At 43.6% G+C, this 287,097-nt stretch overlaps 3 protein-coding genes, 3 long non-coding RNA genes and 1 other non-coding gene across 18 annotated transcripts; 3 read left to right on the top strand and 4 right to left on the bottom strand.

The window, feature by feature from the left end:
* Positions 1-29,156: 29,156 nt before the first annotated feature.
* On the top strand, positions 29,157-29,284 carry LOC128348443 (U6atac minor spliceosomal RNA). The gene has a single exon (XR_008318162.1). It is a non-coding gene; the product is annotated as a U6atac minor spliceosomal RNA (small nuclear RNA).
* Positions 29,285-29,851: 567 nt separating this feature from the next.
* On the top strand, positions 29,852-47,571 carry INIP (INTS3 and NABP interacting protein). Of its 8 annotated transcripts, none has more exons than XM_053292516.1 (6): positions 29,852-29,958; positions 30,905-30,986; positions 42,580-42,682; positions 44,637-44,696; positions 45,121-45,211; positions 47,279-47,571. In XM_053292516.1, the coding sequence occupies exons 2-6, from the start codon at positions 30,962-30,964 to the stop codon at positions 47,372-47,374; spliced, it is 375 nt and encodes a 124-aa protein (XP_053148491.1). In that variant the 5' UTR covers positions 29,852-29,958; positions 30,905-30,961; the 3' UTR covers positions 47,375-47,571. The 8 variants fall into 8 exon arrangements, with proteins under 8 accessions (XP_053148491.1, XP_053148497.1, XP_053148494.1 ...); XM_053292519.1 differs by lacking the exon at positions 29,852-29,958 and adding an exon at positions 29,979-30,157; XM_053292517.1 differs by lacking the exon at positions 29,852-29,958 and adding an exon at positions 29,979-30,161.
* Positions 47,572-57,517: 9,946 nt separating this feature from the next.
* Positions 57,518-62,006, bottom strand: LOC128346153 (uncharacterized). 2 transcript variants are annotated; one of them, XR_008316809.1, is made up of 3 exons: positions 59,696-62,006; positions 58,332-58,465; positions 57,518-58,200 (listed from the first exon to the last, which is right to left on the bottom strand). It is a non-coding gene; the product is annotated as an uncharacterized LOC128346153 (long non-coding RNA). The 2 variants fall into 2 exon arrangements; XR_008316810.1 differs by lacking the exon at positions 59,696-62,006 and adding an exon at positions 59,508-59,681 and having other exon boundaries at positions 57,518-58,465.
* A 7,157-nt stretch (positions 62,007-69,163) lies between these two features.
* KIAA1958 (KIAA1958 ortholog) lies at positions 69,164-185,397 on the bottom strand. 4 transcript variants are annotated; one of them, XM_053299127.1, is made up of 5 exons: positions 185,110-185,397; positions 127,472-128,666; positions 99,854-99,936; positions 78,738-78,911; positions 69,164-70,312 (listed from the first exon to the last, which is right to left on the bottom strand). In XM_053299127.1, exons 2-5 carry the CDS (start codon positions 128,640-128,642, stop codon positions 69,506-69,508), a joined length of 2,235 nt encoding a protein of 744 aa, XP_053155102.1. In that variant the 5' UTR covers positions 128,643-128,666; positions 185,110-185,397; the 3' UTR covers positions 69,164-69,505. The 4 variants fall into 4 exon arrangements, with proteins under 4 accessions (XP_053155102.1, XP_053155101.1, XP_053155099.1 ...); XM_053299126.1 differs by lacking the exon at positions 99,854-99,936 and having other exon boundaries at positions 78,738-78,910; XM_053299124.1 differs by lacking the exons at positions 69,164-70,312; positions 78,738-78,911 and having other exon boundaries at positions 98,752-99,936.
* Positions 185,398-224,645: 39,248 nt separating this feature from the next.
* Positions 224,646-265,633, bottom strand: HSDL2 (hydroxysteroid dehydrogenase like 2). The gene is made up of 11 exons (XM_053302625.1): positions 265,500-265,633; positions 259,755-259,918; positions 256,880-256,978; positions 256,602-256,716; positions 242,252-242,355; positions 239,762-239,860; positions 237,141-237,335; positions 234,666-234,737; positions 233,397-233,618; positions 230,970-231,098; positions 224,646-228,634 (listed from the first exon to the last, which is right to left on the bottom strand). Exons 1-11 carry the CDS (start codon positions 265,514-265,516, stop codon positions 228,522-228,524), a joined length of 1,329 nt encoding a protein of 442 aa, XP_053158600.1. The 5' UTR covers positions 265,517-265,633; the 3' UTR covers positions 224,646-228,521.
* Positions 265,634-265,712: 79 nt separating this feature from the next.
* Positions 265,713-279,671, top strand: LOC128347674 (uncharacterized). Its single transcript, XR_008317652.1, has 3 exons — positions 265,713-266,037; positions 266,645-266,770; positions 275,980-279,671. It is a non-coding gene; the product is annotated as an uncharacterized LOC128347674 (long non-coding RNA).
* On the bottom strand, positions 278,984-281,165 carry LOC128347673 (uncharacterized). Its single transcript, XR_008317651.1, has 2 exons — positions 281,018-281,165; positions 278,984-279,223 (listed from the first exon to the last, which is right to left on the bottom strand). It is a non-coding gene; the product is annotated as an uncharacterized LOC128347673 (long non-coding RNA).
* Between the last annotated feature and the right edge of the window lie 5,932 nt (positions 281,166-287,097).

The raw sequence follows: 287,097 nt of genomic DNA, 5'->3' as shown, positions 1-287,097 counted from the left end.
TGTTCGAGTGTTGAACATAATTTATGAAAGTGCCAAACGCCTGGTGGTGCTGCAGTCATGACTTGTATATGTGAATTGGCACCCCTGACAGAATTTATCTCCTTCCGTCCCCTCAAACACAGTGGGCAACGTTACGCCTGATTTAGAGACTATCCTGTGAGAGTGTACAGAGATGTCTGTACACTTATATACGAGCATGTGAATGACTGTACCTGTGTTCATCTAAAAAGTGATTCTTGGTGGAGGCCCTTCAAATGCATTGTACAGGCAGGAACTGTACTTCCGTATCTGCATTCAACATAACATGATAGACCCATTCACACATTATGTTCATTTGTACCTGTGTACAGTGTACAAATACAGAAGCCCATCAGAGGAGAGGGAGAGTCCATCTGCTTCCCACCCAGTGCTGCCTGGGGTGAGAGAGCAGGTGGGTGCTGTGGGCTCCTTCTGCTGTTGCCTGCCTGCTCCTGTTTCCCCTGTGGGGCTGCTGCCTCTGGGTAACATTAGTGGGGAGTGTGGGCAGGATTAGGACCACCTCCTGGGTGACTCAGCAGTTCCTCAGGTCACCTGCTCAGCTTTGGGCTTTATAGGAACGCTGCCTGCAGTGGTGGGCCAACCACCAAAGGGGGTTGCCCCCTTGGGCAATAACAAGGGTGAGGGCCAGGCTGTTTGGCTAAAGATTCCTCATGGGTGTGTACAGGAGGACAGGTATTATAACTGGGCTTCTCTTTTAAATCTTGGGTGGGTTGAGTTTCAATGTGTCTGGGTCTGTCTGGAGATGGAGAGACATGGAGTGTATCCACTGGTTATGGGGCAGCTATTCCAGTGGTGGTGGGGAATAGAAGGAGTAATGTTGATAGGTCAGCAGGCTGTTGCAGGGGAAGGGAAATCAGAAACTTAATTGCTGACTCCCCTTCTGGCTGTCCTGCCAGCTCTTTGACCTTGGAAAGCAATGCCAGCCACCACAGAGCCTCGTCTTGCTCCTTTGTAATGCCACTCAGTCCAGAATAAACCTGAAATCATCCATGATTTGATTCTGGATGAAGAGGCCGAGCTGGTATGTATTATGGAAACTTGATTGGGGGAGGCTGGTGGCCTGGTCTGGTCCCGGCTTCTTTCTCCAGGGTACTCTGTTGAGGAGCAGGGGAGTGGAAGGGGAGGGGGCAGGGATGCGTGGTGGTTGTGGTATACAATAGCAATAGCTCCCTTGCTGGGATCCCTATTGAAGTGTTTGACCATATTGAATGTGTGCATCTAAGTTTGGAGACCAGGGATAGACTGGGACTTCTGATGATGTACCAATTGCCCCGCTGCCCGACAGAGTCCCTAACTGAGCTAACAGACTTGGTCTCGGGATTGGCGTTGGAGTCTCCCAGGCTTGTGGTGCTGGGGGACTTCAATGTTCACTTTGGGACCAATTTGTCCGGGGAGGCTCAGGAGTTCATAGTGGCCATGACGACTATGGGCCTATCCCAGGTGGTCTCAATATGAATCTCACTGATTCATATTGCTGGTCACACGCTTGATCTGGTCTTCCACTCTGAACAGGGTAGTGTTCCATGGGTGGGGACTCCTGTGATTTCCCTATTATCATGGACGCACCACCATCTGGTTAAGGTTGGACTCACAACCACGTCCCACTTCCGCAGGGGCAGAGGGCCCATTAGGATGGTCCACCGGCGAAGGTTACTGGATCCAATAGGATTCCAAGAAGCCTTAGCAATAGCACTTACATTTATATACCGCTTTATAGCCGGAGCTCTCTAAGCGGTTTACAATGATTTAGCATATTGCCCCCAACATTCTGGGTACTCATTTTACCGACCTCGGAAGGATGGAAGGCTGAGTCAACCTTGAGCCCCTGGTCAGGATCGAACTTGTAACCTTCTGGTTACAGGGCAGCAGTTTTACCACTGCACCACCAGGGGCTCATTGGAGGGATCTAGTGTTGGCTCTGCTGGTGAACCTGTTGACACTCTGGTGGAGAATTGGAATAATCAACTCGCCAGGGCAGTGGACACGATTGGTGATGATGAGGCTCACAATCTAAAAAGAAACATCAGATAGACACCAGCAACAGTAACTGGAAGTACTGTGCTGGAGGTGGATAGGGCCAATTACTCTCCCCCTGCTAAATAAAGAGAATCACCATGTTCAAAGGTGCCTCTTTGCCCAGTTAGCAGGGGTTAACTCCTAAGCGTCCTCTCCGACCCACTTTGAAACTGGCCCCTTGGTATACGGAAGAACTGTGGGGGCTGAAGCGGCAAGGTAGACGACTAGAGCGCAAGTGGAGAAAGACTCGACTCGAATCTGACAGATTGATACATAGAGAGCATTTGAAGATCTATGCTCAGGCGATACATGTGGCAAGAAGCAATTCTTTTCCTCCTGTATCGCCTCAAGTTCACTTCCAGCAGAATTGTTCAGGGTCGTGAAAGGGATAATGTGCGCCCCTTCCCCCTTGAATCGGTACTTAGAACCAACAATTAAGCACTGTGATTTTTTAGTTGAGTTATTTGTGGACAAAATCTCTTGTATTTGGGCCGACTTGGATTCAAACTCCACAAATGTTACAGAGTCTGATGCTGAGGTGACCAGCAGCTCCTCTTCTTATGACCCTGGATCAGTTTCAGTTTGTGACTCCTGAGGATGTGGACAAATTGCTTGGAATGGTGAAGCCCACCACTTGCCCTCTTGATCCTTGTCTGACATGGCTTATACTGTTTGGCAGGGAGGCTGTTGTAGAGGGCCTGGTAGAGATGATAAATGCTTCTCTGAGGGAGGGCAGGATGCCTCCTTGTCTTAAGGAGGCAATCATTAGACCGCTTCTGGAGAAGCCTGTCTTGGATCCCTCAGAGCTGGGGTCACGCTCAGAGTTGGATGGGGTCATGCTCTCCCAGAAGGTGGGAGAGGTGCACAGGTGCACAGTCTGGGGGTGCTTCTGGGTCTGAACCTCTCCCTGGTGTCCCAGGTTGAGGCAGTGGCCAGAGGTGCTTTTTATCAGCTTCAGCTGATATACCAGCTGCGTCCGTTTCTTGAGATGAACAACCTCAAAACAGTGGTACATCTGCTGGTAACCTCTAGGCTGAATTACTGCAATACGCTCTATGTGGGGCTATCTTTGTACGTAGTCTGGAAACTGCAGTTGGTTCAGAACGCGGCAGCCAGGTTGGTCTCTGGGTCATTTAGGAGACACCATATTACTCCTTCATTGAAGGAATTGCACTGGTTGCCAATGCGTTTCCGGGCAAATTACAAGGTGCTGGTTGTTACCTATAAAGCCCTAAACAGCTCAGGCCCTGGGTATTTAAGATAACGTCTTCTTCACCATGAGCCCCACCACCTGCTAAGATCATCTGGAGAGGTTTGCCTGCAGCTGCCGCCAACTCATCTGGTGGCTACTCGAGAATGGGCCTTCTCCTTTGCAGCCCCTGGACTTTGGAATGCACTCCCTGTTGAAATAAGATCCTCCCTATCTTTCACAACTTTTAAAAAGGCACTGAAGACACATTTATTCACCCAGGGTTTTAATTAGATTTATAGTTTTAAATAATGTTAATACTGGGTTTTAAATATTTTTAATCTTTTAAATGATTTTAATTGTTAATTGATTTAATGTTTTAAATTATTTTAATTGTAAACTGCCCAGAGATGCAAGTTTTGGGCGGTATAGAAATATTTTAAATAAATAAAATAAATATGTACACACATTCACATGTTATGCTGAACACAGGTCCAGAAGTAAACTTCTTACCTGTACCATGCATTTGAAGGTCCAGTATCCAAGTTCACTTTTAAAACACAGATTCAGTCATGAACACAGATACAATCATTCACACAAACACTTGTACAAGTGTACAGACAGCTGTACACTCATTCAGCATAATGTCTGGATCAAGCTGATGTAAATGACTGCACCTGTGTACAGATCTGTACCTGTGTACAATGTACACTTATTGATCACGATGTGTGAATGGCACCTTTTAACGTGGTGATTCTCTTTTATTTAGCAGGGGGAGAGTAACTGGCTCTATCTACCCCCAACACAGTATCTCCAGTGACTGTTGCTGGTGTCTGTCTTATGTTTCTTTTAGATTGTGAGCCCTTTGGGGACAGGGATCCATCTTATTTATTTGTTATTTCTCTGTGTCAACCACCCTGAGCCATTTTTGGAAGGGCGGTAAAGAAATCAATCAATCAATCAATCAAATAAATAAATAAATAGTCATGACTAACTTCAGTCCCATTAATTTCAGGTGGGCTTAAGGTCCAGTCACACATTATATTCAATACCTGTACAATGAGTGTACCGTGTACACAGATACAGATCTGTACACAGGAACACACATTCACATGTTATCTTGAACAGAGGTACAGAAGTACACTTCTTATCTGTACCATGCATTTGAAGGGTCTGTATCCAGGTTCACTTTTAAAATGAACACAGGTAGTCATTCACACAAACACATGTATGAGTACAGACATCTGTATACTCATACTGCATAAAGTTTGAATCGGGCTTTAGTCATAAGTAATTTCATCTGAATGTTGCCCAATGCTCTTTCAGTGGACTCAGATTCACACATTCACCTACAAGGTGAGTATATCCTGGCTCACACAAAGATATATACATCACTTGATTACTATACACTTGTCAAATAGCACCTAAATATGGGAACTGAATCTGTTGTAAAGCAGTTTGGTTGATTGGTTGGTTGATCTATCTATCAAATTTGTACACCACCCCAAACTTCCATCTCTGGGTGGTTAACAATAACATAAAACAAGTTAAAACATACACAAAAATCTTAAAACAATTTAAACAATCTAAAAGTCAAAACAGATTAAAACCTAGAAATTTAAAAAGCTGAAAAAGCTTGGATGAAGATGTGGGTTTTCAAGTGCTTTTTAAACTTTGTTAGAGATGGAGAGGATTGTATTTCAGTAGGGAGCGCATGCCACAGTTTTGGAGCAGTGACCGAGAAGGCCCGAACCCGTGTGGCCACCAGCCAAGCTGACAGCAACTGGAGACAGACCTCTCCAGACGACCTCAACGGGCGGAGGGGTTCATAATAAAGAATATGTTCTCTCAAATACCCAGGGCCTAAGACATTTAGGGCTTTATAGGTTATAACCAGCACTTTGTATTTTGCCTGGAAACCTATTGGCAGCCAATGTCGTTCTATCAGCAAAGGAGTAATGTGGTCTCCCCAAGATGACCCAGAGACCAACCTGGCTGCTGCATTCTGTACCAACTGGAGTTTCCGGACTACATACAAAGGCAGCCCCACATATTGTGCATTGCAGAAGTCAACTCTGGAGACTACCAGCAGGCCTAGCACATGTACCACTGTTTTGAGGTCATTCCTCTCAAGAAATGGAGTATCAGACAAAGCTGATAGAAAGCCCCTCTGGGCAGTCAGCTTGTCTCTGGTGTTACATTTCTAATAACTCTTTCACACATGTGAGTGACCACCTGATGTTGCAGTTATCAAGTGCATGTGTGAACCAGCCCCAAGAAAACAGAGACCAGGTGTAAAGAAACCAAGTGATGGACATGTATGTGTGAACCAGATCCAAAGGATAAATCTCTGAAGAATGGATAGATGCATCTTTAAACTAGCACAGGTATAGTTCGAAGCCTTGGCACCTCACATTTTTGACATAAAGCTTGTAAGTGACTAAGCTTGTAACACACCATGGGCTCATGCTCAGAATCCCCATACAGATTAGTTGTCCTTTTCTTAAGGTCAGGGCTTAAAGGTCAAGGATGGTCTGAGCTGCACTGGTGTAGAGATAAAAGGGTAAAAATACTCCCTCTCACCATGGTTCCAATTCCCCAACCACCTTGGCTGCTGTTTGCAAAGAAGAGACAGGACCAAATTTCATGTTGAATGTACTGGGTACTTTGGACCCCCCCAAACACACACACACCCCAGCAACCCCCAGGCTCTCTCCCTGCACACGCCTCAGCCCAGTACCCATCATTATTCTAATAGCTGCCTCAACATTCTTTGGTTTAATACAAACCTACGTGTGTATTTACTCGTTTTCACCTGCTATTATTCATTGTCACTGATTACATTAATATGAATTTAATTGATCCATAGAAATAATATCCAGAGTTTTTTTAAACAGCAGTGACAGCAGCTCTATCAGCTTCCAATCTGCTGACAAAACACAGGAGCCACAATTTCCTTCAGTGAAATGTGAACTCTCCTCAGTCCATTAACTGTGATTTATTTCTCATTGTGATTGGAGCATATCTAACACAGTGGTGTTTATCTCTTTCTGTTATTCTGCTTCCTAATATTTTCTGGCTTTCATTTGCTTCCAATTGTCCCCTCTGGGGCTTGGCTCTGATACTCCTCACCCTTATCTCCCCATTTGACACTAACTACATCAGAAGAAGAGCTTCAGTGAGAAGAGACAATGATATGTATACCGGGATGTGCAGACAGGCTGACTCCTTGCTGGAGTGACTGAGAAGGCTTTAAAATTGAATCTTTTCCTGACAGCCCACCACAGAGGTTCCCAACCAGTCTGCATTTGATTATTTTGTTTTATGTTAGTTTCATGTTCTCACTTACTGCTTTAAGTGTTACAAAAGCAATATGTAAATATGTATGTATATATGCATGTATGTCTGTGTACAGTGTGTATCAATCAATCAATTTATTACAGCCATAGGCCATACAGAGAACATACAAAGATTAAAACAAGATTAAAAGCAAAATATGCCAGCAGTAATATAATATAATAATCAAGACAAAACAATAGCTCCTAAGAATTAGATCTTAAACAAGATCTTAGTCTAATAGCGACATAAAAGAATTTCGCCACCACCTTAGTAACCTCATTATCTTGATCCTCAAGACAAAAATTCAAATAAAAGGAGTCTGCTCTTCCTGGGAATTGCTCTAACAGAGGGAATATGAGTTCTTTCCTAGTACAGTGTGTATGTATATATAGAGGAGAGGAGAGAGAGCTATCAATAAAATTGTATTCTATAACGAGTAGTTAATAGTTAACTAGTACTGCGGTCTGAAAGGCCAGTAAACTCCCGACTGGCCAAATTCTGCTTTGACTCCAGCCGTAACCCAGCAGGTTTCTCCCTGACTCAGATGCCATCTTGATTCCACCCCAACCCACCAAGTTCTTCATCTCTGACATGCCAAGACTCTGCCCTCCCTTTATTTAGCATGCTATTGTGTGCTGCATTGGGAAGGCACGGCAGAGAGTGGTTCTAGACCGGGGTGCCCGACTTTGGTCCTCCAGCTGTTGAGGACTACAACTCCCATAATCCCTAGCCACAGTAGCCCAAAGTCAAGGGCGATAGGAGTTGTAATCCAACAGCAGCTGGAGGGCCAAAGTAGGGTACTCCAGGGCTAGACAAAGGCTTGGCTTTAAGGAGCCACAAATTTGACATGGGCAGATTACAAAGCTTCGGGGAAAGCATTCTCTGTCAGTTTCAGTCAACCATATGCCCTACCTCCCAGTCTGAGAGATGACTGCAACAAAGATTGCTCAGCACTTTGCAAAATTAAAAGTGCTTTATAAATTATATATGGAAACAGTAGCAGCAGCAGTACACTATTGATCCCGACCCAACAAACTATCTATTGCACCACACTGACTCTCAGGACTTTCCAAAACAACCACCTAGCTTCAGTTTTAACTGAGACTCTGGCCTTGGTTATCCATATGTAGGTTAGATCCAAACTGCTACTGTAATGTCTTGTACTTGAGACTGCCTTTAGAGGCAGTTCAGAAACTGTAACTTGTATAAAATGTGTTTGCCACAGACTAAAGTGAAAGTTGGCTGGAGTGGACCAATTTTGTTTCAGCTGTACTGGCTTCCCCCACTCCAACCCACTTCTGGGATCAATATAAAGAACTGGTGTTACCCTTTAAAGACCTAATCCATGGGCTCTCAGCCTTGAATCTCCAAATGTTGTTGGGTAGTTGGGAATGATGGGAATTGTACAACTACATCTGGGGACCTGAGGTTGAGAGCTCTTGTCCTAAATATAATGGGACCAGGTTACCTTAAAGACCACTTTCTCTCATCTGCACCTACCCAAGTTCTAAGAATAGCTCAGAGGCCCTGCTTTCTGGCCTTCCACTAACAGCAATCTGATCGGTGGGCACCAGAGACAGAACTGGTCTCTGGTAAGAGAGAGGCACCATGAGAGATCTTCCTTTCGTACCAGAAGGATCTGGCTGGTTCTCTCACTTACCATCTACAGATATATAGAGAAGATATTCCTCTTTCAGAAAGCTTTTTCTACTATTGATGTCTCATTTTATGCCTCTGGTTTTTCTTTAAGTTATGCTACTGTTGTTCTGTTGCACTCTTGTGACTCTAATCGATTTTTAAATATATTTTTATTTTTATTGCTTTTAGCAATCTCTAAAGCATTTTATTATCTACTGAATTAATAGCAAAATTTAGATAAATAAATAAATAAAACCCCACTAAGCTTACAGAATCTTATGGACCAAGAGCTTATTCACACATTTAATATCTTTTACCCTTTGTTTAAAAAAACCCACTTGTGTTTATGTCTGGATAGCCACAATCTTACTTGTAATAAGTAAGCTAGTAATTACTTAGCAGATGCAATCCTACTGTAGACATTGGGAGTAAGTTCCACTGACCTAAACTGAACTTACTTCCAACCAAAAATGCTTAGGGTCATGCTGGAAGTAGTAGTATTTCTCCATGTTCTCCTCCTGGGTCTCTGAGTTATTCTAGTTCTTTGTTAAATCCCATGTCTCTCCTTCTATTGCACTTAGTTATTTTTCTCTAGTTACTCCATATGTGGATCTCTTACTAGCTGATATTTGATTCTCTTGTTTATATAAAAACAAACAAGCAAACCCCACAGCTTAGGAGTAATTTATTTCAGCAAGCTTTATTGAATTGGTTTTTGCATTATCATCCTCCAGGTTTTCGTGGAATTTTTTTAGCTTTATATCTGTCTACATTATAAGGCAAACCTATCTATCTGGTTTTTGTGATTTTTTTTTTTGTAAGTGCTACACAAATCTTATTATTAGATATGAGGTCCTGTGAGGTCCTGTGTTAGTTGTAGTCTGCCTCTAACACAGTGTGAGGTCAGATTACAAATTTGCTAGGAGAAAACAAATTTACCTGGGAATCAGGTGACAAAGACACAATGTAGTATATGTTCTGACTCATAAAGGATTTGTTTGGTACACATCAGTTTTCCAGAGAGGGTGCTGGTTACAACACAAAGGTTTTCTGTTTTGTCAGCTTGCTATTAGTTCCTTATGTTTGAGTTTAAAAGGCCTTTAGGTATCCTGAGATACCTAAAGGCCTTGCAGAATGTTAGGTTTGCAAGATCTGATTACTCTTTTAAACTCAAACATAAGGAACTAAGTAATGACCTGACAAAACAGAAAACTTGTGTTTTCAAGCTTTCAATTCAAGCTTAGTGACAATTCAAGCTTTGTCACTAGTATGTATTATACATAATACTCAGAAGATGGGAAGCGAATGGCAGGAAAACCCTATATTACTGGATGTAATGGTGCAGCAGGAAAATAACTTGCCTAGGGAGCAAGAGGTTGCCAGTTTGAATCCTCGCTGGTATGTTTCCCAGACTATTGTAAACACCTATATCGGGCAGCAGCAATATAGAAAGATGCTGAAAGGGGAGAGGAGAGCTAGTCTTGTGGTAGCAAGCATTACTTGTCCCCTAAGCTAAGCAGGGTCTGCCCTGGATGCATATGAATGGGAGACTTGATGTGTGAGCACTGTAAGATATTCCCCTCAGAGGATGGAGCCGCTCTGGGAAGAGCAGAAGGTTCCAAGTTCCCACCCTGGCAACATCTCCAAGATGGGGCTGAGAGAGATTCCTGCCTGCAACCTTGGAGACATCACTGCCAGTCTGTGTAGACAATACTGAGCAAGATGGACCTATGGTCTGACTTAGTATATGGCAGCTTCCTATGTTCCATACTACACAGGAGTTGGCAATGGTAAACCCCTCTTGTATTCTACCAAAAGAAAACCACATGGCTCTGTGGTCGCCAGGAGTGGACACCAACTCTATGGCACAACTTTACTTTAGCTAAGGGGACAAGTCATGCTTGCTACCACAAGACCAGCTCTCCTCTCCATAGATCAGCAATCCTCTCCAAGTGCTTATTGTTACCTATACATTCCTAAGTGACTTAGGGCCTGGCTGTCTGAAGGACTGCCTGCTACCACACGAGTCTGCTGCCTGGACCCTACATGGATTAATGCGGACATCAAGATGTCAAGTTGTCATCTTGTGACATGCACAATGTTAGCTTCTCTGGAAAGGACATTCCAAATGTGGAACACCACAATCAAAAACACACTCTCTGTGGCTAGGATTGTTTTTATCAATTGTCACAGGCCAAACGAGAATACCACACACCACCGCTCCTATATATTCCGAAAAGAAAGTGTGGATTTTAATTGTAAACTGCCCAGGGACGTAAGTTTTGGGTGGTATAAAAATGTTTTAATAAATAAAAAAATAAAAATAAAAATTGTAGGCCACTTTGGAAGCCAGTGTTGGTCGAAAAACAGTGCATAAACTAACTAAAATAAAAATTTGAAAAATCCCAACTAGCCACAGAATCCTACTTGTATCTTTTGTTTTTCATCAGAAGAGCTTCATAAGAAGCTGCAGACACAAGCTCTATCTTGTTGACTTGTTCTAAAAGATCTGTCAGCCACGCTCTCAACCTTACCTATTTTTTTGTTGTCAAATAATAATGATGCTTGCTTATTACTTACTATAATTATAATTATTGCTTATTACTTATAGCAAGTGGACAACACGAGTGCTTTTCTCAACAGATCCCGCTTTTTCATAAGCAAGGTCCACTCTCTTGAATGCTCAGGCAGGTACAGCGGCAGCCGATGCAGTGGCGACTCAAGGAAACGATTCCGAAGAAGCATCTGAATGAGAATGCGCCGTTACTCTGAAGTAAACGACCCTCCATTCTGCCCTAGCCTCACTCCGGAATTTGCTCATTGGTCGGAGGAACTGTCCATCAAAATGGGAGACGTTTGCGTGCACTATTGTGAGCCAGGCATCACAGGCACCAACGAAATTTATGCGGGTGAGAGAAGGCGAAGCCCGTGGTTGATTACGCAAAACTTACTCCGCTTTTTACATAGAGATAGGAAGAAATAGAGTAACTTCCTCCGTAGTTTTGCGATGGTACGTCCTGCTCCTGCTTCTTTTTAAAGCTACCCTTTTCCCGAAGAGGAAGTGGAGGCTGCTGATAGAAAACAATGGCGAAATCTAGGCATCGGGCAACTTTGCAACCTCCTTCCCCTAAACAAAAAAAAAAAATGGGAGCAGCAAATTCAGGAGTTCTTGCTGTTTGGGGGCGGGGGTTTATAATGTTCTTAATTTCCCCCCAAAACAAACTTTCGAAACGTGTATTATATAAAATACAGTCATAAATTACTCATAACCAGCTATCAAGTAGCCTTTGCTTTGTTGTCTTTTAAATTTAGAAAGATTTGTATCCACTAAATCTTCTAGATATCTGATAAAGCTGTAGTTTTAGAATTAGCCTGACACTGTCTAACACATTTAATTGTCTTATGGTGTATATCAGAACTATAACTTTAGCCAGGTATTTAAAGTTGACATTTTATTTGTATTTTATTATTTGACTGTTTTTTTCTGGTTTATGTTCTGTATTGTGTCTTTATGCTTTTTTTATGCTATATTGTGTTATGACCGGTGGTTACAACCATAAACTTTAGTCTAATCTAGTCTCAGTAGTGGAATTACATGCACATTTTTATCAAATGTCTTTATTCCTTTCCTAATTTGTATCAGATACGTGAGTTTCAGATACTGGGCAGGCATTTCACTTTTCACATAAAAACTGATGGAATTTCTGTTTTTTCAAAAGTTGTATGATTAGAATCCTAGCAGACATTAATGGATAGCATATTAACTCATTTGTCTGTTCTGAACCTAATCCATCTAAGTAATAAAAATGTTGAATAATGGATAAAAGGGAACTATAATACCAACTATTTTTGCTTTATTGTGTGTTTGTTTTATTATAGTTTTATCCTCAACATTTAGGAAATGCAATAAGATAAATTTGTTTTAACCTCCAGGGTTTTTAATTAATTTAATAAAAATTAATGCATTTTTATTCTGCCCTTCCTCAGTATAGCTCAATGCACATTCAAGCAGTATGGTTTCTTTGAGGCTTTTGTGGAAGAGCTAAACATCAAGGCTGCCAAGTCATACATTAAATAAAGGATTTGAGACCTAAATATACAGTTGGATTTGCCTTAAATTCAGGCCTCTAAATTCTCATTTTATCCACACAATGTCTAGAAAAATTATGGTTTGGGGAAATTAGATCCAAAGTTTAAAAGAGCATTTAGTTGTGTACAATTATAGAGAACACAGCAGGCTGTCCTAATTGGAGACCTGATTATGTATCTCTTCAATAACTGTTGTTTTGCCTAGAACAAAGGCATATGTAATAATATATTACATATATTATTGTACATGGCTATTTGTGTTGTTATTTTCTATACTGCTTTTCAACAAAAAGCAGTATAAAAAGCTGGAAAAAAGTTTTCAAAGAAGCTGTCCCTCCAAAAGTCTGACGGGTGTGTGTGTGTGGGGGGGGGAGGGGAATCCTTCTAGATATTTTTTCCAAACCATCATATTTCTTGTCATGACATGGATAAGGTGAGAAAGTAGAGACCTGAATTTAAGTCACTTAAGGCTCAGAGGTGGTTGATACACTGGAGCTACTGTTCCCTCTTAGGCATGCACACATGCACCCACTCACAAGTTTTTGGATGTCCACTCAGTTCTAAATTGAACTGATTTCTGCTCAGGTTGAATCAGGAAGGCCTCATTCTGCATGCAGGTGCGCACGCACTGCCTTGATACTGCCACTCAGAACAGAACTCATTCCACACAGAGATGAACAAAATTAGAGGGACCACTGACTGGGGCAACTCTTATTTTCATACTTTCTCTGCATAAAGTTGTTGAGCAAAATTGCTTGGTCAGTGTTATTGATAAAATGTATTAATGGCACATGGAAAGAAATATGGAATGTCTCATCCATGGGAAAGACCAGTTGATTGTACACAAATTTGCTGTACTTTTTTATCTGGCATAAGAGTAGCTCTGCTGGATCAGGCCCAAGGCCTATCTAGTCCAGCATCCTATTTCCCACAGTGGCCAATCAAATGCCTCTGACAAGCATTGCTCAGGCAAGAGATGAGGGCATGCCCTCTCTCCTGCTATTGCTTCCCTGCAGATGGTATTTAAAGGCATCTTGCCTCTGGGGCTAGAGGGGGCCTATAGTCAGAAAACAAGTAGCCACTGCTAGACCTGTCCTCCATGAATTTGTCTAAGTACCTTTTAAAACCAACCAAGCCAGTTGCCATCACCACATCCCGTGGCAGAAAATTCCATGGATTAATTATGTGCTGTGTGAAAAAGTACTTCCTTTTGTTGGTCCAAAATTTCCTGGCCATCAGTTTCATGGGATGACCCTTGGTTCTAGTGTTGTGAGGGATAAAAATTTCACTCAATCCATTCTCTCTACTTCATGCATCATTTTATACACCTCTATCATGTCTCCCTGTAGTTGCCTCTTTTCCAGACTAAAAAGCACCAGATGCTGTAGCCTTGCTTCATGAGGAAGGTGCTCCAGGCCAGTAATAATCTTGGTTGCCCTCTTCTGCACCTTTTCCAGTTCTACAATGTCCTTAAGACACGGTGACCAAAACTATACACAGTACTCCAAATGTGGCCTCACCATAGATTTGTATAAGGGCATTATAATAGTAGCATTTTTATCTTTAACCCCTTCCTCATGATCCCTAGCATGGAATTTGCCTTTTTCAAAGCTGCTGCACATTGAGTCAACACTTTCAATGAGCTGTCCACCATGACCCCAAAATTTCTCTTCTGGTCAGTTGCCGACAGCTCAGACCCCAACAGTGTATATGTGAAGTTGAGGTTGTTTTGCCCAATATGCATCACTCTACACTTGCTTACGCTGAACCGCATTTGCCATTTTGTTGCCTGCTCACCCAGTTTGGAGAGATCCTTTTGGAGCTCCTCACAATCTGTTTTGGATTTTACTATCCTAAATATTTTAGCGTCATCTGCAAATTTTGCCACTTTGCTGCTTACTCCAACTTATAGATCATTTATGAATATGTTAAAGAGCACTGGCCCAGATCAGATCCCTGGGGGACCCCACTTCTCACTCCCCTCCATTGTGAAAACTGTCCATTTATTCTTACCCTCTGTTTCCTGTCCTTCAACCAGTTACCAATCCACAACTGAACCTGTCCCCTTATCCCATGACTGCTAAGTTTCCTCAGGAGCCTTTGATGGGGAACTTTGTCAAAAGCTTATTGGAAGTCCAAGTATACTATGTCAACTGGATCCCCTTTATCCATATGCCTGTTGACACTCTCAAAGAACTCCAAAAGGTTAGTGAGGCAAGACTTGCCCTTGCAGAAGCCATGCCTGTTCTCCTTCAGCAAGGCCTGTTCTATATGTTTAACAGTTTTGTCCTTAAGTATGCTTTCCATAAATTTACCCAGCACAGACGTTAAGCTAACCAACCTGTAACCGGCAAAACATGCATTCTAATCTAATGCTATCTGTAGTCAGGAGGACATTGTAGAAAACATTTGTTGAGCTCTTACTTATCACTTTTTAACCTTGTTACAACCTGAATGATGTTATTGAAGTATTGTAGCTCATGTTCATGTTGCAATGACTAGTTTTTAATACAGAAGAAATAATTCAGTTCATAGGTAGATGTAGATGTGGCTTGCAACTCTAGAAGGCGGGACTAAAGACTGTATGCAGTCATGCATAGCTAGCCCCACTTCACCCCCGGTGCTTTTGTTAGAGAAAAGCTGCTTTAGTAGGGGAGAAGCTGGAACCATCAATCCTAAGTGCCCTCCACTTTTTCTGCACCCCACTAAACATTTAGGCTGGCTATGGACCTGCTTTGGGGCTGCAGTAGAAAACTAACATCCTGGAAACTGGTTACATACCAGCTCTAATCCCCCCACCGCCATCCCAATTCTCTGCTAAAAATCACCTCCTCCTAAAGAAACTTTTCTGTAACAAAAGTGGCCATCCGGGTTTTGTTACATGTATTTGTATATAATGTAGAAATTAAATTGAAAGGCTAAATATATTCAGAAAACAAAACTGATAGTAAAGAGATTTATATGTGTCGGGGTTTGTAATTATTTAGCAAAGCGCCAAAAGAAGCTACCCACTCCAATTACAGAGTAGAGTGCTGAGTTTAGTTATTGCAGTTATTTAAAGAAGACGCATGGAGATTGTTGTACAATCTAAACTAAATAAGTGTATTGGTGAAGTACATTTGAGACAGGAAAGACCTAGTCCTATCAGCTACATAACGAATAGGTAGGGAGAGAGATGTTTCCATCCATCTGCTCTCTATGAGGAAAGGAAGGGATTCTGACTCAGCACAGGAAGTACCTGAGGAATCAAGGCAGGGGTCATAGAGTGAGGCAAGCAGGGACAGGTAAGGAGACCCTCACTAATGACCTCTGCTCCCAATGCCCCTAGTGGTCATTAGGATAGTCGGTGCAAAAGGTCAATGCACTGGAACTCCATCTCCAACAATATGTGCATCCACCAAGCAAAAATGCATGGTCTTCTTATGTATGCGAAGTGACCTATCATGTCCAGTGTGGCACCAAAACCAGGATTCAGTTTCTGTCTTTTCCCAATAACACACATAAAGACGCTATGACACTGAGGCTGCCTTGAGGTTTTTTTTTCATATTGAATTTTTATTGATTTTAACAGTCATAATATTCATTCATAACAAACATAATAAACAGAAGTGGACTTCCCGCGCATCTCTCTTCGTGAAACATCAGCTATAAAATTTACCCTTGCTATAATAATAATTCAAAACAAAAATTTAAACCCTTACAAACACAATTAGTCTACCCAATATGCATTTTTCCTCCCCCCCCCCCCGAGGCTGCCTTGAGTTAACATTGAATCCCCATTTGCATTGACAGAAGGGGCAGGTAATGGGCCTTTGCATGATGTGGAAACAATGCATAAGACCCACCCTGGTGCTATGCATAATAGGTGCATATGCAAATTGAACCTGAATCAAAAGCAAACTTACTTGTACTGCATAATGAATTAAAAGCCCCACCACCTCCACCACCACCACCACCACCTGCCAAGGAAGTATTAAGAGGAACAATGTTCATGACTTAGCCAGGTTGCTAAGGTAACTATGTCATGTCTTCCATTGTGACACCTCCTGCCTGCTGGCTCATCTGTCAGATGCTAGAAGTCTCCTGTGAAAGTCAGTGCTTGATGATCTTCTCTCCCATTTTGTTAGCATTATCCGTAATTGCTGTACTTTGAGTCTAGTCTTATTTGTACATGAACAGAACACAGAGTAGCTTTGACCTATGACATCTAGATTATGCAAGTTCAAAAGGACTTCACAAAATGTACAGAAAGGGTTGTCACCAGTAGCTATTACTATACTCTCCAAAGAGCCAAGCTCCTAGTTCTGTTCCTAATGAAAGGGCAGGCTTGAGGGGAACTGTTTGGAGTGGGAGGGAGGAGGAGAGGCAATCTTGAATCCTGGGTAATTGCCGATGGCATTCAGTGACCCAGTGCTCATAACATGTGAGTACTTTGGACTGATTTTTAGTAAGAAGTGGTGATGTCCATGTGGATCATGCGTGTCCGTTTCAGATTACATGTGGGGTGACGGTGGAGGCTACATTTATCCTGATTTGGACTGATGCTGGATAATCATTTTTGAAATCTGGAAATACTTTTCTTTTCTAGACCTTGCCCAGGTGACAACAAAGCCTCTTCTCAACACTTCTTGGATGGAATAAGAAACAGACCGATCAAAAACATCATATATTCCGGCATGTAAGTAGGATATCTTAGTGGCTTCTTTGTTCTGGCCCTATTGCTATCCATTATTGCTCTGTATAGACATAGGGGGCTTCTCTCTTCCTAGTCATGGTAGCCATGGCAGGGTTACTTTCAGAAGATTATAGGAACATAGGAAGCTGCCATATACTGAGTCAGACCATTGGTCTATCTAGCTCAGTATTGTCTTCACAGACTGGCAGTGGCTTCTCCAAGGTTGCAGGCAGGAATCTCTCCCAGTCCTATCTTGGAGAAGCCAGGGAGGGAACATGAAACCTTCTGCTCTTCCCAGAGCGGCTTCATCCCCTGAGGGGAATATCTTGCAGTGCTCACACATCAAGTCTCCCATTCAGATGCAACCAGGGCAGACCCTGCTTAGCTATGGGGACAAGTCATGCTTGCTACCACAAGACCAGCTCTCCTCTTAAATCTGAGGCAAATTTAAATGTGTTAAGTAACGCAGCTTGCCTTTTTCCTTTGTGTGAGTCTTCAGAATTCTAGCAAGTGTTATCATGTGATAGGGATGGAACAGATGGGGCTTTGGAATCCAGATTTTACTCCAGGCCACCCACAGTCAGCTGCCCTTCTGCTGAACAATGCAAAAGCCTTAGCAATATTTAAAAGATACCTGAAAATAGCACTACAGCTAAACAACAAATGATATGTAAAAAATATAAAGGATTGTATCCTAAGAAAGTTAGGATTCCTAAATCTCATTGAAATGAATGGGACTTAAGTTAGACACAACTAACTCGTCTCATTGATTTCTGTGGAGCTTAGTCATTACTAACCGGCTTACCATACAACCCAAAATGTAAAGTAACCTGCACTAATTTCTACTGTGTCAAATCATCAATTCTTCATCTAACTCAGAAATGCCTATGCTGACTAACAGTGGCTCGCCAGGGTCTTAGACCACAGCTTTCCCCAGCACTACCTGGAGATTGGAGGAACTGACCCTGGGGTCTCCTGTATGCAAAACAGGTGCTTGACCACGGAGCCACAGTCCCTTCCAGGATAGTTATACAATCAAATTAGCCATTCAAATGGTAATACAAATGGCCCTCATTATTTACGGAGGTTCTGTTCTCACCTATAGGCACAAATATGGAAACCACAGATAATGAAACATTGAGGAGATTCTCACGATCCACTAAAAGTGGGCTAAGGGAGTCTAGCCCGCTTTTGGAGAATCGTGTACTGCCACGGGAGCCGCACAGCTCCTGGCAGCAAACCCTCCCCTTAGGCGAGGTAAACAGAGCGAGTGCTCCGTTAACCTCGGCGTTTTGATCGTGTATTGCCACGGCGCGGCTCCGTGCTGCAGCAACACACGAGGAGACGCCTGACCAGGAGGCTGCAAGCAGCCGCCCCGGCTCAGGGGTCTCTCCAAGATGCCCCGCGCACACGCGCAAGGCGTCGTGGAACTTCCGGGGGCCACATGGTTCCCGCTCTGTGACAGAGCCGGCAGTCGTGTGGGCGGCCGATCCGGCTGCCCAGGGCTGTCTGACAATTGTCTGCGGGCAGAGCAGGCTAAGCCCGCTCTCCCTGCAAACCCTCTTGAGGCAGGTCTCACTGATCCCGGGGTCTCGTAAGACCCAATCACAGATATGCAAAACCGTGGTTACAGAGTCCGCAGATAATGAGGGCCACCTGTATTTGGGGGCTTGCTTCCAAAAGCATTGCAAGCTTTTCAAAAGAAGCAGTTTTTAACGGTATATAAAATACAATTAAAAACTAAATTTTAATTTTTAAAAATTAAAAATTACAGTTTAAGTTTAAATTAAAAACTGTATTTTAATTAAAAATACAATTCAAAACACCCATTACTATTCATCAGTGTAAAGAATTTCACCAGAACTGGTCCTTAACAAGCTACATATTTTTTCAACAATTCTTACATTCAGCAATCTTCCCCTGGAGTTTTGCCTTCTTAACTGTGCTATTGCCTTCTTCACTTCAGATGTTGTCATAGGTAGACACTGTGTAACTGTCTTGATTAATAGTAGCTTCATGGGATGAACAGCTATAGAACTGGTGAAATTGCATCTCATTCAGCTATAACACCTCCCATGATTTCTTAGTGGCCTCCAGTTTCTTTAAATTTTACAAATATTTATGCTTTCTACTAGCCTAATCCAGGTTTTGGAGCTCATCAAAGGATGTGTTCCATCTTCTCTGGCATGATGCAAGTCTGTTTAATTTACTTTTAGATTGTTTATACTCTGCATGTCAAATGTGCCCTGAATTGTTTAAATGAAGAACTGAAACTAAACAGCACATTTTGAATAGCTGGACTAGCATCCTCTAGAACTCGAGGCTCTCCAGACGAGCAGTGTGGATAGCCGTAAGGGGTTTGGTGTGGAGAGCAGGTCAAGTCCACTCTTCCCACACACGAGCACCCACCTAGCCCGGGGCAGCCAGATTGGCCGCTCACATGATTACCAGCTCTGTCACAGAGCCAGTTGGGGTGGCGGGGATCGGGGGCCACTTGGCCCTAGAAGTCCCAGAACACCCTGTGTATGTGTGTGGGGCATTCTGGGGCAGAGGCGCATCTAGGGAAAATAGCACCTAGGGCAAGCACTGAAATTGCGCCCCTTGTCCAAGCATCTGACACCCATCTTTCAGATAACTTTACCACAATATCAGCTGAAAAATACAAGTCAAGCTCGTTAATCTTTTAATATTTCAAAAACTATTTAGCAGTGGACATAGCCAGACCTAAAAATGCTGGAAAACTACGAATTTCAGTATGCTGGGGCTCATGAAATACCCAAACACTATGTGGAGGTGTACTTGGAAAACTAAACAGAAGTGCCTGTCTAATTCTCTACTATGCATTGTAGCATCACTATTACATAAGTTTTAAAAATAAATGGAGAATTTGACTTTTCCCAGATACTCTGAAAATAATTAAAGGATATGCAGAGTAAACTGTGTCACTGCTTGGAATATATTCTAGTATTTCAGAAAGACAGTTAAAATGAGAGAAAGAGAGCAAGAAACTCCCAGTGGGTCTTAATACTAAGGATTTCACACTGATTCAAAGACAAACTCACCATTAATAGCCATATTATTAAGACATCACATTTAACTCACTTATCATAAGAAGCAAAGTAAAAGCAAATGAATACAATCCTAGCTCATATGCTTCAGCTCAGTATTCACAAGCCCTGATTCTCTGTACATAGTTCCAAACTAAATATGTGTGCAGTGACTTATATTATATTATTTTTTTAACCTGTAGCCCCTTCAGGAGGTTTTCTAAAGGCTGTGGAGGGGGTCTGCAAAGGTTCCCCCTTCCCGCGCTGGCCTCTAGGGTCTCACAGGGACCATTTGAGCATGTGTCATGGCCATTTTTTAAAAAATAAAAATAAATGGCTGCTCAAAACAAAATGGTCACTGCGCATGCTCAAATGGCCTCTGTGAGGCCTGGCCTGGCCTAGGGCCTCACAGAGTCCATTTGAGCTTGTGCCATTTTGTTTTTGGTGGCCATTTTTAAGATTTTTTAAATTTTAGAAAATGGTGTCCCCCTTCAAGTGGCGCCCGGGGCACGTGCCCTGCCTGCCCTACCTTAGATATGCCCCTGTTCTGGGAACACCCCTGAGGCTTGATGTAGCCTCCCAGTCGGGGGTCTCCTCGTGAGTCACTGCGGCGTGAAGCTGTACCACAGTAACTCACGATCAAAAGAACGGGGTTAGCGGAGCACTCACTCTGCTAACCTCATTTTAAGGGAGGGGTACTTTGGAGGGCTAGCAGCTGGGAGCCCTGTGGCTCCCAGTGCTGCACACAACTGCGTGAAACCGGGCTAAGCTCCCTTATCTCGGTTTTACGTGGTTGTGAGAATAGCCTCCATAACTCATATTTCTCCCCCCACCCCATGAACAGGTAACAGGTTCTTTCCTCCATGTGTTCATCTGAGAACCATTTCCCCCAAACCTAAGCATCAACTTTGCCTAGATTGCCCTAATTGTGTTAAGATTTTTGTGTATGTTTAAACTTGTTTTATGTTATTGTTAATTGCCCAGAGACGAAAGTTTGGGGCAGTGTACAAATCTGACAAACAAACAAACAAATAAATAAAAACTTAAGGGGACCATTTTATTATTTTTATCCCCACAACCTGATTTATTTTGTATATCACCTTATCTAAAAATGGAGGAGCTAAATATGAGTATCTAATGTTACTATTAAAGGATGATAATCCAAATTGGATTTTACAGCTGCACACACATTTTAGGAAAACCCCTTCTCAGTTTATTTGTTTATTTTGAATCACCATGACCACTATACTACTTAGACTTCCTCCAAATGTCATGGTAAAACTAAAATGACCTTGATCACTTGGTCTTTTACCATTAAGATGCATTAAATCAGATTTTAGCAGGATACCACCTGCATAACAGACATAATAATCTTTGTCTTGTCCAAAGATCTCATAGTTCTAGTGATAAAAGCTTCAGTATATACTGGGGAATATATTGAGAAGATAATGAGAATTTTAAGGTCCTGGCCTTAAAATCTCCAATCAGGGGTAGGGTGGATATACAGAGTGCACTCTTTATTCATGGGGGTTGTGTTCCAGTCTATTTCTGCAGATAAACCACAAATAAATAGACCTTAACCCTATAGGTATTGGGACGCTAGGTTCCTAAGCACACTGAAGTTTGCTGAAAATTGGAAGAAAAGCCGGGGGGGGGGGGGAGCGGAAATAGCATAGTACCTTGCTCTTCAGCTCTCTAGCAATGCCCCCTGCCAAACTTCCAAAACTTCTGATTTTTGTTCTTTTTTTAGTTTACCCCCCCCCCCCCGACAGCAAAGAGCCACAAAATGGCTCAGCACTACAAAATGGTGGCAGGAAATGGTGCCAGAGGTCATTTCTGGCCACTCAAGAACTATGGATAGGTGAAAATGACTCTATTTCTGCCCTGGGAATAAAGAAACTGAGTCCCAACCACAGATACGTTAAACCGTGGGTGCTGAGACTGTGAATAACAAGGGCCACCTGTACTGGGAACTTGTTTTCTCAATTACATGTCTTAATTTAGTCCAGATCATATCAACAGCAATATTTTGAGGCCTGGGGTAGTATAAAATGATTTAAAAATAACAACAGTGCCCCTTTAATGGAGCTAAAGGCAAAAGAAGAAAACATTTACAGGTAGAATCAGTGTTGCAACCTTTCTATCAGGACTGCTCAACTGTAGCCCTCCTGCAGATGTTGGCCTACAACTCCCATCAACCCTGACTACTGGCCACAGTGGTTGGGGATGCCGAGAGCTCTAGTACAGAAACTAGTTATATTGACATCCATTAATGCCAATATAATCAAAGTTCTATTGACTTCAGTTGTTAAGAAAATTGCCAAACTTCCCACCTCCAAGCCTGTCACACTACAGGATATCCAAGCCAGATGAAGAAAATGTCTCTCCGGTGTCTAGGACAGAGAGATGGAAGGAAACGATATTAGAATGATACCATGCCTAAGAAATGGGCACTCCTTCCAGGCCAATGAAATGCAATTTAATTAGTACCTTGATTTGTGCTGATGTAGTTTCAAATTAGGCATAGGTCTGAGCCAAAAGGTTTTTTTGGTGTGTTTTTTAAAACTTTAAAGGTCAATCTAATTTGAAACTATCAACCCTTTGTGGTGGTGGTAGTGGTAGTAGTCTTAAAAGTGGGGGCTCTTCCAGAGAGGGGCAAAAGGTTCCATGATACCTGTCTCCACTCATTTTTTACTGTTTCATGTTCGTGGCCGCTGGTGGGAACCTTTTTTATTTATTTACCCACAACTTCATTTCAAGAGTGAAAGCAGGAAGCACTTGCTCTGATTTGGCTTTAGACATCATAATAGAACATAATGAAGCCAAATAAGAGTGAGAGCAATACATTCTGTCCTCACTGTGAAGTCTTGAAAGTCTAGCAGCCCATGGTTCAGTTTCCACTACTGGTAATTTCATTCCATACTTCACCCATGTTCATGCTTTCCCTCCCAGATTGCCAACATGCCAAATTCACAAACTGCTAGCAAGGTAGCAAAGTTGTGATGGGCAGTTAACAACTGTCTAATGCTCACATTAGACAGACAATTGGTGGTTTCAAATCTATACTCAGTTTGCACTGCCTATATTAAGCAGTAAAGAAGCTCACAATAAGCTAAAACCTAGAAATGTACCAAAAGAGAAACAAAATGCAGGAGGGACACAATAGAGAATGTGCCAGGATTAACTGCTGGATCATAATAGGGAGGCACAGACATTTGGAGAAGGACTGGAAGCCAAGGTTCTTTTTTCTGCTGCTGATCTTGGATGTGATGAGAACTTCCCTTGGAGAAATGTTCCAGCAAAGAGGTACAAAATAGACAGCAATCTACTATTGTTCAAGCCCTGTCCACAAGCTACTCATGAGAGTGAATTTATGTAAAGCTTAGAGGCTTGAGGTTCCCCAAGCTAAATGCAAGCATATTAAGTAGGAAGACACAGCAAACCCCGTTTTTCACCTTCTCCCCACTCTGTTGTAGGCTGCCAAGGCTGCAGATCCTCATTTGAAAGAGGTCATGAAGTCGTGAAGGAGTCCTGTGGTTCTTCATGTGCCCTTTGCAGGAGCTGGCAATTTGTGGCCTGAAAAAAGCAGGCGATAATTCTTGAATCAAACAATCCAGAGAAAACCCCTTCCAAAATCTGAGGGGTTTAATATCTGCTGAGAAAACAAGGGCATTTCTGTAGGGGATGGGGAAAATATGAAAAAGTTCTGGCCCTGTTGCAGAAAACCTGAAACCACCCCCCAGAACTTTGAGCCTCCAGAAGAAAAGGAAGAACCGGAACCATGCCATATAGCCGAGGAGGAAAAGGCCCCAGTGAATGACCTTGAGAAATACAGAGCACCTCAGCATTGGGTAGAGCTTAGCATTGTGTGCATGGAGAGCTCAAGTACAGGATCGAATACTGAAGGTGAGGAGGTGCCCAGGCCTCAAGGGCAATTGTTGGTAATGGGGTGGGGAGAGGGCAAAAAGTCTGGCTAAGATGGAGACATGTCTGGAGCTAAGGCTCTCTAATTCAAGAAGGATTCAGAAGGAAGCATCCTTTCTGAATAAGAGATACTCATTTTACCCTCCTCCTGCTGTGTTCTTCTTCACAGTTTCTACAAGCTTCCTGGGATCTTCGATCTGTACACTCCCTTTGAACCAGTCAGAGCAAAACTATGCTGAAACCATAATCAGCATAATGGAGCGTGTTAAGAATGGAGATAAGGTACAAACATCCCCTTCCTCACTGCTCTTTTTAAATCCTTGGTTTCCAGAACTCTTCACACAGGTGCTTCACATATACAGCCCAGGGCTGTGTCTATTGTCCACTGGGAAATCCTCAGGATCTGCTGTTCTGTCCATTACTTCCTGAGTTCTGGTATATATCTCTCTACCACAAGCAAATTATAGAGGTACTATAATGCCTCTGTACTAAAGGTGAGGAGTAAAAACAGGCTGTTTCCCATGTAAATTTGCCTGAAGTGTTTCACTTTCTATCACTAGAAATAGCTTGACCTAAGCATTTCACAAATACACATTCAGTAATCATTTGTGAGCTGAATGTGGATGTGAAACATGAAGCCAAATCTGGCTTCACTGGTGCTAATTTTTACAGATTGGATAACATAGGAGAGTGCCTGAAGTGTATAATGGTGATATGTGGTGGAACTGGAAAACATGAGGTCTGAATTTCCATACTTTTTACACTACAAGTATAAGTGAGACTTCCCTGAAGTCAGTCAATCAATCAATCAATCATTCTTTATTACGGTCTAAGACCAGCACAGGTTATAATACAGTAATACAATATAATAGATTGTGAGAAAGAATGTTGCATGTATCACTGAGATTGAGATTGGTATTCTAATGAAAACTAAAGAGAGGAGGATCTAAAAAATAGAAAATATTTTAAATAGACTACAGAGTGCGAACCAAGTAGCTAAAATATAGAGAGAGACTAAAAGAAAGCATGGAACATCTAATTAAAATAGTAAGGCGGCTAGCTAAAATAGATAATGGAATTTTAAAATCTGCTACATAAAAGGAATAAAAAGTATATAATGATGCATATCATAGAAGGACTAATTTGTGTTTTACAAGTAGATAAAAGTGCATATATACTAAAAGAACTAGAACATTCCCCGAAGTCTCATTTTAAACCAAATATTTTTCATTGGTTAAATATACAGGGCAGCATGGAGATGCTGCTTTTGATGCTGTTTTTTGGTTTGTTTTTTTTGACATGACACAAAGGACTGTGAGTTTGATTTGGGCTGGGGGGAGTGGGAACATTTTCTGAAGAAGCTGCAGCTTTCTGAGCTAATTTTGGGACTCTGCTAGAGGATAATCTATGCTCTATATCTCATCTATCCTCTGCTAGAGGATCATATTGTCATATGTTTGTTTTAAAGCAACATACATTTGACTTTATGGTCAGCTATGTAAGTACCTATTTACAGAAACTGAAATGGTGCTTTTTGTTTTAAATAGAACAAAAATAAATACAAAACTTGGGCAGAGACTCCATTATTATTATATTTATATCCCACTATTCCAGTTCTGAAAGGAAAGTACTCAATGAAACTAACTGAACAATAAACGGACACAATAAATGGAAAACTAAACAACAAACTCTGACAAGACCCCAGCAAAGAGCCAGATGGCCAAGATCCCTTTGCCTCACATTTCTGGTAACAGATGCCAACCTTATAGGCTTCTGGGTGGGAGGGACCAGCACCCAAGTTGAGAAGCTCAGCATATGAATTACGACCTTGGTTTTTGTATTTAAAAGTATTCACTTGAAATAAAGGTATGTTGCCCAGATTCGAAGCACATACCCTAGCTAAATCAAATTATTATAAATCAAATGTTGGCCAATAAATAAATGTATGCATAGTTTCTAAGGTGCCTTAGAAATTTTAATTTAGAACCATAGTCCTTTAATAAAAACAACTCCTCCCTTTTTCTGCAAGTATCTTGAGAAACTATATTCCAAATTCATGATTCCTCAGTACTTTAATGCAATGCATATCTTCAAGGGATATTAATATTTTGACATGGCCATGCACAGACATCTCACTAAACCATAGTTTTGTATTACGTGCACAAACAGAGCTGAGACAAGTTTGTTCACTCTTCCCTCCTTTATGTACAAGAGGAGATTTAATGCTTCCACTTTAGGTTTAGAATAAACTGCAGTTTTCTGTTAACATCCAAATTCAGGAAATTGTAATTTTTTCTAATAGTTCACAAGCCATATCTGAAACCATGATTAAACCATATTTTCAAATCTTGGTTTGTTAACTAACTGTGGCTAGAATAAACCATAATTTCACAAGTTTGGACACAAGAGGAAGTGGTGGCTTGTTTATAAATTAAGAGAAGATTTCAATCCCTTCCCCCCATGTGAGGAGGAGAAGAGATGGAGAGTGCTGAAAGCTCAAGGCTTGGATGTCCTCAGGTCAGTTTATGCATGCAACACTAAACTGTGGTTTAGCGTTATGTCTGCATACAATACGCGTGTCTCTCAAAACTTCATACTAAGCACCATACAGAGTGGCCAACTGTCACTCTTCAATCAACTGTCAATCGCAGCTGGGTATGGGTGCATTTCTGTGCAAAGAAGGATAAAACTTACATCAGTACAGTTCCTCATTCAGAACACCTTGTGGAAAGGAACAGAAATGTTCTCCTTTTACGAACAGCCTGACTCTTGCAACTTCCAGAGTTTCATGGACAACAGTGAGCAGAAAATTGATTTCCTCCATGCCATTTCTGCGGCTTGCCAGGCTGCGCACAAGAGTGGCAGTGACACGCTGGGACTTCCATACTCTAAGGATGAATTGGCAGACGCAATAGTGGTGAGTGAGATGCAGCATCAGAACATGGCAGCAGCTGGAGGACGGGTGGGGAGCCCTGGATTTCGACCTTGGGGCACAAACAAGAGAAAACTGGAGAGGTATGGCTTGTTGATTTAGCAGAGAGAAGGAACCTGCAGCCATATTTGGGAGAGGATGTAATGCCTGCTCTACAGAGCTGGGTGGGTCAGACAACTCCCACCAGGGTGCTTTCCAGACAAGACCCTACAACGGGGTCAGGACAGATCTCGGAAGTGTGCTTCCACACTTCCTGTGTCGTGATACTGCAGTCCCTATGCGGACAGCAGGGTGCCATTCACATTTCCAGTGCCTTGTTGCGAATTTAATCACTGCGATATAGAGCAAGGACGTCGTATATCCGGCGTGAAAAAGATGCTGATTTTTGGGGTTGTTAGTTGCTGCGAGACGGCCCGAATGCGACTTGCCCGAATGGAGGCATTTTGCTGCTAATGAGCAGCTAGTCTGGAAAGCACCCAGATGGTGGGGCTAAGAGGATTGTATGGGACTCACTCTGAAAAAGCACTTTGTCGTATGTGGTCTTCTGCTATATCTTCTTGGGTTAGTCTGGCTGTTGCAGGGCCATCAACTCACACCTTTTGTATTTTGTTTTCTCCCAGATGGTGATGGACACACTGCCCATTCACTCTCTGCCACCCACCATCCTCACTTGGTCTATGCTTGCTATTTACAAGTGCGGTTCGCAAGAAGATTGATAATGGCAATGACATCTGCACTGACAACTGGGAAAAGATTCAATAAATTGCTGGCAACTCTCCTTAGACTTTGGAACAGACTGTATGAACATGTTCAGCAAGAAGTTTGGGTTGTTGTAAAAGATTAGAACTTTCTGTGCATGGTTTTTAACATGATTGCAGCACAGGATGTTCAAATGAATGCTGTATAGGAATAGGCTTTTCTTTGCATCTTTCTGTTGAGATTATAAGGCAATTGTAACCATGTCTCATTAAGGCTTTTGGCCTTCGATGTGTTTTATTTTTTTACTTCAAAATAAAAAAAACATTGAAATGAATATTTTAAAAATGGCATCTGCACCGGTTCCAGTATTAGTGTTCCATAAGTCCATAGGGGGACTTTTATTCAGTACAATCTGCCACCTCCAGCAATTGTACTCCCTCAGACTTCATGTTACATGGAGTTCCATTAGTCTCTTCTATGCGTTTTGTTTCAAAACAGCCCCATAATCCAGTTTGATTTTCAAGTGGCTATTCTTGCCTGTTAGGTCCATGAACCATTCCAGGCCATTCCTGCCATTGAAGGGTTTTTATAAAAGTATAATGTTGGACAAATTTAAGTTCTAAAACATTACATCCTGCTTTTTTTTTTTTTTTTTTTTGCATCCAGTTGGTTTTTTAAGGGCTTGTTCTAGCCCGTTCCATTCCGTTCTGGTTTTGGATGGGGATGGGTTAATAATGTTTTTCTAATGCATGGGTTTTATTCCCAAACTGTTGTTTGTTGCTTATCACACACACACCCTTTTTGGCCATGAAATTATTCATAAAATGGGCTGTTCTGGGCTGTGTCGAGGGATTGATAAATATATAATATTGTGAAGCTCTCCATTCTAAAATATTGTTTCCAAATGTCTCTAAAACACCCTGCTGTCTTGAAGATCCAGTTTGATTTTTAAGGGGTCATTCTGGCCCATGCCATTCCGGCTTTTACATCACCCTGTGGGTTTTTTTTAAAGGAAAATACAGGTGAGAGGCGGTGTCAGTTGTAAAGTTGATTATATAGCAGGGATGGTTGGTAGGGGAGGGCTGGATGATTACCTTTTCCCAGAGGGCCATATTTATTATCAAAACCACCACCCTTCTCAGAGGCACTCTTACCCCTCGACTTGGGGCTGAAGTCCAGGGACTCCCTCCACACCCCCTGGGCCCCCCCCAAATCCTCTTTAGTCTGTCCTGGGTGGTGTGGTTTGTGCCTTCAGGAGCTTACGTGTTAAAAAATGATGCTTAACTTGCAGCGGGGGGGGGGAGTGGAACCCCAAACTCCAAAGGCCTTTAGATCAAGCTTCCAACATTAGGTCGGTGAGCCTCTGACCCTTCTTTCTGCTCCTTCCCCAAGCACCGGAGGCCCACTGTTCTCTTCCAGCAGCTGTGGGTGGGAAAACAGGTGCCATTATTTATTTTGATGGGAAAGAGAGCCTGCAAGAAAAAGGTTTATCCCCCGCCTCCTGGCATCTCTGTGATCAACTTTTCATCCCACCTCCTGCCTTCTAAAGACAGCATTCCTTTAATAAACATGTATGAAAAAAGGAGAGGCGGTCAGCACTCCCCTTGATAAGGATGGAAGCGGTCCTAGAGGCCTTTACAACATGCATATGGTTAAGGCATTGCCACTTGCTTCGCGGCATCTAACCAAGTTTTATTAAAACACACCTTTTTAAGGAGGCTTATAAATGCACCATTATTATTTTGTTATATCTGGTAGGTTCTTTAGCTTCTTGTAGTTTTCAGTTTTAATTTGAACCTAATAACTGTGGTTTTTTAATCGGACTTTTTTAAAAAAAAGTTAATTTTATTACTTTTATTGTACCTGTGTCTATCTTATTGTTGTGAGCCGCCCCGAGCAGTAGTGCACTGGAGGGGCGGGGTATAAATATTTTATAAAGAAAGAAAGAAATAAAGTATAGACTGATCTCTGGGCTGTTGAAATAGAGATTTACAATGCTGTCGTGGAAGCTGTTAAACGCCCCAGTCATGGTTGATTTGAGATTCCAGCCAATAAATCCCGCGCACAAGACACTTCTCCGGTTGCAGCAAAGGCTAATCTAGTTATTGCCTCCCCGAGCCCCTCTTCCCAGCCCAGGCCCAAGCCCAGCACGTAGTAGCATACAGAAGCCTGGTGCTCCATTGGCTTGTTCGCAGACATCCCTCCACTTGGGGACCTCCAAGGAAAATCCAGTGGAAAATTTCACGTCATCCCGGAAACAAGGTGGTGGGTCAGTCTAGACGATTATCAGTCTATGGTCTTTTGAGGCGCTGCTAGGGTGGCTGGGAAGGGGGACGGACCTCTTTTGTCGCGCCTGTGACGCAACGGGAGGGTGAGTGAGTGCGCCGAGGCTGGACTGGGGAGCTCTTAGCAGGGGAGGCGGGGGAGTCACTCCGTACAGTCGCCGCGGGGAGGGGAAGGGGCAGAGCCCAGAGAGCAGCCCACTCACGGGAAGGAGGACCATGAGCTGGGATGGTCAACCATCTGTCACTTGCCCCTATTTTTGATACCTGCCCGGTATTTTGAAAGGGGCAGGTACCACCATTTACTTCACACACACCCAGGTTTCTTCAGATTTAAGAGCACAAGCTGTAGCAGTTAAAAGTGAACAATGGAACCGAATGTTTTGTTTCCAAGATAAACTTCGTTTTGGTTACAAAATCAATGCAAGCGTCTGTATTCCACAGAAATCCTTGGCAAGGGCCATCTCTTTCCCCCCACCCTCCTCCTCAGCTTTGATTAGCTTGAGAGCTGTCCCCCAAAGTAGGGTTGCCAACTTTTCCTCTGGCAGGACTGACACTAAAAGGTGCAAAGCTGCTTGCGTGGAAAACAGTGAACCATAATACAACATTGCTTTTTGTTATTTGTCTTCCTGGAAGATTTGCAGTCCGACTGGCACACCATTTATGAATCAAGAAAACCAACTGAGCTTAATTATGCCTTCATAAGTGTAGCTCATAAACTATTTTCTTTTCTGAGCAGAGGGGTGACGAGCTCAGCCAGGATAAATGGAAGCCCAGATCTGACTGGTCCATTTTTGCCCTGGTTGGCTGATTTGAAAACAACACTGAAGTGGTGGGCTCTAATCCATAAAGATTTATGCCACAATAGATCTGTTAACCTTTAAGATGTGTTTACTGTAAGAGATTAACACAGCTATATCTGGAATTTAAAAATATTTTGGCAAGCTTCAAAATCTGGAGGTTGTTGAAACAAGATATTAATGAGTCATTATGAGCTTTAGAGTTTCACATGTAAATTTATGTTCATTTGTATAGCTCTTCATATAACAAGTTCTAGCTGCTGCTGAAAAAATTAAGGCTAAAAAAAGGAAGATGGCTTCAAACCCACCTGGACAAGGTAACTGTTTTATTGGATTTTGCTTGCATTTGTGTAGGTACAACCATTTTTACTGTATTTCATTTCACAGTCAAGGAAAAGGTCTGTAAAAACTTCTGTGTAATAATAAGATAGACAAATAATGTGTATATTATCTCCAGAAATTTTTCGTTCCTTCATATGCACTAGGAAATTTGCAGTCATCTGTTTCCAAACTTTTTAGCACCATTTAACCTTGAGGTCTAGAAGCTTTGAAATCAAATGTAAACATTGTAACAAGCAGCTCTAGTTCAGTTGAACTGTTACTGAAGTAAAGGGGCCCAGGAAGAGGCTGTTGTCTTGATCCAGAAAGAGAGGTGTGTCTAAAGGCTTATTCATGGTTATCTCACCTGGTCCACAGCAACGGTCTGTTTGTTGCTACATATACTGTAATTAATAATACTTGACAAGAGGTAGATGGACAGTCGTTTTCTTGTGACTCTAAAAAAAATTATTTTAATAATGTGGAATCACAGTATTACCTATGTGGTCTCCAGGTGGTTTCCAGCATCCATGGATTTGGAAATTCACTGCAGCTGTGCGTGTCACAAAGGATCATTTTGTGGAACATAATTATAATAATAAAATAATATTTTTAGCCTACTTTCCAGTAAGCTTATGAGATAACCTGGCATTCCGTGTGTGGAAAAGAGCTGGTCTTGTGGCAGCATGACTTGTCCCCTTAGCTAATCAGAGTCCGCCCTGGTTGCATATGAAGGGGAGACTAGAAGTGTGAGCACTGTAAGATATCCTCTTAGGGGATGGAGCCACTCTGGGAAGAGCATCTAGGTTTTCCACCATAATCGGAGCCCATCCTTCGGGCTGAGAGGGATTTCTGCCTGCAACCTTGGCAAAGCCGCTGCCAGTCTGTGTAGACAATACTGAGTTATATGGACCTATGGTCTGACTCAGTATATGGCAACATCTTATGTGTGTGCCTGTCTGTGTGTCCCTCCTCCTCCTCCCTCATCAACTTCACAATGCCTGGGCCAATATGAATCAAATTGGGCACAGTTGTAGGGACGCATAGAGATACCTCAATGGCATAGTTTGTGACGATGTCAACCGCCCCAGGTCAAGATGGAGGATGAGTAAATGTTTGAGGTATAAGTGGGCTAACCTGGGGACCATCTAACCTATTTGAATCAAATTTGCTACAGCTGCAGGGATGCATAGGGACAGCTCAAGGATGTAGTTGGTGATGCTGCTATCTACCCCAGTTCAAGATGGCAATCAAATGAACGTTTGAGGTGCAAGTGGGCTATTTGTGAACTGCCTAACCGATTTGGACCAAATTTAATCCAGTTAAAGGAATAATGAAAGGAAAGTAGGCAGATTAGTTCTTTCTAGAACAACTTGTTTAGCCTCTTTCCTTAAGGAACGTAAGCTTATGAGATCACTTGGCATTCTGTGTGTGCCCACTATCAACTTCACAATGCCTGGACCATATAGGAACCAAATTTGGTAGTTATAGGGACACCTCAGTGCCATCCACCCCGATTCAAGATGGTGGATGAATGAACATTTGAGGCTCAAGTGTGCTAAATTGGGGACCATCTAACCAATTTGAAACTAACCAATTTGGTGTAGTTGTAGTGAGTAACACATAAGGACACTTCATCAGTGTAGTTTGTGATGATGCAATCTAGAATTTCATACAGTTGTAGGGGTACATAGAGACACCTCAACAGTGTAGTGTTTGATGTCATCCTCCCTGATTCAAGATGGTGGGGAAATGAACATTTGAGGCACAAAGGGATGAAATTGTGAACCACCTAACCGATTTGAACCAAATTTGCTACAGGTTAGAGACACACAGAGATGGCTCCATAGCATAGTTTGTGATGATGTCGTCCACCCCAATTCAAGATGGTGGATGTGTGAACTTTTAAGGCTGAAGTGGGCTAACTTGTGAAATTGATTGCATAAGTGCCGTCAAGTTGGTGTCGACTCTTAGCAACCATATAGATAGATTCTCTCCAGGATGATCTGTCTTCAACTTGGCCTTTAAGGTCTCTCAGCGGTGCATTCATTGCTGTTGTAATTGAGTCAATCCACAAGGGGACTAACCTTGCTCCTGATCATCCTCTTCTTCTTTTTCCTTCAACTTCCCCAGCATTATGGACTTCTCAGGGGAGCTGGGTTTGCGCATAATGTGTCCCAAGTATGAGAGTTTGAGCCTGGTCATCTGTGCCTTGAGTGAAAATTCTGGATTGATTTGTTCTGTGATCAATTTGGTTTTTTTCCTGGCTGTCCATAGTATCTTCAAAAGTCTTTTCCAGCACCAAAGTTCAAAAGCGTCAATACTTTGTCAGTCTTGCTTCTTCAAAGTCCAGCTTTCGCATCCATTGAGTGTCATGAGAAAAACCATTGTCTGAATGATTCTAATCATTGTAGGTATAGACACGTCACGGTATCTAAATATCCTTTCCAAAGCCTTCATTGCAACCTTACTAAGTGCTAGTCTATGGCGTATTTCTTGACTGCTGGATCCTTTACTGTTAATGCTCGATCAACACTGTGCTCCTTGACTTTCATTACTAGAGCTTGCAGATCATCCACGTTCTCAGCTATCAGCGTGTAGGGATGTGCATGGAACCGGTTCGGAAGCCCTTTATGGGCCTCTGAACCAGTTCAAAAGGTGGCCAGTTCCACCAGTTTGATGGTGGGGGGTGCTGCTTTAAGAGCGGGGGAGGGTGCACGTACCCCTCCCTCCACTCTTCCCCGGCTGGTGCTCCTTTTTTCCAATGTTAATCAGGGTGGCAGCATATCTCCCTGCCGCCCCATTGTCCGGATACAACAGAAGTATCTGATGCGCCTGTGCGCACCAGCACAGGTCCATGCACATCGTGTGCGTCCTGTGGGCACGTGTGTGGCGGCGCAGCATGCGTGTGCCCATGCCAGTGCACGCAGGCACATCAGATACTTCCGATTGTATCCCCTCAACAGGGGCAATGGGGCGGCAGGGAGGTATGCTGCTGCCCTGATTAACTTTGGGGAAAAGGAGCACCGGCGGGGTAAGTGCACCCTCCCCCACCCTTAAAGCAGCACCCGCACCCCCATCGAACCACCCCCGCCTGGTTCCGTGCAGATCCCTATCAGAGTGGTGTCATCAGCGTAGCACAGGTTATTGATGTTTCTTCCTCCAATTTTAAAACCACGCTCATCTTCCAATCCAGCTTCCCTCAATATATGTTCAGCATATAAGTTGAATAAATAAGCAAAAAGTAGACAGCCTTGTCTTACTCCTTTGCCGATCTGGAACCAGTCTGTTTCTCCTTCTTTCGTCTGGACTATGCTTCCTGTCTTGTGTAGTGGTTTCTCATGAGAACAATGAGATGTTCTGGGATGCCCATTTTCCTAAGGATATTCCACAACTTGACATGGTCGACACAATCGAAGACTTTTCTGTAGTCAATAAAGCACATTTTGACTTCCTTTTGGTATTCTTTGGCTTTCTCAATTATCCAGGATGGTAATTATCAATTAAATTTATCGTGAAAGGGAAATAGGCAGATTAGTTCATACCAGAACAACTTATATTTATATAGCACTGCCAGTTGGTGCTTGCAGCACTTTGGAGGAAATAACAAAATGCAATCAGCACACTTGGTGGTCTTCATAATGCAATAAAATAACATAAAAGTACAATTAAATACTTTTTACTAAGAGGGAGAGGAAATGGAAGATACACTAAAGGAGAGAAGCCAGTGGTCCAGAAAATCATTAAAGGAACCACAAAGCCTTCAAAGTGTGTTTGAAAACCAAGGAGGGGACTGCTGAGTAGTTTTTTTGCATCAAGTGAGTCATTCATTGAGGAGACCATTTCAGTAGAAGTCTACTGTATTTTTAAAATATTTTTTAAATTGAAATGTAAAAATATACTGCAGAGAGAGAGAGAGATCGAGATCTGATAAACATTAATATATAAGGCAGCTTTTGAGGTTCTTTTATACTCTTGCCACCCAAGATTCAGAACCCTGGGAGGAGCTATACAAGCAAGGTCAGACTCAGTTCTAATTAGTTTCATCTTGAATTCTATGAGACAGAGAAATACTAGCCAACACTGCACAATTTCCACCCTCCAGCTGTTGTTGGACTACAACTCCCATCATCCCCAGCCATAGTCACCAATAAGGTATGATGGGCATTATAGTCCCGCAACAGCTGGAGGGTTGGGTTGTGCAGCCCTGTGCTAGGTACTTTATAACAAGAGACCCATTATGCAAAGGGTCCCTGCAAGGTAGATCGTGACGAGGGAGAGAGGCCTTCTTGACTGCAGTGCTTAGTTCGGGACACATAATCTTGACGCTCCAGCTGTTGTTGAACTACAACTCTGTTGTAGGGGTAGGTACCTTGACACTATAGCTGTTGTCCAACTACAGTTGGGGCTGGAGATGATGGGAGTGGTAGTTCAACAACAGTCGGAGTGCCAAGGTAGCCTGCCCCTCATCTAGGTTGTGTGAATGCTCTTTGCTGTTGGCTTTCCAGCATGTGGTCAGTACTTGACTTTTGGCTTGACTTTTCAGGAAAGCCTTTGGAAGTAATTAATATTTCATGTGGTGATATTTATTATCAGTGTGTTTACTTTCTGTTTTTTTGTTTGTTCTGTTTTCTTACTATAGATCCACTGTTTCTAAATTTTGTTTTTGTAAGTCACCTTGAATGTTTTCACACAGGGAAAAAGGGTATAAATATTTTAATTTTTAAAAATGTATATGTATGTGTGCATATGTATTTTATATAAAATATAGATGCCTTCCTTCCACATATCTTTCATAATGCTGAGCTTTTGTTGGTTTTAAATATCTGTAACCTCACCAAAAAAATGTAACACCTCTTCTTGTTGTTTTATTCCATCTGGAATTCTTAATGACTGTTGAAATGTGGTGACCTATGGTCATTTCATTAAATTTACTACGTCCCCATTAATCAGAGATCTAATGATGGTGTGTGGTTTTTTGCTTCCAGCAATTAACAGTTTTGCCTTGGCTAATAAATAGAAGAGTGCTACTGCTCTTGGTTCTTAACCAGTGGTAACTATCCCAACAAATAATCTCTGGATCAAGCAAAATATTTATAACAAGGTTCTCCTTATCCAATTAATACCTGTTTCCCAATTTCTTTGGGCCCAGGAGGCCTATCATCTGAAGACATGATAGCTAATGTACCATTTCAGAATGTAGCTGGGAGATTCATGTTACACTTTCTGTATGAGAAACAAAACTCCCTGTATGGCAAAATTATTCTGTGTGGAGAGGGTTCTGACCTAGCATTCTTTCTGGCATGGTAACATTACATGGTAGGAAAACTTCCATAAACAGCTTTTATATGGGGGAGCATTCCAGCATGTACCCTTCCACACCTGCATTCTGAAGTTGAACAGTCCTACCATGTAATGTTTCAAAATATGTAGCTTCTCTCTGGAAAGAAGAATTGTGGGTAATGTTACAGCATTTGCTGTAATCCATGTCCTGTATACATGTTACAGATTTGCCTTATTTCAAGCCAAATTTTGGGTTATGGCCCATTTGACCCACGAGTATACCCCAACTGGGGCAGGAAATATATACCTTGAAGCTAAAGTAAATTACACAGAATGCTAGAGGAAGCATTTCCATACTGCAGTCAGCTCTGCTTGTTGGGGAAGCAGGCAGCTCTCAGCGACTTGAATAGCCACAGATCAGGTCCAGGGAGCATAGCATCTCCCTAGGATAGCCCAGAGAGGCAAAAAAAAAAATTCAAAACAAGGGCTTTTTAGAAAGTAAAACTTATTTTGTGCAATGTAAGAACCAGGTATCTGAGGCTGCAAGAGTGAAGGTAGCTCTGAGGGAGAAGCTCATGGAGTGTCTTGATTGGCAGTAAAAGTGGAAAGTTTGGCAGTAAAGGAGAGGAAGGAGGAGAGAGAAAATATTGCATCTTAATAACTTTCCTAAAGTCTGCTGTCTTGAGAGTGACACACAAGGTGGACCTCTTCAGGGTTCCTCCCCACAAAGGTGACTACCAATGCAAGAGGCAAAGGTGTGGTTTATGCCAGACTGATGCTGAATCCCAGAGACTAAGGCATTCCACATGCCAACTGCTAGTCAACATAGTACCAGGGTTCCAAGAAGGTTATAGCAAGTCCACAGATGGAATGGCCCAGGCTTAGTGATTTAACTCAAGGACCTAGGGCAGAGGCAGGCAAACATGACTCTCCAGCTGTTGTTGAACTACAGTTCCCATCATCCCCAGCCACAATGTATCAACAACAGCTGGAGGGCCAAGTTTGCTTGCTCCTGTCCTAGGGCAGTCTTGTGCAGAATATTCCAGGTCTTGGTTTGCCTTTAAGCAATTCGACTTAGTGATTTAGCTTGGTGATTCCATGAGTTTGCCCAGGGGAGAAGACACAACTTCTGGCTTTGTATGTTGCAAGGGGCAGGCATTGGGTGTCAGCATAGGAACTTGGTTGGGCAAAGGTTCGGGGCAATAGTGGACGGGCCTTGCTTCCATGATCTCACATCTCTAGCAAAGGGGTCTTGGGAGCAACACTTATTTATAGCATTTTAAAAATACAAATTACAATTCAAAGGCAGGAAAAGTTTAGAATAAAAGGGATTTCCAAGGTGAGAAAAAGGCTTGTTGAAGAAAATTTGGAATTGTATTGAGGTGTTGGGCAAACTGCATGGGCAAGGTGTTCTTGAAGGTGTGACAGAACAAAAGGGCTCTAGTACCCCAAATCTAATTAAGTGACTCCAGAGTTGCTCTGATTGCATTTGAGGGTGCAGTTTACTGTTCTGCTGGGACAGATGTTTGGTCACCTAGATCCCCCCTCTCCCGCCTCCACCTGCCTTAAATTGAGATTTAGCCACATTAAGAATTCAAGGACTTCTGCTGTGTGCTCTGCTTTCCCAGGCTGTTCACAAATTCAGATTGCTTGGCTAGACTATTTTGGCCCCACAGTGGAGGCTGACTCTCAGGGAATCTGACTTTTGATCTCTGCAACCATCTTGCTTAGGGTTGAAGCTAATTTTCAAAATGGAGGGGAGGATGTCTTGTAAGAGTGGAGCCTTTACCTGCCCACCTCCTCGCAAGCAGTTTTGTGCCATGTGCTTTTTGCTTATGGACACCAAACTATAGACAATCTTTGTCACTGGGAAGTATCTAGAAAGAGAACAGTTATTTTGTAAGTGCCTTGTTGTTTCTATACCATCCCTTAAAGAGATTATGTTTTTTTCCCCATTAAATTAGCCTAACTTGAAGTTGCAATAATTTTTAGAAGGCTGCTGCTATTCACTGAAGGTAGTTCTGTCAGGAAGGGGAAGAGAAGAGGGCTTCAGACACAGTTGTATTTAGCATTTAAATCGCTGATCTTAATCCATAGCCTTAAACTTGAGGGCATTCATTCGTCTATGTAGGCATATTCCCCCAAGGAGGCTATATTTATAAACCATGAAAAGGATTAGATTCTTCTCTCTCTGTGATCACAATTATGAGAGGTAAGTAAAATATTCATAATTCAAGGAAAATCTAATGAGTAACATGAATTTTGCTCAATTGTTACTGAATATGTGGTAAATTGTTATAAGAAAGTGATAAAGAATCGGTCTGCTGATTGTGATTGTTGGGCATAATGAGGTGGTTATAAGTGGTGCAGTAATTGTTTACATGTTGCGTAGGAATTATTTCTATTGATAGTGCAGACTTGGGTGATTGAGTCCTATCAGTTTAGATGTGTAATGGAGACACCCCAAAATAGGGATGTGTTTTTACATACTCAGTAGACGTCTTAGCTATGCAGAAGTAGACACAAATTTGCGCACCTACACTTTTTCAAATGGTCCTTTGAGCTTCCAGGGTTTTCAAGATATTGAGGCTATGTAGAAGTAAGAAAATGTTTTAACTCCAGTCATTGTCTAGAGATGGGAAGCTCCAGTCTTCTCTACTACCTTATGTTCGGAGAGTGGGAATGGAGACATTCTATTGCTGCCCTATTTCAGCTGTGCAATTTTCCACATAAAGCACCCATTCCTGCTCCAGGGAAGAAAAAATAAAAGAATCTAAAGAAATCTGAATTTGAGCAGGCTGTATGAATCTATTGATTAAGTCTGTGCAGTTGAAACTGATTGTTTTGGTGTCGGTTGAAAAGAACCATAGGAGAATGGAGCGGAGAGAGAATGAGAATATTGGCCTGCTAACAGCTTAGCATACGTGTTCGGACGTAGGGGATTAGGTTGGGGGATGCATGCTGTGAGTCTCCGTGTATTCTCCTTCCTCTCAAGACCTGAACAGCACTCCAGGGCTCCTGTTCCAGGTGACTCAGTCTTGGAGGCTGTGTTTATACTGTACCATTTTGCTTCAGGCCCCTCTTATCTGTATTCAGTCTCTGAGGCGGGTCTCACGATCAGTGAGACCTGCTTTTGTGGGGAGAGCGGGCTAAGCCTGCTCTCCCCGCACACAATCCCGGCGGGAGCCCTGGGCAGCCAGATTGACAGATTGATGGGCATGACAGAGCCGGCAGGGGCTGGGGAGCTCATGGGCCGAGCTTGGGAGCCGTGCTGGGGAGCTCAGGGGCCACAGCTACTCATGATCAGAAAGCCCAGGTTTGCAGAGTGCTCGCTCACAAACCCGGGCTAAGGGAAGGGCTAAAAAAGCAGGCTAGCCGCTTGTAAGCCACGGGGCTCGCCTGTGAGCTCAGTGGTTTACACGATCAGCCAAAATCAGGCTAGGCTCTCCTAGCCCGATTTTGGCTGATTGTGAGAGTAGCCCCTCTGAATATAGTCTGCATGAGGTGTGGATGACTGAGGGCAGAAATTCGGTGGCCTAGTTGGGCTTCATCATTTCTAATAGCACAATATGCAAAATATCATCGCTATAACTTAAGACAATAAATGTGGACAGACTGCCTTAGCAGAGCTGGTCTTGTGGTAGCAAGCATGAATTGTCCCCTTTGCTAAACAGGGTTTGCCCTGGTTTGCATTTGAATGGGAGACTACATGTGACCACTGTAAGATATTCCCCTGAGGGGATGGGGCTGCTCTGGGAAGAGCACCTGCATGGTTGCATGCAGAAGGTTACAGGTTCCCTCCCTGGCATCTCCAGATAGGGCTGAGAGACTCCTGCCTTCAACCTTGGAGAAGCTGCGGCCAGTCTGCGTAGACAATACTGAGCTAGACGGACCAATAGTCTGACTTGGTATAGTGCAGCTTACTATGCAACTGCTGACTTTGACTATTTTTTAAATCACTTCCTTGTAATCTATATAACTCTCTGTCTTCCTTAGCCTTAGTCTGGACTGTAGACAATCAGTAGAGACCCTGTCCTGCCTTCCTGAAAAATAGGGGCAGGGGGCAAGCCCTTCCTGGCATTTGATAGCCTCCCGCCTCTGGGAAGTATATGCTTCCTTCCACTCAGCCCAAGATGAGCCCCTGCAGTCATTTGAGGAGTGGTGCTCTGCTGATCTCTGCTGACCCTTGCTTCTGAGGGGGATCATCCTAGTCTCCAGTAGGCTTGAACAGAAAGGAAAAAGCATCGCCGGCTGCATTTCTCCCCACAGCCCAAAGCAAGCTGCTGGGCACAGAGGAACCTTGCCAGTGCCTTACACCTTGGGGAGTACGTGGGGCAAGAAATCTCAGTGCGGGAGGAAGAGGTGCAGATTGTAGGGTTTCCCCCTTTCCTTCCTCTCTCTCTGCCTCTTCCCTGTAGGACTCTTCTTTTAAAGTATATATTTCGGGAAATTATCTGGCTGCTTCTTAGTTTTGTTTTTGTGAGCATTTTTGTTGCAGTAAGAGTGCCTCTGTCACCGGACCTTAGTGGCTCAAAGCACCCTTGGCGGTGCTCCTCTCATGGGCTTTTTGTGCAATTCCATAACACCATCTCCCTGTGAGAAGGGCACTCCCATTGATCTGTACATTGGCTTGGTATTATTATTGGCTGACATCCAGACTAAATTACTCCAGAGGAGCTGCTGTAAGTACTGTAAAGGACTACTTAATTTCAATAGGACTTGCCTTGAATAATTTATTCAGGGTGTCAGCCATTAATATTATTTAGAGTATTTATATGCTTTTCAACAACAATCCTCATAGTTGACTGCTGGACTGTTTCCTGGGTCCATAAGATTGTAGTATCACAATGGCAATTAGTCTGCAGAGAGAGGAGCAAGGGTTCCTTTCTCCAGAAGTACATTGAACCGGATAGCTTCATAGCGTGACCTATGGCAGTCAGATTTACTGTATATCGAAGTGCATCAGTATTGACATCTGAAGCTTCGAGGCTTTTGTTTGTTTGTCTTGAGTAATTTTCAAACTCTTTTTTCCCCTAATTGGCAGCTTTGTTAACTCAGTATTTGCTGGTAAGCCCAGTCTTTCACTACTTCTGCACTTCTAATGAGACAATATGCAACCTTTTACTAACTACACATTAGACAATAAGGGTGTACAAACTTCCTTAGGAGTGTTGGCTTTGAAACTGTCTTTTTAAAAAATGTGAATGAAGTGTAATCTTTAAGACAGTTGGGTGATGTGTATGTCCAGTCTTTGGTTTTTAGAAGCCCTCAGAACAGCCCCTCCCCCACCCAAGACTTTATTGAAAAATCCATCAGAGTACTGCAGGGTAAATTCTGTACAGAGTGATGCTGTTGTATTGCTCATTCAAACAAAATTACAATTGAATTCCTTAGATGATGAGCTGGAGGGAAACAGTTCAATTCTGAGAGCTCGGCAGAAATACATTATGTGTTGGAAGACCATAGCAAAGTTGTATATTTCAGCTGCATGTGATTGGTATAATTTGCATAATACATTGCATAATTAATCTGTCTTGAGTGTCTTTTTCATAAATGTAGATGTTTTGTGCTTATTTCTTGTGAAGCACAAGTGTGTGGGAGCTGGAAACAGGCTTTGGAAAAATCTTGAAATATGAACTTGGAAATAATGAAAATTATTATTTTTCTACAAATATTTTGGACTTCTTACAACTTTTGTCTCTAATTCCAATACTTTTATATGTGTGTTGTTTCCAAGTATATTATCAAACCTCTCTGCAATCCTCAGGGCTAGAATCCTCTTTTTTTAAAAATCTGGTGATTTTCGAGATTCTAACAAGCCCTGTGAATAGCATAAGCACATGAAAAGAGATTTTATTTATGACCTATAGTTAGAGCCCACTTTATAGCCAAATTTGCTGGAATAAACTAAGGTTCACATCTTTTACAAAACATTCTGATCACAGATGTTTAAAATATTTATAATGCAGGCATCTATGCCTTGGTGTCTCTAGTGAAGAAAACAATATTTTTGTGTGCAGAAGCCTGCTTGTATCTCTGAAACTGACATCCAAGAGCAACCTAACTCAAAATTATGGACTTTAATAGTATTATGATCTTGCTAGGAAGCTATTTTATGTTAAAAATAAGGAGAGGAGGAAAGGAAGTTATTAATAGACCAAAGATGGTGCTTGTTGGCTTTGAAGATTAATATATTCATCATTGATATTCATCATAATGCACTTTGGAGGAGCTTTAAGCCAAAGCGGTTATGGAACGGCTCAAAGAAAAAGTGCACGTCACTGCCATTTACATTCTTATTCTTGCCAGGCTTTCAGAATAAAAACAGAGTTGCAATCTTGGCTGAGCTAGACAAGGAGAAGAGAAAACTACTGATGCAAAACCAGTCTTCCACAAATCACCCTGGAGCCAGGTACTGTGTACTGTGTATTCAGAGGCCTGTTTTTTATTTCAGCCGTGCTGTCTGATCAAAGAGAAAAGCCTAAAAGTCAAATATTGGTTCTTATGCCAATTAGAGATACATATTATTGCCCCACAAGAGTTGTGCACAGATTTGTTCTAAATAACCACCTTAACAGGGACAGCCAATATTCATCCTGGGTTTGTGACTCCTTTCTCTATAGGGGGAAAAACTTAGATGTACTTATGTCTATGTACTATGTATTTATCTTGCTTTTCAGCTATAATATGTTTCCAAAGGTGGCTTATAATTTAAAATCCATCATAAAATAGTAATTAAAATTCAATAAAAGAATAGTTTGCTTTTAAAAACTTAAAGACACCCCCCTGCAGAAAACGAGAGGTGAAAGCACATTGCCAACATATAGTAAAGCAACCTCAGTGGTGCCAGTCTAGACCCCATAAAAGCCATCACATTATCCCTCTTTGCAGCTAAATCTGATGCTTTCCATAGGGACAAAGTCCAAAAGGATAGCTATATGAGTTTCTTGCAGTAACAACCACAAAGAGTCCTTGTTTCAAGAGGCTAGCATGGCTATCCTTTTGGAACATGAACATATCAAAATCTTTTAAAAGAAGGCGGGGTCATTCATTTCAAAAATGATCATAATGTTTGTTCTTTCTTGCAGTATTACTTTTCTATCTAGTTGGAAACCCAATTGGCAGAACTGAAAATTATGATTGCTTGTTGATCTAACCTACATCAAAGTAATATTTATTTATCTGAGAACTGGACACACAGCTCCTTCCCTTTCAGTAGCTCATTTCTGGCATTTTACTTCTGGATACAGTGCAACTAGTTAAAAGGGGAATTGGAGCCTGCCTGCTGGGGAGGCTTCGTCCGTGCAATCTAGAATGCTGAGCATTCCAGGGTTCTAAATTGCATGGATGAAGCATTACTGGGTTCAGAGCCGCTAGGTATGTTTGTACCTAGAGAGCTAATCTGGTGGTAGCAAGCATGACTTGTCCCCTTAGCAATGCAGGGTCTGCCCTGGTTGCATATGAATGGGAGACGAGAAGTTTGAGCACTGTAAGATTATCCCCTCAGGCGATTATCCCCTCAGGGGATGGAGCTGCGCAGGGACAAGAATCTAGGTTCCAAGTTCCCTTCCTGGCAGCATCTCCAAGATAGGGCTGAGAGAGATTCCTGCCTGCATCCTTGGAGAAGCCGCTGCCAGTCTGTGAAGACAATACTGAGCGAGATAGACCAATAGTCTGACTCAGTATATGGCAGCTTCCTATGTTCCTATGCATGCCCAGGGGCCCGTGGCTAAGGAATACATTGGCTGGTTGAGTGGCTAGCCAGTGTGTGTGTCCATTTCCTCTCTATCACAGTGCTCTGTACCCAGAATTGTAATGTCTGAGGAGGGCTTCTCTCTCTTTCATATCTATTTATATGTCATAGTCAAGTATGGGCTGTAGATTCAGCAATGAATAGGAGTATCTGTAGGATGGAAAACTTAGGTATGTGGATATAGGATGAGACTATTCAGTCAATTGAGAATTCTGTGTTACTACATCCATTTGTTCTCTTAGCTTCCAGAGAATACCCAACCAATAATTTCAGGGCATTTTCCCAAGAGTTCAAAGGAAGTGGCAGAATAGAACAGTCTTCTGCTTTGCTTCCTGCCATTTCTCTTCAGAGTGCTGAAACCCATCATAGATTGTATGTTGAGCTGAGATTTACGTTGTCACTAGGGCTGGAGTGGGGGATGGGGATTAAAGGGCTTCTGAGGTAAATTTTAACTACAATTTAAAATTTCTTTTTTCCCCCTCACATGTTTAGCCTAGAACTTGATTTATTACTCAGTAGTCACTTTTAATGTACTGTAAGTTGTCAGCATGTTGGCTAAAAAGAGACCGTGTCTGAGCTCGATCTCAATGGCAAACTCTTTTCCTGCATACAGAGTTCTGCAGCCACTCTACCAAACATATGAACTCCCCATCATGAAGACTATGGACCCCTGGTTAGTGCCGTTGTTTTATTCAGGTATCACTTAGGCAAGTCACTGGGTGGCCCTGGTGAGAGAGCGAGAGAGAGAAAGAAAGAGAGAGAAATGTGCTGGGGGGGCCCTAGTGTCCTTCTACTGCATGTCTTCCAGTTGACTTTCTTTTTGATTTCCACTGGGGCATGGGCTTCCTTTCTCTTTGACCTAACCTGCCATTGCTGGAGTGAGTGTTTCTGAGCAGAATTGTTCATCTGGTGCTTGTACGCCATCTTGCATGTCAAGCTTCCCAAAATCTCAAGTCTTGTATTTAAAACCAATACCATCATGGAACTTCTTGACTCTGCAATACCCACCCCGGCCATGACACACCTCTGCCTCATCCTGTAGTGGTGCTTACCTTGGTTGCACTTGTATTACATGTTTATTTTCTTGTTGCTTGCAGCATCTCTCTAGCTAGATCTTCCCTTAACAAAGATTTTCGGGATCATGCTGAACAACAGCACATAGCAGCACAGCAAAAGGCTGCCTTACAGGTAAGTTGTCCTGGTCAAATCAGACCCAAATGGACTGCGTTGCAAGTTTCATGGGGGCCTTGTGTTTTGGTACCTTAGAAGCAATGGCTCCTAAGACCTCCTTTGCCTGTGTGGGGAACACATTTCTAATAGCCTTCACAAAAGCTTAGGAATTGCACAGTGATAATGTAGTTTGATATTCTGATAGTATCTTAAGAACATAAGAACAGCCCTGCTGGATCAGGCCCAAGGCCCATCTAGTCCAGCATCCTGTTTCACACAGTGGCCCACCAGATGCCACTGGAAGCCTACAGGCAGGAGTTGAGGGCATGCCCTCTCCCCTGCTGTTACTCCCCTGCAACTGGTACTCAGAGGCATCCTGCCTCTGAGTCTGGAGGTGGCCTATAGCCCTTCAACTAGTAGCCGATGATAGACCTCTCCTCCATGAAGTTATCCAAACCCCTCTTAAAGCCACCCAGGTTGTTGGCTGTCACCACATCTTGTGGCAGAGAATTCCACAAGTTGATTATGCGTTGTGTGAAAAAGTACTTCTGTTTGTTGGTCCTAAATTTCCTGGCAATCAATTTCATGGGATGACCCCTGGTTCTAGTGTTATGTGAGAGGGAGCTATAGCAAGCGGCTTGAGATGTAGTAAGCAGCTTTAGTGCCCGTGTCCAAAGATTTGTTCTAAGCTGAATTGCTTATGTACTACTATGTTAACTTGGGAGGAATTTGCAAAGGGTGACGTGGACACAAACATAGGAGAGGAAGGGACTAATCCAGTTATATTCCGGAAATAGGGGCACAGACAGATGGAGAAAGGAAAATATATTACTAATCACGAATATAACATGTTTAACGTTAAACTGTGCTTTAAATGAGTTGTTTATATCCTCCTGAAGTAGTTTCCTAGGATTCCTGTTTTATAGATGAAGAATCGAGGCAGAGTGAGTTGCCCAAGTATAGTAGCGAGATAGGAAAGAGGGCCTGGCTCTTTAATGGGTACACCGAAGAAAGAATGTCAGCTGATGCAACTTTTCTTTCCTCTGCACAACAAGCTGCACCCGCTGAAATCCCTTGCTTCTGTGCATTATTAAAGGTACAGGAGCACTGTCCACTATCCAAGGCTGTCCAGTGAGTCCATGACTGATGGGGTTTTTTTCACCCTAGATCCCTCGGATTCAAGTCCAATCCTCCACCTGTTGCACCTTGCTGGCTCCCATTGACGGAAATGTGCTGCAATCCCATGTTCAAAACCTCTCTGTCACGGTTGCACTTCAGTTATTTGCAAATAGAAGGCTAGCATTGTCAGGATATCATTGCGTGTATCATATTTGCAGTCTGCAAATATGTCATTCGATGTAACACTGACGTTGCACCAGTCCATGGGAGCAGCACTACACTGCCAGTCAGTCAAAGCCCCAGTGCCAGATTGATGCATGGCTGGATACTTTGGCCTGGAGAAATAGTTGTGCTGGATCAGGAGTACTATCTGCGCCTGGTTATCCTCTGCCACATCATTTTTCATTTGAGACGTATGTGTACCTCCAAAACCTCTCCTCTTCATCCTGTCATGCTGGAGTCCAAGCAGCAGAGACAACCTAAAAGAGAAACCCCCATATGTTGATGGAGAAATCCTCCTTGGGGAAAGCACAGCCGGTTTCCTTTTGTATTTGCATTCCAGAACCTGACTCTTGACAAGATGTTGGCTGCCACTCTGCACACAGTTAGTTTGCTTGGGTCTCATAGAGCAGGGGTTCTCAAATTTGGGTCCCCAGATGTTGTTTGGTTGCAACTCCCGTCTTCCCCAGCCACAATGGCCAAAGGCCCTTATGACAGGGGAAGAAGGGGGTTCTAGTCCTCCAACATCTGGGATCCCACCTTTTGAGAACCCCTGCCATAGAGCTCGATGAGATTTAAGCTGCCTAACTGTTTGCAGGATTACAACCTTTGACATGTGAATAAAAACTACCTCTGAACCTGGGCAGTAGTGATGGTTGTGGTTAGCTGGCTGGCAGAGAGCAGGCTGTCTTCTGTGGCTTGAAATGTTTGCCTTTTTCAAATGGGTATTTCTTTTTTCTCATCCAGCACGCACACGCACATTCTTCAGGATACTTTATAACCCAAGACTCGGCCTTTGGAAATCTTATTCTTCCGGTGTTGCCACGGCTTGATTTAGAATGAGAGAATAATTGGAATGAAGCGCTTCCATGTCCATCCAGGACTGCTGCGGTTGCTTTCCAAGTCTTCAGTAGGTGACGTGTGGAAATAGCAGAGGACTCTCAGCTGGAGGGAGGGGTTTACTTGCTCATTGTAATGACTTTCCTTTTTGACACAGGCATTTGTTTTTAGGCTACATTAAACTTTTCTAAGTAAGTTCACCTTTGTCTGGGTGGGTGTTCTTTGTTTAGTTTTTGTTTCTTTCCTTCCTTGTGTTCCCCAAATCGGAAACTTATTGATATGTACTTGAATTGATCTCTGGGTTTTTTCTTGCTTCCTGTCCTTCCAGTGTAATGTGCAAAAAGTCAGTTAATAAGACTACTTGGCATTTACAGAGTTCACTTTAGTGTTCTCAGTGGTTCATGTGGATTATCTTCAGCAACCACGTAAGAATTACTGAGATCAGACCCGACACATGAACCAATCTGAACACCGGAGTGCGCTATATAAATGCTAGGAACTCTTCAGTACTGTAGAGCCACTGTAAACTGTTGAAAATACCAAGGCCTTCATGAGAGTACATAGAATAGAAGCGTACCTTCTCATCATATGGCCACTGTGATTATGGGTAGTTTCGCAGGCCAGTGCTGTGTGTGTACTTTCTTCACTATCTGAGGATTGGTATAAAAGAGAACACCAACAATGCTGATTACGACAACTCCAACCTGAACTGTGCTGGATCTCATGTCTTGAGGCCAAATCGAACATGGCATGAGAGATGCATCAGTGTATCTCCTAATGTTGTTTTATTTTGCTAAAGCCAGCTGGGGGTTGGGGGAAATATCTCTTTAAAATGGGTCTGTGGCATGAGGTAAAGGGTTAGAAATCCTTCCCCCGCCCAGCATGGCAGCCCCCTTCAAAATCTTGTCATCTTCACAGCTGCTTTAAGCCAAAGCAAATGACACCAGGAGGTGCAGTCACACGTTTCCCATGAGACGTTTAGTTTGACCCTTGACCAGTATTTCCTCTAAGGCATGTGCATGCACACAAGTTTTTTTGATGATCACTCCATTAATTTTTTAGGTTGAATCAGGAAGGCCCCACTCTGAGTGCACATGTGCATACATTGCCTTGATACTGCCCACCAGAACAAAACAAAACTCATTCCACACACAGGTGACAAGAATTTGAGGGAACACTGCCCTTGACCCCCTTTTAGATGGGATGGGCTATCTAATGTAAAAGGATATTACTGTATGTTTGCCCCCCCTGCCCTTGGGGCCCATTAACAGGGATCTTATTTATGTGCTTTTAAAAAGATGGATTTTTTTTTTAAGCTGGGCAAAGTGCACGACTGTGCAGACTCCTCATATGGCAGCGGTGCCATTGCACTAACCTAGGCTGCACTTTGGTCAGGCTGTGTAAGCATGGAGCAAAAATAAATGAAGCCCATCTTAGGTGCACCTTGTTGAACAGACAAAATAGCCTTATACTGAGTCAGCTTATCCAGCTATATATTGTCTCCTGGCTGGCTGTGATTCTCTTACAGAGACCTTAATCTAGAGGACTGGATTTGATCTCTCTGGTTTGAGCCACTTCTGTTTTATGTTACAAAACAGTGAAAGCTCTTCTGTTTTGCTTGAAACCAGATCTGGATTTTGTCACAATAACGTTCTTCACCTAGTTTATTAGAAATGCTGCACATTTGCTAGCCAGATCCACCCTCAGTAATATGATATACTGCCCTCCATTGTTGGAGGTAGACCTGTGGAAGATAGTGGCCAGTGTCTCCCCCCCGCCCGCCACCCACACACACACACTTTAAAATGAGAGGTGATAGGAGCTCTAATGTTGGAGAAAGGACATGTTTGTTTGTTTTTTAAATGGCACAGTATTTCTGGGAGCTGATGTGATGGGAAAGAGAGAACCATGTTCCTGTTTATGACTTTATGGGTTGGGGGATCATGCCCCCCTCCAATAATATAACTTCATTGGGGACAGCCTGGCTTTGCACAGCAGGGAGTGTACCTTGACATTTGTTTAAAGTATCAGCAGTTTAAAACAGTTAAGGGTCCTAAAATGGTGGCATAGTTAAGTACTAGGAGCAGCCTTATTGTGTTACGAACATTAAACAGTCATGAATAACTGCTTTTTGAACATCAAACAATTTTTAAAAAGAAAAGTAGCAGTAGATTGATCCTCAGCAGGAGTGGAGAAAAGATATTAAAATGTGAAAGAATGTAAGATGTGTTTGAAACGTGAATGATATGGCAATGGAGGGGGAGGAAGTTAGGGGCAACAGCTCAATTGCCTGTTGGTGCTCCTTTGACTCCCACAGCTCCGTTCTGCACAGCATTTGCAACTGCAATGGGGGCTATGTTGCATGTTCCAGGATGCAAAATACAAGGCTTACAAGGATAGCAAAATGCACTGTCCTGGACTCTGGACTCTGTGTGACAGATAAGTGTCAACTGCACATTTATGCTGGTGAAACATTGGTATTCTCATATTTATGCTGGTAAACATTGGTATTCTCCAAAGGCTTTTGGCTTGACTGTCAGTAATAGAGTCCTTAAAGCACCATGATATTCCTTTCTGCTCATATTTTTCTCTTTCCTGTTTACCAGGCTAGCTGAACACTGTCCCTGTCTTTCCACTGGCCATCGTCATACCTTATAAAACCGTAAGCCCTATTGAAGAGTTTTCACAATTCACCATAGCTGGATAATTCTGAAATGGAACCAAATGTGAGAGGTTCAAGGGAGCAGCTTGTATATTTAAAGAGAAGACGCAGTACCTCTGCTGCAGACTTTGTCAGTTGAATCACATTTTTAATTATTTCAGCTCAGAAACCTTCTGCCACAAGAGGGCGGCGTCTTGAACAGCCACATACTCTGCAACCCTTGACAGAAAGATAGCTGCACAAAGAGTTCATAATTTGAGCTTGGTCCGACAACTCTGACCAAACTATTCCTGGAGGGTTACCCCGCCCGCACCCCCACCCAATATTTTTCACAGTGTCTAGTCATTAAAACCCCCAAGATTGCTTTAAGTAGTCATCTGGAGATTGATGCAAATTCCTGGAGATTCCAGGCCACTCCTGGAGAGTTGGCAACCCCAGTCTGAGCAGGTCAAATGAGTGAACTAATCTGTATCTTGTGGTTTCTGGTAGCATGGGAATCAACATTTTTTTAAAAAAAGAGTTTAAAATCTATGTTTCTACACAACCCAGAGTGTACATTTTGGCTCCAGTTCAATTCTAGTTGCATTCATCTAGTACAGTGTTTCCCAACCCGGGTTTCTCCAGATGTTGCTGAATTACAACTCCCAGAATCTCCAGCTATAATTTATTGTGGCTGGAGATACTGGGAGCTTAGTTCAGCAACATCTGGAGGAACCCAGGTTGGGAAACACTGATCTAGTAGCTGATTCCATGTTGACTACACATGTAGGTAGTCAATCTTTTCCTTACACAAATCTTTCTTGCTGGATCAGGGCATTTGTTTAACTTTAGTTCCCTTGCTCATTTCTTCCTTATTCTTCTTAATTTGCCTTGCAGGTTAAACAATGCATGACATTCAATGTGAGATATTTTTCATATCTCTAAGCCAGGAGGATCCTAATCCAGAACAGGACCAGTGTCGGAAGGGGGGGATTACACATTTCCGCTCTGCTCTTTTTCCAACTAAAATCCACAGTCGCTCACTCTTATTATGCTGTTTGCCTGAGCTGGGAAACTTCCTGGCACTTTCTCTTATCATTCCTACTTTGTGTGGTTTTGCAACACCAGTGACTACCAGCAGCAATAATTTTAACTACAAAAGAGATAGTTTCTAGTCTTTGTAAAACATAATAGAGACAGCTGGAAAAGATGATATCCTACTGGAAACATTAGTGCATACTCAGCGGGGGAAATACTTCATGACCCAATCAAATCATTGAATTCAACAGCTTCATAATGCAGTGAAAATGTGTGGGTGACAGTCCCTTGACAGTGTATTGTGTTATGGCAAGTGAAGTGATGGTGTCTTGTATATCCTAGTAATTGACAGTGAACAACAAGTATTTTGGTAATGGCTCATCAGAATAGTCTTTACCTAAAATGCATTTTGGAAGGAACCTGAAGTCACAACTAATTGCAGACCAGGGGCTAAAAAAGAACAGTCTGAATTTGGGAAGAGATAGAAAATGGTCTGAAAGCTGGCTCATAGGAAGCAGTTTTGATGACTGCAAGGTTGCTGCTGTTAGAGAATTCTGCTGCTTTGTACCACCTGTACAACTTGCATATGTGCAAACAAATAGAGACTCTAAAAACGCCATCATAAGCCTCCAGCACGCTCTGTCCTGCAAAAAACCTGACCTTATACAGCTACTCTGGAACATCATACTGATTGATGAAGTGCAGGGTGTAATGGTACTGAACACTCTGGAATACAGAACAATGTTACATTTCTACGTTATCAAAACAAGGAAAGGGACAGTGCTGGCTGAATCAAATAGCACCAAACTTAAGTCCTTGAAACTTTATTCAAGGAAAGAATGATCAAATGTTTGGTCTTGAGGTAGCTTCCATGGCTTTGATCACGTATTGCATGGATATTGGGGCTATGCAGCAGGAGAATCAACACCAAATGAACTATACTAAACATGAAATTTACTAGGCTGAGGTTATGATTTCTGTATAGCAGCATCAATACTGATTTAAGTGTCATCACATCAGTGTCGACTCTTAGCGACCACATCGTAGATAGATTATCTCCAGGATTATCTGTCTTTAATTTGGCCTTTAAGGTCTCTCAGAGGTGCATTCATTGCTCTTGTAACTGAGTCCATCCACCTTGCTGCTGGTTGTCCTCTTCTCTTTCTTTCAACTTTCCCCAGCATTATGGACTTCTCAAGGGATCTGGATCTTCACATAATGTGCCCTAAGTATGATAGTTTGAGCCTAGTCATTTGTGCCTTGAGTGAAAATTCTGGATTGATGTGTTCTATGATCCATTTGTTAGTTTTTACCTGGCGGCCCATGGTATCAATATATCAATATACAGTATCCAGTATATCACTATATGGTGCTTTGGGAAATGCTTGACTAACAAGCAGAAGGTTGCTGGTTCGAATCCCCACTGGTACTATATTGGGCAGCAGAGATATAAGAAGATGCTGAAAGTTATCATCTCATATTGCACGGGACATGGCAATGGTAAACCCCTCCTGTATTTTACCAAAAGAAAACCACAGGGCTCTGTGGGTGCCAGGAGGCTCTGTGGGTGCCAAAATTGACTTGACAGCACACTTTACCTTTTACTTTTACAAAGCAACATACACACCTAAACCTAACCCCAAAGATCTTACCATTTAAATTTACGTGGAGAGTTGGGGAGATATAGTGAGGAAAGGGAATGAATAACTGGGAAAGTGGAGCAATGGAAGAGACAAGGTTAACAAGGGATGATTAGCTCCATGTTTGAAGATTATCATGAACCTGCCTTACATCAAGTAATCAATTGAGTCAGATCACTGGTACAGCTAATTCTGCCTACTGTGGTTGGCAGTTGTCCCTAAGGGATCAGGCAGAAATCTTTCCCAGCCCTGTTACCTGGGACTCAAGTGGAAATAGGAGTAACATGGGACTGTCTGCATGCAAATCACATGCTCTACTACTGCCTGGGTATCTGTCAGGGATAAAGCAAACAAATCACTGACCCCTGGCATGCTTGCTTCCCCATAAGCAGCATGCATCGGCGGCGGCGGGGGATCTGAAACTGCTCCCCACAACCTGGGCCCCATTGCATACCTAAATGTTGGCCCAGCTCCACAGCCAGCATCAACATGTTTCCCCCCATTATTTTACAGATTCTTCCCCAACAAACACCCATAGATATTCAATCAAATACAGTAATCACATCACTGTGCACCAGTGTTCTCTCTAATTTTTTTCATCTGTGTGTGAGATGAGTTTTGTTCTGGGTGGCAGTATCAAGGCAGTGTGCATGCACGTGCATTTTTTGAGTGGGACCCTTCCTGATTAAACCTGAGTGGGATCTAAAATTAACTGAGTGGACTTCAAAAAATGTGTGAGTGCACGCCCAGGTGCACACTTTAGAGGGAACAGTGTTGTGTACTAGTGAAATCAGACATTTGACAAAGTTTGGGCATTTGAAGAGATCACATTCCTTTTTAAAAAGCAAGTCTTTAGACCTCATGACTAGAGAGACAATCTCAGGTGGATTTTAGTATCCTGCCTAACTCTATGTCCTTCTACCATGGCTTCTTCCTGGAGTGTGGGATATTTTTGCTCATTAAATTTAAAAGTGTTTCAGAATGAAGTTGTGGAGATGTCAAATTCACAGGGGCCTAATTCTAGTTTCTTCAGAATGAAGGAAATCCCAGTAGATTGCATGCTATTTCTTTATCCAATTTTTAATTTGTTTTTACTATTATTTTCTCCCTCCCTTTTTGACACTGTTTTCCTCCCCATGATCTATTTGCTGTCAAATTGATTCCAGGCAACCAAAGTTAATACACTCCTGGGCTTGCCTAATGCACACAGCCTAGTGTAAATTGTGAAACCTGCCTATTTGACAGCTACTCTGACTTTGGGGGCGGGGGGAATCACTGTAAATAATTATTAACAGTGAATTACAAACTGCATCCCACAATCCACAATAAATATGTCAGCTTTTCAAAACTGGAAAGGGCTTTTATGAGGAATGAAGCCAGCGTTCTGTGAATCACTGTCAGATCCCTCCTAGCTGGGGTGTAATTCATTATTTACCAGCGAACATCAATGCTTCTGAAGTATGCAATATTTGTTGTTTACAATTACAAGGAATGTAATTGTGTCTCCAGTCCCTTTGGAGTCTGATCAAGGTAAAAGAATATGGAAAGGGTGGGATGGGAGAATACCCCAAGGAAATAAAAGCTAAAACGACGTAGATGCCCCCCAGGCACATGAATCAGTTGCAGTATGCTACAATCATTAACTGTTAGATAAAGAAAAGTTTCATATAACATGCAGTTATCTAACCATTTATGGTTAGTTACACAAAAAGGGTTTGGTTCATATCCAGACTGGACCGGGCATGTTTGGTCTCCGCCCCCCACCCACGGCCTGGTTCAGGCCCAGTTGGCAGGTGTCAGATACCATTGAATTTTGTCCAAAAGAAGGTTGACATATTGCCCCCGAGTGCTGCAGCAGCCGGGGGTGTGTGCTGTTGCCACTGTGGAGGAGTCTCCGGTGGCTCCCCTTCCCCCTGATGGCCTCCCATGAGTCTCCAGTGCCGGCTCAGCCTATTTCACGGGCATTTTGGCCCTGTCCGTGCACAACGGCCATTTTGGGGGCCGCCGTGCATGCACACAGGCCATTTGGGTGACTGGGTCATGACCCGGATCATGTAAATGGCCTGTATGCATGCGCAGCAGCCCCAAAATGGCCACTGTGCACAAACAGGGCAAAAACGCCTGTGAAACAGGCTGAGCCAGCCACTGGAGACGCAGGGGGGGGGCATCGGGAGAAAGTGGAGCTGCTGGAGACCTCACTATGGCTGTAGCAGCAACCTCCCAGGCCACCAAAGCCCTTGGCAGCAGTAAGCTTAACTTTTGGGGGGACAAAATTTATTGGCATCTGGCACTCTTGAACCGGGCCTGAACTGGCCTGGAGGGTTTGGCTCAACCCTGAACCAAACTGGGCCTGGTTTAGTTCGAGGTCAAATTTTCCAACCAAATTGGTTCGAGCTCAAACCAACTCAAGATCGAGCTGGTCCGTACATCCCTATAAAACTCTGCCTTGGAATCTATAGTATGGTGCAAAGAAGTACAGACTAGCATAATACTTTAGTGTTGGGGAAGAAGCATATCACAAGTTTTGCCTTTATAGTGCAGAAGATCTTCTTGCTTATGCTATATTTGGTATATGTATGGCACAAGAGAAAGGGATACTAAAGAGGGAGATAAAATGTGCTGTAACATAACTTTTGCAAGAGATAATTGAGATGATTTGGAACATATTACCTTTGGGCATGAAATCTGACATTTCTGATTTTTCACATGAAAATATGCATGCACACCCTGAATCTGGGCTTGACCTCAGGAGAAGGTAAGCCCCTCTATGATCTTACAAGGTAGGAGGTGCCAGCAGAGATTGTTTGCTAAGCAGCAGTCACATAGGAGGGCTTTGTCTCACCCAGCAGCTGTACCCAACCACTGAATGAAGTAGGAGGAAAATCCCTCATACACCGTTGCTGCTTACTTAGCCCACAGTCTCTGCTGCCGCCAGCACCTCCCACCTTGTTTTTGATTATCAAAAATTGGGAGTGCACACAGCTCACAAAACTGGATAGAACACTTGTCCTATCCAGTTATTGATTGTGAGAATTGCCCTATCCAGTATTTGTGAGATTGTGAGAACAATTAGCACCATAACGATTATGAGAACTGTCTTGTTCAGTTATTGATTGTGAGAACTGCCTCACTATGTACTGCAAAAAGGGAAGATTGTGATCATTCTTGATAACTTAGCATGGATTTGAATCCAGAGCGAGCTGGATTCAAATTCACTCTTGGCTGTAAAGTTAATTGGGTGACCTTGGGGCCATTCAACATTTCTCAGCCTAATCTTCTTCAGAACATCATTGTGAAGATGTGTACATGGCTCTCCCATGTCCAATTCGCCAAATTAACCCATTGCACCCAACTTCCCACCCAGTTTCTCAATCAAACCCCTGTGAAACACACACACACACTAACTACCCATTTGCAGTTTTATTTGCCAAAATAAATACTAATATTTCCATTCTTTTATAGCTGCAGTATTCACTGGGAAATTGTCAAGGGGCCATTTAGACCCAGAAACATACTTTATTATATTAAGGGTTGATTGGTTGGTTGGTTGGTTGGTGCAAAATTAGGGAGCTCTGGAGGAAGCCCATTCACAGATGGGGAGGGCATGTGGAAAAGAGACAACAGAGCTACTAATGCAGCCAAACAACTCAATGTGTATAGTCATCTCTTCCTGCCTTCCCCATGTGCAAATGTGAGCTTTCCTAAATCATTGCAGAGACTTCTGGGAGCAAGTACGCATTCAAAGATGGGAAGGGTGGGTGCGGGCAGTGACACAGCCATTCTCTCCGTGGAGAGACTTGTGCTGCCGCCGCCACTCAGACACTGGTCCAGGCCTTTTCCAGAAGCAATTGTTGAATATTAAGCCCCAAATATTTTGTGTGTGAGCTTCCCACCCACCCCCATGGTATTTCAATGGGAGTTATGAAAAGAGTTTGTTACCTGAGAAGGTCTCCAGTGTCCTGGTATTAGGCTATCACAGATAGTTTCACAGTTGACTGTAGCACTGGTAGGTTTTCAAGTACATCGCCCTGAAGTGTTTTCCAACAAGTTTTCACCGGCTTGCCAGCCAATAAAGAGCATGGAAAGTAGGGTGCTGTGTTTGAAACTCTGCCAGCTTACTGAAATGAATGCACCTTATTTTTAAAAAATTAAATTAACTGGGTTGGCATGAATCTGAACTTCTCAAGTTCATCGCCACAAATACTGTGGGAAAATAATTGCCCTTTTCCAAACATTTAGCTTCTGGCTTCTTTCTCCTCAACAAACAAAGTTTCAGAGGTACAATGTGAGCACTTAATTTCTACAGTAGAGTTTGCTTTTGACACAGACATGCTGTCAAAAGAAAAGATTATTTGAATATTATCCTGCTTACCCTCAATGGCAATTCAAGCATGCTTGAGCTGATGCGGTATAGTCCTCTCATGCAACAGAATGCATGTGTGTGGAGTTGCTTATTTAAAGCACCTGCATATTGAAATTTCTTACATACCAGTCTTACATGAAAATTTACATACACTAGAAGAAGGCATGAATTATTTCAAACAAGTGATCCATGATACATATCTGGGGGTGAACAGTCCTGTGAGAAAACTGTACCATGCCAACTAATGCACAAGTTCACTTGGCTCTCAGCAGACAAATTTTGTGAGAAGAACTCTCTTGTGGAACCCTGATAAAAACATAGCACCAACATTTACTAAATTTAAAAAGTAAGTGGGTGGAATGTGGAGGAGAGAATGTAGAATACAACAACTTTAATAGTTAACAATTATTCTCCACCCCACCCCTTGAAAGGCCAGTCAGCAAAATTTTAGTCAGATCTCAAAACACTGCAAAATTATTTTTATTTCAAAACAAATATTGTTTAGAAGTCAGAAACAATGATTACATCATCAGGCCATAACTATCTTGAAAGGAAAGACTGTGCAACTCCTATAACACACAAAATGTCCTTTAATAATCATGTCCTTCACAAAAGCATTAGATAATATAAATCCACCTTCAAAACTAACTGAGCATCTTTGCACACAATCCCTACCAAACAAACAAAACCACGAGACTTTCAGATGCATTGTAGGAACATTCTTCTGACGTATATGGTCCTTGACTTCTGCCAAGGCATACAACACCATAGAGAAAACAATTAGTTGAGCTAGTACGTTACATTCTGTTTGGTTTTCTGAAGTCAATAAAAGAGCTAAAAAGCAGGTTTGAACAACATACAGACTGTGCCCTGATTGTGGCTCCCTTAATATTTGCACCCACTGGGGAATTCCAGATACTTGTAGATTGCTTCCAATTCCCACCTCTTTGTGAGAACATCTACAGGCTGTACAGGGCCACCCACATGTTGGGCAATGGATCTGTGTTGACAGTTGACTTGGCACCAGCCTGGCATACTGCACTGCTCACTTGCCTCTGAGATGCCTTCTGTGTGTGAATGACTGGGAGAACAAAAGTAGAATAAGCAGCCGGAGGAGGAGGCGGCAGTAACAGAGCAAAAACAGAGACTGAAAAAGAAAGAAAGTAATTGGTGATGTGGAGGGATATGTAGGCTGGGGAATGAGAAAGAAAAAGAGAACGGTACAGAAAGAGCTATTGTTTCACAGCAATGCTTGAATGGTGCCGCTTCTCACGTTACCTCCATGGCCCAGGAAGAGGCCAGAGGTTTCTCACATCCAGATGTCACAGGAAGAAGAACTCTGAGGCTCCTACTGTTTCTTGGTGACCAGAGAAGGAGCCATGCTGCACTGGCTTCCACACTGCCAGTATAACCTAAGAAGGAAACATTGAATTTCTCTCTGTGAATGCACCTTGATTACTTTGATCTGTTAGTGAATCTGGTTAAATAACTAGCAGATGGTACCTATTCTGCACTCATTAATTCAGAATAAAAGAGAGTATGGTCTTAATTAGCCTTATTTAAAAGGGGAAAGGCCTTTGTTAATTCCTAGTCAGGCCCCCGACTCTATCCCTTGAAGTCAATGATTGGCAATTCTCTTACATTTAGCAAGGAGAAAGCAACTGGCCCCGTCCAGCTGCAGTACAGCATCCCTCCAGTGGCTAATGCTAGTGTCTGCTTTGTGTTTATTTTCAGACTGAACCCTTCTGGGACAGGGAACCATCTTATACTTTTTTCTACATTGACTGCTTCGAGAACTTCTTTTGCTGAACAGTGGTATATAAAACATGGTTAATATTAAACACTAGTTTAACCCGCACAGAGCATCTGCGTGATAGTACTTGATTGCTTCCCTCACTCCCGCCATAGCCCCCCTCACTTCAGAGATCTCACCACCCTCACCTGAGCTGCACTCCTGCTCCTCTATCTGGTGGATTCCATCCTCCTCACCCCTCTTGGTCACTCCTCCATCGCTTTACTCCATCCCCCTCGCCCCTCTTAGTTGCAGCTGCAGCATTGCTGGTGCCTATTGGCCAAGCTGCAGCCCCCTATTCCCAGAGACCACCTCAGCCAAACCCTGTTCCTCCTCCTCCCCACAGTAGCAGCAGCGGTTGCAGGGGCATAACTACTATTAGGCAAGGGGAGGCAGCTACCTGGGGGCCCCCATGCCTCAAGGGGCCCCCCAGAGGCAAGTCACATGACTATATATTGTGAAGTGTGTGTGTGTGTGTGTGTGTGTGTGTGTGTGTGTGTGTGTGTGTCAGTGAGGGGCCCATTTTAAAATTTTGTCTCTGGGTCCACTCCAGCCTTGTTACGCCCCTGAGCGGTTGACTAGCCCCTTCCTCACTGCCGCTACTGCCATGACCTCTCATTCCCCCCAGGCCGCTGACAGGCCCAGGCTTGCCCCTTGCCTACCTGCCTTCCTCCGCCAATGGCCTCAGGAGTCCCCCAAAGCAGCAGTGGTTGATTGGGCCCTTCCTTGCTGCTGCCGCCACCATAGCTGTTTGTTTCCCTCAGGCTGCTGACAGGCTCAGGCCTGTCCCTCACCCTTCCTTGTTTCTCTCTTCCCCTCCCTCCCTTTTCTCTTTCTCTCCTCCACTCACTCGACAGCAGCAGCCTCCTCCTGAAGGGGCTCTTTCCTCCCTCACGACCCCTCTCTTCGCAGACCCTGCCCACTATCATTCATATCTCTCTCTCTCTCTCTCTCTCTCTCTCTCTCTCTCTCCTCTTTTACAATCAAGAATATATTCCGACCAGTAACAGTTGCATTCCAATTGACCTTAACCATCACAGGCTCCTCTTCCCTATCTGCATATGAAATCCCCACTGCCCAATCACCATGGTGCTTCAGGCTTCTCGACCCTATCTGCATATGAAATCCCCACTATCCAGTCACCACGGTGCTTCTGCTCTCACAGACTCCTCCTTTCTATTTGCATATGGAATCCCCACTGCCCAATCAGGTGCTTCTGCTCGCGAACCCTCGTGAGAGCTGCCACACACGGGATCAGCCACAGGTATGTCTTAAAGAATTATATATATAGATTGTTGCTGGCCACACAAATGGCCACCACGCATGCACAGAGGCCATGTGTGTGGGGCAGCTGGGAGACACTCTGCCGGCATGCGGGCATAGCTGGGAGAGTGCCAGGATAGTGGCAATGGCAGCGAGCGGAGGAGGATCAGGTACAGACCTGCTCTCCCCCCCGCTTTAAAGGGGCTGTGTAAGCCCTCGATTTTAAAGGGAGGTGCCCGCGATTCTGAAAGCTTAATCATGTTTCAGCACATCCCTAGTTCTTAGGTTCAGTCCCTGCTATCTCCAGGTAGGGCTGGAAAAGACTCTTGCCTGAAACCCTGAAGAAATGATGCAGTAAGAATAGACAATACAGAGCAAGGTGAACTAATTATCTGACTCAGTGGAAGTGCTGGAATTATTCCCATTCTCCTTCAAAATGGCAGCTTCCTGTGTAACTATCGGAGGATGCTGAGGGGATGGACTGATATAAGGTGTATACATGTGAAGAAACAATAGCTGGAATAGAGGAGAAGAGCTGAGAACTGATAGGATCTTGAGGTGTAGAGATATATCTCTTTGGAGATCCTATGTGAGGTAGCAGATGAGTGCGAGCTGCTTGCCTCTATCTACCATATATTCTACTTTCATATTTGTAAATCAAGCAATTATTACGATGCTATACATCTCCAGTGTTCTCTCCTACAAAGGAAACCAAACCTGAGTAGTGTTATCCCTGGAACTTCTTGTTGCTCAGGGCAATAGGGATCATGTAACAATATACTATGGGTCAGAAGAAATGGGAAAATGTAGGATATTGAATTTAATTTGAAGAATATGGGACACATTTGAAGGGGAAATTGAGTCCATATGTTTCTCCACTAGCCTCAATAATATATAGTATTCGTATTTTAAATATAATAATTCCAGGGACAGGGAACAAGGAGATTTAATAAAATACAGAGATCCAATTGTAGACAATACAATGCCCCCCTTTGAGGAAACTATAAGAACCATGACTGAAAAAACATGTTCTGTCAATATATACGAATCAAGTCATGCCTGTCTTGGTGGTTGAAAGAAGAGGAGGATCACAATAGCATTAGGATGTATGCTCAAGCACAGTGATTTCCAAAAGTGTAGTTGTGCTTAACTCACGGTTGGATTGTGACTAGTGTGCTTAGATTATCGTTTTAAATAATTTGGAAAATTGTTAATAGCTGAAACTAAATGACTGCCATGGAAAAAAAATTGCAACACTTTATTGTCTTTAAATAAAAATATAAACTTGCACCAAATTATATATAAGAATTTGGGCCAGCAATTTCCCAAATAACCCTTGTGGGGAAAGCTTTTCATGTTGTGCAAAAATTCAAACTTTCTCTTTGGTAGTATTTACCTCTCAATCATGTTCTTTAAAAAGATCATTAGTGAGAAATATTAAAGGAGCCGTGGGAATGAATGTGGTTCAGTATTTTCTAGGGAAACAAACAAACAAAAAGATAGATGGGCATTTGAAATTCTTGAAGAAATGTGGAGAGCATTTATTTTGTGTTATGAATATACACCATGGCCCTAATCCATATGTATGTATGCTTTCTTGTGTACAAGAAATGGCACTGAATGGGGATGTACATCCTGACCTGCATCAAGTCTGTCATTAAGTTCAGATGTGATAAACATCAGCTGCACTTGTGGCAATCATTCTAAAGAAAGGCACTGGCCTGGTTCAGACATCACATGGAACCATGGTTTAATCAGGGTTCTATAGAATATGCATGAGCCTTGGGGAGGAAGTTTTACATTTCCAAAGCTGGTTTGGAACAAACTGGGATTTGCCGTGACATCTGAACTCAACAAATACTAGAATGTTCTAACCAGAGTTTGCAAGTTTACAAACACACCAGTAAATTAAACTAGGATTCTTTCCCAAGTTTCTTGTCTAGAAACAAGCCAAGACTGTTTGGCTTGTTAGAACAAGCCAAGATCAGAACAAGCCAAGATTGGCTGGGTTCAGACATCACAACAAATCCCTGCTTTTTAAATAAAACCAGGTCTGGAAGTTTAAAACTTCCATCCATCATGCATGAAGGGCAGAGGGAAGTGTAGACGCCCAAGGCCCATGAACATCACACAGAACCATGCTTAAACCATCATTCTGCATGACTTCTGAATTGAGTCTCTGATAAGGATTTGAATATGTGTGGGTTCTTTCCTTCAAAGGTATTGAGCCGGGTCTCACAATCAGTGAGACCCAGCTTTGGAGAGTGCGCAGGGAGAGCGGGCTAAGTCCACTCTCCCCGCACATGAGCAGGGAGGGAGCCCTGGGTGGACAAATCGGCCGCCCACACGATTGCCGGCTCCGTGACGGAGCTGGGGGGGGCGCTGGGGAGCTCGGGGGCCACGCTGCCCCTGGAAGCTCCAGTATGCCCTGTGCGAGTGCGCAGGGCATACTGGGGAGACCCCCGGATCCGGGAGGTGGCTTTCCGCCTCCCCTCTGGGGGTCTACTCATGAGTAACCACGGTGCGGAGCTGCACCGCGGCTACTCACGATCTTTAAAACCAGGTTTGTGGAGCGCTCGCTCAGCAACCTGGTTTTAGGGCAGGGGTAGTTAGGCGGGTTACCTGCCTAGGAGCCACCGGGCTCGCAGCCAAGCCCGGTGGTTCACACGATGGGACAAAAAATGGGCTAGCCTCCACTAGCCCAATTTCGCCCCATCGTGTGAATAGTCTCAATAATTTACAAAGATTGGGAAAGAGGTAAAAGGCTCAGTTCTGAGGAATGAGAAATGGGGAGGAATGAAAGATAATAGTGGTATACTTAGCATATGGCAGTATATCAATAAATTAGGAGGCTGAATGGAGTAGGGGTTCTGTTGTGGGAAGTGTGGCTTCACTTTAAACAGTTTTAGAATAGGGGGCATCATCCAGGTCATTGAACAGCATCCAGACTAAGTGACTCAGTAGTACTATTCAGAGCGATTCTATAATCCTACTTAATTTCAATAGGACTGCAAAGGAGTCATTTGGAAAAGGGGCTATTTATGCACAGCCTAACTGTATGCCCCGTATGCCTAGACTGGAGAATGGTTCATGCAGCACCTGTTGGTGTGTGCAGTTCTAGTCCCCTCTTCCCAGTATTTGGCTGCTAGCGGGATTGGAAGATGGTATTTGTCTTTATTATAAACTTAATGAAGAAAAAGATAGTACTGCATTTCTCTCCCTCTAGTTAAATAGTTTAGGGCCATTTTTGATTATCTTTCCCAGTGGTTTACTAAAAGTGCATTTCCAACACAGTTCAGGAGGATACCATACATATGTAATGCCAGGGTCATATATAAAATAAAAACGAGTCTTAGAGGACTGACAAAAGAGTTTTGCAATGTGATCTTTTCTTTCTCACAGTCAGCAAAATACATCAATCTATTGCAAACCAGTCATCCAGTGTATGAAGAATAACACTCCTTTTCAGAACTCAGCAACAATTCTATGGCTGGGATCCAACGAGCTCCTGGGATGCATGCAAGTCTAAGCTTTTGCACTAGCCCAGTGAGATTTCTTACTTTCCCCCCTTGGAATGGAACAACTTATTCCCCCCCCCCATGCCCCCACCTTCCCATGCCATATCACGAGCCTCCCCATCTCTGACAACTTTTTAAAAGCACTTGAAGACTTACTTCTTCACCCAAGCTTTTAAATCTGACTCCGGTTTTAAATTGTTTTAAGGTTTTTATTTTCTGTGTTTTCACTTGTTTTATGTCGCTGTAACGCAACGAAAGTGTGGGGCGGTGTACAAATTAGATAGATAGCTAGATAGCTAGATCCATCCATCGATCAACGGATAGATAGATAGATAGATAGATAGATAGATAGATAGATAGATAGATAGATAGATAGATAGATAGATAGATAGAGCTTGCTATGCAGAACTGCAGGGGATGGGAGGGTTGCTGCTTGAGAATAAGAAGTCTGAAGTCCTGGGTGGGGTGGGGGCGCTTAATGAACTACTTTTTAGGGATGTACAAAATGATTTGGGTACAAATCGATTTGTACCCGAATCTAGCTGATTCAGGTGAGTTGGAGACAAAACAAATCATCCTGTGGTCCATTGGCTAGATTCGGGTCCAAATCGAATCACACCTGAATCAATTCGAGATTAAGATCCCTATTAATTTCCCCTGATTCCCAGCTTTCATTAAAAAACAAAACAAAAGCTAAGCTCTAGTCCTTGTAGAAGTGGAGTTATGGAGCAAAATGTGTGGTCACTATTTTTCAAGTGTTTGGATTCTTTGGTGCATAATAACTTTCCCTCAATGAATTACTATGAGGATTCATTACACACCTTCATTTCTCCTATTCATTTTGACTGTCTTTTGGACAGTGGAACATAGGAAGCTGCCATATACTGAGTCAGACCATTGGTCTATCTAGCTCAGTATTGTCTTCACAGACTGGCAGCGGCTTCTCCAAGGTTGCAGGCAGGGATCTCTCTCAGTCCTATCTTGGAGAATGCAGGGAGGGAACTTGGAACCTTCTGATGCTCTCCCCAGAGCGGCTCCATCCCCTGTGGAGAATATCTTACAATGCTCACACTTGTAGCAATAGCAATAGCAATAGCACTTACATTTATATACCGCTTTATAGCCAGAGCTCTCTAAGCGGTTTACAATGATTTAGCATATTGCCCCCAACATTCTGGGTACTCATTTTACCGACCTCGGAAGGATGGAAGGCTGAGTCAACCTTGAGCCCCTGGTCAGGATTGAACTTGTAACCTTCTGGTTACAGGGTGGCAGTTTTACCACTGCACCACCAGGGGCTCTTCCTAGTAGTCTCCCATTCATTTGTAACCAGGGTTCAGGGTGGACCCTGCTCAGCTAAAGGGACAAGTCATGCTTGCTACCACAAGACCAGCTCTCCTCCCATGACAGTGCCAACTGTCAATTGCCATGTGCCAACTACACCCCCGCTCCCACCTGCAAGGCAGTGGGGTACTACTCAGTTTATGTTCTAGGATTTTTTTCCTTTGGTATCTAATAACCTTTCCTCTTTCTTTTCTTTCTTTCTTTCTTTCTTTCTTTCTTTCTTTCTTTCTTTCTTTCTTTCTTACGTTTATAAACCGCCTCATCCAGAGACTCTGGGCGGTGTTAAAATCCCTATGAGGATTCATTACACACCAAAGAGTCTGAACACCTCAAAAATTCCTAAAATATAAACTGAGTACCCAGCGGCTTGTGGGTTGCAAGGTAGTTGGAACATGGGATGCCATTAACTTTCCACCCCCCACCTGCAAAGCAGTAGGGTCAAAATGAACAGAATAAAGGAAGTTGTGTAATGAAGACACAAAATAATCTAAACACTTCAAAAATACCTAAAAAATAGAGTACCCCAGTGTGTGTTGGGGTGGGGGGGTGTTGTTGGCACATGACAGTTAACAGTTGGCACTGTCCAGTGATAGTCAAAATGAACAGAAGAAATGAAGGCGTATAATGAATCCTCATAGGGATTCATTATGAGGAAAAGTTATTAGAGACCAAAGAATCTGAACACTTCAATATTCCTAAAAATTAAACTTGAGTACCCCACTGCCTTGCAGGTGGAGGGATGTGTAGTTGGCACATGGCAGTTGACAGTTGGCATTGTCCAGTGACAGTCAAAATGAACAGAAGAAATGAAAGTGTGCAATGAATCCTCATAGGGATTCATTATGAGGAAAAGTTATATACCAAAGAATCCGAACACTTGAAAAATAATGACTGCACATTTTGCTCCATAACTCCACTTCTACAAGGGCTAGAGCTTAGCTTTTTTCCCCCCAAATGAAAGCTAGAGATCCATGTTAGGGTTAGGATATGGCAATGCCAAATCCCCATTAGTTCCTATGGCAGAAATGTTCAAAATCAGTAAAAACTAAATAAAATAATTAAATATCAACCAAGTGTCCCACTGCCTTGAAATTTGGGCAGTAGGTGGCACGCATGGGGACCTACCTACCACCTAAATTTAGTCGCCCTCGGACCTTGTTAAGTGGTCCAAATTGATCCAAATTGAATCAAAGCAAATACAAATTGAATCTGGGGTGATGGGGGGTAGATTTGGACACAAAACAAATCAGGGGTGCTTTGTTTTGGGCACAAATCAAATTTTTAAAAATCAATTTGTGCATATCCCTACTACTTTGAGCGTTGCTTGGCTCCTATTCTATGCAGTGATCTAAGGTGCCCTGTAATGTTTCTTAGGGTCTGTTCATGGGAAGTGCAGATCAAATACAGACAATGATTTCTGTGGAGCAATGAGAATCACTCTCGCCTTCCTTCAGGACAGCATTAGCCCTGATCTAGCACGAGTAGCTTGGTAATTAACATAGTAGAGGGAAGGCATATCCTTGCTGCAGTGGGGGGAGCCTATATTTGTTCTTCATTCCCAATTTCTAACTGCAGTTTCTTCCCCAGACCCATTTTGAATTGCGTACTGAGCAACCTTCCCAGGGGGTTTTCAGTGGGGAGATAATTATTGCTGGACAGGACCTGAAAGGCCATTTGTTCGCCATTACCAATCTTGTTCTGCACTGTGTAGCAGAGGAATTTTTGGATGTCCAGGAGACACAGTCAGTCAGTCCTTCACATGCACTGAGTGTGGAATGTGTTCTTGAGTGCTCTGCAACACATAAGAATTCCATGGGAGATGCAAAACGAAGATCTTGAGCAGAGAAGTGGATACAGAAAAAGTATCTGAAGTCTGAAGTTTGAAAACCCAATTTCATGTCAGAAAAGGGAGTGACAAAATTGACTAGACTAGACTGAAGCAGCTTCTAGTCCATTTATATCCAGATTCTTACCTTTTGAAAATGGTTCATCTTGCTCATGCAGTAACTGGAAAATCAAAAGTTAGATTTGGGGACAAATTTTAGACAGTTCCCCAAATTCTTCTAACTGAATAGGTTAAATGTTGGTAATCAACTCTGGTTCATTTGGGAATTCAAATAATACCCTCTAATAGTAACCATAGCTTCCGAGTACATTGGGGAAAAATATCCATATTTAGTGATATAGCGAACAAATGGATATACTGTACGTATGAATGATTGCGTTCTATGAAAAGTGCAACATGAAACAAAGGCACTTCTGCTTCAAGAGATATTCGTTTTTGATTATTATCATTCTCTCATTCTGATGACAGATATTTAGGGTAAGAAATTCCACAATAGCACAGTTTCTATATTGTAGAAAGAAATCGTTCTTAGGTAGCTAACTTGGTATATCTACCATATTACTCTGGCCTCCTGGAATTGCCTCAGATGGTAATAGGGCAAGGTTGCAACCAGTTCCTCCCCAAATTCATCTCCCCTAAAACATTAAAAATGAATGAACCTGTAGGATGGATTTTACACAGATCCAAAGCCAAATGCATGTATGGTTCTTACGATCACTCCAATGACAGTTTACTTACAATTTAGCCATTCCTGTTCCCTGCACCCTCCCACAGACAGAGCATGTTTCATGAACTCAGACAAAGTCAGCAATCTCTGCTTGGCACCGCACCAAACCAACAAGAAGCCAAGACCAGTAATCTAGGGTCTGAAGTTAGCTTGACAATCTCAGCTAGCTTCACTTTGGGTTGGTGTGGTGCTGAGTGGAAATTGCTGGCTTTTTCTGAGCTCATGTAACTCTCTGTGGAAGCATTCACATGGTGGCAATGGCGACATTCTTGGTAAGCTGACATTGGAGCCAACATAAGAATCAGCCCTAAGTCTAACACCTAAACAGAAAAGATGGAATATCTCCAGAACTCTTAATACAGTACACTGAGAATACTGATTCAGACATAGGCTGGTTCACATGATTGAACAATGTTAATGAAATGACAAAGGGAGATCTGGGTGGTGCATGAGCTCCTGCAGAGCATGTCATGTGAATCCAGAAGTTATCACTGGTCCCAGATCTTGACCATGGCAAACTGACCTTTGGTCATTGTCTGGGACTGACAAGCCAAGTTCAGATCTAAGATTAACAATCCCGATAAAATGTCAGGTTGGTGTGTACCAACTGGGTATCAGTGAAAACTCCTGGGTTCACATGCCATGCTTCGTGGGAACATGTGCACTTGGGGAATCTCTGTTTGTCATTTAACTGACATTATTTTGATTGTGTGAACCAACCACAAATGCCCATCTCCTTGTAGCTGTGGTGTTGCATGCAACTTTGAATCCTGGTTAAAGTGAATTTGAGCATGCTCCTAAACTCATGTTATGAACCCTGATTAAACTGGGTTCTCAGTTTAGTGTATTCTGAAATTGATTCAGGTTCATTTTAACGAGGATTAGCCATGATTGCACATAACCCCCTACATTCACTTTGTAAATTCTGATTAATTCATGTCCTCAGAATTAATTTAGGGTTAATTACCAAATTTACCAGGGGTCACTTTAACCAGGGTCAGCAATGATCAAATGCAATGCTAAATATGGATGGAGTAGGCAGGATAACTTCATGTGCACAATGAAGTTATCAAGGGACAAAGGGAGACCATGCCTGATCCCACACAGTCCTCTCTTGATTCTTTATCCCTGATTTACTATATGCCCAAACAGGGTATTAACCTCCCTATATGTTTCTGAAATTTAATAGCAGCTTACACTGGGCCAGTTTTCATGATCTGGTTATTGTAGTTGGTACTGAAGGTTGGTTGGTGGTGAGAGGAGGAGGTCCACATGCTCCTGATTCCTGGTCATCCGTACAGTAGAAACTACAGGGAAGTGATCATGTATGAGGGGTCCATTGTAGTTGCTTAGTTGCTCGGAGCAGCAACCAACACCATCCACCCTACTTCAGATTTAAGATTGCTGATGTTGGTTGCCTACATGAAGCAACCACAATTGACCCCCTTGCACATGAGGACTTCCTGGTTGTTTTTAACGCACAGATGGCAGGGAATTGTGCGTGGGCACACCTCCTCCTCCTCCCTCTGCCACCCAACATTTGGTGGCATAACTACCATTGCCAGATCATGAGAATCGGCCCAGTGTCAGTGATGTACCAAAGCTACTGGACTACTGGAATTCTCTTTCTTTGACCAGCTGAAACCATGGGTGATTGACAAAGGTGATGCAAAAGGCACTGTGCTGGAACTGGTTTTCTTTTTCTTGAAGCATTTTTACTGTGCGTAGCTGTACAATGTCTTAATGATATAGTAACATATTTTAAGGGCAGGTCTTTCCATTTGTATTAAATAGCAGGTGCTTCCATAAAGATATCAAAGGAAATCTCAGCAGGTCTTTCTGTTTGTCTAGTAAACTCACTGGATGGCAGGTTTACTGTGTGCAGATTAAAAGAAACCCTTGACCCTTCAGTGCCTGTTGTGCAGCTGACTTGTAGTGATGTGAGCAGAAGGGGCCACAGACTTACTGATAGGAGTTAAGGGGGCTGAACTTCCGTGAGGCCTGAGTGAATGACACAAAAGTAAAGTTCTCACAGTGGTCAAGTTTGACCTTTTTAGCCAGCTTTGGAACAACCCCCCTCAGAGAGCGCAGCCCCATCCTCTGCTCTTCGTACCACGTGTTGCCCAGACTAGTGGTTTCCTTCCTAGCAGTCAGATAAAAGGGAGACTTGGCTTCCATTTGGGAAGGAGGCCGGTGGATGTACATATACTTGTAAAGGAGGCAGTAGGGGCATAGCTTGTGCCCTTTCGAGTGCTCATGGTATATCTGGCCATAGCACACTCGGTTGGGGCCCATCCTTTTCTCCCGCTTCACATTGTCTGTTCTGGCAAAAAACGGCCGATTCTGTGAATCTTTCAGCAGCTCAATGTCACCATACATTAAATCAGCGTGCTCCTGTAAGGTCCTCATGTTCAGGTACTGGCTGTTATATTTTACCACAGTGGACAATAAGGCTACTGGACCCCCATCGCCCAGGCACCCAATCCTCCACATCTCTTCTTCATCCGCAAGGGAAAAATAGACAATGTGGCGAGAGCGGGCACCCGACATCCCGGCCTTGCTGAGCACCCGCAGTTTCTCCTTCAGCTTCTTGGTGGAAGAACTGAAGTTCCCACTCGTGATAGAAAAGCCTATCCCAGCGTTCTTCAGGATGCGGTCTAAACCTCGGCGGATCGCATGCAGAGATGTGGCCAGGAAATCAGAGCCGTCTGTTTTCTTCACAGTGACATAGAAATCCTCAAGGAGTTCATTCAGTTTCACAGCTGGAATCTGGGTCACAAGAAATGAAAATCTTTGTGTTAACCCTTTCAAGGTAGTTTTTAGTTTTTCTCTTTACTAGGGTTAGGCCAGACATGCAAATGATGGATTTCACTGAAAGTTCTTTCACATACTAGTATGTAAATCCTGGACTTCAGTTCAGCCTATTGTAGACAAAAGAGCTGGTCAGACCCCAATGCTGCTACTAGTACTTTCCTGTCCCCCGCTCCATCTAGTCCTCCTCCACCTATGAATATGCAAATATTGGATTAATGAATGCCTATCCAACCTGTGACCCACTTGCTAAATGCATCCCGCCCCAGTATGGTCTGTCAGGTGTTTGACCTGGTACTGGTTTTGCAGTCTCAGGCAAGTGGTACAAAAAGAAGGCATTATGCCCTGGACTCAGTAGACCCTTTATACCAGGTCAGCTTTTAATTTTAAAATCCACTTTAGTTTTCCTTACATAAGACTCTGATCTCCTTCCCAGCCACCATTGGAGAGAAACTGGTGCTCCAGACACCGGGTCAAATTTTTTGATCTCTAACTAATGTTTACAGACTGTACCAAATTAATCTACAGTTGCAGCGTAAAGCACTAGTCCAGCCAAGGAAAGGACTGGGTAACAATGAAATACCTCCTGTCAGATTTGGCTTATTCTTAGGATCAGAGTCCAAACACAATATCTGGGGTCAGGTATTTCACTCAGCTCAAGCTGCCAGAAACGCTGATATTGTGTTCCTCTCTCCTCCTGCAGCGTGTGGCTTGGCTCACTTGCATGAAATATCTTGAATGTTTGCTTTTTAAGGACCGTTCTGCAGTGCACCAGCTTGTCTGGGAGTTATTCGCACATGGCTTCATGCTGCGGGGTAAATGTTAGGGGAAGCCACTTCGAATCACCCTCACAGCATTGAGGGAAACATCCCCTCTCCTCTGCTCTCGGGTTTTGTTTTGATGCAAGTTCACATGGCATGTCTCCATGTTTTCCTTCTAGCCAATGAGCGGGCGGGGTGGGGGGAGAGGTTTCTAAAGAGCTGTATCTGCATTTTTAAAGATAGTATGATTCTACATCAGTGCCTCTCCCTATTTGCTCCAGCAATTTCAGAAAAAGTAGCTTAAAACCAGCATTTTACCGGAAATACACTGAGATAAGCTAGAATTCGCAAGACAAAGCCCGATTTGTGCGTGAAGTGGGTCCAAGGATCTCGAAGGGACTTCGGGGTAAGTTTGGCTGGTGTCGTGTGAATGTACACACACTCTCACGAATGAGATTTGGGGTAACAGCCCTGTCTGTAAAGCCTCCTGCTTGTGGTACACTGCGTTCTATGGTTTGCATGTGTCCAGTTTTTAAAACATCACTGCAAGCCTTTCATTTCCATGTTTCATTGAGTAGTGGAAACTTTCCATCCTGCCTTTCCACTCAGATCTACTTACAGCCTCTATAAAACTCATAATTAAAAGGAAAGCTTTAAGCTGGTTATAATGAGGTGCTTGCAAAAACAGGATGAAGGGGTGAATTATATTGCCTTTGATGCCTAGAGCTGAGAAAGTTGCAAGGATCCTTTTCTTTTTTGTCCTCTCATCACAATGTTAATTTCAGCTATCTTATTTCACATCTACACATCAGACTTTATTAAGCTACATGCAGATTCGGGCCTCCAGCCAGAAATGTTGTGATATGGGGGCCTAAAGATAGAGCAGCCAGAACCTGAATTCAGGTAGCCTAATCCATTTAAAAGTATTTAACAAACAGAATAAAATTTAATTGCATATAATGGGGGGTGGGGGATGCCCAATATTTGCCAGTTATTCCAGTGCCTTTGTATACTGAAAAGCAGGAACATGTTCACATTGTACTTAACAGTGGGGTAGAAATACTGCCTACATGTTGTTCCTTACATCTCTGTAAGGAGGCAGAGATTTCTTGGTTGCCCCCCCCCCCCGCTGAAAGCTGAACATTTGAGGATGGGGCCTAGAATATCCCTGATGGGGCTATGTGCACCTAGTTCCATCAGGAGAGGGTGCACACCTCTCACTCGTGGCTATGATCCTGAAGGCATAGGGTTTCAGAGTTTGCCTTTCTACACAGAGATGATGAGAATAGGCTTGTGCATTTAGATTCTGGTACAAAACGTTTTGTGCCCCAAAATGGCAATTTCGGAGGTTTTGTAACCAAAACAAAATCAAGAATTAAAAAAAAAGAGATTTTTGTTTCCAAATGGAAATGACTGTGACAGAATGCTTTGTTCTTCGGAAAAGCATTGCAATTGAAATTGACTTCTCTGACTCTCTCCACTCCAGCTGAGGCACTGAGTGATTAGCAGAAGATAAGATATGCAAAAAGCTGTTGAGCATGAATGGTTTAGTTAAGTATGTGTTGTATTCAGTGTGATTGAAATGCAAACTAACCTTGCAAAGGGATTTGGAAGACAGCATTTTGAGACAAAAATACCCAAATATCTTTGGGAGCTCAATGCAATTCCAAAGCTCTTGCTAAAAGCCATGGTATAAATTGTGTGGAGAAGCTTTTCGAGAAGCTGCTTAGGAAAGTTCTGAAATTACACAGGTTTTTCTTTCCAAAAGTTTAGAAAGAATCTCTTGACTTGTTCAGGGCTCTTTTGAAGAGCTATTTTGTTTTTCTTCTGATTTTTATGAGTTATAGTGGTGTCTTAAGTTTTGTTGCCCAAGTTGAGCAGTCTAATGTAATTTAGGCCACAATGTAATTTGGTGGGACATGATATCTAAGCCAGTGGTTCACAACTTTTGCCACTGCAGGGACAGGGCATCCACATGGGACTACAGGAGACAAAAGGAGGGGGGTGGGGAATACCCCTGTCAATCTATTGACATCCCCAGGAATCTTAGTTGCTTCTCTCTTTCTTGTAACCATGATCCATGGTTTTGCACTTTCTTAAATGCAGTGATGAAAAATCTCAACAATTCTGAACAGTAGGCTGATTTGTTTGGGCTACGGCTCACTCCACTTCAGTTAAATGAACATTTGAAGCGGTTCCATAGTACCAAGGCAGTTCATTGGTCTATCTTGCTATCTCAAATGACCTGTGGTCACTGTTCCATGGGGAGGGAGTGTTTTTATTGAAAGATTGCTTGAATCCACAAATGGGTTTGCTGCTGTGCTAGTGTCACAGGGACAGGCTCCCACCCACTGCAAAATTCTCAAATAACTGTGCCAAAAAAGTAAGTGTCCTTGTTGTTCATCATTCTCTTCACTCTTTCTACTTGTTTATGTGCGGCTTCAGGGGCAAAACAGTGGGTTGGGTGGCAGTGCCCCAAGGGTGGTATACCCAGGTTCCAAATAGGGCAAAGGGCTGATTTCTTAGGAATTTTTGAGGTTTACGTGTCTTTAAGATTTCCCCCCTAGGGAATAATGGAGATTTCAGCAGCCCCATAACTCCATCTGGGAGGCACTGGGATGGCCCAAAGTGAGTGGTGGTGTAGTGCACAGAGGGTGCCAACCACCCCCCTGGATTGCTAACCCATTGGGGTTTGTTGTTTCTGAGGTGTTGCGTTTAGATTCTCTGGTAGCAAATGGGATTTTTAATGAAAAATTATGAATCCACTCTCATATGCTACTAGAGAATCTACTCTCTAGAACAACATAACTCTGTACTTCATGGGTTGGCAACCCATGTGGGTGGTTGGCACCCTATGTGCACTACACTGCCACTTGCTCTGGGCTACCCCAGTGCTCCTCAAGTGGAGTTATGGGACTGCAGGAACCTCCATTATACCCAACGAGGAAAATCTGAAAGACACTTAACTTCATTAATTCTTTAAAAATCAGCCCTTTGCCAAATTCCTCTGAAAAAAATTGTGGTAGCTTCCTTGTACCAACTGGGCACTACCACCAACTACACTCCACTCTGTGCCACCTCTCCCCCCGCCCCACGTGAAGCTATACTTTTCCTGAAACCTCCATCATACCCCATGGGGAAAATCTGAAAGACACGCAAACTTCAAAACCTCACCAAAAATCAACAGTTTTTCCAATTCCTTTGAATTTTTTTTTAGTAGCTTCCACTCATTGAGCATTATAACCCCCACCTACTCTTTTGACCATGTGACCCATTTTTAAATCTGAATTAACTTGGATTTGGATTAATTCAGATACAAAACAAAACTGAGGTGATTCGGAAGGCTTAATTTCGGACAAAATACAAAATGGGGTTGATTCGGATTTGGTACAAATCGAAACAGAAAATAATACAAAACGCGCAACCCTAGATGAGAAGCCATTGCTGATTATACAAAGCTGCAGTTTCAAAGTGTCGTGTGCTCGTACCAAGGTAGTTTCCAAAACATATGTTGTGGTTTTCTCAAAAGAACCGTATTTGGCCATCTAATATGACAGGAGCCCCACACGCCCAAGAAATATGGCACGCATTGCTATCACAAGAGAAAACAGTGCTCGGCTAACAGGTATACTTGTATCTCATCATTCTAGAACAGAAACACAATGATATCTTCTCAGGATATGTTCACAGCTACTATAGAACAGTGGCCATCAACCTTTCCACACCCAAGACTCACCTTTATATTTAATCTGTGGCTCATGTTGATTTTTACTAACCCTATATACATTTTTAAAAATCCATCTGTATCTGTCCATCTTTTTCTTTCTATCAAGCTTTCTCCTTTGTCTCTCTTGCTTCCTCCTTTTCTCCCCTGCCCTCTCAAAAGATGCTTGTGGCACTGTTGGTACAACCCACTTCAAGGCAAGCTTTGATGGGGGGAAAGCTGGGGTTTCATGCATGCGACTCATAACTGAAGCCACACACGTTGTTTTGTTTGCAAGTACATGAGGCAACCTTCCTGCAGAAGATAAGCAGGTCTGGCCTTGAGAATGGCCTGGATTGAAACCCTGATTTGGAAGCAACCATAGGTAGGTCTTTCTGAGGTCTCTGACCTGGGGATCTTTCATGTGCAGGAGCTGAGCCTTTGCTGCTGAGCTGCAGTCCTCACTCCCACCACAGCTCTTCCAGAGAATGTGAACATGCTTTCTTTTCTCCCACATCCATCCCCTAAATCTGGGGCACCACACCAGCCTCCAAATCCTGGCAGGTAACCCCCCCCCACACACACACACATACACTCTTTGTTAAAAAAACTTCCTTTGATCATACTGGCTATCTAGATATCTGTCTCAGAGGTATATAAATTTTCACCTTGATTTCCCCCCACCTTTAGCCAGAGGCAACGTCTTAGTTCTTCAAACAGCAAGATGCTGGGGAATATCAAGCAGAGAAAAATGTGTCCCTCCCCCCCCCCCACACCAAGCGAGTGGCACAATACCCCCACCCCCACTTTGTGCCTCCTGTGTTGCTGCCTCTAGTTCTGTAAAAACCTACCCTGTCTCAAGGACCTAGGGAGACATTCTTTCTGACAGGGCACATTGCTGCGCATGCAGCAACTAGCATTGCCCGGTTGTGACCTGGAGATCTGCACTGGGCCTTTCAAGTTCCCAGTGCAGTGGTATATGAAGCCGCTTGGCCTCTCATGCTCCCTGGATCTGCCCCTCCCGCCACCTGCTGTGTGGAAAACCTGCAGCCCTCTCATTATAGCAGGTGGGGCAGGGAGAGGACAGCAGGCCTGGAGAAGGGAAGGGCAGCAGTACCCGTGGCTGTCCCTCTCTCCAGCTATGTCTGTGCAATTTAAAGGCACAGTGCAAAAGTCTGGGTCGTAACCTAACAACTCAAGGAAGGGATTTTTCATATTATTCATTTGAACACATACATGGGGGCCCTTCCATGAGGTGAGGTGAGGCAGTTACCTCAGGCAGAAGATTATTGGTGTGTCAGTGAGGCAATAAGATGCCCTCCCACCCCCTTAAAAAAGGAAAAGGGGGAGAAGAGTAGGCACAAAGGGGGCAGCATTTGGTTCCCTGCCTCAGGTGTACAGTGGTCTCTTGAGCCGTCACTGATCACATATTTGAACTGAAATGGTACACTCCAGGAAAAGCTGTACCACATTATTCTGTTGATTGTATGTTTCAGTTCTAATGGCTCTTAACTAAATGTGTAGACTACTCTGTCTAAAAAGAGCACAGGGAGGATTCTTGAAGACAGTCAAGTATGATTATCTATTTTTGCACTGGATAGGTTGTATTATTATTATTTATTATTATTTCTTGTTTACACAGTCAGACAGGTGTTATTGACTGGTTCGTTTTATCCAGACATCGAGTCCTTCCTAAGGAACTGGGATGGCTGAATTTTATTATCAATGTTGTTGCTGTTATTATAGATATCATCGGAGAATATAGGCTGTTCCCAGTAAAGTTGCTTTTTGTAATTGGCTGATAGTGATTTCTGTTACCACTATGGTGTTAAGGTGCTCTCCAAGTTGTTTTGGAATTGCACCTAGGGTGCCAATTACCACTGGGATTACTTTGGTCTTTTTCTGCCACAGCCTTTCAATTTCAATTTGTAGATCTTTGTATTTGGTGATTTTTTCTATTTCTTTTTCTTCTATTCGGCTATTCCTTGGTATTGCTATGTTGATTTTTTTGACTTGTTTTTCTTTCTTCTCGACTACAGTTATATCTGGTGTATTGTGTGGCAGATGTTTGTCTGTTTGTAGTCGGAAGTCCCATAATATTTTTACAGCTTCATTTTCTACCACTTTTTCAATGTTATGGTCCCACCAATGTTTGGCTACAGATAGCTTGTATTTTTTGCAGATGTTCCAGTGTATCATCCCTGCTACCTTGTCATGCCTTTGTTTGCAGTCAGTCTGTGCGATCTTTTTACAACAGCTGATTAGGTGATCCACTGTTTCATCTGCTTCTTTACAAAGGCGGCACTTGCTGTTTGTTGTTGACTTTTCGACTTTTGCTCTTATTGCATTTGTTCTTAGTGCCTGTTCTTGTGCAGCCAGTATTAAACCCTCAGTTTCTTTCTTCAAGTTGCCATTCGTAAGCCATTGCCAGGTTTTGGGGACGTCTGATTTTCCACTTATATTGTGCAAATATTGACCATGCAGGGGCTTATTTTTCCATTTTTCTGCTCGATTCTTGACTTGTTCTTTCTTGTAGGCCTGCTTTGCTTCATTGGTGTTGAATAGTTTCGCGTTATTGACCACTTTAAGTGCATCTTCTTCACTGTCCTTGATATATTCTTCGAGGCCTCTTTTCCCGTCCTCTACTGTTTGATGGACTTGCAGCATTCCTCTTCCACCTGAGCTGCGAGGGAGGTTTAGCCTATCTACATCACTGTGGGGGTGCAGAGCATGATTGATGGTCATGATTTTCCTGGTCTTATGATCTAGCGTCTCTAGCTCTGCCTGGGTCCAGTCTATTATTCCTGCAGTGTATCTGATAACAGGTATAGCCCAGGTGTTTATGGCTTGTATGTTGTTCCCGCCATTGAGTTTGGACTTCAGGATTTTTCTAACTCTCCTGATGTATTCACTTCCAATTTTTCTTTGCACTTCAGTGAGCACGATGTTAGCCTGGAGAATGCCCAAGTATTTGTAATGTTCTTTCTCTTCCAGGTTCTTGATGTTGCTTCCATTGGGCAGTTCTTTCCTTCTGTTTCTCTTATTTTTCCTCTGTTCATTATTAATGCAGCACACTTGTCTAGTCCAAACTCTATTGCTATATCGCTACTGAATATACAGACAGTGTTCAGCAGTGATTCGATTTCTGACTGGGACTTTCCATACAACTTCAGATCGTCCATGTACAGCAGATGGTTGATTTTACTTGATGTTTTAGATGTTTGGTATCCGAGGCCTGTTTTGTTTAGTATTTGTGTAAGTGGGTTCATGGTGATTACAAACAACAGAGGGGATAGTGAGTCCCCTTGGAAAATACCTCTTCTAATGCTAACCTGTCCAAGTGTCTCGCCATTGATTGTTAACTGTGTACTCCACATGCTCACTGCTTTTTTCATAAATATCTGAATGTATTTGCTGACATCAGTTGTTTCTAAACATTTTAGTATCCATGTGTAAGGCAATGAGCCGAAGGCTTTCTTGTAATCAATCCATGCAAGACTTAGATTTGTTTTTCTTCTCTTGCAATTTTCGAAAATCATTTATTATTATTTTTATTATTATTATTATTATTCATTCGATTTTTATACTGCCCTTCTAAAATGGCTCAGGGCGGTTTACACAGAGAAATAATAAATAAATAAGATGGATCCCTGTCCCCAAAGGGCTCACAATCTAAAAAGAAACATAAATAGAAACCAGCAACAGTCACTGGAGGTACAGTGCTGGGGGTGGATAGGGCCAGTTACTCTCCCTCTGCTAAATAAAGAGAATCACCACGTTAAAAGGTGCCTCTTTGCCAAGTTAGCAGGGGTTATTGATCCTAGGGGCCTCTAGAATCCTTCCTATGTTTAACTTTCATCCAGACACTCCATCAAATCCCTTGAGTTCTGATTCAGAGAGCATAACTAAGGCCACTCACCTTGGTAATATCCATGTAATCTTTGAGCCCTTTGGTCATGCACCAGTACCGCCACACATTCAGAGCATATAGAGTTGCTTTAGTCGTGTTTGGGCTCACAGCACTGACACAGAGATACTTCAAGTCATCATCAAAATTAAAGATGGGGAATTTGTTAAGCTTTGTGGAATAGGCTGGAAAACAGAGAAAATGCAGCATTGCATTAGTTTGGCTTCATGCATTGTTAATGTGGCAATTTAGAGCTGTTATGGCAAGAATGCAAAGCATGTTTAGAACTGGAGGATGTAATCCAACATTTGCCGAAATAAATTGTAACACTCCTCTTGATTGCAGCCCATGTGACTTGAAACTTCAGCTATAGCATACATTTCTCACTTAAGGTTCACTGGACTGTGAGGTGTGTTTCTAGTACAAGAAAACGTATTAACTACAATAAACAGATGAAATAACATACATGACCCTAGAAAAATACAAGACACCAAGGTTGTTTTCATGACCATTACTGGGGCAGGGAGGGCAGGCGGGGGGCGGGGAGGAAGGCAGGGTTGAACCTCCCTTCCCCACCAGATGATCGGTTGTCCTCTGTGTGGTGTGCATCTCATACACCCACATGATCCGCACTGCTCTGAGCAGCACAGATCTCTGGAGGCCTGGAAAATGAAGCCCAGCCTCCAAGTATCCCTCAATGCACTGGAGGGTGGTGCATTGAGGGATTTCCCCTCAAGCTGGACACTCTAGGCGACCAGCTCTGTGTCTGCTCGGGCTGCATGAAGCCTGAGCATACACACGACCCTGTACCTAGGTAAAAGGGTGGGTAGAAATTCTGGGCTACCCAGGAAGGCAGCAGCCTCAATCCTGGCCTTTCACACGAGCAGCCCTACCCAGGTAGGGTTGCCCAAGCCTGGGTTAGGTATGTGCACAGAACCATTGCCGGGAAGTTTGAACAGCCTCACCCTTTCCTACTACAGCCAAAGAGGGGAAACAATACTGAAGCTGGATTTCTGTGCACAGGTACTTGGGAATAAATCCCTTTGAACACAAAGGGCTTTCTTCTGGGTAAAAGGTGCATAGTGCTCTGCTATAAGATAAGGAATCTGAAGTTATTTGTTCTCAAAATGTAAAATGATTTCTACAATCCCAAACAGCATTATAGTATTCTGCCAGCAAATCTTGATTGTAATGCAATAAGGGATTTTAATGCAATATGGGGTTTTATGTTTTTAAGCCTCTAGAAGTGACAAGTTCATGCAGTACAATAGTGAACCTGATGCTGGGAATTCCAGCAGTTTTGAACAATCTGAAAGAAAGAAAAGTGGTGCAGTGGTTAGAGTGCTGGACTAGGACCGGGGAGACCCAAGTTCAAATCCCCATTCAGCCATGATACTAGCTGGGTGACTCTGGACCAGTCACTTCTCTCTCAGCCTAACCTACTTCACAGGGTTGTTGTGAAAGAGAAACTTAAGTATGTAGTACACCGCTCTGGGCTCCGTGGAGGCAGAGCAGGCTAGAAATGTAATAATAATAATAATAATAATAATACATCAGGAGAGTTAGAAAAATCCTGAAGTCCAAACTCAATGGCGGGAACACCATACAAGCCATAAACACCTGGGCTATACCTGTTATCAGATACACTGCAGGAATAATAGACTGGACCCAGGCAGAGCTAGAGACGCTAGGTCGTAAGACCAGGAAAATCATGACCATCAATCATGCTCTGCACCCCCGCAGTGATGTCGATAGGCTATACCTCCCTTGCAGCTCAGGTGGAAGAGAAATGCTGCAAGTCCATCAAACAGTAGAGGAGGAGAAAAGAGGCCTCGAAGAATATATAAAGAACAGTGAAGAAGATGCAATTAAAATGCTCAATAACGCGAAACTATTCAACACCAATGAAAGAAAGCAGGCCTACAAGAAAGAACAAGTCAAGAATCGAGCAGAAAAATGGAAAAATAAGCCCCTGCATGGTCAATATTTGCACAATATAAGTGGAAAATCAGACGTCCCCAAAACCTGGCAATGGCTTACGAATGGCAACTTGAAGAAAGAAACTGAGGGTTTAATACTGGCTGCACAAGAACAGGCACTAAGAACAAATGCAATAAGAGCAAAAGTCGAAAAGTCAACAACAAACAGCAAGTGCCGCCTTTGTAAAGAAGCAGATGAAACAGTGGATCACCTAATCAGCTGTTGTAAAAAGATCGCACAGACTGACTGCAAACAAAGGCATGACAAGGTAGCAGGGATGATACACTGGAACATCTGCAAAAAATACAAGCTATCTGTAGCCAAACATTGGTGGGACCATAACATTGAAAAAGTGGTAGAAAATGAAGCTGTAAAAATATTATGGGACTTCCGACTACAAACAGACAAACATCTGCCACACAATACACCAGATATAACTGTAGTTGAGAAGAAAGAAAAACAAGTCAAAAAAATCAACATAGCAATACCAGGGGATAGCCGAATAGAAGAAAAAGAAATAGAAAAAAATCACCAAATACAAAGATCTACAAATTGAAATTGAAAGGCTGTGGCAGAAAAAGACCCAAATAATCCCAGTGGTAATTGGTGCCCTGGGTGCAGTTCCAAAAGACCTTGAAGAGCACCTCAACACCATAGGGGCCACAGAAATCACCATCAGCCAATTACAAAAAGCAGCTTTACTGGGAACAGCCTATATTCTGCGACGATATCTATAACAACTGACAATAAAATTCAGCCATCCCAGGTCCTTAGGAAGGACTCGATGTCTGGATAAAACAAACCAGTCAATAACACCTGTTTGATTGTGTAAACAAGAAATAATAAGTGCCTCAACTCTGTGGCCATGATCCAATGAAACACGATGATGGTGGCCATAATCCAATGAAACAAGATGCATGGCACCCCCATTTGTGATTCTGGCTGTATCCTTATTGTTCTTATTCTTATTTCTTATTAATCTGGGCTTAATCCTTATTAACAAGGAAGAATTGGATGATGAAATGAAAGTAGGGGTGGGGGGGAACATGACCCACACCATATTGGAATTCATGATATCAAGGGGAAGAAAAATGAAGGAAGTTGGATGTGTACCCTGCATTTCAACAATGCTTATATTAACAAGCTCAGAGGAAAATGAGGCAGGTTTCCATGGCTAGAAACCCCAAAGGAGAAAAGAGCTAAAGGGGAATGGAAGATTCTAATGAACAAGATACAGAATGCACAGTCACACACAGTTCCTATGAGAAGGAGACATCCAAAGAAACCAGTGTGGATGCACAGATAAACTAGACATTAGAAAGTATTTCCTGCCTGTGAGAGCTGTTGAGCAGTGGAACAATCTGCCTCACATAGCTTTCCCAGACAGCAGGCTTTACCGCGGGTTTTCTGTGAGGCTTTACGGCGAGTTCTAAGTTGCCCCCAAAAACCAACACAAAAAGTGGATTTTTTAAACCCTGGATATAAATCAGGCTACACTCTAACATGCAATTAAAAAACCCGAATTGTGTGTGAAGTGCTCCCAGATAGCTCGCAGGGACTTTGGGCCGATATGTGAATGCACCCCCTCCATTCCAGAGGAGATGTGAGCTAAAAGCCGGGTGTGAAAATTTCCGCAGTGGAGGGTTCTCCCTTGCTGGAGGTTTTCAAACAGGAGCTGGAAAGCCAGCTGTCAGGGATGCTGTTAAGAAATCCCTGAACTGAGCAAGGAGTTGGACAAGAAGACCCCCAAGATCCCTTTCAACTCTAAAATTCTATGATTCTGCAAGAGAGAACTGGACTAGAAACAACTTTTTCTAAAATCTGGGCATGTGGGTTTTGTTGCTGAATTGCCAGCTGACTTTGTGTATCTTCGTGTACCTTTCTCTAGGGAGCTTTCTAGATTACAGGGCTGTGCAGCAGTAAAATGCTTTGGCTTAGCAGGATCATTTTGAAAACATAAATCGCTTGCACAACCTTCCTACAACAGGGAAATACAGCTTTTTTTGCGACACACATGCAACATTGTAGGACGTTGTAGGACACCTGTGAGCTCCATCCCATCCCTGCCAAAACAGGTGACCTTCACCCTAAGACCAAGGTACTACCACCAGATTTTGTTTTTAAATTTCAAGAGCTGGAGGCTTTACACACAGGGCTTCTGCCCAAAATCTCCTTTAGAAGAGAGTGTGTGCGTTCACACAGCAGCCAAACTTACCCCGAAGTCCCTTTGAGATCCTTGGACTCACTCCACACACAAACAGGGCTTTGTGGTGTGAATTCTAGCTTATCTCGATGTATGTCCAGGTTTTTAAAATGCTGGTTTTGAACTACTTTTTCCGAAAACACCAGAGCAAATGAGAGAGGCACTGACATAGAATCATTAGCATGATAAGAGGCAGCCTCTCTTCAGAAATGCAGATCTATCACTGCAGGGAGCTCTCTCTCCCCGCCACTCCCATTGGCTAGAAGGAAAACACGGAGCATGCCATGTGGACTTGTTTCAAAAGAAAACCGAATGCAGAGGGGAGGGGCTGCTTCCCTCAATGCCGCAAGTGCAGTGGCGGACTGGGTCTAAAAATATTGGTTGCCAGGAGACAAAGGGGGCCCACCCACAACTATAAGGCTATCATTTACTTTTTATAAGAAATAAATAAAATTTTCAAAAATACATAAGTGGAAAAAAGATACAATTAATTTTTTTGCAAAATAAATGTATATTTTTTAGTAATTACAGTGTACATATATTGTACATATTACTGGCAGTATATGTAAATTTTGGTCTATGACCGTAAATAAACATGACAGTACAGATTGTTATAATTGAATTTTTAATTTTTAATTTTTTTTAAATAAATGGTGGATATTTTTAACTAGTTTGCTTGTACTGAACATTTTACACATTAACAGGTAGTTCAAAAGCATATTTCATGCAGTCCACTATATTAAGAGCAATCATTTGATTTCACAAGATGATTGTGTGAATCTGTCAATAATTGCTTCTGCATCCAATTCATCTAACAATTCCTTTTCAATGGATAGCAACATGTAAAATTCCAAGTTCTCCTCAGACAGTGAATTTCTTAGCCTTGTCTTTATGATCTTTAGCTTTGAGCCAGAGAAGGGCGAGTCTGGAAGAGATACATCAGGCAAGTTCTGGAGGGAAAGAGGGAGTTCCCCTCTTTCCCTCCAGAAAGTATCTTCGAAAAATGATTTTATAATTAAAAAAAAATTAAAATAGAAATACGGCGTACATTTTAGTTGCATACAGTATTGGAACTTCTATTATATTTTTAAACTACGAAAAGGTCATTAATATTTTTAACATATTGTCTAATGTTTAAGGGGGTCCACTTCATCAGGGGCCCACAGGGCCCACTTGCCATTGGGCAAGCTGACACCCTGGCCAGTCCGCCACTGCGCAAGTGGACTTCGAAGTGGCTTCACTCAACATTTACCCTGAAGCCTGAAGTCAAGTGTGAATAATTCCCTATTAACCTCATTGGTTACAGGAGTCACCAGCCCTGCTTGCTGAGTGGATTCTATCCAGAGGTTCTTGCTAGCCAGCCTGAAGGACCTGCACTTTGCTCCTCTGAAAAAGTGACAAACAGGTTCAGCCCATGTCCCTATGGCACCTAGCATAGCAAGTTACTGCCCCACCTCCAATCTACTCAGTCACCACAAACTGATGTTCTTTCTCCCTGGTCTTCCGGGGAGTGGCAGCCCAGGGCAGTAGCAGCAGTGTCACCACCCCCTGATAACTGAGCAAAGGGACACCTTTTATAGTGGTGATTTTCTTACATTTAGCAAGGGGAGGGCAACTGGCCGTATCCGTCCCCATGACAGCATCCCTCCAATGGCTGTTGCTGGTATCTTTGCCAGTCCTGCTTTGCAAAGAAGTGGTGACTAGGCTTGAAGACATACCTTGCATAGAACCACAGAGCCATAGTCTGGGATACTGTTTTGAGCACACAGTCTTGACCACAGAACCCTAGTCTGGGATATTGGCAATTTATTTTTACCAGTCTAGTAACTGAAAGGAAACCTGTGCCAGAGCACATATTGGAACTGATCTCAGATTAAGGTGTTTTGCCAGAGTAGCTGAAGCACTCAAAATGATTTGCAATGGGTTCCCTTTTAATTGTTCTGGATCATGTTATTGAGCCATAAAAAGGCATTGTACTAAACAACATAAATGTAACTCAATTAGGAGCATAATAGAATTTGCTCTTGTACATAATGTTATATCAGGTTAAATAAAGAAAGGGATTTGATTCAAAATGAAATGTTGACCCTCTACAAAAATGCTGCATGTTTACTGCCTCTGTTTTCAAAGTATTCCTCCCAATGCAACGCCCACGGATATTTATATCTGTAATTATAGTACTAATGTGCACAATCATAATACAAACAGAGGAGAAAAGAGAGAGGGAGAGTTCAAGAACCACTGATTCTTCTTTACAGAAGTCTCACATTCCTTTTCAGGGAAAGCTGCCAAGTTTCATTTGTTTTTGGCAAGAATTATAAAGCACAACGTCATCTCATTTCAGACTTTAGGTGAGAATTTTGCTTTGGTCTGCCTGTGAGTGGCGTGGAACATGTTTGAATAGGCACTGTGCCACATTAACCATGAGCTGCTTTTGCAAGAATTAAAATGAAGTCATTTGCAAACAGACACTTAAAATGTGACATTTTTATATGAGCCGGAGAGGAAAGTGTATACGTTTCATTGTTGGGTGAACGATATATCAGCTCTTTACAAATTCAAGTTGAAGAGAAAAGATTGTGACCATAGTTTAGGCAGCTAGATTCACAAACATCTGTGTACTATCCCAGAACAGCTAGTGCATTCCCAGTGGCTGTACCATAATTAGTTCAACTTATTACATTTTAATCTCACTCTAAAGAGCTCAGGACATCATAGGTACTCCCCTCTTTATCCCCACAATAGTTCCGTGAGGCAGACCAAAGATGGTAGCTGGCTCAAGATCATGTAGTAAGTGTTATGTCTGAACCTGGTTACTTTACTGTAAACCTAGTTTTCTCTGGTCTCGTGGCAAAACGACATCTTCTACTGGAGCTCCATAACTAGAACTCCTACCAATGTAACACTACTCTTGTTTAAAAAAAAAAAAATCCACAGAGGGAAAAAAGTTCCACCCAGGGGTGTAGCAAGGTCCCTAGGGGCCAGGGGTCAAAACCTGTGTTGGGGCCCCCCAATACCCCAAGCCATGCCCCCTGCATCTGACATCAGATGCAAGGGGCGGGGTAGCCAAAATCTCCCCACCGCTGCTCCTGCTCTGCTCCGCCGCCACTGGTTCTGCCCTGCTGCCACTACTTATCTTGGCCTCTGGCTCCAGGGGGTGGGGTGGGGGTGATCTGAGCGGAACAAGCAGTGGGCGCAGCAGTGGGCCTCTCCTATCTGGCTGAACTGAGCATCTGCACAGTTCAACTATGGATGTCACGCATGTCCGTGACATCACGCCAGAGTGGAGAGGCCCGCCGCCGCCACGCCTTTTGCCTGTCCCACTTGATCACCCCCCACTCCCTGGAGCCAGAGGCCGAGATAAGAAGTGGCAGTGGGGCATGAGTGGCAGCGGGGCAGGACAGGGACGGTGGTGGGGTGGTCCCCCCTGACCCATTGGGCCCAGGGACATTTGTCCCTGCTTGTCCAACGGACACTATGCCCCCACGTCCACCTCCAGCCCCTTCCTCATGCACTGCAACTGTGATCCCCCTTCCCCAAAGTTCTGTTGTAGGCACATTTCCCCCTCTGCAGCTCATAGCACTTTCAGGGAGCCATTAAAGTTGGGGAAGGGTTGCATCCTCCCTGCCCCTGTGCTGAGGCCTAATCATAATTGGGTCCCTCCTATGGCTGCTTTTATGCGGAGAAATTGCACTAGGAGTTTCAGTAACAGAGACTCTGTATAATGTGAGTTTGGCCCTCATTCCCACATGCTCACTTCAACATTGCACGGGCTCTCAATTATAAAGTTTCTTTCCTCGGAAAGATCACAAAAGTACAAGCATGGTTTTGAATAAAAAGACATAATGGCAATGAAATGTGCATGACAAAACTTCACAAAAGCTTCAAAATGACATCTTTAATGCACAAAAACAGGATCTTAAAACAAACTTACAAACAAGTAAGCAAAGTAAGAAAATGTTTCGGTGCAAAACACCTTCATCAGAGCTTTTTCCAGCACTGATGATGGTGTTTTACACCAAAACATTTTCCTGTGGGAAATCCAAATCCAAACCTCTGCTCAGCTGTGAACCTCACAGGATGATCCTGGGTAAGTCTAACTCTCATCTGAAATCTGGAGTTGTGAGATTTATTTATTTATTTAAATCCTACTCTGAGTCCCTTTGGAGGAAGGGATACACATTTAAGAATGATATTGACTACAAGGGTCTGAGGAAAGGCAGGGAGATAGGCAAAGCAGAAATATAATATGGAGGCTCCACAAAGAAGCTTTTCCCTTGTCTTTGTTGTTCTATAGTGTGTTTCGAAAACACAAGCAAATTAGTTTTCATGGGATTAAAAGAAAGCAGCCAGCTTTGCAGAAAACAGTTTATTAAATTAGTATGTCACCCTACCTAGGCACAGACAGAATATTGTGGTTAAAAGCATGCACCTATCACAGACATAATTGACTGTCTCAGTGGATGACTTTCAGAATGATTCTCTTAACACCTTGATCCAAAATGCATTTACTTGAATTGTGGGCCCATTCACACAACCACATTTGCCTGTCAAGAATGTGAGCTGAATGGGTTTGGGGCAGAGTTTGTCAGCATGTGATGAAACAGCTGAGTGATGCTTCTCCAGGTGTCCAATTCACACTTTACCCCAACTTTTTTTGCACCCTCACTTGGACTTCCCTTTTAAGTGGATCAGTCAACATGAGTATTTTGCCGGGCTGGGCCAGGGCAATGGGCATACCTGAACTGTTAGATCTCCAACTCCAGGTCCCCTCAGAGTTGTAAGCTGGAGTTCAGTAAGCAGAAGGTTCTGTAGTAGCAGGCATGACTTGTCCACATAGCTAAGCAGGGTCTGCCCTGGTTGCATCTTGATGTGTGAGCACTGCAAGATATTCCCCTCAGGGGATGAAGCCGCTCTGGGAAGAGCAGAAGGTTTCAAGTTCCCTCTCTGGCTTCTCCAAGATAGGGCTGAGAGAGATTCCTGCCTGCAACCTTGGAGAAGCCGCTGCCAGTCTGTGAAGACAATACTGAGCTAGATAGACCAATGGTCTGACTCAGTATATGGCAGTTTCCTATGTTCCTATGCTCTCAGTCTAATCCATCTCCCAACCTTCCTCCATGGAGCACTGGGTTGTTGACAATTGAGTCTCACAGCAACCCTGTGCGGTTGGTTAGTCTGAGACATATTGAGGTCTTTCACACGATCAAAAAACTGTGTTCTACCTGGGTTTGGGAACTGTGTGTGCTCCCATTTTTCAGTTGTGTGGAAGCAAGGTAGGAGGAAAAGCTACCCAGGTTTTCCTCCTCCCTTGCTTCCACACAATCACTTCTACAATCAAGTTTCCTCCTACCTTGCTTCCACACAACCAAAAATTGGGAGCACACCCAGCTCCCAAACCTGGGTAGTTTTTTTATTGTGTGAATGACCTCTGTGACCCAAGACTGAGCAGTAAGTTACTCCCAGATCTTCCAAGTCTCACACCCTATCCACTGACTACTCTGTTAGGCAGTGAGGGTAGATGACCAGTATTTCTATCTGCCATGGCCAATCCAGAAGCTTCATACTGCCAACTACTCACAAAGACAGATCCTGCACATTTCTACTCTTTGGTGGGGGTGCATCACATGTTTAGGCTTGAGGACACAAAGTAACTTGCTAGGCTGGGCTCCAGATTTAGGCCAAGGGGTTCCTGCTTTAAGCCCCGATCCCCTGACAGCTGACCCCATTGCCGCATTCATACAACTGCTAGATCACCTACTGTACTCTGCACAGATCCACACAACCCATGTTCTTGTCACACCAATCTGGTTATCTCAGTTGGTCCCAAGTTCCTTTGATGGGGCTCATTTTCATGCAAGTGAATTTAAGACAGAGGTGCAAATCTTACAAGTTTAAGGCTGTATTCACACATATTTTTGAAACAAATGCCACACAAGAGTTGTCAACATTGTACATACAATGAAATCAACCTGTTTTAAAACTCTATCCAAACCTTTTAATACAATCATGGGAAGTAAACAATTGGATGAAACACATTTCTAAAACATCACAGTTGGTCATTGGAAAATAAGACCTCTCAGAAAAATACTTGGTTTAACCTACAACTACAATTTTTTTCCTTATCAGGATCATGTAACTGCTACATAAAAGATTAGACGTACATTTAAAAAATCTTTCTCTCTCCCCCTCCCCTCCCTCCCCCCATGTATATAGCTCTTCCCTGTTTCCTTCATAAATTGCACACAATTTGTGTTGGGGTGTTGGGGAGTACTGACATTCCGCAACCGATACTCTTTCAAGCTGAGGGATTGCCCAGGATTTTCTTTAGCATGCTGGGGCTCCTGTTAGCTGTTGGATTCAAGAACACATGTCTGTTCTCTTGCAATAAAAAGAAAAGAAGCCCCCATTCAGCAGAATGAGGGTTACATCACATATCATGGATTGGGAGTGAATGCCATTGCATTTGAAGTGGTTACATATCTCATATCTCACATGTCACCATATGTCCACAGATTGTATGAATGTCACAGAACCATAACTAAACTGCTCTTTTCTATGTTATGTTACAGTAAATGCCAGAAATCTGTTGAACTGTGACATTCATATATGAATGCTGACAATTCCAGATAACTGTTGCGAACGTCCAAAAACTCAGATGTACCAGTGAATGTTGACAGCAACTTAAATATGATTGCCAGTATTTAATGGGTTACATCTGAAAAGTGGGGCAAATCTATATCTATTTTCAGACATTCCACAAATTCATCTGAGACTATTCCAGTAGTGCCCATACTAATAAGCTGGAGGGGGAGGAATAGGGGTGTATCTATAATTGAGCAGATGGGTTCAAAGAACCCAGGGCCCCCAGCTCCTGAGGGCCCCCCAGATCCACTCCTCTCTATTTTCTTCATTATCTCCCTCACTTTGAGGGGCCACCAGGGAGAGGGGTGAACATGGGCCTCCTCTCCCCTAGCTATGTCCCTGGGCAGGAAACAAGCCCCGCCTCCTTGAGTACCAGCAGCTTTTCTCTCACTGTCTTCTGGGGCCACCGTGGCTGTAACTGAGCCATGGGGATTGATCATTCATCCAGTAGGGGAGAGAAATCCCCAACCAAGCCAGGGCTGGGGATTTCCTTCCCCTCCCGGACAAATGTCCAGCCTGCATGGCTCAGTTACAGCCAACATGGGACCAGAAGGCAACAAGAGAGTTGCTGCCGGTACCCAAATACCAGGGGCTCATTTCCTGCCCCTCCAGCTTGTTAGTACAAGCTGTAATTACAATCACATGTAAATGTCAACATTGACCACATTTGGGGTGTGCACTGTGAGATACAGAAGTAGAACAGAAGCAGCATATAGCCACTTCAGACATGACATATCTTCTACCCTACAACCGTAAGCTAAGAGCTATCACACACATGGTTGGTTGGCACAGGGATGCTGCCACTTACACTTTTCTAGTACTGGATCATCTGTGCCCTGGCTGTAAAATGCAGCAAAACCAGGTGCTTTACCAAGCCTTTGGTGAGCCAACAAATATGGCTGGTGGTCTTTGGCTTGACACGTCACAAGTGGTGCAGGGCTAGCTGAGCTTCAGTTATGAGATATCTGACTAAGGTCAAGGAAAACTGGGTTTGAAACTTGTCCTATGGTCAGTCAGACATGGTGACAGAACTGGACGGAGAACCAAGCTACAGTTATGCTCACCACAGGATAAGATTCCGTTGAGAATTCTGATCGCTCCCCCCAACAACAGGCAAAGAAAGCTCAATCTGGTTACGCTAGCAATCCAACATGCAGAGAAGAAGGAGCTGCAAGTGTCGCCAGACCATTATTTATATCTTTCCTTAGCATCTAATTCTCTCTAAGGGAGGGAAGGGAAGGAGCAGGGGAAATTAGGCATTCAGGATAAAGAAAAGCACACATAAACAGCAGAGCAGCCAGCAGCTCCACCTTCCATGAATGTTTGACTAAAATCCTCTCCGGCTTTTGCACATTTTTAGATTTGGATGGGACCTTGGAAATGGGTAGTCTAACCTCCTGCTCAGAAAGTGTCTCTCCACCTATTGTTTTCTCTACAGACTTCTCTACCTTTGGGAGATGAAGCCTTTGGGATTCTCAACAGGCAGAGCTGGGCTGCTTTCATGTGACGAGCATAATGTGTCGCCTGTCTCTGAGCAGACCAGAGCTATAACCACCAGTTTTTGCACCTTGAGCATGCCAGTAAACCCGACTGTTTATGTATGACCTGGATCAGCTTATGGATACAAAGAGTTTTTTAAAATGGAACTTCACGCAGATCCTGGCACCGGGGTTAAGGGTGCACTTGCACCCTTAACCTTGACTAAGGGCTGGGGTAAAAAGCAGGGTTTGCGTGGAGGGCAGTACCAGGAGTGGTCTCGCTCCCAATGCTGCACACAAGCAGACTACCCTAGTCTGGGCTAGGCAGCTTGTGTGAATAGCCTTATAAAGTACACTGTAACACTCTGGATAAAGATTGATGAAACTATTGAGGTGCTTTTAGGAGCTATCTTTTTAAAAGACAAGGAGCACAATTCACCAGGAGTGTTTCCTCCACTGAAATGAACAGGACTCTCAAAAGAGCACACATTCCAACACATTCCCTCACTCACTGACTCACTGATATAATGAGGACAGATGTACAGTACACATGTGTATTAGTTTTACAGGTTCCACTTAGGTGGTCATGGCATCCCCAAAGAGTCCGAGGAACTGTAGTTTAGTATGATGCTCTGTAGAGATTCTTAGCTCTCCTGTCACAGAATTCTAATTTCTGGGGTTAACTGGGGAGAGGGAATGGCTGTTAAACTAATTTAAGTCTCTAGTGTAGCGACACTCTGGGAAGCCTCATGCAATTCACAACTCTCAGCCTCATTTTCCCCCACCCAAAGAAAGGGAATTATAGAGATCTAAAGAGGATTGTTGTCAGGGCATAGAAAAAGTGCTATTTAAATTATCTATAAGAACAATACAAATTTGCACCCAAAAGATGACACAGATGAGCTCATGCCCTAGTCCCTGATTGGACACGTAGAACATCATGACTTGTAAATTTGGCACAACTAGTCAACCACAACATATTGTTTCCTTCTACAGAAGGCACTAGTATGGACTTCAAATCATAACTTTAAAAGTAAAAGTTACAAGTAGTCACGTCGCACAGAAAACTGTTAAATTGCACAGCCAAAACAGTATCATCCCCCCGCCATTTAACTACAATAAATGGTTATAAATGGTTATAGCAGCAATGGTTAATCCTACAAATATCACAAATGCATCTATAAAACATGCATATTCAATAGAAACATCACTGAATTACACAATGCATAGAAATTATTCCTTTTTAATGTTTATTTTTGGCAAGACAAGGATTTGTTATCTTCATAACTAGACTACTCGCCCTCCTTTCTTAGAAGTTCATGGTTTTAAAAATGTTGTTTAAAAAGTGAACAGGAGTTAGAACAAGGTGATGGTTAGAAAAACAAAGATGGCCAGCCTTGCAGTCTCAGTGGCAACAGTGGTCTGGGGGCCAGAAGTACCAGCTGATCCCCTGTGTGGGCAGGCTTCACTTTTTGCCATCTAGCATTAAGGGCTTCACAGTTATGGAGCAAAGGGCTCAGGCATAGCTTGAGCATTACGAAATCCCAAAGGGAGCTACTCAGGTGTGGAGTAGCTCTTACAACTTGAAAACATTTTTTTTCTTCTTCCAGAGGGATAGCCATGTGATATGTTGCAGAAAACAACAGTCTTCTAGTACTTTAAAGACTAAATGAACTGATTATAGCATAAGCCTTCACGGACTAGAGCCCACTTCATCATAGGCATGAAGAGTTATTCTCAGTTGGCAAACACAAATATACATTAATGAATGTATTATAGCATAAGCTTTTGTGACCAACTGAGGATAATCGTTCATGCATCTGATAAAAGTGGGCTCTAGCCCATGCAAATCTAATCTAGTTCACACTGCAATAAATGTGTTAGTCTTTAAGGTCACAGTCACAGGACTGTTTGTTTTTTCCCTTATGAGTTGGAATTATAGAGAAACATTTTAATGTTGGTTAAAATTTGATATGGTCACCAGGGGTTAGGTAAACGGCATAGGGGGCTGAATATAGCCCCTGCACCACCAGCTGCCCGTCTCTGGGGTAGAAAACACAGAAGCATCACATGTGAATTAGTATAATATTTTAAAGGACTGTATTGTTTGATGGAAAACTGTTTGCTGATGAAGCAATGCTTATTTCTAAAAAGATGTATTGGGATATTCAAACAACAGATTAAATGTGTGAAGTCCAAAAGCCACTGGTTTCTTGTTGCTTTGCTGTTGCTGATTTTCCAGAGCTGAATAAAATAGGACATAGCAAGGTCCATTTTACACAAGCACCTTCATCACTTCATGACTGCAGCACCGAAAGATGACTTGCATGTGTGAATGAACCATCACAGATCAAACACCACAATAGAACTCTCATATAATCACAAACACTAGGCTTTTCAGTTCGCACACATAGCTGTGAATATGGTTTCCAGTAGTTGGTTCAAAAATTGGCAGTGTACCTTGCAGAGACATTTGTGAGTAGTAATATATATCCCCATGCTGTGAAATGCTTCACCTGCCAATTCCTTCAGGTTAAGCTGCAGTTAAAGGCACAAGAGCAGGCTTTTCTTGTCTGTTGGCGACCCTAGCTGCTAGTCATCAGGTGCTGAACAATCTTGTATATACAACTAGGTGGCCAGATTTGGCTTTTAAAAAGCCAAATTCTGGCTTACGGCCCATTTGACCCACGACTATACCCCTTAGGTTCTGGCAACTCTGATATACAAGTGTGTGAGGGTGATCTGGTAACCATTGATCAGTTCTGCCCCATCTTTCCCTGATGAACTACTAGCTAAGCAGGCTGCAGAATGAGTCCCATCCAACAGGGCTAGGCAATTGCAGCTGCCAACAACGAGGGCTGGGGACAATGCAATGAAAAAGGAAAGGGGACTTCTTTCTGGCCCAGACGTTGGGACATGATAGCTGAGCCGAGCTGAAATTCTATTAGTCGGTCCACCATTGTAAATATTCAGAAAATACTAATTGTTTATATGGTCAATTCTAGATTTTTCTGGACTGTTTCATTTTCTCCACACACCTCTATTTCTGACCCGGGGGCGGGAGGGAGTTACACAAATGCCAACACTATAAGAAGCTGCTACAGCTCATTATAAAATGAGCTAGTTGAAAGACAGCTTGAACTATACTGCTTTATACAGTACATATAAGCCTTTCACTTATTTTAGCCTCAAAAAGGTGGAAAGGAAACACATTCCTAAAGGGCAAGTTTGGATGATACGTAACTGGCCCATGTGATTAAAAAGGGGGCATACTGAGAGCCTATAATCACAATGTCCTTGCAGATGTCCCAAGGCCTTCTTCTCACATCCTTTTATTGAGAGGTATGCCTCGGTGTGTGCTGAGCAGCAGTTCAGATGAACAGCCCCCCATGCACACACACAATAAAGGGATGTCCCAGGAGGGTGTTGGGATGTCCAGAAGACATCACAACAGGGGTGTGCTTGGTGTTCCCCACCTAAACCAGTAGGGATGTGCACGGACCGGCTTGGAGGTCCTTCTAAGGACCTCCAAACTGGTTTGAAAGTCTGGTGGTTCAGCTGGCTCAAAGGTGGGGAGGGGATAGCTTTAAGGACCGGGGAGGGTGCTGGTGCACACGCACTGGGCACTTCCAGGTACTTCCGGTCCGCCACACAACAGGGCAGCAAGGAGGTATGCTGCCACCCCACAAGACTGTTTTAAAGCACAGCACCACCGGGGGAAATGCTGGGTGTGTGTGTGTGTGTGTGTGTGTTGGGGGGGGGGAGTAAGAGTACTCTCCCCAGTCCTAACTGAGCAGAGAGGCACCTTTTAAAAGTGGTGATTCTCTGTATTTAGCAGGCGGAGAGCAACTGGCTCTATCCACCCCCAGCACAGCATCCCTCCAGTGGCTGTTGCTGGTGTCTATCTTGTTTATTTTTTAGATTGTGAGCCCTTTGGGGACAGATAGACATTTTATTTATGTATATCTACATAACTTTTTGTTGAAAAGTGGTATATAAATATTTGTCATATTCATATTCTTATTCAAGCTATCCGCCCCACCTTCAAACTGGCATTTGTTGGTTCCATGCACATCCCTATAGACCAGTAAGATATCATCCAAACCAGACCATACCTCAGATACTTTGGAGTATCAGAATTCAATACAAGTCTGTGTTCTTTGCCTTGGAGTAGAATAATGCATTATGCTTTAGGTGTATAATAGAGCTATCTATGTATAGATTCCCTGGATGCAGGATCTCTTCATATGATAGGGAAAGCACTTGAAAAAACAAAACACTACACTAGTAGTAGCCCTGACCAGGTCACGTAGCACAATATTCTGGCCTTATGCAAGAGGTGTGGGTGTGTAGCCTAGCTGCAGAAAAGATGAAGGGATTGCCTTGGGTGGGTTTGATTTGTTTTACAAGAAAGAGAAGTGCCCTACTACCAAAAATTAAGAGAGTATAGCCTACAGCTAAATTTAGGAAATTGCTGGTAGAAGAATGTAACCTTGCTGATTTTTGCCAGAGGCGTATTTTTCTATTTAGAAAATGGCACTATGGATTTCCATATACCAAATGACTGCATAACAAAACAATAAAGGGTAGCTGTTACTCATTTGTGCCAGTGGATCCAGATGCCCTTTCTCAAGGTAGTGCTCCCGGCCTGGGCCAGATATTTGGTGGCCCACAGCCACGGTCACCTGCAGGAGTGTATGGGCCAGACAGCAGGCTTGCAAGCTAGCAAGATGGTGTAGAAGTACCAGTTGTATTATATGAACTGGCACCTTCTCACATGGACAGTACACATGGCTGCCATGATCTACTCTTCTTTGAGCTGCCATAATTGTACAAATCAGTGTGTGCAAAGAAAGCCCTGGTTCAAAACATCCAGTTCTCCCACAGGTGATCACAAAGGAGCCACCACACATGAATTGTTCCCTTTGCTAAGCAGGGTCTGCCCTGGCTACATTTGAATGGTAGACTACAAGTGTGAGCATTATGAGATATTCCCCTTAGGGGATGGGGCTGCTCTGGGAAGAGCACCTGAGTGCTTGCATGCAGAAGGTTCCAAGTTCCCTCTCTGGTGTCGCTAAGATAAGGATGGGAGAGACTCCTGTCTGCAACCCTGGAGAAGCCGCTGCCAGTCTGTGTAGACAATACTGAGCTAGATGTTCCTATCTATACTTCAACCACATTGTTTTGCTGATTTGACAACAAAAATTTCCACGCCATTAGTGGAAACTGCAGTTGTGAGTGCTGTTTGGAATGTAGCTGTGGAAGTCATGGACTATATAGGTGCCTATAACATCATTAGTGGAGTCTTACTCATGTGTAGCACTTTTAAAATTGGCCTTTTCCCTTGCACTGGTACTTCACCATTGTTGCTTTTTCAAAGGTATTTTGGTCTTTGAAAGCATTGGCCTTTATAAGACTAGAGAACTCTGATTTTTTTATTTGAAGCAGCAAGTATAATTGTCTCGCTGCAAAATGTTATCTTCTCTGTTGCATTTCAAGTCTGTTATCCAGCATGTGATTATAGAATATCGTACTCTACTTATGTATAGAGTTAAGAGGGGAAAATAACTAGTTTTTTAAAATTCCATGGGAAGGATCAAGGCTGAAATTTGTCACTGTATTCTTGATTTTTCATGATTCATGGAAGATGTGTGTTTGTGGGTGGGTGGCATTATTTTTTACTGTTATTGCTGTTTTAACATTGGAATAATAATGCTGGCCACAATCCAATGCAAAGTGAAACAACCTTAAGCTAACCAAACTCTGTGTTTGTGGCTGCATGAGGCAGCTACAATTTAGTTGCATCTTTGACAGCATTTTAAAAAAATGACTAGACACAAAGTGCTAAAAGGTTCGTGCTTCATTTGGAAATGTTAAAATTATTTGTATAACAGCCTCTCTTTGCTTTGCCATGACACATGTTTGTGTGTACTGATGAGTATTACACTCATCAAAATACTGCTGTTATTTTTGACTTTGTTGATCAATATTATTTGTTTTTTTCCAGACACAGGAAGCAAAAAAAGAAAAACCTATAGCAAATAGCATCCCATTTTTTTTCTTCCCTCTCCCCTTTCCCACCCCACAAACTGGCTGAACAAGAACATATTTGCCGGCAAGAAAAAAAAGAGAACTGTTCCTCCCTTCCCCAGATATGGAACGCATGTCATCTTAATAACACCCTTTCCAAAGACATGAGACATCACCAGTGCCAAGGTGAATGGCAATAAGCCGCCCTGCCCCTGTTACTGCTGCTTCATCCCTGGGGGAGCCAGCACTGATGCTGCCCTGCCCCCTCACTGCCCCCCCCATGCCTGCTGCCTAGGCACTGCCCTCTTCCTCCTTGCTGCCAGCCTCATGAACTCTGCAAGCTCAGCAAAGGCAAACAGAGCGCAGCAGCAGCAGCAGCAGCACCCAAATCCTGTCTGAAGCTGCCTTCACTTCTCCCCTCTGCTGTCCTCCAAAGGAAATAGATATGGTTTGTTTTCCTCTATGCTCTCAGTCACATATCTGGAAACCTACTTATGACCTGTTTGTGTCCTCCTTCCTCCAAATCCATCATTCCCAAGAGTTTCAAAGATGTGGTTTGTTTATTAACAGGCCATGTGTCCGCACCAGCGCGGGAGTATATCGTAGATGTTCTACTCTTTCATGGCTCAGCAGCTGGGGTGCCTCTCACGGGAAGCAGTGTGGAGTGTACCTGCGGCAGTGGCTGCCTGAGCTCTCTGCTGCTACTACACTACGAAGTCAGCAGCAGCCGTGCTCTCTCTCTCTCTTACTCTCTCTCTGCCTCCCCTTTTCTCCAGCACTGTGGAAGAGACGACAGCAAGAGGGAGAAAGAGATGGTTCTGGAGAGCCGAGGCATCCACTGCTGCTGCCCAAATCACGCTCCACGCTGCCTCCCTCGGAGCATGGCGGCAAGGAGAAAGAGGGGGGCACTTGGGCATGGGAAGCAGAGACAGGGCGGCTCAAGGGACACAGTGGCGGTTGGCTGGTGGGCTTCTGCCAAAGGAGTTGCGGGGGCACATTCCGCTGCCCCCAAAAGGCCTCCAGAGTTGCTGTCCAAGGCGACTGCCTCAGTTTCCTCATGGGAGAGCCACCCCTGGAGATCATGGAGGACTTACAGTTTCTTAAAAATCATGTTTGTATGTACGCTATGTACTTCAGGCACAATCTAGAGGTAGCATCTTCTGCACAAGCTCAATTACAATTAACAGGAGATGCACAAGAGAGCCGTTCACTGGCTGGCGCTTACCCAGAAAATGTTTCTCAGTTCCCATTAATGAACCATGTTGCCTCCATAGTGGATCTTCGCAGGATATATCAACATTACAAAATTAAACCAATTTCATCTCAGCTCAATCATCATGGCTCTAAACCAGAGAAACACAAGAATGGAGATTCTATGAAGGTACCAGGGCATCTAACAAAGAATTCTCATCAACTACATGAAGTTTTCATTCCCATGGTGTGTAACCATGGATGACAGCAAAGCTAATTTCACACTGATTTAAATTTGTAGGGTAGGCCTCTCCTCAGTTGTGCCTGAAGATTATGGTCTGTCTCTTAACATACATGAACACAACTCTTCCCTTATTCAAATCTACATTATATTAGCACCCCATAAGTAGTTTTTAGGATTTCTTTTTCATATTAACACTATAAATACAATATGTTTTACTAAACTATTTCTATTCACTCATTTGTAAAAAGAAAAAATATATAATATATATTTGTTTTAATAAAGTGAATTGACACCGGGGGAAAGTGAGCAAGGAGGGTAGTGTACAATCACAGTTGATACATGTTACTGGGCACAGATCTGAAGCTTGGAAAACAAACTGTTCCTATCTTGAGTCCTTTCAGGCAGTGTCTGAGGAAGAGTCATAAGATGCAGATACTATGAAGTTGCCAGAGCTGGAATGGCTCGCCATTGACTGAGCAGCTTGTTGGCTTAAGTTGTTGCAAATCAGCACCAGCTGGTTACTTTGAGCTTCGGAGAGCGTGCTGCAGCTCTGGTAGACACTGAAGTTAGTTTTTCTTCCGGGGATGTTCCCCTTCTCACACATTGTCTTGACCATTTTAGCCAGCTTGTTTTTGCCTAGGGCTTGGCAGTTGTACCAATGCAGTGCAGCCAGATTGACAACTGGCTTAATGGACAAATAGAAAGGGGCATCCTCATACCGCATTGCAGGGGGGCGCCGTTGTGCATACTCCTTGTAGTCTTGCACCGGGCAGGTCTGCGGAGCATGCTGTGTTGCATACACCCTAGAGTCAGTGCCACCTCTCTTGGTTTTGGCATTCCCATCACCACCATCTTGACCCATCCATTCTAAATATTCCAACCCAGTCTCTGTCACCCGAAGCCTGATGTCCCCCCATTTGAGGGTTGATCCATGGAAACCTGTACAGTGGCCAAATGCCTTGGTGTTGTTAAGCCAGACAAGGTTCAGCAGCCCTTCAGGATTATATCGGCTCAACAAGCCTCTCTTGCGTAGGATAAGCTCATCTGCAAAGGTAAGCTTCATGGATTTGTGTGGCTTGTTTCCTTTACCTTTGCACCTCAGCTCCATTTGCTTCTGCTTCAGTGCTTCTTGAGATCTCTTGAATTCCTTATCTCGGGTTATACTGTATCCATACCTGTGCTCCTTGAGATACCGCTCCAGACCACACTGGTAATTAGCCAAACTATTGGGCTCATATTCTGAACCATCCTTTTGTCGGGCATCAACAAAGAATGATGCCAGGTAAGCATCCAGCTCTTTGCAAGGAATGACATAGATCTCCCGGGTTTCTGAGGGATATTTAGAGATGAGAAATTCCCTGAAGTTACGGAGAGCGGTCTGGGTACTGCGGATGGTTTTTTCATTTTGCTCTCTGCTCAGTTCTGCTGCTCTTTCATCTTGATCTGGGAGAGGCAAAATAAATGATGGAAAAGAATAAGTTTATGGCATATGCCCATTCTCAAATTAAATTTTCCTTAAAACAAAATTAAAAAAAATAATGTTCACAGAAATCATGAAGTTATTATTTATTACATACCTGTCATGTTTGAAAAGCCAACTTCAGTTTCACAAATGATGTTATTAAGGATATGAAAAACAAACCATGGAGATTTGTGTTAAAGAAATTGGTCTGCATTTTAGAACAAGCTAGAAAATAGAAAACTTTTATACCAACTCCACTGTTGTCTGTAGAAGCCCAATTAGGAAAGGTAAATTCATTCTATACCATTTCATTTGTGAAACCAGAGGTTGTACTGGTTCCAAAACAAAACAAAATGAAGCCACATTTAATACAACAAAAGTACTTTTAATAAATTGCACTTTGCAACATGCTCAATAAGCAGTCCATTTTGGCATAATACATACTGGAGTAATGTGTCAACGTAAACACAAAGCAAAACTTGAAAGGTCACTACGGCGCAATGCACAATTTGCTACAAGTAACAAAAATATGCAATGCGTTTACAAGAACAAAGAAGTTTTTAAAAAGTTGTAAAATAGCACTACAAAATACAGCTTCAGAACAACCATGTTGGATGATTTAGAATAATACTTGGTGATCAAAGCTTTTGGTCTTTTTATGAAATAATGTATGCTTTATATCACCTTTATATAATGATATGTTATCCCACTTTTCCTTTCGAAAACTCAGTGTGGCTTACATGGAGCTCTCTCCTGGCATTGATCAGTTCCACATATGCTTCGGTTAATCACTGTTAGGTGTTGCCAGACCATTCCTTGGGCCATAACATTAAACCATTATTGTTGTTGCACGTTGGATTGTATTTCATGCAGAGAACCCATAAGAGCCCAAATACATCCTGATGTAATGGACCCACATCATAATCACTTCTCCTCAGATTTTGAAAATGTGCAAATGGATGGTTTCATTTTGATAAATTAATCTAGGTCTTTTAAAATAGAACTTGGGATGTCCAAGTGATATATAAGTACTTATTCATTGGATGAAATATTCTTGCCTGAATTTCCAATACAAGAAAACCTGGGGCTGGTAATTTATTGAATTATTTGAAACATGGATATATATTTTTTCTATTGTGATTCCCAAGGCAGGAGGCCACAAAGTTAAAATCAACAATAAATAAAAACAGTTCCTGAGTGATGCCACAAAAGCATATGAACTCCTCACACATCCTGTTCATTTAAGCATACTTTTATTAGGCAGTAGTCTTGTGCTCTATACTGCTGAGACTTACGGCTGCCACACAATCATTTCCACTGCCAGTACTAGCCTACATCCAGACAACTGTTGCACTAATGCAATGCATGAGCACAAGAATGTCACACAAGGACATTGGACAAAGAAACGTCTGCTCTACACTAGTCCTGGCACTAATGCAAAATGTTGACAAGTTGCACAGTTGGTTGCACAATGCATTGCTCAACCATGTCTGTGTTCCAGAGAAGGTCTTCCACCAACAACATCACAGAGCACCACAACTTTGAACAACTCTGGAAAGACTTCAGTGTGCACAGCTTCTCTTGTTTTGCTAATCCAGCACCAGTCTGGATGTTGGTCATTATATTATGCAATAGCTGATCCATGGCCATAATGGATCCACTGATCCATTATGCAATAGCTGATCCATAGTATACTATGCTTTCCCCACATAATGGATATATGTAATAGCCTTGTTTTTGAGGAAAATGCCATGCAGTTCAGCTATTTCTGCTATGATTGCTGGTAAAACAAAACAGATGTGCATGTCAGCAGTTTCCAAGGTGGTAAGAAATAAAACGAGAAGTTCAGAAAATATTTGGCAACTAAGGGAGGGAGATGTTCTCCTTTGCACCTTTAAAAAAAAAGGCACTATATGAATGTTCCTGAGCTAGCTTTGCATAGCAGGAAGATGCAGACCCATTCAAAAATTAACATGCTCTCTCTCTCTCTCTCTCTCTACACATACATATACATATGCATATACAAAAACAGACGTTTGTAAAAGTGTTTACAAAATGGGGAGGAGAAGCATGTTCACTACACCAGTGGTCCTTTGCATGTGTATCTGCAAGCACAATGAACCCAAAGCCTGAAGTGTTACTACAGCTTCCTGTCATGGGAGACAGGAAATGAAGTGCATCCTCTTCATATAATTGAGCAGCACCAATGAGACCCTATTCTGGGCAACAAGGGAGACTCAGCTGTGGCAAGAGACCTCTCTGGGAAGTGACCCCTTGACAACCATGTGCTTGCTTCAGCTAAAGCTCTGGGAAATTCTTCATGTGTTATTGAGCTGTTTTGCACTGCTGATCAGCTTCCAGGAAACCAATGCTATAGAACAAGAAGGACCATTCAGACTAGTTCGTCAGGCACCCCAGGCTCTCTCACTCATGCAACTTACAGCAGGAGGAGGACTATGTAGTCCTTGGGATTAACCAAAGAAGGCCAAAGAAAGAATCCTTGTGGGGACCTGTCTTTCCCTCTTTGGTGGCAATTAGCTGTCTGCTCCTTGTGATTTGTGAAATACTGACAGGCATGCAATTTGTGTGTCAGCCATTTTGACAAGGCATCATATTTAATGCTGATCACCGTGAGAATGACTAAACGTTTTCTAAAATCAGTGTGGTCCAATGCAAAGGAATTATGATCAAGGGCTGTAACTGAATAGCTTTAGGAGTTTTTTTGTCCTATTTTCAACTGAAAACAAGCTCTCTGTATCATTATGTGGTGGCATATCTTCATTCATAGAACTATTATGCTGTATTATTCCATATCTGTTTGAAATACATACAAACGATGTTCTCCAAGAATGAATTTATTGGGGGGATGAATTAGATGGGGGAGGAAAAACAAGCCATATTTTCTCTGGCACTCAGCAGGGACACTAAGACCAGTGCTTTGAGATGAAAAAAATCATAGTCTTAGCCTTGTAGCCAAATCCCAATTCTTTTATTTATACCCATTAGGCATTGCCCTCACCCCATCATTTGCTGTCCTCATGTTTAGTAGCATAGACCAGTATCTCCACACCATATCCTAGGGCTTTTTATCAAAGATTTTCTACCCTTTCAATCGATGACAGAAGAAGGCAAGTCACATGATTGAAAACAGGGCAGGGCATCGCTTTGGGAGCTGTGTGCGCTCCCAATTTTGGATCATGTGTGAGCAAAGCACTAGGTAGGAAGATGGGGGAGTGAACATGAAGGAGAGGAGCTGGGCAGGATGACATTTCCTCCTACCTTGTTAAAATGCGGGGTACGAGACCTGGATAGGACAACGCCATCCTATTTGTTTGCTCACACCAAAAATCAGTAGCACACACAGTTCCCAAAGCTGGGTGGGACAAGTGTCCTACCTGGTTTTTGATTGTGTGAACTGCCTTAAGATCATAGGATCATCATAGGATTGTGAGGATGTTTCCAGGAATATGATCTTATGCCATTAATTCTAGTTCATTTAACATATCATACTCTTAGAGGCAGTAATTTAGGTAAGAATGACTGCTCTACTCTTTAACTATTCTCCATTTACAATATATGTCTCTTTGAAACAGAACCTTTTCTGTCCTGCCAGAACAAATACACCTCTTAGCATTGATGTTTTTACACAAAGGTTGGAGTTTTAAGCATCCGAGAAGTTCAATTCAGATTAAGCTTCATGAAGTAAAAAAACTAATGTGCACAACTTCACCATCTGCCATTGATTCCTAGCAACACATGACTGGCTACAATATGATCATTACAATCACATTTAGTTCAGAAGCATCCACAAGATCTGAAAACCTTTACATTTAAAAAGCACACAAAATAACACCCAAAACACAGGTGAATTTAGCTGATACAAACACGAAATGAACCTTGTTATTCCCATTACTACAGTATTGTGCTCAAGAAACTATGCTGTTCAGAATGCTGGTATTCCAGAATATCTCATATCCACCCAGCAATTATTTTAGGACTGTTCATGTCATCAGAATTTTGACTGGCAGAGTATCATTACAAAACAGACTCCTGTTTAGACATCATAAATGGTTTGGTGTGAAATATGCTAAACAGTTGTCATATTTTTGTAGAAGGGCTTGTCACAACATAAATATGTCACACAACCACGTGTGTGTTTATAGCCCCTTTTTCTTGCCTGATGAAGGTGAACAACATCTCTGAGGCTGTTATATTTGTATGCATCAAAGATGCCTGTAGTAACTCTGAACTAATCGACTGCTCTAGCAATAGCAAAAATATCTTCTTTGAGCTATATAAATATATTTTGACTAATCACTGCTTATGGGTCAAAAGTGGGATGAATCCAAGGTTGTGAGCTTATGAGTGCACTTCATCAGAATTAATGTTCTCATAAATAGGGCTGGTGACAGTCAAATGCAATGCTGAAACATGGAAAGGAGGGCATGGAGAATTCGCATGTGAGAGTAAAGTTGAAGGAATAGGACTGACAGGGGTACCAACCCTTCAGGTAAAGGATTTTGGAGTACCATTAGAGGGCAAGCAAACTGTCAAATAATATAGTTCTCTTTGTTTATAACCCTGCAGTGGGTGGTAAATGTCTTGGGTCATCTCTGGGAGGTGAAGGAAAGTTGGGAGAGGAAGCAAGTAATGCTGTGGCCAAGTCCGAATACCTAATCTATTATTGGCCATTATATCTGCATTACTCCACAACACATGCCCCTTGTTACACAGTTCTCATGCAGAACTTTTGGGTCATGAACAAACTTGAGCATAGTTCCTACACAGACAGCAGGGTGCCGTTCATATTTCCAGTGCCTTGTTGCGAATTTAATTGCTGCAATACAGAGCAAGGACATCATATATCTGGAGTAGAAAAGGTGCTGTTTGTGGGGGTTGTTAGTTGTTACAAGACTGCTCCCCCTGCTGTTTACGTTCCAAATGCTACTTGCCCGAACGGTAAGGCATTTTGCTGCTGATGAGCAGGTCTTCTGGAAAGCGCTTGTGTATGAAGTACTCTATGGATAGAGCTAACTCTTTCTTGCAGTTTTACTGCAGTAAGGAAAAATTCATTAAAAATCACAGGGTTGACTGATTTCTTTGAAATAAAACACAATTTCTTTGAAATAAAACAGATTCACATGGCCTCTTCCCAAACCTTGCCTCCCCCCCAGACCAGTGTTCCCTGTGAGAGGGATTCCCAGATATTGTTGACATTGAGGCTATTCTCACGGTTGGTTAAAAGCGGGCTAGCCCGTTCATGTGCTGCAACAGGAGCCGCGCAGCTCCCGGAAGAAACCTCCCAAAGTACCCCTCCCCTTAGACGAGGTTAACAGAGCGAGCGCTCCGTCAACCTCATCTTTTGGCTTGTGTGTTGCCGCGGCACATGGTGACAAACGAGTAGACCCCTGACCAGGAGGTTGCAAAGGGTCTCTCCAGGATGCCCCACGCACTCGACCCCGATCCCCACAGCCCCCGCCGGCACTGTGACGGAGCTGGCAGTCATGTGGGCAGCCGATCCGGCTGCCCAGGGCTGCTTCTTGATCGTCTGTGGGGATAATGGGCTAAGCCCACTCTCCCCGCAAACCCCCTTATGGCTCTTCACACTGATCGTGTGAAGAGCCTCTACAACTCACAGAATCCCCAGATGTAATGGCCTTTGGCTGGCAATTATGGGAGTTGTAGTCAACCACCTCTGGGAATCCCTCTTACAGAGAACACACTGCCCCAGACAAAAGGCTGTTGCTTGGTGGGAGCGCGCTTTAGACACCCAGCTCTGTATGCAGCTGGCCTGGAAGTAGCCCATGCTCCACACGGTCAAGGCAAAGGCCTTTGGGGATATGATATACAATGAGTTGAAGAACATCTTTAAAGTGACATTTCTTAAGAGGCCAGAATCCTTCCTGCCGGGAATAACTGAAAGAGAGTTCCCCAGAAGAAATACAACATTTTTTATGTATGCAACCACGGCGGCCAGGATAGTATATGCGCAAAAATGGAAAAACACTAAAATGCCCTCAAAAGAAGACTGGTTGATGAAAATTTTGGAATATGCTGAGATGGCAAAGCTTACAGCAGTTATACGAGATGAAAATTTGGAATGTTTTGAAGAAGATTGGGAACCATTTTTGCTTTAATTGAAGAATTATTTTTCTAATACGGACTTTTCAGTAGGGTTTGAAATATAGTAGTAACAGCAGGCTGGGTTGGGTAAAATTGAGTAGTATTGTGGAGTATGTATATTTTGAATTATTATAGCAATGGTTTATATGTATAGTTATTGTGAACCGCACAGATAGGTAAGCGGGAAGTCAATATTTACTTATGTGTAGAATTAGATAAATGAATGTAATTTGAATGTAAAAGCTATTGTAAAATCCAATAAAAAAATAAAATGCAAAAAAAAAAAAAAAGATCAAGTAGAGTGCTCACTCCCTTAACCTCAGCTAACAGCCAGGTTTAAAAGCTGGGCTAGGTGGTGCTGACCTGCCAGGATTGGGTCAATCCCAGCAGTTCTCACATTCAGCCTAACCTGGGTTGGGAGTCCCTAGTCCAGGTTAGGATGCACATGAGAACAGCCTCATAGAGTTTTGCCATCTTGGGCTACATGTGTGCTCAGTTTCAGAACTCTAATCCCAGCCATTCAGGAAATGTGAAGGGTTGGGCAAAGTGGGGGGGGGGATGTTGCAGTTTTTTAATGGAAGCAAAGGGCAGATTTCATCACATGGGGGTAGAATGACGGTCCAAGGAAGGACTTCAGTTCCAGAAGTTTTTGTAATTTTCTGGCATGTAACAAGCCACTTAAATTATCTATCTATCATATTTCTTTACCACCTGATCTCTAGGCAGTGTACAAACTAAAAAATACAACAAATGTAAAAACAGTATAAAACAGTTAAAATTCACAAAACAAATAAACCAATCTCAAAAGATAAAAACACATTAAATAGTTTAAAATTTTCAGTTCTCAGAAAACAGGAATGTCTTGAGGGTCTTCCTAAAAGCAAACAGAGAAGGCGATGCTCTTATTTCAACAGGCAACATATTCCAAAGCCCCAGGGAATCCACAGAGAAGGCCCGGTCCCAAGTCACCAACAAATGCTGGCGGCAACTGTAACCAGACAGATTATCTTAATAGGTGACAGGATTCGTGACAAAGAAGGTGCTCTCTTAAGTGCAGGACTTTTTGGAAGTTTTTTTTTTAAATTAAAAAATCAACAGATTGAGCAATCTGTTTCAAAATCAATACACAGAGCCCTACTAACATGTCCTACATCTGTGCCCAATTTCAGAACTCTATGCCAAGCCATTCCAGAAATATAAAAGGGATGTGTGTGAAAAGGGGGTGATGTTTACCCTTTTTATGAAGGCAACAGGCAGATTCCTCTACATGGGGGTGGAATGAAGGTCAGAGTGGGTGGGCTTCAGTTCCAGAAGTTTTTGTAATGTTCTGCCATGAAACAAGCCACTTATCGGACCTGTTTGAAGTATTTTGAAAATTAAACAATAATTAAAAATCAAGCAATTGACCAATCTGCTTCAAAATCAATCCATAGAGTTCTGCTAAGCTGTCTGATATTTGTGCCAAATTTCAGAACTCTAGGCCAAGCCATTCCAGAAATATAAAAGGGGCCCTGTTTTCCCTTGGAAAAAAGCATGGGGCCCTTTAGAAGAGTGGGCATATGGACCTTGGCCTCCAGGTCCATGCCTAATGGTACCCTTGGTTTTATAGAAGAATTATCATTCTGTTATGTTATTTTCTGATAATTCTGAAGATAACAGACCAAGTTTCATTCAGTTCCATGCAGAGGCACTGATGGACATTCACATCTACCAATTCTTGGGCTAGCTTGTCTCACTATTTTCTATCCACATCAGGGCAGAGTGTTAGGCGACACTGCAGGATAAAATCCCTCTCTTGTCCTTCCCACTAAAGTTTACTTTTTTAACATTTAAAATGTGTTCTTGTGCATGTGTGTTTGGCACATCTCCTTGCTGATCTATTCATAAATAACTTTATACAACTCTGCTTAGTAAATCAGTTCTAAAATCATGTTGAATTGTTCCCCTGCCCTCTTTCCCAATCATCCAAAATGACTTAGCTGCAGTCTCATGGCTTCCCTGGAGATAAGACCCACTGAACTTAATAGGGCTTATTTACAAGTAAACATCCCAGTAATGCACGGTGCACTTGCACAGTCCATTAGTCTATAATGGAAAACCACTACTGGTTTGTTTCTTGTCAAAATGGGATGAAAATAGCATGCATGATAGACCATTGTGAGGCTATCATGCCATACTAATTTCATGCATATATGTCCTGGAGGTTTTCTGCACGTGCACTTTAAAGTTTTGAGGCTTGACTTTTGCTATTAAAATCCCCATGTGTGATCACAGCAGTCAGATGGGAACAATAAAGCAATTTTGCTAATGACCCTTTGATGTGGTTTAGAGTGCCTCCTGGTTGCAACATTAAATCAAAAGTAGCAACAATTCGTTGGAGGGCAGAGAGAGATGGGGATTGGGGAGAGACAGAGACAGAGACAGAAAGAGTGACTGATAGCGTGCATGGAGGCCAAGGAGAGGGAAGGGAGGAATACTTCTTTTCCTAATATTGATCAAACTGGCCTTGAGTTTAAAATAAAAAATAAAAAAGGAAAGCAGAAGGGGAGAAACAAGAGGAAAGTGTGGTCAGGTACAGAACTGTAGGTGGGGGTGCACACTTGGGACGCAACCAAGTTGCATATGACACTACTTATGCAAATAACCACTCCTCTACAGGTTGCATTATGGTCCGTCTACACCTTTTCCTCCTTAAACAAGTTTCCCCCCTTCTATGATCAAGTCAGAATAAATGAAAAGACACTGGTGCTTCACAGAGGCAGGCAAATCACGCACAAAAGTTACAGCGTGTGCAAATCATCACTTCGGTTGTTTGCAAAATCATCTGTAAGAATCAGTGGCCATGTTGGAATAAACCACCATCTGGAAAGACCATAGGTATCTCAGAATAGTCTGATTCTATGTTTTATAAAGTAAATGTTGAAAATGTGTTTTTCTTTGTCACTGTTTGAAAATGAGAGCAGGAAAATCCTCATTTTTACAAGCATTCTCAAAGCTACCAAAACCACTTGGGAGGCAAAAAGGTTCTTCAATCATAGGTCACAAGTAGTTCTCCTGAGATGGTATTTCTGGAATTTTAATTGCCATGCTAGGTATCATGCTAGGAATGGATTTACTGAACAACCAGACATGATATACACAATACAGAACAATTTGATTTAGGAGACATTTTCAACGAATATATAAATGTAAAATTTTAAACTTGGGGGCGCAGTTTCATAAAAGGGAAACTAGGTTGAAAACTCCCACTGGATTGCAGCTGTTGGCAGTGCTTATATGTAAATTGAGGGCAGGCAGTACAACTGGCAGAACGGTATTCCCCATTTCATTTTTAAAACAAGTGTTACTGTTTAAAAATGTCACACTGGAAAGGATCACACACATCAGTGCCCAGAAGGCATTTGGATTTTACAAAAGCACATGTCAGTGCTCAATTCTCAGATATACAGTAACACATCTATTTAAATATATGTATCCTGAATATCAGCCTCTCCTGACATTCAAGGTGTCTCCCAAAACAATTAAAACATGACAACAGCAACAGTGTGACTAAAGAAAGCAGCAAGTTCAAGATGTACACATTAATTGCCTGTCAAAAGCAGTGTGACCCAGTGGTTAGCACTTCCCAGTTTAGCAACCACATGTCTATGGAAGTAAATGGGGTGAACACTTTCCCCGGAAGCTCACCAAGGAGGAGAATTGTCACACCTTCTTGTTACAAAGTGTTGAGCCACTCACTACTAAACAGGCACTAAGTAGAGAAACAAAGGGACAAAACAGAATATGCAATAAATATTTTATTATATTAATCATAATAAGCTGTGCTGTAGTCCTAGCCAAAGAATATTCTTAAATCAACTTTGGAATGTGATTGTAATTTCAAGCTTAGCAGCACGAAGCCACAAAACTGTAATTAATATAATAAATCACACTCTGGAGTTTTCTACTTAACTTGACAGTACTTGGCTGATATATGGCTTATAAGAGGGGCCATACAGTTATTATATTGCCAAAGGTAGTAAATCACAGGTACCCTGTTCTGATTTATCTGCAATATCTACCACAGATATAAATATACAGCCTGTGGAATGAGCTATTTAAAGGGTGTGACTTTCAATGGGAAAGTGGCATAAAGGCAAAAAGGTTAAAGCCCCCCTCCATCCTGTGCCATAGTTCTGAGCTGGCTTGAGCTCCTCATGGCTACTCTTTGGAGGGAGGGTGGGGGAGAGTAGGAGACCAAAGATGTGCTGAATGAGTGGGATACTTTACTGTAGCAGAATTGCCTGAAGAACCTTCAGAGGATCCAGAATATTTGGATGCCGTGGCATAGCCACCATTATGCGAGGGCATGCGGTTCACCCAGGCTGCAGGAGCCCATAGGTGTCTGGGAGCCTTCGTGCTTGCCCCCACCTTTGCCCGCCCCCTGCTGCCACCACGCCTCTGGACTGCACTCCTCCACATTCCACACCAGCACGGCCCCGATCCCAGCAAGAACAGGTTCCCCCTTTAAGTAAGCTTGTTCTCGCTGGCAGTTGGGGCGAGCACGGCCTGGCGGGCAGGCAGGTGGCAAGCCGAGAGTGAAGAGGGGGGCAGTGAGTGAAGGGGGGCAGGCAGTGAGCAAGGGGCTGCTCTTTGGATGTTACCCCCCAAGCTGCCTCCAACTTTGCTATGCCACTCTTTGAATGTTTCACTAGGCCAGGGCTGCACAACTTTGGCCCCCCAGCTTGTAGAATCCAGAGGAAAGAGCTGTGCTGTGCAAGGACAAGACAGTGGAGCTGAATCAGGAATATGAACGGTTTAATGAAACAGATATTATGTACAGAGAGGCAAGTGCAGTCTGCCTTCAGTACTCTTGCTGCTGGCTGTTTGTTAGACCCGCCTCTACACCAGGACTGGAATAAAAGTACCATTCAAAAGCTGGCCTGGATCACTGAATGGATTAACCAAATACCACAATGCCCTACTATCTGCTCTGCAGCTCTGCATGTTGCTGCCCCTTATGGCAAGTTGCAGATTTTAAGTCTTTAAGCCCTGACTGGGCAAGCCTGACGCTGCAGAACCAGCCATTAGCTCCACCCTGCAGCAGGAAGAGTACGGGAAGCTTCCTGTTTGAGGCAGACGACCTTACCTCAGTACTAGCAAGGTCTTCTTGCTCCTGGTGTGGTTACTCTTGATCACTTGTTGGTCTGTCTATTTGGCTTTGGCATGTTCCTGACTTCTGGCTACTGGTATGATGTTCCTGGCTTCTGGCTACCAGTTCACTCCTGTCTGCTCAGCTTGACCTCCAAGGTGTTTCTGACTTCTGGTACCAGGTTAATCCCTGACCCGTAACTGGTTGCCTGTCTCTCCTGGTCTTGGCTTTGAGCCTATTTACTGGCCTTGCTGCTCTGTGTCAATACTGAGCCAGGAGTAGTGGTGGCCACTAGCTGACACAAGGCTCAAAGCCAAGACCAGGAGAGACAGGCAACCAGTTACGGGTCAGGGATTAACTTGGTACCAGAAGTCAGAAACACCTTGGAGGTCAAGCTGAGCAGACAGGAGTGAACTGGTAGCCAGAAGCCAGGAACATCATACCAGTAGCCAGAAGTCAGGAACATGCCAAAGCCAAATAGACAGACCAACAAGTGATCAAGAGTAACCACATCAGGAGCAAGAAGTGGCACCCCATGTCTGATATGGAGGACATAAATAATTCTGCTCAAAAACAGATTTGATCAGTATTGAAACTGTAGTTTCTTTATCTGTTCAGCACTAAAGAGAAGCCACTAAATCTAGGGGTGTGCAATTCGGATTTTCGGTGTTTCGATTTGGATCCGAACTGAAACACCCCTGTTCTGTTTTGTATCCGAATATGGCCCATCCGAATCACCCCTGATTCGATTCGGATCCGAATTAATCCGAATCCAAATCCAAATCGATTTGGATTAAAAAACGGGTCCCAGGGGCAAAATAGTGGGGTGGGGTGGTAGTGCCCAATGGGTGGAGGCTACCACCCATATTTCAGGGGATTGGGCAAAGGGCTGATTTTTGGTGAATTTTAAGTTTTAGTGTCTTTGGGGCAGATCGGGGGCGTAAAGTGGGATCTGGGCCAAAATAGTGGGGTGGGGTGGTAGTGCCTTATGGGTGGAGGCTACCACCCCAATTGCAGAGTGATTGGGCAGAGGGCTGATTTTGGGTGAATTTCTGACGTTTATGCGTCTTTACGGTTTCCCCCCATTAGGTATAATGAAGGGTGTATCGCTTCACGTCGGGGGGAAAGGGGTGGCCTAGAGTGGTGTGGGGTTGGTGGTAGTGCAAATGAGATTTTCAATGAGACACCATGAATCCACTCTAATTTGTTATCATAGAATCCACACTCAGAACACCTCAGAAACAACAGAACCCTGTACCCCATGGGTTAAAAACCCATGGGGGTGGTTGGCACCCTATGTGAACTACACCACCACTCGCTCTGGGCCACCCGAGCACCCCCCAAGTGCACTTATGGGGCTGCTGAAAGCTCCATTATAACACCTTATGAGGAAAAACCTTAAAGACGCGTAAACTTCAACAATTCACCAAAAACCAGCCCTCTGCCCAAATCCTTTGAAAAAATTCAGGTAGCTTCCTTGCCCCTATCCGGCACTACCATAAACCCCACACCGCTCTAGACCACCCCTTTCTCCCCGATGTGAAGCGATACACCCTTCATTGTACCTAATGGGGGAAAACCTTAAAAACGTGTAAACTTCAGAAATTCACCAAAAATCAGCCCTCTGCCCAATCACTCTGAAATTGGGGTGGTAGCCTCCACCCATTAGGCGCTACCACGCCACCCCACAATTGTGGCCCAGATCCCACGTTATGCCCCCAATCTGCCCCAAAGACACTAAAACTTCAAAAATTCACCAAAAATCAGCCCTTTGCCCAATCCCAGTGAAATATGGGTGGTAGCCTCCACCCATTGGGCCTACCACCCCACCCCACTCTTTTGCCCCTGGGACCTGAAATTTGAGCAGACGTCACATCAGACCTTTTTGCATTGAAGTCAATGGGATGCAAAAAGGCGGGAAATTCAAATAGACGTCATTGCTCAAAATGTTGGGGGGGGGGGGAGATGGTCACAAAATGGAGCTCCGAAACATCCAAATATTTTGGATCCAAAACAGGGGTGATTCGTTTCGGATCCGAAATTATTCAGATTTCTCTGAGGGTGATTCGGTTCGGCTCCAAATCACCCGAAATTCGCTGTTTTGGGTACAGATTGTTCTGTACCCGAAATGTTTCGCACATCCCTAACTAAATCAGCAAGGTCAGACAGAATGCATCTATTGAATCCTGGCTATTCTTTATATCCCAGCAAGAAACTTTCTTGGATGGTGATGATAGTAAAATGAGAGCAGCAAGAGATAAAATGAAGGGGGTGGTGGTGGGGGTGGTGGTCAGGACCTCTGAGTTTTGAACCAGGATCCTTCTGTAGGGTTGTTAGCTGACCAGATGGGGAAAATATCTTCCTAGTCAGATATTTTGGATAGTTGTCAGAAAAGCAGCTGGAATGAAGGCCATCAAGTACCAACAACAACAACAACAGTGTTATGTGTGTGTGTTTTCCCTCAGCTGCACACCTGAAGTGAAGAGATAAAAGTGAACCTAGAGCAAAAGCTAACTCCTAGTCCCAATAAAAAAATGGAGGGTGGTCTTCAGTCCCCAGCTCAAGTACCACACATACACAAATGCTGGGCTCTGTAGCCACTAGGGATGGGCCCGGACCGGTCTGGACCTGGGTGGTCCGGATTGGGGGTGGGGGGTCGCTTTAAGAGCGGCGGGAGTGTTTACTTACCCCTCCCACTGCTTTCCGCAGTGGCACCGTAATTAGTAGAGTAATTGGGGCGGCAGGATACCTCCCTGCCACCCCTTCCCCGCTGCGGCTCTGCACGCGCAAAGCATTACTGGGAGCTTTGCAGAGCCACAACGGGGAAGGGGCGGCAGGGAGGTATCCTGCCGCCCCAATTACTCTACTAATTACAGCGCCACCGCGGAAAGCGGCGGGAGGGGTAAGTAAATCCTCCCGCCGCTCTTAAAGCGACCCCCCACCTCAGTGCTGGACCGCAGTGTGGCAGTTCCATGCACACCCCTAGTAGCCACCAAAAACTGCTGTGAACAGAACAGTAAGGGCACTGCCTGCTGTGTTGGGGGGTAATTACTTATATAGCAGAGTATTTCAGGAGCTATCTCTCTCCCATTACAGCAGAAGTTAACAGATTCTCAGGGGCAACAGCTTGTAAATGGTAAGCATGGAGTTCATGTAAGGTTAAACTAACCTACTTTATTCAGAAGTCCATGATGATAGGAAAGACCTGTATCTAACCACTGGCTACATGGTGGTCAGAAAGAGACCTAAAAAAGTATGGTGCTCAGAGAGAGAGCTAGAAGCATTCTGGGAAGACGAAGGAGGAAGTCACTCCCAGGAAGTTCCTGAGTACATTCTATCCATAGAAGAGTCATAGAGGCAGAGATAAACAGGAAAGAGAAGGAGACCCTAACTATCTATCTCTACTCCCAATGCCCCTAGTGGTCATTAGGGTTACTGGTGCAAAAAGTTGATGCCATCTGGAATGGATCTCCAACATGCTGGCTGCACTTCACATTCCAGCCTTCCAGTCCCTAGACCCAGCAATTGGCTTCAGGGACCTTGGGCTGGAGAACATTTTCTAGATATGGATTTGGGTTTGGCTGTCCATTACTTGTAATGGACTGGATAACACTATGTCTCTGTTAATGCAGCCCAAGACTGTGTTAGTTTTCCTAGCAACTGCATCACCCTGTTGGATCATGTTCATCATGAAAGATGGGAAAGAATGAAGGGCAAGGCACCTCCCAACTAATAGCATATTCAAGTGAAGAAACCAAACTTCCCACTTCCCATTTAATATCAGCATCACCTGAAAATGCTTGACTAGCTCTGTACTTGTACACTTTGTTTCTCAAAGACACAGATTTAATAGCAAAACAAATAATTAAGAGAGGAGCATTAAAGACAATTTAAATGCTAGCAGGAATACCAAAAAGCCATAGAATGTAAACTGAGCAATTGATGGCCAGCACTATAGCCTTAGCTCTTTTCGTTTGACTTGAAATAAACGAAGTACTCTATAACATCAGGCAAAGATAAGCATGAAACACAGAATAACATTTTATATTCCCCTTGTACTATTAATAGCCATGTACTATTGTTACTGACAAAATAATTGGGCATGTACACCAGTTTGTGGTAAGGCTGTAAGTCACCCTCATGCTCACAGAGAAAATAGAATTTATCTGACCTCTGAGCTGCCTCTGCTCCCATAGATCCATCCAGCTGTCAGAGCCCAGATCTATAAGTAATTCATACCCAGAGTACCTAGAACTTGCAGACCAGTTGGATAAGTATACAGGGTGCTCATAGGCCCCCCTATTGTAATAACCATTATGCTGAAGTGTGCATGTGTCTGAGGAAGAAATGGAGGGGAGAGGACTTCATTGAACCCAATACTGATTCCTCCTCCTGTGTATAACTCCGCCTTTGGTGTGAGTGTTAATATTATGTGAAGACAAAATAGTGAAGCAAACAAAAGAGTAAACATGCCAACTCCTCTTGAATTAGGGCCAAATTATACAAAAGGAATGTGTCGCTACTCTTCCATCTTTTAAAACTTCTTTAAACTAACAGCCACAATCCAGATCAGTACTGTGACACTGCAGAGGCGGAGATAACCCTTTCCTGCCACACCATTTTCCCAATCAAAACCACCCCCAAAGCTGCTATTTGCTCCAAAAGGAAGAATATATGGGCATCACATGAGATGAAAGCAGCTTTAGGGGAAAATATTGTCAGGAAAATGGCACAGGGGGGAAGAGGCATTTTTTAAAGTTCAAAAATATGTAAATACAATTACATACATCTTGTCTTGGTCTCAAAATATAAATCCAGGACATAGATTGTTTTTCTTCTTCTTTAAGCAGCATATACATACTTGCAGCTTAAGAGAAGTTTGTATGTACATCCCCCACTGCTAACTGGGCAAAGAGGCACCTTTTAACATGGTGATTCTCTTTATTTAGCAGGGGGAGAGTAAATGGCCTTCTCCACCCCCAGCACAGTACCTCCAGTGACTGCTGCTGGTGTCTATCTTATGTTTATTTTTAGACTGTGAGCCCTTTGGGGACAGGGATCCATCTTATTTATTTATTATTTCTCTGTGTGGTGGGCTCTGCCCTGAGCCATTTTTGGAAGGTTGGTATAGAAATCGAATAAACAACAACAACAACAACTGTGCAGTGGAAGTTTTGCCAATTCATTTGCTCTCCCTCTCCCCATTGTTTCTGGGCTAACAACAGCGCAAACGTAATTCATTTGGTGGGGTCAGAGGGTGAAAAGCATCCTCAGATGTTCTTAATTTATCACTGTGAAAGAGGGGAGTTGGCTATAGTTTCATTATATACATAGCATGGTTTGCATGTGATTTCCAGTGGCCGCCTCATTTTGTTAGGCGGTCATAAATATTCACATATTTATTTAAGAGAAAAACTAGGGTTGTGCTGGTTGTGTTATTTATCAGCACTGACTTTGCTTGACAGCTATCACAAGCTAGGAGACAGAATTCAGTCGAGCTAGAGAATATAGATATGAACGCTGTAAATCTCTGAGTGAAAACCAAAATAGACAACAGCATGTGCATGCGCACTAAAATGAGAGTGCCAAAACCAACCTTTCTTCCTCTTAATTTGTTTTCCCCAAGCTCCAATTAATCAAGTGAGCTACACAGGACAAGCCTCTGGCAGGTTGGGAGCAGTGTGCCTATTTGCATTTCTATGAAGCCAGACCACAGAGTGAGAGGAAACAGAAACTTGGCACATAATCTAGCAACAACACACTGTACTTAAAGAGGGGGATGATGAATGCTCTGACTGCCAAGTATGCCCAGCACACATAGCTGCTTATCTTTCTCTTAGAACTTACTGGAGGCAATATAAATTGTATTGCTGTACACAATGTATTACCAGGCACACATCACCATAACACAGATGTCTTGAAAGAGCAGTAGAGTCAAGGCAGGTGTTATGTATACTCCAGTCTTCATGGCTATACTGCCACTGTATTCTGCTGTACTCCAGCTTTCACAAGTTTTTGCTGTTTTATTTTAATTGTTTTTACTATTATAGCTCTCTTCTATCCTTGCAAAACGTGAATGTAGGTACAGTATGTGTATGTCAGCAGCTTTGGAATTATATCAAGGTCACCAGTAGGGGTGTGCACGAACTGTTCAATGTCGAACCAGTTCTCATCAAATCGGGCCGGTTTGATGGCTTGTTCACGAAACAAACTGGGGCTGGTTCAGTCTGTAATTGAACCAAACCAAGCCCAGTTTGAACAGACCAGTTTGACATAAAAGAGCAATGGCATGGGGGCAGAGGTGAGAAAGGTAAACGAAGGTTCTTTCTGCCCAGTCTGGCCTGCCTGCCAATGCCACCGCTCACTGCCCCCTAGTGCAGCCCAATCGCTGCCTCATCCGTCTTTAAGCAGGCTGCCCAGTGGTGGCAGCGTGGTTCTGGACTCCACAGATGCCACCAGATTCCTGCTAGTATTCCTGCTAAAACTGTCGTGGGCAAGCCCGGAGGCTCAATGGTGGCTAGCCCTCCAAAGTAGCCCTCCCCTTAAACAAGGCTAACCCTCCCCTTAAACAAGTGCTCCGCTAACCCCATTTTATAAATTGTGAGTCGACCAACATGGCGACTCACGTGGAGACCCCTGACCAGGAGGCTACAATGAGCATCCCGGCCTTTGGGGGCTCCCCAGAATGCCCCGCACACTTGCTTGGGGCATTCTGGAACTTCCGGGAGCTGGGTGGCCCCTGATCCCCACCACCTCAACCGGCTCCATGACAGAGCCAGTAATCGTGTGGGCAGCCGATCCAGCCACCCAGGGATGGCTCAGTGATTGTCTGCAGGGAGGGGTAAGTTAACCCACTCTCCCTGCAGACTCGCCCGAAGCTCTTCTCTGATCATGAGAAGAGCTTCAATTAATTTTTTATTCTGTAACCTTGTACCGATGACATATGTATTGCTGCATTTCACTCAGGACACCTGGCATATGTATTCTATACAGCAAATTGCAATCTTGACCCTGTCCCCTCCTTCCTCCATTTTGAAAAACTGATAAAGACTTTGTGGCCAAAGGACCAGTGATGGCTAATGCTGGCCTGCTTGAGAAGCATGGAGGTCTGAAAAGGAGGGCACCTCAAGCTGCAGCACCTGAAAAAGGAGACAATACATCCTGCCCATCAGCTCATTCCTAAAACCCACCAGATCATTTAAAACTACCTCCACCCAGGGCTTTCAGATTGCTTTACAGGGCCTTGTGCGAGTCTCCATCCCAAGCTATTAGAGCAAGGTATACAAGCTCTGGCAACAGTACAGGTGCTCCTCCAGCCCTCCCATCCCCCCAATTTGTCAAATGTTTAAGTAGAAATATATAACATCTGTGTACAAAATAAAATACCAGACTACTTTTACATACCACATTAGATACTGCAGTATTCACCCATCACAGCAATAAAATTAAACTGCATATATTATGTTCTTTAAAAAAATAAGAAAACTATTGTAAACATATTTCAGTAATAGTTAGATAAAAGACAACACAGTTTGTCCTGAAAGCCACATTTTTGTGACTGTGCACGTTCACAAAGACTGAAGGGGCACCAAATGAACTTAGTCGTGTTTCCTTTGTTCCCACTTGTTTCCTTTTTCTTCTCTCTCCACTATACCAGCAAAGAAGAGCTTCCCTTTCAACATCTAACAAAGGATCCCTTCCTGCTTCTGATGCACTGTTATCAACGCGAGTGCTGAGGGTGGCCAATGCAAATATGCATTGACTCAATGTCAAATCTCCCCGGTGGCTGAGGGGAATGGTGGGCCCTAGAGAAGGCAGGAAGAGGCTGAGGAGAGCAACCCCACAACAGATGCCCATTCCCTTTCTGGCTAGGTTTGCAAAAGCCTCGTGTACACTCAAGGTCATGAGGCTTTTGCAAAGAGGGGGCATAGTTTCCCGGGAAATGACTTCACCCCAGGAGTGGAATCCACACCTTAGTTTACAGAGCTCCCTTCAAACTAGTTACTGAAGTTGCTGCCCAGGTTTGCACCCGTTCCATCTCTTGATTCCGAGTGTGGGTGCCCGACCTCCCCTTCCCCTGGCTCCGCATCCAGTGCGGGGTGCAAATGTCATGTCCAGTCCTGGCAGCGTGCAAGAAACAAGGCTGGACCCCACAGTGAACCAGTCTGTAGGGCCAAGCAGGGGGGCAGAGGGTGCGCTAGTAAAAGCGATCCCCACCTTCTCTTGGCCTTCTGCAGGGACACCTTGGCATCCACTCACCCCCCTCAGGTGACAGTGTGGGATTAGCCAGTTGCCATTTGGGGCCGAGTAGGAATTTCCCCCATCCACCCAGATTGGCCTGGAGGTGGCTGGTTTTTTGCCTACTCTGCACTGTTGCACTGTAAGGGATTTTTGATCTGGCGGATGTTAGGAGTGGTGCCGCTAAATAGTGTAGCCCCTTGGTCATCATGGCAGGTCCGAGGGGGAGATGCATTGCCACACCCCATTGGTGGCAGGTGCGATTTCCCCCAGCTACACTGCAGTTCTCTGCTAAAATGAGTCAATAAAGTGATGGCCCTAGTTTCAACCCATTTCCTGTGTGCTGTCGTTACTTCTGGGTGTGGGTGCAAAGGGACTTCATGGCAGAATGCTTGCAAGATAGTCTCAAGCAGCATTGAGTGTGATCTATAGATCCACAAAGGCAAGCTTTACAAAGAGGCAGAATCCGAAATTAAGGAGAAGCATAAGTTTCTCCTTCTGGTCTAGCCAGATCTTCTGCTCCTCCAACCCCACAAATGGGGGTCTGGTTCATACTCACACAATCAAGTGGCAAAGCACTGCATAGACTGTATCACTTCAGGCTGCAAGTGGAAGGTGGGGTTTTTTAATGCTCTCCCTCATAATACTTATATATATATATATATACTGTATATAGCATGTTGGGAACACGTGTTCAACTCAGGGGTGCAAACAGAGGAAAAGCTTAAGGAGCACCTCATTCATTTTATTTTGTGGATAGGTATGGGCTATTAAAGGCACAGTGGGGAAGTAACTTGCCTAGGGAGCAAGAGGCTGCTGGTTCAAATCCCCGCTGGTATATTTCTCAGACTATGGGAAACACCGATATCGGGCAGCAGCGATATAGGAAGATGCTGAAAGGCATCATGTCATACTGCCGGGAGATGGCAATGGGAAACCCCTTCCCTATTCTACCAAAGACAACCACATGGCTCTGTGGTCGACAGGAGTTGGCAGGTGGTGTGATAAAATGCAGGGAAAACTGCTCAATTGGTTAAGGGTGATGTGCACTCTTGGTTCAGTCTAACCCTTTCCCTTCAAAAGGAGAGGAGAGCTGGTCTTGTGGTAGCAAGCATGACTTGTCCCCATAGCTAAACAGCGTCTGACCTGGTTGCATATGAATGGGAGACTTGATGTGTGAGCACTGCAAGATATTCCCCTCAGGGGATGAAGCCGCTCTGGGAAGAGCAGAAGGTTTCAAGTTCCCTCTCTGGCTTCTCCAAGATAGGGCTGAGAGAGATTCCTGCCTGCAACCTTGGAGAAGTCACTGCCAGTCTGTGAAGACAATACTGAGCTAGATAGACCAATGGTCTGACTCAATATATGGCAGTTTATGTTCCTATGTGTACTAATTTTCCCCTATACAACCTCTTGTCTCTAACAGACTTAAGTGCAAGTTCTCAAAAACCAGACATCTGAGAAATAATCTGTTCATCGCACATGATATTTAGTAACAAAATTATTCTGAGTAACTGCATCATTCCAGAAGTTGGATCTTTTGCCTGCTATGGACATCATTCATTACACAACACTTAAACAAGGCTTGTCTTCTTTTGGAGCAGCTAATTGACGATGCTTTGCTCTATGAATCCCCAACATTAGCTGCCTACCAATATTAGCAAAGAAAAATTAACTAACTATTTCAAAATATAAGCCAAATGGCCTCAGACTTTCTGTAGTGTTGGGATGGGGGTTTACAAACTCACGAGCAACTTGCAATGCTTTCTATTCCATATTGTTGTGTTTTATAGAAAAATATAAATGTTAAGAGCAAATGAATTACCATGCTAGAATAGGCCAAAGGTCCATTTAGTCCATAATCAAGTTCCAACAATGGTCAGCCAGAAGCCTCTGGCAAGTGTAGAAGCAGGGTATAGCAGAGACCTAACCACCTACTGCTGTTTCTTCCCAGAATATGGTAAACACTTCACACCATTTCACAGCTTCTCTCTCCCTCTTATTTCTATGAGTATGGTTTAAATTAACACTTGATTTGGCTTTTGTTCTGCAAAAGCAGTACTAGCAGTACATTCTACAGAACATCAGGTGCAAAGTGTTAACCAAACCAACAGAATCTACAAGTTTGGCTTGTTGGAAAAACGTTCCCTTCCCTGAACAATTTCTTTCAATATTGCACATCTTGCAAGAACATGGGAGCAAACCATTTTTTCAGCAACTAATTCTAACATGTAATACTTCAGCTATTTTATTTATTTATTTATTACATTTTTATACAGTCCCATACATCAGTTTCTAGGTAGTGTAAAACTAGTCCTTAAAGCACTACCCTTGTTTAACTAATACAGTACTCAAGAATAGTCCTCACTATCAGGAGAAACCAGAATTCTAATAAACGCTTAATTTGAATTTCCATAATGATTTCTTGTGTCTGTGTGTATGTGTATACAGAGAGAGAGAGAGACAGACAGACAGACAGAACTTGGGGTCCCCCCCATTCACACACACACACACACACACACACACACACACACACACACACTTTCATATTATAGACTGTGTTACATTTAGTTCAGTGACAGAGCCAGGCTCAACTTGTGATGCTGAATGAATTACCAGTGACCTCTGAACTCTTTATTTCAAGCAGGAGAGACGCACAGAGTGTATCTGATTAATGCACAACAGAAGTTTAATTGTTCATTTGACCACTTCCATCTGAACATGACCCTATGCTGTCTCTAGAAAGTGACTTATCCAAGAGTCATCAATTCTGCTGTGTAAAATCATAATGGCACTGTTTTATTGGCAGGAGTATTTTAAAGTGGGTTCTGTGGGTTCTATATAAAGTTTGATAATTTTCTCTCACATGATGGTTCAACAATATGAGGCACGGCTGTTTCTGCACTTAGTGTTATATTCAGAATGAATTTGATTCAGTTTCTTTTGGAGAACTCTCTGTAACCCGTGTTTTATTTAGATTTCTAGCCTAGCCTTGAGGACCTAGTGCAGATAATGAATTTTTGAAAAAAGAAAGCCCTAAGAGCTTTGATATGCATAAGATGTAGGAGGCAAATCTTCTTGTTGCTTCATGGCATATGTGATCAGTGACTGGGGGCTTCAAAGTTCTCTCCCCTAGAGTGAACAGGTGCAATGGAAGGCAGAACTCTGGAGCCTTGAAGAGGTATTTCAGCAGATGCAGCCGCTCTCGCCCTGGAAGTCAGAGTTGGTGCCAAGGGTCATCACCCTTTGTTAGTTGCCAAGGACACAGGGCCATCAGAGGGCTAACTGTTGGTCTTCAGTACTCAGCCCCAGGCCACAGCCCATTTTTGTATGGCGGCAGCAGCACAAACTTCCTGACTTAGAGAGATACTTGCCCCATTCAAGTGTAATGCAGAACCAAGGATCCAATGGACCTAAGGTTCTGCCCCCCACCACACACACACACACACACACACACACACACACACACACACACACTTACCTGTCCACATGCAGACAAAACGGACAGGAACCAAACTGCAGTCGAGGAGACTGCAGAGTGGAGGGGGAACTGGCTGTGCAGGCTTCCTTTAGGCATGAAGGACATTCCTGACAGCCAATCACAGCCAGAGAGAGGGAGGAGCTTCCTCCCTTAACTTGAGTTACAGCCAACGTAGCCTGCAGTCCAGCATTCAGATGTAACACTGGAGGCTGCAAACCTCAGGTAGAGACAGTGAAACTCACTACAACCCAAGGTTTCAAACTGGAGTTCAGGAAGGGAAACCTCGGGTCACTTTTCTGATGGGACCAGGATTTCACGAATTCGGATGTACAGGAAAGTCAACCTCAGGATCCTTTAACTCCGGTTTCCCATTACGTGTGAATGGGGCCAATCTGTTGCTGTCTCCTCCAACCCTCATCTGTGACTGGGTTTCCTCCAAGGCTTCCGCATCACTGAAGAGCCCTCTGAGAGAAAACTCTTTTAGCGGATGAGAGTGCCTGGAGGAGAGAAGGAGGTGACGAATGAAGTTGGTGCCAGGGGATGAAAAAGGACAGAAAAGAATGGAAAGGCCACATTGTGGGAAAGCTTACTGCTGCTTTCATGGAAAAACACTATCCTCCCCAAACACTCACACCAAGATAAACCAGGGCCCACCCAAGTAGGAGGGGGCCCATGCAGGGCACGCTGCCAAAGGCTCAGATCTGCAGCTGGCCCTGCTGGCATTCACCATGAAAATGTTCCAAAGCATACTGAGTTAAGCTGCAAAAGCATCTAGATCTTTGACCAACTCACTGGTTCTATGCACTGCATGTACATCATAAACAATTAAATAGGCCTATGTGCCAATTGCAACCACCTTTGCTTCATAAAAAGACCTATTTTTGTCCCATATTGATAATATTGTTATAGTTATTATGAGGTATCAAAAAGCCACAACAAATATGCTTCATATCCATGTCCCCCCCCTCCATAAATATAACACTGTGCATCAAAGAGAGGTCTGATGGATCTTATTGAAACTTGCCCCCTTCACTGAAATATACATTTGCTTCATGTTAATTAATTTAGTTAGTTAGTTATTTATTATTTAACATATTTTTATACTGCCCAAAACTTGCGTCTCTGTACAATTATATGCATAAAGCTCTTCAGTATGGGACACCTAAGCATTTCCTAGAGACTTGGGAAGCATTTTGAGTAGAAAGTATTACAAAAACTGGCAATTTAAACTTTTGTTTAAATTTATTACATTTTTTTAACTGAATAGCTACGGAGATAATCAGGGTTATAACAGTGGTTTGTTTTTATTTTCAGCATAAAATGTTTACAATGGACTTTGGTAGCCCCACTGAGGATGAATAAACCTGCTTTTGCCATTTATGGAAATCCAACATTCATATAGAATCACTCAGCATTTGCAGTGAATTATGTTTTTGTTCAAGAAAATCTATGTCTTGGAACAAGTACTCTAGATGAGCATTCTCATTTGTTACTCAATAAAACACCTATTGTTCGTGTAGAAATTTTTGCAGCTAATTGTATTCATAAAATTATATGGACAACATGGGGATCATATTCAAGATGCAGATTTAAACAAAAAACCTCTATTGAATTAAATATTTTGTAAAGTTCCCAAATCAAATTTAAAGTGCAAGAGTTTTTTAAAATGTCAGCTTCTATTCCATAACATTCAAAATAAATGGCTGATAGATAATAGAAGATTAAATCCACTGAAACAGTCAATAAAAATTAGGGGTGGGGAGAAATTTACTGTAGGAAAGAAAGAAAGAAAGAAAGAGAGAGAGAGAGAGAGAGAGAGAGAAAGAAAGAAAGAAAGAAAGAAAGAAAGAAAGAAAGAAGACTCGAGGGACAGTGGGGTTCTGCTCTATTTATCAAGCAAAGGCAGATAACCAGATTTTTGGTATTTATACCAGGTTTTACCAGTCCATAGTTCTCATACTGTTTGCCAAATACAGGTGGTATGGTTTCCTATTCCTGTTCCTTCTATGCTTGACAAGGGCTCTGGGATTAAGCATATATGTTTTGGGTAGCTCACTGGGCTAGGTTCCAAACGTAATCCATGGAGTTGCTAGCTCAAGCACAAGATCACCTAACAACAGAAGGCAGACATATATGTGTTTTTGAAAATTTATTCTATTGTTTTAGACTTTATTTTAATATTAACTATCTTTCTTCTGATTGTAAACTGCCAAGGGCATTCGTCAGTTGGACAGTAGAGACATTTAAATAAATAAATTAAATATAGAGGGAGAGCAGCCACTTAGAATTAATGTTTAGATTTCAAATTAGAATTAGCAACTTAATACTAATTGTGACCTGATAGGATTCATTTTTATTAATGTACTGCCAATATTTTGTGGGGAGGCAGAGTTAAATAATCACTTGCAGCAATTATGAAGCACTGTGGCTGTCTTGCACTTAGTTACAATATTAGTGCCATTTGAAGTCCTGCTTTTGACCTTTATCCAAAATAGATGAAGAGTACCTCAGCTATTTAAGGGAACATCTTCCTCTTCATGAGCCCCACCACTTATTAAAATATTCTGGAGAAAGGCCCACCTGTGGTTGCCACCAGCTTGTTTGGTGGTGACTCAGGACCAGGCCTTCTCTATGGCCATCCTGACTGGTTTTGGAATGCACTTATTGTAAGGATAAGACCTTAGACATCTCTTGCTGCTTTAAAAAAACAAAAACTTAAATACACATCTATTTCACCTGGCCTTGGGGTAATTTTTAATCGGTTTTCAAATACTTGTTTTTTAATTACTTTGTTTTAATTTTGCGGATTTGAATTCTAATTATATGTAAACTGCCATGAAACATATGTATTGGGCAGTAAACAAATATGTTAGATAGATAGATAGATAGATAGATAGATAGATAGATAGATAGATAGATAGATAGATAGATAGATATCTCCTCCTATATGGGTTTTCCATGATTTGTAAATAGCTAGAAAGAACCTGCTAGGGTTACCCTTGCTAGTGTGGCAAAGAGTTACCATAACAAGGGCTTTCTCTCTTTCTTTTGGAACTTCTTACCAAGGGAGGTCTGTCAGGTCAACTCATGTTCTCCAGGAAATGTATTAAGTCTCTGCTGTTGAAGAGATATTTTGGCTGCTCAATTGAAGTTAGGTGTTATTGATAGGAATTTGCTGGCTGGATTTGTATAAGTAGTTTTATTTTAGTGTTGATGTAATATACATTTTTAATTGTTTTGATTATAAATATATATAACATGTCACTGCAAGACTCCATTGAGATTGTCAGATGGATATCAAATTTAGAAATTCATTTTAAAATGTCAGCTGCTGATGTGTGTCTGTGCAAGGGGTGTTTTCCACAGGATCTGAGTGCTGTAATGTAGGCAATACAAGCCTGGGAAGGCAAAGTGGTGGTGGAGGGGGAATACGTTGATTTATCCCTTCCTGCCTGTACTTTTCCAGTGGGGCAAAAATTGTCCTCCTCTTAGGAAAGGCCTTGCTCAGTCTCCTTCTCTACCTAAATTACTTCCAAGGAAGAAGGAAAAGACTCAGTTTCACATTCATCTTGCCTAGGCTGGAATTTTATAAGCAGCCTGAGCCTTGCTAAGGTGGTACTAGCCATAAATATTCTTCAGGTAGCCAATTTGACCCCACTGCCAATGTCACTACTAAGCAAAATATGTTGAAGCTGCTACAAATATTAGTGCCAACAGGACAAACTTTCTTCATCAGGCAGAACTGGATATTACAGCAGACACAAGGCTGCTGCCGAAAACAGTCAGCCCAGGCCTAATTCTGCTCCCACTCTCTTCTGCATCTACTGAAACTTACCAAGTGACAGAACCTTTGTATAGGGATCATTCATGCTGTGATACTTCCCTACTGCTGTCAGTGGCATCCAAAGATATGGGTGAGGGGAAGCACAGCACGATGGAATAATATCACAGTGAGTTTCAGTGGATTGACTTTATGGGGAAAAGGAGGAGAACTAGAAATTCAGCAGCAGATCCATGTCTGCCATAATGTCCGATTCTGCTAAATGTCCTCCAGTAGTGGCTCCCAGAGTAATCCCAAGAACTTGCATCCCCACCAGAATTTTTTTGTAAGAACCAGCCACACACACCCTCCATACAAGAGATGAGAGGTTTGCATGAGTATGAGGTTCCAATGTACTGGCTCGCACAGCCGTTCTGGGGAAGAGAGTCTCCCTGAAATATTCTTCCATTTGCTGTTTTTAGGATTGGAGTGTGACTACCCTGTCATAATGAGTCGGATTCATGGAAAAGTCTGGTGTAAACAAGGCCCTTAGTGGTTTCTTTATTAACTGCCTCTCTGTTAAGCATCTTGCTCCCAAATCACATGCACAGACTCGTAAGTTATTTCCCTGTATGCTCATTTTCAAATGTGATCTATATTTCCCCTTAGCAATAGCCAGTCAGCAATTGTATAAACCAAGTAAGAAAGTTGATGTTCAGAACATACAGTGAATTTCTAAAGCACCCCAAGCAAACACATCTTGAGAAGCATTCCAAGTGTTGATACCTGGTATTGTCTGTGCCATTGGCTCAGTGGTGATGGTGGGAGCAGTGCTTGGCTGCTGCTGGCTTGAGCTAACTTCTGGCTCTGTGCTAACTGAAGGAGATAATGCTACATCACTGGGAACTTGATTTGGCACAGGCTGGAGAAGATCTTCCGAGGCAGATTGTTCTTCTTGCCCAGGGAGCTGCAAGGCTGAGAGAGGAATGCTTATTGGTTTGCCAGCACTGGAAGTGCTAGCAGGCATCTGGAGGGCTACCTGAGGGTTGACTGCTGGGGTGCTACCAGGCCCTCTGCTTGGAGAAGCCAAAGTCACTTTTGGAGGCTTCTGAACTGCTGGCCTTGCTATGATTGGTGAAGAGGCAGACATATTTTGCAAATCAAATTCAGCACTGAGTGGAGGTGATGCATGAGGGGTGGACTTAGATGGCACCGAGTAGGAGGCTCCAGGATGAGCATGAGCTTTGGGTTTTGACATCTGTGTCAAGGACAATGCAGGCCCATCAATGCCACCAGTAATTTCCGCATTAGCCACAATGTAATAATCCTCTGGGATTTCTTGCTTGATTTTTTTAACTAATACATCATTGCTGCTTCCATCAATGACCTGAGAGTGGGAGCCTGAATGAAATGAGGAGGATGAACTGGGACCTGGCCTTTTACGAGGAATGGTTTGAGATCTTTGCTGATAAGGTTCAAAGTCACTGTCTTCATCTGTCACCGAAGACTCACAGACCATGTCAAAAAGAGTAGCTTCATCTTCATATTCCTCCACATTTTCATCTAATTCAGAAGGCTCACTGCAGTAGGAAAAGTCACAGGAGTCTCGGGTTCTGTTACAGTCCAGCTTTCCTTTCCCTGGCCTCCCAGAGTACCGATCTACTGGGCTGGTTTGTGTGTCTGGCGGCACACCTATGATGCTGGGACTGTCCGAGTTGAAGCTTCTGTTGTCCTGGAAACATACTCTTTCCTGCGAGCCAGCCCTACAGGTTGCTGTCAATGGCCAGTGATAGGCGTGGCCCGCACTACAGCCCCACATAGCTGTCAGGTTGCCATGGGAACCTTCAGAAAGTAGGTGCTTTAGATTTGGAATGAGACTGCAAATGGTCCCATGACTGTGGGCCCAACTGACCAGTTTGGAAAGATTTTCAGAAGAAGTATGAAGACAGTCCTCCATGGTATAGGTTCAATAGGTTTGTTCCTAGAGGAGAAAAAAGACAGTGTTACAAGAAAGCATATGTTTGCAACTCTGTACAGCTGAACTTGAATTCAAATTTTACATACATAAGTGAGTGAGAGAATAGAAAATTGTTTCTGTGTTCCTAGCAAATAACCAATAGAAGGAAAATATGCAACAGGCTTTAATAGACATATGTCAGCATATTTATTGTATTTACTTGGGGAAATACAATAGGGGAAACAGGAAGACATTTGGTTACTAGATTCAAAGAACACCTACCAGATGCCAGACATATAAATAGGGAAAGGCCATGGTCAGTTCATATGAGAAATAAACACAATGGAAAAACAATGCCTCTTAAAGTAAGCATCTTAGAGTCTGAACAGGGTACGCTCAAAAGAAAGATAAGGGAAGCATTGTATTTAGACAAGTTTCAGACTGGAATCAATGGTAAAGAAGAACTGAAAGAAATCTTAAAGTATATGGGCTATTAAAAGGAAAGGAGTAATTTAGTTTGCAATTGTACAGCACACTCCAGATTCTTATATCTATTGCACAACAGCATGTGCACACATGGTGACTGGGGGAGTTGTGCAAGGGCTCCTAGCATGTCCCCACGGTTTCCCCTTACACACATGCTTCATCAGTCAGGATGCACAGTTATTAGTCTAAATTAGGGTTGCCAATAGGGATGTACACAACCTGGTTCATGCATTCCCAGGAGGTAGGTGGGCTTTAAGGGGCAGAGAGGGTACCTTTACCTGCCCTGCCGCTTCCCCCCACCAGCACTCTCCCCAAAACCATTGCTGCAGGGCTGCAACATACCTCCCTGCAGCCCCTGCCACCATCATACAGTTGGCACTTGCCAACTCTTGAATTCAAAAATTCTGATAGCAGAATGAAGCCTGGGAGCAGAGCCAGTGAGTAAAGCCCAGTAGTTTTGCCAGATCCCAGGCTACAGCCCAACACAAAACCTGTCTATTATAGTTTTAAAATATCAAAAAAGAAACCAAATACTGTATACTAATGTTTTAATGTGATATTAATAAGTAAGCTATACAATTGAAAACTATCTAAATTTAATATAACGTATCCATGCATCACAACAAAGTTCATAGACAATGATCAATAGGATCTCATAAGAGTGATCTCTGTATGTCCGAGTGAAAAGATTAAATCCGATGATTCATTCCCAAAATATCACACTGTCAATGTAGACAAATAGTCATATTACATTTTGATTGAGAGATAAAATATTATGTCAATCTTGTAGTTTTGCCAGTATCAAATAAGTCTTGTAATGTTGCCAAATGCATTTTGACTAAACTAAGTCTTTTTCATGGCAGTCTTGAAAAAAAATCATTATAATATGACCACAAATATTATATATATACATGTACCATTTAGCAAAGAGCCACTATGAAACTAGCTAAAATATGCATAATAATATATCTTAATAAAATAATTACACAATACAATATTTGGCAATATATTTAAAAGAATCTAAATACTATATATATGCTGTTTTAATGTGATATTAATAATAAAGCTATATGATTGAAAACTATCCAAACTGCATTTAATATAATTAATCAAAATCAATAAAATGCATCCACACATCACAACTAAGTTCATAGACAATGATCAATAGGATCTCATAAAAGTGATCTCTGTATGTCCGACTGAACATACTGCATATTGGTGTTTTATTATATGGGAGTAAGTTGTAGCACGATTAAAAGGCTGGATACTTAATTCAGTGGTGTTGCTAGATATTTTCAACTCCTTAATGGAAAAGGACAGACAGAATCTATTTAAACTATCAGAATTCAGTTAGCAAAGAAAGCTGAAGAGAGACGCTTGTGCCAGTTTAATCCCCATGATGGGACTGGAGACAATTAGTGGAAGAATATTTCTGATAGTAAGCACTATAGTTTATCCCCAGGAGAATATACATTTGGACAAAGCTGCAGATTACAATGTTATTATATTATGTGAGATATCAGTTTCCATTTTAGATCTATTATTATGTACATTTTAGCTAGTTCTGTTTTTGATATACAGGTGGACTTCGATATTCGCAGGTGTTCCATTTCCAGGCTGCAGCCGCAGATATGGAAACCATGAATATTGAGTTATTAAAGGTCAATGCAATCCCAGTCAGCTGAAAATGGCAGAAAATCGGCCAAATTTTATAGGGGCGAGTTTCTTACCTTGCTCTGCTGCTCCCCCTGAGTCGCACTGTGGCCCCAAATTGGCCGAAAATTGGTCAAAAACTGGTGTTTTTTTCTTTCTTTCTATTTTTTTTTAACGAAGACAGGAGCTATTTTGTAGCTCCATTGAAGAAAATGGTGCCTGGAAATGACCTCCACGGCCATTTCCGGTAACCTCCGACCCACAGATATGTGAGGTCAGCATGTTTTTTTCTCCCCCTGCCCATGTATGCCAAGGTCAGGTGTATTTTTCCTGAATGCGGATCCATGGATATGGAATCCGGAGACAATGAGCTCCACCTGTATAGTAAATTTCATTTCATCTATCTATCTATTTTTTTTTTAATACATTTCTATACCACCCAAAACAGAAGTTCTCTCGGCAGTTTACAAAACAATAAAAACAGCCAATAAAAAATTAAAACATTTCAACTAGTAAAATTAAAAAATTAAAACTATTAAAACACAATTAAAACAGTATCTATTTAAAAGCCTGGGTGAACAAATGCATCTTGACTGCCCTTTTAAAAGTTGTAAGAGATGGGGAGGATCTTATTTCAGCAGGAAGTGTGTTCCAAAGCCTCGGGGCAGCAATGGAGAAGGTCCATCCCTGAGTAACCACCAGACGAGCCAGTGGTAACTGCAGACGAACCTCTCCAGATGATCTCAATGGGCAATGTGGTTCATAGCAAAGAAGACGTTCTCTTAAATGCCCAGGGCCCAAACTGTTTAGGGCTTTATAGGTTATAACCAAAACTTTGTACTCTGCCCAGAAACTTACCGGGAGCCAGTGTAGATGTTTTAACATAGGAATGATATGGTCTCTCCAAGATGACCCAGAGATTAATCTGACCACCGCATTATGGACTAACTGCAGTTTCCGGACTACGCACAAAGGCAGTCCCACATAGAGTGCATTGCAGTAGTCAAGTCTGGAGGTGACCAGCAGATGTACCACTGTTTTGAGGTCATTTATCTCAAGAAATGGACGCAGCTGGCATATCAGCCGAAGCTGATAAAAGGCACCTCTGGTCACTGCCTCAACCTGGGACACCAGGGAGAGTTTTGTGTCCAGAAGCATCCGCAGACTGTGTATGTGTTCCTTCTGGGTAAATGTGACCCCATCCAGAACAGGCAGATCAAAATCATCTCCTGAGTTCTGACCCCGCACAATAAGTACTTATCTGGATTCAGTCTCAGCTTGTTACCTCTCATCCAGCCCATCACTGTCTCCAGGCAGGCATTTAGGGAGGTTATGCCTTCTCCTGATGATGTTGACATGGAGAAATAGATTTGGGTGTCATCAGCATACTGATAACACCCTACAGCAAATTTCCTGATGATCTCTCCCAGTAGTTTCATGTAGATGTTAAACAACATCGGAGACAATACGGAGCCCTGAGGGACACCATACAAAAGTACAGATTTTGAAGAACAACAGACTCCAAGGGACAACATCTGGAATCTGCCCGAGAGGTAAGAGTGGAACCACTGCAAAGCAGTGTCTCGCACCCCCAACCCCCTCAGACGCTACAGAAGGATACTGTGGTCGATAGTATTGAAAGCCGCTGAGAGGTCCAAAAGGACCAACAGAGTCACACTTCCTCTGTCAATTCCCAATTGGAGATTATCCATCAGGCTGACCAAGGCAGTCTCCACCCCATAGCCCACACAAAAGCTGTATGAAACGGGTCTAGATAATCAGTTTCATCCAAGACTGCCTGGAGTTGGGAGACCACCCTCTCAATTACCTTGCCCAGCCATGGAAGGTTGGAGACAGGCCTATAGTTGCTCAACACAGGAATCCAACACAGGCTTCTTCAGAAGTGGTCTAATAATTGCCTCCTTAAGGCAAGGAGGCATCCTGCCCTCCCTCAGAGAAGCATTTATGATCTCTACTAGGCCTTCTACAACAACTTCCCTGCCAGATAGTATTAGCCATGTCGGGCAAGAGTCAAGAGAACAGGTGGTAGGCTGCATCGCTCCAAGCAGCTTGTCCACATCCTCACGAGTCACAAACTGAAACTGATCCAGCCACATAAGAGGAGTCTCTGGACACCTCCAATTCATGTGATGTATAGTTTTGTGTGTGGTTTTGTTGTATTGAGAGGCCGTTGGCTGTAATAATAAATAAAGTAAAGTAAAGACACCTCCGATTCAGACACTGCAGTAATTGTGGGGTCTAAATCCAAGTTGGCCCGAATATGAGAGATTTTTATCAACAAATAAATCATTAAACACATCACAGTGGGTAATAGATGGTTCCAAATTCTGATTCAAGGGAGGAGGGGCACTCACTAGCCCTCTCACAACCCTGGACAACTCCGCCAGACGTGAACTTGCAGATGCAATACGAGCCGAAAAGAATCGCTTCTGTGCCACTTGTATTGCCAGAGCATAGATCTTCAAATGTGCTCTGTGTTGTAATTTGTTGGATTCAAGTTGAGTCTTCCTCCATTTGTGCTCCAGTCATCTACCTCACCGCTTCAGCCCCCGTAGTTCTTCTGTATACCAAGGGGCCAATTTTGAAGCGGGTCGGAGAGGACACTTAGGTCCGATCATGTCTACTGCCCTGGTGAGCTTGCTGTTCCAGTTCTCCACCAGGGCATCAACAGGATCACCGGCAGAGCCAACACTAAATCCCTCCAAGGTTTCTTGGAACCCTATTGGATCCAATAAACTGCTCCGGTGGACCATTCTAATAGGCCCCTAGCCCCTGCGAAGGTGGGGTGTGACTGTGAGTCAACCTTAACCAGATGGTGGTCCATCCATAACAATGGGAAAATCACAGGAGTCCCCACCCACAGATCACCATCCTGATCAGAGTGAAAGACCAAATCAAGCATGTGACCTGCTATGTTCGTCCGTCCCAAGACCCTTTGGGATAGGCCCATAGTTGTCATCTTATATAGATTTAACTTAGAATTTATTCAGAAACAACTCCATTTTCTTCTTCTCCTTCTTCTTTCCCTCTCTGTCTCCACCCCACACATTCTCTACAGCAGGGATCCTCAACGTTGGGCCGCCAGATGTTAGTGGACTTCAACTCCCATAATCCCAAGCCCCAGTGGCCTTTGGTTGGGGATTATGGGAGTTGAAGTCCAGTAACATCTGGGGGCCCAACGTTGAGGATCCTTGCTCTACAGCAGGGTTTCTCAACATGTGGGTCCCCAGATGTTATTGGACTTCAACTCCCATAATCCCCAGCCCCAGTGGCCTTTGGTTGGGAATTATGGGAGCTGAAGTCCAATTACATCCAGGGACCCACACGTTGAGAATCCCTGCTCTACAGGATCCCCACTGGGACAAACTTCTAAACAACAGAACGTAAAAGATACTGGATAGAATAAAACACATCCCTCCCCTTTATAACAACCAGAATTGAATTGATTTAAAAAGCAGTGGCAAAAGTCTTGGTCTTTTAGGGGGTCTCCTGTCCAACACTTCTCCTAATAATGGGGTTCTCTGGCACAGGAGTTGTTACTGATGTTCTTTTTGGTACCGAGGATTGTGTATCACTTTTATGAGCATCATCTGTGAGGTCAAAACTGGAGGCAAGATCAAAGTCCTCTCCAGTTCCTCTCTCTCGAGACCAGACTCCTTTCCCCTTTCCTCATTGTATGCATAATGGAAAATCTTGAATTGTTCCATTTCTTTCCATCATTCAATATGACAGAATCTCTTCAGCTTTCGATTATTTTTTTGGTCCAGAATATCGGGAACATCCCTTTCTCACTTTATGAGGCAGCTGTACTTGAACTAAGTCCTCCACCTGAAATGTTTGCTTTTTCACACCGTGTTTCTGATGCACATACAATTTGTATTTTTGCTGCTTCTCCCTTACCCAGTCATAAATCTCTGCATCCTCAGGGTGAGATGGCATAGAAAGTCTTATCAGTTGTTTTGATTATGTAAGTTTGGTGGTAGCTTTGCGTCCTCTCAGCAGTTCAAAAGGTAATTTTCCTGTAGTGGAATGAGGAGAAGTTCGATATGCAAATAGTTTCATGGGTTGCCCTTTTCCAGGATTGTTGTTGTGTAGTAGCCAGTTGTAAATTTTATTTCATCTTTTCATTCTAAACTAAATTCTTTTCACTAAAGCATTCCCATGAGGATGGTACAAGGAAACAACTTTATTCAGAAACAACAGCTGCACGTATTGTTATGCAAGTATTGTTCAATTTCAAATGAGAGAAGCTGTGTCCCATTGTCAGTCACTGGTTCTTCAGGAAGACCTTCTCTCACAAAAAACTACAGCCATGAATTGGTCACCTTGTTTGTAGTAATGCTGTCAGCAAATGAAACATCTGGCCACCTGGAATCGTAATTCACCATCACTATAGTGAATACATCAGGAGAGTTAGAAAAATCCTCAAGTCCAAACTCAATGGTGAGAACACCATACAAGCCATAAACACCTGGGCTATACCTGTTATCAGATACACTGCAGGAATAATAGACTGGACCCAGGCTGAGCTAGAGACGCTAGATTGTAAGACCAGGAAAATCATGACCATCAATCATGCTCTGCACCCCCGCAGTGATGTAGATAGGCTCTACCTCCCTCGCAGCTCAGGTGGAAGAGGAATGCTACAAGTCCATCAAACAGTAGAGGAGGAGAAAAGAGGCCTTGAGGAATATATAAAGGACAGTGAAAAAGATGCACTTCAAATGGTCAATAATGCGAAACTATTCAACACCAATGAAGCAAAGCAGGCCTACAAGAAAGAACAAGTCAAGAACCGAGCAGAAAAATGGAAAAATAAGCCTCTACATGGTCAATATTTGAACAATATAAGTGGAAAATCAGACATCACCAAGACCAGGCAATGGCTTAAGAATGGCAACTTGAAGAAAGAAACAGAGGGTTTAATACTGGCTGCACAAGAACAGGCACTAAGAACAAATGCAATAAGAGCAAAAGTCAAAAAATCCAGCACAAAAAGCAAGTGCCGCCTTTGTAAAGAAGCAGATGAAACAGTGGACCACCTAATCAGCTGTTGTAAAAAGATCGCACAGACTGACTACAAACAAAGGCATGACAAGGTAGCAGGGATGATACATTGGAACATCTGCAAAAAAATACAAGCTACCTGTAGCCAAACATTGGTGGGACCATAACATTGAAAAAGTGGTAGAAAATGAAGATGCAAAAATATTATGGGACTTCTGACTACAAACAGACAAACATCTGCCACACAATACACCAGATATAACTGTAGTCGAGAAGAAAGAAAAACAAGTGAAAATAATCGGCATAGCAATACCAGGGGATAGCAGAATAGAAGAAAAAGAAATAGAAAAAAAAATCACAAAATACAAAGATTTACAAATTGAAATTGAAAGGCTTTGGCAGAAGAAGACCAAAATAATCCCAGTGGTAATTGGCACCCTGGGTGCAATTCCAAAACAACTTGAAGGGCACCTCAACACCTTAGGGGCCACAGAAATCACCATCAGCCAATTACAAAAAGCAGCTTTACTGGGAACAGCCTATATTCTGCGAAAATATCTATAACAATTGACAATAAAATTCAGCCATCCCAGGTCCTTGGGAAGGACTCGATGTCTGGATAAAACAAACCAGTCAATAACACCTGTCTGACTGTGTAGCAATAATAATAATAATTCAATTTCTATACTGCCTTTCCAAAAATGGCTCAGGGCAGTTTACACAGAGAAATAATAAATAAATAAGGTGGATCCCTGTCCCCAAAGGGCTCACAATGTAAAAGAAACATGACACCAGCAACAGTCACTGGAAGTACTGTGCTGGGGGTGGAGAGGGCCAGTTACTCTCCCCCTGCTAAATAAAGAAAATCACCACGGTAAAGGTGCCTCTTTGCCAAGTTAGCAGGGGTTCAACATAACCCAAGATTGAGAAGGAAAAAGTACCTTCAGGGGTTATGCAGGTCGGGAAGCTGGAGAAATAATCAGTAGAAGTGATAGTAGAAAGCAGTTCAGGAATGTAGGCCCAGTAATGCAGTGAAATGAGGTTGCAGGAACATTGACAAGCTTTGCAGGCTCAAACGCTTAGCTGGTTCAAAATCTTGTCGCCAAATGTTTTATCGCTGCTTCCCTCACAAACACAAAGTGATCTTATATAGGCTTAACTAAGAGTTTGTTCAGAAACAACTTCATTTTCTTCTTCTCCTTCCCCTCCCCTTTTCCTTTCTGATTCCAGCCCCACCCCTCCCGCCCCCACTCTACAGGATTCCCACTGGGACAAACTTCTAACCAACAAGAAACATTGGTAGACTTACCGTGAAGGGTTCTTTTTCAGGTATGGGGAGGGCATCCGTCACGTGAGGGTTTGTCAGGCTCCGCATGCTCCGAGACAGGGCCAATCAGAAAAGAGCAAGTCCTCTACCCCCTCAGCAACTCCCTTAGAGACCCAGTTCTGGTCGTGTAGTGCGGAGAAACTGAGGAGGACACATAACTTGTTGCAAACAATAGGAAGAATGGAAAAGGAAAAGTCATAATGGCCCAAGAAAGAAGTTGGCAGGACACGGAGGTAGAAGTAAGTGGACAGGAAACTAAACACCCTAGGAGTTGCACCGCCACCCAGAGTCCCTCTCCCACATCCGCGGGAGGGCCGGATGCCCTCCCCATACCTGAAAAAGAACCCTTCACGGTAAGTCTACCAATGTTTCTTTTTCCAGGTTATGGGGAGGGCATCCGTCACGTGAGGGACATACCCAAGCCAATAAACGGGAGGGCAGCGGATGTCTAAACCACCTTTTGCAGGACTGTACGCCCCACAGCTGCCTGAGACTCATAAAACGATGGAATCTTGTAATGCCTAAGGAAGGGTGAGAGAGAAGACCAAGTAGCTGCTTTACAAATCTCCTCAATAGGCACGTTAGCTGAGAAAGCCGCAGAAGTAGAAGCACTCCTGGTAGAATGGGAAGTGATACCTGGAGGCACTGGCAAACTCAGAGACTCATATGCCAGGGAAATGGTAGCTTTAATCCACCTGGCTAAGGTGACTTTAGACACCTTAAGACCCAAACTAGTAGGATAAAAGGACACGAAAAGTGAGTCAGATCTGCGCCAATCCTTGGTGCGTCTAATATAGATACGAAGGGCCCTACGGACATCTAGGGTATGCCAGACCTTCTCCTTAGGATGCTGAGGGTCCGGACAAAAGGAGGGAAGGACAATCGCCTGAGACCTATGGAACACGGAGTTAACTTTAGGAATGAAGGTGGGGTCCAACTTCATGATCACGGAATCTTCCTGGAATATACAGAGCTCATCCCTAACAGAGAGAGCCGCCAGTTCTGAAACGCGCCTAGTAGAAGTGATAGCAACAAGAAAAAGCACCTTAAAAGAAAGTAATTTAACGGAGACAGACCGAAGGGGCTCGAAAGGAGCCCGAGTTAAAGCATTCAAAACCTTATTTAAATCCCAAGAAGGAAAACGCTGAACTGGAGGGGGACCCAAATTTTTAGCACCCTGAAGGAACCTATGAATGTCCGGGTGAAGGCCCCGAGACCCTGGGACCGAGATGTCCAATACGGAGGACAGGGCAGATATTTGGCGCCTGAGGGTACTGTGTCGCAATCCTTTTTCAACACCCTTCTGCAAGAATTCTAAAACTTCTGGAACACCTGCTTGCAAAGGAACAATGTTAAGGGACCTAGCCCAGGAACAGAACGTAGACCAAGTGATCTGGTAGATACGTGATGTGGATTCCCGCCTGGAGGCCATGATAGTGTCTTGGACGTGTTTTGAATAACCTTTCTTGTCTAGACTTTGCCGCTCAGCCTCCATGCGTGTAATTGCAACCACTCTGGCTCCGGGTGACATACAGGCCCTTGCTGTAGGAGGTCCACTCTGAGAGGAAGGGGAAACGGAGGCCGGATCGACAGATGTAGTAAGTCCGAAAACCAGGGCCTCCGTGGCCAAAAGGGAGCCACCAGAATGACGTCTGCCTGCTCGGATCTGAGTTTCCTGATAGTGGAACCCAGAATAGGAAGAGGAGGAAACGCATACAGCAGGCCCGGGGGCCAACTGGCCACTAGAGCATCTATTTGTTCCGCTTGTTGACACTGGTGTCTTGAAAAGAACCTGGGAACCTTGCGATTGAGACGAGAGGCAAACAGGTCCACCAAGGGAAGGCCCCATTTCTTCGTTATCAACTCGAACACCTCCGGGTGGAGAGCCCATTCTGCTTGGTCCAGAGATTGTCGACTTAGCCAGTCCGCCTGTAAATTGGAAACCCCCGAAAGGTGTTCTGCTGAAATTGATTGTAGATGCTGTTCCGCCCATAGAAAACAGAGGTTCGATTCCTTCATTAGAGATCTCGAGCGCGTGCCTCCCTGGTGGTTTATATGCGCTTTTGCAGTGACATTGTCCGTGCGGACAAGGACGTGCCGATTCCTCAGAAGGTGTTGGAAACTCTGCAGCGCCAGCCTGATAGCTTTCAACTCCAACCAATTTATGTTGTGAGTCAGATCGCTCTGTTCCCAAACGCCTTGTGCATGAAGATGGAGACAGTGAGCACCCCAGCCGAAGAGACTCGCGTCCGTGGTGACCACAACCTTCTCCGGTGTTTGTAGAGAGACTCCCCGCTCCGTGGCCGGGGACACCCACCACAGAAGTGATCTCCTTACCGCGGGGGAAATCTTGATCCATAGGGGACGCTTTTCCATAATAGAGTCTTGATGCGGGAGCAGGCGCCACTGCAGGGGCCTGGAATGCCATCTGGCCCACGGTACGCAATCCAGGCAGGATATCATTAAGCCCAGGATGTGCGCTAAATGAGAGAGGGAGACCTTCTTCCTGTAGAGACAAGGTGAGATGGCAGCGCGCATTTTCTCCAGACGTTCCTTGGGAAGACTTACCGTGGCCGAGGCAGTGTTGAAAAGCACTCCTAGGTGGGTTAGAACCTGGGAGGGATTTAGATGACTCTTGGCCTTGTTTATGATGAAACCGTGTTGTTCTAACAACTGGACCGAACGCATCACATCCCTCCTCGCCTGGGGGGCGGACGCCGATCAAATCATCACATCGTCCAGGTACGGGTAAGAATGGATGCCCTCTTGCCGGATCCTTGCGATGACAGCCACCATTAATTTCGTGAAAACTCGTGGGGCCGAGGTCAGGCCGAATGGAAGCGCCCTGTACTGGTAGAACTTGCGGTTGTAAGCAAATCGGAGGAACCGTCGAGAAAGAGGGTGAATGGGAACATGCAAGTATGCCTCTGACAAGTCGAGAGATGCCAGCCAGTCCCCGGGGAGGACAGAGGTCTTGATCGATCTGAACGATTCCATCCGGAAGGTTCTTTTCCAAACGAAACGATTTAAGCGCTTCAAGTCCAGGATCGCGCGCCAGGAATCGTCCTTTTTGGGGACCAGGAACAGACGTGAGAACACACCCTCGGGATTCTCTGACACAGGAATGACCTCTATGGCCTGAATCTCTAGCAGGTGGCATATGGCAACCTCCATCAACTCCCTCTTCGCTGCACAAGTGGGCAGAGGAGTCTCGAAGAAGAAATCGGGGGGAGTTGCCCAGAAACCTATGAGGTACCCCTGAGCAACAGTTTGTCTTACCCAGCGATCTGAAGTGGATGCGAACCAGGTCCGGGCAAAGCAACCCAGCCTTCCACCCACGGGCGGAGAGTCATTGCTTACGGTTGTGTTTTGACTGGTTGGAAGGGAATCCACCAGTTCTGCCTCTTCCAGATCCTCTATTCCTGAAGGACCAGGACTGTCGCCCGTTGGATCTGTTCTGACTGCCACGGAACTCACGGTCTCTGAATCCATCTCGGAAACCTGGGGAGTTAAATCGAGTAAACGATCGGTAAGGGCGAAAGGAACTTTGAAAACCTTGTCCACCCCCTCGAAAGGACCGTCTACTGTCCGAACGACCACCAGGCATAGCCTTTTTCTTGTCTTGGGTTTCCACCAATACAGGTTCTAGAGATTCCCCAAAAAGCTTAGCTCCCTTGAAGGGAGTGGCCCCCAAGGAGGCCTTAGACTTTGCGTCAACTCTCCAATGCTTTAACCAAAGTCCCCTTCTTACAGCCACATTGGCAGCCATAGACCTGGAGGCATGCTGAAGGCAGTCTAAACTAGAGTCAGCCATAAGGGCGGAAGCTCGGGCAATCTTGTTCAGACCTTGCCGCAATTTGAGGTTCTCCGGGGGAACTAGGCTGGCCAATTCCTTAGTCCACAAAATTGTGGCCCTGGCGAAGATGGAGTTCGTCGCCGCCGCCCGGATCACCGTAGCCGAGGCATCGTGGACTTTGCGTAGTAGGTGGTCAGTTTTCTTTTCCTCAGGAGACTTCAGGAACTCTTCCCCTTCTCTATTCACCAAGGATCCAGACACCAATTGGGCCACGGGAGCATCTACAACGGGAAAGGCTAACATGGCCATAACATCAGAAGGTAGAGTATACAGTTTCTTAGGGTATTGAAAAACTGGTTTAGATGAAACAGGGGTGGCCCATTCAGCTAACATAACATCCCTGAACAGGGTGGGGAAGGGCACAGTAGCAGGAGCAGAGGACGTGGATGGAAATACATCCTGGTCCAGCCCAGGGATGGGTGGTACGTCCCCTTCCTTAGAGACATCCTTAATTGCTCTCTTAGCTTTGGCAAGCAGTATCTCAAACTCTGACGTGGAAAACAGCCTGGTTGTAGTAGGTTTTGCAGAGGGTGTATGCTCATCAGAGAGCTCCCCCTCCTCCTTTTCTGAGGAAGAAGATTCACCTGGGAGACCCGGGTTAGGTGCTTGTGGCAGAATATCAGAATGCGCAGGGAGTGCAAATGGAACCTGGGAGGTCTGAACAGAAGGAACTCCAGAAGGGACAGTAAGTGGAAGTGAACTAGGGTTGTGAGACCTATTATGTACAGTAGGAGCACACTCCTCCCTAATGCATTGCCTTTTGTGTCTGGGACGGAACTCTGCAGAAGAACAGGACTCAGCTTGGTCCCTTCCAAGGCGTTTCTTGTTATAGCGTCTAGCAAACCAGACCCTCTCCCCAAGTGGAACTTGGTGTCTAGAAGGGCTAGAATCTGGGGAAGACGAAAAAGAGGGCCTCCGAGGCCTGCGGCTATGGCCTGCACTAGGAGCCACTGTAGTGGTAGTAGGGGCAGCACCCTGCAAGGGCCCCCCTGAACCCCCAGAAGATGGTAACTGGCCCAACAGAGGAGAAACCACTGCCATGCATTGAGTTTTTATGAAATTGCCCAGCCATTGTAATTCCTTAGGCGATAATTGTTCCCCGTTAGGGCCCATTATACTTGCCGCCTCCGTTGCTGTCCCTGCAGCCATAACGAGTCCCGGTGCTTGAAGACACCCCGCGGGGGGAGCAATAGCCAAAGGAGGGGCTGGTAAACCCACTAGGGCAGGAGAGTCTGCTGCAGTTGCTAAAGCAGCCACAGAAGGCGCCGATTCAAGGCTCTCCAAAGCTCCCCCGATGACGCCGCTGTTTATGGCGGGAAGGGAGGGAAAAGGCTGTTTGGGCTGCTGCGACCTAACCGCTTGCAGCTGCAAGCGTTCACTCAAAGGTGCAGCGTTTGCCTCCTGTTTTTTCTTTTTCTTCCTTGGCTTAGAGTCATCCTTAAGGTGTTTTGTCTTTTTGAGGGCTTTAGAGCCCGACTTGGTAGCTGCAGCCGATTGTGAACTCTCCTCTCTCTCTCCCGGCTGCATAACTGCAGTGGGGAGGGGCTCTGAACTAGTCGTCTCAGCCCTTACACAACTCTCCAGCATTTTCCCGCTCAGGGACGCACCCGGGGCCGAAGCGCCCTTAAAAGTTGCATCCACCGGGACAGAGGCTCCCAAAAACACCTCCTTAATGCCCCGCGGGGCTGGAATAGAGGTATCCGACAAGGGACCTTCAGATAGGGAGCCCTTGAGCATATCGCCCGTGTGCGAAAGCTCCATAGATCACAGTCAGCAATAGAAGAATTCAAATGCAAAGTGACGAAAAACAAAACAAAACCGGAGACAAAGGGAACTGTTAGAAGACTCGGAGGGGGGGGAGGAGGAACGGCTGACGAAATACAACAAGCAGGCAGAGAAAGAACAATACACCAAGGAGAGACACGAGGCAAAGGAATACACCGAAGAAACGAGCAACTCCTCTCCCCCCCTTGCACACAGAGAATATAAAGACAATAGAAAAGGGTAGCTATCTCACAGAAGCACGACTGTTCTCGGAGCTAGACAGGACCAGAACTGGGTCTCTAAGGGAGTTGCTGAGGGGGTAGAGGACTTGCTCTTTTCTGATTGGCCCTGTCTCGGAGCATGCGGAGCCTGACAAACCCTCACGTGACGGATGCCCTCCCCATAACCTGGAAAAAAACATAAAACATGCTGAAGCTCTGTGGGGAGAGTGGGCTTAGCCCGCTCTCCCTGCAGACAAGCAGCTGCTCATAGCTGGGCGGCTGGATCGGCTGCCCACACGGCTGCTGGCTCTGTCACAGAGCCGGCAGGGGCTGTGGGGATCAGAGGCTGTGTGGCCCCCAGAAGGTCCAGGATACCCCACGTGAGCATGCGGGGCTTCCTGGAAAGACCCCCGAGCCCAGGAGGTTGCTTTCACTCTCCTGGTCAGGGGTCTACTTGTGTGTCGCCGCATGCTGAAGTGACACACAAGCAATGAAATGAGGTTAAGGGAGCGCTTGCTCCGTTGACCTGATTTAAGGGGAGGATGTTTTAGGCGGGCTAGCTGCCTTGGGAGCACTGGGCTCGCCTGCAAATCCGGTGGTTCCCACGTTCCACAGAAAGCGGGCTAAGCCCGCTTTCCGTGGATCATGGAAATAGCCTCACTGGATAAACTACAACAACTTAGTTTAGTCAAAATGCATTTGGCAACATTACAAGACTTATTTGATATTGGAAAAACTGCAAGATTGACCTGATATTTTATCTCTCAATCAAAACATAATATTGCAACCCCATGGCAATATTTGTGTACACTTCCCCCATCTATTGGCAGCATGATATTTTGGGAATGAATAATTGGATTTAATCTTTTCAGTTGGATATACAGAGATCACTTCTATGAGATCCTATAGATAATTATCTATGAACTTTGTTGTGATTCACAGATACACTTTACTGATTTTGATTAATTATATGCAAGCCTTCATAAACAACTATCAAAACAGTTCAATCACATTTTGCAAGGAGGTGATATTGAACAATGGCTAACAACTGGGAAAACTCATCTCATAATGAAAGACCCAGCAAAAGGTACAGATCCAAGTAATTATAGACCGATAACCTGCCTGCCAACCATGTTCAAATTATTAACTGGAATAATAGCAGATAAAGTGATGTGACACTTATTAACTAACAAACAGCTTCCAGTTGAACAGAAAGGAAATTGCCCAAACACCAGAGGCACAAAAGAACAACTGCTAATTGACAAAATGATTTTAGAAAATTGGCAGTTGCAAGAGAAGAAAAACAAATCTAAGAGTTGCATGGATTGACTACAAGAAAGCCTTCGACTCATTGCCTCACACATGGATACTAAAATGTTTAGAAACAACTGGTGTCAGCAAAAACATTCAGATATTTATGAAAAAAGCAATGAGCATGTGGAGTACACAGTTAACAATCAATGGCGAGACACTTGGACAGGTTAGCATTAGAAGAGGCATTTTCCAAGGGGACTCACTATCCCCTCTGTTGTTTGTAATCGCCATGACCCCACTTACACAAATACTAAACAAAAGAGGCCTCGGATACCAAACATCTAAAACATCAAGTAAAATCAACCATCTGCTGCACATGGACGATCTGAAGTTGTATGGAAAGTCCCAGTCAGAAATCGAATCACTGCTGAACACTGTCCGTATATTCAGTAGCGATATAGCAATGGAGTCTGGACTAGACAAGTGTGCTGCATTAATAATGAACAGAGGGAAAATAAGAAAAACCGAAGGAATAGAACTGCCCAATGGAAGCAACATCAAGAACTTGGAAAAGAAAGAACATTACAAATACTCAGGCATTCTCCAGGCTGATAACATTGCACATACTGAAGTTAAAAGAAAAATTGGAAGTGAATACATCAGGAGAGTTAGAAAAATCCTCAAGTCCAAACTCAATGGTGGGAACACCATAAAGCCATAAACACCTGGGCTATACCTGTTATCAGATACACTGCAGGAATAATAGACTGGACCCAGGCAGAGCTAGAGACGCTAGATTGTAAGACCAGGAAAATAATGACCATCAATCATGCTCTGCACCCCAGCAGTGATGTAGATAGGCTATACCTCCCTCACTGCAAGTCCATCAAACAGAGAAAAGAGGCCTTTCAGAATATATAAAGGACAGTGAAGAAGATGCACTTCAAATGGTCAATAATGCGAAACTATTCAACACCAATCAAACAAAGCAGGCCTACAAGAAAGAACAAGTCAAGAACCGAGCAGAAAAATGGAAAAATAAGCCCCTGCATGGTCACTATTTGAACAATATAAGTGGAAAATCAGACATCACCAAGACCTGGCAATGGCTTAAGAATGACAGCTTGAAGAAAGAAACTGAGGGTTTAATACTGGCTGCACAAGAACAGGCACTAAGAACAAATACATGAAAAATCCACAACAAACAGCAAGTGCCGCCTTTGTAAAGAAGCAGATGAAACAGTGGACCACCTCATCAGCTGTTGTAAAAAGATCGCACAGACTGACTGCAAACAAAGGCATGACAAGGTAGCAGGGATGATATACTGGAACATCTGCAAAAAATACAAGCTACCTTTAGCCAAAAATTGCTCTCTCCCCCTTGCCTTCTCCCCACCCCATCACTTTGCTTCAGAAGAACAGTAAGAGTAGGGTGGGAAACAAAACATTCTTTACGTGTCCATTCTCTAGTTCCTATGCAAATATCATCCCACATTCTCCACACACAGGGAGCTGGGTCTCACGATCAGGGAGACCCGGTTTGGGAAGCTCAGCAGGGAGAGCGAGCTAAGCCCGCTCTCCCCGCAGACTATCAGGGCCCACATGATTGCCAGCTCCGTGATGGAGCTGGTGGGCGCTGGGGAGTTCAGGGGCCATGCAGCCCCCAGAAGAACCAGCAGGGCCGCACAGCCCCCAGAAGTACCATACTGGGGAGACCCCCCGAGCTGGGAGGCTGCTTTTCAGCTTCCTGCTGGGGGGGTATACTCGTGAGTAACCATGGCGCGGAGCCGCAGCTACTCACGATTTTAAAAAACGGGTTTGCGGAGCGCTTGCTCCGCACACCCGGTTTAAGGGGCGGGCTACTTGAGTGGGTTACCCGCTCAAGAACCACCAGGCTCACAGCCGAGCCTGGTGGTTCTCACGATTGTAGAAAATCGGGCTAGCGGAGGCTAGCCTGATTTTCTACAATCGTGTGAATAGACCCAGAGAGACACCAATGTGTGTGTGCTTGCATTCCCTGGGCTCAGAAATATATTTAACATATATAGCAACTACAATCACCTCATATTCATACAACACGTCTATCTTTCTTTTTCACTTGTTCACACACACACACACACACACACACACACCACAGTTAAAGTTTTCCACGGGAAATGGAGTCCTGCTTGAAGCTGAGATGAGTCCTCCAATCATGAACCAACAGCATACCTGTTAGTTGGAGAGGTGTGAGGGGGAGAGAAAAGAGTGATCTGTCGCCCAACCAGCAGCCTCCACTCCCTCTGGGACCCTGGGATATTTGCCCCACCTTGATTTGCATTTTGTTCTCCCCTTTCATTTCCTTGAACTTGCATCTGAAATTGCTCCTTTTCTCCTGTTGGCTGCAGCCTCTTGGCTGCATTTTATTTAATGCTTTTTGCTTTTGTGAGAATGTATTACTCTTCCCGTTCAATTTTATTTATGACATGGTACAGAACAGTAACTGTGTTAAAAGGTGCACTACCTATATTTACATACAACATGGTCATAATGCTAAGTTACTTAAAAAAAAAAAAAAAGTTAGCAACCAGAGTAAAAGTTGCATGCGTGGAATGCTTCTGCTCATGCAACAGGAGGATATGATTTTCAGCAATTCCCCCTTCCTTCGGAAGCCCCCTGCGTCCCCTGACAATATACTCTTGAGCAGGGCTGTAGCTATAATTGAGCATATGGGTTCAAAGAACCCAGGCACCTCAGCTCCACCCCTTCCTATTTTCTTCATTATCTCTCTCACTCCAAGGGGCTACTAGGGAGAGGGGTGCACTGCACACAGGCTGTGGTGTAAGCAGAGTTATTTCACTCAAGCAACTTTAACTCTGGATTCTATCCAATTTGTATTAAGCTGCTTCAACAGTGCAACATCATTCTCAGAAGAGAACATTAATCCTGGTACCCTCATCAAGAGAGTCTGCTGTAATAATGCAGCATTGCCAGCAGGTGATCTAAAGATCAGTGAGTAATGATTCTTTCCAGTCAGTGGTATTTTAATGAAGGATTTTGTTTTCATTTAAAGCTTAGTACACTGCCACATTCCTTCAAGTCAACTACAATCATTCTGCTTCCATTGGCAAATCTTCAGGGGAAAGGCTTTCTTTGCCAATGATGGCATTGCTTGGCTTCACTTACAAGTCCCTGCTCAACAGGTGCTGAACAGACTGCAAACAGACTGGCTGGTAAATGCCTCCTGCCATCTGATGAAAGAAAGAACTTATTTCTCCTGAAAGAAAACTGTGTTTATTTGGGGTAAATACTAAGCCCAACTCGGATGCTTCATAAATCTATACAAGAATGGTCTCCCGCACACCCAGTTGCAACTTTGCTTCCTATACTTATTTAGGATAGCTTAGCAAGATACTGTTAATCTCTTACCTCTTCAGAGCTCAGATGCAGAGCATATCCTTTGCATGCAAAGAATTGTCTGATTCAGTGTAAGGCAGCTTAATATTCATCTCTCAGCTTCATCTCATATGGCTCAATCCTATCTGTCTGTCTCCTGTCAAAGAAATTGACTGGACTGGACACAAGGAGATTGTGGTCACAACTTGCGCCAGTGCCTCAGTGCTGCAAGCTGATCACCCACCAAGGAGGCATCTGTATCACTACAGTCCTATATGTCCATGTTACACATTGACATAAGCTATCATGATGAGAGTGCAGTGGAAAGGTTACACAGGAAGATAGATTTGTCTTAGATGCTTTGCATACGTGTAAAATAAGAAAGATGAATTCAAATTGGCTTAATTTATTCAGGTCACAGAATTCAGATTTTCTTGATGCAGCGTTAATATTTTTAGCACAGAATACACACAGCCACAGACTACACTGGTGTTTCATATATTCATATCTTCTACTAATTAAAAGCATGGTAAACAAACCAAAATATGTATCATTTTCAGCCTGATGATATCTATTAATTGGCTGTTGTAGTTTAGTTGATTAGCAACATTCTGGACTCATCTGCACATAGGCCTATATGGTCATTAGTTCAAGATGTGTACCCTTACATAATTAACTGAAGGCTGTGAAGGGCACACAGGAGTCTAGAAGCAGAAATAATGATACACATTCTAATGTGAGCAGGTAATGAATTACCTGTCCATTAAAAATTCTGATGGGGGAAAATGTGTTTCAGATTGAATAATAGCTTCTTAGCATTACTCTTCAGCAGAATAATACCCAAAAAATTGACATAACATTCATTTATTATTATTATTTACATTTATACTCCGCTCTTCTTCCAAGAAGCCCAGAGTGGTGTACATAGTTAAGCTTATCCTCACAACTACCCTGGGGGGTAGGTTAGGCTGAGAGACCAGAGACTGGCCCAGAGTCACCTAGCAAGTATCATGGTTGAACGGAGATTTGAACTTGGGTCTCCCTGGTCCTAGTCCAACACTCTAACCACTACACCGTGCTGGCTTCATGTCAACCCATAGTATTTTTACTCACTATTTGAGGCTTCTCCTTCTGTTCATAGGGCCAGAATCTCCAGAGCTTATACACAGAACCTGTGAGTCTGGGCTGGGGTTTGGACCTGAGCTGGTGAGCTACCATAGAATGTGGGGCTCAGACTGCAAAGCCCTCTTCAGAACAACATGTAACAGGTGTGCAACATCATCCCATGCAATTGATAGGCAGAAGCCCCTGGATTGTCCAGGCCTAATAAATATGCTTTGTCAGGCCTTCTGCCTTTTCCCGGTTAACAAAGCAATCTGTTCTACTTGCTTCACTCTAGCTGATCTCAGGATCTAACAGGGATTTCCAGATGTTGTTGACTACAACTCCCAGAACCCCCAGCTGCAATGGCTTTTGCTTGAGGATTATGGGAGATGTAGTCAACAACATCTGGGAATCCCTGTTAGAGGGAACACTGCTCAAGATGTCAGGGACTCAATTTGAGTACAGCTGTTGCCCATGTCCCTGGCCTTGATCCCGAACCTCCCGAGAATGATGAACAACAACGACACTTAATTTTTTGGCAGTTATCTGAGAACTTTGCAGCAGGCGGGAGCCTGTCCCTGTGGCACTAGCACAACAGCACAACCCATTTGTGGATTCAAGCAATCTTTCAATAAAAACACTCCCTCCCCATGGAACAGTGACCACAGGTCATTTGAGATAGCAAGATAGACCAATGAACTGCCTTGGTACTATGGAACCGCTTCAAATGTTCATTTAACTGAAGTGGAGTGAGACGTAGCCCAAACAAATCAGTCTACTGTTCAGAATTGTTGAGATTTATCATCACTGCATTTAAGAAAGTGCAAAACCATGGATCATGGTTACAAGAAAGAGAGAAGCAACTAAGATTCCTGGGGATGTCAATAGATTGACAGGGGTATTCCCCACCCACCCTCCTTTTGTCTCCTGTAGTCCCAAGTGGATGACCAGTCCCTGCAATGGCAAAAGTTGTGAACCACAGGTTTAGATATCATGTCCCACCAAATTACATTGTGGCCTAAATTACATTAGACTGCTCAACTTGGGCAACAAAACTTAAGACACCACTATAACTCATAAAAATCAGAAGAAAAACAAAATAGCTCTTCAAAAGAGCCCTGAACAAGTCAAGAGATTCTTTCTAAACCTTTGGAAAGAAAAACCTGTGTAATTTCAGAACTTTCCTAAGCAGCTTCTCAAAAAGCTTCTCCACACAATTTATAACATGGCTTTTAGCAAGAGCTTTGGAATTGCATTGAGCTCCCAAAGATATTTGGGTATTTCTGTCTCAAAATGCTGTTTTCCAAATCCCTCTGCAAGGTCAGTTTGCATTTCAATCACACTGAATACAGCACATACTTAACTAAACCATTTATGCTCAACAGCTTTTTGCATATCTTATCTTCTGCTAATCACTCATTGCCTCAGCTGGAGTGGAGAGAGTCAGAGAAGTCAATTTCAATTGCAATGCTTTTCCGAAGAACAAAGCATTCTGTCTGAAACACAGTCATTTCCATTTGGAAACAAAAATATCTGTTTTTTAATTCTTGATTTTGTTTTGATTACAAAACCTCTGAAATTGCCATTTTGGGGCACAAAACGTTTTGTACCGGAATCTAAATGCACAAGCCTAAAAAATAACCATACTGATACACTTCAGCTCCTGTTTCTTCTCAGCTGCAGGCTTTGCACGTCGTTGGTTTCTGCTGCTCTCCCCACATGTAATGTCCACAGTCTTCTTCCTCTGTTCCTGGGGCAAAGAAGACTCTTGATGTTTCTGCTGCAGGCTGTCCACTCAGTCTGTGCTTCAGTATGGTACTCTGCCTTCTTGCCTGCCACTTGCTTCCCCTCTGTTGCCATTTAATTAATTTCTAGGGTAATAAGACCTCCTGTTACTACCACAAATGGCATGCCATTTTGAGGGGCAAGGAGAGTGATAACTCATATACCCACCTGAATATATATCCTTTTTAATTGAAAATGCTTATAAGCCCTAACGTACCACTGACCTTTTATGAACCTAGTTTAGAGGCTCTTCAGCTGTATGCAAGATCAGAGGAAAGAAAAGCTTAATTTCTTCCAAACCAGAACCAAGTGCCTTAAAAATGACTTTTCAATGGATGCATATAAATGCAAAACAAAGTGAGACCCTTACAAAGACATGTGCAGAGGCAGTCTTACCCCTGGGCTTCTGGGTCAAAGTCCAGGGCCTCCACAGCCCCTGGGAGCCCCCAAATTCTCTTTAGTCTGTCCCAGATGGTGTGGTCACCCGGCCAAGAATGATGAAGCTTAAATTTGCAGGGGAGGGGGGGCCCTCCAAAGGCCTTTAGGTCCAGACTCCAAAATTACCTAGGTGCACCTCTGCTTAAGTGTAGAATAACTCCTGGCTAGAGGGGAAAAACTTCAAAGACCTCTTTAATGTGCAACAACAGAATGTTAAAATACACTTAAACTTACAAACATGTAAGCAAAGCAAACATTTTGATGTACCACCATCAGTGCTCTTTTTGGCATACCAGCTGATAACACTTTAAGCCTTAAATACAGCAACCAAACCGAATGTAGGGGTGTCTGTGGAATTGTTTGTTGCAGTTCGAATTCAAACCGAACCGCTGGTCCACGAACCAGTTCAGTTCATTTGGTCGAATTGGTTCAAGTCTGTTCAAGGACTATGCATGTAAAGGCGAATCCAGTGAGGATTCTCCTATACAAGCAAAGGGGTGGGGGGATCCTTAAAAAGGCTTCCAAAGAATCTACTGGTCTGGTGGCAGCTGTACTGCCACTCTTAGAAGGCACCTGGCACTCCACACCAGTTCACCTGTGTGCCGTGGCTCCAACACTGACTAGCTTCCATGCAGAGGCCAGTCAATGAGTAGAAGTGAGTCAATGTTGGAGCCGTGCCACACAGGCAGGCAGCTGGGGAGCGCCGGGGGCCTTCTAGTAGTGGAGGTATGGCCGCCACCAGACCAATAGGGCTCTTTAGAAGCCTTTTTAAGGATCCACCCTGTTTGCTTGTAAAGGGGAATCCTCACCGGATTCCCCTTTACAAGCATAGCCCCTGAAACTGCCAAACTGGTTTGACCTGTTCTGCCTGTGATTGGGCTCAGTTTGGTTTAATCATGGACCAAACCGCCTCCGGTTTGGTCGGTGATCGAACTGTTGAACTGGCTTGTGCATACCCCTAACCAAAAGTAGAAACAAATGAGATGGGAGAGAAGAAAATGGGCAAACCTTTTAACTCTTTCAGTGACCAAAGTATTTTATGATTTCTCTCATCTCTTCCTTTACATTAATATTTGGTTGCAACTGCTCTATGAACATTGCTTCTTTAATCTCGTAGTATAGAAGCCCATGAAAAATGATTTTAATGAATAGCAGCTCTGCACTCTCTTGGAGAATAAAAGAGCAGGTTGTTAATAATGTAATTCAGAGGCCTGTAGGAGTGCCGTCTAGGAAGCATATTGAGATATCTAGAAAAAAAAGGCTGAAGAGTTTATTCAAATCAATGGTCATAAACTTGCATTGTGCAGGAGTAGGAGGGTAAAGTTTGAAACAGGAAGCCAATTAATTAAAAGATATAAAGAGCATTTCGCTGATATACAGCACAACAAAAATCGAACTAAACTGTGGGTGATGCATATGAGGGGAAAACATCAAGGAGAAGTTACATAAACAAAAGTGTCAATCCTGGCAGTTGAAAGGAATTTAGTAAGCAATGTTCATAGAGCGGTTGCCACCAAATATTAATGTAAAAGAGATGAAAGAAGCCATGAGATCTATTGGCCACTGAATGGGTTAAAAGCTTTGCCTGTTTTCTTCTCTCCCGTAATTTGTTTCTGCTATCAGTGTGGGAACTGTATTTAAAGCTTAAAGTGTTATCAGCTGGTATGCCAAAAAGAACACTGTTGATGATGTGTTACACCAAAACGTTTGCTTTGCTTACATGTTTGTAATCCCCCCCAATCCTGTTCTTGTGCATTAAAGAGGTTGTTGTGAAGTTTTTGTGAAATTTTGTCATATGCATTTCATCACCATTATATCATTTTATCTTGGCTAGAAGATTACATGTGGCAGGCAACAAATTCAAACATTACGGTCCTTTTTAAAAAAATAACGCCAGATGAAACGAGTGATAAAGAGATGCCTTTGTCTGTTTTACAGATGTGCAAGCAGGGCATTTCTGGATTAAGAACAGCATGCTCTATTAATGTACACACAGTCACACAGGTAAGAATCTGGCAACCCTTGCCTACAGATCCACAGAGCTACCCATTAGTCTGGGAGCGTGTGTAATTTTGTGACAAAGCTAGTGATAATAAGTGTATATGGACTGTTTTGTTTGATTCTAAAACCACTCTAGAGGAAGAATTTCTGTGGTGCAGCTCTCACATGTGTAGTGCATTGCTGTGATGACACTGTCAAGATGGCTGCCAATTTATAATAAATAAACTTCATTATCTCAGTAACTATTGAGTCACTTATTGTGTGATATCTTCTTCACAAGCTATGAAACATGTCCTAATGATTTCTGAAGAATTTTTCTTCCTCTTTACAGGCAGAATACAGAATTTTGGATTAACACCATTTTTTAATCTAGTGAAATAGTAACACCACCATGCAAGTAGTAAAGGACATTTGTTGTACTTGGGTTACTTTACTTCCCCATAAGTAATTTCATGAGTAAATAATTGACAATTGTTCACAAGGAGGTCTTATATATAACAATTTATTTCAAACACACACAAAAATGTACCAGAAATGTAATGGGCCCATAATATAGCTATATAAACATCTTTAAAAATTAACTTTAATATTGTTTAACATTATGACTCAGTTACTGAATTCAGCATCAGACTGGCTGACATGACAGGAAGTCTTATGTTGACATTAGGGACCTGCAGGGGCTGCTGCATTTGAGATGACTTAAAGCTGCTTCCAGGCAGTTGCACAGCGCTGCATGACTTCCTGGAAGTGGTTCTAAGTCATTCCACAGCAGCTCCATCAGGGCTGTTACATGATCAGGATTGCCTTTCAAGTTGTGTAGCAACCTCCAAAGCCAATGTAAGGCTGCTCATCATGTCAGTCACTATATTCTGCGGATTCTTGGAAGCTTATTAGGGATTCCTCAGTGAGAAGACCAGTGATAGTAGGCAAGCTTTCCTTAAAGATAGTTTGTTCTTCTCTGTGCAACATGCAGCTGCAAGAGAGTGTTGGGTATTGTAGCAGTTGGCCCCCCCTTCCCTAAAGAGTGAACTGGAAGCAAACCCTGTCCTGTCTGTCAGGCAGTGACCTCTAGGGATCAGCCACTCAGCACATGATGACCAGGACTTAGATGTCCTGGTGGCAGGAAGTGAAGGGGTCCTTTGTTCTCATGCAATTGGAGCCAGGCAAGGGAAGCAACAGGTTGGCTGGCCAAGCCATGGCAGCAGCCAGGAACTCTGCAAGGGCCTGAAGTCTCTACCATGGTTTTGGCGAGATCAGGGAAGAAGCCAGAGCTTGACTTCAGGGAAGGGTTTCACCAGGGAACTGTGTGTTAGGTAGCTGGTGTCAGATTTCTTTATTTTAGTGCTTTGCAGATCCTTACAACTGATGTATTGTGTTTTATCTGTAACATAAGAATGTTGTACCTGTGCCCTTTTTATCCATCCACAGCACTCACTGCAAAAGTCTCTGTAACCTTTAAAGGTGCTTTTAAAGGTTCCTTACAACTGGGGGTACTTTTTGAATTATCTTTGCATCTGGGCAACCAAGATTTTAAAGTGTACCACTCCAACTATCAACTGGAGTGCTCTTTTTGGAAGTAATCTTGTAAAGTACTGAATGCTTGCTGTTACCCATAACTGAAGCTGCTAGAGCCTCAGACAGGAGCAGTTTGTAGTCTTTTTGGGGGGGAAATTAAGTTTTCTCTGTTTATTCATTGTAATTACACCTGCCTCTGAGTGGATATTTAATTCAGGAAAAAGGGGTTTTACTCTCGTACAAACATGCCTCAAGGTTAATTGTTCAACAGCCTACCAGGTTTTTCTCATCATGCGTAGCCTACACATGGGAGGTTTTTGTATTTTTCCATTTGGTAAAATAAAGAAGGATTTCCTGGAATTTCACCCATACCAGGGAGGGATTAACCCCTGTTAAAAAGTGGGCATGGTGGCAGTGATACCAGAGGGAGTCTTTGTTGAGCAAACATGGAGGGAATGAATCAGCAATTTTCTTTCCCCCACATGGACTTGCTCTGAGACAAAGGCTGGGCTTAAATCCGCCATTTGCCAAGTCTCCATTCATTACAGATATATTCCTAGGTACTCACATACATTCATGTGGAGCAATAATTAGGTTGAGGAGGCTTGGCCCATATTCCTCATGAACTAACTGCACCCTAGAACATGTCCCTGAATAGTCTACAAAGCATAAACGTTCCTTGGCAGGCAAGTCAGGGAAAACAAAATGCTTGGTACTTACTGGGCTATCAAATCTTATGGGAATGACATAACATGATAAACCTTCAGAAGAAAGATCAGTAACATAATATCGAATTATTTATGTTCTCTGGTTAGAAACACACAAGCAACAAACTCACCAGAGCACAAACAGGAGTCTACAGCAGATTGAGGAACTGACCCTGGATCTCTTTAGGTATAAACCAGAGCCATAAGCACATGGTCGACCATCTTTCTTTCTAGTAGAAAGGTGGGGGGGATGCACTGCAAGTGTCTTGTCTGAAGCTCAGCAATAGAGAACACAGCAGAACATTTCAGCCTGGCATCAGCTGCTAGCACTCTTTTATTATATTCCCCTACTAGAAATAGGGGGGTTTTCTAATAGGAAAACCTACTAAAAGGAAATTTTTTCCTGCCCTTAAAGAGTTCTTTCTGCACATGTGGAAGAAGGAAAAGAACTTTCCCTCCAGAAGATAAACAAATAATCTAAAGACTTGAACTTTCAGTTTATCACATATGACTTGATAAAACTAAGCTTCATCTTGTTTATACAGTCAGGAAAATGAGGTTATTTCAAAGACCACTGATTAAATTGCCATTGCCCTAACTCAGCAACCCTTAAGAACATAAGAACAGCTTTGCTGCATCAGGCCCAAGGCCCATCTAGTCCAGCATCTTGTGTCACCTAGTGGCCCACCAGATGCCTCTGGGAAGCCCACAGGCAAGAGATGAAGGCTGGTTTCTTGTTTACAAGAACAGGAAATTAAAGGATCTTTTAGCTACAGCCCTCTGTTAGGTCTTTCTCAGGCCATAGTATGCTTACACTGAATTTGGAATCAGACTTCTTTGCAATATTATTAGTCCTTTTCTGTTCCCACCCTTAAAAGGTACATCTGCCTTCCTTGAGCAGGATCCAGATTAGCATAGCACTAGTGTACTGCCTTTGCACTAGTATAAGCCTAAGGGCATATCATGAGGGCACTGTGTGAAGAAATCAACTTCTGTTCCAGTTTTTGCACTAGTGGAAGTTGTACAGCCTCTAGTGGAAGAGGGTTCACCAAGTGCTTGTGGAACAGCAAATTGTACTACCCCTTACACAACCCCCTATATCCGACATATATCCTGGAGAAGGTTGCTATTCTTCTTCTTCTACCCGTGGTTGTGCAACTTTGCGCAGCAGTGCCAAGTTGCCAACTGGTTAGAGGCAGGTATTTTCTTGCCTTACGCTAGTGTAGCACTAATCTGGATCCTGCTTCTTTTTTTGTTCTACACATTTCTCTGTGCCACAACAACTTTAAACACACTGAGAATTTAAAAACTGCAGCTGGTACAAAATAGGGCTGCAAGATTATTAACTGGGACTGGACATTTTAATCATATTACGTCAGTGCTTCGTCAGCTGCACTGGCTCCCAGATTGCTTCCGGGCCCAATTCAAAGTGCTGGTTTTAACCTTTAAAGTCCTAAATGGTTTGGGACCAGGTTATCTAAGAGAGTGCCTTGCCCCATATGTCCTAACCCAAACCTTAAGATCTTCTACGGAGGCCCTCCCCCAGATGCCAAATGAGGTGAGGTGGGTGGCTTCCAGGGAAAGGGCCTTTTCGGTAGTTTCACCCCATTTATGGAATAGCCTCCCCAGTGAAGTTTGCCTGGCTTCATCACTTTGTTCTTTTAGATGCCAGGTAAAGACCTTTGTATTCACCCAGTCCTTTTAAATTCTGATTTTCAGATTTGATCTGATGTTTAACTAATTTTAAAAAGAGTTTTTAAGCTGCTTTGTGTTGTATTTTGTATTTTCCTTTCAACCCTTTTTGTCTGTTATGATTTAATGTGTTATGTGCTTTTTAAAAATATATTTTAATCCTCTGTTGTGAGCTCTCCAGAGAACCATTTGTTATGGGGAGGCTAACAAATAAAGTGTATTATTTATTAATTTTATTATTATTATTTATTATTTTATAATTATTTTATATTGAGAACAATTTGTTATGGAGCAGCTCACAAATGAAGTTAATTAATTATTGTAATTTTTTTATTGTTTTGTTATCATCATCATCATCATCATCATTATTATTTATTACCCCAAACTTTAGAGGCCTAATCTGTTACCAGAATCCTCCTCATACTGCTCTTTTGTATTAATACTTGTTTATAAAGCACACTATGGTCTTTATACATTCACTTTCTAATCATGTAAGCAAGGTCATTGGTATGCCATACATATTTATATGCTGTGCATATTTCATTTTTAAATATTAATACATCACCTTTCAGGCCAAAAGGCCTCATAAGCAGTGTTCTCTTTAATTTTTTTCATCTGTGTATGGAATGAGTTTTGTTCTGGGCGGCAGTATCAAGGCAGTGTGTGTGCATATGTATTCAGTATGGGGCTTTCCTAATTCAACCTGAGCAGGATATAAAATTAACTGAGCAAACATCAAAAAACTTGTGTGCACGTGCACATGTGTGCACCTCAGCAGGAACACTGCTCACGTCAGTTTATGACAATTTACAACCCTTAAAATGTACAAAACAAGATAAAAATATCAGCAAACACAAACTAAGCTAAATAAGTTAAAAGCCTTGCAAAACAGAAAACCTCTCACAGCCATCTTAAAAGCAGCTAAAGATGGGACCTGGCGAATTGCCCTGGGAGAGAGCTCCATAATTGTGGCACTGCAATGGAAGAAATCCTGTCCCTGCTCACTGCTAAATCAACACAAGACAGTGGCAGCCCAGGGAGGAGAGTTTGTGAGGCTGGTCTTAAAAGCCAGGCAAATTCATATGACTGTGGTCCTTAAGGTCCCAGTCTGTGCAGGGCTTGAAAGGTTAAAGGAGACAAGGAGGAAGCTGTCCGAGGAGGAAGCAGAGGGGATGCAGGAATGAGAGAGCCTTGAAGACACAAGAAGCCTTGAAAAAGAGTGGTGGCGGCAGCGATAAGCAGGCATGCACACATGTGCCGGAGAGGAGACACAAGAAGGAAGGGGGTTGGCAGAGGATGACACGGAAGCGCCTTGAAGAAAAGTGGCCTCAAACACACATGTGGAACACTTCAGGCCATTCTCCTGCGCTGCTGACAGAGCTTGCAATTGTCTGAGCTCTGTCAGGAAGACTTGGGAACAGACATGGAGGCAGAGGAGGCCTCTGGAGGAGATGTGGAGGCAGCAAAGGACTCTGAAGGAGGTGCTGGAGCAGCAGAGGACTCTGGAGCAGATGTAGGGGCAATGGACAGGAGCCAGCAGCTCAATCCAGGTTATAGCTGAGCCCCTGTTGAGTACCACCTGGGACTCTTCAAAGTACCACCAGTGGTACGTGTACCACTGGTTGGGAACCACTGCTATAGTCCAATGCAGATGTAACCAATCCACATGCAACTGAGGTCACATCTGTTTCCTCTAAGGTTGTAACTGGTACACCAACCAAAAGGTGGCTGAAAGGATATCTGGGCATCCATAGAGAATTCTGAATCCAGGAGTACCCCCAAGCTATGAGCGTGGTCCTTCAGTGGGAGTGCAACCCCATCAAGAACAGATTGCATGTCCCTATCTGGAGCAGCTCATTTACCAACCCAAAGCACCTCTGTCTTGTCTGGATTAACCTTCTGCATATGCACAATTGAGGCAGTGGGGAAAGCTAAGCTTGCCCAAAGGTATCAAATAAGTGCTTGGCTGAACAGGGATTTAAATCCACTTACAAGTCCCAAGGCCTTCTAACTGCTAGATTAGGGGTAGCCATCTGGTAGCCTGTAAGAACATAAGAACAGCCCTGCTGGATCAGGCCCAAGGCCTATGTAATTCAGCATTCGGTTTCACTCAGTGGACCACCAGATGCCTCTGAGAAGCCCACAAACAAGAGGTGAAGGCATACCCTCTCTCTTGCTGCTGCTCCCCTGCAACTGGTATTTAGAGGCATCTTGCCTCTGAGGCTGGAGGTAGCCTATAGCCCTCAGACTAGTAGCCATTGATAGACCTGTCCTCCATGAATTTGTCTAAGCCTCTCTTAAAGTCATCCAAGCTAGTGGCCATCACCACATCCCATGTTAGAGAATTCCAGAGATTAATCATCCGCTGTGTGAAAAAGTACTTCCTTTTCTTCCTAAATTTTCTGGCAATCACTTTCATGGGATGACCCCTGGTTCTAGTGTTAATGAGAGAGTGAGAGAAATTTCTCTCTGCCCACTCATTCTACACCATGTATAATTTTATAAACCTCTATTATGTCTCCCTGTAGTCGCCTCCTTTCCAAGCTAATAAGCCCCAGATGCTGTATCCTTGCCTCATAAGGAAGGGGCTCCAGGCCCATGATAATCTTAGTTGCCCTCTTCTGCACCTTTTCCTGTTCTACAGCCTCCTCCTTAAGATATAGTGACCAGAACTGTACACAGTCCTCCAAATGAGGCCACACCATAGTAGTTGTATGTATGTATGTATGTATACCCACTGTATGCATACTGTGTGTATGCACACTGTAGTTGTGTGTCTGTGTGTGTAGTCCACATGGCACATCAGAGAAAGGAGAGCTGTTTATTTCATCAACAGCAACAAAATTACTAAATCTGATTCTGGGTCAGACTGTCAGGTTGGAGATAAACAAAAAGTAGTTTTTAAGAGAGCTGAGAGTGGTCTGAAGCAGATATTTTATCCCATGGTCTTCTATACCCTAATTTATTTTAGTGTGTTAGCTCTGATCCAACAAGACTTGCAGGTTTTTGAAAGGTAAAATAAGTATTTGCACCATGAGCAGTGCCTCTCCTTTGACTGCTTTCATCTCTAATCTAAATTTATCATCACAACCTATCCTTTCCATTCCTAGCAGAAAAGTGAGAAATTATTTTAAGTGTTAATTATATCCTAAAGAAGCTATTTAAGATTCACAAATCACTAAAGCAACAGCAGTTTTAAACTTGCTTTCATGCAGAAAGTCAAGAGTACTTGTTCTGCTTTTGGCCACTGAAATACTGAGTATCCAGTTGCATGCAGATGGTGGTGGTATCGGATATCTGCTGTACCATTTACATCAGATACAATAAATAATACATACCTAATGCAAATATATATATATATATCAATTTCATTCTGTAGCTGGTTACTTGATGCATTACTTTATCTCATACTTAATGTAACTCATCTGCCCAAACCCATAACAGAAGAGTGAATTAAATTTCCTTGGCAGTAATGCTATTATACATGATGCTTGTTTATCTGGTGCTGCCTATTCACTTTCCTCTCTTAAATGTCTGGAAAATGTAAAAGCAATAGAATTTGCCAGCTACTCAAATACTTTCCAGTAAACAATTGTAGTAGGTCAGACTAGGTGAAAATGAGGCAGTTGTTTTTCTTTGCAAATCCTGGAAAATCCTATCCAAAGAAATACAGGAACTGTTTCTCCATTGGCATATATCATAACACAATTTTAGATGCTGTTCTGATACCATCTGAAACTCTGTGCAGTACAATTATGACTATTGTGGAAAGGATATGGTTGCATTAGCGTACAGATTCTACTATACACTTTCACAGCTTGAGTGGGTAATTAAGTGTAGAGCAGAGCAACACTTGAATAATGTCACATGACAACGCTTTTGTAAAAGAAACTTGAGTGTCATGTTAATGATAACTCAAAACAGTTTGAAAGTGGAAACAATTTGATCCCGAGACATGCAAAATAGCATATAAATGATCTGATCCTGAGACATGCTACACTGGCACCAGACAGACATATCAGCTACAGCTAGTGAACCAGAAAGCATGAAGTCACAAACTACACTACATCACTATTGCAGGACAGTGAACTAGATGGCCAATCACATACAGAGGAGCAAATGTGCATAGCTTCTCTCCAGCCACCTGGTGCACCATCCCTGCCTCTCCATTAGCACATTTGTATGCAGGCATGGAATATCTAAATACCACCTAATATCTAAACGTCACCTAATTGCACACGTACAATTAGGTGACATTCAGATGATCTGTTCCCCCGTGTCCATGTGGGGATAGTGGGGGTGCTACAGGAGGAAATATGCACACTCAGTCCTCTCCATGCAATGGGCTATATTGTCCAATTCAGCCTTTTATGAACACCTTATGAAGCATATGCAGCACTGGCACGCAGATTTAGGATGTGGTTGCGAAAGTAGAAAGATGTGACCTGAACTTCTTGATTTTTTTTACTCCAATTTAACATTTATGTTTCATATATAGTCCCAAAACCAGGCCCTCAAACTTGCAAAACAAGTTTTAATAGTTTGTTGTAAGTTTTTAAAGTTGTAAAAACAACTGCAACAAAACCAACATTCACACTAAACTATCAATTACAACCCATCCACAACATCAGCAAGCAGAAAATCAGCCTACTGCTGCAAATGCCTACTTAAAAGGTTTCACCAACCTCCTTCTGCTTTTGTGCAGTGATGGTAGAGTGCATCACTCTGTCCAGAGAGTCACTCAATTGTTGCCTCGTCTTTCCCATCCCATTCTCCAAGGTAAACCCTACCACAAATCGGGGTGGTGGGGGGCAGGTAGCAGGGGGCCCATGGAGGGCAGTTTGCCAGGAGGCCCTCAAGCCAGACCTGAAGACCTATTCCTTATCATTACATACCACCCTTCAGAAGATAGGGAAACTAAGCAGTGCTTCTTTTTAGCATCTTAGAGCAGGGCCACTTACAGTAAAAGAGGCATTACATAAGAAAACTTTATGGAAGACCATACCCCCATCCTCATGATAAAGTGTGTGTATGTGTGTGTAGTTCAAGAGGAGAGCCGGTCTTGTGGTAGCAAGCATGACTTGTCCCCTTAGCTAAGCAGGGTATGCCCTGGTGCATATGAATAGGAGACTTGGTGTGTGAGCACTGCAAGATATTCCCCTCAGGGGATGAAGCCGCTCTGGGAAGAGCAGAAGGTTTCAAGTTCCCTCCCTGGCTTCTCCAAGATAGGGCTGAGAGAGATTCCTGCCTGCAACCTTGGAGAAGCCGCTGCCAATCTGAGCAAGATGGACCTGTGGTCTGACTCAGTATATGGCAGCTTCCTATGTTCCTATGTAAAGCCACACCTCTTATGAAAAGGAGAAGAGTAGCCCTAAAAGGTAATCTAGACCTGGGTAGATTGTACAACTGTTCCTGAGGTCTTCCATTGGACCATGTGCTCATGAGTTGAGCTAACCAAAAAAGGGGATCCCCGCTTGTGTGGGGCCCCCACTCTCTCTGCTTAATGATAGAACCTTTGCATAGCAACCCCCTCCTCTCCAGGGAAGCGTTTCACACACACCAAGGAGTTTCTGATGCTCCATGTGTCCAGGCATAGCCAGGTGGGAAGACTTGGGAAACATCAGGACTGGGGACAGATCTTTAGGTAAAGGTAAAGTGTGCAGTCATGTCAATTTCAGCTCCTGGCACCCACAGAGCCCTGTGGTTTTCTTTGGTAGAATACAGGAGGGGTTTACGATTGCCTCCTCCCACACAGTATGAGATGATGCATTTCAGCATCTTTCTATATCGCTGCTGCCTGATATAGTGCCAGCGGGGATTCAAACCAGCAACCTTCTGCTTGTTAGTCAAGCATTTCTCCGCTGCGCCACTTAGGTGGCTTTACTCTCATTCAAATTTACTGGGTTCGGACTGGCGTTGCGCCATATGCATATCTGCTGCCGCGAGGAATCATGGGAGAGGGGTCCCCAGTTGTCTGCAACCCCAGCAGAGTGGAGTCGCTGTTCCAGGCAAAAATAAAGATGGACATGTTCAAATGGGTGGACGGGCTGGCAGAAGGCAAACTTTGACAGCTTCTTTGTAGCAGTCGCCAAGGCAGGGAGAGGTGTTGCCAGGGTACCCGCCCCTGTGACTTGGTTGTATAGAGCAACCTGGCTGGGTGGCATCTGCTGTCTGGCATTTCTCCATGGCATGACACTCTCATGAGAGAGCAATCATGAGCAGCGGCGTATCTAGGGGTAGGGCAGGCAGGGCACGTGCCCTGGGCGCCACTTGAAAGGGGGTGCCATTTTGTAAAATTAATTTTTTTAAAAAAAATGGCTGCCAAAAACAAAATGGCCACTGTGCATGCTCAAATGGCCTCTGTGAGGCCCTAGGTCATGCCAGGCCTTGCAGAGGCCATTTGAGCATGCGTGGTGGCAATTTTGTTTTCAGTGGCCATTTTTTAAAAAAAGATTTTTTTAAATGGCCACTGCACATGCTCAAATGGTCCCTGCGAGGCCCTAGAGGCCGGCGGGGGGGGAGGAACCTTTGCAACCCCCCCCAGCCTTTAGGAAGCCCCCTGAAGGGGCTACAGGTAAAAAAATAATAATATATAATATAAGTCACTGTACACATATTCAGATTGGCACTATGTACAGGGAATCAGGGCTTGTGAATACTGAGCTGATGCTTATGAGCTAGGATTGTATTCATTTGCTCTTACTTTGCTTCTTGTGATAAGTGAGTTAAATGTGATGTCTTGCTAATATGGCTATTAATGGTGAATTTGTCTTTGAATCAGTGTGAAATCCTTAATATTAAGGCCCACTGGGAGTTTCTTGCTCTCTTTCTCTCATTTTAACTGTCTTTCTGAAATACTAGAATATATTCCAAGCAGTGACACAGTTTACTCTGCATATCCTTTAATTATTTACAGAGTATCTGGGAAAAGTCAAATTCTCCATTTATTTTTAAAACTTATGTAATGGTGATGCTACAATACATAGTAGAGAATTAGACAGGCACTTCCGTTTAGTTTTCCAAGTACACCTCCACATAGTATTTTTCATGAGCCCCAGCATACTGAAATTTGTGGTTTTCCAGCATTTTTTGGTCTGGCTAAGTCCACTGCTAAAATAGTTTTTGAAATATTAAAAGATTAACGAGCCTGACTTGTATTTTTCAGCTGATATTATGGTAAAGTTATCTGAAAGATGGGTGTCAGATGCTTGGACAGGGGGCGCAATTTCAGTGTTTGCCCTAGGCGCTATTTTCCCTAGATACACCTCTGATCATGAGAGAGTGATCCATGGGAGAAAGGATGTCATCACAAATCATTAGTGATTCTGCCCAAGACCCCTGTCCCCACAGACAATTCTTCTCATGAGTTGTGAAGGGGTATCCCCAATGCGTGTCAACTTCAGCCCTACTGCAGATGCTGGCCTACAACTCCCATAATCCCTGACTATTGGACACTGTGGCTGGGGATTATTGTAGTCCAAAAACAGATGGGAGGCCTAAGTGGAGCAGGCCTGCCTTACTCTCTCATGAGTGAGCAGTCTGCTCAGGCACTGCATCCACCATAATCACATATGTCTAATTGCTCCTTCCACCGGAGGCAATGCTGATCCTGCTGCCTGGCCCTTCACATGAGTAAGCCTAAGGACTGCACATGTTCCCCCAAGGGGAAGGTGCTGGGGGGCCCTTCCCCACCATCTTTGTGCAAAAAATAGAGCACAACCATTCAAGAATCCCTGGTTGTGGCTCCCTTTAAAACTGACCCAGGTATCACTGCCCTGCCATATGGTGCTGTCCCAGAACTCTAATGGGGTCGCCCTGCTTATATTGCTACCTCAACTTCATGTGCTTGTAGACATACATCTTTATGCCCCTGGTGGTGCAGTGGTAAAACTGCCGCCCTGTAACCAGAAGGTTACAAGTTCGATCCTGACCAGGGGCTCAAGGTTGACTCAGCCTTCCATCCTTCCGAGGTCAGTAAAATGAGTACCCAGAATGTTTGGGGCAATATGCTAAATCATTGTAAACCGCTTAGAGAGCTCCGGCTATAGAGCGGTATATAAATGTAAGTGCTATTGCTATTGCTATTTATCACTTCATTTTCTGAGAACAAAGCACATAGTGCCTGTCTTGCTATCCAGTCCTCTTTCTCTCCTGATTGCCAGGAGTGGGGAACAAGGGCCAGAGTGGGAAGAGGGCATGCCCCTATGTGACTTTCCCATTTGACAGGCTTTGAAACTTAGGATGGGATGTGGTGGTGTCCCTGCCGCCAGGCAACTGCTTTGTTGGATCAGAGACAGGGGGCGGGGCAAGTGCTTGGAGAGGTGGCCAGCGAGAAGCGCCGCAGGCATGGGGCAGGTGCAGTCCCGAGCGGGTCTGCACCACCCTCTATATGATTGCAGTTCCAGAAACTGCACAAAACTGCAGTTATGGTGACATTCACATTTGGATGTAACGCTGCCGCCGAAAAATCTCAGGTTACAGTGGCGAAACTCATTACAAACCAAAGGTTCAAACTAGAGTTTGACAAGGCAAATCACAGGTCACTTTGTTTATGAATCCGTGGTTTCAAGCATTTGGACAGTCACGAATTCAAACCTCTGCCCCATTTAACTGCGGTTTCACATTATGTGTGAATGCAGCCACCCTTTTCAAATTGAAACTGAAATAACATTTTTTCCCCTCACGCTAGCTAAAGTGTGTCACCTTTCAAAGGCAGAGGAGTGAGATTTCCAGTCCTTAGGTCCCATTCAGGGAACATCAAGAAATCATCCCAAACTATGAGCAAACAATCAGCTTAGCAAAGGATAGTCACCCAACAGCCATAACACCATCTTTGCACCATTGCTACAAAATGCTGTTTTAGCTTGGCTCCTGGTTAAAGCAAAACAGATTTTAACCATCCTTCAGAAACTGTACATATACATATAACAAACTGAATCTATTAGAGCAGGTGCAGCTGTTAAAAGGGCCCAATTAAAGTGTAGCATGTTTCTTGTAAATTAAAACCCTGTTGAATAACAACCTCCCATACAAATCGTCTATTTCTGTATTTGAACAAAACTCTGCTGCTGTCGTACATAGCTAGTTCAGCAAACACAAGCTTGGCATAATGGAGTATCTCATGCCAAAGGGAAATATAAAAATAAAATTCTACTTTATGTATTCTTCTATGCCAATGAGCTCTTTTTGATTGCACCCAGAAGGTGGCCAACCTTAATTTCCCACAGATTGGTATATTAGAATGCTATGCTATGCTATGCTTTAGAACTGCTTATTTAACAAGACCTAGCTGGAAGCATAATGAGGTGGGGGGTGGAGAGGATTGCAAACAAATTTATAACTGAAAGGAAACAGAATATATAACTAGCCACATAGCTTACTAAAGTTTGAAGCACACATTCATTTAACTGGAACTGCACAAGAAACCTGTGTGTGCTATATTGGACTGAAAAAGCCACTGAGCATATTGCATATTACATTCCAAATCAATATCATTGCCAGTGAGCATATGGGCAAATATTTTCCCATCAATTCCACTTGGTAGAAGAGGTACAAGTAGCTCTTGCCAAACAAGACATCTGTCATCCAAGCTTTGATTCAGGATAGAACTATTGATCTGGCATATATCACTAAAACCTAGTTGGATTATGCTGGAGGGCCACATTTAGCCAACATGGTTCCATTTACTGTTTAGCAGCAGACCAAAGCAGAAGGTACAGAATGTAGCATCACATGAATCTGCAAAGACATAATTTCCTGTCTAATTTCCTAACAGTCAATTTCCAGTATCTGCACCTGGTGTTGGAAACCAAGGGCAGGGCAGGGATTCCACCTAAGTATTCACTGTCCATTCTACTGCCCACTAGGCTGAGCCAACGGTGATAGTTACCTGAGTGTTCTTGGAACTTAGAGAACTTCAACCTTCATATTGAGACTCTCCCAGCATATCATAGACCTAGCTCATAAAGTTGTTCTGCTCTGGACCACTCTATGACCTAGGAAGCAGGGATTTGAAATTGTTGCCCATGACTGCAAGATGATATGGACAAATCATTACCTAATAAAGGTCCAATTCCAGAGTTCTCAAGTGACTGAGGATCAATTGGGAAGATCTATCCCTGAGATGTACAAATACCACTTGTTTTCAAGAAGTTCTGAGGAATCTTCCTGAATATATCAACCAAGCAGCTGTTGATAGCCTGTTCATGGTGGACAGGTCTATCAATGGCTACTAGTCTGGTGGCTGTAGGCCATCTCCAGCCTCAGAGGCATGATGCCTCTCAATACCAGTTGCAGGGGAGCAACAACAGGAGAGAGGGCATACACATACCTCTTGCTTGTGGGCTCCCCAGAGGCATCTGGTGAGCCACTGTGTGAAACAGGATGCTGGACTAGATGGGCCTTGGGCCTGATCCAGCAGGGCTGTTCTTACATTCTTAACCTCTAGAATGTAAAATAAGTCACTCAGACCAGTAGCGCCCAAGTGCTATCTTCCACTGTTCTGCTCCTCTGTGACTCCATCCTCTGAGAAAACACAATCAGGCAGCTAGAACTATTTTGTAAACCATGTTGAGCTTTTCTTCAGAATTGTAAAGGTGGAATATAAATATACATGATAAAATAAAAGCAACGGTGGTGAAAAAATGGTTCCAAGTCCAACCTCCTTAGCCTATGCCATGGCAATGATGGTGGCAAAGAAAGCTTTATGCCTCTGCCTGCCACAATTTTGTCTGCCTTTGTGGGGTGGTAACTCAATAGTCCATTACAGCCGGATTACTGGAGAAAGAGATTTTAGTAGCCTACTACTCTTTTTGCCAAACATTTTGTGGGCAAGATCACATCTAGGTTAACTTGGATGCCACAGTTGTTTAAGAGTCTAGGCATATCATTGTGTTAGGGCTAGGACTATGAAGCAGGCCAGGAGATAGGCTGGGGGTTTAGCATCGTGCCTCTGCGTTGTGAAGCAATAAAGCTTTGACTTTTCCCCCCTTCATAAACTCTTTGGATTGTGGTGTAACATTTTGGTGAGCTAACCAGGAGGGTGAATTTAAAATACTCCACCCCAGGAGATGAACATATCCAGTTCTGGAGGACCGAATGCTATAAGGGAGACAATTTCTGATGACCATAATACAGAAAGTGCGGCCTTAAGAATGGTACAGGCAAGAGGTATTATGGCTGATAATGATTTAGAAGGCTTGCTTTTGGAGGTGTAAGGAATTTTTTATCAATGGCAGGAGCAGCAATTTTTAAAAAGTGAATGAGTCCTTGGGCATTTTTGGGCCAAATCATTCTAAGATTGCAACCAAGAGCCATTTTGATTTACTCAAATATGGAATACAACATTTGAATAGTGCTGAACAAAGATAATTAGAAGATGAGGGCCTATTCACAACATTGAAAGTGAGAGGTCAGGTTGAGGAGTTCACAACTGTAGCTGAAGAGAAGGGACTGCAGAAGCCAAATCTTGAGAAAGTAAAACTATTACAAGATCAGCTCCAGAAAAAAATGGAAGAAATAGAAAGGAAACTTTTGGAGAAGAGAAAATCACTTATAGGAGGAGAACCAAAATGGAGGAAAGTTTTTAAGTTAACTGGGCAGATAGGCAACCCTCTGCAAAAGGACAGATGGCGTTTCACCAGCTAAGCCTATCAGATTGAGGGTGGCATCCAAAAGGGATACAGTGAGGCAGAAATCATAAAGGGTGTAATTAAGGCTATTTCCTCTCACTTAGCCTCAGAATCTACATGGAAGGGAAAAGAGATCTCAGCCTAGCAAAACGGAGACACATGATGAGATCTGACCACCAGGACAAAGATGCAACAGAGCTGTGTTTATACATGTCAAAAGCAGTGGAAGAACCCCAAGAGACACCCCAGGATTTCCTAGTCCGACTAATGGATTTGAGACCAAAAATTATGTTTGCCTCACAGGAAGCAGACTCTGGCTTAAAGTATGAGCCTGCTCTTGTACAAAATATATTACTCCACTCCTTCCTAACAGGACAAGAGTGATATTATCCAGATCTTGATGCAACCTTTTATTTGAAAACCTGAACATGGCTGTCAGTAAAGAACAAGAAAAGAACCAGGAATGGGGAAGCAAAGTCCATGCTAAGACTGGGAAAATCTGTGAAACCCCTGCATCTAGAACCTGAGCCTGAGGGGAGTAAGGGAAATCCAAGCAAAAGGGCAATTCCTTGCGGAATGAGATGAAGGAACTGAAAGCCAGCCTTGGAAAAATGAAAGTGGTTAAAGCAGAAGTCAACTTTTTAAAGCAAGCTGTTCAGCGTGCAAACCAACATGCAAACTATGGGAATAGAAGAGACTGCCAGTATCAAAGAAAGGGTTGCAAAACCTGCGAAGACCACAGTACTTATATAGACAGATGGCAACAAAAGATGAAGGAAGCATATTAATTGGCATCACAATATTCCCAAACATCTGCTCTCCATGGAAAACGCTGTTACTATCAGGGAGTACATGGTGCTACCCTTAACCCTGGAGACAGGGTGCTAGTTTGGAATCTTTCTGGAAGAGGAGGCCCTGGGAAACTGAGAGCTTACTAGGGAGACAAAATAAATGTCGTGCTCCAGAGGAAGAGTGATGCCCATGTATATGCAGTGCAAGAGGAAAATGGCAATGGGAACATCATCATCATCATCATTATTATTTTACATTTTATATCCCGCTCCACCTCCAAGGAGCCCAGAGTGGAGTACTGCATACTTAAGTTTCTCCTCACAACAACCCTGTGAAGTAGATTAGGCTGAGAGAGAAGTGACGGGCTCAGAGTCACCCAGCAAGTCTCATGGCTGAATGGGGATTTGAACTCGGGTCTCTCCAGTCCTAGTCCAGCACTCTAACCACTACAGCACGCTGGCTTTCATTAGGACATTAACCATTAATTAAACATTAGGGCCCTTCATTGTAATGTATTACATCCCTGTCACTTTTTACCACAGGAGCAAGCTTCAGCCACCAACAAATTACACAATAAATCAAGACACCACAAAAGTACTGCGTATCCCAGCTCTAGTGAGTCAGACACTGACTCCAACTCTTCAGATGATGCCTGTCATCTACTGTATATTATGCTCCTCTACCAGATACAGGACACATGGTGGATAGCACTCTGGACCCAAGCGCACCAACCGTCTGATGAATCTGAGCTTACCCCTGCCACCCTGATCTTCGTGACATTGCAGACCAACTTATGGATTTACCTGAAGAAGGTATAGAAAGGCTGGAATCTTCTCCTGCACCTGAGAATGGGGAGCTGCCAGAGACTTAGTCTACTGGATGTCGTCAGATCATCCAGTGAGAGAGAAATGGGCCCCATATGTACTGACCTATGACCAGTTAGGGATGTCCTCCTGCCAGTGCCTTCCTTCTACTGTAACAAAGATTGCTGTTCCTTGGTGTTATCCACAAAGTTTTGTGCCATATTCTTGTCCAGTTCCAGTATTTTATCCTGGCTGATATGTAAAGTAAAGTAAAGTAAAGTGTGCCGTCGAGTTGGTGTCGACTCCTGGCAGCCACAGAGCCCTATGGTATATGTACCAATGTAAAATGAGGAGTATATTTTCTGAGGGGGGGAGAGTGTGAATGGAATTGAAATGCAATCCAGTCTGATTAAGGCTTTGTTGGTATTGATTGTTAATACAATACTGTCACTTTAAAAAGGAAAGCCTAGTGGAATTTTGGGGGAAACGAAGGGGGAAATTATGGTGTAATATTTGCAGAGATTGCCAGGGGTACACAACTCAAATGTCTTGGTGGGCCAGAATCAACCATGAGTTGGTGTGCGGGGACCAAGGTTAATTTCAGCACATTAATTATTACATTTAACTTAATTATTTAAAACATTAATGAAAGACAGAGTGTTGGAGTCAGGGGGTAGGAGTGAGGGGAAAGTGTTAGTAGTAGGCTCCAGCCCAGGGGTGGGAGATATTATGTCTCAAATGGCCAACTGCATTGAACCACTTCTGTTGATCAGCATAACAGACCAAGAGCTCTTCATACCTCCTGCTGTTGCTACAGGGTATTCTTACCTGGGGCCAGAAAAAAGGTCCCCGTGGGCCAGATCTGGCCCTCAGGCCTTACGTTGTGCAGGCCTGGATTGGGCAGAAGTTCTCTGGAACTACTAGGGCCACTAAACAGATGTTTTAAGGAAATGTGTGGCACAATTTATTGTTCTAACAGTATGGGGGGAAAATATTGGTGCAATCCAGCCAAAGTTAAGCACTTTGTAAAGTTCCTATTCTAATCAGACAAATTTTAAGCATGTGCTTAACTCCCCTACTGAAAGCAGTGGGACTTCAAAGTGTTTATTTTTTACTGGATTACCTTTATTTTTATACCAATGGCACATTCCTTTGGGCTGCCTGACTTTTCTAGACAGAAAGAGGCTTTTCTACAGGGGCGTAGCTAGGGGAGATGGGGCCCGTGTTCATCCCTCTCTCTGGAGGCCCCCCAGAGTGAGGGAGATAATGAAGATTATAGGGAGGGATGAGCTGGAGGGTCCTCAGTTGCTGGGGGCCCGTGTTCTTTGAACCCTTTCGCTCAATTATAGCTATGCCCCTGCTTTTCTGTCTTTTCTAGACAGAAATAGGCTAACTCTTTGGGGAGATTGTGAAGGGAGGGAGATGACTGCCATCTGTGACCACTTAACTGTGAGCAGGGTGACTAGTGCTTTAAGATGGGGCATAAGAACTGTTCTCACCTTTATAGTCACATGTTCATTTAATGAGTGTAGGGGGAATGGAGGGCCTCACCACCCGCAACCTCCTTGCACGTAGCCAAAACTCTGTACTTATGCTCTTGACTGAATCAGGTTTCCCAATCACACCTATAAATACTACACACATACAGCCCATTCTCAGTTTTGTCTGAATATGTGGTGCTCGGAGTGGAGTTCTTTACATGTTCAGTAAATGTGTAGTTATGAAGCGAAGAACAGGGCTTCAGTCTCTCCTTCTTCCTCAGCATACTTATAGCAAAGGTGATGGATTCAACACAGTGCCAGAGGTGTCTCCTCCTCCTTTGTGTCTCTTCTACATTGTGCCTTGCCCCATAGGTCCTAACTCAGACCTTAAGATCTTCTTCGGAGACCCTGCTCCAAGTGTCCCTGCCAAACGTGGTGAGGCTGGTGGCTACTAGGGAGAGGGCATTTTCGGGACTGGCACTCCGCCTATGGAACAGCCTCCCCAATGAGGTTTGCCTGGCATCCTCACTTTGTTATTTTAGATGCCAGGTGAAAATCTTTCTGTTCACTCAAGCTTTTTTTAAAAAAAAGTTTTAAAATGTTTTGTATTGTATTTTGTATTTTCTATTTTAATTTGTTTTGTGTTGTGTTTTAATTGGATGTTTTTATTGTTGTGATGTTGTGAGCCACCCAGGTGTTTTCCAGACTATGAAATTTGCAGTGGGTAAAGCATTGCAAAGTGTGACGGAATAGTGCAATGGTTTAAAACCGAGAGTAAAGTGTTATACAATGCTTCGTTGCAGGCTTCTGGCCATTCATATTTTCTTTCCATTGCAATATGTTTTCAAGGCAGGACTGTCCATATTCTCCTTGAAATGCTTTTATCTGCTCCTCCTCCTGCTCCATTTTGGCCAATGGAGTTGCAGGTGGGAAGCGACATGAAAAATATTTTTGTAACTTCTCAGCTGCCTTGCACAAATCTGCCAGCAGGGGGAAGTGCCGTTCCAAAACAAAAATCTAACTTTGTCTTGCATCATTCCAGTTTTGCGCAAGGAATAACCAGGGGGGGATTTATAAAAGAAAAGATGGGAAGTGGGGTGCGTGAGGAGATCCTTTAAGTGACAAAACAAGGAAACTGTTTATGGGGGAGGGGAGCGAAAGGGAATCCTGTGGCGAGCCAGGAAGGGGGAAAGACAGGAACTGGCACGCCTCCAGAGAAATAAATAAGTAAATAAATAAATAGGAGAGAGGATGTGGAGGGGAGGCAAGTGCTCCTCCAGTGAGGGCTGTGGAATTGCACAGAAGTAAATGAATCATGATTAGTTCAATGGGCTTCCTTTTAAGTAAGTAACTGTTCTCATTCCCTGCCTTTTGCCTTCTAGTAAGCAAGTGGGATTGCACAGAAGTAAATGATTTAGTTCAACGGGCTTCTTCTTCAGTAAAAAAAAGTGCACGAGAAAGGGTTGGATTCAGAAATCTGCTTAGCTGTACTAGTATGAGTCTCTGGCCAAAGTAGCAGATTAAAAGGAGAGTGCACAATAGAAGCCCAGTGGAATAATAATAATAAAACCCCTCCAATCTCCTCCCTTCCTCTCCCCTTCTGTGTTGACAAGGTCAAGTTATATTGGAAGCAAGCGGAGGAGGAGGGAGGTGTGGGGTTTGGGATCTGTGGGGAGGAAAGCAGGGGAAAGACGAGATTTCTCCCTACCTGTTTCTCTCCCCACGGCAAGGGGGTGGAGGAAGCAAGCACGGGTGGGGAGTGGCAAAGAACTGTCCATTCTGCAACATGCTGCAATGCATAAACTTCATTGCAAGCCTCCCTACCACGGAAAAATACAGCTACTTTCCTGCAACACGATAACCACATTATAAGGCCATAACACATCATTAAAATTCAAAACAAGACATTGGATATATTGATGACACCCTGCTAACAGTGCAGCGAGCGCAATGTCAAAGCACTGGCAATACAGAGGGGCTACATATGGGACATGTGGCAGTGTGTAATCTGGAAAACACCACAGAGAACAATTTGTTATGGGGTAACTAACAAATATTATTTATTGTTTATTTGTTTGTTCATTCATCTAGCTCCATTAGCTCTTAAGTAGTATATGTATGTTGCTTTTTAGGGCACAGGACTTCAGACAGGTTGCACAAGCTTGTACAACCATTGTGCAGATATGAAGATCCTGGAATCTGTATCATTAGCATAGTCCAGTTCATGGCCATAGGACCTGCAGGAATTTCAGAGTGGATGAGGTTTCTCACTGGATCCTGTAAGGGCATGCCTAAATGAAGGGGAAAATGTTGGGCAGACATCTGGCAATTGGTTTTTACCAATGCATATTGGTTTTGACTAACACATATTGAACCATACTGCTGTTTTAATTTTTTTTTTAAAAAAAAATTCCTATTAAGGCAATACCAAATATAATGTGTTCATTGAATTCCCCATAACATCTTCTATCAATAGGAACTAGTTTCATTCTTTTATCTGAATCTTTGGCCGAGTAATGCCATTTTCTTCTGTAAAACTGAGAGTTCTAAGTAATAAAGTATATATTACATATTATACAAGCTGTAGGTGGTTTGAGTGAACAAAATTCCTTAACCTGGTCAGCATCAGATGCCATTGTCTTGAAAGCTGATGTTTCTTTCCAACAGGTTGGTTTTCTTCCAGTATTGCCATATCTAATATGATAGTGTCTACTCAGCTATGAAAAACTTCCGAAGCCTGCTAAGCAGTCTTCAGCAACTAGCACTACCTGTTACCTGTGAGGGAGTGTACCATATTACAGCAGAAATATGGATATCCACTGGTGAATTTACCAACATTGTGCAGTTAATGGGATCCTTCCACCTAACAAAGATACTTCTAGCATGCACAGGGAAGTATATTGAAGGCAAGGTAAAGTGTGCCATCAAGTCGATTTCGATTCCTGACGCTCACAGAGCCCTGTGGTGTTTTTTGGTAGAATACAAGAGGGGCTTACCATTGCCGCCTCCTGCGCAGTATGAGAAGTAGCAGACTAGAAAGCATTTGTATTGAGAACTCTGTGTTTGGACCAAAAGTGGTTGAAAGTGTCCTAAGACAAAGTAATTACATAAGATCAGTTAAGGGCATGTTTATGCTGGATGAGGTTATAGAATGACTCAAGTGGAAGGCATTCATCACTGAAGTTGAAAATATCTCTAGTGTGACTGATCAAGTACATCATTTAGTTGGTAATATGTCCCCTTGTGGGGAGTCCCACAAGGCTCCATAATGTCTCCAATGCTTTTCAACATCTACATGAAACTGCTGAGAGAGATCATCAGGAGGTTTGGTGCTGGGTGTTATCAATAGAGAATTGGTTTAGATCTTCCTGTTCTGGATGGGGTTACACTAGGTATGTAACTTGGGATTTCTACTGGACCCAAAGCTCTCCCTGGTTTCTCAGGTTGAGGTGGTGGTAAGGAGCGCTTTTTATCAGCTTTGGCTGATACGTCAGCTACATCCATTTCTAGAGGTGAATGACCTTAAAACAGTGGTACATATGCTGGCAACCTCCAGGCTTGATTACTATAATGCGCTCTATGTGGGGCTGCCTTTGTACGTAGTCCGGAAACTACAATTGGTACGGAATGTGGCAGTCTCTGGGACAACATGAAGGGACCACATAATGCCGGTTCTAAAAGAACTGCACTGGCTGCCAATATCTTTCCAAATGAAGTACAAAATGCTGGTTATTACATATAAAGCCCTTAATGGCTTTGGTCCAGGCTGTTTGGGAGAGCGCCTCCTTTGTCATAATCCCTGCCACGTGTTACAATCTTCTGGAGAGGTCCAGTTACAGTTGGCACCGGCTTGTTTGGTGGTGACCCAGGACCAGGCTTTCTCTGGGGCTGCCCCAGGGCTTTGGAATAAGCTTCCTGCTGAAATACGAGCATCTCTGTTTGTTTTCAGGAAGAACCTCAAGACCCTCCTGTTCTCTCAGGCTTTTAATTAGAATTCATTTTAATAATTTTAAAAACTTGTTTTAATAATTTTATTTGATTGTTTTCATTGCCATGTATTTTAATTTGTGACTTTTAAATATTTTAAATTTTGTACACCACCTAGAGATATGCATATCAGGCGGTATAAAAATATGAGAGAGAGAGAGAGAGAGAGAGAGAGAGAGAGAGAGAGAGAGAGAGAGAGAGAGAGAGAGGCCGCAGACAGAGAGAAGGCTCACAGTTACAGTTTGAAGAACTCTCCAAAAAATCAGAAGACATGATCAGAGAACTTGACAAATTCACTGAAAAAAACATTGAATGGTCAGAGCAGTGCAGATATCTGGAGGGTTTCCTTTATCTAGTTTATCTCCTGAAGTATCTTATCAGAACTGACAGAGAAGGAAACTGGGTCCTTCATCTAAACACTGTGCAGCAGCTCCTACCACTTTTTTAGGTGTTTGACAGGATTAACTACTTGAGGTGGTGCTCTTTGTACCTTGAACAAATGAGAGGTCTAGAGACAAGGCAACGAAATTTATGAAAAATTTATGGCTGGCTATTTTGTGGATCGGAGAACATTGGGAAAGTTTAACGGAGAAGGAGTAGGCTTGGCTCTTGAACAGACAATAAATAGATCTAAGAAGGCACCTGGCAGCATCATAGGCCAAACAAAAAGGAAAGAGTTCACTGCTGAGTGGGAGCTGGTATATCATAAAGTTCTTGCCATTCGGAATGTTTTCCAAACTTTGCTGAACATCACACAAGTAGATTACGATCTTAGAATTCACCATGAGCTGAATGGATCATTTAGAAATGAAATGGAGATGAATATCAAACAGATGTTTGAGTATGTACAAGCCAGAGAAAACCCTTATTTCAGTGGAGGTGAAGTCAGGCTTCACAACCTACTTACTAATGAATGTGTTCCACCATCTGTATCCCAAAGACTGCTTGGATTTTGTATAGAAGGGGAAGAAGAGTACTGAAAGTTTAGAGAGGAAAGGTATCTGATGCGATCGAAACCACTATCAGCTCCAATTAAGAAGCAGAAGCTCCACAATTTCAAAACTTTTGGATATTTCAACAAACATCCACATGAATCATCCCATGCTGGCTCATCAAATCAGATCAAAGAACTAGCCCACACTCAAAGAATCCTCAACATAGCTAGAAAAAGAGAAGTGATGATGTCAGAAATATTATGCTATGATCTAACTTTATGGCCTTCCCTGCTGGACCATTGCGGTGCTACTATCAAACCTGTCAAGTATGAACTTAGTTTGGAATTAGGAAGCTTGAAAATACTGACTTTGATTATTATTTTTTTAAAAACAATACCCTGTCAACTTGTGTCAATGTTGGTGAGATGAATCTAATACAGAGAATCCCAACAAAAGACATTTTTACATTTAGAGATTTGTTTGATGCAATACTTAATCATGTAAACAATGTCTGCACATTCAGCCATGTTGATTACATGTTTGATAGTTCCCTGACCATATCAGTAAAAAATGCAGAGCGAGAGAGAAGAGCCACAGTGAAGCTTCTGCCAGTGACATCAATAACTCCAAGCACAGAACTTCCTGTACAGAGGGATCGATTTTGGGCATCCACTGATAATAAAAGATTGCTTCAAAACACATTGTCTAGGAGCAGTCTGTAAAAACGGCCAGTGAAACGTACTTGAGTGGCCTCCTCCACAAAATGGACCTTCTCCAGCTCTGAAAGTCTATGGTGGACAGGCAAGCAATATTGAAAATGACTTACAAGTGCCCATTGAAGAGGCTTGCTTCCATACATCCTTCACTCACTGAAGCATGGAATAAGACAAGTAGTTGTCCTGTCTAATGACACTGATGTTCTAATACAGTTGACCCACTTCTTCAAATTCTTTCATGAAAATGGAACTGTCAAGCTGTGGTTAAGAAAGTCAGCTTCAGATGTTATTCATACACTATAAAGAAAAATGGGCTCATCTCTTTGTGAAGTCATTCTTGCTACTCACTTCCTCTCAGGATCTAAAGTTACAAGCAAAATTGATACAAAAGCAGTTTCTTTAAAAACTAACCAAGAAAAGTATCTGCAGCATTTTGGTCAATTTCTTCCACCAAGCACTCATTCATTTCAGCAGGCTGAAGAATACGTGGTTCACTTTCTTAAATAAGGAACAAAGTGCACAATCTTTGATCAGCTAAGGTTTGAAACCAAGGAAAAGCACCAAACTTATTAAATATCCCATGTACAAGTCCAGCATTACATGGGCATCTAAGATGATCCTTTTACATGGTACATACATGTGTGTCAGTTCTCACTATGGCATCCTCTTTAATTCCAAAGGAGTACGGATGGGTCATGAGCAAAGAAGATTCTCTGATACCATATCCCTGTGCTAATGAACATCCAGATGATTTGCTCACAGCTTATGGATGTAAAAAGTGTGTTGGAGGACGGTGCCAGTGCCATAGACATAGCTTCAACTGTGTGTCTTTTTGTAAATGTGGAACAGGTTGTGAAAACAGTAAAGAAACTGAGGGTTAGTTTTAGTTACAAGTTACTGAGACTTTTTAAATATAAAATTAAGTTTAATTTTTTAGAACGTAACAAAAAATTGTTCTAACACTTTTTTAAAAGTATACAAATGTAACACAAACTACTAATTTTTGTATTAATAGAATTTGAAAGAGATACTTTTGTCCCTGACCCTGACTTACTCATTTCCAGTACAGAAAATCTCATTACTCGGCCAAAAATTCAGATAAAATAATGAAACTAGTTCCTATTGATAGAAGATTTTATGAGCATTGAACACATTATATTTGGTATCGCTTTAATGCAGGGGGGATTAAAAACAACAACAACAAATATTTATAATGTGTTATTCAAAAAAGGTTTCCAAAGTGGTTTACATAGAGAAGTAATAAATAAATAAGATGACTCCCTGTCCCCAAAGGGCTCACAATCTAAAAAGAAATATAAGATAGACACCAGCAACAGTCACTGGAGGTACTGTGCTAGGGGTGGAGAAGAGTACTTCCAGACTGCGAACCTGTTCCTTTTGGGGAAGGGTGACCCCATCTAGAACAGGTAGATCAAAATCGTCTCTGGAGTTCTGACCCCACACAATAAGTACCTCCGTCTTATCTGGATTCAGCTTCAGTTTATTCTCCTTCATCCAGCCCATTACTGCTTCTAGGCAGGCATTTAGGGAGGATATGCCAGCTCCTGAAGAAGTTAACATGGAGAAGTAGATCTGGGTGTCATCAGCATACTGTTAACACCCAGCTATAAATCCCCTGATGATCTCTCCCAGCGGTTTCATATAGATGTTAAAAAGCATTGGAGAAAGTAAGGAGCCTTGAGGGACACCATACTTAAGCTCAGATTTTGAAGAGAAACAATCTCCAATCGACACCATCTGAAATCTGTCCGAGAGGTAGGAGCAGAACCCCTGTAAAACAGTGCCTCCCACCCCCAACACCCTCAGACATTCCAGAAGGATACTATAATCGATAGTATCCAAAGCCGCCGAGAGATCCAAAAGGACCAACAGAGTTACACTTCCTCTGTCAATTTCCAATTGGAGATCATCCACCAGGCTGACCAAGGCAGTCTCCACCCCATAGCCCGCCCGAAAGCCAGTTTGAAATGGGTCTAGATAATCAGTTTCCTCCAAGACCGCCCAGAGCTGAGAGGCCACCACCTTCTCAATTACCTTGCCCAGCCATGGGAGGTTGGAAACAGGCCTATAATTGCTCAACTCTGAGGGCTCTAATGCAGGCTTATTTAGAAGAGGGCTAATGATTGCCTCCATAAGACAAGGAGGCATCCTGCCCTCCCTCAGAGAAGCATTTATTATTTTCACCAGACTGTCTACAACAGCCTCTCTGCTAGATAGAACAAGCCATGTTGGACAAGGGTCAAGAGAACAAGTGGTAGGCCTCACTGCTGCAAGCAGCTTGTCTACATCCTCAGGAGTCTCAAACTGAAACCGATCCAGTCGAATCACATAAGAGCGATTGTTGGGCACCTCCAGTTCAGACATCAAATTAATTGTGGAGTCTCCATCTAGGTTGGCCAGAATCCGAGAGATTTTTATCTGTGAAAAACTCTTTAAACATATTGAAGCAGGTAACTGATGACTCCAAATTCTAGTTCAAGGGGGTCGAGTGCAGATACTAGTCTGGAGCTGGAGTGCAGATACAACCCCGAACAACTCCGCTGGACGTGAACTCGCAGAGGCAATACGGGCAGAAAAGAACCACCTCTTTGCCACATATATTGCCTGAGCATAGATCTTTAAATGTACTCTATGTCTCAATCTGTCGGATTTGAGTTGAATCTTTCTCCACTTGCGCTCCAGTCACCTACCTTGCTGCTTCAGCCCCCATAGATCCTCTGAATACCAAGGGTCCAATTCTGAAGCGGATTGGAGGGGACACTTGGGAGCAATCGTGTCTACTGCCCTGGTGAGCAAGTTGTTCCAATACTCAACCAGGGCATCAACAGGATCACTGGCAAAGCCAACACTGAATCCCTCCAAGGCTTCTTGGAATCCTACTGGATCCAATAACCTCTTCAGGTGGACCATTATAATAGGCCCCATGCCCCTGTGGAGGTGGGAAGTGGTCGTAAGTCCAACCTTAACCAGATGGTGGTCCATCCATGACAATGGGGAAATCACAAGAGTCCCCACCCACAGAAAACCACCCTGATCAGACTAAATGACCAAATCAAGCGTGTGACCTGCAATATGCGTTGGTCCAGAGACCATTTGGGATAGGCCCATAGTTGTCATGGCCGCTATGAACTCCTGAACTGAAACAACACACTGAGTTGTTTCTCTGAACATCAGACCACTCAGTTAACTCTACAGCAACAAGACAGAGCATTTCCTTAAAACAAAAAAATAAAAACCCACAAAAATGTCAGTGCCGAAAGTGTTTGCAAATACATATATTTTACAGGTACATTTATTTTATTTTTATTTTTTAACATTTTACATCCCGCTCTTCCTCCAAGAAGCCCAGAGCAGTGTATTACGTACTTAAGTTTCTCCTCACAACAACCCTGTGAAGTAGGTTAGGCTGAAAGAGAAGTTACTAACCCAGAGTCACCCAGCAAGTATCATGGCTGAATGGGGATTTGAACTCAGGTCTCCCTGGTCCTAGTCCAGCACTCTAACCACTACACCACGCTGGATCTCAGAGAAGGAATTGTGACTGGCTACAGCTTTCAGTGTACACTTTGCAGCACATCTAACTTTGCTGCCTGTAAATATGAAACAACTTTTTAGACTGGATCTTGTCATACTGATGGAAAATAAATATCTGTATCAAGACATCTCATCATCACACTACTATAACTTTTAAGCCTTTCACTCAATTAAATTTTTTTATTGCCCCTTTGAAGAATCCAATTAAAGTGGCATCAAGCAGAATTTTAAAACAAGCCTTAATAAAGCACATTTGATCACAACCACATATGAAATGGTAGCAAAGTTGTGATTATTCCAGTACTTGTGATGTTATTTTTAAAACCGATGTCATATACATCATGTTGTAAAAGTAACACTACCATTATTGCACATGTATGCACATGTAGCAACAATGTGGGCATTGGTTCAAATAATGTGTGTCATCTCAAAGGATGTTATGGCTTTAGATGACAATTAATGCATATTTCATTGTTTAAGTCAAACTTTCCTTGTAGTTCAGTTTTGTAACCTGAGTACTAGCAAGAGCCACCCACCATTAGCCAAGAAGTAATCCAATTCTCTGCCATCCCACTTTAGTCTGCAGGAATAGAAGCGAGAACAAAAAGTGGATATGTAATAGCGAAGATTGTCTTTTATGTTCTGAATGCTCCTTTTGTTTGATGAAGAATTCAGTGAAACTCAAAACTTTGCACATCTTTGAAATGGTTGGTTGATCTCATAAAAACCTCACATATTCTGTAGCTGTCACTTTTAGGAAGAAGGTGTTGGCCTCATTCTATGTTACCCACCCAACTAAAATGTGGGTGCAGTCACCAGAATTTTAATTAAGTAATACTGGGAGCAGAATTCCATCACTAGCAAATGTCATATAACAACACTGAACCATTATCGGCCTCACGAGAGGTATTCCAAGTTTCTCTGACCTAAAATGAACTCATTTATTATTGAATTTAGAAAAATTCAAGCGCATGTTCACAGGTGCATGTAGAATGAAGAAAGTGAACAGAGGGGGAATATTTCTCTAAGTTATATATAATTTATTACATTTGTATTCTGCCCTTCCTCCAAGGAACTCATGGTGGCAGACATGGTTCCTATTCTCCTAATTCTATCCTCACAAGAACCTGTTAAGTATTTTATGCTGAAAGTGACTGGCTCAAAGTTACTCACTGAATTTGCTGTGTAGTTGGACACAGATATCCTCAGGCAATGCCCAACATTGTCTCTATTACATCACGATGACTATATTTAGTACTACTGAGGTGTGCTTCATTTCATTTCATCACACAACATTTCAGCTACTGTGCTTAAACAGAAAACAAAGCCTGTATAACTCTGCTTGAATTGGACCAGATTCCACAACTTGCCAAGGAATAAATCCTTTGCACATAACAGACAGAAGTAACAGCCAACACAAGATAACTGGGATTTGCATATTATTTCTATTATTCAAACAATGTGCCTATTTTTCTGAGTCTTAGGTCTCTGCTGCAACAAGATGTAAGGATGACTGTTAACCAATCAGTACTGTACTTTTATATTACACTTCAAAGAGCCTATGAATGTTAACACAATACTATTGAACACAGTATGTGTAAAGCCTATAAACAAACACATTAAATAGGATCCTGGATTTTAATCCAAGAGGATCAACAGACTGTGTGCCAAGATGTAAATAAGAGCTGTAATACTTTTTTTTAAAAAATGATGAAAATATTTGCAGTCATGTTGATCCCACAAAACGAGAGCCATGAAGTGGATGAAAAGATATATACTCTCTCTCTCTCTCGTTTTGTTTAGTTCACTTAGAGACACTTTTGAATAATTATTGAGGAGCCAAATGGCATCTAATTTTTATTGTACATACATTTTGCTCTAATGTAAGAGTGATTTAACAATCATTAATCATTTCATGTGCTCCTGGGCACCCAAAGGTCCTACACAAACATGCCTATCGATGGGAATCACTTGCATTTCGGGCACTGTACACATTTAAAAATCATATAAATATTAATAGAGGACATATTACATTGCTATTACAATTAAGACTTACTAGCTCTGCTTTTGTGAAATGAAATGAAATCCAATAATGTATACTGCCTAGAAGTTGGAGCAAGGATGGGATGAGACTGATCTGTTGAGCAGAAAATCCTGAGCAAGTGTCTTGTTCACCTTGTAAATCAGTGATAACTTAAGAATTGACATTGGTCCACAAAACAATAGTGGATGCTGGATGCTGAAGGCAATGTGGTAGATAGAGTTAATGGACGTAGCTAGAACAATGCAGTTCCTGAACTAGAACAAAGATGAAATTCTGCTAATGGGCTCTGCTGGTAAAAGATCTGAGGAACACATACTGTGTTCAACACCATACATACTTTACAATCATCAAGGTTCAAACTACGATGCTCTGCAGTACTTGATAGTATGTGAAGTGTGGGAAAACAGAGCAACTATCCTGGATTATTACTATTATTTTATTTTATTTTATTTTAAATCTAATATCAAGATTCAATGATTATTTTAAATCTAACATTTCCCCTGTTAATGAGGTTTCAGTCTAATTATTGTTAGTTGAATCTCATACCTTAACTGTCAGGCTGAAAAACGAATTAGCATCTAGCATTATTTGGGGGCGGGGGGGGGGGATACACACACCTTTCTTCACCACCTCACACTTCCTTGTGAGTGTTTAAACAAAGGCACAAGGCAATAGTGAGTTTAGAGACAGAGAGAAAAGAAAAGAAAAAAGGAAAAGAAAAAAAAGGGGGGGAAAGGGAAAAAAGGAAAGATTATTCAGTTAAGTCTTCCAGTTAATTCTTCAGTTTAAGTCTCCCAGTCTCTGGCTTGAACTTCTGCTCGCCTAATACACCTAGGTGCGGTGGACGGGCATCTGCATTTAGTCCCAAATTGTGCAGGTTCACAGGGCAATGTTCCCTTCAGTTCTCGTTTTCCCTTTTTTCCTCCGTTAGAAACCATAAAAAACGTAAATAACAGGGCGAGAAGAACTTGTACATGCACATGATGAGAAAGAACTCCATAACTGGAGCTATATCTCTTCCCCTCTCTAAACTCACGTCTTCCGATCAAGGTCCCCACCACAGCCCCTACAAAACAGAAAGTTGTTCCTTGTAACTCTTCTTTTCCCTTCTACCGCCCTTCCTGCTTCTCCTCCCGCCCCCCGCCCCCTGCCCTCCGGCCGCCTCTTCGTCTTTTTTGGGGCAAAGTCAAGAGAGGCTGATCATTGCAGGACGAACTTCCAGGGGTGTGCTAGTAAGAATCCGTATTAAAAAGCAGAAGAGGAAAGCGTTCTCTCCGACTGCCTCTCCATAAACTAGACCTGCTGTCCAGCACATGTTTACTTCATAATACACACATCTCTATATCACCACACCTGTCCGGAGCCAAACGTACGTTTTACCTCAAAGGCGATACTCCACATTATCACACTGTCCCAGCACCCAAAACGCACATGTCGCCCTTCCTCACTAGTCAACATGTCTGCTCCCTGAAGAGACAACCCCACACACCTCTCCATAACTACCAGTCTCAACACACACCTCTCCTTACAGGCGCACACCTGCCCTACACACCCCAACGCCGCTCTCGACACACCATACAACCGTGCCTCCCCCCCCCCACGCCCGCACAAGGACTCACAATCTTCTCCAGTCAGCAGTATCAGCACAACTATCCCAAATATGTACTTTTCACGGCTGAAGTACACCTGCCGAGGCAAAATGCCATGCCGCCCCCCACCCCACCCCCGACAGTTCTGAATGCAGCCATATCTTCTCTCCAAAGAGATACCAACTCACATATTTTAACCACAGCGAAGGTGCCTCTCCTTCCTCAACTAGGGGGAAAGGATCGTCACCGCTCAATTGCTTTCATGCTCTAATAAACTTGCGCGCCCCCCCAAAATTGAACATTGATTAATAAAAGAGAAACACCAATAGCCCTCTCATTAAATGTTTGTGTGTGTTGACCCTAAAGACTCTTCCACTAGTCATCCGCAATACAAATATGGCTATCACAATTATAATATAGGTATTTAAACATTCTTCTCACCGATATCGTCTCCTTCCATTCAATAACCGCCCTATCTCCCTGACATTTCCCTAAATGATAAGGGCTCCAGCAGTTACCTCTACACATATGTGCATTGTCCCCTTTAGAGCAGAGCTGCCTGCCACCCTAGAAACACACAGAGGAAGACCACTCAGGTTTCATGTGGAATAAGACACATTATACACGGAGAGATAACAGAGCATATTTACCCCGTGCACACAGCCTCCTATCCACGCCATTTCGCCTCTGCTTTCCCCACAGCTTCCCAAAGCTCTGATATCCACCTACCTGCACGTGCCTGTCCATAGGAATGTGATGTTTGTGTGGATGTGTTGGAGGGAGGCACTGTGGTCTATTCGTTATATTGGATAGTGGGTTATTAATAAGATATTGTTCAGCCTAGGAAGGGAGTGTTGTGTCTAAGTGGGGAAGGTGTTTCTCATCCCCGTTCAGTGGCAGCCCCCTCTGTCGTCTTCTTCCTCCTCCTCCTCCTCCTCTCCCCAGTGTGTGTGTTGTGTGTGAGTGTGTGTTTGCGGAAGGCTAACGCTCCTCCTCTGGGTGATATTAAATGCTCTGTGAGAAAGAGGGAGGCACAGGGAGAGCTCATATCAGCTACCGGAAATCGAAGCCCTGGTCATAAATATACCACAGGAAGTGTGCAATAACACACACATACACACCCACTCACACACAGCCCTCTGCCCCCGCCTCCCACTGCCCCCACACTAGGACACGCACACCTCCGTGCTCCACTGTTATCTTCCTTGCCTACCTTAGCCCGCAGCTACTGAGCGAGAAAGAAGAATATGAGAGATAAAAAACACCTCCACCACCAATAGAGTCTGGATGTCTGTCTGCCAATTCCCTGCTACGGATTTATTACATAGCCATACAGAGCATAAATACCTTGGGATATAAACACAGCGGACGCACACATAAAGTGTGAGACAACATCTGTGATATAAATACCAGTACACAAACGTGTGTGTGTGTGAGAGAGAGAGAGAGAGAGAGAGAGAGAGAGAGTGTTAGAGTTTCCAAAGCTTTTAAAGAATTCATAGAAAACCTGGAAATCGTCTCTGTCACATCCTGCTATTCGGACTGAGGAAAGAAATTTGAGAGCAGGATCATTCTCATAACACTAGACATATTTCCATTCTTAATCTCAATTATTTTCCCAAACCCATCTAAAACTCAAAAAGGATGTTTAAACATTTCATTTGCTCAGAGAGATGTTTAACTAAGGAAGTACGAATGGAACGTGAATTCCAAATATTGTGTTTTTAATGTTCGTATTGCACAATTGCCACGCTCAGTTTCATATGTACCGTATATAAACCGCATATATGTTTTAACCATACTGTTCAAATAGAGAGAGAGAGAGTGAGAACGTGCGCGCGCGTGAGACCGGACTTAATTCTTATGTTGTCGGACTCCTTCATTTTAGACTCTTCGATATTTATTTCATAGAAGGAGAGTCTAGTAACTGATTCCTCCTTCCCTTGAGCAAAGCCGTCACATTTTTTTTTTAATCGCTGTTAAGTGTTCAGCATTTCAAAGGGACTAAATGTTGCTTGCAACGGTTAACCTGAAAGATTTGTAATAGTAGCACAACAGACAACATTCTTCTTATTGCTTTGTGGAGAACAGCTTCTCCCGCCTTTTCGCCTCTCCAGCGCAGAAAGAAACGCTGTGGTGAATATCTCACCGAACAGAGAGTGAGAAAGATGGAGGAGTTGAAGGGAGGGAGCGAGGGAGGCAGCAGGCAGTGTGTTATTCAATGGCGAGGCAATAAACAGTACATTAAACACAATGTCAAGCAAATGTCCGCCTTTGGAACAACAGCTGGGAAACCTCTCCCAGTGCTTTGGGTCCGTCTCTAAGCAGAAGCAGCACAGGAAGCAGCAGGGGAATAACGTCTGCGCTTCTGATTAAATTAAAAGATCTCTGGCCGTGTTGTTTGTGGGAGGATATTATTATTGTTATGGTTGTTTGGGAACTAGAAAAGTGGGGCGGCGGGAGGAGGGAGAGATCTGAATTGAAGTGTCTGGCTAGTTTCCCCCTCCTCTCTCACCAGTTGTTTCAGGAAAGAAGAGGTTATATTCTTCTGAGGCAGTGCTGCGGCTTGCTGGAGCCACTAAAAATTGCAAATAAATCATTCCCATGCCCATTTAGAGCTCCTCCACACACTCTACTGGGCAATTGTCTTTGCTATGGCTGGTGGGACACTGTGTGAAGCAAGGATGCTGGACTAGATGGGCCTCGGGCCTGATCCAGCAGGGCTTTTCTTATGTCCTTATTAAAACCTCACCCCTCATCTTGCATTATCACAGCCATTGTCTTTTCATTTATTTCCCCCTTTCTATCCTGCTTTTGCATCATTGCATGCATTCTTTATGTTTACCCATTTGCTCATTCATTACTTTTCTTGTGGCAGAAGTAAAATCTGGTTACTTCTTCAGGATTCAGAACCCAGCTACTTCATGATTCCATCTCAAGGGCATCAAATTTATCTGGAATGTCTGAGTGGCTTGGGGCAATGACTCACATTTAGTATTACATAAGAGTTTTGTTGTTGTTGTTGTTGTTAACGTTCACACTTATGAGAAGACCAATCATGTAAAGTATGGGAAAGAGAAGATATGTGGGACAGTAAGAGATAAAATTGAAATAAAATTATTCAGGAGAAGCGAGTTGGGCCCAACCCTCCCTAATGTCAGAATATACATAGCTGATTTCATTTTGGAATGAAGGTTTTTTAAATCCCAGATCTCATCTCACTTTTATCTCCACCCTTCTACATTTATAAAAAGCACTTAACTAACATTGTGCTGGAGTCAGATAGATCCCCAATCTTTTTTTTTTTTTTTTAATGAACTGTGTCTGGCAATGACTGCAATTTAAATTGAAGTCATTGCCAGACACAGCTCTTTTTCATATAAATAATATACACTATATTAAAAATATTTGTTTATAGGATAAGGGCACAACTATACAGGGATGGTATCTGGGGTCTCCAATAACTCTCAGTGTTCATTCCTATGGGGAAAATCAGATACCTCGCTCATATAGTTCTTTCACCTCAAAAGCTCCTGAAGGTGTGAATAATAAGCCAGTACTGACTGGTTAACCTGTTCTTAACAGCTACATAAACCTACAGTCACAATTGTGTTATTAAATGAGAGTTTTCACAAGATTATGTAGAACCCAGCATTTGGAATGTGTCAGGTTTCATTCCCTTCCCCCATTTATCTGACCTCAATTCCCCTTTTAGCAAAGCCCTCAAATTTTAAAAAAAAAGTATAGCAGGAAGAGAAGCTGAACCACGACTAAACAATCAGCCCATTTATTATAGAAGACTATACAGAGTATGAAGTGGCACAGGGAGAAATGCTCAGGAAAGAAAGAAAAGTTACATCCTTTCTTTCTACTTTGGAACAGTTATTATGACTCCAATACAAATGAGAGTTAAGCAGAGTTTGCCTCCTGTCTTCACAGCACTGTTCCTGGAGAATAAGCAGCATGAAAAATGATGAGTTGCTGTCCCACAGCACTCATCACTCAAGTGATGGGGCAATATTCCCTGAGGGCTCTGGGACCCTCAGGGACATATTTTTGGGTGATGCAGGGCATTTTTGAGGGAAAGCAGAGATCGGTGGATTTATCACACCCTTGTATGATAAATGCTGCAGAGCTCTGGAAGGTCTCTGCAGTGGGAACACTTTTCCCCATTGCACAAGCACATGGCTAGTGAGAATGTCAGCCATTGTGTTTGCAGAATTATTCTAGTTGGGGAAAGAAATTACGTTGTAATTTCTTAAACGGGGTACTGAAGAAACTGGCTTTGTGTGAAGGAGACCTAGAGGTAGATCAAGAACAATTATTTATTGGAATTTCCCCCCACCTTTCCTCCAATGATCTCAGATAAGATGGTCATATCTCCTTCCCTTTTATCCTCCCAATAACTATATGAGATAGATTAAGCTGAGAGGGCATGACTGGTCCAGGGTCACCCTGATACCCCAGTACATTTCATGGCTGCTTGGGGATTTGAACCCCATGATTCCCATTTGCAGTCCAACATTTTAAACCAAGGGGCTTCAACTTATTTTAACAAGTGTTTGCCTTCCGCCTGTAACCTTCAGCTCAGGTACCCCATAGAGATTTGTACACACACACACACACACACACACACACACACACACACACTACAGTTATGAGACAGACGGTTACCAGCACTGGCTTACATCCAGACTAAGTTACTAGTAATCCTACTAAAATTAATAGGACAAATAAACTTGTCCCATTAATTTCAGTATCACTACTTGAGAGTAACCTAATTTGAATTTAAGCCAGTAACTGCAATGCACCCTCCCCCGCTCTTAAAGCAGCACCCCTGCTGCCTTTGAGCCTCCCCACCATGGTTCCGTGCACATCTCCAGGAGTCAACACCGACTCGATGGCACACTTTACCTTCATGTCTTAGAGAATTATAGATAGATAGATAGATAGATAGATAGATAGATAGATAAGAATAAGTTACTAGATGGCCCTAAAGTAAAGGCAATACGAATATTATTAATTATTATTATTAATTCGATTTCTATACCGCCCTTCCAAAAATGGCTCAGGGCGGTTTACAAAAAGAAATAAAACAAATAAGATGGCTCCCTGTCCCCAAAGGGCTCACATTCTAAAAAGAAATATAGGACACACACCAGCAACAGTCACTGAAAGTACTGTGCTGGGGGTGGATGGGGCCAGTTCCTCTCGCCCTGCTAAATAAAGAGAATCACCATGGTAAAAGGTGCCTCTTTGCCCAGTTAGCAGGGGTTTAAATATGTTTAAAGATAGTGTATTGTAAGACACATTTAGCTTAAAGTTACAGATTATGTGTAAATTCCCAAGTGGGCAACAGAGAGATGTTAAGAGAGGGGAAAGGGGGAAGTTTGAATTGAAGTGATAGATTGGGGTCCTGAGAGCAGGACAACCGCTATACTGTACCTGTCTCCGGGCAATGGGGCTTCGAGCAGTGAGACACTCACGGCCCTCAGGGGCAGTAAGGTGGAAGGCAAGAGGGTTGCAGAGTTTAGTGAAAGGATGAATGCCCACGAGATAGGTGTCTGGGTGGACCCAGCTACCTATGCCTGCTAGGGACACTGGCTGGAAGGGCACACAGACTGATTCAGGTAGTGATTTCAGGCTCTTTTGAGGTTGCAAGAGAGCATAGGGAATGCTCCACAGAATCCCAAGTATAGCATACAAGGGAGCATGGAGATGGTCTTGCTGAAGTCCTTGTTGCAGTGGAATCCCAGGTGAAAGACACGAGGGAACACACTTGTTGTGATGTTCTGCAGTTGGAGTCTCCAGTGATAGTCACAGGAGAGCACACTGCCTCATGGAGTTATGGATACTTATATCCCAAAACATGCCTTGGGGGCACGTTTCTACAGTCATGCTTTGCTGAATAGCAGAGCCCAGATGGGTTTATTTGGAATGCATTGTTACTGATCGTCCTTCCTGGATAGGACGGTGTGTGTATAGCCTATTGTATGCAAGCCTGATTGAGATGAAAATCAGAGTCTGCAGCAGCATTAAAGAATATCCTTTGCTGGGAAGGGCTTCCCAATAATTCTATGAAAGTTTCGATAGGCACACTTCCAGAGTTACGTCACTGACATCTCTTTTTGTGAAGGAGGGTGTTGCTGCACTTGTCTTATCTACTTCCCCTTGCTCAGCATAATGGTTTCATTACCAAGTTGTGTTATCTCTCTTATGAGAGGAAAGGGGAGTCTCAGAGTTCACTCTAAGTCCAGAATGACCACGTATTCCAGACAACTCGCAGTAGCTAGTTCTGGAGTCTGCTTAGCTGGGGGGCCCCCATCTAGAAGGAGGGGGATATGGATCTAATCCCTATGGCAATTTGCATTGTTTATTGCCAAATCGAGGGGCAACCAGCCCATCACCAACTAAGTGACTTGTCCCCATATGTAGCATAAACTGGGAGCTCACATTGCGGTGCAGCTCCTGAGCATAACCAAAGTGCAATCTCCAAGCCTGGAGATGCAGCTGCAAACAGGGAGGCTTCTGGGAGTCAGGTAGAATAAGCTCAGCTGGTAACATGGTAATAAAGGTAAAGGGTGCCATCAAGTCGATTTCAACTCCTGGTGCTCACAGAGCCCTGTGGTTTTCTTTTGGTAGAATACAGGAGGTGTTTACCATTGCCTCCACCTGCGCAGTATGAGATGATGTGTTTCAGCATCTTCCTATAGCACTGCTGCCCGATATAGTACTAGCGGGGATTCGAACCAGCAACCTTCTGCTTGTTAGTCAAACATTTCCCCGCTGCACCATTAGGTGGCTCAGTAACATAGTACCTCAGTCATAATAGTATGCAGGAGTGTGTAGTAATAATAATAAATGAACCAGATCCCAACTTGCAAGTACTTTTGGCAGCAAGATGATGTCGTAATTACAGAGTAGGTGTTTGACTGGGATTATTAACAATGTATGGGAAGGCATTTTTAATTGCCTCAGGATAATGTATTGTATGTTCTGGATAAATTGCAAAGCCATGACACATCAGTTTGTGATGATTACACTTTATGCATGCTTTTCCAGCACACAATGGTTTTAATGGTGCAACGCCTTCATTTTAATGCCTTTTAATTATTTTTGAAGCAGTATGTTTATCTAGATGAAGGTATCAGAATGAAGGCAGTCCTTTCTAAATAACTTTATACTTTCACCCAAATCTACTTTCCATCCTATGCCTCAGATAAATTTCCTCATGCTGATGTGTCAGTTTCCCTAAACCTGAACATATTGCTGAGATTATTTATTTATCACATTTATGTACCACCTGATATCTCTATCTCTAGGTGGTGTACATAATCCAAATAGCAATATACAATAAAATAAAAACAATTAAAATACTTTCACAGAATAAAACCAACTAAAAACGATTCACAGAAAAAAAAACCCACAATGAAAATAATTTCACAGAGTAAAACAATTAAACAGTTTAAAATTAGTTTTAATTAAAAGCCTGAGAAAACAGGTGTGTCTTAAGGGTATCTTTAAACAGTAATTGCTGGAGATGCAATAATCCTCACACCAACCTAACACATATGTTCTGGACTGTCCCATAGTGCAAGGCTTCTGGAGAAAGGTTATTATGCATATTAATTTAGTGAGGACCTGAACGCAGTACTGCGGTATATCCCAGCTGAGTGAGGACTAAAATCATGTCCTACCTAAACAATGGCTATAGAGAAGCTTACTGGTAGCCAAGAGATTACTGCTATGGCAATGGAAATCTCCCACTCCCCCTAGGCGTGAGGAATGGGTGCATGACCTGCTCGAGTTAGCGGCACATGAAAAATTGGCCCTCATAAAAATAAATAAACCAGATAAATGGTCAGAAATCTGGGATTACTTTCTTGAGTTATTCTTAGAATAAAAAACCCTTTTGATTTAGCCACATCTGTTGATGCAACGATGTGTATTCCTTCTCTTCTTCCCTCCCTCCCCTTCTGCTCCACTTCTCCTCCTTCTGCTCCACTTCTCCCTCTTTCCCTCTATCTCTCCTTTCTTTTCTCACCTCCCCCCCAGCCAGCACAGTGCACAAAGGCTGGCTAAGGGAGGGAGCCAGCTGCATCCATTTCTTGAGATAAATTACCTCAGAACAGTAGTACATCTGCTAGTCATCTCCAGACTTGACTACTGCAATGCGCTCTATGTGGTGCTGCCTTTGTATGTAATCCAGAAACTGCAGTTAGTCCAGAATGCAGCAGTCAGTTTGGTCTCCGGGTCATCTCGGAACTACCATATCACTCCTAATCTTAAAAAATCTACACTGGCTACTAAAAAGTTTCCGGGCAAAGTACAAGGTTTTGGTTATAACCTATAAAGCCCTAAACAACTTGGGCCCTGGGTATTTAAGAGAGCTGCTATAAACCACACCGCCCATTGAGATCATCTGGAGAGGTTCGGCTGCAGTTGCCACCAGCTCGTCTAGTGGCTACTCAGGGATGGGCCTTCTCCATTGCTGCCCTGAGGCTTTGGAACACACTTCCTGCTGAAATAAGAGCCTCTCCATCTCTTACAACTTTTAAAAGGGCAGTCAAGATGCATTTGTTCACCCAGGCTTTTAATTAGATACTGTTTTAATTGTATTTTAATAGTTTTAACTTTTAAATTTTAATTGTTGAAATATTTTAATCTTTTTATTGGTTATTTTTATTCTCTTGTAAACCAGCCAGAGAACTTGTGTTTTGGGCGGTATAAAAATATGTTAAATACATAAATTAGATAGATAGATAGAGAAAGATGTATGCAAAATACAAGCAAAAATTAAAACAAAGCAATCAGAGATGGAGAAACTCTTATTTTGACAGGGAACACATTCCAAAGCCCTGGGGCAGTCATAGAGAAGGTCCAGCCTTGAGTCACCACTAGAGGAGCTGGCAGCAACCATAACCAGACCTCCTCAAATGATCTTAATAGGCAGCAGGGTTCATGACAAAGAAGGTGTTCTCTTAAGTACCCTGGACTTATGCCATTCAGGGCTTTAACCAGCACTTTGTATTTTACTTGGAAACTTAGATGCAGCCAGTGCAATTCTTTTAACACTCGTGTTATATGGTCCCTTTGGGTTGTCCCAGAGACCGACCCGGCTGTTGAATTCTGTGCCAGTTGCAGTTTTTGGACTATGTGCAAAGGCAGCCCCACATGGAGTACATTACAGCAGTCAAGCCTGGAGGTTACCAGCATATGTACTACTGTTTTAATGTCATTTACCTCCAGAAATGGGCGTAGCTGAAGTATCTGCCTAAGCTGATAAAAAGCACCCATGATCATTGCCTCAACTTGAGAAACTAGAGAAAGTTTTGGATTCAGGAGCACTCAGAAGCTACATACCTAATCTTTCAGGGTGAGTACAACCCCATCCAGAACAGGCCGATCTAAACTATCTCTCAGCTCTTGATCCCCCCCACCCAAATCAGTACCTCCATCTTATTTGGATTCAACTTCAGTTTTTTAATCCCTTATCCAGCCCATTACTGTCTCCAGGCAGGCATTTAGGGAAGTTATGCCATTTCCTGATGAAGTGGATAAGGAGAAATAGATTTGGGTGTCATCAGCATATTGATAACACCCTGAGCCAAATCTCCTGATGATCTTTCCCAGCGCTTTCATATAGATGCTAAGGAGTAGGGATGTGTTCAAACTGGTTCGGGCAGCCACGGGTGGGGCAGGAATTGGTTCCTTTAAAAACCAGGTGAGCAGGTCCTTACCAGCTTCTCTGCTGCCCCACTGTTTTTCTGGGTGTGGTGCTTGCTGTCCAAAAGACCACATTTTATTTATTTATTTTTATTTATTTTATTTATTTTTACATTTATATCCCGCTCTTCCTCCAAGGAGCCCAGAGCAGTGTACTACATACTTGAGTTTCTCCTCACAACAACCCTATGAAGTAGGTTAGGCTAAGAGAGAAGTGACTGGCCCAGAGTCACCCAGTTAGTTTCATGGCTGAATGGGGATTTGAACTCGGGTCTCCCCGGTCCTAGTCCAGCACTCTAACCATTACACCACGCTGGCTTTCCTTGCATGCGGCTACAGTGCTACTCCCAGCAGCCTGCGCATGGCGTTGGCATGCACATGGCCACTGAGCATGTGTGGTGGTCATGTGCATGCTGATGTTGTGTTGAGGCCGCTGGCAGAAGCAGTGCAGCTGCGCTCAGCCTTTTGGACAGCAAGCATCACACCTGAAAAAGCAGTGGGGCAGCGGAGAAGCACGTAAGGACCTGTTTACCAGGTTTTTAAAGGAACCAATCCCGCCCTGCTGAACTGGTTTGGATGTGGGCGCCCTAGCCAGTTTGGCCCTTCCCTAAGGAAGCACTGCCACCGAACTGGTTCAGGCACATCCCTATTAAAGAGCATTGGAGACAGTATGGAGCCTTGTGGAACTCCATGCAGTAATTCTCGCTTTGCAGCGCAACTGAAAGATATGTTTTTATTTTTTCATTTGTTTTATAACAACAATAGAATATTACCAACACAAAGCAAACATTGCTATCCTCCCTTTTGGGGAAGCAAGTGGATTTATGCCTTTAGTATGAATAATCTGTTCATAATAATGTTTAGTTGCTTAAAACATTGGAAGAAGGCACACTAAGAGCATCTGGGAGGTCAGAGAGGGTGAAGAGAGGAAGGGGGTAGATTCTGTCAGCTCCCTGACCTCTCCTGACGAACAACAGCCATCTCATCCTGCCTGCGCATTCCTGTCTCGGCCAAGGAGATTTGTTTTTGCAGCCCCAGACCTTCTGAAGGACCAGCTTGTGGCAGCCTGATTGCTGCCCTATTCCACCTGTGCCTTCTACCCGAGTGCTTGACTTGTTCCACCTGTCCTTAAGGACCAGCAATCTCTCGTGAGAGAGGAGATTTCTGGAGCCCTTGGGAGCAGATATTGGAAGAAGGCACGACAGAGATGGAGCCAACGGTGGAGCCAGTGGATCACCTGTAAGCAGCCGTTGAAGCTGGTTGCCAATGGGGGCTGGCCTTTGGTGTGGTACTGGGTTCTGGTGGGGGGGTTATATTAAAGTGGAGTTAGTCTTTTTATTGGGTTGTGACAGGCCTTTTGTTAAAGTGTTTGGGTTCTCTTAGGTGGGGTGATGCAGGAGGTGCTCCCAGCAGCTCTTGGGCAGCTATTACTGTTGTGGTGGGGAACCAAAGAATTGGTGTTGGCATTGCAGCTGGCTGTTACAGGGGAAGGGAAACCAGTAATTTAGTAGCTGTTTCCACTTTGGGCTGCCCTGTCAGCTCTCTGGCCTCGGGGAGCAGTTCCAGCTTCCCACAGAACCTAGTCTTGCTCCTTTGCAATGCCAGGCCGGTTCAGAATAAGACCAAAATCATCCATGACTTGCTCATGGATGAGGGAGCCGACCTGGCTTGTATAACTGAGACCTGGATGGGGGAGGCTAGTGGCCCAGTTTGGGCCCAGTTTCTTCCACTAGGCGACTCTGTTGTGGAGCAGGCTAGGGAAAGTGGGCTTGACTATTGCAACGCACTCTATGTGGGGCTGCCTTTGTATGTAGTTCAGAAACTTTAGTTAGTTCAAAATGCGGCAGCCAGACTGGTCTCTGGAGTAACCTAGAGAGACCATATTATGCCTGTTTTAGAACAGTTGCACTGGCTTCTGATATGTTTCCGGGAGAAATACAAAGTGCTGGTTATTACCTTTAAAGCTTGGTTATCTTAGAGAGTGCCTTCTTTGATATGATCCCCATCACTCGTTGAGGTCATCTGGAGAGGTCCATCTCCAGTTACCATTGTACGTCTGGTGGCGACTCGGAACCGGGCCTTTTCTGTAGCTGCTCTTGTACTAAGGAATGCACTCCTGGCAGATATCCGCAGTTTAGGCTTGCTGTTGGCCTTTAAGAGAGCCCTAAAATCCACTGGCCTTCCAAGGTTTTTAAATTGTTTTTTAAAGTATTCTAATTAGTTTTCAATTGCTTTTGAATGGCTTTTAGATCGTTTTTAGTACTGTGTCTTAAATGCTATGTGTTTTTAGGTCTTTTTAAATTTGTTGTACACCGCCCAGAACCTTTGGATGGGGTGGTTTATAAATGTAATAAACAAATAATAAGAGTAAAACCATTCCCAGTGTGCAGAATGACTGAAGTGGATAGAAATATAGGTGCTCATGTGGAAACACACGGCGGTAGTTGTTGCCATTCTAATAATCTGCTAATTCTGGAATTTCCCTTTGGATTTTTAAAAATTATTATTTATCCAATTTCTATACCACCCTTCTAAAAATGGCTCAGGGCAGTTTACACAGAGAAATAATAAATAAATAAGATGGATCCATGTCTCCAAAGGGTCACAACCTAAAAGAAACATAAGATAGACACCAGCAACAGTCACTGGAGGTACTGTGCTGGGGGTGGATAGGGCCAGTTACTCTCCCCCTGCTAAATAAAGAGAATCACCACATTAAAAGGTACCTTTTAAAAGGTTAGCAGGGGTTAAATGAACCTTGGTATGATTTTTCAAATAAAGTGTCAATCAGAGTCATTTTGAGGACATTAATTCTATTCACAAAGGATGCCATTGCATAGCCCAGAAGTAACGCAAGTTAAGCTGACTGAAAAATTAAGCAGAATTCTTTGTACCATAAATGGTTAGGATACAAAACACTCTCTAATGATTTGAGAAAGTCTTGGCCCACTAAAAATAACTGGAATTAGTTAGCAGTGACACCTAGTGTTAGCAAGGAGTTGTGCAGAGATCTATCAAGTGTAGTGCACTGGATTTTTTAAAGTGTGGAACTAATTTAAAGCATTTTATCTACGTGATTTCTCTTATTCCTCTTCGAGATTACAAACGGACACCTAGCATGGATATTTTAAAATAAAATTTTAATATTTAGCACTATGTTTCCTTTTCTTTCTAGAACCTTTGGGTGATTAATTTGTGCCAAATAATGTTTTAACAATTCCCCCCACCCCACCCCTCTGTGCTGGAACATAAGGTTGAGAAAGTACTTAGACTAGAAACAAATTAATAATATGATCAAGCAGAAAGAAAAACAAAACTAGGTTTAGTTCTGTTTAGTAGACTGGACTGAACATTTTAGCTTTTGCTTGCCACAATTAGAAATATTGCTGAAAAATTAATTTTAGAGAGTGTTGATCAACTCTAACTCATGTTTCAAAGAAGCGTTGCAGAGATTTATTCTGTTAGTAAGATTACCTTTTGCTCCATGTTTATGTGAACATACATGGACTGTGCTCCTTATCTCTTATGAAGACAGAATTCTGGTTAGCATTCTAACCAAGGCTGTTGGCCACCTCCAGCCTCAAAGGCAGGATGCCTCTGAGTACCAGTTGCAGGGGAGTAACAGCAGGAGAGAGGGCATGCCCTCAACTCCTGCCTGTGGCTTCCAGCAGCATCTGGTGGGCCACTGTGTGAAACAGGATGCTGGATTAGATGGGCCTTGAGCCTGATCCAGCAGGGCTGTTCTTATGTTCTTATGGCTTACTAGTATTTTCAAGCCCGTTAAAATAACGGGCGCTAGTAGGGCAGCCTCTGTCGCCGTCTTTCCTCTCCCCGCGCTCGGCCCGCCCTCTCCCCCACGCCCGGCTTCTCCGCCGCCTCTGTTGTTTTCGGCGCCCGGGCCAAACCCACTGCCGCCGCCTCTCCTCTTCCAGCGGCTGGGCTGGATCCGCCGCCCCCGCCTCTGCCCTCCTCGTGGCCGCCTCTGGCCTTCCTGTGCCCGGGCCCCCGGCGTCTTTCCCTTCCCTGCAGCTGCCGCTGCCCCTGTTCTTTTTGGCGGGTGGGCCAGACCCACCTCCGCCTCTTCTATCCCCGCAGCTGGCCTGGACCCGCCGCCGCCTTTGACAGTCCCGTTGCCGCCGTTTTTGCTCTGCGCCGCCAGGCCTCGGCCGCGGCTTCCCCCGCCGCCTCCTCCCCCCTCCATGTCCTCGCTTCTCCTTCTCGGTTCAGTGGCAGGGCCGTTCCCGCCGCTGCCGCCTCTGCCCTCCCTGGTCCCCGCTTCCCGCTTCTCCTTCCCCCTTTACGGAAGCCAACATGGCCGCCTGGTGCCTGCGGCCGTATCTTTCTCGGATGTTCTAGGCATGCGCTCCGCGCATGCCCAGAACGGCCCAGAAAGACACGGGCAGACACGGGATTACACCTAACCATTTTATTACAGAGGATTTTTGCATCATCACTGGTGAAAAGAATTGTTGTGCTAGGAGTGATTGTCATGTTCAATCAATCAATCAATCAATCTTTATTACGGTCTCAGACCAGCATAAAGTAAAAGGGATGATTACACAATAAAACAAATATTAAAAGCCTGTGGATAGATGATTAAATACAAGATATAAACCTAATTTAAGTCTATAAGAAGCCTGAAATAGAAGTAGAATTCAGAATAAAATGATGGTTATAAAAGAGTAAATATTAGAAGCCTGTGGGTGAATAACAACACAAGCATATACTAAAAACCTATAACAAATCAGGAGTAGAAATAAAATAAAGAGCATCATAGAAAAAGGCAAAAATGCATTATAAAGTCCTATAAGAGGCATTTTAAAAGTTATTAAAAAAACATATACAATCATATGGGGCAACTATAGTCATAATAGAAGTTTTAGGGCAGGGTTACAAGCCAGAACGTTGTAGAGCTGTAGGAGTGCAGGGCTGCTTTGAATTGCTATGAGGCATCAGCCAGAGGGCATGCTGAAATTAGTCCATAAAGTTAGTTGCTGGACAGGAGGACATCAGCTGCCAGATTTTAATCGCTGCCGCACAGAACCTGGCAACTCGGTAGGTGATGTCGGAGTTTATTTATTCATTCATTCATTCAACATACTTCTATACCACCCAAAACTTGCATCTCTGGGCAGTTTACAATTAAAATCATTTAAACATTAAACAAATTAAACAATTAAAATCATTTAAAACCCAACATTTAAAATATTAGAACTATTTGAGTTGGAGTTGGAAAGCAGTAGGGAGGTGTAAAATTGGTCCGTATGATCTGGATACTTATGTAACAGTGGTAGAATGAGGGTGGAGCAAATATCCCTGTAAAAGAAGTACTGAAGGAGGATGTGCTCATTTGTTTCTACTTGCCCAGAGTTGCAAGGCCAATGTTGTTCCAGAAATGGGATCTTCCTGTAACATCCCTCAAGCACTGCTGAGGGGAGAACAGGGCAGTGTGCCAGCGTGAAGGCCCTCCTGTGCTTTGGAACTTCCAGCTGAGTTAGGTAAGCCACAGGAGAGGCAGAGTATCTGAGTCCCTCACTGGCGAAGAAATTCAGAGCCCTGCCTATATCAGTTTGACGCTCTATGTCCGTAATGCTCTGTTTGATGAGAGCCTTGGCTGGATCATAGCCCATGCTCCTAAAAGGTGAGGGGATAGGCCCAGGGACAATAATTTAGTCCTTATTGACCATTTCCAGTTGGATTGGAAGTCATTGCTCAGGGTTAGGGGAGCAAGAAAAGGAGCAGTGAGTTAACCTGAGCCAGTAGTTGAGTATGGTAATCCAGACCCTTGCCTCCACTTTCATCAGGCTGGTCTCTAATCTCAGGGTTACATTAGAGACACATTTTGGGTCATGACGGGCTGCTCTTAAGAACTTTGTTTGCACGCATTCCAGTGGAGTGAAGCTGGAGATGGGACCCAGCTGGGCACCGTAGAGAAGCTGTACTAGTTAGTACAGTTCAGGTGCTGTGGGTATGTAGTGGCCACCTCTTGTCTGAAGAAACTTAAGGATGGCAGAAGAACTCCTCTGCATGTTTAAAGCAACATAGTCCCCATGTGCCCTTCTGGTGCTAGTGGAATGAAGAAAGCTAAAGCGAGGAGCCTGTTTAATCCTGTGCCCGTCTATATGCCAAGAGCAAGTCTTAGGCCTTTTGGCAAAGGCCGTGATTTTGGTTTTATAGTAGTTGTTCCAGCAGATCTTCCTTGCAGTATTGTGCCAAGGTCCTCAGTGCTCATTTAAGACTAATGGGGATCCTTGAGAATATTGCTGCATCATCTGCATATAGTAGGAAGGAAATATGGGCTCCTGCTAGTTTTGGGGGGTGAAACTCTAAATTGCTGAGCCGACCCACCATGGTGTTGATGTAGACGTTAAATAAGAGTGGGGAAAGTATACAGCCTTGCCTAATGCCCTTCCATGTTTCAATGGCACCTGTGAGATGCCCCTGGGGGTTGCATGTTAACCCGAGAATCGTGCCAGTGTGTAACATGTGAATTAGATAGAACAGTCACCAGTCAGTTGTGGAGGTTTCCAGCTTTCCCCACAATTTGACTCGCAAAATGGAGTCAAAAGCCGCTTTAAAGTCTATGAAGGCTAAATAAAAGGAGGATGTTTTGCAGGATGAGTATTTTCCTAAGGTGCTGGAGTACTAGGCACTGGTCAATTGTGGACCTTCCTTCCCTGAAACTGGCCTGTTCCACCACCAGCCAATTTTCCTGCTCCAGCCCATCTCTTAACTTCCAATGCAGATGTCTCACATAGAACTTGCTAATTGTATTGAGCAGGCTATTGGGTCTATAGTTGGCAGGGTTGTCCCTTATGCCCTTTCTGAAAATGGGAACAATAATTGCTGCCCCCCAGTCCTTGGGGATACATCTATGTGTATCCGTGAAGGTTAACAGAGGGGCCAGGATGGGGGCCCACCAGTGCAGATTGTTGTGAGTTGTGCCCAGCTGTTTTTCATAGCTTCTTTTTTTCTTACCAGCAGATGTTTGTACTTCTGCTGGAGCAAGTCCTGTGCAGCCATTGGTCCGCTACTGGCTTTGTAAATATGGTAGGAGGTGGGGAGAGCTTTTTTAGCATTAACATAGTCTTTATCAAACCAGGACTTGGAATGGTGTTGGCGCTGCTGCAGAGGTGCGCTATTTTTGCAGATTAGGGGCTGTCAAAACTCATGGACTAGAGTGCTGTAAGTTTCCAGAAGTGTGCTAGGGGGTTGGCTGTATTCATGGCCAGTTGGAGATGCTGAAAGGGCTCCAAAGCAAGCAGCTTAGTTATTATTGATCAAGAAGAGGGGTCTATCTGGCCCAGCAAAAGGCTCTCCCTTCCAAGAATACAGGGAGCTTATACCTGTAGTTTGCTGAGTGAAGGGCTTTAGTAGAAGGCAGATTGAGAGATGATTGCTGTCAAAAACAACCTCTAGGCTCTCAACAAATGGGAGCAGTTCCCTGGAGACAGTTATGTAATTGATAGTGCTCATTTTTGAGCCTTAAGAGATAGGGAAATTCTCCTGGCTGATCGCCATCAACAGCACCATTTAGGATTAAAAGATTGAGTCTGGTAGTTGTTTGTGATAAGCAAAGTCCCGCAAAGTTTGATCTCCGGTCCTTTGAAATTTGATTGAGGAGGAGTCCATCAGTTGCGAGGCTGGGAGAGGGGCATTGATGTTTCATGTACAGGATGTGATCATCCGGACCCAACCTAGCATTGAAATCACTGCCCAGGACCACCAGCGCAGATGATGTTGGGGTGTGAAAGGCTGATATTGGTAGTGTAGGTTTCCAATTCAGCCCATATGGTTCTAAGCTGGGGTTTCCGCTGTTATGGAGGGAGATAAGTGTTAATTATCAGCAAGGAGCAGTGACTGAATTGGATTAACACTGCCATAGCATAGTGCTTGAGTGGTGGGAGGGATCTTGATGTTGCACAAAGAGCAGTAGAAACTAGCACCCCCAAACCACCTTTGGATCTTCCACAACCCATCCCTTGTTCGTCCCCAACTGAGAATGAGAGAAATCCGTTAAGTAATATTTCCTCAGCCATCCATGATTCCTGTATCAGAATGATGTCATGGCAGCCAGGCCAGATAATGAAGTGGGCAGATGCAGTCCACCCAGTCACATTCCAGGAGAGGAGGTCCACCTTATGCTGGTCTTCTGAATGTCATGTGGTTGGGCTGCAAACTGGTTTCAAAGCAGAGGAACTCCGTGAGGGAATTGTCATGTTACTTATTGTACATTACTGATGTACAAAATACATGTGCACCCCATAAGCTGTGAAGATCATATATGTGTAACTAGAAAATAGAGAAATAAGCAACAAAAAAGGATTTGGCTGTGACTGAAGATCTAGATCACCCTATAGATCTAGGCTTTTACTATAAGTTTTGTTGCTTTCACATTAGGGGTTTGTGCAATGCCGATGATACCTTTCATGAGATGTGGAAATACTTGTATCTGTTTTTTGTTGTGTTGATATGAATTATTTTCCCCTACTGTACTTTGGTCACTACCAGACTGGTTTTCACAGCTTGCATAGGATTTCAAGGGATATCTGCTTAAACTGGACACCTCAGAGAGCAGCTGTGACATCACAAAAGACAATTCAGAATTTTCAACCAATGTACAAACAGTTTTTAAAAGAGAATTTTTATATATGACCCTGTTTTTAAGGGATTTTTATGTGTGTATGTTCTATAAAAAATGAGCATTACCTACTTATCACATGGATGTTCACATGGAGGGAAAGTAAAAAACTGCCTTTTCCTCCCCCTCCCCAAATATGTTTTGTTTTGAGGGCTTCCCTCTTCAGGGCCCTAGAACACACATATCTACTGTATATATAAAATGAACTCAAAGACATTTTCTTCATAAGGTTATGCTCATGCAGCAATTATTTCCATCCCTCATTACATCTGAATGGTTATGATGCTATTGTTAAAGGAATGGGACCAGCACCACCATATAAAACTAGAGGAGAAATAACTTAAGTTGCCCTGCACCTGATTGAATGGCCACAGTGTTATTGCATTGGTTATATAAAATATAAAACCCCTCAGGAAGGACCTCAGTCTTGATAGCTTGCTTTTTTCACTACCTCAGGATGTGGCAATAGCACTATAACCACATTTGCTCAGGCACAAGGTTCTGTGACTATGCTTTGGGATCTTTGTAGGTGCACATGTACCTATGGATTAGGAAAAGGGTCATGGGGCTGAAGGAGTGGGTGTGGTTATAGTGTCCAATGGGTGGAAGCTACCATCCAAATTTCAAAAGAATTGGGCAAAGGGCTGATTTTTGGTGAATTTTTAAAGTTTGTGCATCTTTCAGATTTTTCCCATAGGGAATAATGGAGGTTTCAGCAGAAGAATAGCTTCATGTCAGGGGGAAAGGGGTGGTTCAGAGTGGAGTGTGGTGGGTGGTAGTGCCCCATGGGGCAAGGAAGCTACCACAATTATTTCCAAGGAATTCGGCAAAGGGCTGATTTTTTTTAGGGATTAATGAAATTTACGCATCTTTAAGATCTTTCCCCATAGGGAATGGAGGTTCCAAGCCCCATAACTGCACTTGTGGGGCACCGGGGTGGCCCAGAGCAAGTGGAGGTGTAGTGCACATAGGGTGCCAACAACCCCCATATGAAAGTGGATTCATGGTTTGTCATTGAAAATCTCATATGTTACCAGAGAATCTACATTCAGAACACCTCAGAAACAACAGAACCCAGTACCCCATGGGTTAGCAACCCATGGGGGTGGTTGGCACTCTATGCGCACTACACCACCACTTGCTCAGGGCCACCCCAGTGCCCCCCAGGTGGAGTTATGGGGCTGCTGAAACCTCCATTATTTCCTATGGGGAAAATATTAAAGAACAAATTTCATTAATCCCTAAAAAAAATCATCCTTTTGCCCTATTCCTTTGGAATCTGGATGCACCACCCCTTGGGGCACTGCCACCCAACCCACTGTTTTGCCCCTGCAGCACCCTTTATGCTCCAAAGACATGCAAACCTCAACAATTCCTTAAAAAATCAGCCTTTTGCCAAATTCCTTTGGAGTCTGGGTTGTGGCAGGCACCCCTTGGGGCACTGCCACTCAACCTGCTGTTTTGCCCCTGCAGCCCCCTTTCTGCCCCAAAGAAGAACATCACCAGCCAGCACACAAATCAATGATGACAACAACAGCAGAGCCAGGTTTCCAAAGCAAGCATTATATCCGCAGCAGACTAGCCAAAAGCAGCATCAAGTGCGCCCTGCCCCACCCAAGCATTTGTCATCCACAGACAGGGACTGAGACTTCCGGAACATGTGACATGGGTGAAGCAGGGAATGGCAAGGATGCAAAACAACATATTCCCACATAAACAAGTTGGAAGAGTGAAGAATGATGAACAACAACCGCACTCAATTTTTCAGCACAGTTAGTTGATAATTTTGCAGCGGGTCAGAGCCTGTGTTATCAGCACAGCAGCACAACCCATTTGTGGATTCAAGCAATCTTTCAATAAAAATGCTGATGATGCTACAACTCACTATGTGACCCCTTCTCCATTATATATTACTGTCTGCTAGACATGGGGGGGGAGGGAAAATAGCATCTTTTACCTGTGAGTGCATCTGTGCAAGGGGTAGAGAGGATTTAGGGTAAAAATTTGTGCTGTGGCCTCAGAATGCTATGTATATGCTGCTCTCTAAGTCTGCGTGACAGACATTTGTGAGGGGGCACCAGTAGCACCAAGCGCATCAGTGGCCACAGCTGGGGGTGGGTGCGGGTTGGGGTAGGTGGGTGCATGTGTGTCTGTGTGTGCTGCTGCTCCAGTCAGTCACAGAGTCCTCCTCACAGAGTCCTCCTTGCTGCTTGGTTGGGACAAAACAAAGCAAAGTCTCAGACAGCAAACATTATTGCAACTCATTGCCATCAACACCACATCATCAGCATCAGCAACAGCTGCAGCATCCAGTTTTAAAAAAACAAAAAACATTTGGCATTCATTATCTTCATCTTGACATCACTGCTACCTTTGCAAGTTAAAAAGATTTTTTAAAAATCTTTTTTCAAAGATTTGGGTTGGGGGGGGATGCAGGAAAGAATGCCACAGGTAGAGGCTGCTTGGGCAGGCAGCAGGCTGGCAGGCCAGCAAGGAAGAAATGTGTTTAAAAAATAAAAGTTAATGATCCCCTTCTCTCCCAAGCCTTTTTTTTTTAAAGGATGAAAATGCAGAAGAGGCAGGCTCTCTCTTCTCAGGATGGGGACAGAAGGAAGCCTCAAACACAGCCTTGGAAAACCACCTTGGGATTGTTTTTAATGAAAGGCAGTATATAAACTTAACAATAAATAAACAATTTTTAGAAGGGGCTTCTGGCTGGCTGGCCATGCGCTGCTGTGGCTGCAAGCATGGGCAGGCAGCAGCAGTGATGTAATTCTCTCAGCAGCAGAAAGATTTAAAAAACAGAGAAATGTTTTTAAAAATAATCCAGCCCTAGGCTGAGTGTACGTACCCCCATTTACACTTACTTACACACACACACACACACACACACACACACACACACACCCTCTCCCTCCCTCCGGAATTCTGGATTCTTGGGTTAATTGAATTTACAAAGTTGTGTGTTGTAGCCAGGTGCTGTAGCCTTGCCTCATAAGGAAGGTGCTCCAGGCCACTGATCATCTTGGTTGCCATCTTCTGCACATTTTCCAGTTCTAAAATATCCTTCTTACATTAGGGATGGGCTCCCTAATGGGAGCAATGGACTCTGGATAGAGTCTTTGAAAGCAAAGATTAAGTTTATTAAAGAGCAGAAGGACCCAAGGTTAAAGCTGTAGTACGTGATCTCTTGGGGAGCCAGTCAGAAGTGGCTAACCACATTGGCCCTTAGAGCATCAGCTTCCATCCAATGCCAGCATCAGAAGATCCTAACACAAAAGGAGATTAGGTGATAGGCAAACTGAAGAAAGATAAGAGTTACAGTCTATATTCCTGTCTTAAGTTCTGCGTAGCTTGAGTGCTTTGATTTCTGCGGTTTGTCATCCTTCTTGGGGTGAAAGGAGGCTGGTAGGCTTTACCTGGAGTTATGGAAGTGGCAGACTGTCCAGGGCAGTTTGGAATACAAGTTCCAAGAACTCAGACTTGCCCACTTCAGGAAGATCTGAGCAGTGATGGAAGTTGTGGGGAAGGGAAGGGAAAGGGGACCAAGTCAGCAAGCTCTCTGGCACAATGGAAAGGCAGCCTGAAGCCATCAGCCCCCCAACAGTTTGATGAAAGTCTTGAGCTGGACCTGGGACATGCAGAGAGAGATGCCCAAGGGGGAGAGGGGGAAATAAAATATGCCACCCAGGTTGGCACGCACACAATTCATGCTATGCAAATTGGGAGGAAAGGGGCATCTCTTACAGAGATGTTCTGCCTTGAGCACAGGTTTAGGCAGATACCCATTCCGGACATGACCGTTAATGGCTCAAAACAAAGGCTTGATTACATTAGGGCTTGTGAGTTCCTTGCCCATATTGAGGTACTCCAAAAGCCAATAGGCCAGTTGCTCTTGCTGTCATTTTCCTTAGTTGTCAATGGTCAGAAATTCTCAAGCAGTTACTCAAGGGTTTTCTTTTAACCTTGTGTGAAAAGAAGGGATTGGATTGACCTGAAGTCTTCTCCACCACCTCACATGGTGCTAGATTCACATACTGCTAAAGGAGAGATACTGATGTAATGCCAAGGCCCAGAGTGACTCTATCTTTGTTATTCATTTTAGCCATTTCTACAGGCTGCTGTCAAAATGATATAGCCCTTCTCAATCCCATGCTGGATTCTTGCTCTGGGGCACCAGGAAGACTCAAATCAATGCAATTTATAGCATACCCCAATTTAGGAACCAAATCACGGACACAATGGGGGTTGTGAGAGGAGAGAAATGAGGGGTTCAGGTGGCTTGCCTTACTTTACCTTTGCCTAACTAGGTGGCTTAAAAAGGAGACTAGACAAACTAAACTACTCTCATGAACTATCAGCTGTGACAAATAGTTCCATGGACAAAGGCAGTACACAATGGAATACCAGATGGTGGGCACAAATGAAGGAGGTGTGTTGCCTTCATGCCCTGTTTATGGGCTAGACCGTCTTTGGTCCAATGCAGCAGGGTCACAGGGAACCAACCCGTAAGAGGCCCTCTTCAGCAGATCTTAAAGGGCAGGCAGTACATTATGTATCTTGCTCCTAGGAATGCAGACTGGGACTTAAAAACCCTAATCACTACCACCTTTAATTGTGCGTGAAAACAAACTGATGCATAACCAATGTTTTGTTCCTTGCTTCCAGTGCTCAGATCCACTTGGTTTCATTCCAGACTTAAGCCTCCCTCAGTTCTCTTGTGCTTTCCCTTATTAATAAAGCCCCTTTGTGATCAGTGAACCCTTCTGAACCTTCCATCACACTTGCCTAGACTTTCAATTACAGCCTTTTCCTTGTCTCATCTAAAGCCAAATTCGTGGTTTGTATTGCCTCAAATATCTAAGCTTTGATTGACTTGAATTCCAACATGAAACCTGTGTTCCCAATCCTCCACTCACACAGAGAGAGGCGATTCTCATGATCACCCAAAAGCGGGTTAAAGGAGCCTAGTCCGCTTTGGGGCGATCATGTGCCGCAACGGGAGCCACGCAGCTCCCAGCAGCTAACCCTCATAAATACCCCTCCCGTAAGACGAGGTTAACGGAGCAAGTTCTCAGTTGACCTCATCTTTTTGCTCATGTGTTGCCACGGTGCGCAGTGACACATGAGTAGACCCCCGACCGGGAGACTGCAAGCAGCTTCCCAGGCTCGGGGGTCTCTCAAGGATGCCCCACACACTCACATGGGGCATCCTGGAACTTCTGGGGGCCACACGGCCACTGATCCCTGCAGCCCCCACCAGCTTCGTGACAGAGCCGGCAGTCCTGTGGGCGGCCGATCCAGCTGCCCAGGGCTGCCTTCCAATCATCTGCATGGAGAGCAGGCTAAACCCTCTCTTCCCACAAACCCCCTTATGGCTCTTCTCACTGATTGTGAGAAGAGCCTCAGAGACTACCTGGGATCCCATTTCAAGCCAAGCTGTGATGAAATTCTTGATCAGTCCTGTTGTAAAGGCTTCTGGTCACAAATTGTCTTTTTTGGGGAGCGGGGGCGCTGGTTGTAAATAGCAGTGATTATGCTGCTAGTACGTTTTACCAGCTTCAGCTGATATAGCAGGGGCACTTTTGCTGGAAGTGTCAGACTGGGCCACAGTCATCTATGCCGTAGTAACCTCCAGACTGGGCCAATGTACATAGGGTTGTCTTTGAAACGTCTGGAAACTTAAACTGATGCAAAATGCACCCCCCCCGGCCCGATTCCTGCAGGGACTGGTCCATTGGGGCATATTACTTTGATATTATCTACAGTATCAATAATAGTTGTCTGATCATATCTGCACTCAATTCAAGATGCTGTCTCTTACCTTTAGGAACATAGGAAGCTGCCATATACTGAGTCAGACCATTGGTCTATCTAGCTCAGTATTGTCTTCACAGACTGGCAGCGGCTTCTCCAAGGTTGCAGGCAGGAATCTCTCTCAGCCCTGTCTTGGAGAAGCCAGGGAGGGAACTTGGAACCTTCTGCTCTTCCCAGAGCGGCTTCATCCCCTGAGGGGAATATCTTGCAGTGCTCACACATCAAGTCTCCCATTCATATGCAACCAGGGCAGACCCTGCTTAGCTATGGGGACAAGTCATGCTTGCTACCACAAGGCCAGCTCTCCTCTCCGAAGTCTTTGAAGTCCTAAATGACTCGGAACCTGGATAACTTAAGTACCACTTGTGCTCTCCTCCCATGCACTCCATTCAGCATGAGATCCAGGTCCTTGTAGCCTCCCTGTAGCCTGCACAACATGAGTGCCTTCAGGTACCAGACAAAAGCCTATTTTTCAAAAGGGTCTCCAGAATCAAATGATATTTATATTTATAACTGCAGTAGGGGTTCGTTATCTGTGTATCGATTACTGATGTTTTATTCTGCTGAAACGATTCTATTTATTTGAATAATTTTGCTGCTGTTTGTCTTTAAGCTTACTGGTTTGTAGTTTGATGTTTATTGTTTTAATGATTTGTTATAAGCTGCTTTGAGTCAACTGAAGATAAACTGGCATACATTTGTGTAGTAATTTTTTTCTTAAGAAGTAGTCTTATTCTTCTTGGGAACTAGGATTGCCAACAGTCCTGACCAGGACATCCCATAATTTTTGGGGGGTGGGGGTGGAAGTGCTTGGCCCATCCGGGACACTCTTTCCCCCCATATATTTGGGCAGGGGTGGGCAGCAGCAGCCAGCACAAAGCTCCACTTCCCCATTGCCCTTTATGGGGCCACATGGGGGAGAGAGAGAGAGAGAGAGAGAAAGAGAGAGAGAGAGAGAAGGGATTCTAATGGGAGACGGACTCCAGTCCAGCTGCGGCTGATCAGCAATCCAGGCAGCAGATGATAGCCACAGGGAAAGGCATCCCTGCAGCCCTCTGCACAAGAGCAGTGTGCAAGGGCGTTGGAATGCAGTCTCCAAACCTTTGTACTCTGGATGCCTGTCTCACATGGGGCTGGAGCCAATCGACAATTGGTGGGGGAAGCAGTGCATCTTCAGATCCACAGACACTGAAAGGAAGACTGTGGTAGGGCTGGTATAACACCACCCCCACGATCTCCGCTGTGATTGGAGAAAGCGGCAGGATTCCTCCCTAGCTTGGCTTTTCACCTAATCCTGAACCTTTGCAACTGCATGTGTCCAAGAGGTGAGGAGAGCTACCCTGCCAATTCACCCCTCCCAGTTCACACTTCCCCCCCTGTATTAAAGTTTTCAAAGTTCTGCCCACCCTTATAAAGTCTTTATCGTATGTGGGCAATTTATTTAAACTTTCTCCCCTCTCGTCTTTCATCTTTGCCTTGCGCAATGGGAGACAGGGAAAAGGAGCAAGAAGAAGGCCAGCATGGCTCTGCCGAAAAAGCTGGGGATTCTCTCATAGGCACAGGAGAAGGCAAGCAGGCTGTAACCTAATCTTTGTCAAGGCCAGAACAAAGATTCTTTCCCAAGACCCACCCACCCCACCGCTTGTGTCTCTTATTAGGGCAACTGGATGTTGGCAGCCCTACTGGGAACATACGAAGCTGCCTTATACCAAGTCAGACTAGCGATCCGTCTCACTCAGTATTGTCTACATTGACTAGGAGTAGCTCTGCAAGGTTTCAGGCAGGAGTCTCCCAGCCCTGGCTGGAGTTGCCAAGGAATGAACCTGGGACCTTCTGCAGGTAAGCAGGTGCTTTACCACTGGCTACAGCCCCATTCTCTAAGGGGAATACCTGATAGCAGATTGTGCTCAACCCATCCCAATGCATGCTAAGGCAAACCCTACTTAGCCAAGGAGACAATTCAGGCTTCCTACCTCAAGACTGGCTCTCCACCAGTGTTCCCTCTAACAGGGATTCCAGATGTTGACTACAACTCCCAGAATCCCCAAGCAAAAGCCACTGCAGCTAGGGATTCTGGGGACTGTAATCAACATCATCTGCAAATCCCTGTTAGAGGGAACACTGCTCTCCACCCCAAGCAGGGTTTGGGTCTCCCAGCAGACTAGCTGGCTAACTGTGGCACTGGCTGGCTACCTTTGGCACAAGAGGCAAGAGAGATCTCTCTCTGCTCCCTGCAGAATAGGCCTTTGCCCCTTCAGGTCCAGAATATATTTTCAGAGGAAGATGGTCTTGTGGTAGCAAGCATGAATTGTCCCCTTTGCTAAGCAGGGTCTGCCCTGGTTTGCATTTGAATGACTACAGGTGAGTGCTGTAAGAGACTCCCCTTAGGGGATGGAACCGCTCTGGGAAGAACACCTGCATGCTTGCATGCAGAAGGTTCCAAGTTCTCTCCCTGGCATCTCCAGATAGAGGTGAGAGAGACTCGTGCCTGCAATCTTAAGAAGCTGCTGCCAGTCTGTGTAGACAATACTGAGCTAGATAGACCAATGTTCTGACTCAGTTTAAGGCAGATTCCTACGTCCTTGTGATAGGATTCAAGAGGCCCAGCCTGGCAATAAAGTAGCTGCCGCACAGGCCCTAACTACCTCTAAATTTAATTCAGCTGAACCACCATAATCCCTTTGCAGGAGAGGTATTTGTTGCTTCCCCTTCTTTGTCACTGGCTGCAATTTAAATTCATTTTGGCACGTGCTATTTCCCCCCTCCTTTTATAATCCGATTTAACATTAAGCAGGAAGAAGGGAATCAAATAAATCTAGCTGAAGACAAAACTAAAAAAAACCCAGGCTGCTCTTTGTCTTGCACTGTCGTGGAAGCCGCTAGTGAAATACATAAAACCACAGTGGGAGTCTAAGCATACATCTCTGTGTGCCTCTTCGAAAAAGGTCATCACTATTCTTCTGCCAAACACAAAAAGTCAAAGTACATAAACATCACATGCATAAGTTTCAAAAGGCTTATTCATGGAAAAAAGCTACTGTTCAGAGCTCAGATAATCTCCCTGAAGAGGTCTGCACGGCTTTGTTGGCAATTACATTAATTCACCTTTTACAAGCACATAGTTATTATAGTGGGCTGCAGAAAAAGTATGAACATCTAAAACCCAGAGGAGAGAGGAGAACCACAGGGCTCTTTGGTCAAGAGTGGCTTTCAAACTTTCAGGGAACCTTTTCCACATAGGTATTTGCTGAGGGGTGAGAGAGAAGCCCAGCATGTTGCAGAGGTTTCTGGGACATATGAGGATGCACATCCAATACAGTGACTGAACCTAAGCAGCCTCATGAATGCACTCCCGGTTCATGCAGGGCAACAAAGAACATCACCAACACTCTCCTATAGCACCTATCACAGCATAAGATCAGTAAGAGCACAAGCTGCATTTCAGGGACATGAAGTTCAGTACGGATGTCCTCACTGAGCAGCACCTGATACACTGCCAAGAAACCCCACAGCTCCTTAAAACTCTTTTTGAAAACCACAGAACTAGGAAATGTATATTTTAGCACTGAATAATAAGGGCAAACCTCATTATACACGGAAGGGCTATTTGCAGTTTTGAGTATCCACAGGTGTCAAATAGACACTCAACCTCCTTATCCACACATATAAAAAGGTTAAAACCCACATATCCACGGTTCCTAGAAGGCCAGAAATGACTGTGGAAGTCATTTACGACTGACATTTTATCAGCAGGAGCCATTTTGTGGCTCATTCTGTCAAAAAATATTTAAAAATGGGAAAAAATCCTTGATTAGGGGGGCTTCTCGGAGGGGTCCGTGGGGGGGCATTGCTGACACCAGGAGACCTATGGAGCACTGTAGGGCATTTTATTTGGCCCGTTTTTGTTATATGGGGTGGGTTTTTTAAAAAAAAAAAAGTCTGGGAACCTAACCCCCCACATTCCCATGGACTCAATGAGGCTATTCTCACGACCAGCAAAAACAGGGCTTGAGGTCTGAAGGTGGGGTTAGCACTACCATGTGAAACCTCAGCAAGCTCTCAAACAAGGCTCTGTCAAAAGAGGGTCACCCAGTTCCCAGCCCCTCCTCTAAAACCAGGTTTAGCAAGCAGGGGAGGTTGCCTATCCCCTCCCAGTACTCGTGTGTGTTGGGAATTCTCTCTGGTAAGAGAATCCCTTTTTCATTATAGCAGAGTGCACAGAGGCACAACACAGCAGAATTTAGTTAGGCATGCGTGTATGCTGAAAGTAAAGTAACTTGGAGCCAGTTCATAGTTTCAAATAAATATATATGGCATTTATTAAAGAACTCCATTCTGGATAGGAAAGTGAAGAGTTAGGATCGCTAATCTATCTATCTAGCTGGATGCAGGTGGATTCTGCATCTCTCCACACATGGTGCAGGGAGAGATGAAGGAGGGAGAGCAAGGGAGAGGGAGGGGGAGGGGGAGAAGAGCAAGGGAGAGGGAGGGGGAGGGGGAGGGGAGGGGGAAAAGAGAGAGGGAGGGGAGGGGAAAAGAGAGAGGGAGAGGGAGGGGGAGGGGGAAAGAAAAAGAGAGAGGGAGGGGGAGGGGGAAAGAGAGAGGGAGAGGGAGGGGGAAAGAGAGAGGGAGAGGGAGGGGGAAAGAGAGAGGGAGAGGGAGGGGGAAAGAGAAAGGGAGGAGAAAGGAGGGGAGGGGTGGGAAGTGGAGGGTGAGGAGGGGTGGGAAGGGGAGGGTGAGAGGGAGGGGGATGGGAGAGAGATTGGGAGGGGAGGGGAGAGAGGGAGGGGAGGAGGAGGAGGGGAGAGAGGGAGGGGAGAGGGGAGAGAGGGAGGGGAGGGGAGGGGTGGGTAGGGGAGGGGAGATGTAGGGGGAGGGGGAGAGGTAGGGGGAGAGGGATGTGAAGGGGAGGGGGATGTGAAGGGGAGGGGAGGGGGATGTGAAGGGGAGGGGGAGGGGGAGAGGGAGGGGTGGGGGGGAGAGGGAGGGTGGGGAGGGGAGGGGGAGAGAGACGTGAAGGGGGAGAGGGACAGGAAGGGGAGGGGAGGGAGGGGAGATGGATGGAGAAGAGGGAGGACGAGGAAGGGAGGAAAAGGGAGATGGAGGAGGAAGAGGGAGGGAGACAGGGAGGAGGAGAGAGGGAGGGGGAGGGGACCCACTCACTCCCACCCCCCCAGGCCTCCCACTCACTCCCCCCCCAGGCCTCCCGCTTGCTCCTGCCGCCCCCCAGGCCTCCCGCTCGCTCTCACCACCCCCAGGCCTCCCATTCGCTCTCGCCGCCCCCCAGGCCTCCCGCTCACTCTAGCTGCCCCCCACAGGTCTATCGCTTGCGCTCTCTGTCCTCCGTCTTTCTATCTCTGTCTCGTAGTCCTTGCTTCCCCCTGCCACTGCCAGGGACTGTTGCCCGCTCACCTGACAGCCTCCGAGCTCCCTGCCACTTCATGGCACAGCTCAGCCAACTGCCTGTTGCCCGCAGCCTCCACAGCCAACTGTCCTGCTCCCAAAGCTGCCCCCAGCCTCCGAGCTCCCTGCTGCTTCACGGTGCCCCCAAGCTAACTGTTAAACTGCTTTCCAGCCACCCTGTAAAGCTCCCTGCTGCTCCGGAACTCTCTCCCCCTCTGTCAGCCAATTGCCTCCTTTCTACCACATCCCCACACATGATCCATCTTGGAAAATTAATAATATAGATATCCCGCTCTTCCTCCAAGGAGCCCAGAGCATTGTACTACATACTTAGGTTCCTCCTCACAACAACCCTGTGAAGTAGGTCAGGCTGAGAGTGAAGTGATTGGCCCAGAGTCACCCAGCAAGTCTCATGGCTGAATGGGGATTTTTGTGCTCCTTCTTGTCCCCTGCAAGTCACTGGACAAGAGCAGGAGTGTCCCTGCCCTTGCTTGCAGCGTGGTGTAGTGGTTAGAGTTCTGGACTGGGACTGGGGAGACCCGAGTTCAAATCCCCATTCAGCCATCAGACTTGCTGGGTGACTCTGGGCCAGTCACTTCTCTCTCAGCCTAACCTACTTCACAGGGTTGTTGTGAGGGGGAACTTAAGTATGTAGTACACCGCTCTGGGCTCCGCCGGATCCTCCTATCTACTGCCTCAGAGGAGATGCTTCCCAACCCACCCACCCCCGCCGACCGCCAAGGCAACAGCACCCTTGCCCTTTCCAGGTAGAAACTGCACAGGTGATGGGGCTTCTGCTCTTCCCTTCCTGCTGCCAGTGGGGGGGGGGGGGAGGGAGTGCTGCTGCTGTAGCTGCTGCTGCTCGGAGCCAGTTCAAAGGGAATCAGGCTAGATATGCGGTCAGCAAAGGCGCTGAAGGAGCAGCCCAGGAATCAAGCCCCTGCCCCGCTCAGAATCCAGGGAAAGGAAGGGCAGGAAGCAGCAGGAGTTTTGCTATTGCTCTCCTCCTTCCCAAGCAGATGGCGGCTGCTCCAGATGGGTCCAACAAGGTCTCCAACAGGCAGGGAGCGGGTTGGACAGCCAGCCAACCTTCCCGCAGGCAGGGGAGCCCCTTTCCGAAGTGCAATGGGCCCCACCATGCATCCCACCTCCAGAGACTCCCAGAGGTTCAGCCCACTCTCGTGCTCGCTTCCAGGCTGGGCCATGGTGGTGGCAACAGAACTGGCCTCTGCTGACCAGGGCCGTTCTGTGGCACCCCACTGGAGGATATGACTCTTCTTCCTGGGCGTGCTCCTGCCCCCACACCTCACAGCTGCGCGAGAGGGAGCCCTTTGCACCCTGCAAGGGGATGCGGAAATGCGCTCCATACGGGGAGAGTGCGGGGCCCTCCAACATGCAAGGCCGTAGCATATGGCCAGTGGAAGCGGTGGGTGGAGAGATGTTCAGCATCACCCACCCGCCGCGAAGCCAAACTGCTGATCTTTGCAAGTATTCTAGTCACCATGTGTGCGGCGGGGGGTGGGGTGGGGTGGGGTGCTGGAGCTGGCTCCCGTGGTGGTGGTGGTGGGTGGAACAGGAGTGACCGCTGGATTGACAGACTGTCCACGCATGGGTCACAGAGGTGGAGAATTAGCCCAGCAGCCGCTCCTGCTCTGCCCGCCACTGCCCCAGTGGGGGGGGGGAGGCGGGGGAGAGGTGCGCACATGGTGACTGGGATATTTGCAAAGTGTTTCGGCTTCATGGTGGCGGTGGCAATGGCAGTGGGGGGGGCACTTGCGGTGGCAGCAGGGGGCTCAGCGGCAGGCAGAGCACCTCCTACACCCACTCGCCTCTTAACGTGAGTGGCCTCTGTGCATGCGCAGAGAACCCAAATGGGTTGCAGATTGACTTACCTGTTATTTGGTAGGCTGGCAGTGGATGGCAGTGGCAGATTGATGGTAGGGCAGAGTCGCCAATTGGCTACGGCGGCAGTGGGGGGGGAAGGGGGGTTCTTACCTTCTACACACACTATACAGTGGGATGGGGGGGTGCCACAGAGGCCACAGCCAAGGGGAGGGTGAGGGGGCAGGGCAGGTTCCCCCTTCTGCCTTCCCAAGCCATGCTGTTGTACGGTGGGATGGGGCGATGGGGGCTGCCACAGCAAGAGTGGTGGCACATGTGGCAAGGAGGGCAGGAGCACACTGCCCATTGTCTGCTTGTCTTCCCATCCACTGTGATCAGGGGGGCAACTGGACAGGGGTGGTAGGAGACACATCTCATCGCCCTTGCCACCAGCTTAGTGACTGGGCTAGTTGTGGGGGCATCTGGCAACTGCTCTCACCGGCATCTGGCGACTGCTCTGGGGGACATCTGCTGTGTCCCTACGGGATCTGGGGTGTGTATTGAGGTTTGTGTGTGTTCATGTTGGCTTTTCCTTTGCTGGCAGCTGCAGCTGCTCTCTTCTCTCTCCTGCCTTGTTATGAGCAGGGTGTTTTGGGCATGGGGACGGAGTTCAGTGCCTTTGACAGCGCTGCAGTTGCCAGGAAAGGGTTAACTGAGGCTACCAATCAGGGAGCAGCAAAGCAGGACTGCAGCTTGGAGCCCTCTGAGTGGTCTGGTCTCCTTGGGTCACATACTTGCCCTGTCCACTCACAGAGCTGCTGTTGCCAGAGGCGGGGCTGGAGGAACAACAATGCTACCTGTGGCTGGCGAACCTTAAAAAGTTAATCGTCTGTCACTCACACTCCCTGCCAAGTCTGCAGCATGTATTCGTCTGTTTGCTATGAGGTAAAAATAGGTTTCCAGCTGCATTCAGGAGGTGGCCCTGTTTTCTGCTCGTGTGAATAGCTCCAATGCCTCATTATCCACAGCTTCATTACATGCAGTAATCTGTGGGAACGGAACCCCCGTGGATGATGAGGTCCACCTTTCACACAAGCAAAAACTGCGTTCTACCTGGGTTTGGGAGCTGTGCGCATTCCCAATTTACAGTTGTGTGGAAGAAATTTTAGAGGAAAACCTGGGCGGAAGTGATTGTGTGGAAGCAAGCAAAACGAGGAAGAGCTACCCAGGTTTTCTCCTACCTTGCTTCCACACAACCGAAAATTAGGAGCACACACAGTTCCCAAACCCAGGTAGAAGACTTTTTGATTGCGTGAATGACTTCTATAATACACTACCATAGGGCTAGTTCAAATGAATTGATTAAACTGGATGAACTGATTAATTGCTCACATGATTAAAAAAGGAGGTGCATCAAGTGTGCACCTGCTGTGACATATTTCACAATATCTTCCCGACACCCTCATAATGCAGCTCTTTATTGCGGGGGTGGGGTGGGGGGACCTTTTTGTCCAAATGCAAGTCTACATGTGCTCCAACACTAGCTTAAATAAGTATTTGGAGCATGTGTAAAGCAGCTGTTTGGACAAACAACCATCTCTGAATAAAAAGACACACCTGAGTGTCATAAAAGATGTCACAATGGATGCACACTTGGCATGTCTTCTTTTTAATCTGCATGAACCAGGGAGATGATATCTGAACCTTCCCAAGCTGTATAACATTGCAATTACTGGTATAGTTTCACTCACACATTCACCCTGCAATCAAAAAGTTAGTCAAGGCCAATACCATTTTCTTTCATCCACATGTGCAAGGTCCAAGGTTTTGTTTGACATATTCTGTCATTAAGTTATTTTGTATTTGTTTGCTAAATTAGTCTGGTGTAAAATTAGCAGCAAACACAAATATAAATTAACATTTAAAATGACAGGACTGTAGCCTTTACATTTCAATATGTAGGCCAAGTCCATATTATTTTATCAAACAAATTTTACACCTGTCTGTGACGTTGCATTTTTCAAGTGCCTACATCAAAACACTAATGCCGCAAATATAACCAATTTACAGTTACCTGCCTTTTAAATAAATCCACATATAAGTGGTTTGTAGATTACCAAACCTCAACATTGAGGGGTTTTAAGATACAATTTGAAAACAAAAACTGCCACTCATCAGAAGAACTAATATTTTCCATGCCCTATCACTATCACATCAAGACTGCTTCAATAACAGAGTACCCTTAATTCAAAGCACACCACACTCTTTCTCTCTCTCTCTCTCTCTCTCTCTCTCTCTCTCTCTCTCTCTCTCTCTCTCACACACACACACACACACACACACACAAATTAAAAAGGACCCAATGTAATCAACTAAAGCTTTAATTAATCTGATTAAAGTCTGAAGCCTTTAAAAGGGGGAGGGGAGAATGGCTTCTTGAGTTGAGCTTTCCTTTGTAATTTGTTACCTTTGGCATAGTAGAGTCAGAATTATCCACATCTCATGAAAGGAGACTGCAAAGGCAATAGAAACATTGCCTTGTTTCTTGCAAGAATGCTTGCAGTAGCATGAGCTAGCAGTGTTCTGATGTCGTAGAATGGTCTGTACCATGCAGAAGGTCTCCAGCTCAATCCCTGAGAGCATCTCTAGGTAGATCTGAGTAAGACTCCTGCCTGAAACCTTGGAGCGCCACTGCCAGTTAGTGTAGCCACTGCTGAGCTAAATGCGCCAATGGTTCAGTATAAGGCAGCTTGCTATATCTATACACACCAGGAAGCAGGTATGGTAAGAGAGCATATGTTTAACTATCCTGCCAGATATATATTTTTTTTAAATCCATGCACATAGAAAATTAGGACAGCAGGGAGGGGGTTGGGCTAGAACCTCTCTTACTGATGTGTCCATTTTTATATAGGGAACATGAAAACATGGAATGCCTCTAATTTAAAAACTGAAATGTTCCATAAACGTTCATACATCAAGCATATTGCATACACTACTTCTGGGTTACATTTTGTTTTCTGTTTGAATAAATTGTATCATTAAAAAAAGGAAAAATGCAATTCAAAAACTAACATGTCAACGAGAAGGCTAGAATGCAACATTCCTCCTTGGCATCGGGTTTCCTTGTACATTCCTCCTTGTGCAGGGGTTACCCCAGATACACTATTAGAAATGCTACAACCCAGGCACAGGTTTACCATATCTGTGAACCCATGGCTAAAACTGTGTATTCATTTAACATATTTTTATACTGTCCAAAACTCACGTCTCTGGGCGGTTTACAACAAAGCAAACAAACAGAAAAAGTTAACACATTACAACAATTTAAATTTTAAAACATTTTAAAATAATGTTAAAATGATTAAAACAATTTTTAATTAAAAGCCTGGGTGAATAGATGCGTCTTGAAAGACTTTTTAAAAGTTGTCAGAGATGGAGAGACTCTTATTTCAGCAGGGAGCGTGTTCTAAAGCTTTGGAGCTGCAGCAGAAAAGCCTTGTCCCCAAGTAGCCACCAGACGAGCTGGTGGCAACTGCAGACAGACCTCTCCTGATGATCTCAATGGGTGGTGGAGTTCATGACGAAGAAGACGTTCTCTTAAATACCCAGGGTCCAAGCCGTTTAGGGCTTTATAGGTTATAACCAGCACCTTGTATTTTGCCTGGAAACATATTGGCAGTCAGTATAGATCTTTCAGTACGTGAGTAATATGGTCTCTCTGAGATGACTCAGAGACCAACCTGGCTGCCACATTCTGTACCAATTGTAGTTTCCAGACTACACACAAGGGCAGCCCAAAATAGAGCACATTGCAGTAATCCAGTCTGGAGGTTACTAGCAGATGTACCACTGTTCTGAAGTAGTTTATCTCAAGAAACAGACACAACTGGTTTATCAGACGAAGCTGATAGAAGGCACTTCTGGCCACTGCCTCAACCTGGGGCACCAGGGAAAGGCTTGGATCCAGAAGCACTCCCAGACTTTGTACCTGTTCCTTCTGGGGAAGTGTGAACCCATCCAGAACAGGCAGATCAAACTCATCTCCCGAGTTTCGACCCCACACAGTGAGTACCTCTGTCTTATCTGGATTCAGTCTCAGTTTGTTAGCCCTCATCCAGCCCATCACCGCCTCCAGGCATGCAATTAGGGAGGTTATGCCCTCTCCCGATGATGTTGACATGGAGAAATAGATTTGGGTGTCAATGATGTTGACATGGAGAAATAGATTTGGGTGTCATCAGCATACTGATAGCACCTTGCACCAAATCTCCTGATGATCTCTCCCAGCGGTTTCATGTAGATGTTAAACAACATCAGAGACAATATGGAGCCCTGAGGAACACCATAGAAAAGTACAGATTTTGAAGAACAGTTTCCAAGGGACACCATCTGGAACCTGCCCAAGAGATAGGAGTAGAACCACCACAAAGCAGTGCCTCCAACTCCCAACCCCTCAGACACTCCAGGATACTATGGTCGATAGTATCGAAAGCCACAGAGAGGTCCAAAAGGACCAACAGAGTCACACTTTCTCTGTCTATTCCCAATTGGAAATCATCCATCAGGCCGACCAAGGCAGTCTCCACCCCATAGCCCGCCTGAAAGCCAGTTTGAAATCGGTCAAGATCATCAGTTTCCTCCAGAACCGTCAGGAGCTGGGAGGTCACCACCCTCTCAATTACCTTGCCCAGCTACAGAAGGTTGGAGACAGGCCTGTAGTTGCTCAACTCTGAGAGATCCAAAATAGGCTTCATCAGAAGTGGTCTAATAATTGCCTCCTTAAGACAAGAGGGCATCCTGCCTTCTCTCAGAGAAGCATTTATAATCTCTACCAGGCCCTCTACAACAACCCCCCTGCCAGATAGTATAAGCCAAGTCAAGGGTCAAGAGAACAGGTGGCGGGCTGCACCATTCCAATCAACACGTCCACATCCTCAGGAGACACAAACTGGAGCACACAAGAGAGTTGCTGGACACCTCCACATCAGACACTGAAGTAATTGTGGAGACGGAGTCTAAGTCGGCTCAAATACAAGAGATTTCCCCCCACAAAGAATTCATTAAACACATCATAGCAGGTAATTGATGGTTCCAGATTCTGATTCAAGGGAGGAGGGGCACATACTAGTCCTCACACAACCCTGGACAACTCTGTTGGATGTGAATTTGCGGATGCAATACGAGCAGAAAAGAATTGCTTCTTTGCTGCATGTATCGCCTGAACATAGATCTTCAAATGCGCTTTATGTTGCAATCTGTCGGATTAGCGTGGAATCTTTCTCCACTTGTGCTCCAGTCATCTACCTCACTGCTTCAGCCCCCATAGTTCTACTGTATAGCAAGAGGCAAGTTCTGAAGCAAGTCGGAGAGGACACTTAGGAGCAATCATTAGGGATGTGCATGGTCCGGAGCAGTCTGGACCGGCACCGAAGGGGGGCCTTTCTTTTAGGGCGGGGAGGGCTTGCTTACCCCTCCCGCCTCTTTGCCCCCTCCAGCGCCCGTATATGACCAAGTAATTGGGGCGCTGGAAACCAGCTGTGCCCGACGCCCCCCCCCGCGAGCGGATTGGGGCCCTGGGCCAGGGCTACTGCTGTCCCCATCGCCCGCCCATCTGCCCTCCCAGCTGCCCGCCCTCCCTCCCTCCCAGCTGCCCGGCCCAAGTCCTCACCAGAAGTTGAGTTTAAAATAGAGAGGAGCTCACGAAGAGAGCTCCTCTCTCGGCAAAATCACAGATGGACTGAGCCTTTGCGCAGCGCACACGCGCCGCAAAGGACGTCTGGGGAGTTCCGGCGGAGGCCCGGTCTACCCAGCCTCGTCCCGGCGGGTAGACCAGGCCTCCGCCGGAACTGTAAGTTTTGCCATCTCCGCATATTCCAAAATTTTTATCAACCAATCTTCTTTTGAGGGCAGTTCATTGTCCTTCCATTTCTGTGCATATACTATTCTGGCCAACGTGGTTGCATATATGAAGAATGTTAAATTGCTTGTGGAAAACTCTCCTTGCTTTATTCCCAACAGGAAGGATTCTGGGCTCTTAGGAAATGTCATTTTTTAAAAAATTGTTTAGCTCATTATATATCATGTCCCAAAAGGCCTTTTCCTTCCTACAAGACCACCACATATGAAAAAAAGTTCCTTCACAATGTCCACATTTCCAACATTTGTTTGAAACATTTTTATACATTATCGCCAATTTTTAGGCGTCAAATACCACCTGTACATCATCTTATAATAATTTTCTTTTAAAGTGTAACATGCAGTGAACTTTAAATCAGTTTTCCATAATTTTCCCCAAGCTTCCATATCTATATTATGACCCACATCTTGAGCCCATTTTATCATAGTCGTTTTAACCACTTCATCTCTTGTCTCTTCCAAAAGCAACAGCCTATACATCTTAGACACTAATTTTTCATCATTTTCGCATAGCTCCTTCTCAAATCTCGACATTTGATCCCCAAATCCAAGTTTGAAATCCTTCTTAAAAACGTCATTTAACTGATGATACTGAAACCAATTACTAACCAGATTTTGTACTTCAATTAATTTTTTTTAACTTACAGCCCTTTTCTTGGAAACACAACAGATTCCTATAGGTACCCCATTGTGGTTGCATATTTATCTCTTTACGTACTAAAGCTTCAATCGGGGATAACCATAACGGAGTTTTAGGTTCCAGCCATTTTTGATATTTTACCCACACTCTCATTAGACTCCTTCTTACACAGTGATTCAGAAAATCTTTATGTATTTTACTTTTGTCATACCACAAATATGAATGCCATCCGAACCTTCTATCAAATCCTTCCAAACCAAGTATTCTAGGATTTCTTAATGTTATCCATTCTTTTAACCACGTCAAACAGACAACATCAAAATACAACCTTAAGTCTGGGAGGGTAAAACCACCTCTTTCTTTAGCATCTGTTAAATTTTTAAAGTTAATTCTTGGTCTTTTACCCTGCCAAACAAATTTAGTTATGTCCTTTTGCCATTGCTTAAAACAAGTTAAAGTATTAATTATAGGAATAGTCTGAAAGAGAAACAGCATTTTAGGTAAAACATTCATTTTCACAACTGAAATTCTTCCCATTAAAGATAAGTTCATTCTAGTCCATCTTTGCAAATCGATTCTTACTGTATTCCATATTTTATTATAATTATTTGAAAACAATAGAGTTATTATTTGTCAACCAGAAGCCCCAATATTTGATTTTTTTCTCCACTTTCAGTTCACTTATTTCAAAAAGTCTGTCCTTAGAGCTCTGATCCAACTTGACCAAGGTCTTGGGAGTTTTTCCAGCCCTTTCTTCTCCAGCAGCCTCTTGTTTAGCTCTCCCAGTCTGGACTGTTGACTGGTTGTGCTGTGTGGCCTGAACCACAGTAACGCCAAATGCTTTTAGGATGACGCATGTAGCACACAAAGAGCGGGGCGGGGCTGTGGAGTATTATTTTATTAGGTGCCGTTATCTATCTTTGCTGTAATTGCCAGGCAAGCAGGGAACAAGCAGGGAAGCTTGAGCATGTGCTTAGATGGTAGTGGCAGAGTACTGACTGTGAAGAGGATTTGGGGAAGGGCTGTTGTGGGGAGAAAGTGGAACCTATTTCTTCTGTCTTATCTACACTGTTGGGAGACTGAGCTCATCTTTTCTTGAGAAACGAGACTTATTTCTTATCTTCGCTGTATAAATACGCTTCCGTGTCAGAGAGCAGGCATTCTGGAGTTTGAGCATTAGCAGACCAGAACCTTTGCTACTATGGAGCAAGTTTTAAAAAGCCTTTTTTAACCTTTCTCGTCTGGGAAGTCTTTGGCCCGCTGAGCCAGAAAAGAACTGCATCTGGGATGGTACATCAGTTGGCTTGTTTTCTGGCCCCAGCTTGTATGTCCTTAAACTTATTTACTCCTCCAATCCTTAGCCCAGTGATCATCACTATTTTTCAAGGGGGGGCCACTTCAACAAAAAACCTTCAAAGAGAGAGCCTTTTCCCACTGTGCTGACCTCTGCACATGACTGCATTTATCAGTGCTGGGAGGGCCCTTTCAGAGAGATGGCGCCCTCTCTCATGAGCTCTGTGAAGAAAGCATCAGGAAGGACTACACTTCCCAGCACTCAGTGCCCGCCTTCCAAGGTGGTGCAGGGATTTACAAGGGCTGTTTCCCTTAAAGGAGCCCCCTAGTGCTGGGCAAAGCACAGCACTGCATGGTGGGAATGGTAATCTCTCTGCGCGGTGCCAGGGGATTGTGCAAAGTATTCAGCTTTGGCTGAAGCTTCACACAGGTCCAACAAACAGTCAGGGGGCTGCAATTAGGGCTGATAGGGGTTGCCCCCAGGCCTTACAATGAAGATCACTGCCTTAGCCAATCAAGAGGACAGTATTGATTTCATTTCTCTTCATCTCCTTGGTTTCTGACTTGTCTATTCCTAGGTTTGTATCCAAACTCTATGTGCCTGTTTTCTTGACTGACCTTTTAACCTTTGGCTGAAATGGGCTAACTTTTAATTTAAAACACACACACGATTAAACAGGCAAATAGAAAAAGGATGAAACTGTTCTATTCCATACGGACAAGGTTGCAGCTCAAAAAAGAGTACCTATTCCCCTCCCATCTGCCCCCAAACACACAATCACATTGTTTGTTTATTCACTGAAGTTGTGAATAAATGAATAAAATTTACCCCAAGGAGAGAGGAAGAACTGGGCTGTGAAGAAGATGCCTTCACACTTAATACCCCAAAGACTGTGCCAGAAGATGACATCTGCCAATTCTGCCCTAAGTTTCCACATCTCCACTCTGTAATCAATTCAACCTACCCTTTGGATAGGCTATATTACTATAAAACACAGACATGTATACAAGGAGAAACATTTTATTTCAATAACTCTGTAGGAACAATTTGGCAGGAAGTGAGTTTTCACAGCAACAAATACATGTAAAGGTAAAATACTATATGGAGACAATCACAAAGGCACACAGAAAGGCAAAGGATGTTTCTTATCCTTGAGCACCTGAGATTGGCATAAAGGATTTAAACTTCGGAGGGTGGGCAAAGCAATTCTGTAATAGTAACTCATGTAGAAAAAGCACATAAGCCCCCAAAGCATCTCAGTAATGAGAATAAGAGACAGCAGTGTTGTGGAGGCAAATATTAACACTGGTGTACTCCACAACAGTGGGCTCTCAGGAATCCTTTAGGGTATGGAGTTGTGCAACTCTAAACTTGGTTTTAAGAAGCATCCGAGCAAATTTTTTAGTATATACACATATATTTGCTTTAAAAGTTTTATTCCTAAGAAAGATTATGGGAACATGGAGACCTCAAAAAGAAAACTGTAAAATCCTTTAACCCTGGGGTTCTAAGACTAGGGCTATGGGGTAGGCTCAAGTGGTCTGTAGAAAATCTTTGCTCCACTGAATTTAATTTGCTACCTGAGAGGACCATAATAAAGTTGGGTGGGGGGGGGGCTACCTATTTATTTCCCCCTCTAATTTTTACTGGAACCTTATGAAAAATATATAAATGGGTAATATGAGAGTCTGGAGTGGTGGTGTGAAAGGTTTAACAACTTAAGCAAACATCCTAGAAAATCAGTCCTGTCTTAATCAATAGGATTTTGGTTTTAAATACATCATCAGGAATAGATCCAAATATCATTTATCAGCAAAATTATGTACTAGGTGGCCGTCGTTATCTGCAGTTCCATTACCCGTGGTTTAGCATGTCCGCAGCCGGAAAACACACACCCAACCTCTTTATCCGCAGTAAAGAGCTTTGCATATCCATGGTTTTTGGCACATAGTTCTGACCTTATATGGTCATGCTCTGCCTGCATGTGCTTGTGGGTAGAGAGAGGAGTTTTGCGGAAGATGGAGCACTTTGGTCTGTGAGTTTTATGTTTTTTTGTGGTTAAAAAGGGGCATTTTAAAGAGCATTTGGCAGCCTTGGGTAGCTTTTGATGTTCTTAGGGAGCCATTGAGCGCCTTTAGTAGCCACTGCTCTAGAATGTTTTTGGACATATTTCTGTGGTTTTTGCAAGCCTGTGGGAACCTTCCTTCAGCCATTCCTGTGCAGCTGTCTTGGAGGACCCTCTTGCAGCATTGTGCAGCCTTGGTAAGATGCTAATTATCACTTTAATAAATTTAATTTTAATGAAATTATTTTATTTAAAATATTCAAAGTAAAAATTTAATTTTAATCTTGGTAGTTATAATACTGTGCCATATAACTGTAGTTCATTTAATTTGAATTGCTATTAAAGATTGAACTATCCACTGAAATTCACTGAAGAACTGTACCCTATCAATTAAAAATTGATTTTAAGTATCTATCCATTGAAAACTGTTTTTAATTATGTTACTGCACTGTCTTGTCCTTTATCAATTGTGTGTGTGTGGGGGGGGGGGTTGTCCTGAACAGTTACTGTACTGTGCATCATTATACAAATTCTTCCTTCCTCTACAGTCAAAATGAGCAAGTGCACATCAGAGAGCTCTGCTGAGGGGGGTGGCAAAAGGTCTCTCAAAGTGCTGCCCTTGAGCAAGGAGAAGCTGCTGGACATGTTGGCTTGTGAGGACAGCATGGCATCTGTTGCACATCGTTATGGCATCAATGAGTCCACCGTCCACTCCACCAAGAAAAGCGAAGCCAGTATCCATGCAAGTGTGGTGTCCGGCACATCTCAGCATTTGAAGATGGCGTTCCATCCACATGATCCCCACATGGAATGGATGGAAAAGCCCCTCCATTTGTGGATAGAGGACCAAGCGGTGTGAGTATCTGAAGGCGCTGAGCATGGCTTCCAGGTGAGCAAGAGCTAGTTTGAAAGATTCAAGCACCACTACAACCTCAAAAATGTCAAGCTGTCAGAGGAAGCAGCATCACTGGACCATGAGGTGGCACAAAGATTTCCAGCAGCTGATTGAGTCTTGAGGATATAGGCCCGAGCAGGTCTTCAATGCTGATGACACAGATCTGTTCTGGAAGAAGATGCCATCCCGCTCCTTCATCAGCAAAGAAAAAAGAACTGCTCCAGGTTTCAAGGCAGCCAAGAACTGCCTCACTCTGCTGGTATGCAGCAATGCTGCAGGGAACTGCGTGGTCAAGCCCACCATGCTCCTGTACTGAACACAGAACCCTCATGCCCTGAAAGAGAAGAATAAAAGCAAGCTTCCCGTCTTCTGGAGAGCCAACAGGAGAGCATGAGTGACTGTAGCATTTTTCTCTGACTGAGTGAACTGCTTTCTGCATGAGATACAGAGATATCTGGCCTCCAAGAACCTGGCTTTCAGAGTCCTCCTGGTGCTCAGCAATGACCCTGGCCATCCTGAGACCCTGCAGTTCACACCCCCAAACCTGGAGATCATCTTCTTGCTGCCCAACACCACATCCTTGATCCAACTGATGGACCAAGGTCTGATCGCAACTTTCAAGTTGTACTACACTTGTTGCACCATTAGGAGGATGCTGGATCTCATGGAAGCTGATCTCTCTCTTGCCAGTCAGCAGTTGTTGGAGAAGTTACAACATCATGGACTGCATGGAGAACATCCTGGCATCCCCTGCAGAGATCAAATCCCAGACATGGAACACAGTCTGGAAGATGTGGCCTGGGGCAGTCACCTCTTCATCTGCTGCAGCTGTTCCTTTAGTACCTGATGAAGCAGAGCGGATCACCAACCTTGCATACACTGTTGGTGGACAAGGCCTGCAAGACATCGAGCCACGTGAGGTGGAGGAACTCCTCCAATCCTATCAGGAGGGCATTGACAGAAGAAGAACTGGAGGATATCATCCAGGCAGCTCCTGAGAGTGAGGGAGATACTTCCCAAGCCCCTCAGATAAAGGGGCTATCTGAGATTCTGAAACTGGGGACTGCCTTGGTGAACCCAGTCTTCAAACTTGATCTCCTGATCGAGAACAGCATCAAGTTCAAAAGGCAGCTGGAAGCTCCTTTGCAACCCTATAAGGACAGCTACCGGACTCTGCAAACCAAAGGAAAGCAAATGACCATCACCAGCTACTTTGGAAAGGTAGCTATACCCACCATCACAGCTGCAGAGTGGTCATCATCGGAGAGCAACACCTGCACTTTCCACGGCTTTGAGGAAGAAGAGGATGACAATGATTGCAATACCGGCAGCAGGTCAACCTCTTCAGGGCCTGCTTCCACCATCTGATCTGTGCTGCAAGCAGAAGACTGGAGATGGAGTGCTGACCACTCCAGCACTGCAGTGAAGGAACTCCCCTGTGTGTGTTTACTTGAATTAGATTGAATTCTGTGCTGCTTCTCTGGCCAGTCAGGCCAGGGGTTTGTGCTGCTAAGTGTTGAACTTCAACTGTGGGGCCATGAGGCCACTTCTCTATGATGCTATACTGGAAGAGCTGGGACCACTGCTGGAGCACCTGTACAGTGGGAGTGCCGAGGTGGCCAAGGTACAATGCTGTGCTCCATCCTTATTTCTGCTTTCCCTATTTTTGGGGGGTGATTTTCAGTCATTTTCCAGGGCTCCAGAACCTAACACCCCCCCCAATTCACAAAGACTCAAGGTCACATTATTTGCAGTTTCGTTATCCATGGTGTATGCTGGAATGGAACCCCCGCGAACAACGAGGGCCACCTGTATTAAACCATAATGTGTTGGCTCAAAAGCAAAGGTTAGTATCTTCAACAACAAAGCACTGCATTTTTATTGAGAGGTCAATGTGGCACACAAATCACCCATCTGTCATTACAGTTTGGCATTGAACTGACCCATCAGTTTTTCCAACTTGATTGCTAAGGCCATGTCACCCTTGATATTCAGCTTTCCAGACATGAAAGCCATTGTTGGCTTTAGTTTGCCTGAAAGAAAGGGAGAAAGACTTAAATGAAGGCACTGTAAGAATTCTCTCACCTAAAAAAACAACAACCCCCAAACCCTTAACTGTATCTAATTTTTCAGCGGTTGTAACAGGTAGGCGAAGTCAGCAAAAATCAGGACTGCTCACACAAGCTGAAGTGATTTCTGCTTCTTTAAGAGCACCCTTGGATCCAAGCTATTTTAACTGTCACAGCCATGAAATCTGATTAAGGTTTTGCAGATATTTTAAAGTCACTTGATCGCAATTAACACACACAAGAATCAGACTGAATAAATATGAAGAAACGTTTGGGCATGCTGTAGACTTGCTTCCAGCTGAAACAAACTGTACTTATGAGCAATAAATTATATGTAACTACATTTGCTTGTGCTCACCTCTTTCTTTCCCTACCTTCCACTGTCCATCGCACCCTTAATTTTAGGTTGTGAGCTGAGGCAGAAACCTGTCCTTTTACTTATACTATTATTTCTTGTTTACACAGTCAGACAGGTGTTATTGACTGGTTTGTTTTATCCAGACATCGAGTCCTTCCCCAAGGACCTGGGATGCCAGAATTTTATTGTCAATTGTTATAGATATCGTCGCAGAATATAGGCTGTTCCCAGTAAAGCTGCTTTTTGTAATTGGCTGATGGTGATTTCTGTGGCCCCTATGGTGTTGAGGTGCTCTTCAAGGTCTTTTGGAACTGCACCCAGGGCGCCAATTACCACTGGGATTATTTTGGTCTTTTTCTGCCATAGCCTTTCAATTTCAATTTGTAGAACTTTGTATTTGGTGATTTTTTTCTATTTCTTTTTCTTCTATTCTGCTATCCCCTGGTATTGCTATGTCGATTATTTTGACTTGTTTTTCTTCTCGACTACAGTTATAATTTTTGGCTACAGGTAGCTTGTATTTTTTGCAGATGTTCCAGTGTATCATCCCTGCTACTTTGTCATGCCTTTGTTTGTAGTCAGTCTGTGCGATCTTTTTACAACAGCTGATTAGGTGGTCCACGGTTTCATCTGCTTCTTTACAAAGGCGGCACTTGCATTATTATTATTATTATTATTATTATTAATAATTCGATTTCTATACCGCCCTTCCAAAAATGGCTCAGGGTGGTTTACAAAGAGAAATAACTACTCTGCAAAGCCTCATGGACATCAAGGACATTGTCTAAATATGCAAACACATACTAGAAAAACAAAACAGTACAGTAGGTTGGATAAGAAAATCCAAAATAAGAGCAGGTGTTGAACAGCTTATAAATGGGGGAGGGAGAGAGAAATACAAACTAAGAACCCTAATAATCACTTACCGTATTTTATGGACTATAAGACTCACTTTTTTCCTCGAAAAATATCCGCCAAAATTCAGGTGCGTCTTATATGTTCTAACAGTTTAATATGTTAAAACTCTGAAAAACTGGATTAAAATTAAGGTGCGTCTTATAGTCCGTAGCGTCCTATAGTCCGTAAAATACGGTATACTTCAGCAAGATAAAGCTAGAAGCAGAAGCATATAAAACATGGGACTGTAGAAGAAACAAGTGTACTGAACTCAACTAGGAGAAAAAAATCAGTCTAGCTTTTCACTCAACATACCAGTTTTTGGTGTGCCAGGAATTTTTTTTTTTTTTAAATGAAGAGCGCTCAGTCACATAAGCCCTCATTTATAGTCTGAAGTGATATCATTTAAAAAAACAAAAACAAACCAGGCTTACCACTTCAGCTGCTATTTGTGAGAACATGGCCACTAATAAAAAGAGGTTCCTAGGCTGGCAGAAGTTTAGGAAACTGAAATCAGCCTATGTGGCCTTCCAGTCACTGTGGCCCACTAATGCCACAGTTCCCTGCACTGTCTATCTCTTCAGATACTTCAATTTGCAGCAAGCCCATAGACTCCAGAAGTGACCCAAGTGCTGCTGAAGGTTTTTCAAGTTCTACAAAACCTCACTATCTGTAGTTAGGCATACCCACTGAGTTAAAGCAAATACTTGCAAGTTATTTATTCTGAAGCCAAAAATATTTTTCAGAGTTCTGGGCCCAGAGAATGGCCAAAGGACATAATGATGTTGTGTTGAAGCTAAATGGGCCTATGTCAGTGCCTTTATGAGCAACTGTTTGACCTTTTTTTCTTTATAAAGCAGTGAGCTTCTCAAAGAAAAGGATACCACAAAAACAGAAACATTAACCAAGAATTCTGCACCATCTCCAAGATGTATCAAGTGTAAGCAGCTCTAAGCAATGAACACTCGAATTAGCAATAACTACCCAGCTGACATGTGATCAGATACATCTGGCTAAACAAGGATAGCTCTTTCCAGTACCTACCTGAAAACATTTTCACAAAATCACTACTAGACATCCTCATAATTACATCCACTTTTCCAGGTGGCTCTCCACTTCCTGCACTGCCACCTTTGTTTTTCAGATCAATATACCACGTCCCACCTTCTTCACCTAACAAAAGAGAAACACGTTTAAAGTTATGCCATATATATAAGTCATATTGATTTTATTTACAAATCTGCCAAGAGAGTGTGAAGTTAGGAATCAGTTTCACAAAGATATAATTAGAAAGATTCTAACCGTCATCATCTTCAGAGAACCATTTCCCAATGCCAACATGCAAGAACCCTAAAAGGGAGGCCATGTGAGATACAGATTTGGCTTAATGATTGTGGGGTCCTGTTTCAGTTATGTGGACTAAATGGCTTCCAAATCTCTTTCACCTCTCTTTGGAGCTCTCTACAATTTTAACAGTTTAGATTTCTATCCCACTCTTTTCTTAGGACGACGGTTGTTCAAGACAGGTTACTGAATCTTCCAAAAATAGTCCATCAACTAAATTCAATAATTAGATGTCATAACCTTTCGGCAATATCCAGACTACGTTAGTGAATACTAAGTCCCACTGAAATTAATGGGACTTAAGTTAGTAATGGCTAACTTGTCTCATTGATTTCAATGCTGCTTAGTCATGACCAACTAGTCTGGATATTTCCCATTATTTCCAAGTTGAAACCACTGAGCATGTCCTTTTGTACTGTTTATTCTATAGAGATATCTGCAATACCCTCCTTCTCTTGCTACTTACAAGGTTGCTAGGCTGCGAGTGGAGAGTGGAGAGGAGTGGGGCCCAAGACAGCCTTACAGAAGGCTAATCAGCACATTAGAAAAACCTTGCTGAATGAGACCAAATGTCTATCTAATCCACTACTTGCATCTCCACATCCTGCAGAAGCCATCCTTCCAGCACTGCTCCTTTAACGAATGCCTACTTGCCATGCTTGCTTTGTTGAGCAGACAGCAGCAGGACTAGTGAAAAGTTTGTTGTGGCTGCCCCACCTGCACACGGACCTTCAGAGAGGCTTTTCAATAATCACCAATCACTGCTCCTGGGGGAGTTGGCTTAGACCAATCGGCAGCTGCCTCCCTGCACTGGGCAAGATGGTGGGGGAGCGACGTAAGAGGTGGATGGAGGGCTCCTGTCAGGATTTTACATGTTGAGTAAGTGACAAAAGGCAGATGCAATACCAAGAGCCGAGAAACTTCCCCTTAACAGTCCAGAGAGAGAAAGCAGCAGGCGGAGTGTTCCTGAGGATGCCCAAGATTGAGGAAGACCCAGCAACCAAAGCAAAGTGGAGGGGGAGGTGTACAGAGAGCCAAAATATAGGGGAAATGGTTTCCCAGATGGGACGAATACTTTCCACTGGAAATACAGGACGTCCTGGCTAATCCAGGACTGTTGGTAAACCTAGTGGCCACATGTAAAATCCACTGGGATTTGACTGCCAGCAAGGACTAATTAGGCCCAACCTAGTCCATACCTGCACTGCCGCCTCTCCTACTCAGGTATACAGTTTTCATTCTATCATATTTAAACCAAAATTTAAATTCTAATCAACTCTCTTACAGTTTCTCATAGATTTTAGTCTTATTGTTTTAAAGTTTCTTAGCCTTTATGCATTTATTTCATCCTATTTATATTTCATAACATTCTATTGTTCTTAGTTCAAACTTTACCGTTTCTACTTTCCTCAGGCATAGACTGACTGCTTTTAATGCCAACGTTTGTTTTATCTTATGCTGGTAAGATCGAAATAATGATTGCCCATTGTCTCTATAACCCTTAACGCAAACCTGTAAGACAAGCCAACAGGATCATCTTTCTATTACAACAAAAAAAAATGATGCTGGATAGCAACTTGCCTGGGGCTGCTCAGCAAGCTCATGACTGGGGGTGGGATGGTGATATTGCAATCTAGGGCTTCCAAGCTCACAGCTCATTCTCTGACACTAACTCTCCTACATCCCCCATTCCCACCCAGTACATATTCTGACAGCTAGAAGAAGAGATGGACTGAATTCCAAAAATGGCAGTCGGTCTGTTGGGGGGGCAGGGGGAATACATCTGTCTCATTTGAAACGACTTTACTCAAATGAAACAAAATAAAAGAGTTTTCTTGCAACAACTACATACGCAAATTTTTATGCAGATGACAAAATGAATTCCTCTTTCAGTGCATCCACGTGCATTCACAAACAACATATTTTCACATATACATGTTAAGTAGATTATATTTTGATGTGAATACAGGAGACGACATTGAATGAAGGTTACTTGATAATTGCCAACTCTGTGAAGGCATTTTACATCTTTCTGTAACCACAAAGCACCACCACTGTATACAGAATCCTTGGCTAAGTGAGGATAATAGGCCTTTAGTCATGCATGTTGGAGACAGACTCTCTTACCAGATAATTCAAACTGATAAACTCCTTGGGTTGACTTTACAACTTCATCACTGATAGCAGCTTTTATAATTTTAAATGTTTCCCCCACAGGTCCTGTTGCGCTCTCAGCAGCAAAGTGCACATGATGCTTGGCTCTCTCAGGACCTTCAGCCTTAGTTCTGTCAGGAGCTTCATGCTTGATCATTTCTTGTTTCTTTCCTTCTCTGAATGTTGGAGTCGCTCCTGCAGGACCAATGAAGAGAGTCAATTCCTGTCCAGCTTTTAGTACAAAGAAGAGATATCACAGTCATCATAGCAGAATTAGAACCAATCTTGGTTATATAGCCAATAGGTTGAAATTACAAGGAAAAAGTTTAGCCTAGACATTAGGAGGAATTTTCCAGCTACAAGAGCTGTTTGACAATGCAATAGTCTGCTCTGCGCAGCAGTGGGCTCTCCTTCACTGGAGATTTTCAAACAAAGATTGAATGGCCATTTGTCAGGGATTCTCAAGCAAATCCCTGTACTTAGCAGGGGACTGGACCACCAGAGTTCCTACCATTTCTAGAATTCTACTTCGAAATGCAAGATAGCAGATTCCTCTGAAATGACTAGCGCTAACAGCCATCTACCTCTTTGCAACCGGAGTAAGATTGTTTTGGCTGAAATACAACTGTTCTTATCAACTCATATGGAACAAGGAAAAGCCAGTTTTGGAAGGGTGGTATATAAATCAAATTAATAATATGTAATTAAAATGTTCACATGGAGTACATTCTTGCTTGAACCTAGACCTTGCTGGCTCCAAGGCCAGGGAAAAGTATCGACCCCTTCCTCACAAGTCTTCGGACCACAGTCCCTTCTGTGCTTCTATACATGCTGCTAGAACAGACGTGCTCATTGCCTCACATGTAAACAGATTGCTGAGTTTGGCACAGCTTTCAGCGCTGTGTCAGTTACAGAAGTTTGACTACAGTATTCAACTTGAAATTATACAGCCAGCACCATACAAAAATAGATATTACAATCCATCCTTTAAAAACATTTCATAATTTGAGGGCCACCTGCGTCCCACCAACCATTTCAATTTTCTACTTTCAATGCACTTTATGCCTCTACAAAGAGGCTGGAAAGTCTTAACATCAAAATCTAATTCAAAATATAACTAACTATGTAGAGAAAATGATCAATTGTCTTTTGCCAAATGTTCAAAAAGTAGCAACATTTAGAAGAGGAGAAAATTATTTTTCAGTAATTCAGGGAATGACATATAATTCAGTACATTCTCACCTTGTGCTTCCATTTTCATTGCTAGTGTTTCTGGATCCACATCTAGAAAGAAATCTGGTAGCAAAGGGTGACCTAAAAATGTCAGTGATAAAAGGTTTATGTTTCATATGATAATATTAGAAATATGACCAAACAGGTTAACTAGAGATTTAATAGTTAGAACTGAGGCAAGCAAACACTGGTATTATACTGATGGTTTGTTTTTTCACAAGTACACACATCACACACATCTTTAAACTACTGTGTACAAGTGGACTTTGCTATACGTAGTTCTGCTATTCATTGTTTCGCGTATCCGCAGTTTACTAATGGTTACCGGACTTTATTATCCATGGATATGAAAGCATATCCATGGTTTTGGGATGGCCAGAAATGACCTTGGTCATTTCCGGACACCATTTTATGGCTCATCTGAACAAAAAACAGCATCCCGCGCTGTGATTTTTTGTAAAAAAATTGGGACTTTGAGGCTTGTGAGGGCCATCATTGGACTGGAACACAATAAGGCACTTTATTTCACCCTTTCAAAACATTTTTGCCATTTTAACTACAATTTTCAAGCCTCTGTGAACCTAACCCCGCAATCCCATTGACTTAATACCTTGGTATCCATGGCAGTAATGTGAATGGAGCCCCTGCAGATACAGAGGTCCACTTGTACATGCATTAGGCAACTTGATTGGGCTAGGATTTCCAGATGCATGTACACATGTGCTTAAATATCTGCACACTGCATGTTTGCTACGGGATAACAATGTAACACCACAACACCTGTAGAATTCCTTCCAGCAATTCTATAGTATACACCTGCTCTTATGAAAAAGCACATCAGTTTGGGTGGAACGAAAGTTTCGAAAGAGATGAAAGTTTGGGTAGTATATAAATGTGATTAAATAAATAAATAAATAAATAAATAGCAAAATGAAACTTATAAACTTCTTCCATTACTTAAAGTGGATTTCATGTTTGCCTCCCCACCACCCACAATGCAATATACAACCTAAGAAATTTACTAATGAAAAGCCTTGCATATGGAATATTTTTGTAGGATACTGGACACAGATTTTGCCAGCATTAACCAGGTATGCTATGTTGTGGTGCAGGTGAAAATGCAGAGAGAGAGAAAAACATAGGTAAAAAGGAAGTTACATGTAGAGGGAGATGCTTCAAGAGAAGCACCTTGTCAGCTTTGCCTTGCTTCAGTGAAACCTTCTTCTCAAGAGCAGTTTCACACATTACCATATTCCTAAACTGTGATTTCTAAGTGTAGAATCACAACACGTGACATTACATCCACACACAGTCATTGATTATAACTTCTCAGTATTTAAATGCTGGGATTGTTGGGGGAGGTTTAGTTGCAGTTGCCACTGGCTCACTTGATGATGACCCAAAACCGGGCCTTCTCTAGGTTTGCCCCGAGGCTCTGGAACACTCCCAAATGAAATCAGAATCTCCCCATCTCTGGTTGTTTTTAAACTATTTTTAAAAACACACCTGTTTCATCAGACTTTTAGTTTATGATGTTTTAAAGTTTTATTTATGGTAATGTTAATCTGTTTTATAGGACTCCTAGGTTTAAGCTGCTGTTTGTTTAAATTGTAAACTGCCCTGAGATTTTATATAGGATGGTATATAAATGTGTTAGTTAAATAAATAAATAAAATAAAAACCAACACCTTGGAAACCATTCAGATGAAGACCCAGTAGGAGGAGTGACCTGCCAATTTCTCTCCTTTCATCTGCAACTTCCTGTACCTGCTGAAATCAGGAACAGGGGATTGTTCTTCCCATGTGTATGTGGATAGAACAGTTCTGCTTGTGAAGACTTAGTCTGGATGTTGCCCATGAGCGCATGCAGTAATTCATACTGGCTCAGGATTATAATGCATTACAATTTGTACATGGAAATGGCACAAGTGACTAGTCCAGTTCAAAAACCATGTTTCAACCACAGTTTAATCATGTTTCAGGATGACAGTCACAAGTCTTGGCTTGCAATTTCTCCCTTCTATCTACATCAGGCCTGCACAACTTTGACCTTCCTACAGATATTGGACAACTCCCAGCATTCCTGACCACTGGTTAGTGTGGCTGGGGATGATGGGAGTTGTAGTCCAACAACAGCTGGAGGGCTGAGGTTGTGCAGCCCTGATCTACATGCAAGGTGAGAAAGCTTTTACTTCTGTTACTGCTTTAGAGCAAGCCAGATTTTGTCATAATGTCCGAACCCAGTAAATTTGGGCTTGTTCTATACACATGTTGCAAATAAGCCAGGATATGAAACTGAAATCCTGCCAAATAAGACACTGAAGTATATTTATTGTGTCATAAATTGACCATCTGGAAAGGCTGGTATAGTCATAGTATTACAAGTTCAAATAAACAGTCTATAGCCATTGATTTGCAGAACTGCAATTTCACTGTATTCACACTGTGTAAATGTAGTATAGAAGAAAAATAAACCTAGGTTACCTGGTGCAACTGCATATACATCAAAATTCTTAATTCCTTCTTCTCTCAATAATTTTTCATCAATAACGAAGTTTCCAGTGAAACTTTTGGGCTTTGCTAAAATGCAATATGCGGCATCTGCGAGAATATCGGTTTTCCTGCACTGTTTCTCCACACCAGCTCCTCCCAACATATCCATAGCAGAAGTATATATAGCTAAACAAATCAAAGTGGCAAAAAATTTGTTAACAATGATGTTTTAATGCTGTCTTTTTTACTCCATAAATGTGCAATAGATGTATAATAGAGGTACATGCAAGAAATGTATTCTATGGCTTCTTCACGTACTATATTCTTTGGCATACAACTAAAAATGCAAGGTGTGAATGCAGGAAATAACATTTTTACCAACACAAGTATCATACAGAGACACTGTTGAGCATATATGGTTGCAGTACACAAGTCCAGATTTGCTTCTGGAAAAGGCACATTGAATTAAGAAACTAGTAAAGCCAACAACTGACTTGGACCAACTCATCTTGGACCAACCAGAGCGTTTCTTGATCTTAGTTTAAAATCTCAGACATAATTTTAAATGTTTACCAGTTGAGTTTTAAGAGGGGGGAGAGTTTGATGGGGGAAAGTGCACTGCATGTTCTGTGAGCAATATTTAAACTTCTGTGTACAAAAATATGAACTGAGCTGAAGAATGGGTTCTCCAAGTGTGGGAACTGAAACCATGTAGGATATTACTGGAAGTATAAGGATAATAATTATTTCCCCACTCCCACACACAGAGCAGTCTCTTCAATGAATTTACATAATCACTGTGGAAGCTCTTTGTCTAACATGGGAACCCGTTCAGAAGAAACTTCACTATGGGAAAGTTACAGGGAAAAGCCATTTTTCTGTGAGCTGTTTCCTGTACCCAGAAAAAGCAGACTTTACAAATTTACACCCAGTGGTAAAAGAATGGGCTGCTTCAGAAAACTGCAAAAGCAGAGTACTCCAGTTGTATTAACATATGAACAAAATTAGATTTGAATACTAGGTAGTTAAAGCATTTACTGCATCCTTGTACATCTGGTAAAAAATAGAACATAATTCCTCAACCAATGGGTATCCTGAGTTCATAAATTATAAGTGATGTACAGGAGAAAAGTTTAAATGCCCCACATTAGTAATTCAAAGATGCAATACCACACATATTTGAGAGGAAGTTCTATTGAAGTCAATGCCACATGCATCCAAGAAAGGGCTTAGTTTCAGTGTGTACAGGTGGCCCTCTTTATTTGCAGGAGTTCCATTCACGTCGATAACCGCGAGTACGGAAACCATGAATCAAGAAACCTTACCCCTATGGGAATCTAGGGAATAGGTTCCTAAAAACAAACAAAAAATAGCCAGACAAGTGGGAAGGGGAGAGCAATAAGAGTAGAAATGCATAGTACCTTGCTCTCCAGACAGGGGTGTAACTATAATAGGGCAAGGGGAGACAGTTGTCTGGGGGCCCACTTGGGGGGGGGCAGAGACAAGTCACATGGCTGACTCCCCCAGCCGCACACCCGCTCGGGCTTCCTTCAGTTGTATTTGTCCTCCGAAATTGATGTGGGTGTTAAGACCTGGAGCTACCAGAACAGCATGTCTTTCTCTCATACCATTAAATGACTTGCATCGTCCACAATTTACAAAACCTTTTGTGGCACATAGGGGTAGGGGTGTGTGTGTGTGTGTGTGTGTGTGTGTGTGTGTGTGTCTATCTATCTATCTATGCTTTTTGTTACCACTCTTCAGCCTTATTTAAGATTTCTTTACTTTATGAGCTGGGCTTCAGTGAGAGGGGGCATTTTAAAATCTTGTCTCTGGGCCCACTCCAACCTTGCTACGCCACTGTCTCCAGGGCTCCAGAAATGCCCCAAAGAACCACCAAGTTGTCCTGGTGGCAGAAAGTGAAACTGAAAGTCATTTCCAACCATGTAGCAACACCTTTTGTACTGCGAATAAAGAAACTGGGCTTCTAAGACCCTTCCGCAGATATGCGAAATTGCGAGTGCCAGGACTGTGGATAATGAGGGGCACCTGTATATAGCTTTTCACAGTCAGATGAAAGCAGGTTAAAAGAGCATAAATTCCACAACATTTGAATATTCAAGGGAATATATATTCGTCTATCGACCTTTTAAGCAAATATAAGACATTTTATTCTATTGTGTAAGTCAGAACTGGTCAGTCAAAATAACAGATTTTGACCAACATATGTTCCACAGTGTTACAAGGGCGGAGCCAGAGCTGCGTCCTCACAGAGAGGCTGCTGCGGAGCTCAGCCAAACAACATGCCACATGGGGCGAGGGGGAAGAGTGATTTTCACTGCTTTTTGACTTCCAGAAATATGTCCCCAAGGGCAACACAACCCTCAGAGAAATATTTCTGGAAGCCAAGAAGTATTTTTGAAAGGAAGGAAAAGCACTGAAAATACTTTCCCCTCCTGCAATTGGCTGCTCAACAAGCCTTTGGCTGAGCTCTGCAACAGCCTCTCTGTGAGGGTGCAGCTCTGGTTCCATCTCATAATGCTGCAGAACATGTCACTATTACAATTAAATATTACCCAAAAAATTCTTTAGAACAAAACAAAAAATACTACCTGTTTGAGGCCATAAAGCATTAACTGCAACTTCTCCTCTAAATTCTTCGGCCATTCCTAGTACACACATGGACATTCCATATTTCGAAATGGTGTAAGCTGAAACAAAATTCAAATATGGATTTAGTCATTTAAAGTATATGCAAATCCTTAATAACTGTTCACAGCTTAATCATCTCTCAAGTCCGATACACCCATTTTGTGTGTCAAAATTACACTGAAGGCTTGGCTTTGTAATTGGTACTAGGAGGCCTGCAGCCAATGTTTCAGCCGGAGAATTCCAATGTATACAAGCCTCCACTCACAGAGAATCTCCCTTGTTCCCTTCACCATCTTTTCACACATCTCAACCCAATCAATCAATCTTTATTATGGTCACAGACCTGCATAAAGTACATTTTAAAACCTAAGTAGCGATAGATTTTACACTCTAAGACTATCACAAAGTGATTTAAAATATATAAGAAATATAAGAGATGCTAAAATACATTACTAACATAAAATGATTTAAAATATAAAAAATAGGCATGTGACTGCACTAAAAGTCTAGCTATGGCTCTAATAAGAGACATAGTAGAAATCTGGGCTACATTGTGATTTAACCACAGCTGCAATAAGAAGCATAGGAATAAACTGTGTAGCAGTACGCTAGATCGTGTTGCACGCTTATAAAGTAGGAAAAGATTTTAAAAGATTTAAAACAATTTAAAACATAAAATGACAGTCATCATTTAAAATAATAAGAGCTAATATGCATTAAAAAGACATCATATAATATACACAAAAATATAAGCCAGTAAAATAGTAGCCAGGAAGTTGCGGGTCTAAAGCTTGTTGGGTTGCCACACTAAGGCAGTAGCCGTGGCTGTCCTCTAGTTCACAGTTTCTCAACCACCGGTCCCTGGACCGCTGCCGGTCCGCGAAGGGTTGAGTGCCAGTCCCTGACTGGGAGTCAACACCACCACCCCCAACAACTGCAATCAAGGCACTCACTTCCTCAGTTTTACACATGGCACAGAAGAGGAAGAGGAGGAGTATCACGGAGGCATGGGACCCTGCTTTCACCTTGCCTCCACGTGCTGCTGAGATCTTCCTACAGCTATCTTATTCCCTGTCTTTACAGCTTCAAACTGTATGTGGTGTGGGGGCATTGAGGAAAAGGTCTGGCAGTGGGCACCACTTGAAGGGCTGCTGGTTCTTGCATGCTCATTGTTTGCAGCCAAAGGTTGGTTGATTGAAACCCAGCTGCCTATTGCGGCCGAGGCACCTTGAGAGGGAACGCTTTTTCCCTCTTGCATTGGTGGGGTGTTGTGGTCCCTTGGCCCCCTATAACTTCCTGGTCTGGACCGCCAGTGGAAGACAGCTGTCCCTTTTGTGACCTCACCAGGGGGTGGAACCTCTGGCCGGGAGGGCTAAGTGGTGGAGGGAGGAAGGAAGGCTTCCTTGGCTTGGGCTTTGCAGAAAGGGAGTGCAGGTGGACCTTCCTCGGGGGAGGGAGAGCAAGCACGCATAGCAAGGAGGGCTAAGTGGCAGAGGGAGGTGGCGTGGTGCAGGGCAGAGGCAAGATACCATTTTGTGTATTCATGCAAAAATTGGATGAATGGCACTGGAATGAAGTGATCCTGGGGATTTGATGCCCAGCATGATTCGTGTCCGATCCCAACTGATTTAAAACCAGCTGCCTGTTGCAGCCAAGGCACACTGAGAGGGAACACCGTTTCCCTCTTGCATTGGTGGGGCGTTGTAGTCCCTCGGCCCCCTATAACCCCCTGGTCTGCACCGCCAGTAAAAGATGGTGGTCCCCTTTATGACCTCGCCAGGCGGGGGTGGGTGGGGTGGACAACCTCTGGCCGGGATCATGAGGGCAAAGCAGTGGAGGAAGGGAAGAGGGCTGCCTTGGCTCGCCTTGCAGTGACGCATGGGCAGCATATGGGACCACGTGAGCTGCTTGGCCCCAAAGGCAGGCTGGTGTGATTGGCACATGCAGGGGAGTTGGGAGGGGGGCACAGAAGCATGCGTTGTGAGAGAGGATTGGAGAACACCTGCTACACTCTGGTGCGCAAGTACGGAGGCAGCAGCTCTTGGACCCAGGTGACCTTACGAGTGCGGGCCGGTGCACCATTGCCTTGCCCACCCTGAACAGTGCCCAGCGAGGAAGACGAGGCATCCACCACTACAACGCCCCGCACCCCCAGTCATCTCAGAATTGCCCCCTTACCTTTAACACTAGGTCCCCCCCAAACTGTTCAATAAGGCTTGTTCCTATTAGAACTCTCCAAGGGCAGAGAGGAGGGCATTTGGGAAGAAGTGAGAGAGCGCTGCTGATGTGAACAAAACAAGGCGCAATAATTTAAGAGAAATTTGCACCAGCTTTTAGGGGGAAGCGAGGAAGCAGTAGCAGAAGGGGGGGGGCAAATAACCAATTTTTACACCATCTTTGCCTTTGGGAAAATTGCACTACAACTGAACACAAAAGTATACTGTACTTACCACAATGATTTCTGAACCATATAGGATTTAAATTGATTGGTGGGCTGATATTAAGGATATGACCAATCTTACTTTTTCTCAAGTAAGGAAGGCATATTTTAGATCTGAAGACAAAACAAAAAGAAAGAGATCATTAGACTTGCTAGTACTTGCTCATCCGTTCTGGTCAGATTTTGTTACCTGTCTTGTCCAATGACCCCCTGCCTTTCATTCATATGCATTCTGAGACTTACAGCTAGCATCAAGTCGTCGTACCCGTTTTCATTACAGTTGCTTTCCATTCAGAAAGCTCAGAGCAGCTTATATAGGGTCTCCCAATGGTTTCCCTTCCAGGCCCCGATCAGGTTCATTGCTACTTGTCATCAACAATGCTATAGCACTGGGTACACCCAGATCATTCAGCAGGCCTTTGTCTTAAATTATGACTTGATAAGAACATGCTTGATTAGAAGAAACACACTTCTAGAGATCATTCTGTATCTGTATGATCTACTCTTGAGTTTTCAGACTAGAGTAAGATGCACATGAGGGTCACACTATCAATTATGTTGATAAGCTTTTTCAGAAATAGACCCCATACAGGATATCTGCTATAGCTCAATAACTGGGAAACAGTCTCATAAAAAGTGTTAGGGAGAATAACTTATTACACATTCAAGTCATACTTAGCTTCTTAATTTGCATATTCAGAAACTATGGGAGACAGTTTATCTACATACAACACACAGAGCAAATGACATGCATCATAAGTGTTCCCAAGTCAGCCATTAACCGCTAGATTATGCCAGATCTTGCTAATTGATACTGGACATGGGATGAGACCTTGTTTCAGACCCTGTTTCAACTACCCTACTGTTTCATAATTTCCCTAATGCAATTCTACTATTCTTTCATAATTTCCTTAATATAGTATGAATTAATATAACAAAACATCAAGTATTAATTCCAGAAGGTTTGTATTAAACATGTTCATATATCTTCCATTTACATGTTTAAACAGAAAAATCTGATGCAAGAACTTGTCCAAAAATAACCTCCATCCATCAAAAACATAAAGCAGACTTTGCCCTTTACAATACACAAATACGAGCAACTAAAATTAAGCATTCTGAAGTCCACCAATTTCAACTGGAAATGTTCTAAACTTTCTCCAGTTGAATTCAGGACTTCCAAGTGCTTAAGGTTTTCTGGATCATACATAATTTTTAAAAGTAAGTTCACCCACCCACCCACCCCCCCCACACACACTTTTGAGCCAAAGTGCCAAGAACGTATCTAACATATCAAATTAAAAGTTGAGAGTGAGAAGCAACTAGAGTGAAACCGTCAACAGGGACTAGACAGGACTTGTCTCAGTCAGGTCTGCGAAGACCTATTATTGCATTTATATTTAATATGGAACAGGGACATGCCTACTGCTTTGCAGACAGAAGAATATGCTATTTGGAGATAAAACCTCAATACTATAAGGACATAGCAGCCAGTGTAACGGAAAATATTAGTCTCGTCATGGTGATGAAACCTATCAAATAGTTAAAAGTGTATTCAATTAAGTGCTTTATGAATATCTTACACTCTTTTAAATGTAATTTCACACACTGCTTCCACTAAAATACAAATGTAGAAGACAGGTCTTATATGCCCAGGGTGGATAAAGATTGATGGTGTTTTTAATTAGATTTTTAAGTTTTAAACCAGATTTTTAAAAGATATTAAATTTCCAATTTTCATGTTAAAAACCTAGTTAAAATTAAATTGAATCACAAACATGCTACACCAGGGGTGCAGAAAGGTTGGAGTGGGCCCTGGGACACAAAGTGAAGATGGGCCCCATATTCTTCTTCAGAGACGTGTGAGAGTGAGAGTAAAGAGCAAGCTGTCACCCAGCCAGCAGGGCTCCCCATACTCAGGGGCCTAGGGACATTTGTGTTCAATTGTAGCTATGCCCCTGTGCTATTTACCGTTTCCTACAAATGTGCACACCAGTGATGACCCTTGTGTGTGACATCACGCCCCAAAGGGGCATGGCACAGTCTCCAAAGGGCCTGTGCGAGCCTTCTAGAGCTCATTCCAAACCAATGTTTGCTGGTTGGATGCACTATTTCTCTTCCTCTGGGAGAAAAAACGGGAAGAAATGCACCCAGTCAGCAAATGCTGGCTGGGAATGAACTCCGGAGGGCTCACACGGCCGGGTTCTTTGAACCTGTCAGCTTAATGGTGGCTCCGCCCTTGTGGCTCTCTTATATATAGCAGGTGGAGAGCAACAGACCCTATCTAACCCAAACAGTATCTCTCTAATGGCTGTTGCATGTGTCGTGTGTGTGCGTGTAAGAAATTGTGAGTGAGCCCTTCTGAGTTAGGGAACCATCTTACTCCTTTTTCTAAACTGCTTTGAAAACATTTGTTGAAAAGAAGTAAAGTGCAGTATATAAGTATTATTAACATTTACAAGCTAATACAGATATAATTCACAGTGTATGGGAGGGGGCCAAGGGGTATGCTGCTGGGTGCACTCTGGCCCCATCCACCATCTTGAAATAAGATGGCAGCCATTCAAAGTATAAGCACCACTCTTTTAGAACTCATACCAATACAAGTCACCAAATTCACACAACTAGGTCAGGGGTCCTAATGATCTTATTTTCATTAGACTCCACCATCTTGAATATAGGAGGTGGACATACCCTTTTATATTTGTTTTGAAAACCAAAATAGGCTGTGAGCACATTTTAAGAAACAGAAAGCCTTTAGAACAATGCTCAGTTTAAAATTCCAGAGCAAGATATTTTCTGCAAACTTTTATAGGAAATGTACTGGTAGAACTTGGCTACATAAAATGCATGGTTAGGAGAGAAACAAAACAAGCTAGCATACGCACAGGATGCCTCAGAAGTTCTGAGCTAACAATCACAACAGTATCAAATTACTCCCTTGAAGAGGCATTTCTCCAGAGTTTTCTATCTGCAAGAACTCAAAACCTACTTTCCCCATTTCATAGGTTGTTCAATTTAAAAAGAAAAAAGGGGGTTGGGAGAAGAAGCGGATATTCTCCTAAAAAAAGAATTGGCATGATCAGTGCTGCTTGCTGATATTTATAAGATATCACTAAGGGAAAAAAATACCTAACCAAGAAATGCATGATCTCAATGAAAAAGGGGTGCTAATAATGCATGGACTGGGGAAGTCTTCAGCATACCTTTGAAATGGTTCCCAGCATGTCATACTGTTCAAGACAATGACTTTTACAGAGATGTTTGTAGAGTCTTCCAAACATATTAGCGATTTTTTAAAAAAGAAATGTGTTCAGAGAGAGAGAGAGAGAGAGAGAGAGAGAGAGAGAGAGAGATGCTGGCAAAGAGCCATTTTAACAACAAATATTTATATACCGCTTTTCAACAAAAGTTCCCAAAGCAGTTTACATAGAGAAATAATAAAAAATAAGATGGATACCTATCCCCAAAGGACTCACAATCTAATAATTTAAGGTTTCAAACATATCTGTAGAGGAATAACGGCTGAATATGTTTCAAAGTTATAACAACTAGAGTCATGTCAGGCAAAATATTTTTTTTATTGTTTTCTAAGCAATTTCCCACAATAGGACATACTAAGACTTATGCGCAGTGAGGCAGGGGAAGAACCTTGTCTATTTTAACAGACTGCTTTTGGAAGCCAGTTATAACCACAATAAATAGTCTAAGGAAACCTGCAGTGGGTACAGTACCCAACTATATTCCACCCCACCCCCACTGATCACTGCTTCTTAACTATTCCAGTTTGATGAGGGTGAAAATACTTTTATTTCCCATTCTCAGATCTAAAAAAGAAATGCATTTCCACACAAGCTGCACACTTTTATCTATCAGCGCCCCAGAAGCATGACCTAGAAGGTCAGCACAGCTCACAATGGTAGTCTTGAAAAGATAAATGGCCATCTTCCCTCCTTGCTGTGCAGAAGTCCTGGTATAACTTTACCCATATTCCTTCTCACTGCCCATCAAGTAAGACGGCAGTACACCTACATTAATATCAAAGGGCTAAAGAGAATAGAGGGAGAAAATAAAGCAGCACACAGCCTCTTAATCTTTCTCTGCCTACAAAAACATAACCTGCAGCTCAGCCTTATGCACCAGCAAAGAGCATCTGTTTGACAAGTAAGAACCAGCACAGGGAAAGAGGGAGACCTTGCTTCGTGTTCCATCACTGCAGCCTAGACCTACTCCCTGTGTTGGGACAGGTGTACAGCAAGTAAGAGGCACAGAAAGCATAGATGTGGGTACAGGAAGCAGAGCAACAGCAGCGGCAAGTAAATGGTTTTATCAACTATCCTCTCTAATAAAACGCTTGGTGTCCGTCCGTGGACGGACACCAAGCGTGTGTCCGTGCCTCCCTGGCCTGTTCTGCGCATGCGCGGAGCGCATGCGCAGAACAGGGCAAGGGAGACACGATGGCCAGCACCCGGCAGCCATCTTGGGCGGCCAGAAGCGGCTGCCCCGAAGAAGCTGGAGAAGCGGCGGCGGGGGAAACTGACTGAGGCAGCGGCAGAGCCGCTGCCTCGGCCAAAAGAGACGGAGGCCGGGGGCGGAGCGGAGGCCATGTAACTTTTAAAGAAATTGCTCCCGCGGCCAACGCCACCGACCCTCCCTCCCAGCTGAATTGGGAACCAAGCCCACCCACCCCCACCCCATTAAGGGCCAAATCGGCCCAGGCACTTGCCCCCGCAGCTTCCGCTGCCGACCAACCGCCCGCCCGCCCGCCCAGCTGCCGATACCTCCTTACCCCCGGAACACGTCCTCTGCTTGATCCACTTATCTATTAACAGAAGGAGAGAGGTGCTCGCATGCAGAGCTCCGCTCTCTTTAAAGTCTGTTCCCGAACTGGCGTTTTGTGTCCTTGGCGCCCAAAGCGCCAGTTCGGGAACAGACTTTAAAGAGAGCGGAGCTCTGCATGCAAGCACCTCTCTCCTTCTGTTAATAGATAAGTGGATCAAGCGGAGCACGTGTTCCGGGGGTAAGGAGGTATCGGCAGCTGGGCGGGCGGGCGGTTGGTCGGCGGCGGAAGCTGCGGGGGCAAGTGCCTGGGCCGATTTGGCCCTTATTGGGGGGGTGGGTGGGCTTGGTTCCCAATTCAGCTGGGAGGGAGGGCGGGCACCCTGCGGAGGGAGGGGGAATGGCGGCGGGGGGACAGGAGAGCTGTTACTAGGGCCCGTTGTTCAACGGGCTGAAATTCACTAGTTTATTATAAAGATACCCATGCAAAATACCCATCATTGTGACAGCAGGTGTTTCTGGAAGGAGGGCTTGTATAATATACAAGAACACAGAATGTTTCCCTCTGTGAGGTCCCTGCCAGTGTGAGCTAGACCACTCAGAGTCAAGGCTGTAGGGCAGATTTTGCTCACTGCAACTATGTCCTCAATCCAGGGCTTTACCTTTCTCTGCAGAGCAAATGGCAACCATTCAGTTTTATGCAGGGGAAACGAGGTGCACACAAGAACACTACAGTATTGTGGTGCAGGCTAACCCTCTTCTCTGCCACTTGTAATCTCAGGAACCAAGAATCAAGCCACTCTTATCTGCATTGTTGCAAACAAGGTTCTCCTTCTTGGTCGTTCTGCAGTGTGATGGAACGCTGGAAACTGGCATAGACAGATGCACATTTAAATCACATATGACCTAGCTTCCTCAGGATCACCTTGGAAATGAACCGATTATTTCTTCCCCAAAATGGTAATAATTCGGTTCCTCATCCAAATCAATCTGAGGCTCAAAAAAGCAGCCTCCTGGCATCTCTCTTGCTTAGCTAAGTGACTCATTTTAAATAGCTGCATCCTTGAAAACAAGTGTGGAGGGGATGAAAGTCAACCCCCCATGAAGTTCTCCTCAAGTTTAGAGAGCATTTCTTCCCCCTCTGTTTTCCAGGATACACACCTTTAAAAGTACTTTCAGACATAAGCAGTGAAAAAAATCTGGAAAACAGAGGGGGGGGGTCAGCTTCTCAAAGGGTCCTTTAGGGTTGGAAGGCCCTCTCCATGGGATGTTGGCCGGTTTCCCTGTCCCAGTTTTGCAGAAGGCAGACCTCCAAAAATCTCCACCGGCTCCAAACATTAAAGGCCTGTAGGGCAGCTATCCAAGGCATGCGGGTGGGGCTACATGGCTTGACTGACAAGGAGAAGCATTGAATAACAAATCTGTTTCTGTTAATCTAGCTGAAGCAAGGGGGCAGGATTAGACTGAAAACATAAGTTTTGTACAAGTCCAAAGAAACAAACCGAGCAAGGCAGAAGCAAGATAACAGAACCTTTAGAACAGGTTAAGAGTTGTTAAAGCACAAAAATTCTGTATGGCCATGATTACTCAGTCAAGGAATATGGCCTCTGCACGAGAAACTGATAACTTCTACAGTACCCTGAAAGTCTCTTCAATGGACGAAGCAGCAGATTTCTAGCCCTCATGGTTTAGAGACAAAAATATGTGGGGAATTTCTACAGTCAGTTAGAAAACTAGTGATTTAAGGCATTTTAAAGTCACTTCCCTATTTTATATATATGAGAGAGAGCACACGTGCGATATAACAGGAACAAAAAATTCAATTCAATACGATCAAAGATCAGCACACAGATCAAATCCAGATACAAGAGTCCCCAAAAGTGAACATCGATACCAGTGCATGCATATATATATAAACATACACAAAAAATATACAATTAAGAATTATTACATAAAATATAAAATGGAACAAAATAAAAAAATAAAAAAATGAATTAGGTGCCTATATTAACTATCTCAGACACACCGTATGCAGGTCTTAATCGCAGCTGTACAGAATTTGGCCACCAGATACGAGACATTGGTATATGTATCAGAAAAAGGGACGACTAAGGACATAGCCATCTATACGAGAGCCATCTATATATACGAGAGCCAACGTGGTGTAGTGGTTAGAGTGCTGGACTAGGACTGGGGAGACCAGAGTTCAAATCCCCATTCAGCCATGATACTAGCTGGGTGACTCTGGGCCAGTCACTTCTCTCTCAGCCTAACCTACTTCACAGGGTTGTTGTGAGAAGAAACTCAAGTATGTAATACACCGCTCTGGGCTCCTTGGAGGAAGAGTGGGATATAAATGTAATAATAAATAAATATACTCTGGTTTCTCTTCAGATCATATAATTCTTTCGCCTTACAGGAACAAATTAAGTACAGCAGATTAACACACCAAAAACTACCATTTCTAAAACTACTGGGAAAATACAAAGGACAAACCTCCCTTGGAAGAGACTTCCACAAGTGGGCTGTTGCAATGGAAAAGGCCTACTTCTAGTCGCCTCACCTCTAAGGATGTGCTCGAAACACGATATGCCATTAGAACCACAGAACAATCCCTTTAGAACGAAGGATTTCCACAACACCTTTAAGATGGAGAACAGGTCCATCCCTGCTCCTCCTCCACTCGCCGCCATTGCCATACTTGCGGCATTCTTCCCAGTTATCACCACAGGCCAGTGGCAATCTCCCCCAGCTGCCCCTGTGCGGTGCTGGCACCAGCAAATGGCCACCCTGCATGCGCAGAGGCCATGTGCATGCCTGTTTGGAGGAAGAGAAGAGATGGGCCTGCTCTCCATGTTAAAGGGGATGTGGAAAAAACAGGTTGCTCACCTGTAACTGATGATCTGGAAGAGATCCATAGATATCCATAAGAATGGGTTCTGCGCCTGCGCAGAGACCACGTGGTAGCCATGCCTCAGCTTGTTGAGGCGTCCAAGCCACGCCCCCACGCTGCCCGCGTGCTATTTAAGGGCTGGCTGGACGCCATCTTCCTCAGTTCTTTGGACGACCGCCGCCGAAGGACGACCATCCGGGAGTGCAGGTGAGTTCATTGAGGAAAGCAGGTAAGGAGAGGAGGTAAGGCCACACAGCCATACACAAACCAGATAGGCCCTACTGCAGAGGGGAGGTTCGGGAGGGTCTTATGGATGTCAACGGATCTCTTCCAGATCATCAGTTACAGGTGAGCAACCTGTTTATCTGGATCGAGATCCGTCGAGATCCATAAGAATCGGTGTTTAGCCAGCTCCCCAAGGGGGAGGGTGCAGTAGAGGCTATTGTAACACCCTTTTAAGTACACTCCTCCCAAAGCTAGCCTCCGCAGCAGAGCGTATATCTAGTGTGTAATGTTTTACGAAAGGTATCTCTGAAGACCAAGTTGCAGCTTTGCAAATGTCCTTGAAAGATATTCCAGAAAGGTGTGCAGCCGAAGAAGCATAGGCCCGGGTTGAGTGGGCCTTAATGGCTTCAGGCGGTGTCTTGCCTTGCAAGTTATAAGTCAGTTTGATGAGCTCAACTAGCCAAGAAGACAGTCTCTGTCTGGAGATGTTAGAGCCTTTCTTGGGGCCCTTATAGGCTATGAACAGGTGAGGAGAAGAGCGAATATCCTTGGTCCTGTTCATGTAGTACAGCAGCGCCCTTCGAACATCTAGAGCATGCATCGAGTGTTCCAGTGCAGTCGAAGGATTTCAGAAAAACGTAGGGAGGACAATCTCTTGGTTCAGATGGAAGTCAGAGACCACCTTGGGTAAAAACAACGGGTCTAGATGCATCAGGACCTTATCTGGGAAAAATCTGGTGTAAGGCGGATCCACTCTCAAGGCAGTGAGCTCACTCACTCTCCAAGCCGTAGTTATGGCCACTAAAAATGCAGTCTTCAAGGAGACAAGTTTCAGGGAAGCAGAAGCCATAGGTTCGAAGGGGGCCTCCGTGATCGATGAGAGCACTAAGGAAATGCTCCACGGTTGGACAGGGATCCTGATGGGTGGATAAACATTTGACAAACCCTTAAGGAATGCCTTACTTAGTGGGTGTGAAAATAAGGTCCTACCCTCGCAACCTGGATGTCTTGACGAAAGTGCTGCCAGGTGGACCTTCAAGGAGACATTAGCCAGGCCCTGAGATTTCAGGGAAGTCAGATATAGCAAGACATCATGAATCGAAGCACGCATGGGGAGGAAGCCGTGTGCTTTTGCATAAATCTTAAACCTACACCACTTACTAGTGTAGTTACGTCTGGTGGAGGCTTTCCGTTGGTTAAGTAGGATACGATCTAACGTTCGATCAGTCAGGCGGTGAGATGGAGAATCTGCACATCTGGATTGAAGACCTGTCTGCCGTCTTGGGACAAGAGGTCTGGAATTTGAGGGAGATGAGAGAATTGACCGTTGGACAGTTTGAGTACTTGAGGAAACCATGGTTGGCGGGGCCACCACGGTGTCACCAGAATCCCGGACGTGGGGGTGGCCAGCAACTGGGCAACCACCCGTTTGAGTATCGGATGCGGGGGGGAACATGTAGGGTCTTTCCTGTGTCCAATCCAGCTGGAAGGCATCCCCCAAAGATAGGGGATCGTGCCCCGCTCTGGAGCAGAAGCGGACGCATTTTGTGTTCTGAGCGGTCGCAAATAAGTCTATGGTCGGTTGCAGCCAGTGGCGAAACAGGACGGATATGCAGTCCTCTTTCAGAGACCATTCGTGGTGGCGCTCCTGGAGGAACACTCGGCTGAGGTCGTCTGCTAAGACGTTGTCCAGACCCTTGATGTGAATCGCCTGGGGGGTGATCTGGTGCCGGATACACCAATGCCACAGTTGAACACTTAGGGCACACAAGCTGCGTGACACTGTGCCCTCTTGGCGGTTTATATACGCCAGAGCCGTCGTATTGTCGAGCTCCACCTGTACCAGGTCCTGGAGTAGGGGCAGAAAGGCCTGAAGAGCTTGAAAAGTTGCCAAGAGCTCTAGGAAGTTGATATGAAGTTGGGACTGAGCTCGGGTCCATCAACCTTGCGCCTGATTATTGTTGCAGTATGCCCCCCATCCAATGAGGGACGCATCGGTGGTCAGCCAGATCGTGGGAACCGGTGCTTTGAATGGTACACCACCCAAGAGGTGTTTCGGGATGGCCCACCAAGTCAATGATCTGAGGACCTGCAGGGGCAACTCTAAGGCCTTTCCCGGGCCGTCCAGATGGGGGCGAAAAACGGACAGGAACCAGAGTTGGAGCTTCCTTAGTTTCAATCGTGTAAACAGGACTACTGCTGTACACGATGCCATTAAGCCCAGGAGACATATGAGATGGGTTGGTTGCTTGGGTTGACTCTGGAATAGAGAGACTAGCGACTGGATGGCCAGGAAGCGATCCTGCGGTAAATACGCTCTTTGGGCAACAGTGTCCAAGACCGCTCCGATGAATGAGAGCCTCTGGGACGGTTCTAGGTGGGACTTCTTCCAATTCACCTCGAGCCCGAGGTCCTGGAGAAGTGATAGAACATACTGGATCTGAGAAAGTAACTCTCTTTTGTCGCCGGATGACAGTAGCCAGTCGTCCAGGTACAGGTAAATGGCCACCCCCCGGGTCCTGAGATAGGCAATCACAACAGCCATACACTTGGTAAAGACTCAGGGGGCGGTGCACAGTCCGAATGGTAATACTGTGTACTGGTATACTTGATCTCCTACTGTGAAGCGGAGAAACTTCCTGTGACGGTCTCTGATGTTGATGTGAAAGTAGGCATCTTTCAGATCCAGAGTCGCAAGCCATCGCTCACCTTGGAGGAGAGGGTCTCTTGCAACCCCATCATACGAAATTTTCGTACTTTCACCATCTTGTTTAGGCGGCGGAGATCCATAATGGGATGGAGACCGCCATCCTTTTTCAGAATTTGGAAGTAGCAGGAGTAGAAACCTTCCCGCTGGTACGCCCACGGGACCCGGGTGATCGCACCCTTTTGCAGCAATTCCTGCACCTCCGCCAGAAGGGTTTCCGAGGGAGGAGTGACCTTCATCCCCATGTAACGCGGAGGGGCCTTGAACTCTATCGCATAACCTGATAATATAATTTTCAAGACCCACCGGTCTGATGTTATATTGTGCCATGCAGGGGCACGGCTCGCCAGCTTGGTGTTGTTGCATGGCGTAGGTGGTGAGGCCCCTGCTGGCGGGGATGGGGAGTGGAGAGGTGTCCGTGGGCAGCCCTGATTCTCAAAGACACTTCTGGGCGTCAGGTTGTTTGGTCTTTGGGGACTGGGAGTACTTGTTCTTGCCTGGGTACGTGCGTTTCCCATAGGATGAATATGACCTCCTGAAGTCTCGCTGGTCTTGTTGACGGTATAGAGGACGTTGCCTTCCCAGAAAAGAGAGAGAGACCTGTAGTTGTAAGACGAAGTGGAGGCCAGAGCCATGAAGGTCTTAGCTGTGAACTTTGATTTCTTGTGTTGCTCCATAGTTGTGTCTGTAGCCTCGCTAAAGAGGCCGGTGCCGTCAAACGCCAGTCCTTCAATCTTTTCTTTCATATCTGTTTGAAGGCTGGTCGAACGTAACCAGGCATGCCGGCGGAGCATCACTGCTGCTGTCAGAGAGCAAGATTCGGACTTGGCCAAATGCTTAGCAATGCTCAGTTGTTGCCGTGTCAAATCTGCTGATTTCCCAAGAGTTTGGTGGAATCTCTTTTTGAAATCCTCAAAGGGCAAAGAGAGCAGGTCATTATGAAGAGACTCCCAAATACTGTGCGAGTACTTAGCGGTGCAGGCAGCATAATTAGCCACCTTAATGGAAAGACAAGATATGGAATAAATCTTTCTGCCCAATAAGTCCAACTTTCTGCCTTCTTTTTCCGGGGGAGTGGAGTAACACTGTCCCGTTTTGGAGGAGGCGGCGCAATCCATTACCAGGGAGTTTGGGGCAGGGTGTTTTAAAAGATAGGTGTTATCCTTATCCTGTACCCGATACAAACTCTCCAGTCTCTTGCTCGTGGGGGTGGAGATGTAGAGCACCTCCCATGCACATTTGGCAGCTCTCGTAATTACTGGGAGCATGGGGAGCGCCACTGGCTGCACTGGTTGCGATTGCGCTATAAAATTATACACTGGGTCGTCAATTGTAGAGAGGTTAGATCAAATGTCCAGGCCTAGAGCTTCCGCCATGGCACGGACATGTTTATGGTATGATTTAATCTCCTCGTTAGGAGATACATACGTTGCGGGCGGAACATCTACTGGCGGGTCCACCAAAGAGTCACTGTCATCCACATCTGACTCGAAGTCAGAAGAGCCATAGTGATCAGATTCAGAACGTGATGACGAGGGGAATGGGGCCGTCTGCATCTCTGTGGTGACATTGCATGGAGCACGGGTGGGGTGCGTTTGAGTACTCACAGAACGCAGTTGAGGGGCCTTAGTTTGGGTGCTTTGCTGTACGGAGTGAATTCGCGGCGTCTGGGAAGCCTTAGCCATGAAAGATGGTAAGCACGGAGGCAAAGTGGTAATTGCCAGCAGATGAAACGGTCTCCATGGTCTCGTCGGCTCATCCGCGTAAGGGGCCGCCGGGGAACCAGCATCCAGATCGTCGGCAGCAGGAACATAAGCAGGGGGCTGGTGGACGAAGCCGCAAGCGTGCCAAGTTGAACAGTCCTGGAGATGGATGTCAGAAAGCGTGGTCTCCGGAGGTAGCACAGCCACATTTGGGTCAACCGTCGACGCCGGGAAGCCCGTAAAGGTCGACGTCATCGGAGTGGTGGCAGTAGAGTCCAACATCGACAGCAGAGTCTGTTCAGCAGAAGGATCCAAAACCGGAGTGGCGGCAGCAGGGGTAGTCTCAGCCACTATCTCAGTGGTGTGTATCGGACGGCTAGGAGATACCGCAGTTGACATCAAGACATGAGGAGTGTGGAGACTCGATGTCAATGGTATAGCATGTCTGTTGCGCGGAGAAACAGGAGCTGAAGCTATTGGCGTCGGTGCGGGGGACAGGGACCTGGCCCTCGATATCGAGCAGATTGGTATCGAAGAGAGTGTCCCGGTCGAAGTGCTCGGTAGCTGTTCCGAGAGCGGGCCAGAGGCACAAACACCTGCGATGTTGCAGGAGGGAATGGAGTGCTCGTGAGGTCGACCGTCCTTTGACGCTTTGAAGAAGGAGAAGCTCCAGGGGATGGATTGAGGCGCTTCGCCTTATGGTGTTTCAACGTCAAGTGTCTGGACAGATGCTTCGGCGGCACAGGTGCGCGCACCGATGTCAAAGGCGTCGTCGAAGTCGAAACGGTCGGTGCCGAGCCCGGGGTCGATTTCGAAGGCTTTGACGATCTCGACCGATGAGCGGTCAACGTTGAGGGAGACGCCACAGACTTTGCTGCTGGCGATTTACATGCCATAGCCGACGAGCGCAGTTCACCCGGTGTCGAGGGGCTCAGGACATCGTCGTAGATCGCTGCCCACAGGCGAAGCGCTCTATTTTTACGTGTTTGTTTGGAGAACGATAAGCATATCCGGCAGGAGGAAACATTATGCTGCTCTCCCAAACATAGTAGGCAAAGTTCGTGCAAGTCCTTAGAGGGGAGCTTGGCTTTACAGCCCTCACACCGTTTAAAGGACTTCTTTTCCTCAGTCATGACAGGGCGCGCGAGCGGGTAGTCAGGGCCAGTCCGGGTCAGAGAAGCCAGAGAAGATACGGCAACCAGAAAAAGGGTCGAAGAACGTACCAGAGATCGCCAGACAGTCCGAAGTCATACACCGAAGTAACGCAGGTTTTTGTTTTGTTTTGTTTTAGATGAACTCACGAAGGAAGAAGTATCCGACAGGAGGCGGCAGACCGAAGTCAACACGCTGAGGCGGTGGGAAAAGAACTGGGGAAGATGGAGTCCAGCCAGCCCTTAAATAGCATGCGGGCAGCGTGGGGGCGGGGCTTGGATGCCTCGACAAGCTGAGGCATGGCTACCGCGTGGTCTCTGCGCAGGCGCAGAACCCATTCTTATGGATCTCGACGGATCTCAATCCAGATCCCTCAGTTTTAAAGGGATTGTGCTGCTATTCGGAAACCAAATCGTGTTTCAGCACATTCCTACTCACCTCCAAAGGTGAGGCACCCAGAGAAGGGCCTCAGAAGATTACCTCAGTGTACAGGAAGGAATACATGTGAGTATTCCTTCAGGTATCCAAGCCCTATGCCATGGAGGACTTTAAAAGTAACCACTTGAGTTATGCTCAGAAACAGACTAGCAGCCAATGCCACTGTTTTCTCCTGCCACTGGCAGGATATGTCCCCAATAACTGTTCCTAGTTAGCAACCCAGCAGCTGTTTTCTGAACTAAATGGACTTTCTGAGCAGTCTTCAAAGGCAGCCCCATATTATAGTAGCAATACTTCCTAATCCATCTCCATGATATGGTCTTCCTAGTCACCATATTTAAGTTCCATTTCTGTCCACTAAGCATTTAAGTTTTATCCACAAAACCTCTCATTTAAACTGAATGGAAGAAAACTTTATATACATTTGACTTTTTAAAAATAGGTATTACCCATAAGCACTTACGTAAGGTAGGTTCCTCTTGTGTTGGCACTCATCATAAGGTCCACTTTTTTCATCGGTGTTTCCAGTGTGCCAGTCAGTGAGATAGCACTTGCATTGTTCACAAGAACATCTATCCCTGGTTTTAAAACAATATCATAAACATCATTTGGAAGAATGAACCAATGTATTTACTATTTAATCAAATTACTTTGTTTTTAATTAAAAAAAAATTGGAGTTCAATACTGTGCTATCAATCATCAATATCCATGCAAGCTTCAGGATTTAATTCCAGTCATACCTCCAAATTTCTTAACAGCCTGATCCACTGCATCAGCAATTTGATCTTCTTCTCTTACATTAACAATACATGGTAAAGCCTTTCCTCCAGCTGCTTCAACTTGAAAAGGAAGAAATCACACACAAGGAGAGGTCAAACCACAAATATTGAGAAGACTAGTCTACATAAACCAATGCTAAATTAGTTACGTTACAAGAACAAACCAGTCATGGATGAAACTCTCCGAAGCTTGAAGGCCATATATGAAATATATACTGTCCAGGGAAGTGATTTCAAGTTGTACCTTCCTTGGGGCAGGAATTTTATAGAACGTAAGCAATACACAAAAATGGCCAAGTCCACAGCTCAGTGGTAAAGCATATCCTATGCATACAGAAGGTCCCATTTGCTTGGCATGTCCAAGTAGAGCTAGGAAAAACTGCTGTCTAAAGGCCCAGAGAGCCACTGCCAATCAGGGTAGATAACACTGAGCTAGATCTTCATATACTCCCAAGAGTTTGGGCATGTCCAATGGGATTTTCCATTTGTGACCAAAACACAAGCAGGACTTGTCTGCTGTATTATACGATTTTCGAAACTCCCCTCAAGCGTAACATGGGAAGGCTGTTTGAGAAAGTCCAGAGCTTCTTTGGATTTGTGCAACTAGTTGTAGGATTCTCGAGATCCAGGCCATAAAACTTCCAAATATCAAAGATGATCCTTTTGGGACTGTTTCATTATACGTCAATATGCATTCAACCTGTTAATTCTTTAGACAAATAAATTCTAGCAAATAGCTCTGCAAGATGATTATATGGCAGTTTAAACCATTTCAGTCACAGGGTGATGTTTCAGATCCAAATGTGAGCACAGAAGAAAGTTTCCATGTGCAATGTGGGAGGGGCAGTTTGTGGGTCCCTCAGGGACATTTTCAGTGGACATAGAGGGCTGCAAAGGGAATTGGGGATCAGAGAAGATCACCCCTCCCCACTATGCATACAAAACTTTCTTCCATGCATGTATTGTTAGTCCGGATACTGGCCACTATCTCACAAACAAGGTTTCATCTGTATAAATGGATTCAAATTCTGAAGTGGGAGAGCTGCCTACTTGTATGCTGCAAAATGCATTTTTGCACATAAAGGAAGCTGGCACATTGTTGTAGCAATATCTATAATATAAGAATTTTCAAACTGAAACTAGACAAGTGTAAGTCATTGGTTTAACTGGAAACTATGCCATAGAAAATAAAAAATCACTAGCAAATTAAGGCTACAGTCCTAAGCATACCTACAAGGATAAGTCCTATGGATCTTGACATAAAAGAAACTACTAGATCATTGATTGGAAAATCAGTGTATCACTTGCTGCACACATCAGAAATGCATAACATCCCTGCTAACTTGGCAAAGAGGCCCCTTTTAATGTGGCAATTCTCTTTATTTAGCAGGGGGAGAGTAACTGGCCCTATCCACCCCCAGCACAGAACCTCCAGTGACTGTTGCCTGTGTCTCTCTTATGTTTCATTTTAGACTGTGAGCCCTTTGGGGACAGGGATCCATCTTATTTATTTATTATTTCTCTGTGTAAACTGCCCTGAGCCGTTTTTGGAAAGGTGGTATAGAAATCAAATGAATAAATTAAAAAAAATACACAATGTGCAAACACACCCACATATTCCAACAACAGCCACCTGTAGTCATGACTGTGAGGCTTCTCAAATAGGTCCTCTGAATGATATGGATCAGGCTGATATGGCTCCCTAACAATATTGTTCCTTTCTTACCACTCCAATTTCTTCCATCAGCATCCAGTACATGACTCAACTCCTGATTAACACCACAGTATGACAAAGAATGAGGTTTAGTGCCAGAATAAAACCAGGGAGCTATTTTAGCAACTTTTAAAATATATTGTATATATTGTTACCCTTTTAAATAGTATATGCTATCTTGACCCTATAAAATAAAGCAGGGCATCATGTCTGTATGTGCAAAACCCAGATCCAATTTTTCACTGAGTGATCTTGGGCAAGCCACAGTGTCAACAACTAATCCACTTTATGGGTTTGTTGTACTGATAAAAACAAAATAACCTAACATAGGCTAACCTGAGCTCTGGAGGGGAAAGGCAGATATACATGTGCAAGTATATTTAAATGCTTTTAGAGTATATTTGGGAGATGGCAATGGTAAACCCCTCTTGTATTCTACCAAGAAAACCACAGGGCTCTGTGGTCGCCAGGAGTCGACAGCGACTTGACGGCACACTTTACCTTAGAGTATATTTAAAAAGTAGCAAGAACCCTGCCCAGAAGTTTACAATCTTCAGCCAGCGTGGTGTAGTGGTTAGAGTGCTGGACTAGGACCGGGGAGACCCGAGTTCAAATCCCCATTCAGCCATGAAACTAGCTGGGTGACTCTGGGCCAGTCACTTCTCTCTCAGCCTAGCCTACTTCACAGGGTTGTTGTGAAAGAGAAACTTAAGTATGTAGTACACCGCTCTGGGCTCCTTGGAGGAAGAGCGGGATATAAATGTAATAATAATCATCATCATCATCATCTAAAATGTGTGTCAAATTAAAGAAGCAGAGCATGTAGCTACTATATAGATTTCGAAGACAACTGTTCCAGCCCAGACAAAGTAAAGAGGTGCACATTTCAATTTCAACAGTAGAGCGCTCTTGCTGAATCGCTATACTGGTTTAAGCAGAAAGATGAAAACGGGCAGTCTGCATTTAAATAGGTGCTTTGGTGGGAACAGGCTATCCTCGAACCAGCACCAGGAAAATTCATATAAGGTTCCTCTCAATTCAGATAGTTAACATGATTACGCTCCAAATGATGTAGATGTTACAGCAGACAGTTAGGCTCAGATCACCTTCCTTTGAGCTTACTTTCTTCTGCAGCAGTATAGATTGTTCCTGGGAGCGTGCGATGCGGCACTCCTGTTTTAGCAGCGATCACAATGTTTGCTCCATCCTTTGCCGCCTTCAAGGCAATCGCTTTTCCAATGCCACGGCTTGCACCCGTGATAAAGAGAGTGCATCCAGCCAACTTCCTAAAAATGGGTGGTAATAATGATTAAACAATTGAGAAAACAGAAGTAACTCAAGTTATTCTAAATCTAAAGAATAGCAGAGCTCTAAGATTCAGTGCAAAATACATCAGTGCAAAATTCTACGTGTAGGAACTCCAAATTCTGTGAAATTTCTGGGGAAAATTTGTGTAATGAATCTGATTTAGACAATGTGTGCAAAATAGATTTGCATGCTTCTTTAGTGCGCACCATTTGTTTTTATCACTCCATTACCAGAAAAAGAAAAAGAAAAGTTGGTGATAACATAGCACATAACTCATCCTCAGTTCTGCTCGACTTGCCCCCATGGAATCCTTTTCTTAGGGCAAAGCACACAGTACATTCACTCCAGGAATGCCATGAAGAACAGCCTCTCCTGGTGACTAAACCTTGCCCAGCTGCAACATAGGACTGTGTACGTGACAGCTCACCAACATCATGCAAGTCTTCAAACTCCTAATTTGAAGTCCTAGCTAAAGCCAGGTATAAACCCCAACCCCTTATGCATCTAGAGATCTTGTAACTTCCAACAGCTTCATCCTGCACCTTTTTTTTCTAGGATAGTTCATGTTTTGTTTATTTGTGACTTTACATTACAAAGCCATGATATCCATACATGAATTCTAGCTGACTTTATTAATTTAAGGCTGGCAGCATAATCAGTATTATAAATAATTCTACACTTGTAACAAAAAAAAATTCTACTAATCTGATAGAGACCTAATTATAGAACATCTCACTTTAGAAAAAGAGATGGTACTGAAAATTTAAGTGATGATAATATACCTCATTCTCTCTTTTTAATTAATTAATTAATTAGATTTCTATGCCGCCCTTCCAAAAATGGCTCAGGGCGGTTTACACAGAGAAATAATAAATAAATAGCAATAGCACTTACATTTATATACCGCTCTATAGCCGAAGCTCTCTAAGCGGTTTACAATGATTTAGCATATTGCCCCCAACATTCTGGGTACTCATATATAAGATGGTTCTTATAAGATGGTTCCTTGTCCCCAGAGGGCTCACAATCTAAAAAGAACATAAGATAGACACCAGCAACAGTCACTGGAGGTACTGTGCTGAGGGTGGATAGGGCCAGTTACTCTCCCCCTGCTCAATAAAGAGAATCATCACGTTAAAAGGTGCCTCTTTGCCCAGTTAGCAGGGGTTTCCATCTATTGGCAGTTTTAAAAACAAGATCTATTCGTCAATGACTCCAAATTAATGTACAAATATCAAATGTTATCTCAGATAGGCTGACTTCAGCCTTACACAGCCAGATTTTTTTAAAACTAGAATTTCCATGATCCACTGATGTGTTTAGGTCTGTAAAGCAAAACTGTGTACTCAGGATCTCTGAAAAGTTAAGACATAATTAATCTCTGTTCAGTGATCCCCAAGTAAGCACTCTTGCTTAAGGATAATAAGCAGTGCCTTGCTAGACCAGACCACAGTCCACCTGTGCAAGAATCCAGCAGGCACCAGGTTGTCCACCAGTGGGCCATGATCTACCATTTGCCCACCCCTGGATTTCAGGCAAATATTAGGATCTGCTATGAACGCCAGCATTAGTTCCTATGGAACTTCAGAGCTCCCAGATACTTTACTTATACACTTTTTCCTTCAGCTCAAAATCTGCATCTATGACTAAACCTATTTCTTCATATTAACTACTGCATCAACACAAAGTAGCCAATGGGTTATTACACCGGAATGTTCACCATGTCCGTATTATTAGACTCCCCAAATCTTGGCTGTGACGTTTCATTTCCTACCAGTCATTTTAACTGGTGTCTAATTGATCCCAATGTCCTTTTAATGAAAGCCTCAAATAAAATTTAAAAAGACAATGAGGGATTGACACACCAAATAATAACCATTGTTTTTACCATAGAAGAATATATTAAGCATTAAGTAGCACATACTATGCCAAATGCATAGTAGAGTTCAAATCTATATCTTCTTTGTCAGAAGGCAGTAGTGGCAGGTCACTGGCCTGTCAAATAAGAAATTATAGTTTTTCCATATTATTTATGAGAACAGAGACATGTTTTGCATTTTTAGCCTACTTTTTAAATTTTTGCTTATAGTAAAATAAGTAAGCTTATGAAATCACCAGGCAGTCTATGTCTGTGTCGTCATCCCCATCCCCCTTTAACTTCACAATGCCTGGACCAATATGAACCAAAGTGGATAAAGTTGTAGGGACACCTACCTCAGTGCTGTAATGATGTCATCCACCTTGATTCAAGATGGCAGATGCATGGACATTTGAGGCACAAGTGTGCTAACCTGTGGACCATCTAACCAATTTGAACCAAATTTGGTACGGTTATAGTGAGTGACATATAGGGGACACCTCAGTGGCGTAATCTGTGATGATGTCATCCACCCCAATTCAAGATGGCGGACACAAGCGTTTGAGGCACAAGTGGCCTAACTTGTGAACTGCCTAACTGATTTGGACCAAATTTAGTCCAATTGTAGAGATAGTGAAAGGAAAGTAGGCAGATTAGTTTGGGTAAGAATTACCTGTTCAAACAGGAGAATGGAGAAAATTATTCCCATCCTCACTACACACCTCCAAGGCATTTTACCTTGGTTACCAGTATGCAACACTCCATAAGCTCAACAATTATCTCCTCCCTTTGAATAGATTTGTTCCCTTTGACCTGCTGAAGTTCTACTGGTGGCTGTTTGAATCCTGCAACTCCACAGTTGACAAATGAAAGTTGCAACATGGTTTCACTCAAAGCAAGCTGCAACATGATCTACCATAGACTTTCCTGTGCTTACTAACTTAAGACTTACTCTCAATCTTTTTCTTTTATAAATACTGAGTACTTGGAAGAGATGAATGCTTCTGCTTCCATAAATTAAGTTTCCATAAATTAAGTTTCCATAAATTAAGCTATTCATAGGCCACCTATCTCTCTGTCTGCTTGGTATTCTCTTCCATGACATTTTATGTTGCAAGCTGAAATGTGTATACTAGAAGCTATCGGTGAGGTCAAGTCTCATTACACACCTTAACAGCACAGCACACTCCACTTATTCTACATTTACATACAAGCAGTCAAAAACAGATAGCTTAATCTCACAGACTGCAATGCTCCCTGTTGATCCTTTTCTTATGCAGAACCACGTTTCGTATAATATATTTAGTGTAAGAGGCTTATAGTTTGCTGGATAATTACAATGAGTTTGGAATCGTTGCACTCGATTTGCTTTGTGTGCTGAAGTAATACAAATACTATAAGTACAAAACTCATGACATTGAAAAACAGGCACAAAACAAGAAGTTCCACTCCTATAGAGCCAAAACTGAGCAAGCAGCAGGGTATGCCAGGTAGGAGAGTCATGCACATTTTCCAGATATATCTTATGTAGTCACCAGATGCACAGGAGAACAAGCTCCTGCATTCCCAATAGTTGGGTAGAAAAGGGAATTTCAACAGGTGCAGTTGGTCATGCAGGGGTGAGAAAAGTTGCACTTGCCAGAGTTCCCTACTCTGCATAAGTATTAAGAGTACAGAACTCTTTTGCATCTGGTAATCACAAAGGACACATCTGGTAAGGACAAAATCTCTCCTTTACTTTTTAGCTACCTTGGACCCGGGGAAACCAAGAACAGCTCTGTAAGTATAAGACAGACTATCTGCAAATCCAATCAGTCCTGACAAGCTACACCAAACACTTTGTATGCAGAAGACTGTAAGATGTGACCTGCTGGATCATCTGCAACCACAGTGGATAGCCAGATGCATCTAAGAGCCCTACAAGCAAGCATGAAGGCAACAGCCCTCCCCTACTTGTCTCCTAGTATTCACTATCCAGAAGCATACTGCCTCTGCCATGGACATAGCATGGCTAATAAATGTTGGTAGGCTTTGCCTCCAGGAATCTGCACTTCTTTTCTTTTATCTCCTATCTGCAGCCAGTCAATTTGACTGAGTGACACTAAGTTATATTATGAGAGGGGAAGGATTTTTCTGCCTATTCTCACCATTCTTAATTTTGTAAATTTCAACTATGACTATCATATCCCACTGCCTCATAAGTGCAATCCAAAGCATGTTTATTCTGAAGTCAGTCCCACTGAGCTCCCTAGTAAGTATGCCTAGGGCTAAACTATTTGTCATCTTTTTTTGAATCCTCAAACCTTTCCAAGTGCTTTGGCCCTTCCTCAGAAGAAAAGTGCTTAACCCCTTGATCATTTTGCTTGCTCTTTTCTTTACCTTTCCCAGCCCTATAATATCATTTCTGAAGCAGAGCAGCCAGCACTGAATATCCACAACGAATTTTGACCAGAGAGTTGTACAAAGGCATTACAATACCTGCAATTTTATTTTCAAGCTTGCCTTTTTCATTGCCGTGGCACACTCAGGGGACATTTCTGTAGAACAACCCACCACAGTTTCAAGCTCTCTCTCTCCTGGGTCAAGCTCAGGTTTTGGTGTATATGTGGTTAGATTTTCTCTTTTCAATCCTACTTTCCACTTAGTTAAACTGAATCTCATCTGTGGTCCATTCACCCGGTTTGAAGAGCCTTTTGGAGCTCTGTATAGTCCGTTTGGGATTTCAGCATTCTGAAGAAAATGGTGTCAACTGCAAGCTTGGCTTTCTGTTAGCGAATATTGTTAGCCATATTAATGGTATGCCCTATTGAGTATGGTGTGGCCTGCTCATCTCGTTAAAGGAGTGACAGCAATACGACTACTGTGTCAATGCCAGCCTGCACATTCCAAAGAAACCCTAGACCCACCCACCAATCACCCAAGAGGAGGGGGGCGGGGTGAAGTAGTAACAGACTTTGACCAGCAGAGCAGGATTGTCAGGTTTTGAACTTTGCCTGAAACTGTAGTCTACTAATGAAACTGCCCTCTACAGCGCCTCCCCCTCCCTTTTATGCATTTTTATGACTTTTACTATTTCTCAGGCTTTTAGGCCATTATGCTTTGGGTGTATTATGTACTATTTTTAGTCCTTTTAGTGTTAATATGTACCACTCCATATGTAATCTCTTTTTATTTACTCTCACTTTTAACATGTAATCACCCTTATACTTTATGTTGGTTTTTGACCGTAATAAAGATTGATTGGTTGCTCTCTGCAGAATATTGTCTACTCCGGCCGGCAACCAGCTTTCCACCGTCTGAGAGAGGGGCCTTTCTCATCGTCTCTACGTGAGTCTTTTAGCTGGACATGCCAGGAATTTGACCACTCTCCCGCAACTACGGTTTGAGCAGCAGTAATTAAAAGGCGATACAATTTAGCTCTATACAATGAAAAAGGTTCACTTGCCGATTCCTAGAGATCAAATCACAAGATCGAGTCAGGCTGGTTTTATTCCAGTCCACTGGCAACCTTAAAGCTACACCCCCTAATCCTGCAGCGCAGCCTATTCTCTACGTGATGTTTGTTGGCTGGAGAAGAAAGAGGAAGTTCTGGATTTCTTTCCTGCCCCCGCCCCATCCCGGTCCGTCGCATGGCCAAGGACACCTAGAAAGAGGAGGAAAGCGAGGGAAAGCAGACGGGAGGGGGCGAGAGCGCCGCTTACCCTGTGTTGGGCAGCATGGCTAGGTCCGAAGGGGCGGGGACGGAGGTCCGCAGAAAGTGGGGGAAGGACTGCCGGGAAGGCAGCGCGGCCCAGCCCGGGCGGGATGGCGTCTCAATGCCTCGCAAGGCCGCTCGAATTCCAGTGCGGAGAATTTTCAAGTAGGGCAAAGAACGCAACAATCGGGCCAGGTCACCAGCCCCGCCTCCAGCCTTAACCCCGCCCTCTTCGTCTCCAGGGAGCCAATGAAAAGTTCCTCAAGGCCAGAGAGTCTAAGCCCCGCCCCCTCGCCTAACCCGCGAATAGTCAGCTCCGACTCTTTACTTCACGCCCAGTCGACGCCCCTCCTCCCTACGCGTCCATAGCAACTGCCAGAGCTCAAGGGGGAATAGCAACTGTTCCTGGCCACGTGACCGGACGATGCCCATCCACCCCCCTCTCTGTTTTATCCTCCCGAACTAGATGGGAGGGACCTCCAGCCTCGATGGGCGGAGCCTTTGCTTGAAATATAATTCGTCACTTGGCAGCGACGACGTTGGAGGTGAGTGTGAGGTTTCACTCAGTGAGTGTCGGAGGAGTGGCTTCAGGCCTGGTGCGGGAAGGCGAAGGCTTAGGATTCTCTCGGCCCCTAGAAAATGCCTGGTGATGCTGCTCAGTCATATTTATTCATGTGTTTATTATAGGCTTTTAAAGTGTGCTTTCCAATATCTCGGTGTGTGCTTGTCAACTTAGCGAGTACGCGATTAATTCCATTAAAATAAGTTAAAGGCAAACCAAGCTGCCGTACCAGTTGGATAGATTATCCCCCGCCAAGAATTCCTACTAGCAGTGTTAGAAGATCTGAAGACTTCCGTCTTTCACTAGTACCATAATAATTTTAGCCAAACGTTTCAGACTCAAGGCTACAATCCTATGCCCGCTTTACTTTAGGAGTAAGTCCCATTCAGCGCAGGCTTACTTCTGAATAAAAATGCGGAACCTCAGGCTGGAAGATGTTTAGTATCTGAGACATCCTTTATCATGACAAGTACTAATGTATGACATGCTGCATAAAGTGTGAATTAATCCTCCTAAAGTTTAAAACTTTTCTTTCTCAGCAGCAAATATTTTAGCAGATTCACATTTTTTTATCATGTTTCTGACCACAGGCCAGCAGCTGACATGCTTTTAAAAAGTTGGTTGGGTGAGCAGCTTAATGATGGAAGCTTGCGCTCATGGAGATCATGGTACTGCTTCTGTTATTCCTGTTATTGTCTCCCTTTTTTGCTGCAAATGTGAGTTTGTGGTTCTAACACTAGACTTATTGTGATGCCAGGTTTTGGTTTTAGTGTAGGTCAGCTGCCATGTGCCATCATAATACACTGATTTGCTGCCTCATGTTCACATCAGGAGCCCTGCATGATAAACTGAAGTTATTACCACATCAGATGAAAACCGATTTTGAATGTGGCAACATCTCAGTTTTTCACATAAAAGATGTTTTACACAGCTCACTGTCCAGAACATGATATAACAAAATCACCTTGTGTGGAATGAGAAAGATTTTCCACCTCAAAAACAAATGTGAATTGATCCTTTCCTTTTAGAGTTGAGCCTTATATCAACGTGGGATATTTTATGTGATCCCTAAATATAAAATGTCATCTTATAATGTGTGGGAAATAATATAGTTCAAGTTAATGTAAATGATTTTTTGTGGAGGGATGCTGCTCAGCAAATCTCCTGATTTCCCCAGAGACTGACTTCATCCCCAGTTAAACCAATCCCAAATAATTTGCAAAAGGTTCTTTGCAGAAGAATAAGGTGACCAGCTCTGAAAGTTTAGGGGAAGAGAGCTGGTCTTGTGGTAGCAAGCATGACTTGTCCCATTAAGCTAGGCAGGATCCGCCCTGGATGCATACGAAAGGGAGACTAGAAGTGTGAGCGCTGTAAGATATTCCCCTTAGGGGATGGAGCTGCTCTGGGAAGAGCATCTAGGCTCCAGGTTCCTTCCCTGGCATCTCCAAGATAGGGCTGAGAGAGATTCTTGCCTGCAACCTTGGAGCTGCCAGTCTGTGTAGACAATACTGAGCGAGATGGACCTATGGTCTGACTCAGTATATGGCAGCTTCCTATGTTCTTAAGTACCTTTAGCCTGTGGGTTACAGATTTTTAAGCGCCATCCATTTATATTCTGGGAAGATTTAAACATCTCCTGCTGAATAAAAAACCAAGTAAGGATCTGTTACCATCCTATCACTCAGTTTTTGATCTGGAGCCCTCCCCTCCTATAACAACCATTTTACTGTTGCAAATTAAGGAATGTTTGAACCCCTAAGAGTAAATGACAAATTTCTCATTTATCTTCCAAATAATAGTTTTTATGCTGTACAGCCAGTGAGATTTAGCAATACATTGGCAGATAAGGTAATGTGGTGGTGAGGTTTGAAAGATGCATCCTATTAGTATAACTCCCATACTGATAGATGCATCCTATTAGTATAACTTCCTGTGCATAGGCTTTTATATGAGAGCTGCAAACAGTGTGTAAGGTAAAGGAAGTGTGCTGTCAAGTCAATTTCGACTCCTGGTGCCTACAAAGCCCTTTGGTTTCCTTTGGTAGAATACAAGAGGGGTTTACCATTGCCTCCTCCTGCTCAGTATGAGATGATGCCTTTCAGCATCTTCCTATATCACTGCTGCCTGATATAGTAGCAGTGGGGATTCGAACCGGTAACCTTCTGCTTGTTAGTCAAGCATTTCCCTGCTGCGCCACTTAAGGTGGCTCAGATAGTGTGTAAGAAACTCATAATGAATAATTAGCTGCCCCAGATCACATCAGTGAGTCAGAGCTAGGAACAACTGGCATCTAGTTTTATTCTCATGGTACCAAAGTGCCATTCTCAAGGGTATGAGAGGCTGGAGAAAGTACAGCAGAAATCCAGTTGCATTCATAATGAGTGGAGTATTTGTTACAGCTAGCAAATGTACAAAACCCCTTCTGCAACGCTTTGGAAGTAAAGGTCAAGGGCAGACACTTTCAAATTGTTTAGGCTGATGCAAGAAAAACATGGTGAAATTCTTTTGAGCAGAACACATTGTTAAGATTAGGAGACAAAATTAATTTGTTTATGTGGTGGGAGTGATACAACATCCAGTGAAATCGGAGGGAGAGAATATCAGTCTGGGGCACAAGCGGTGTTTCAGCTGAAATTTCAAAGGAGATGAGCACAACAGATACATGTTGCTGGAAGATAGGAGTGGAGGAAATGTAATAGACTCTCCACTGAGCACATAAATCAGGTCAAAGGACAAGAGCTCACTCCTATTTAAAAGCACTCCCACAGAGAAGGGGCCTTGCTGTTCCTTGCCTCGGCCTCTGTGCATGTATAAAACATTTCATTATTGGAAACGACTGAAATCCAACATGATAATAGTAGTTGGAAGGTTTGGACTTGGAAGACTGTGACCCTGGAGCAGTTGCTAGCTTTCAGTCTGACCTACCTTAATAGGGTTGTTGTGAGGATAAAATGCAGTAAGCCCAGATAAAGATCCCTCAGCTCCTTGAAAAAAATGTGGGGTAGAAATGCAAAACAACAAATGTTTCAAGTCACGAAACTTGATTATTTCCCAGATAAGAGGTGAATGTGTGTCTCAGCCACATGTTCTCCTTGCTTGTATCTATTTTATTAATGTTGTAGGCCATCCTGAGCAGTAGTGCACTGAAGGGGTGGGGTATAAATATTTTTAATTACAATGTTTCATAATAATTGATAGTCCTTCAGCTCCCCAGTAAGAGATTGCAGGTTTCTTCTTCTTCTAATGAACCAAAACAGCTTTTAAGTGTTTATTAATGACATTTCCCCTTGCCTGGTGCAGAAGCAGTGGTAACACCAATAAACACTAAAGCACAGTTTCTGTCAATCATATGCTACATCAAGGCTGAAAAAGACTAGTACCAGCAACATTCATAAGACATTGTCCCCAGTATAACAGAAAGATGCCCTACAGGCTCTAAAATAGCAATTCTAGCAATAACAATTTGTCTTTAAAATAGCAATGAATAAAATCCATATTTTCTTCTCTCAGCTTTTTTGTGGAGATTATGTTTGTCCTGTGCATGAGAAGAACTGTGCTTAGCTGAGAAGACATGCCATTCCTCTTTCCACAAGCAGAGACAGGTCTGCATCCACACTACTGAACCTCTCTCCCTTGCTTGACTCTGATGGATTGACATCACATCTTAAAAAGACTAGTGCATGCTGGTTTACAAAGGCTGCATTCTTACAGGCATGACAATCCTGGTTAAATGCCATTTAACCACAGTAGTTTGTCTAGGATTGCCCAGGAAATCAGCGTTCTCACAACCAGCTCCTTGAGGCTCAGCAATCGTGGTTAACATTTTCACCAGGATCACTGTGATTATGAGAATGCAGCCAAAGCAGACTTTATCAAGCATATGGTGATATGGGTGTTCCACTCTGCTAATGAAAATGGATCCATGATAAACAGAAGACTTTATTGCTGCATAGACGGGGTTGGGGAGACTAGAATATGTGTGCAGAAGATTAACAAGTTTCTGTTGTAAATCAAACTAAGCAAAGAAATGTCAGGCATGCAACCTTCACAGCAATAAATTCTAGATAAGGGTAGTTTATGTAGGGAAAAGTATCCTCTCAGCAGATAATTTAAACATTATTCTGGACTAAACAGACCAAACCTTTAAGCAAATTGTAAACATGCTCTTTTGCTTCTGTTTGGTCTTCTATGTTGTATCATCCAGAGGCCTGAAATCTCTTTAGAACTAACTCTTGGTAGCCATTATCTAGAGATAAGATTTCTGAAGAGAACAATGCATCTGCAAATATAGACAATGAACAAGAAAAATATAATTTCAGTCCATCACATGCTACATCAAGGCTTAAAAACACCCACATATTTAAACTGTATGAACATGTATCTATAATGTACTTCTGGCTTTCTGACTGCAATAGGTTCCCTCAACAATATGCGTGTAAACACCAAATGTCTCATTGGATAAGAAGCATGCATGTCCCTTCTTGCATGCTGGAATGTGGAATAAATATGACTGGAGGTTTTTAGTGATAGCCATAGCCTGTTAGCTGTATCACACAGAACAAGCAAAAGCACAGCAGAAGGAACCTTCCCGCCCCCAAGCAATTGCTTGGGTGGCTTATTGGTTGAGCCAGCTGATGGAAGCTGAGCTTTCTATCTGCTATATCAGTGTTCAGCCTATTGCTGGCCTTAAAATGAAAGAATATTAAACATATACTTAAGTGTTTGGATATTAAAGAGGCCATATTTGTGATGGATGGTGGGAACATTACATTTAGTCTGAGGAACAAAGAGTGTAGGGAACCAGATTATCAGATAATGGGGATTTAAAAAAAATACAAACTTGAGTATGGATCTGTAGCTTGAATCAAAAATGCATAATCCAGGGGAAAAAGAGATACTTCCTAATAATTAATAAATGCCAGCAGGGAAGCCATTATTTTCTCCAGCCTGCTGCTACACACAATTGATTACATTAATAAGCCCCAGCAGGATATGCATTAGAAAGCTATTGGTGCACACTTTGAGTGTGTTATTAAGAAGCAGGCTGAAGACTGTACCTGCTACCTGACAAGTGTTCCAACTTGCTAATAATACATGTCCTGCTGTGGCTTTCCAAGCTAAGGCACATTCATGTTACTATAATCTTTTGGAAAATTCAGGGATTTATTCAGGAAGAGGTAGATTGGACACATGGAGCAGGGAAGAGATTTGGAATGCATCATGTCATTCTGTATTAAAGAGGAAGGAAATCAGTTATATAGTGCAATGCACCGTGGTTGGTTCTGACGGTTGCATTTGCCCAACCTGCTGCAGGTTTCTAAAGCAACCCGTGCAGTGTTGCAGAACAGGGCTTCTTTGCTACTACTTAAAATTGCGCAATCATATTTCTGCAGCACTATGGCCACAGGAAATAATGGCCATAATGCCACAGAAGTGTGATTGCACAATTTTAAGGGGTAGCAGACAAACCCTGTTTCACACCACCAGGGGCGTTGCTTTATTTTGTTTTGTATATTTGTATACCACCACAAACACACTTCTCTGGGCAGTTCACAAACAAACATTAGACAAATTAAAACTGAAATTAAACAGGTTAAAACCACAGTTTGTTAAAAAACTTGAACTTGGGTGAATAAATGCGTCCTGATAGTCTTTTATTATCTGTCAGAGATGGGGAGGCTCTTATTTCAGCAGGAACCATATTCCAAAGTCCCAGGAGAGGAACAGAGAAGGTCCATCCCTGAGTAGCCACCAGACAAGCCAATGGCAACTGCATATGGACCACTCCAGATTATCTCAAAGGGCAGTGGGGCTCATCACAAAAACGTCATTCTCTTATTGATAGCAGGGGTAGTTCTTTTAATATAGGAGTAATATGATCTCTTTGAAATGCCCTGGAGACTAACCTGGCTGCTGCATTTGTATCAATTGGTTTCCAAACTACGTACAGAGTGGTGAATCTCTTTATTGAGCAGGGGGAGAGCAACTGGTCCTATCCAACCCCAGAACAGCATCCTTCCAGTGGTTGTTGCTGGTGTCTGTCTTATGTTTCTTTTTAGACTGTGAGCCCTTTGGGGCCAGCAATCCAATGTTATTTATTTATTTTTATTTATTGATGTAAGTAGCTTTGGGAACTTTGGTTGAAAAGTGGTGTATAAATATTTGTTGTTGTCATAGTACAAAGGCAGACCCACATAGTGTGCATTGCAGTAGTCAAGCCTGGAGGTTACTAGCATATAGGCACTACTATTCTGAGGTCATTTTATCTCCTCTGGCCACTGCCTCCGCCTGAGACATCATAGAGAGGTTTGGATCCAGAAGTACTCCCAGACTGCGTACCTGTTCCTTCTGGGGAAGTGTAACCCCACCCAGAACCAGCAGATCAAAATAGTCTCCTCCGACCCCACACAATAAGTACCTCCGTCTTGTCTGAATTAAGTCTCAGTTTGCTATCCCTCATCCAGCCTGTCACTACATCCAGCCAGTATTTAGGGAGGTTATGCCTTTCCTGATGAAGCTGACATGGAGAAATAGATCTGGGTATCATCATCATCAGTGATGTAGTTGCAAATTCAGAAGTGCAGGTGCTCTCCATGACAGCCCCCCATGACCATGACCCCACCCCAACAGCCAGAGAAGCCGAGAAGTACCGGTGCTCCGTCCCTGTGCATTTCCCCTCCACTACACATCTGATCAGCATAATGATAACACCTGCACCCGATCTCCTGGTGATCTCTCCCAGTGACTTCAAGTAGATATAAAAAAGCACTGGAGACAGTATGGAGCAGTGTTCCCTCTAACAGAGATTCCCAGCTGTTGTTGACTACAACTCCAGAATCCCCAGCCAAAGGCCAATGCAGCTGGGAATGCTGGGAGTTGTAGTCAACAACATCTGGGATTCCTTGTAGAGGGAACCCTGGTATGGAGCTCTGTAGGACTCTGTAAATAAGTTATTGTTTTGAAGAGTAATAGTCTCCAAGTGATGCCATCTGGAACCTGCCCAAGAGGTAGGAGCATAATCAGTGCAAAGCAGTGCCTCCCACTCCCAATTTTCTCAGATGAAGCAGAAGGATCCTGTGATGGATAGTAGTAAAAGCCATTTTGGAAGGGTGGTATAGTAAGTAAGTAGATAGATAGATAGATAGATAGATAGATAGATAGATAGATAGATAGATAGACAGACCAACATTGACTTTCCTCAGTCAGTTCCTAGTTGGAGATCATCCATGAGCCTGACCAAGGCAATCTCCACCCCGTAGCCTGCTCCCAAACCAGTTTGAAATAAGACTAGATAATCTGTTCCCCCGCAAGACTGTCTGGAGCTGGGAGGCTACCACTCTCTCAGTCACCTTGCCCAACCATGAAAGTTTGGAGACAGGCTTATAATTGCTTAACTCAGAGGGCTCCAATGCAGGCTTCTTCAGAACAGGTCTAATAATTGCCTTCTTAAAACAGGAAGGCATCCTGCCTTCCATTATTTATTTATCAAATATGTACACTGCCCCAAACTGTTGTCTTTGGGTTAGGGTTAGGGTTAGGGTTAGGGTGGTTAACTATAGAATAAAACAAGTTTTAAAAATATACAAAAAAACTTTATTTTTAAATTGTTAAATTGTTTAAACTAGAGATTAAAACCTAAAAAATTCAGGAAGCTGAGAAAGCTTGGGCGAAAAGATGGGTTTTCAGGTGTTTTTTGAAAATTGCCAGAGATAGGGAGGATTATATCTCAGCAGGGAACGCATTCCACAGTCTCAGGGCAGTGACCGAAAAGGCCTGTCTCTGTGTAGCCACCAAACGAGTTGGCGGAAACTGGAGACGGACCTCCTCAGATGACCTCAATGGGTGGTGGGGCTCGTAGTGAAGAAGATGCTCTCTTAGATACCCAGGTCCTAAGCTGTTTAGGGCTGTATAAGTTATAACTAGCACTTTGTATTTTGTCCAGAAACCTATTGGCAGCCAGTGTAGCTCCATCAGTAAAGGAGTAATGTGGTCTGACCCAGAAACCAACCTGGCTGCCACATTCTGAACCAACTGAAGTTTCTGGACTACATACAAAGGCAGCCCCACATAGAGCGCATTACAGAAGTCAAGTCTGGAGGTCACCAACAGATGTACCACTGTTTTGAGGTCATTGATCTCGAGAAACGGGCGTAGCTGGTGTATCAGCCGGAGCTGATAGAAAGCACCCCTGGTCACCGCCTCAACCTGAGAAACCAGGAAGAGGTGTGAATCCAGAAGTACTCCCAGACTGTGAACCTGTTCCTTTTGGGGAAGTGTGACCCCATTAGAGAATTATTTTTAATACCCACTAGGACTTCTACATCACCTTAAGTGGTGCAGCAGGGAAATGCTTGACTAACAAGCAGAAAGTTGCTGGTTTGAATCCCTGCTGGTACGTTTCCCAGACTATGGGAAACACCTATATCGGGCAGCAGCAGTATAGGAAGATGCTGAAAGTATCATCTCATTCTGCGTGGGAGGAGGCAATGGTAAACCCCTCCTGTATTCTACCAAAAGAAAACCACAGGGGTCTGTGGGCTCCAGGAGTCGAAATCAACTTGATGGCACACTTTACCTTTACCTTTAGGCCCTCTACAACTGCTAGATAGTATAAACCATGTTGGGCAAGGGTCAAGAGGACAGGTGGTAAGCTGCTCTAAGCAGAAGACTGCACATCTGTATACCAAGGAGCCAGTTTTGAAGCAGGTTGGAGGGGACGCATAGGAGTGATTATGCCTTCTGCCCTGGTGAGTTCACTATTCCTGCTCACCACCAGGACATCAACAGAATCACTGGAAGTGCCAACTTTATATCCTTCCAAGGCTTCTTGGGAACCTATTGGATCCAATAACCTTCTCAGGTGGACCATCCTAATAGGCCCATCACCCCTGCAGAGGTGGGATTTGTTTGTAAGTCTAACCTTAAACAGATGGTGGTCCATCCATGACAATGAGGAAATCACAGGAGTCTCCATCCATGGAACACCATCCTTATCAGAGTAAAAGACCAAACTGAGTGTGTGACCAGCAACAGGTGTTGATCCCAAGACCACTTGGGACAACATAGTTGTCATAGCCACTATGAATTTCTGAGCCGCCCTGGACAGATTTGTCTTGAAGTGAACACTAAAGTCCCCCACCACTGTAAGCCTGGAGACTCCAATGCCAATTCTGCAACCAAGTCATCAGTTCAGATAGGGACTGTTGAGCAGTGAGGTGATGGATACACTAGCAGAAGTCCCAGTTTGTCCCTGGTCCTCAAATTTAAGTGCATACATTCTATATGGTCAGATATTGTGACAGGGATCCTGGTAAGAGAGATACTATTCTTATAGACCACAGCCAACCCGCCTCCCTGTCCATGTGCCCTCACCTGCTCCTCAACAGAGTGCCCTGGAAGGAGAAGCTAGGACCAGACTGGGCCACCAGCCTCCCCCAACCAAGTCTCTGTGATATATACCTGCAGCAGCATGGGCAATTCAGAACCAACTGAGTTGCATTGCGTAACGCCAGCCACTGTCTTTTCTATGACGTGCAGTGTTCTTATGATGGATAACACAATACCTAACCGAAAACATTTTCTTTAAGATGTTTGAAATATTCAGATTATTCTTGCCTGCCATAAACCCACCAACCAAACATCTTTCTTGTCAGTGCTGGAAAACTTTAAAAAATGGTATTATTATAATCTATTATTTATCTAATTAAGTAGTTCTTGGTTTTCTCTTTGTTATGCTCAAGCATGACCAAAACCAGAAGCCAATGGGAGTTTTTGTGGGGGTTTTGGCAGATATTTATTTTATTTATATATTGTTTTTCAACAAAGTTATTTCAGAAGGTTTTTCAACAAAAAATGGTTTACACAGTAAAACTGGGCAGCTATTAAAACATTCTAAAACATCTTCATTCTAAACTTTCCACTACAGGTTCATCTGCAGTCTTCCTTGAGTGTTGTAGACCTCACTGGGCAGGTGGTATCAGCAGCTCCTGGTTTTTGGAACACCTGTGGAGGAAGCTGTTGGAGGCACTGGCTGGCAGAACAGTGGTGCAGTGGTGCTCTTCCCTGCCATCGTATTGCTGGAGTTGCTTCACCAGACCTGCTTGCAGTGGCCCCAGGAATAGCCCCCACTCCCTGGAAACATGTTGCTGAATAGTAGGCTCAGATACCACAAGATGTTAGGGCCAAACTAGATGTGCATGCCAACATGTGCTATAGGGGCATGCTTCCAAGCAGAAGCACCTCTTTTTTGTTATAATCAGCTGGAAAGGGTATGTGCGTGTGTGGAGAAGGAGATTCACTCCTGCCCTGTGCACTGTTTTCTGCCCAGGGTCACCACTAGTGATTGAGGAAATTACCACTTTAGGGGATGATTTTTGGTAGGATAACAGTGTGCAGTGAAAGAGTGAACCACATTGTACATCTTGGATCCAGCTGGGGTTGCCATGCAGTGCCCTCCTTTACCCACAACAGCTTGGTTGCTTTTGACAAGTTGGTAGCATGCCAACCTTCCAGTTGGTAACATGCCTCTACAGCATGTGTTTGCACACCTGTCCTTAGTGTTTAAAAAGGGCAGGAGCTTCTCCTCATCTGCAAAGATGGTATCAATGGGTTCTAGTTCTTAGAATTCTCAGTGGAAGAGAATTACCAAGCTAAAATAGGAGCAAGCTTGATACTTAGTGACTCCTGTAAGTTATACTGGGGACAGTGTCGCTGAAATTGTGGAAGTGGAAACATGCAAATAGGTAAGCGTAACATGGGGATACTTTGAAGGAAATCTCCCACTCCCACCTGCAGACATTGATTTCACCATATTAGGGCTAAAGTTTGATACATTTGCACAGAAGGCAGGACTTCAATCCATGCTTTTGCCTGTATAAAGATACTCTTGCTGTGGTTTGCTTTATACAACTTGCACTGGTGACTTGTTGCCATGTGTCAACACCCAGGCCTAATGAAACAAAGGAAACACACATGCTGCAGTCCAGAATAATGCAGCACAGGTGCTCACACAGGGTGATTTTTTACCAATCTCCTCTCCCCTCTGAACATCTCTGTACCACCTGAAAATATGCCCCTGTGGGTTACACAGCCCTTGGGGACATATTTTTAGGTAGCACAGAGTGCTTCAGAGGGAAGGGGAGATCAATGAACACCCCCCCCCTCCACACGCATGAGTACCTGTGCTGCTTTTGTCTGGAAAGCAGCCCACTGCACGTGTGCTGTATTCTGGTTTTCAACCATTGATTTGTTGCTTTTACTGTTTTGAAAGTTTCTCTCTTTTTAATTTCAATTACACATTTATTTACATTGCATCTATAATTAAAAGTCAGTTGCCCTTTGTACAATTCAGCTATTGATTTATGTTACTGTTTGGTCTTGAATTAAGGGAACTACACATTTCAAGGCAAACTCATAGTTTCCAGTGCCAGGTTGTTAGGGCCACTCACTTGCCAGAGAGAACTGCATACTCACCAACATTTCAGCAATAGAAATACAGACATGCTTGTAACACCTCTAGTAGTAAACCAAGAATCACTTCATGAGCCACGCCTCCTCCACTGTTACACATTGGGCAGAATCCTGACTAGTATTCCTAGGAGTGGAATATGTTCCACTCATTCAAGGGGAGAAGTGTGATTCTCATTTATTCTCCCTTCCCTCTGCTGCCTTTTGGACACCCTCCAAAAATCTATTCTTGAGGATTCCCCAATCCTCAGGGACCTATTTTCAGGATATAGTAGAGGGAAGGGGGTAGTAGGTGAAAATCACCCCTCTTGTGAGCAAGACATCTTCAGTTAACACAGGGGTTCTTAACCTGTGGTACTTTAGATATTGCTGAACTACAACTCCCAGCATATCCAGCCACAATAAATGGTAGATGGGGATGATGGGAATTATAGTTCAGCAACATCTCGAGTACCACAGGTTGGAAACACCTGTGTTAATGGAACTACTAGTCAGCATTCTTTCCATCACTGAAGGCTCTTAACTGCCTGTTTTATTATGCATTATCTATAGTAGCTTGTTGTCAGCTGACTGAGGGAGATTGTTCTTTTGGTAAATATAAATTAGAATAGCATAATTATCCTAAAATAAGTTATCAACAAATTCAGTACATATGTCACACAAAAACTGAAGTTTGTGACATGTCAGGCTTTGTGTTGCTTGGTGCCTTAGTGTTCATGCATGTGTATTTTTTTTTCATGTGTGGCTCACACAAACAACATTGAAACAAGGCATCCCCCAAAATGCAAAAATAAGGCCAAAGTAGGGGCAGTGATTTTACCAAAGACCAGTATCAGAAAATAGGACTGGCCCTGGTAAATAGAGACAATTGAAGGGTATGAAATGGGTGTGTGGGGGGGCAGGGGGAGCATGCTGCTTCATCTTTCCCGACCACTGATTTTCCTCTACAAATCCCCCCTGCATGTCATATTTAGTTGTTTTCCTCCCCGCTGGCCTCTGAGTCTAGAAAAAAGCGGAGGTGGGAGAATATCTGTTTTCAGAACCTCTGCTAACTGGGCAAAAAGACCCTTATCAGTGTGGTGATCCTTTTTATATTAAGTAAGTGGAGAACAACTGGCCCAGTTCAACCCCAGCATAGCATCCCTCCAGTGGCTGATGCTGGTGTCTCCCTTGTGATTCCTGTTAGTCTTTGAGCCCTTTGGGGACCAGGAACCTCCTTATTTTTATTATTTGTGAATCACTTTGAAAAATTTTTTTGTTAAAAAGTGGTATAGTAGTAGTAGTAGTAGTAGTAGTAGTAGTAGTGTATTCACAGCAGGAAATGGATAGACAAAATAAGAGTTAAGTAATCTGCACTTGCCTGCCAATTCTTCCCTACAAATCTTCTCCTATTTTTGTATGATTTCAGCCAGCTAATGCAAATTTGGGAACATGTTTTTGCCACAGTAAACAGTTCTCTCCTGCATTGTTCACATCACATGAAACAGTAATTTAATCAAGTTCCAAAATAAAATGCAATTTCTCATATTCACCTAGTAGTTTGTCAGTTAAAACACATGATTGAAACAGCTGCAAATTAGCCATTACCAACAGATGGTTTTTGTTTTTAGTTAAATACTATAATCCTGTACAGCAGGAACTCAACTCAGGATTTTTTCCTCTGTGCCGCCTGCCTCATTTGAATACTGTGGTCCAGCTCTTCACTGTCAACATAATGAAGATAATGCTTAAATTAGTATCAGTACTTAAGCCTTTTAATTATTCTTACTTAATATTAAACACACAAACACATGGCATTCACCTATTAACAGATCAGAAGTATCATTCACAATGACAACCAAAGGATCACATATACATGGCTAAGAAGCTGAAATAATACTAAATGTCTGCCATATGTTCTTTCTTTAGCAGGGTAGAAATTAGGATAGCCCATCTGCTAAATTATTTTGCTTCCACTGAGACAAACATAATGCTGTAATTTGGTTAACATCTTTTTTGTGTGCACTAGCATATCCTGGATGCATTTTACAATAAAAAAAGAAAGTATCAGCACTAGCTCACTGAACTCAGGTATAACAAAACGTTTCTCAAGTTATGTTTCAAGCACAGAAATTCTTATACAAATAAATGTCAGCATTTGCAGGATGGTCATACCAGTGTCAGTCCTAATTTGAGCAAGTTTACATGACATTAAGAGTGGTTTTTCACTTGTGCTCAAGGCAACTCGGGGGTTCCTTGGAAGCTTATCAAGGGTTCTTAAGTAAGGTGATCCATAATGACAAAAAAGCTTCCCTTTAAAAAAAGCATGCTCACCAACATGATCTTTCTCTGTGATGTACCATGATAGGAGTGTTTGGTACGCTCAAGGATGCATTCCCAGTTTGTTTACACAAGTCAGTTATGACATAAGCACAGCCCTGCTGGATCAGGCCCAAGGCCCATCTAGTCCGGCATCCTGTTTCGCACAGTGGCCCACCAGATGCCGCTGGAAGGCACAGGCAGGAGTTGAGGGCATGCCCTCTCTCCTGCTCTTACTCCCCTGCAAATGAGACATCCAACAGGCCTGGCAATCACTCCGCATAAACAACTAACTGTGTACCTCAAACATTTTCCAGAATCTTCTGCAACATACAACAGTTCTGGATTCCCTTTTCAGGGTTCCCTGAAGGCAGGGGCGTAGCAAGGTTGGAGTGGGCCCAGAGATGAGATTTGAAAATGGGCCCCCAGCCCCTCAAAGTCCAGGGCGTCCACACACCCCAAGCCCCCAAGGATTTAAGTCTGATATTTCAAAATAAGTATGCTGCCTGGAAATACATTTCACTAATACACACACGCACACTTCACAATATATAGTGATATACATTGAGTACTATAGATTTGTGCTACTTTTAATGCCTAGAACACACTAGAAACACTAATTATTAAAATGCCCCCCTCGCTGCAGATTAGCAAAGGAGACTTTAAACCATGCAGTGTGAGCTTATGTATGTTTTCTCAGAATTCTGAACAAATTCAGTAAAGTTTGATTCGAGGAGGTTTTTCACAGGAGGCTTTTAAAGCCCTTTAACACACATCTCCTCTGGAATGGAGGTGCTGCAGTCACATGTTGGCCAGAGTTACCCTGAAGTCCCTGTGAGTTATTGGGGAGCAGTTCACACACAAGAAAAATAAAATAAAAGCACAACACATGCTTCACAGTTCTCACTCAGACCTTCTGGGTTGCAAAACAACTTGAACATAAGTGCATTTATAAATGAATGAATAAAATAAATATAATATTGTTTGTTCCAGAAGTTTTTATAATTTTCTGCCATGAAACAAGCCACTTATAGTACTTTTTAGATAGTTTTTTTTTTTAAGCCAGCAAATTTTCCAAGCTGTTTTAAATTAAATATTCAGAGACTTCTCAGTCTTCCCCCGCATCCCATATCAAAGCCCTGTGGCAAGCAGATCCCTATATATCAGTGGGGGGGCACAAAAAGGAGTTCACATTCTACCTGGCAAATGCTGGGCTGGGTGGCAGAAGGTCTGCTGCGGAGAGCTGTAGGGGCCACTCTGCCTGCCTACTTCCTTGCTTGCTTGGGACCTGCAAGCCTACTCCAGTTCAGGCTTTACTAAGGCCTACATGGAGGCCTCCCTGGAAGCTCCGCCCACCTGCCAATCAGCTAAGAGGCGGGGAGAAGGAGCTCCTAGCAGCTTGCCTGCTGCTTTGATTGCCAGCCAGGAGGATAAGCAGGAGAGAGGGCGAACAGGGCAAGTGGCTGAGGGGCCTTGGGGCTGGGCAGGGGGCAACGGGGAGTCATGTGAGGTGTCTCTGGGGGGGGGCCTCCAGGCAGTGGGGCCCCCAGAAAACTGTCTCCCCTTGCCTAATGGTAGTTCCGCCCATGCCTGAAGGCAGAAAATGAAGAAAACCCATTGCACTAGGCAAAATTATACTATTATTGCTACAGAGGTGAAATTAAACATGTCTTCATTACACTATATATTGCATCTTATTGCACTTCTGTGGCACTACGGCCATTATTTCCAATGGATGCAGTACCACATGGGTGTGATTGTGCAATCTGAAGCAGTAGTAGGTGAGCCCTGTTCTGCAATACCACATGTTGCTTTAGAAGTCTGTAGGGGTGTAGACAGAACTGACCATGTTGCTTTGCACAACATATCAGCCAGTATCAACAAAAATTGTGAGAGAGGTGGACAGCAAAAATTGTGAGTGAGAGGTGACTGTGGCCTATCTTTTGAGATAAGATAAGAGAGTTTGGGGGACCTATCTATGTTGGTTTGGCATTCTGCGTCCATTATGTGCTGTTTGATAAGTGTTCTGACCCGCTTGTAACCCAAGGAAAGCAGGTGAGGAGGGGAGAGTCCAAGTAAGGATAGTTTCTCAGATAGAAATAGCTTCCATGTGGACTGGAAGCCATTCATCAATATAGAAGGGACTAGGCCCATAGGGAGGAGGTATAATCTCAGCGTGATCCACTTGTGGAACTCTCTGCCACAGGATGTGGTGACGGCCAACAACCTGGATGGCTTTAAGAGGGGTTTGGATGACTTCATGGAGGAGAGGTCTACAAATGGCTACTAGTCAGAGGGCTGTGGGCCACCTCCAGCCTCAAGGGTGTGCCTCTGAGTACCAGTTGCAGGGGAGTAATGGCAGGAGAGAGGGCACGCCCTCAACTCCTGCCTGTGGCTTCCAGCGGCATCTGGTGGGCCACTGTGCGAAACAGGATGCTGGACTAGATGGGCCTTGAGCCTGATCCAGCAGGGCTGTTCTTATGTTCTTATGTTCAGTAGCTGAGTATGGACAGCCAGACTCTGGCCTCCACTTTCTCCAGGCCTGCTTCATTAGAGATGACATTAGACACAATGGGGGACTTGCAGAACTGCTCTTAGGAATTTGGATTGGACGAGCTCTAAAGAGGCAAAGTTGGAAAAGGAGCCAAGCTGGGCAACATATAGCAGTTGTGCCTAGCTTCAAATAGCTTAAGGTCTGCAGGTATTATTAATTGTTGTTGTTTACTCGAATTATATACCGCCCTTCCGAAAATGGCTCATTTTTACATAAAAACAAAAACAATTAAAAACCAATTAGCAATTAAAATCAAAACTATAAAAACAGCGTAAAACTAATTAACAGTTAAAACATTTAAACAGTTAGAAACCCTGTAGAACCAGGTCGAACATTTACAATAGTTTAAAAACCCTGGAAGGCCAGGCCAAACAGATAGGTTTTAAGGGCTCTCCTGAAGGCCAATAATGAGCTCAGATTATGGATTTCTGCTGGGAGCACATTCCACAGCCCAGGTACAGCTACAAAGAAGGCCCACTTCTGAGTCGTCACCAGACGTACCGATGGTAACTGGAGACTGACCTCCTCAGATGACCTCAATGTGCGGTGGGGATCATGCAGGAGAAGGCACTCTTTATAACTCGGATCTAAGCCATTCAGGGCCTTAAAGCTAATAACCAGCACTTTGTCTTTTGCCTGGAAACATATCAGCAGCCGGTGTAACTGTTTCAAAACAGGCATAATATGGTCTCTCTGGGTTGTCCCAGAGACCAATCTGGCTGCTGCATTTTGAGCTAACTGAAGTTTCCAAACTACATACAAAGGCAGCCCCATGTAGAGCGCATTGCAAAATTCAAGCCTAGAGGTTACCAGCTGATGCACCACTGTTTTGAGATCGTCCTCTTCAAGGAATGGATGCAGCTGTTGAATCAACTGAAGCTGATGGAAACACTCCTGTCCATAGCCTCCACCTGAGATTCCAGGGTGAAGCCTGGGTCCAGGAGTACTCCCAAGATGTCCACCTGCTCCTTCCGGGGGAGTGCAACCCCATCCAGCACAAATCTAACTCATCCTTCAAATTCGGAGCCCCTACAGTGAACATCTCCATCTTGCTTGGATTCAGCTTCAGTTTGTTATCTCTCATCCAGCTCATTACTGCCTGTAGGCAGGCATTTAGAGAATGAGTGCCATTTCCTGATGATGAAGATGAAAAGGAGAAGTTGATTTGGGTGTCATCAGCATACTGATAACAGCATATATAACACCCAGCACGAAACCTCCTAAGGTATGTATTGGCCCCCTTTTGATCAGAAGAATTTTAGAATGGCAGCAGCACTTCTCTTGGTGTTTTGGGCAACATGGCTGCCATGGACCTTCCTAGTCCCAGAAAGGTGGGAAACCATCCCCAGGTATTTGAAGCATGAGACCTGGTCAGTGTCATTCCTATTTATATGCCCAGAATGTGTCCTAGGTCTCTTAGCGAAGACTATAATTTTGGTTTTATGGTAATTGATTTCCAGTAGGTCTTTCTTGCAGTATTGGGAGAGGTCCCTCAGTGCTTTTTAAGGTCCTATGGGGTCCCTTGGGAGGATTGCCATATAGTCAGCATAGAGCAGGATGGAGATATGTTTCTCTGCCAGCTTCGAGGGATGGAAGTCTTGGTTGCTTAGGTGGTCCACCATGTCATTTATGTAGAAGGAGGCTTCAAGTTTTTCCCATAGTTTGTGTTGTGAGATGGAGTCAAAAGTGGACTTAATAAGATCACCTAAGGCTTCAAACAGGGAGACTGAGTTGTGAGTGGAGTATTTTTCAATTAGGTGCTGAAGTACTAGGTATTGGTCAATTGTGGACCATCCCTCCCTGAATCTAGCCTGCTCCTCCACCAGGATGTTTTCTTGTTCCAGCCAGTGCCTTAGTTTCCAATATAGATGTCTAGCATAGAGTGTACTGACTGTGCTGAGTAGGCTTATAGGTCTATAACTGGCTGGGTCATCTTTTCTGCCTTTTTAAAAGATGGGAACTCTGACTGCAAGTCCTCAGGGATGCATCTATGCTTGTCAGTGGATGTGAACAGAGCAACCAATATGGGAGCCTACCATGCTGAGTTGTTTTTGATAAGCTCAGGGGGAATTAGGTCATTGCCAGGAGCTTTCCTGGGTCTAAGCTAGGAGATCAGGTTCATGATCTCAGCTGGTACCACTAGTGGTCACGGGGGCAGGTCCTCTGCATCTTTCTGAGGACATCCATGGTCCACCTCTTCACCTTTGCATAGTTCATTGAAGTTCCGTTCCCAGGCCTCTGGTGAGATGGAGCTGACAGGTGTGTCAAGCCATTACTGAGGTGGTCCTCAATGATGCACCAGAATACAGCCGAGTCTTTGGTTCTGACTGCTCAAAGAAGCTGTCGTAAATCTGTCAGGCTAGCAAGACGAAGCGTAACAAAGGCAGAAGCAGAACAGCAAAGTTTAACAGGAATAAATTCTCCAAACCAGGTCTGTCCGAGACAATCCAATAAATCCAAAAGAGTCCAAAGCGAAATCCACAGGCAAGGTCAACACAGTCCAGGGTCTAAACACGGATCTAAACAAGGTAATACACAAACACAGCCGATTAGCTCACAGGAAACTGTTGTTGCTATCAGCAGGGTAGCTATGTTACAGGCGTCTTAAATAGGCTGACCCCCGGTGCTGTTAAGAGCTGCTGAGTCAGCAGCTCTGCCTGTTCTATGCATGTGGCTCCTTAACTCTTGCTGTCTCTTGGAACGGCGCCTCTCCACAGCTGAGACCAGTCGCATCTCCTCCACAAGAGCTGCCTCACCCGGCTCTAACTCATCTTCGACTCCCTGTGCATCGGACCCACTCTCCTTTGCAACTTCTGGTCCTTGTCCCGCCTCCTCTGCTGTCAGCTCTGTCTCCGCCACCAACTCCTCCTCGGAGTCTTCCAGCATGCCCATGACAAAAGGTGTGATTAAACTGCTTTCATAGTGTCTCTTATATGAAAGACAATTTGAGATTTGTACTGAATGCAATAGATGATATTTCAAAGAAGAGTAGTGATAATTTTCCTGGATGTGGAGAAAGCTTTTGATAATTTGGATTGGTCCTTTCTGTTTAAGATTTTGGAAAGAATGAACTGTGGGACAAATTTCCTTTCGTGGATTCAAAGTATTTATCAGGAGCAATTGGCAAATATAATAGTGTATGGGATGATATCCAAAAAATGTGCCATTAACAAGGGTACCAGACAAGGGTGCCTTCTCTCTCCATTGCTGTTTATTTTGGCTCCTGAACCCTTGGCAAAAAAGATTCTGTAGGAGCAAAGAATTTATGGAATTAAGATGGCGAATAAAGAGCATAAAATAAAATTGTATGTTGATGATGTGGTTCTTGCAATTACTTGACCAAAGGACTCTAGATACAATAATGGAGCATATAAACCAGTACAGCAGGATCTCAGGATATAAGACTAATAAAAACAAAACACAGATCATTACATGGAATTTGCCAGTTGCGGAATTATTGTATTTGAAAGATAAGATTGGATTTCAAAGAACAGCAAAACCAATTAAATATATGGGGATTAATTTAACAGGGAATAATAAAGACCAATTTATTGATTCTTTAATATTTAATATTTAACAGAGGAGAGCTGGTCTTGTGGTAGCAAGGATGACTTATCCCCATAGCTAAGCAGGGTCTGCCCTGGTTGCATCTGAATGGGAGACTTGATGTGTGAGCACTGCAAGAAATTCCCTCAGGGGATGAAGCCGCTTTGGGAAGAACAGAAGGTTTCAAGTTCCCTCCCTGGCTTCTCCAAGACAGGGCTGAGAGAGATTCCTGGCTTTAGCCTTGGAGAAGCCGCTGCCAGTCTGTGAAGACAATACTGAGCTAGATAGACCAATGGTCTGACTCAGTATATGGCAGTTTCCTATGTTCCTAAGACCTGTTCAAGAACAATTACTTACCAGTGTGTAATCTTCTCTTAACAGACCTAAATAGGTGGAAAAAACTAAATCTTTCTTGGCTGGGGAAGATAGCATCAGTTAAAATGAATATTTCACCAAGAATGAATTTCTTATTTCAAATGATTCCGGTTAAGATTGAAGATAAGACGCTGAATATGTGGCAGAAGCATAGAAACTCCTTTATTTGGGCTTATAAGAAACCAAGAATCAAGTTTAGGATTATGCAAGATGCAAAAGAGTGGGGAGGATTGGCTGTCCCTAACTTGAAATTATACTTCCATGCCAGTTGTTTGATGTGGATTCCAGATTGGATCAGAGAACCGTATGGTCCAATTATGGATATGGAGGGATCAGATCTTTCAGATGGGTTACATAGGTTTTTATGGACTAACATAAAAAGAAATGACCAGGATTTAAAATCCCACACAATTAGAAATAGTCTGCTAAGTGTTTGGGACAAGTATACCTTTTTTCCATAAAGAAGAAAAATCTAATAAGTTTGATCCTTGGAGAGAGAAGGCATATAGTATTCAAAGCTTAACTACTGGAAAAACAAAACGTAAATCTATTCAAACCCTCACTTTGGAATGGTCCAAGGAATCTTCATGGTTTCATTATTTACAAATTAGTTCTATAGTGCAGAAAGAAATACAAAGACAAGGTGGTAAACTTAGAGATTTAATGGAATTTGAAGCACTAATAATAAAAAATGCTGATCATTTACTGGGATTGATATATATGTTGCTATTGAAATATGATTCAGAAACAAAACAGATAAAAGACTACATGATTAAGTGGAAGCAAAATTTAAACAGGACAATT

Source organism: Hemicordylus capensis, chromosome 2 (assembly GCF_027244095.1).
Source record: "Hemicordylus capensis ecotype Gifberg chromosome 2, rHemCap1.1.pri, whole genome shotgun sequence".
NCBI classification, from domain to species: Eukaryota; Metazoa; Chordata; class Lepidosauria; order Squamata; family Cordylidae; genus Hemicordylus; species Hemicordylus capensis.
This window is presented reverse-complemented; position numbering and strand designations above follow the sequence as displayed.

What these genes read in the sequence shown, in the direction of transcription:
- INIP (XM_053292516.1), top strand. Translation starts at nt 30,962, where the DNA reads ATGGCTTCAAACCCACCTGGACAAG. An exon ending in TTCAAACCCACCTGGACAAG is followed by an intron (nt 30,987 to 42,579) that starts GTAACTGTTTTA and finishes TATTCTTGCCAG; the next exon opens with GCTTTCAGAATAAAAACAGA. An exon ending in ACAAATCACCCTGGAGCCAG is followed by an intron (nt 42,683 to 44,636) that starts GTACTGTGTACT and finishes TCCTGCATACAG; the next exon opens with AGTTCTGCAGCCACTCTACC.
- KIAA1958 (XM_053299127.1), bottom strand. Translation starts at nt 128,642, where the DNA reads ATGGAGGACTGTCTTCATACTTCTTCTGAAAATCTTTCCAAACTGGTC. An exon ending in AATGGCACAGACAATACCAG is followed by an intron (nt 99,937 to 127,471) that starts GTATCAACACTT and finishes TGCCTCTCCCAG; the next exon opens with ATCAAGATGAAAGAGCAGCA. An exon ending in ATTACATGGATATTACCAAG is followed by an intron (nt 70,313 to 78,737) that starts GTGAGTGGCCTT and finishes CTTGTGACCCAG; the next exon opens with ATTCCAGCTGTGAAACTGAA.
- HSDL2 (XM_053302625.1), bottom strand. An exon ending in TGTATATGCAGTTGCACCAG is followed by an intron (nt 234,738 to 237,140) that starts GTAACCTAGGTT and finishes TGACATTTTTAG; the next exon opens with GTCACCCTTTGCTACCAGAT. An exon ending in TTATCAGTTTGAATTATCTG is followed by an intron (nt 231,099 to 233,396) that starts GTAAGAGAGTCT and finishes CTCTTTTGTTAG; the next exon opens with GTGAAGAAGGTGGGACGTGG.